Source organism: Schistocerca piceifrons, chromosome 9, assembly GCF_021461385.2.
Source record: "Schistocerca piceifrons isolate TAMUIC-IGC-003096 chromosome 9, iqSchPice1.1, whole genome shotgun sequence".
Taxonomy (NCBI): Eukaryota; Metazoa; Arthropoda; class Insecta; order Orthoptera; family Acrididae; genus Schistocerca; species Schistocerca piceifrons.
The window spans coordinates 2,701,997-2,990,354 of NC_060146.1; the positions used below are offsets into that span (position 1 = coordinate 2,701,997).

Genomic DNA, 288,358 nt, shown 5'->3' on the forward strand with positions numbered 1-288,358 from the left:
CTAGACTATCACCTCTAAGTCTTTTGTAAATCAAGTAATTAAAAAATCGTTGTTTCAGTATGTAATAGGGACCTATGTCACTACGTCATAAAAATTTCAGACTTCTAGGTTGACCAGTACCTGAGATAATGTTCCTAGATGAAGTAAAAAGTAAACTTACGGGAAACTTAGAAAGAAGATTAAAACATTCCTGATCCGTAGCTAATACCCCTTTCACAGTCTTCATAATCATCTTCAAGTCTTCTTTTGGCACCCCTCTGCACCTGTCTTGCTTTTTTCACTAATGTCTTGATTATATTATCAGCATGCCTTAGTCTGTGCTGATCTAAAAAGAACATAGCACGTACCGTACGGGAACCAACACACATACCCAACTTTTGAAGGACCTGGCATTTAGTTATATTTCCAAGATTGAAGGTTGCCACAGCATCATACACACCAAAATGTAGTGTATTAATTCCGACAAACACTGTTTTTGGGAGACGATGCCACATCACACTATTCAAGCACTCGTTGGGGTTCTGCGTTTTTCCGTGAAGACATTTCATCAGAAGACTTCTGTCAGCCAGATCTCTGAAAATGGGCTTTATTTCTGCCATGATGGCTGATGGTAGACTGTGGTGGTGAATGTATTTCTCTCCTGTTGTTAGTCCCCTATTGTATTTACACCAGCTGTTTTCACCTTCGGGGCACAAACCATGTTGTGGATGCTCATCCGTGGATGCGGTGTGGAAATATAAAGCCCATATAGCTCTCCTCATTTCTTCAAGATTGCCTGTATTTTGTCTGATTGCAAGGCCATAGCAGTTCTGAATGTGGTCTATTATGGAATCAGTCAATCTTCCTCTGCCATCCAAGGTTTTCCCATCATCTAGTTTTTTCCCTTTCATAACTGATTTTAACCTTCTCAGCCTGGCACCCATTCTCTTCTGCACATGTCCTATACATTCAAGTTTGCTTATATTTACACTGTTCCCATATGGTTTGCTTTCCAAAACTTCTTTGAATGCTTTAGAGTCACCATCTCCCAGATATTTGACATAGCGAACATTATACCACTGTGAAGAGCGATGAAAAATTTTCTTCACCCCAGCAACCTCCATGCCACCACTACTACCATAATAATTAGCAATACAGTCATCACTGTGTTCATTTTTCAGCCCGCCTGTGCACCTACAGTATTTAGACATTATTGCAACATCAATAACCTTGCCAGTATCAACACTAGTTGCTGTTACAACACCATTGTTGGAGGTGTGGCCCCTTTTCTACCACGTGCCATCAAACGCCACTGTGAGGTCACGACTGCCGTCATTTTCTTCCACTGCTTCTTCCACAGCAACCTGCATTGACTTCTGTGCTACATCTTCAACTGCAGATCCTAGTACATAATTGTAAGCTTCAAACTTTGAAGGTGCACTTGGAAGATTTAGAACACCACATAGCATATCACCAGCTGCTTTGCCCTTACCAATTGCTCGCAATCCATAAACTAACCTAATATTTACACTATAAAGTTCAGTTTTCTTGTATCCATTATTTACAGTTACTGAAACCGAACTTGGAAACTTACAGCTGTATTTACAAACACTGCATATTAAATTAAACTGGGCAGCCAGGCCAACATGGGATTCTACTTTCAGAGAAACGTTTCCATGACATTTTTTGCAGCACAAACTGTTTTCAAGAGCTTCACACAATATATTCGTATCAATGAGTTCAAAAACTTCATTCCCTCTATCAAGTAAATTATATTTCTCTTCCAAATCTCTTAGTTTTTTATGAGAAGCAGTGTTTTCATTTGGTGTAAGTTCGTTCGGCAAATCAGTAATAAGTGGATTCACATTTTCCAACAGTGATGATGATGAACTGCTTTGCTTTGCTAATGAATCATTATTTCTTTTCTTTTGCCAGTTCACACGCTTTTTAAATACTTTTGCTTTAGCTCTAGGCATTTTCACTGCGAAAAATGAAGCACTAATTACGAAATAACTCAACAACAACTACTTTCTTATATCACACTGTTTACAAAACAGTCCCGCCACAAAGTCAAAGAGTAACTTGAGGAAACCAGAGAGAAACATTTTCGGGCAACTAGTGTATAAATAGTCGCTGGAAACCGGGATATTTGAATTCATGTCACTTTAAAGGTACTGCCAAAAAGTTCATGGTCAGCCACGAGAGACGTGTATAACTAAAGCGCAATACCCGATCTCACAAATATATAAAAATAAAATAGTTATAATTGTAGTAGAGCTATGTATGATACGTCATTTTAAAGAGGAAACATGGCAGAATATAATACGCCAATAAAAAAAAATTCGATTTTTTAACCCAAAATCCGATTCCGTATCCCCTTAAGTACAAGAAGTCTGACTCTTTTACTGACTACGTTTTGTACCATTCCTGTGACACTAGTTATATATTCCGATGCTTCACTTCTGGTTTACTGTATCCCTCTGACCTTCTTATTGACGATGAAACACAGAAATTGCATCGGAATTAAATAGAGAAGACACAATGACGACTCAAGTACAAGAAGACTGACTCTTACTACTGTCTATGTTTTGAACCATTCCTGTGACACTAGTTATAGATTCCGATGCTTCACTTCAGGTTTACTGTATCCCTTGGACCTTCTTGTTGACGATGAAACACAGAAATTGCATCGGAATTTAATAGAAGAGGCACAATGCCGACTTAAGTACAATAAGATCGACACTTGTTACTGTCTATGTTTTGAACCATTCCTGTGACGCTAGTTACAGATTCCGATGCTTCACATCAGGGTTACTGTATTAATCTGACCTTCTTATTGACGATGAAACACAGAAATTGCATCGGAATTAAATAGAAAAGGCACAATGCCGACTTAAGTACAAGAAGACTGACTCTTCCTACTGTCTATGTTTTGAACCATTCCTGTGACACTAGTTATAGATTCCGATGCTTCACTTCAGGTTTACCCTATCCCTAGGACCTTCTTATTGACGATGAAGCACAGAAATTGCAACGGAACTAAATACAAAAGGCACAATGCCGACTTGAGCACAAGAAGACTGACTCTTCTTATTGTCTATGTTTGAACAATTCCTGTGACACTAGTTATAGATTCCGATGCTTCACTTCAGGTTTACTGCTTCCCTTTGACCTTCTTATTGACGATGAAACACAGAAATTGCATCGGAATTAAATAGAAAAGGCACAATGCCGACTTAAGTAGAAGAAGACTGACGCTTCTTACTGACTGCTTTGAACCATTCCTGTGACACTAGTTATAGATTCCGATGCTTCACTTCCGGTTTACTGTATCCCTCTGACCTTCTTATTGACGATGAAACACAGAATTTGCATCGGAATTACATACAAAAGGCACAGTGCCAACTTAAGTACAAGAAAAGTGACTCTTCTTACTGACTACGTTTTGAACCATTCCTGTGACACTAGTTATAGATTCCGATGCTTCACTTCAGGTTTACTGTATCCCTTGGACCTTCGTATTGACGATGAAGCACAGAAATTGCATCGGAACTAAATACAAATGCACAATGCCGACTTAAGTACAAGAAGACTGACTCTTACTACTGTCTATGTTTTGAACGATTCCTGTGACGTTAGTTATAGATTCCGATGCTTCACTTCAGGTTTACTGCTTCCCTTTGACCTTCTTATTGACGATGAAACACAGAAATTGCATCGGAATTAAATAGAAAAGGCACAATGCCGACATAAGTAGAAGAAGACTGACGCTTCTTACTGACTGCTTTGAACCATTCCTGTGACACTAGTTATAGATTCCGATGCTTCACTTCCGGTTTACTGTATCCCTCTGACCTTCTTATTGACGATGAAACACAGAATTTGCATCGGAATTACATACAAAAGGCACAGAGCCAACTTAAGTACAATAAAAGTGACTCTTCTTACTGACTACGTTTTGAACCATTCCTGTGACACTAGTTATAGATTCCGATGCTTCACTTCAGGTTTACTGTATCCCTTGGACCTTCGTATTGACGATGAATCACAGAAATTGCATCGGAACTAAATACAAAAGGCACAATGCCGACTTCAGTACAAGAAGACTGACTCTTACTACTGTCTATGTTTTGAACGATTCCTGTGACGTTAGTTATAGATTCCGATGCTTCACATCAGGTTTACTGTACCCTTTGGACCATCTTATTGGCGACGAAATAAAGAAATTGCATCGGAATTAAATAGAAAAAGCTCAATGCCGACTTAAGTACAAGAAAACTGACGCTTCCCACTATCTATGATTTGAACCATTCCTGTGACACTAGTTATAGATTCCGATGCTTCACTAAAGGATTACTGTATCCCCCTGACCTTCTTTTTGACGATGAAAAGCAGAAATTGCATCGGAATTAAATAGCAAAGGCACAATGCCGTCTTAAGTACAAGAAGACTTACTCTTCTTACTGACAGTTTTGAACCATTCCTGTGACACTAGTTATAGATTCCGATGCTTCACTTCCGGTTTACTGTATCCCTCTGACCTACTTATTGATGATGAAACACAGAATTTGCATCGGAATTAAATACAAAGCAAAATGCCAACTTAAGTACAAGAAGACTGACTCTTCTTACTGTCTATGTTTTGAACCATTCCTGTGACACTAGTTATAGATTCCGATGCTTCACTTCAGGTCTACAGTATCCCTTGGACCTTCTCATTGACGATGAAGCACAGCAAACGCATTGGAATTAAATACAAAAGGCACAATGCCGACTTAAGTACAAGAAGACTGACTCTTCTTACTGTCTATGTTTTGAACCATTCCTGTGACACTAGTTATAGATTCCGATCCTTCACTTCAGGTCTACAGTATCCCCTGGACCTTCTCATTGACGATGAAGCACAGCAAATGCATTGGAATTAAATACAAAAGGCACAATGCCGACTTAAGTACAAGAAGACTGACGCTTCTTACTGACTGCTTTGAACCATTCCTGTGACACTAGTTATAGATTCCGATGCTTCACTTCATGTTTACTGTATTTCTTGGACCTTCTTATTGACGATGAAACACAGATATTGCATTGGAATTAAATAGAAAAGGCACAATGCCGATTTAAGTACAAGAAGACTGACTCTTACTACTGTCTATGTTTTCAACCATTCCTGTGACACTAGTTTTATATTCCGATGCTTCACTTTAGGTTTACTGTATCCCTTGTACCCTCTTGTTGGCGATGAAACACAGAAATTGCATCGGAAATAAATAGAAAACGTACAATGCCGACTTAAGTACAAGATGACCGACTCTTCTTACTGTCTATGCTTTGAATCATTCCTGTCACTCTAGTTACAGATTCCGATGCTTCAGTTCAGTGTTACTTTATTAATCTGACCTTCTTATTGACGATGAAACACAGAAATTGCATCGGAATTAAATACAAAAGGCACAATGCCGACTTAAGTACAAGAAGACTGACTCTTCTTACTGTCTATGTTTTGAACCATTCCTGTGACACTAGTTATAGATTCCGATGCTTCACTTAAGGTTTACTGTATCGTCCTGACCTTCTTATTGACGATGAAACACAGAAATTGCATCGGAAATAAATACAAAAGGCACAATGCCGACTTAAGTACAAGAAGCCTGACCCTTCTTACTGCCTATGTTTTGAACCATTCCTGTGACACTAGTTATATATTCCGATGCTTCACTGCAGGTTTACTGTATCCCTCTGACCTTCTTAATGACGATGAAACACAGATATTGCATCGGAAGTAAATAGAAAAGGCACAATGCCGACTAAAGTACAAGAAGTCTGACTCTTCTTACTGACTACGTTTTGTACCATTCCTGTGACACTAGTTATATATTCCGATGCTTCACTTCTGGTTTACTGTATCCCTCTGACCTTCTTATTGACGATGAAACACAGAAATTGCATCGGAATTAAATAGAGAAGGCACAATGACGACTTAAGTACAAGAAGACTGACTCTTACTACTGTCTATGTTTTGAACCATTCCTGTGACACTAGTTATAGATTCCGATGCTTCACTTCAGGTTTACTGTATCCCTCTGACCATCATAATGACGATGAGACACAGAAATTGCTTCGGAATTTAATAGAAAAGGCACAATGCCGTTTTAAGTACAAGAAGACTGACCCTTCCTACTGTCTATATTTGAACCATTCCGGTGACGCTAGTTACAGATTCCGACGCTTCACATCAGGGTTACTGTATTAATCTGACCTTCTTATTGACGATGAAACAAAGAAATTGCATCGGAATTAAATAGAAAAGGCACAATGCCGACTTAAATACAAGAAGACTGACTCTTCCTACTGTCTATGTTTTTGAACCATTCCTGTGACACTAGTTATGATTCCGATGCTTCACTTCAGGTTTACCCTATCGCTAGGACCTTCTTATTGACGATGAAGCACAGAAATTGCAACGGAACTAAATACAAAAGGCACGATGCCGACTTAAGTACAAGAAGATTGACTCTTCCAACTGTCTATGTTTTCAACCAATCCTGTCACACTAGTTACAGATTCCGATGCTTCACTTCAGGTTTACTGTATCCCTCTGACCTTCTTTTTGACGATGAAACACAGAAATTGCATCGGAATGAAATAGAAAAAGAACAATGCTGCCTTAAGTACAAGAAGACTGACTCTTCTTACTGTCTATGTTTGAACCATTCCTGTGACACTAGCTATAGATTCCGATGCTTCACTTCAGGTTAACTGCTTCCCTTTGACCTTCTTATTGACGATGAAACACGGAAATTGCATCGGAATTAAATAGAAAGGGCCCAATGCCAACTTAAGTACAAGAAGACTGACTCTTCTTACTGACTGCTTTGAACCATTCCTGTGACACTAGTTACGGATTCCGATGCTTCACTTCCGGTTTACTGTATCCCTCTGACCTTCTTATTGACGATGAAACACAGAATTTGCATCGGAATTACATACAAAAGGCACAGTGCCAACTTAAGTACAAGAAAAGTGACCCTTCTTACTGACTACGTTTAGAACCATTGCTGTGCCACTAGTTATAGATTCCGATGCTTCACTTCAGGTTTACTGTATCCCTTGGACCTTCGTATTGACGATGAAACACAGAAATTGCATCGGAATTAAATACAAAAGGCACAATACCGACTTAAGTACAAGAAGACTGACTCTACATACTGACTGTTTTGAACCATTCCTGTGACACTAGTAATAGATTCCGATGCTTCACTTCCGGTTTACTGTATCCCTCTGACCTACTTATTGACGATGAAACACAGAATTGCATCGGAATTAAATACAAAGTGCACAATGCCGACTTCAGTACAAGAACGCTGACTTTTCTTACTGACTGTGTTTTGAACCATTCCTGTGACACTAGTTATAGATTCTGATGCTTCACTTCAGGTTTACTCTATCCCTAGGACGTTCATATTGACGATGAAACACAGATATTGCAACGGAACTAAATACCAAAGGCACAATGCCGACTTAAGTACAAGAAGACTGACTCTTCGTACTGTCTATGTTTTGAACGTTTCCTGTGACTTTAGTTATAGATTCCGATGCTTCACTTCAGGTATACTGTATCCTTTGGACCACCTTATTGGCGACGAAATACAGAAATTACATCGGAATTAATTAGAAAAGGCACAATGCCGAGTTAAGTACAAGAAGACTGACTCTACTTACTGTCTATGTTTTGAACCATTCCTGTGACACTAGTTATAGATTCCGATGCTTCACTTCAGGTCTACAGTATCCCTTGGACCTTCTCATTGACGATGAAACACAGCAAATGCATTGGAATTAAATACAAAAGGCACAATGCCGACTTAAGTACAAGAAGACTGACTCTTCTTACTGACTGTTTTGAACCGTTCCTGTGACTCTAGTTATAGATTCCGATGCTTCACTTCAGGTTTACTGTATCCCTCTGACCATCATAATGACGATGAGACACAGAAATTGCATCGGAATTAAATAGAAAAGGCACAATGCCGTTTTAAGTACAAGAAGACTGACCCTTCCTACTGTCTATATTTGAACCATTCCGGTGACGCTAGTTACAGATTCCGACGCTTCACATCAGGGTTACTGTATTAATCTGACCTTCTTTTTGACGATGAAACACAGAAATTGCATCGGAATGAAATAGAAAAGGAACAATGCTGCCTTAAGTACAAGAAGACTGACTCTTCTTACTGTCTACGTTTGAACCATTCCTGTGACACTAGTTATAGATTCCGATGCTTCACTTCAGGTTAACTGCTTCCCTTTGACCTTCTTATTGACGATGAAACACGGAAATTGCATCGGAATTAAATAGAAAGGGCACAAAGCCGACTTAAGTACAAGAAGACTGACTCTTCTTACTGACTGCTTTGAACCATTCCTGTGACACTAGTTACGGATTCCGATGCTTCACTTCCGGTTTACTGTATACCTCTGACCTACTTATTGACGATGAAACACAGAATTTGCATCGGAATTGAATACAAAGTGCACAATGCCGACTTAAGTACAAGAAGGCTGACTTTTCTTACTGACTGTGTTTTGAACCATTCATGTGACACTAGTTATAGATTCTGATGCTTCACTTCAGGTTTACTCTATCCCTAGGACGTTCATATTGACGAAGAAACACAGGTATTGCAACGGAACTAAATACAAAAGGCACAATGCCGACTTAAGTACAAGAAGACTTACCCTTCTTACTGCCTATGTTTTGAACCATTCCTGTGACAGTAGTTATAGGTTCCGATGCTTCACTTCAGGTTCACTCTATCCCTCTGACCTTCTATTGACGATGAAACACAGAAATTGCATCGGAATTAAATACAAAAGGCAAAATGCCGACTTAAGTACAAGAAGACTGACTCTTCGTACTGACTATGATTTGAACCATTCCTGTGACACTAGTTATAGATTCCGATGCTTCACTTCAGTGTTACTTTATTAATCTGACCTTCTAATTGACGATGAAACACAGAAATTGCATCGGAATTAAATAGAAAAGGCTGAATGCCGAGTTAAGTACAAGAAGACTGACTCTTCTTACTGACTATGTTTGGAACCATTCCTGTGACACTAGTTATAGATTCCGATGCTTCACTTCCGGTTTACTGTATCCCTCTGACCTTCTTATTGACGATGAAACACAGAATTTGCATCGGAATTACATACAAAAGGCACAGTGCCAACTTAAGTACCAGAAAAGTGACTCTTCTTACTGACTATGTTTTGAACCATTCCTATGACACTAGTTATAGATTCCGATGCTTCATTTCAGGTCTACTGTCTCCCTTGGACCTTCGTATTGACGATGAAACACAAAAATTGCATCGGAATTAAATACAAAAGGCACAATGCCGACTTAAGTACAAGAAGGCTGACTCTTCTTACCGACTGCGTTTTGAACCATTCTGATGCTTCACTTCAGGTTTACTCTATCCCTAGGACCTTCATATTGACGATGAAACACAGATATTGCAACGGAACTAAATACAAAAGGCACAATGCCGACTTAAGTACAAGAAGACATACTCTTATTACTGACTATGTTTTGAACCATTCCTGTGACTACTTATAGATTCCGATGCTTCACTTCAGGTATACTGTATCCTTTGGACCACCTTATTGGCGACGAAATACAGAAATTGCATCGGAATTAATTAGAAAAGGCCAAAATGCCGACTTAAGTACAAGAAGACTGACTCTACTTACTATGTTTTGAACCATTCCTGTGACACTAGTTATAGATTCCGATGCTTCACTTCAGGTCTACAGTATCCCTTGGACCTTCTCATTGACGATGAAACACAGCAAATGCATTGGAATTAAATACAAAGGCACAATGCCGACTTAAATACAAGAAGACTGACTCTTCTTACTAACTGTTTTGAACCGTTCCTGTGACTCTAGTTATAGATTCCGATGCTTCACTTCTGGTTTACTGTATCCCTCTGACTATCTTATTGACGATGAAACACAGATATTGCATTGGAATTAAATACAAAAGGCACAATGCCGACTTAAGTACAAGAAGACTGACTCTTCTTACTGACTATGTTTGGAACCATTCCTGTGACACTATTTATAGATTCCGATGCTTCACTACAGGTTTACTGTATCCCTCTGACCTTGTTATTGACGCTGAAACACAGATATTGCATCGGAATTAAATAGAAAAGGCACAAAGCCGACATAAGTACAAGAAGTCTGACTCTTCTTACTGACTATGTTTTGAACCATTCCTGTGACACTAGTTATAGATTCCGATGCTTCTCTTCACGATTACCCTATCCCTAGGACCTTCTTATTGACGATGAATCACAGAAATTGCAACGGAACTAAATACAAAAGGCACAATGAAGACGTAAGTACAAGATGAATGACTCTTACTACTGTCTATGTTTTGAACGATGCCTGTGACATTAGTTATAGATTCCGATGCTTCACTTCAGGTTTACTGTATCCCTCTGACCTTCGTTTTGACGATGAAATACAGAAATTGCATCGGAATTAAATAGAAAAGGAACAATGCTGCCTTAAGTACAAGAAGACTGACTCTTCTAACTGTCTATGTTTGAACCATTCCTGTGACACTAGTTATAGATTCCGATGCTTCACTTCAGGTTTACAGCATCCCTTGGACCTTCTTATTGACGATGAAACACAGAAATTGCATCGGAATTAAATAGAAAAAGCACAATGCCGACTTAAGTACAAGAAGAATGACTCTTCTTACTGACTGCTTTAAACCATTCCTGTGACACTAGTTATAAATTCCGATGCTTCACTTCCGGTTTACTGTATCCCTCTGACCTTCTTATTGACGATGAAACACAGAATTTGCATCGGAATTATATACAAAAGGCGCAGTGCCAACTTAAGTACAAGAAGACTGACTCTTCTTACTGACTACGTTTTGAACCATTCCTGTGACACGAGTTATAGATTCCGATGCTTCACTTCAGGTTTACTGTATCCCTTGGACCTTCGTATTGACGATGAAACACAGTAATTGCATCGGAATTAAATACAAAAGGCACAATGCCGACTTAAGGACAAGAAGACTGACTCTACATACTGACTATGTTTTGAAACATTCCTGTGACACTAGTTATAGATTACGATGATTCACTTCAGGTTTACTGTATCCCTCGGACATTCATATTGACGATGAAGCACAGAAATTGCATCTGAATTAAATAGAAAAAGCACAATGCCGACGTAAGTACAAGAAGACTGACTCTTCTTACTGAGTATATTTGGAACCATTCCTGTGACACTAGTTATAGATTCCGATGTTTCAATTCAAGTTTACTGTATCCCTCTGACCTTCTTATTGACGATGAAACACAGATATTGCATCGGAATTAAATAGAAAAGGAACAATGCCGACTTAAGTACAAGAAGACTGACTCTTCTTACTGACTATGTTTTGAACCATTGCTGTGACACAAGTTATAGATTCCGATGCTTCACATCTGGTTTACTGTATCCCTCTGAACTTCATATTGACGATGAAACACAGAAATTGTATCGGAATTAAATAGAAAAGGCACAATGCCGACTTAAGTACAAGAAGACTGACTCTTCTTACTGTCTATGTTTTGAGCAATTCCTGTGACATTAGTTATGGATTCCGATGCTTCACTTCAGGTTTACTGTTTCCTTTGGACCATCTTATTGGCGACGAAATACAGAAATTTCATCGGGATAAATAGAAAAAGCTCAATGCCGACTTAAGGACTAGAAGACTGACTCTACATACTGACTATGTTTTGAACCATTCCTGTGACGCTAGTTACAGATTCCGATGCTTCACTTCAGGTTTACTGTATCCCTCGGACCTTCTTATTGACGATGAAACACAGAAATTGCGAAGGAATGAAATACAAAAGGCACAATGCCGACTTAAGTACAAGAAGACTGATCTTTCTTGCTGTCTATGCTTTGAAGCATTCCTGTGACACTAGTTATAGATTCCGATGCTTCACTTCAGGTTTACTGTATCCCTCTGACCTTCTTATTGACGATGAAACACAGATATTGGATCGGAATAAAATAGAAAAGGCACAAAGCCGACTTAAGTACATGAAGACTAACTCTTGCTACTGAATATGTTTTGAACCATTCCTATGACACTAGTTATGGATTTCGATGCTTCACTTCAGGTTTACTGTATCCCTCTGACCTTCTTACTGACGATGAAACACAGAAACTGCATCGGAATCAAAGAGAAGAGCACAACGCGGACTTAAGTACAAGAAGACTGACTCTTCTTACTGTCTATGGTTTGAACCATTCCAGTGACACTAGTTATAGATTCCGATGCTTCACATCAGGTTTACTGTATCCCTTGGACCTTCTTATTGACGATGAAACACAGAAATTGCATCGGAATTAAGTAGAAAAGGCACAATGCCGACTTAAGTACAAGAAGGCTGACCCTTCTTACTGTCTATATTTTGAACCATTCCTGTGACGCTATTTACAGATTCAGATGCTTCACTTCAGGTTTACTGTATCCCTCTGACCATCATAATGACGATGAAACACAGAAATTGCATCGGAATTAAATAGAAAAGACACAATGCCGTTTTAAGTACAAGAAGACTGACCCTTCCTACTGTCTATGTTTGAACCATTCCGGTGACGCTAGTTATAGATTCCGATGCTTCACTTCAGGTTTACTGTATCCCTCTGACCTTCTTATAGACGATGAAACACAGATATTGCATCGGAATTGAATAGAAGAATCACAATGCCGACTACAGTACAAGAAAACTGACTCTTCTTACTGTCTATGTTTTGAACCATTCCTGTGACGCTAGTTACAGATTCCCATGCTTCACTTCATGTTTTCTGTATCCCTCTGACCTTCTTAATGACGATGAAACACAGAAATTGCATCAGAATGAAAGAGAAATGGCACGAAGAGGACTAAAGTACAAGAAGACTGACTTTTCCTCATGTCTATGTTTTGAACCCTTCCTGTGACACTAGTTATAGATTCCGATGCTTCACTTCAGGTTTACTGTATCCCTTGGACGTTCTTATTGACGATGGAACACTGAAATTGAATCGGAATTAAATAGAAAAAGCACAGTGCCGACTTAAGTACAAGATGACTGACTCTTCTTACTGACTATGATTTGAACCATTCCTGTGACACCACTTATAGATTCCGAAGCTTCTTATTGACGATGAAACACAGAAATTGCATCGGAATTAAATACAAAAGGCACAATGCCGACTTAAGTACAAGAAGACTGACTCTTCTTATTGTCTGTGTTTTGAACCATTCCTGTGACGCTAGTTACAGATTACGATGCTTCACTTCAGGTTTACTGCATCCCTCTGACCTTCATATTGACGATGAAACACAGAAATTGCATCGGAATTAAATAGAAAAGGCACAATATCGACTTAAGTACAAGTAGACTGACTCTTATTACTGACTATGTTTTGAACCCTTCCTGTGACACTAGTTATAGATTCCGATGCTTCACTTCAGGTTTACTGTATCCCTCTGACCTTCTTATTGACGATGAAACACAGAAATTGCATCGGAATTATATAGAAATGGCACAATGCCGACTTAAGTACAAGAAGAGTGACTCTCCTTACTGTCTGTGTTTTGAACCATTCCTGTGACACTAGTTATAGATTCCGATGCTTCACTTCAGGGTTACTGTATCCCTTGGACCTTCGTATTGACGATGAAACACAGAAATTGCATCGGTATTAAATACAAAAGGCTCAATGCCGACTTAAGTACAAGAAGACTGACCCGTCTTACTGTCTATGTTTTGAACCATTCCTGTGACACTAGTTATAGATTCAGATGCTTCACTTCAGGTTTACTGTATCCCTCTGACCTTCTTATTGACGATGAAACGCAGATATTGCATCGGAATACAATAGAAAAGGCACAATGCCGACTTAAGTACATGAAGACTAACTCCTGCTACTGAATATGTTTTGAACCATTCCTGTGACACTAGTTATGGATTTCGATGCTTCACTTCAGGTTTACTGTATCCCTCTGACCTTCTTACTGACGATGAAACACAGAAACTGCATCGGAATCAAAGAGAAGAGCACAATGCGGACTTAAGTACAAGAAGACTGACTCTTCTTACTGTCTATGGTTTGAACCATTCCAGTGACACTAGTTATAGATTCCGATGCTTCACTTCAGGTTTACTGTATCCCTTGGACCTTCTTATTGACGATGAAACACAGAAATTGCATCGGAATTTAGTAGAAAAGGCACAATGCCGACTTAAGTACAAGAAGGCTGACCCTTCTTACTGTCTATATTTTGAACCATTCCTGTGACGCTATTTACAGATTCAGATGCTTCACTTCAGGTTTACTGTATCCCTCTGACCATCATAATGACGATGAGACACAGAAATTGCATCGGAATTAAATAGAAAAGGCACAATGCCGTTTTAAGTACAAGAAGACTGACCCTTCCTACTGTCTATATTTGAACCATTCCGGTGACGCTAGTTATAGATTCCAATGCTTCACTTCAGGTTTACTGTATCCCTTGGACGTTCTTATTGACGATGGAACACTGAAATTGAATCGGAATTAAATAGAAGAAGCACAGTGCCGACTTAAGTACAAGATGACTGACTCTTCTTACTGACTATGATTTGAACCATTCCTGTGACTCCACTTATAGATTCCGAAACTTCTTATTGACGATGGAACACAGAAATTGCATCGCAATTAAATACAAAAAGCACAAAGCTGACTCAAGTACAAGAAGACTGACTCAACTTACTGTCTATGTTTTGAACCATATCTGTGACACTAATTATAGATTCCGATGCCTCACTTCAGGTTTACTGTATCCGTTGGACGTTCTTATTGACGATGAAACACTAAAATTGTATCGGAATTAAATAGAAAAAGCACAGTGCCGACTTCAGTACAAGAAGACTGACTCTTACTACTGTCTATGCTTTGAACCATTCCTGTGACACTAGTTATAGATTCCGATGCTTCACTTCAGGTTTACTGTATCGATCTGACCTTCTTGTTGTCGATGATAGACAGAAATTGCATCGGAATTAAATACAAAAGGCACAATGCCGACTTAAGTACAAGAAGACTGACTCTTCTTATTGTCTGTGTTTTGAACCATTCCTGTGACGCTAGTTACAGATTCCGATGCTTCACTTCAGGTTTACTGCATCCCTCTGACCTTCTTATTGACGATGAAACACAGAAATTGCATCGGAATTAAATAGAAAAGGCACAATATCGACTTAAGTACAAGAAGACTGACTCTTATTACTGACTATGTTTTCAACCCTTCCTGTGACACTAGTTATAGATTCCGATGATTCACTTCAGGTTTACTGTATCCCTCTGACCTCCTTATTGACGATGAAACACAGATATTGGATCGGAACAAAATAGAAAAGGCACAATGCCGACTTAAGTACATGAAGACTAACTCTTGCTACTGAATATGTTTTGAACCATTCCTATGACACTAGTTATAGATTCCGATGCTTCACATCAGGTTTACTGTATCCCTTGGACCTTCTTATTGACGATGAAACACAGAAATTGCATCGGAATTAAGTAGAAAAGGCACAATGCCGACTTAAGTACAAGAAGGCTGACCCTTCTTACTGTCTATATTTTGAACCATTCCTCTGACGCTATTTACAGATTCAGATGCTTCACTTCAGGTTTACTGTATCCCTCTGACCATCATAATGACGATGAAACACAGAAATTGCATCGGAATTAAATAGAAAAGACACAATGCCGTTTTAAGTACAAGAAGACTGACCCTTCCTACTGTCTATGTTTGAACCATTCCGGTGACGCTAGTTATAGATTCCGATGCTTCACTTCAGGTTTACTGTATCCCTCTGACCTTCTTATAGACGATGAAACACAGATATTGCATCGGAATTGAATAGAAGAATCACAATGCCGACTACAGTACAAGAAAACTGACTCTTCTTACTGTCTATGTTTTGAACCATTCCTGTGACGCTAGTTACAGATTCCCATGCTTCACTTCATGTTTTCTGTATCCCTCTGACCTTCTTAATGACGATGAAACACAGAAATTGCATCAGAATGAAAGAGAAATGGCACGAAGAGGACTAAAGTACAAGAAGACTGACTCTTCCTCATGTCTATGTTTTGAACCCTTCCTGTGACACTAGTTATAGATTCCGATGCTTCACTTCAGGTTTACTGTATCCCTTGGACGTTCTTATTGACGATGGAACACTGAAATTGAATCGGAATTAAATAGAAAAAGCACAGTGCCGACTTAAGTACAAGATGACTGACTCTTCTTACTGACTATGATTTGAACCATTCCTGTGACACCACTTATAGATTCCGAAGCTTCTTATTGACGATGAAACACAGAAATTGCATCGGAATTAAATACAAAAGGCACAATGCCGACTTAAGTACAAGAAGACTGACTCTTCTTATTGTCTGTGTTTTGAACCATTCCTGTGACGCTAGTTACAGATTACGATGCTTCACTTCAGGTTTACTGCATCCCTCTGACCTTCATATTGACGATGAAACACAGAAATTGCATCGGAATTAAATAGAAAAGGCACAATATCGACTTAAGTACAAGTAGACTGACTCTTATTACTGACTATGTTTTGAACCCTTCCTGTGACACTAGTTATAGATTCCGATGCTTCACTTCAGGTTTACTGTATCCCTCTGACCTTCTTATTGACGATGAAACACAGAAATTGCATCGGAATTATATAGAAATGGCACAATGCCGACTTAAGTACAAGAAGAGTGACTCTCCTTACTGTCTGTGTTTTGAACCATTCCTGTGACACTAGTTATAGATTCCGATGCTTCACTTCAGGGTTACTGTATCCCTTGGACCTTCGTATTGACGATGAAACACAGAAATTGCATCGGTATTAAATACAAAAGGCTCAATGCCGACTTAAGTACAAGAAGACTGACCCGTCTTACTGTCTATGTTTTGAACCATTCCTGTGACACTAGTTATAGATTCAGATGCTTCACTTCAGGTTTACTGTATCCCTCTGACCTTCTTATTGACGATGAAACACAGATATTGCATCGGAATACAATAGAAAAGGCACAATGCCGACTTAAGTACATGAAGACTAACTCCTGCTACTGAATATGTTTTGAACCATTCCTGTGACACTAGTTATGGATTTCGATGCTTCACTTCAGGTTTACTGTATCCCTCTGACCTTCTTACTGACGATGAAGCACAGAAACTGCATCGGAATCAAAGAGAAGAGCACAATGCGGACTTAAGTACAAGAAGGCTGACCCTTCTTACTGTCTATATTTTGAACCATTCCTGTGACGCTATTTACAGATTCAGATGCTTCACTTCAGGTTTACTGTATCCCTCTGACCATCATAATGACGATGAGACACAGAAATTGCATCGGAATTAAATAGAAAAGGCACAATGCCGTTTTAAGTACAAGAAGACTGACCCTTCCTACTGTCTATATTTGAACCATTCCGGTGACGCTAGTTATAGATTCCAATGCTTCACTTCAGGTTTACTGTATCCCTTGGACGTTCTTATTGACGATGGAACACTGAAATTGAATCGGAATTAAATAGAAGAAGCACAGTGCCGACTTAAGTACAAGATGACTGACTCTTCTTACTGACTATGATTTGAACCATTCCTGTGACTCCACTTATAGATTCCGAAACTTCTTATTGACGATGGAACACAGAAATTGCATCGCAATTAAATACAAAAAGCACAAAGCTGACTCAAGTACAAGAAGACTGACTCAACTTACTGTCTATGTTTTGAACCATATCTGTGACACTAATTATAGATTCCGATGCCTCACTTCAGGTTTACTGTATCCCTTGGACGTTCTTATTGACGATGAAACACTAAAATTGTATCGGAATTAAATAGAAAAAGCACAGTGCCGACTTCAGTACAAGAAGACTGACTCTTACTACTGTCTATGCTTTGAACCATTCCTGTGACACTAGTTATAGATTCCGATGCTTCACTTCAGGTTTACTGTATCGATCTGACCTTCTTGTTGTCGATGATAGACAGAAATTGCATCGGAATTAAATACAAAAGGCACAATGCCGACTTAAGTACAAGAAGACTGACTCTTCTTATTGTCTGTGTTTTGAACCATTCCTGTGACGCTAGTTACAGATTCCGATGCTTCACTTCAGGTTTACTGCATCCCTCTGACCTTCTTATTGACGATGAAACACAGAAATTGCATCGGAATTAAATAGAAAAGGCACAATATCGACTTAAGTACAAGAAGACTGACTCTTATTACTGACTATGTTTTCAACCCTTCCTGTGACACTAGTTATAGATTCCGATGATTCACTTCAGGTTTACTGTATCCCTCTGACCTCCTTATTGACGATGAAACACAGATATTGGATCGGAATAAAATAGAAAAGGCACAATGCCGACTTAAGTACATGAAGACTAACTCTTGCTACTGAATATGTTTTGAACCATTCCTATGACACTAGTTATGGATTTCGATGCTTCACTTCAGGTTTACTGTATCCCTCTGACCTTCTTACTGACGATGAAACACAGAACCTGCATCGGTATCAAAGAGAAGAGCACAACGCGGACTTAAGTACAAGAAGACTGACTCTTCTTACTGTCTATGGTTTGAACCATTCCAGTGACACTAGTTATAGATTCCGATGCTTCACATCAGGTTTACTGTATCCCTTGGACCTTCTTATTGACGATGAAACACAGAAATTGCATCGGAATTAAGTAGAAAAGGCACAATGCCGACTTAAGTACAAGAAGGCTGACCCTTCTTACTGTCTATATTTTGAACCATTCCTCTGACGCTATTTACAGATTCAGATGCTTCACTTCAGGTTTACTGTATCCCTCTGACCATCATAATGACGATGAAACACAGAAATTGCATCGGAATTAAATAGAAAAGACACAATGCCGTTTTAAGTACAAGAAGACTGACCCTTCCTACTGTCTATGTTTGAACCATTCCGGTGACGCTAGTTATAGATTCCGATGCTTCACTTCAGGTTTACTGTATCCCTCTGACCTTCTTATAGACGATGAAACACAGATATTGCATCGGAATTGAATAGAAGAATCACAATGCCGACTACAGTACAAGAAAACTGACTCTTCTTACTGTCTATGTTTTGAACCATTCCTGTGACGCTAGTTACAGATTCCCATGCTTCACTTCATGTTTTCTGTATCCCTCTGACCTTCTTAATGACGATGAAACACAGAAATTGCATCAGAATGAAAGAGAAATGGCACGAAGAGGACTAAAGTACAAGAAGACTGACTTTTCCTCATGTCTATGTTTTGAACCCTTCCTGTGACACTAGTTATAGATTCCGATGCTTCACTTCAGGTTTACTGTATCCCTTGGACGTTCTTATTGACGATGGAACACTGAAATTGAATCGGAATTAACACTCTAAGCGCCAAGCCCGTAAAATTTACGGGCCTGGGATCGCGCGAAAATCACCAAGCCCGTAAAATTTACGGGCCGCTACATTTAATTTCATTCAAAACACTGCAACGTTATTTCTACGGGTTTGGCCAGCGCTATACGTTTTTCAGATGTTTATTAACAAAATGCGTCCATAGATGTCACGGCAGCGCTGTAATTCATGTTAAAACTTATCTTTGCGTTCTCAGTCTGTATATCATTCAGTTGTTTGTCATCATGTTTCGGCGCGGTTTATCAGACGCAGAAATTGCGGATTTGATCAATCATAGCGACACTCTGGATAATGTAGAGAGTGATTCAGACGATTCTGAATGCAATGTTGTGTTTGAAGGTACGTATTTCCGAATTTTCCACGTAATTGTGCAGTACGCACATATCTGTTGAACATGTGTAAACGATGTATGTAGTTACACATAATGTGATATTCTTTTTAGAAGACGAGATTGATGACAGTTTGTCTTCAGATGAAGACGAGAATGATGTTGAAGGTGTTGCTTCAAATCCAGCAGCTGTGCCGTATCCGAAAGACAGTGAGTGGACTGCAGTTGACACCTACCGACCTCTGCCTGTCAACACGACACCCAGGCAGATACTAGTGGATATTGATGAGTCGAGTTCTGTACTGGATTGCAGTAAAGTGTTCCTTACTGACAGTGACGTAAATGAACTCAAGAGACAGACAAATTTGTATGCATCACAGACAATACAGAAGAAAAGAAGAGGAAATAATCTGAAGCCCCATTCAGTTTTGAGTTCGTGGAAGCCAGTGACTATAAGTGAGATGAGGCGTTTCTTGGGTATTATTTTCCACATGTGTGTTTCGAAAAAGCCCAAAATTGCGGACCATTGGAGCACTAATCCTGTTCTTAGTTGTAACTTTTGTCCCCATGTCATGAGCCGTTTGCGTTTCACTCAGATACTGTCATGCTTGCATCTTGTTGACAATTCAAATCAGAAAAAACCAGGCGAAGATGGATTTCATCCACTTTACAAAGTTTTGCCATAATATAATAATTTGAAGGAGCGATGTATCCAGGCATATCGTCCCTCAGAAAAAGTGACAATTGATGAAGGAATTTGCCCATTTCGAGGTCGTGTGAGTTTCCGTGTTTACATGCAAAATAAGCCTCATAAGTATGGACTGAAAGTATATGCTGTTGCTGAAGCCAGTAGTGGCTATGTTGTAAATTTTGAAGTTTATGCTGGTAAGCATATTGTTGACAATTCTTCGTCTGCGGTTATTTTGCGATTGTTGTCTGACAGCAGCTTGCTGAACAAAGGCCACACTGTGTATTTAGATCGATTTTATTCCAGTCCAGAGCTATTTCAGCAACTGGCAGAGAAAGGCACTGGAGCTGTTGGTACTGTGAACAAATCCAGGAAAGGATTGCCTAAAGATTTAGTATCTGCTACGCTGAAAAAGGGCGAAATGTCTTTTCGGCGTAAAGATAATGTATTGGCAATGAAGTGGAAAGATAAGAGAGATGTGTATACATTGTCTACAAGGCATCAAGCAACATTTGGTACGCATACTAAGAGAAATGGGTCTGTAGTATTGAAACCACTTCAGGTACTTGATTACAACCTCAATAAAATTGGAGTGGATATTGGAGACCAACGCCTGCAGTACAATCCGTTCCAGCACAGAACTGTGAAATGGTGGCGAAAATTATATTTCCATTTGCTGCTTATGGGAGTATCAAATGCATTTTGGCTGTACAATGCAGTGCACAGGAAGAAAATTACAATAACAGACTTTATAACAGTGCTTGCAGTTCAGCTTGTTGAAGACGACACACTTGAATTCATTCCAAGAAATGAAGGAACTGTAGGTCGGCTAACAAAGAGACATTTTTTGCAGCACATACCTGCAACTACTAAGAAGTATGCTGCTCGTGTGTGTCACGTGTGCAGTTCCAGGAGCAAGAAACAGAGTGGCAAGGCTTCTCGCAAAGAGACACGATACGAATGTGAACAGTGTGGCGTTGCACTCTGCCTGGAACCTTGCTTTAAAATTTTCCACACTAAAAAACAATATGATTCTGTGTGAAATTTATATGTAATACTGTATACTATCAGAAACATGTAATGTAGTGCCACAATTTTGGTTAAAAATAAATCACAATTGTATTCCCTTATTCGTATGACTTTTTCTAAATTCTTAAAACATCTAAGTGATTTCTATAACTGTACCTTAAAGCTGTGCATTGTAAAGTAGTTTCTTTCACTCAGAATTAAAGTAGAAATGTGCAGCTTCAAGATGGTACCAAATTTGCCACAATCCAAACAGTAGATTTGATGCAGTAATTTTTTTAATATTGGTAAAATTGCCCGGTTTCTAGGGACGGGTGCATAAAATAGGCCTGGTACAGAGAGTGTTAAATAGAAAAAGCACAGTGCCGACTTAAGTACAAGATGACTGACTCTTCTTACTGACTATGATTTGAACCATTCCTGTGACACCACTTATAGATTCCGAAGCTTCTTATTGACGATGAAACACAGAAATTGCATCGGAATTAAATACAAAAGGCACAATGCCGACTTAAGTACAAGAAGACTGACTCTTCTTATTGTCTGTGTTTTGAACCATTCCTGTGACGCTAGTTACAGATTACGATGCTTCACTTCAGGTTTACTGCATCCCTCTGACCTTCATATTGACGATGAAACACAGAAATTGCATCGGAATTAAATAGAAAAGATACAATATCGACTTAAGTACAATTAGACTGACTCTTATTACTGACTATGTTTTGAACCCTTCCTGTGACACTAGTTATAGATTCCGATGCTTCACTTCAGGTTTACTGTATCCCTCTGACCTTCTTATTGACGATGAAACACAGAAATTGCATCGGAATTATATAGAAATGGCACAATGCCGACTTAAGTACAAGAAGAGTGACTCTCCTTACTGTCTGTGTTTTGAACCATTCCTGTGACACTAGTTATAGATTCCGATGCTTCACTTCAGGGTTACTGTATCCCTTGGACCTTCGTATTGACGATGAAACACAGAAATTGCATCGGTATTAAATACAAAAGGCTCAATGCCGACTTAAGTACAAGAAGACTGACCCGTCTTACTGTCTATGTTTTGAACCATTCCTGTGACACTAGTTATAGATTCAGATGCTTCACTTCAGGTTTACTGTATCCCTCTGACCTTCTTATTGACGATGAAACGCAGATATTGCATCGGAATACAATAGAAAAGGCACAATGCCGACTTAAGTACATGAAGACTAACTCCTGCTACTGAATATGTTTTGAACCATTCCTGTGACACTAGTTATGGATTTCGATGCTTCACTTCAGGTCTACTGTATCCCTCTGACCTTCTTACTGACGATGAAACACAGAAACTGCATCGGAATCAAAGAGAAGAGCACAATGCGGACTTAAGTACAAGAAGACTGACTCTTCTTACTGTCTATGGTTTGAACCATTCCAGTGACACTAGTTATAGATTCCGATGCTTCACTTCAGGTTTACTGTATCCCTTGGACCTTCTTATTGACGATGAAACACAGAAATTGCATCGGAATTTAGTAGAAAAGGCACAATGCCGACTTAAGTACAAGAAGGCTGACCCTTCTTACTGTCTATATTTTGAACCATTCCTGTGACGCTATTTACAGATTCAGATGCTTCACTTCAGGTTTACTGTATCCCTCTGACCATCATAATGACGATGAGACACAGAAATTGCATCGGAATTAAATAGAAAAGGCACAATGCCGTTTTAAGTACAAGAAGACTGACCCTTCCTACTGTCTATATTTGAACCATTCCGGTGACGCTAGTTATAGATTCCAATGCTTCACTTCAGGTTTACTGTATCCCTTGGACGTTCTTATTGACGATGGAACACTGAAATTGAATCGGAATTAAATAGAAGAAGCACAGTGCCGACTTAAGTACAAGATGACTGACTCTTCTTACTGACTATGATTTGAACCATTCCTGTGACTCCACTTATAGATTCCGAAACTTCTTATTGACGATGGAACACAGAAATTGCATCGCAATTAAATACAAAAAGCACAAAGCTGACTCAAGTACAAGAAGACTGACTCAACTTACTGTCTATGTTTTGAACCATATCTGTGACACTAATTATAGATTCCGATGCCTCACTTCAGGTTTACTGTATCCCTTGGACGTTCTTATTGACGATGAAACACTAAAATTGTATCGGAATTAAATAGAAAAAGCACAGTGCCGACTTCAGTACAAGAAGACTGACTCTTACTACTGTCTATGCTTTGAACCATTCCTGTGACACTAGTTATAGATTCCGATGCTTCACTTCAGGTTTACTGTATCGATCTGACCTTCTTGTTGTCGATGATAGACAGAAATTGCATCGGAATTAAATACAAAAGGCACAATGCCGACTTAAGTACAAGAAGAATGACTCTTCTTATTGTCTGTGTTTTGAACCATTCCTGTGACGCTAGTTACAGATTCCGATGCTTCACTTCAGGTTTACTGCATCCCTCTGACCTTCTTATTGACGATGAAACACAGAAATTGCATCGGAATTAAATAGAAAAGGCACAATATCGACTTAAGTACAAGAAGACTGACTCTTATTACTGACTATGTTTTCAACCCTTCCTGTGACACTAGTTATAGATTCCGATGATTCACTTCAGGTTTACTGTATCCCTCTGACCTCCTTATTGACGATGAAACACAGATATTGGATCGGAACAAAATAGAAAAGGCACAATGCCGACTTAAGTACATGAAGACTAACTCTTGCTACTGAATATGTTTTGAACCATTCCTATGACACTAGTTATAGATTCCGATGCTTCACATCAGGTTTACTGTATCCCTTGGACCTTCTTATTGACGATGAAACACAGAAATTGCATCGGAATTAAGTAGAAAAGGCACAATGCCGACTTAAGTACAAGAAGGCTGACCCTTCTTACTGTCTATATTTTGAACCATTCCTCTGACGCTATTTACAGATTCAGATGCTTCACTTCAGGTTTACTGTATCCCTCTGACCATCATAATGACGATGAAACACAGAAATTGCATCGGAATTAAATAGAAAAGACACAATGCCGTTTTAAGTACAAGAAGACTGACCCTTCCTACTGTCTATGTTTGAACCATTCCGGTGACGCTAGTTATAGATTCCGATGCTTCACTTCAGGTTTACTGTATCCCTCTGACCTTCTTATAGACGATGAAACACAGATATTGCATCGGAATTGAATAGAAGAATCACAATGCCGACTACAGTACAAGAAAACTGACTCTTCTTACTGTCTATGTTTTGAACCATTCCTGTGACGCTAGTTACAGATTCCCATGCTTCACTTCATGTTTTCTGTATCCCTCTGACCTTCTTAATGACGATGAAACACAGAAATTGCATCAGAATGAAAGAGAAATGGCACGAAGAGGACTAAAGTACAAGAAGACTGACTCTTCCTCATGTCTATGTTTTGAACCCTTCCTGTGACACTAGTTATAGATTCCGATGCTTCACTTCAGGTTTACTGTATCCCTTGGACGTTCTTATTGACGATGGAACACTGAAATTGAATCGGAATTAAATAGAAAAAGCACAGTGCCGACTTAAGTACAAGATGACTGACTCTTCTTACTGACTATGATTTGAACCATTCCTGTGACACCACTTATAGATTCCGAAGCTTCTTATTGACGATGAAACACAGAAATTGCATCGGAATTAAATACAAAAGGCACAATGCCGACTTAAGTACAAGAAGACTGACTCTTCTTATTGTCTGTGTTTTGAACCATTCCTGTGACGCTAGTTACAGATTACGATGCTTCACTTCAGGTTTACTGCATCCCTCTGACCTTCATATTGACGATGAAACACAGAAATTGCATCGGAATTAAATAGAAAAGGCACAATATCGACTTAAGTACAAGTAGACTGACTCTTATTACTGACTATGTTTTGAACCCTTCCTGTGACACTAGTTATAGATTCCGATGCTTCACTTCAGGTTTACTGTATCCCTCTGACCTTCTTATTGACGATGAAACACAGAAATTGCATCGGAATTATATAGAAATGGCACAATGCCGACTTAAGTACAAGAAGAGTGACTCTCCTTACTGTCTGTGTTTTGAACCATTCCTGTGACACTAGTTATAGATTCCGATGCTTCACTTCAGGGTTACTGTATCCCTTGGACCTTCGTATTGACGATGAAACACAGAAATTGCATCGGTATTAAATACAAAAGGCTCAATGCCGACTTAAGTACAAGAAGACTGACCCGTCTTACTGTCTATGTTTTGAACCATTCCTGTGACACTAGTTATAGATTCAGATGCTTCACTTCAGGTTTACTGTATCCCTCTGACCTTCTTATTGACGATGAAACACAGATATTGCATCGGAATACAATAGAAAAGGCACAATGCCGACTTAAGTACATGAAGACTAACTCCTGCTACTGAATATGTTTTGAACCATTCCTGTGACACTAGTTATGGATTTCGATGCTTCACTTCAGGTTTACTGTATCCCTCTGACCTTCTTACTGACGATGAAACACAGAAACTGCATCGGAATCAAAGAGAAGAGCACAATGCGGACTTAAGTACAAGAAGACTGACTCTTCTTACTGTCTATGGTTTGAACCATTCCAGTGACACTAGTTATAGATTCCGATGCTTCACTTCAGGTTTACTGTATCCCTTGGACCTTCTTATTGACGATGAAACACAGAAATTGCATCGGAATTTAGTAGAAAAGGCACAATGCCGACTTAAGTACAAGAAGGCTGACCCTTCTTACTGTCTATATTTTGAACCATTCCTGTGACGCTATTTACAGATTCAGATGCTTCACTTCAGGTTTACTGTATCCCTCTGACCATCATAATGACGATGAGACACAGAAATTGCATCGGAATTAAATAGAAAAGGCACAATGCCGTTTTAAGTACAAGAAGACTGACCCTTCCTACTGTCTATATTTGAACCATCCGGTGACGCTAGTTATAGATTCCAATGCTTCACTTCAGGTTTACTGTATCCCTTGGACGTTCTTATTGACGATGGAACACTGAAATTGAATCGGAATTAAATAGAAGAAGCACAGTGCCGACTTAAGTACAAGATGACTGACTCTTCTTACTGACTATGATTTGAACCATTCCTGTGACTCCACTTATAGATTCCGAAACTTCTTATTGACGATGGAACACAGAAATTGCATCGCAATTAAATACAAAAAGCACAAAGCTGACTCAAGTACAAGAAGACTGACTCAACTTACTGTCTATGTTTTGAACCATATCTGTGACACTAATTATAGATTCCGATGCCTCACTTCAGGTTTACTGTATCCCTTGGACGTTCTTATTGACGATGAAACACTAAAATTGTATCGGAATTAAATAGAAAAAGCACAGTGCCGACTTCAGTACAAGAAGACTGACTCTTACTACTGTCTATGCTTTGAACCATTCCTGTGACACTAGTTATAGATTCCGATGCTTCACTTCAGGTTTACTGTATCGATCTGACCTTCTTGTTGTCGATGATAGACAGAAATTGCATCGGAATTAAATACAAAAGGCACAATGCCGACTTAAGTACAAGAAGAATGACTCTTCTTATTGTCTGTGTTTTGAACCATTCCTGTGACGCTAGTTACAGATTCCGATGCTTCACTTCAGGTTTACTGCATCCCTCTGACCTTCTTATTGACGATGAAACACAGAAATTGCATCGGAATTAAATAGAAAAGGCACAATATCGACTTAAGTACAAGAAGACTGACTCTTATTACTGACTATGTTTTCAACCCTTCCTGTGACACTAGTTATAGATTCCGATGATTCACTTCAGGTTTACTGTATCCCTCTGACCTCCTTATTGACGATGAAACACAGATATTGGATCGGAATAAAATAGAAAAGGCACAATGCCGACTTAAGTACATGAAGACTAACTCTTGCTACTGAATATGTTTTGAACCATTCCTATGACACTAGTTATGGATTTCGATGCTTCACTTCAGGTTTACTGTATCCCTCTGACCTTCTTACTGACGATGAAACACAGAACCTGCATCGGTATCAAAGAGAAGAGCACAACGCGGACTTAAGTACAAGAAGACTGACTCATCTTACTGTCTATGGTTTGAACCATTCCAGTACACTAGTTATAGCTTCCGATGCTTCACATCAGGTTTACTGTATCTTTTGGTCCTTCTTATTGACGATGAAACACAGAAATTGCATCGGAATTAACTAGAAAAGGCACAATGCCGACTTAAGTACAAGAAGGCTGACCCTTCTTACTGTCTATATTTTGAACCATTCCTCTGACGCTATTTACAGATTCAGATGCTTCACTTCAGGTTTACTGTATCCCTCTGACCATCATAATGAGGACGAAACACAGAAATTGCATCGGAATTAAATAGAAAAGGCACAATGCCGTTTTAAGTACAAGAAGACCTACCCTTCCTACTGTCTATGTTTGAACCATTCCGGTGACGCTAGTTATAGATTCCGATGCTTCACTTCAGGTTTACTGTATCCCTCTGACCTTCTTATAGACGATGAAACACAGATATTGCATCGGAATTAAATAGAAGAATCACAGTGCCGACTACAGTACAAGAAAACTGACTCTTCTTACTGTCTACGTTTTGAACCATTCCTGTGACGCTAGTTACAGATTCCCATGCTTCACTTCATGTTTTCTGTATCCCTCTGACCTTCTTAATGACGATGAAACACAGAAATTGCATCAGAATGAAAGAGAAATGGCACGAAGAGGACTAAAGTACAAGAAGACTGACTCTTCCTCCTGTCTATGTTTTGAACCATTCCTGTGACACTAGTTAGAGATTCCGATGCTTCACTTCAGGTTTACTGTATCCCTTGGACGTTCTTATTGACGATGGAACACTGAAATTGAATCGGAATTAAATAGAAAAAGCACAGTGCCGACTTAAGTACAAGATGACTGACTCTTCTTACTGACTATGATTTGAACCATTCCTGTGACACCACTTATAGATTCCGAAGCTTCTTATTGACGATGAAACACAGAAATTGCATCGGAATTAAATACAAAAGGCAAAATGCTGACTCAAGTACAAGAAGACTGACTCTACTTACTGTCTATGTTTTGAACCATTCCTGTGACACTAGTTATAGATTCCGATGCCTCACTTCAGGTTTACTGTATCCCGTGGACGTTCTTATTGAGGATGAAACACTAAAATTGTATCGGAATTAAATAGAAAAAGCACAGTGCCGACTTCAGTACAAGAAGACTGACTCTTACTACTGTCTATGCTTTGAACCATTCCTGTGACACTAGTTATAGATTCCGATTCTTCACTTCAGGTTTACTGAATCGATCTGACTTTCTTGTTGTCGATGATAGACAGAAATTGCATCGGAATTAAATACAAAAGGCACAATGCCGACTTAAGTAGAAGAAGACTGACTCTTCTTATTGTCTGTGTTTTGAACCATTCCTGTGACGCTAGTTACAGATTCCGATGCTTCACTTCAGGTTTACTGCATCCCTCTGACCTTCATATTGACGATGAAACACAGAAATTGCATCGGAATTTAATAGATAAGGCACAATATCGACTTAAGTAAAAGTAGACTGACTCTTATTACTGACTATGTTTTGAACCCTTCCTGTGACACTAGTTATAGATTCCGATGCTTCACTTCAGGTTTACTGTATCCCTCTGACCTTCGTATTGACGATGAAACACAGAAATTGCATCGGAATTATATAGAAATGGCACAATGCCGACTTAAGTACAAGAAGAGTGACTCTCCTTACTGTCTGTGTTTTGAACCATTCCTGTGACACTAGTTATAGATTCCGATGCTTCACTTCAGGGTTACTGTATCCCTTGGACCTTCGTATTGACGATGAAACACAGAAATTGCATCGGTATTAAATACAAAAGGCACAATGCCGACTTAAGTACAAGAAGACTGACTCGTCTTACTGTCTATGTTTTGAACCATTCCTGTGACACTAGTTATAGATTCCGATGCTTCACTTCAGGATTACTGTATCCCTCTGACCTTCTTATTGACGATGAAACACAGATATTGCATCGGAACAAAATAGAAAAGGCACAATGCCGACTTAAGTACATGAAGACTAACTCCTGCTACTGAATATGTTTTGAACCATTCCTGTGACACTAGTTATGGATTTCGATGCTTCACTTCAGGTTTACTGTATCCCTCTGACCTTCTTACTGACGATGAAACACAGAAACTGCATCGGAATCAAAGAGAAGAGCACAATGCGGACTTAAGTACAAGAAGACTGACTCTTCTTACTGTCTACGGGTTTGAACCATTCCAGTGACACTAGTTATAGATTCCGATGCTTCAATTCAGGTTTACTGTATCCCTTGGACCTTCTTATTGACGATGAAACACAGAAATTGCATCGGAATTAAGTAGAAAAGGCACAATGCCGACTTAAGTACAAGAAGGCTGACCCTTCTTACTGTCTATATTTTGAACCATTTCTGTGACGCTATTTACAGATTCAGATGCTTCACTTCAGGTTTACTGTATCCCTCTGACCATCATAATGACGATGAAACACAGAAATTACATCGGAATTAAATAGAAAAGGCACAATGCCGTTTTAAGTACAAGAAAGACTGACCCTTCCTACTGTCTATATTTGAACCATTCCGGTGACGCTAGTTATAGATTCCGATGCTTCACTTCAGGTTTACTGTATCCCTCTGACCTTCTTATAGACGATGAAACACAGATATTGCATCGGAATTAAATAGAAGAAGCACAATGCCGATACAGTACAAGAAAACTGACTCTTCTTACTGTCTATGTTTTGAACCATTCCCGTGACGCTAGTTACAGATTCCCATGCTTCACTTCAGGTTTTTCTGTATCCCTCTGACCTTCTTAATGACGATGAAACACAGAAATTGCATCAGAATGAAAGAGAAATGGCACGATGAGGACTAAAGTACAAGAAGACTGACTCTTCCTCCTGTCTATGTTTTGAACCATTCCTGTGACACTAGTTATAGATTCCGATGCTTCACTTCAGGTTTACTGTATCCCTTGGAAGTTCTTATTGACGATGGAACACTGAAATTGTATCGGAATTAAATAGAAAAAGCACAGTGCCGACTTAAGTACAAGACGACTGACTCTTCTTACTGACTATGATTTGAACCATTCCTGTGACACCACTTATAGATTCCGAAGCTTCTTATTGACGAGTGAAACAGAAATTGCATCGGAATTAAATACAAAAGGCACAATGCTGACTCAAGTACAAGAAGACTGACTCTACTTACTGTCTATGTTTTGAACCATTTCTGTGACACTAATTATAGATTCCGATGCCTCACTTCAGGTTTACTATATCCCTTGCACGATCTTATTGACGATGAAACACTAAAATTGTATCGGAATTAAATAGAAAAAGCACAGTGCCCGACTTCAGTACAAGAAGACTGACTCTTACTACTGTCTATGTTTTGAACCATTCCTGTGACACTAGTTATAGATTCCGATGATTCACTTCAGGTTTACTGTATCCCTTAAACCTTCTTATTGACGACGAAACACAGAAATTGCATCGGAATTAAATACAAAAGGCACAATGCCGACTTAAGTACATGTAGACTGACTCTTCCTACTGTCTATGCTTTGAAACACTCCTGTGACACTAGTTATAGAATACGATGCTTCATTTCAGGATTACTGTATCCCTTGGACCTTCTTATTGACGATGAAACACAGAAAGTGCAACGGAATTAAATAGAAAAGGCACAATGCCGACTTAAGTACAAGAAGACTGACTCTTCCCACTGTCTATGTTTTGAACCATTCCTGTGACACTAGTTATAGATTCCGATGCCTTACTTCAGGTTTACTGTATCCTTCTGACTTTCTTATTGACGATGAAACACAGAAATTGCATCGGAATAAAATAGAAAAGGCACAATGCCGACTTAAGTACAAGAAGACTCACTCTTCCTACTTTCTATGCTTTTGAACCATTCCTGTGACACTAGTTATAGATTCCGATGCCTTACTTCAGGTTTACTGTATCCTTCTGACTTTCTTATTGACGATGAAACACAGAATTTGCATCGGAATAAAATAGAAAAGGCACAATGCCGACTCAAGTACAAGAAGACTGACTCTACTTACTGTTTATGTTTTGAACCATTCTTGTGACACTAGTTATGGATTTCGATGCTTCACTTCAGGTTTACTGTATCCCTCTGACCTTCTTACTGACGATGAAACACAGAAACTGCATCGGAATGAAAGAGAAGAGCACAATGCGGACTTAAGTACAAGAAGACTGACTCTTCTCACTGTCTATGGTTTGAACCATTCCAGTGACACTAGTTATAGATTCCGATGCTTCACTTCAGGTTTACTGTATCCCTCTGACCTTCTTATTGACGATGATACACAGAAATTGCATCGGAATTAAATAGAAAAGGCAGAATATCGACTTAAGTACAAGAAGACTGACTCTTATTACTGACTATGTTTTGGACCATTCCTGTGACACTAGTTATAGATTCCGATGATTCACTTCAGGTTTACAGTATCCCTTAAACCTTCTTATTGACGATGAAACACAGAAAGAGCAACGGAATTAAATAGAAAAGGCACAATGCCGAGTTAAGTACAAGAAGACTCACTCTTCCTACTTTCTATGCTTTTGAACCATTCCTGTGACACTAGTTATAGAATCCAATTCTTCACTTCAGTTTTACTGTATCCCTCTGACCTTCTTATTGACGATGAAACACAGAAATTGCATCGGAATTAAATACAAAAGGCACAATGCTGACTCAAGTACAAGAAGACTGACTCTACTTACTGTCTATGTTTTGAACCATTCCTGTGACACTAGTTATAGATTTCGATGTCTCACTTCAGGTTTACTGCATCCCTCTGACCTTCTTATTGACGATGAAAGACAGAAATTGCATTGGAATTAAATAGAAAAGGCACAATATCGACTTAAGTACAAGAAGACTGACTCTTATTACTGACTATGTTTTGAACCCTTCCTGTGACACTAGTTATAGATTCCGATGATTCACTTCAGGTTTACTGTATCCCTTAAACCTTCTTATTGACGACGAAACACAGAAATTGCATCGGAATTAAATACAAAAGGCACAATGCCGACTTAAGAACAAGAAGACTGACTCTTCTTATTGTCTGTGTTTTAAACCATTCCTGTGACGCTAGTTACAGATTCCGATGCTTCACTTCAGGTTTACTGCATCCCTCTGACCTTCTTATAGACGATGAAACACAGATATTGCATCGGAATTAAATAGAAGAAGCACAATGCCGATACAGTACAAGAAAACTGACTCTTCTTACTGTCTATGTTTTGAACCATTCCCGTGACGCTAGTTACAGATTCCCATGCTTCACTTCAGGTTTTCTGTATCCCTCTGACCTTCTTAATGACGATGAAACACAGAAATTGCATCAGAATGAAAGAGAAATGGCACGATGAGGACTAAAGTACAAGAAGACTGACTCTTCCTCCTGTCTATGTTTTGAACCATTCCTGTGACACTAGTTATAGATTCCGATGCTTCACTTCAGGTTTACTGCATCCCTCTGACCTTCTTATTGACGATGAAAGACAGAAATTGCATTGGAATTAAATAGAAAAGGCACAATATCGACTTAAGTACAAGAAGACTGACTCTTATTACTGACTATGTTTTGAACCCTTCCTGTGACACTAGTTATAGATTCCGATGATTCACTTCAGGTTTACTGTATCCCTTAAACCTTCTTATTGACGACGAAACACAGAAATTGCATCGGAATTAAATACAAAAGGCACAATGCCGACTTAAGTACATGTAGACTGACTCTTCCTACTGTCTATGCTTTGAAACACTCCTGTGACACTAGTTATAGAATACGATGCTTCATTTCAGGATTACTGTATCCCTTGGACCTTCTTATTGACGATGAAACACAGAAAGTGCAACGGAATTAAATAGAAAAGGCACAATGCCGACTTAAGTACAAGAAGGCTGACCCTTCTTACTGTCTATATTTTGAACCATTCCTGTGACGCTATTTACAGATTCAGATGCTTCACTTCAGGTTTACTGTATCCCTCTGACCATCATAATGACGATGAAACACAGAAATTGCATCGGAATTAAATAGAAAAGGGACAATGCCGTTTTAAGTACAAGAAGACTGACCTTTCCTACTGTCTATATTTGAACCATTCCGGTGACGCTAGTTATAGATTCCGATGCTTCACTTCAGGTTTACTGTATCCCTTGGAAGTTCTATTTGACGATGGAACACTGAAATTGTATCGGAATTAAATAGAAAAAGCACATGGCCGACTTAAGTACAAGATGACTGACTCTTCTTACTGACTATGATTTGAACCATTCCTGTGACACTACATATAGATTCCGAAGCTTCTTATTGACGATGAAACACAGAAATTGCATCGCAATTAAATACAAAAGGCACAATGCTGACTCAAGTACAAGAAGACTGACTCTACTTACTGTCTATGTTTTGAACCATTTCTGTGACACTAATTATAGATTCCGATGCCTCACTTCAGGTTTACTGTATCCCTTGGACGTTCTTATTGACGATGAAACACTAAAATTGTATCGGAATTAAATAGAAAAAGCACAGTGCCGACTTCAGTACAAGAAGACTGACTCTTACTACTGTCTATGCTTTGAACCATTCCTGTGACACTAGTTATAGATTCCGATGATTCACTTCAGGTTTACTGTATCCCTTAAACCTTCTTATTGACGACGAAACACAGAAATTGCATCGGAATTAAATACAAAAGGCACAATGCCGACTTAAGTACATGTAGACTGACTCCTCCTACTGTCTAAGCTTTGAAACACTCCTGTGACACTAGTTATAGAATACGACGCTTCATATCAGGATTACTGTTTCCCTTTGACCTTCTTATTGACGATGAAACACAGAAAGTGCAACGGAATTAAATAGAAAAGGCACAATGCCGACTTAAGTACAAGAAGACTGACTCTTCCCACTGTCTATGTTTTGAACCATTCCTGTGACACTAGTTATAGATTCCGATGCCTTACTTCAGGTTTACTGTATCCTTCTGACTTTCTTATTGGCGATGAAACACAGAAATTGCATCGGAATAAAATAGAAAAGTCACAATGCCGACTTAAGCACAAGAAGACTCACTCTTCCTACTTTCTATGCTTTTGAACCATTCCTGTGACACTAGTTATGGATTCCGATGCTTCACTTCAGGTTTACTGTATCCCTCTGACCTTCTTATTGACGATGATACACAGAAATTGCATCGGAATCAAAGAGAAGAGCACAATGCGGACTTAAGTACAAGAAGACTGACTCTTCTTACTGTCTATGGTTTGAACCATTCCAGTGACACTAGTTATGGATTCCGATGCTTCACTTCAGGTTTACTGTATCCCTCTGACCTTCTTATTGACGATGATACACAGAAATTGCATCGGAATTAAATAGAAAAGGCAGAATATCGACTTAAGTACAAGAAGACTGACTCTTATTACTGACTATGGTTTGAACATTCCTGTGACACTAGTTATAGATTCCGATGATTCACTTCAGGTTTACAGTATCCCTTAAACCTTCTTATTGACGATGAAACACAGAAAGAGCAACGGAATTAAATAGAAAAGGCACAATGCCGAGTTAAGTACAAGAAGACTCACTCTTCCTACTTTCTATGCTTTTGAACCATTCCTGTGACACTAGTTATAGAATCCAATTCTTCACTTCAGTTTTACTGTATCCCTCTGACCTTCTTATTGACGATGAAACACAGAAATTGCATCGGAATTAAATACAAAAGGCACAATGCTGACTCAAGTACAAGAAGACTGACTCTACTTACTGTCTATGTTTTGAACCTTTCCTGTGACACTAGTTATAGATTCCGATGCCTCACTTCAGGTTTACTGTATCCCTTGGACGTTCTTATTGACGATGAAACACTAAAATTGTATCGGAATTAAATAGAAAAAGCACAGTGCCGCCTTAAGTACATGTAGACTGACTCTTCTTACTGTCTATGCTTTGAAACACTCCTGTGACACTAGTTATAGAATACGATGCTTCATTTCAGGATTACTGTATCGATCTGTTGTCGATGATAGACAGAAATTGCATCGGAATTAAATACAAAAGGCACAATGCCGACTTAAGTACAAGAAGACTGACTCTTCTCATTGTCTGTGTTCTGAACCATTCCTGTGACGCTAGTTACAGATTCCGATGCTTCACTTCAGGTTTACTGCATCCCTCTGACCTTCTTATTGACGATGAAAGACAGAAATTGCATCGGAATTAAATAGAAAAGGCACAATATCGACTTAAGTACAAGAAGACTGACTCTTATTACTGACTATGTTCCTTCCTGTGACACTAGTTATAGATTCCGATGATTCACTTCAGGTTTACTGTATCCCTTAAACCTTCTTATTGACGACGAAACACAGATATTGCATCGGAATTAAATACAAAAGGCACAATGCCGACTTAAGTACATGTAGACTGACTCTTCCTACTGTCTATGCTTTGAAACACTCCTGTGACACTAGTTATAGAATACGATGCTTCATTTCAGGATTACTATATCCCTTGGACCTTCTTATTGACGATGAAACACAGAAAGTGCAACGGAATTAAATAGAAAAGGCACAATGCCGACTTAAGTACAAGAAGACTGACTCTTCCTACTGTCTATGTTTTGAACCATTCCTGTGACACTAGTTATAGATTCCGATGCCTTACTTCAGGTTTACTGTGTCCTTCTGACTTTCTTATTGACGATGAAACACAGAAATTGCATCGGAATAAAATAGAAAAGGCACAATGCCGACTTAAGTACAAGAAGACTCACTCTTCCTACTTTCTATGCTTTTGAACCATTCCTGTGACACTGGTTATAGAATCCAATTCTTCACTTCAGGTTTACTGTATCCCTCTGACCTTCTTATTGACGATGAAACACAGAAATTGCATCGGAATTAAATACAAAAGGCACAATGCTGACTCAAGTACAAGAAAACTGACTCTACTTACTGTTTATGTTTTGAACCCTTCCTGTGACACTAGTTATAGATTCCGATGATTCACTTCAGGTTTTCTGTATCCCTCTGACCTTCTTAATGACGATGAAACACAGAAATTGCATCAGAATGAAAGAGAAATGGCACGATGAGGACTAAAGTACAAGAAGACTGATTCTTCCTCCTGTCTATGTTTTGAACCATTCCTGTGACACTAGTTATAGATTCCGATGCTTCACTTCAGGTTTACTGTATCCCTTGGAAGTTCTTATTGACGATGGAACACTGAAATTGTATCGGAATTAAATAGAAAAAGCACAGTGCCGACTTAAGTACAAGACGACTGACTCTTCTTACTGACTATGATTTGAACCATTCCTGTGACACCACTTATAGATTCCGAAGCTTCTTATTGACGATGAAACACAGAAATTGCATCGCAATTAAATACAAAAGGCACAATGCTGACTCAAGTACAAGAAGACTGACTCTACTTACTGTCTATGTTTTGAACCATTTCTGTGACACTAATTATAGATTCCGATGCCTCACTTCAGGTTTACTATATCCCTTGCACGTTCTTATTGACGATGAAACACTAAAATTGTATCGGAATTAAATAGAAAAAGCACAGTGCCGACTTCAGTACAAGAAGACTGACTCTTACTACTGTCTATGCTTTGAACCCTTCCTGTGACACTAGTTATAGATTCCGATGATTCACTTCAGGTTTACTGTATCCCTTAAACCTTCTTATTGACGACGAAACACAGAAATTGCATCGGAATTAAATACAAAAGGCACAATGCCGACTTAAGTACATGTAGACTGACTCTTCCTACTGTCTATGCTTTGAAACACTCCTGTGACACTAGTTATAGAATACGATGCTTCATTTCAGGATTACTGTATCCCTTGGACCTTCTTATTGACGATGAAACACAGAAAGTGCAACGGAATTAAATAGAAAAGGCACAATGCCGACTTAAGTACAAGAAGACTGACTCTTCCCACTGTCTATGTTTTGAACCATTCCTGTGACACTAGTTATAGATTCCGATGCCTTACTTCAGGTTTACTGTATCCTTCTGACTTTCTTATTGACGATGAAACACAGAGATTGCATCGGAATAAAATAGAAAAGGCACAATGCCGACTTAAGTACAAGAAGACTCACTCTTCCTACTTTCTATGCTTTTGAACCATTCCTGTGACACTAGTTATAGATTCCGATGCCTTACTTCAGGTTTACTGTATCCTTCTGACTTTCTTATTGACGATGAAACACAGAATTTGCATCGGAATAAAATAGAAAAGGCACAATGCCGACTCAAGTACAAGAAGACTGACTCTACTTACTGTTTATGTTTTGAACCATTCTTGTGACACTAGTTATGGATTTCGATGCTTCACTTCAGGTTTACTGTATCCCTCTGACCTTCGTACTGACGATGAAACACAGAAACTGCATCGGAATGAAAGAGAAGAGCACAATGCGGACTTAAGTACAAGAAGACTGACTCTTCTTACTGTCTATGGTTTGAACCATTCCAGTGACACTAGTTATAGATTCCGATGCTTCACTTCAGGTTTACTGTATCCCTCTGACCTTCTTATTGACGATGATACACAGAAATTGCATCGGAATTAAATAGAAAAGGCAGAATATCGACTTAAGTACAAGAAGACTGACTCTTATTACTGACTATGGTTTGAACATTCCTGTGACACTAGTTATAGATTCCGATGATTCACTTCAGGTTTACAGTATCCCTTAAACCTTCTTATTGACGATGAAACACAGAAAGAGCAACGGAATTAAATAGAAAAGGCACAATGCCGAGTTAAGTACAAGAAGACTCACTCTTCCTACTTTCTATGCTTTTGAACCATTCCTGTGACACTAGTTATAGAATCCAATTCTTCACTTCAGTTTTACTGTATCCCTCTGACCTTCTTATTGACGATGAAACACAGAAATTGCATCGGAATTAAATACAAAAGGCACAATGCTGACTCAAGTACAAGAAGACTGACTCTACTTACTGTCTATGTTTTGAACCTTTCCTGTGACACTAGTTATAGATTCCGATGCCTCACTTCAGGTTTACTGTATCCCTTGGACGTTCTTATTGACGATGAAACACTAAAATTGTATCGGAATTAAATAGAAAAAGCACAGTGCCGCCTTAAGTACATGTAGACTGACTCTTCTTACTGTCTATGCTTTGAAACACTCCTGTGACACTAGTTATAGAATACGATGCTTCATTTCAGGATTACTGTATCGATCTGTTGTCGATGATAGACAGAAATTGCATCGGAATTAAATACAAAAGGCACAATGCCGACTTAAGTACAAGAAGACTGACTCTTCTTATTGTCTGTGTTTTGAACCATTCCTGTGACGCTACTTACAGATTCCGATGCTTCACTCCAGGTTTACTGCATCCCTCTGACCTTCTTATTGACGATGAAACACAGAAATTGCATCGGAATTAAATAGAAAAGATACAAACAATATCGACTTAAGTACAAGAAGACTGACTCTTATTACTGACTATGTTTTGAACAATTCCTGTGACACTAGTTATAGATTCCGATGATTCACTTCAGGTTTACTGTATCCCTTAAAACTTCATATTGACGATCAAACACAGAAATTGCATCTGAATTAAATACAAAAGGCATAAAGCCGACGTAAGTACATGTAGACTGACTCTTCCTACTGTCTATGCTTTGAACCATTCCTCTGACACTAGTTATAGAATCCGATGCTTAATTTCAGGATTACTGTATCCCTTGGACCTTCTTATTGACGATGAAACACAGAAAGTGCAACGGAATTAAATAGAAAAGGCACAATGCCGAGTTAAGTACAAGAAGACTGACTCTTCCTACTGTCTATGTTTTGAACCATTCCTGTGACACTAGTTATAGATTTCGAACCTTACATCAGGTTTACTGTATCCCTCTGACTTTCTTATTGTCGATGAAACTCTTGCATCGGAATAAAATAGAAAAGGCACAATGCCGACTTAAGTACAAGAAGACTCACTCTTCCTACGTTCTATGCTTATGAACCATTCCTGTGACCCTAGTTATAGAATCCAATTCTTCACTTCAGGTTTACTGTATCCCTCTGACCTTCTTATTGACGATGAAACACAGAAATTGCATCGGAATTAAATACAAAAGGCACAATGCTGACTCAAGTACAAGAAGACTGACTCTACTTACTGTCTATGTTTTGAACCGTTCCTGTGACACTAGTTATAGATTCCGATGCCTCACTTCAGGTTTACTGTATCCCTCTGACCTTCTTATTGACGATTAAACAGAGAAATTGCACAGAAAAGGCACAATGCCCAATTAAGTACAAGAAGCCTGAGTCCTCCTCCTGTCTATGTTTTGAACCATTCCTGTGACACTAGTTACAGATTACGATGCTTCACTTCAGGTTTGCTGTATACCTCTGATCTTCTTATTGACGATGAAACACAGAAACACAGGAATTGCAATGCCGACTCAAGTACACGAGGACTGACTCTTCCTACTGTCTATGTTTTGAACCATTCCTGTGACATTAGTTATAGATTCCGCTGCTTAACTTCAGGTTTACTGTATCCCTCTGACCATCTTAATGACGATGAAACACAGAAATTGCATCGGAATTAAATACAAAAGGCACAATGCCGACTTAAGTACAAGAAGACTGACTCTTCTTATTGTCTGTGTTTTGACCCATCCCTGTGACGCTAGTTACAGATTCCGATGCTTCACTTCAGGTTTACTGCATCACTCTGACCTTCTTATTGACGATGAAGCACAGAAATTGCATCGGAATTAAATACAAAAGGCACAATGCCGACTTAAGTACAAGAAGACTGACTCTTACTACTGTCATTGCTTTCAACCATTCCTGTGACACTAGTTATGGATTCCGATGCTTCACTTCAGGTTTACTGTATCGATCTGACCTTCTTGATGTCGATGAAAGACAGAAATTGCATCGGAATTAAATACAAAAGGCACAATGCCGACTTAAGTACAAGAAGACTGACTCTTCTTATTGTCTGTGTTTTGAACCATTCCTGTGACACTAGTTACAGATTGCGATGCCTCATTTCAGGATTACTGTATCCCTTGGACCTTCTTATTGGCGATGAAACACAGAAAGTGCAACGGAATTAAATAGAAAAGGCACAATGCCGAGTTAAGTACAAGAAGACTGACTCTTCCTCCTGTCTATGTTTTGAACCATTCCTGTGAAACTAGTTATAGATTCCGATGCTTCACTTCAGGTTTACTGTATCCCTCTGATCTTCTTATTGACGATGAAACACAGAAATTGCACCGTAATTAAATATAAAAGGCACAATGCCGACTCAAGTACAAGGAGACTGACTCTTCCTACTGTCTATGTTTTGAACCATTCCTGTGACACTAGTTATAGATTCTGATGCTTCTCTTCAGGTTAACTGTGTCCCTCTGACCTTCTTATTAACGACGAAACACAGAAATCGCATCGGAATTAAGTACAAAAGGCAAAATGCAGACTTAATTACAAGAAGACTGAATCTTCTTACTGTCTATGTTTTGAACCATGCCTGTGACGCTATTTACAGATTCCGATGCTTCACTTCAGGTTTACTGTATCCCTCTGACCATCTTAATGACGATGAAACACAGAAATTGCATCGGAATTAAATAGAAAATGCACGATGCCGACTTAAGTACAACAAGGCCGACTCTTACTACTGTCTATGCTTTGAACCATTCCTTTGACACTAGTTATAAATTCCGATGCTGCACTTCAGGTTTACTGTATCGATCTGACCTTCTTGTTGTCGATAAAAGACAGAAATTGCATCGGAATTAAATACAAAAGGCACAAAGCCGACTTAAGGACAAGAAGACTGACTCTTCTTATTGTCTGTGTTTTGAACCATTCCTGTGACGCTAGTTACAGATTCCGATGCTTCACTTCAGGTTTACTGCTTCCCTCTGACCTTCTTATTGACGATGAAACACAGAAATTGCATCGGAATTAAATACAAAAGGCACAATGTCAACTTAAGTACAAGAAGACTGACTCTTCTTACTGACTATGATTTGAACCATTCCTGTGACACTAGTTATAGATTCCGATGATTCACTTCAGGTTTACTGTATCCCTTGGACCTTCTTATTGTCGATGAAACAAAGAAATTGCATCGGAATTAAATAGAAAATGCACAATGCCGACTTAAGTACAAGAACACTGACTCTTCTTACCGACTATGATTGGAACCATTCCTATGACACTAGTTATAGATTCCGATGCTTCACGTCAGGTTTACTGTATCCCTCTGACCTTCTTTTTGACGATGAAACACAGAAATAGCATCGGAATTAAACAGAAAAGGCACAATGCTGACTTAAATACTAGATGACTGACTCATCTTACTGTCTATGATTTGAACCATTCCTGTGACACTAGTTATAGATTCCGATACTTCACTTAAGTTTCACTGTATCCCTTGGACTTTGTTATTGAAGATGAAACACAGAAATTGCATCGGAATTAAGTACAAAAGGCACAATGCAGACTTAAGTACAAGAAGACTGCCTCTTCCTACTGTCTATGCTTTGAACCATGCCTGTGACGGTATTTACAGATTCCGATGCATCACTTCAGGTTTACGGTATCCCTCTGACCTTCTTATTGACGATGAAACACAGAAATTGCATCGGAATTAAATACAAAAGGCACAATGCCGACTTAAGTACATGTAGACTGATTCTTCTTACTGTCTATGTTTTGAAACATTCCTGTGACCTTAGTTATAGATTCCGATGCTTCCTTTCAGGTTAACTGTATCCCTTGGACCTTCTTATTGACGATGAAACACAGAAATTGCGTCGGAATTAAATACAAAAGGCACAATGCCGACTTAAGTACAAGAAGATTAACCCGTCTTACTGTCTATGTTTTGAACCATTCCTGTGACACTAGTTATAGATTCCGATGCTTGACTTCAGGTTTACTGTATCCCTCTGATCTTCTTATTGACGATAAAACACAGAAATATCATCGGAATTAAATACAAAAGGCACAATGCCGACTTAAGTACAAGAAGACTGACTCTTCTTACTGTCTATGGTTTGAACCATTCAGGTGACACTAGTTATAAATTCCGATGCTTCACTTCAGGTTTTCTGTATGATTTGGACCTTCTTATTGATGATGAAACACAGAAATTGCATCGGAATTAAGTAGAAAAGGCACAATGACGACTTACGTACAAGAAGACTGACTCTTCTTACTGCCTATGTTTTGACCCCTGCCTGTGACGCTATTTACAAATTCCGATGCTTCACTTCAGCTTTACTGTATCCCTCTAACCATCTTAATGACGATGAAACACAGAAATTGCATCGGCAATAAACAGAAAAGGCACAGTGCCGACTTAAGTACAAGAAGACTGACTCTTACTACTGTCTATGCTTTGAACCATTCCTGTGACACTAGTTATAGAATCCGATGCTTAATTTCAGGATTACTGTATCCCTTGGACCTTCTTATTGACGATGAAACACAGAAAGTGCAACGGAATTAAATAGAAAAGGCACAATGCCGAGTTAAGTACAAGAAGACTGACTCTTCCTACTGTCTATGATTTGAACCATTCCTGTGACACTAGTTATAGATTCCGATGCCTTACATCAGGTTTACTGTATCCCTCTGACTTTCTTATTGTCGATGAAACTCAGAAATTGCATCGAAATAAAATAGAAAAGGCACAATGCCGACTTAAGTACAAGAAGACTCACTCTTCCTACGATCTATGCTTATGAACCATTCCTGTGACCCTAGTTATAGAATCCAATTCTTCACTTCAGGTTTACTGTATCCCTCTGACCTTCTTATTGACGATGAAACACAGAAATTGCATCGGAATTAAATACAAAAGGCACAATGCTGACTCAAGTACAAGAAGACTGACTCTACTTACTGTCTATGTTTTGAACCGTTCCTGTGACACTAGTTATAGATTCCGATGCCTCACTTCAGGTTTAATGTATCCCTCTGACCTTCTTATTGACGATTAAACAGAGAAATTGCACAGAAAAGGCACAATGCCCACTTAAGTACAAGAAGCCTGACTCCTCCTCCTGTCTATGTTTTGAACCATTCCTGTGACACTAATTATAGATTACGATGCTTCACTTCAGGTTTGCTGTATACCTCTGATCTTCTTATTGACGATGAAACACAGAAACACAGAAATTGCAATGCCGACTCAAGTACAAGAGGACTGACTCATCCTACTGTCAATGTTTTGAACCATTCCTGTGACATTAGTTATAGATTCCGCTGCTTAACTTCAGGTTTACTGTATCCCTCTGACCATCTTAATGGCGATGAAACACAGAAATTGCATCGGAATTAAATACAAAAGGCACAATGCCGACTTAAGTACAAGAAGACTGACTCTTCTTATTGTCTGTGTTTTGACCCATTCCTGTGACGCTAGTTACAGATTCCGATGCTTCACTTCAGGTTTACTGCATCACTCTGACCTTTTTATTGACGATGAAACACGTAAATTGCATCGGAATTAAATACAAAAGGCACAATGCCGACTTAAGTACAAGAAGAATGGGTCTTCTTACTGTCTTTGTTTTGAACCATTCCTGTGACACTAGTTACAGATTCCGATGCTTCACTTCAGGTTTACTGTATCCCTCTGACCTTCTTATTGACGATGAAACACAGAAATTGCAGCCTAATTAAATACAAAAGGCACAATGCCGACTCAAGTACAAGAAGACTGGCTCTTCTTACTTTCTATGTTTTGAACCATTTCTGTGACACTAGTTATAGATTCCGATGCTTCACATAAGTTTTACTGTATCCCGAGACCTTCGTAATGACGATGAAACACAGATATTGCAACGGAATTAAATACAAAAGGCACAATGCCGACTTAAGTACAAGAAGACAGACCCTTCTTACTGTCTATGTTTTGAACCATTCCTGTGACACTAGTTATAGATTCCGACGCTTCACTTCAGGTTTACTGTATCCCTCTGACCTTCTTATTGACGATGAAACACAGAAATTGCATCGGAATTAAATACAAAAGGCACAATGCCGACTCAAGTACAAGAAGACTGGCTCTTCTTACTGTCTATGTTGGGAACCATTTCTGTGACACTAGTTATAGATTCCGATGCTTCACTTCTGGTTTACTGTATCCCTCTGACCTTCTGATTGACGAAGAAACACAGATATTGCATCGAAATTAAATACAAAAGGCACAATGCCGACTTAAGTTCAAGAAGACTGACCCTTCTTACTGTCTAAGATTTGAACCTTTCCTGTGACACTATTTATAGATACCGATGCTTCACTTCAGGTTTACTATATCCCTCTGACCTTCGTATTGACGATGAAACACAGAAATTGCATCGGAATTAAATACAAAAATCACAATGCGGACTTAAGTACAAAAAGACTGACTCTTCTTACTGTCTATGATTTGAACCATTCCTGTGACACTAGTACTAGATTCCGATGCTTGACTTTAGGTTTACTGAATCCCTCTGACCTTCTTATTGACAAAGAAACCCATAAATTGCATCGGAATTAAATACAAAAGGCACAATGCCGACTCAAGTACAAGAAGACTGGCTCTTCTTACTGTCTATGATTTAAACCATTTCTGTGACACTAGTTATAGATTCCAATGCTTCACTTCAGGTTTACTGTATCCCTCTGACCTTCTTGTTGACGATGAAACACAGAAATTGCATCGTAATTTTATACAAAACGCCCAATGCCAACTTAAGTACAAGAAAACTGACTCTTTTTACTCTCTATGTTTTGAACCATTCCTGTGACACTAGTTATAGATTCCGAAGCTTCACTTCAGGTTTACTGTATCCCTCTGACCTTCGTATTGACTATGCAGCACAGAAATTGCATCGGAATTAAATACAAATGGCACAATGCCGATCTAAGTACAAGATAACTGACTCTTCCTATTGTTTATGTTTTGAACCATTCCTGTGACACTAGCTATAGATTCCGATGCTTCACTTCAGGTTTACTGTATCCCTGTGACCTTCTTATTGACGATGAATCACAGAAATTGCATCGGAATTAAATACAAATGGCCCAATGCCGACTTAAGTACAAGAAAACTGACTCTTCTTGCTGTCTATGTTTGAACCATTCCTGTGACCCGAGTTATAGATTCCGATGCTTCACTTCAGGTTTACTGTATCCCTCTGACCTTCTTAATGAAGTGGAAACACAGATATTGCATCGGAATTAAATACAAAAGGAACAATGCCGACTTAAGTACAAAAAGACTGACTCTTGTTACTGTCAACGTTTTCTACCATTCCGGTCACAGTAGTTATAGATTGCGATGATTCACTTCAGGTAACTGTATCCAGCTGACCTTCGTATTGACGATGAAACACAGAAATTGCATCGGAATTAAAAACGAAAGGCACAATGCCGACTTAATTACAAGAAGACTGACTCTTCTTACTGTCTATGTTTTGAACCATTCCTGTGACACTTCATATAGATTCCGATGCATCAGTTCAGGTTTACTGTATCCCTCTGACCTTATTATTGACCATAAAACACATAAATTGCACCTTAATTAAATACAAAAGGTATAATGCCGACATCAGTACAAGAACACTGACTCTTCTTACTGTCTATGGTTTGAACCATTCCTGTGATACTAGTTATAGATTCCATTGCTTCACTTCGGCTTTGCTGTATCCCTCGGACCTTCTTATTGACGATCAAACACAGAAAATTCATCGGAATTAAATACAAAAGGCACAATGCCGACTTCAGTACTAGAACACTGACTCTTCTTACTGTCTATGTTTTGAACCATTCCTGTGACACTAGTTATAGATTCCGATGCTTCACTTCCGGTTTACTGTATCCCTGTGAGCTTCTTATTGACGTTGAAACACAGAAATTGCATCGGAATCATATACAAAAGGCACAATGCCGACTTAAGTAGAAGGAGACTGACTCTTCTTACAGTCAATTTTTTGAACCATTTCTGTGACACTAGTTATAGATTCCGTTTCTTCACTTCAGGTTTACTGTATCCCTCTGACCTTCGTATTGACGATCAAACACAGAAAATTCATCGGAATTAAATACAAAAGGCTCAATGCCGACTCAAGTACAAGAAGACTGGCTCTTCTTACTGTCTATGCTCTCAACCATTCCTGTGACACTAGTTATAGATTCCGATGCTTCACTTCAGGTTCAATGTATCCAGCTGACCTTCCTATTGACGATGAAGCACAGAAATTGCATCAAAATTAAATACAAAAGGCAAAATGCCGACTTAAGTACAAGAAGACTGACTCTTCTGTCTATGATTTGAACCATTCCTGTGACACCAGTTATAGGTTCCCATGCTTCACTTCAGTTTTACTGCATCCCTCTGACCCTCTTATTGACGATGAAACACAGAAAATTGCATTGGAATTAAACACAAAAGGCACAATGCCGACTTAAGTACAAGAAAACTAACTCCTCTTACTGTCTATGTTTTGAACCATACCTGTGATACTAGTTATTGATTCCGATGCTTCACCTCAGGTTTACTGTATCCCTCTGAGCTTCTTATTGACGAAGAAACACAGAAATTAAATCTTATTCAAATACAAAAGGCACAATGGCGACTGAAGTACAAGAAGAATGCCTCTTCTTACTGTCTATGTTTTGAACCACTCCTGTGACACTTGTTATGGATTCCGAAGCTTCACTTCAGGTTTACTGTATCCCCCTGACCTTCTTATTGACGATGAAACACAGAAATTGCATCGGAATTAAATACAAAAGCCACAATGCCGACTCAAGTACAAGAAGACTGGCTCCTCTTACTGTCTATGTTTTGAACCATTTCTGTGACACGAGTTATAGATTCCGATGCTTCACTTCAGGTTTACTGTATCCCTCTGACCTTCTTAATGACGAAGAAACACAGATATTGCATCGGAATTAAATACAAAAGGCACAATGCCGACTTAAGTACAAGTAGACTGACTCTTCTTACTGTCAATGTTTTCTACCATTCCGGTGACATTAGTTATAGATTCCGATGATTCACCTCAGGTAACTGTATCCAGCTGACCTTCTTATTGACGATGAAACACAGAAATTGCTTCGGAATCATATATGAAAGGCACAATGCCGACTTAAGTACAAGAAGACTGACTCTTCTTACTGTCTATATTTTTGAACAATTCCTGTGACACTAGTTATAGATTCCGATGCTTCACTTCAGGTTTACTGTATCCTTCTGACCTTATTATTGACGATGAAACACAGAAATTAAATCTTAATTAAATACAAAAGGCACAATGCCGTATTAAGTACAAGAAGACTGTCTCTTCTTGCTGTCTATGATTTGCACCATTCCTGTGACACTAGTTATAGGCTCCCATGCTTCACTTCAGTTTCACTGTATCTCTCTGACCTTCTTATTGACAATGAAGCACAGAAATTGCATCGGAATTAAATACAAAAGGCACAATGCCGACATAAGAATAAGAAGACTGACTCTTCCTAATGTCTTTGTTTTGAACCAATCCTGTGACACTAGTTTTAGATTCCGATGCTTCACTTCAGGTTTTCTGTATCCCTCTGACCTCCTTATTGGCGATGAAACACAGAAATTGCATCTTAATTAAATACAAAAGGCACAATGCCGACTTAAGTACAAGAAGACTGACTCTTCTTACTGTCAATGTTTTCTACCATTCCGGTGACATTAGTTATAGATTCTGAGAATTCACTTCAGGTAACTGTGTCCAGCTGACCTTCTTGTTGACGATGAAACACAGAAATTGCATCGGAATTAAATACAAAAGGCACAATGCCGACTTAAGTACGAGAAAACTAACTCTTCTTACTGTCTATGTTTTGAACCATAACTGTGACACTAGTTATTGATTTCGATGCTTCACTTCAGGTTTACTGTATGCCTTTGAGCTTCTTATTGACGATGAAACACAGAAATTGAATCGGAATTATATACAAAAGGCACAATGCCGACTTATGTACAAGAAGACTGACTCTTCTTACTGTCTATGTTTTGAACCATTCCTGTGACACTAGTTATAGATTCCGATGCTTCACTTCAGGTTTACTGTATCCCTTTCACCTTCCTATTGACGATGAAACACAGAAATTGCATCTTAATTAAATACAAAATGCACAATGCCGACTTAAGTACAAGAAGATAGACTCTTCTTACTGTCTATATTTTTGAACCATTCCTGTGACACTAGTTATAGATTCCGATGCTTCACTTCAGGTTTACTGTATCCCTCTGACCTTATTATTGACGATGAAACACAGAAATTAAATCTTAATTAAATACAAAAGGTACAATGCCGACTTAAGTACAAGAAGACTGACTCTTCTTGCTGTCTATGATTTGCACCATTCCTGTGACACTAGTTATAGGCTCCCATGCTTCACTTCAGTTTCACTGTATCTCTCTGACCTTCTTATTGACGATGAAGCACAGAAATTGCATCGGAATTAAATACAAAAGGCACAATGCCGACATAAGTATAAGAAGACTGACTCTTCCAAATGTCTTTGTTTTGAACCATTCCTGTGACACTAGTTTTAGATTCCGATGCTTCACTTCAGGTTTTCTGTATCCCTCTGACCTCCTTATTGACGATGAAACACAGAAATTGCATCTTAATTAAATACAAAAGGCACAATGCCGACTTAAGTAGAAGAAGACTGACTCTTCTTACTGTCAATGTTTTCTACCATTCCGGTGACATTAGTTATAGATTCTGATGATTCACTTCGGGTAACTGTGTCCAGCTGACCTTCTTATTGACGATGAAACACTGAAATTGCATCGGAATTATATACAAAAGGCACAATGCCGACTTAAGTACAAGAAGACTCTCTTACTGTCTATGTTTTGAACCATTCCTGTGACACTAGTTATAGATTCCGATGCTTCACTTCAGGTTTATTGTATCCCTCTGACCTTCTTGTTGACGATGTAACACAGAAATTGCATCGGAATTAAATACAAAAGGCACAATGCCGTCTTCAGTACAAGAACACTAACTCATCTTACTGTCTATGGTTTGAACCATTCCTGTGACACTAGTTATAGATTCCGATGCCACACTTCAGGTTTACTGTATCCCTCTGACCTACTTATTGACGATGAATTACGTAAATTATATGGAAATTAAATACAAAAGACACAATGCCGACCTAAGTACAAGAAAGCTGACTCTTTTTACTGTCTATGTTTTGAACCATTCCTGTGACACTAGTTATAGATTCCGATGCTTTACTTCAGGTTTACTGTATCCCTCTGACTTTCTTATTGACGATGAAACACAGAAATTGCATCGAAATAAAATAGAAAAGGCACAATGCCGACTTAAGTACAAGAAGACTCACTGTTCCTACTTTCTATGCTTTTGAACCATTCCTGTGACACTAGTTATAGAATCCAATTCTCCACTTCAGGTTTACTGTATCCCTCTGACTTTCTTATTGACGATGAAACACCGAAATTGCATCGGAATTAAATACAAAAGGTACAATGCCGACTTAAGTACATGTAGACTGACTCTTCCTACTGTCTATGTTTTGAACCATTCCTGTGACACTAGTTATAGATTCCGATGCTTCACTTCAGGTTTACTGTATACCTCTGCCCATCTTATTGACGATGAAACACAGAAATTGCATCGGAATTAAATACAAAAGGCACAATGCCGACTTAAGTACAAGAAGACTGACCCTTCTTACTGTCTAAGATTTGAACCATTCCTGTGACACTAGTTATAGATACCGATGCTTCACTTCAGGTTTACTGTATCCCTCTGACCTTCTTATTGACGATGAAACACATAAATTGCATCGGAATTAAATACAAAAGGCACAATGAGGACTCAAGTACAAGAAGACTGGCTCGTCTTACTGTCTATGATTTAAACCATTTCTGTGACACTAGTTATAGATTCCGATGCATCACTTCAGGTATACTGTATTCCTCTGATGCTCTTATTGACGATGATTCACAGAAGTTGCATCCGAATTAATTACAAAAGGCACAATGCCGACCTAAGTACTAGAAGACTGGCTCTTCTTACTGTCTATGTTTTGAACCATTTCTGTGACACTAGTTATAGATTCCGCTGCTTCCCTTCAGGTATACTGTATTCCTCAGACCTTCTTATGGACGAGGAAACACAGAAATTGCATCGTAATAATATCCAAAAGGCCCAATGCCGACTTAAGTACAAGAAAACTGACTCTTCTTACTGTCTATGTTTTGAACCATTCCTGTGACACTAGTTATAGATTCCGATGCTTCACTTCGGGTTTACTGTATCCCTGTGACCTTCTTATTGACGATGAAACACAAAAATAGCATCGGAATTAAATACAAAATGCACAATGCCGACTCAAGTACAAGAAAACTGACTCTTCTTACTGTCTATGTTTTGAACCATTCCTGTGACACTAGTTATAGATTCCGATGCTTCACTTCAGGTTTACTGTATCCCTCTGACCTTCTTATTGACGATGAAACACGTAAATTGCATCGGAATTAAATACAAAAGGCACAATGCCGACTTAAGTACAAGAAGAATGGGTCTTCTTACTGTCTTTGTTTTGAACCATTCCTGTGACACTAGTTACAGATTCCGATGCTTCACTTCAGGTTTACTGTATCCCTCTGACCTTCTTATTGACGATGAGACACAGAAATTGCAGCCTAATTAAATACAAAAGGCACAATGCCGACTCAAGTACAAGAAGACTGGCTCTTGTTACTTTCTATGTTTTGAACCATTTCTGTGACACTAGTTATAGATTCCGATGCTTCACATAAGTTTTACTGTATCCCGAGACCTTCGTAATGACGATGAAACACAGATATTGCAACGGAATTAAATACAAAAGGCACAATGCCGACTTAAGTACAAGAAGACAGACCCTTCTTACTGTCTATGTTTTGAACCATTCCTGTGACACTAGTTATAGATTCCGACGCTTCACTTCAGGTTTACTCTATCCCTCTGACCTTCTTATTGACGATGAAACACAGAAATTGCATCGGAATTAAATACAAAAGGCACAATGCCGACTCAAGTACAAGAAGACTGGCTCTTCTTACTGTCTATGTTGGGAACCATTTCTGTGACACTAGTTATAGATTCCGATGCTTCACTTCTGGTTTACTGTATCCCTCTGACCTTCTGATTGACGAAGAAACACAGATATTGCATCGAAATTAAATACAAAAGGCACAATGCCGACTTAAGTTCAAGAAGACTGACCCTTCTTACTGTCTAAGATTTGAACCTTTCCTGTGACACTAGTTATAGATACCGATGCTTCACTTCAGGTTTACTATATCCCTCTGACCTTCGTATTGACGATGAAACACAGAAATTGCATCGGAATTAAATACAAAAATCACAATGCGGACTTAAGTACAAAAAGACTGACTCTTCTTACTGTCTATGATTTGAACCATTTCTGTGACACTAGTACTAGATTCCGATGCTTGACTTTAGGTTTACTTAATCCCTCTGACCTTCTTATTGACAAAGAAACCCATAAATTGCATCGGAATTAAATACAAAAGGCACAATGCCGACTCAAGTACAAGAAGACTGGCTCTTCTTACTGTCTATGATTTAAACCATTTCTGTGACACTAGTTATAGATTCCAATGCTTCACTTCAGGTTTACTGTATCCCTCTGACCTTCTTGTTGACGATGAAACACAGAAATTGCATCGTAATTTTATACAAAACGCCCAATGCCGACTTAAGTACAAGAAAACTGACTCTTCTTACTCTCTATGTTATGAACCATTCCTGTGACACTAGTTATAGATTCCGAAGCTTCACTTCAGGTTTACTGTATCCCTCTGACCTTTGTATTGACTATGCAACACAGAAATGGCATCGGAATTAAATACAAATGGCACAATGCCGATCTAAGTACAAGATAACTGACTCTTCCTATTGTTTATGTTTTGAACCATTCCTGTGACACTAGCTATATATTCCGATGCTTCACTTCAGGTTTACTGTATCCCTGTGACCTTCTTATTGACAATGAATCACAGAAATTGCATCGGAATTAAATACAAATGGCCCAATGCCGACTTAAGTACAAGAAAATTGACTCTTCTTGCTGCCTATGTTTGAACCATTGCTGTGACCCGAGTTATAGATTCCGATGCTTCACTTCAGGTTTACTGTATCCCTCTGACCTTCTTAATGAAGTGGAAACACAGATATTGCATCGGAATTAAATACAAAAGGAACAATGCCGACTTAAGTACAAAAAGACTGACTCTTCTTACTGTCAACGTTTTCTACCATTCCGGTCACAGTAGTTATAGATTGCGATGATTCACTTCAGGTAACTGTATCCAGCTGACCTTCGTATTGACGATGAAACACAGAAATACCATCGGAATTAAAAACGAAAGGCACAATGCCGACTTAATTACAAGAAGACTGACTCTTCTTACTGTCTATGCTTTGAACCATTCCTGTGACACTTCATATAGATTCCGATGCATCAGTTCAGGTTTACTGTATCCCTCTGACCTTATTATTGACCATAAAACACATAAATTGCACCTTAATTAAATACAAAAGGTATAATGCCGACTTCAGTACAAGAACACTGACTCTTCTTACTGTCTATGGTTTGAACCATTCCTGTGATACTAGTTATAGATTCCATTGCTTCACTTCGGGTTTGCTGTATCCCTCGGACCTTCTTGTTGACGATCAAACACAGAAAATTCATCGGAATTAAATACAAAAGGCACAATGCCGACTTCAGTACTAGAACACTGACTCTTCTTACTGTCTATGTTTTGAACCATTCCTGTGACACTAGTTATAGATTCCGATGCTTCACTTCCGGTTTACTGTATCGCTGTGAGCTTCTTATTGACGTTGAAACACAGAAATTGCATCGGAATCATATACAAAAGGCACAATGCCGACTTAAGTACAAGAAGACTGACTCTTCTTACTGTCTATGATTTGAACCATTCCTGTGACACCAGTTATAGGTTCCCATGCTTCACTTCAGTTTTACTGCATCCCTCTGACCCTCTTATTGACGATGAAACACAGAAAATTGCATTGGAATTAAACACAAAAGGCACAATGCCGACTTAAGTACAAGAAAACTAACTCCTCTTACTGTCTATGTTTTGAACCATACCTGTGATACTAGTTATTGATTCCGATGCTTCACCTCAGGTTTACTGTATCCCTCTGAGCTTCTTATTGACGAAGAAACACAGAAATTAAATCTTATTCAAATACAAAAGGCACAATGGCGACTTAAGTACAAGAAGAATGCCTCTTCTTACTGTCTATGTTTTGAACCACTCCTGTGACACTTGTTATGGATTCCGAAGCTTCACTTCAGGTTTACTGTATCCCCCTGACCTTCATATTGACGATGAAACACAGAAATTGCATCGGAATTAAATACAAAAGCCACAATGCCGACTCAAGTACAAGAAGACTGGCTCCTCTTACTGTCTATGTTTTGAACCATTTCTGTGACACGAGTTATAGATTCCGATGCTTCACTTAAGGTTTACTGTATCCCTCTGACCTTCTTAATGACGAAGAAACACAGATATTGCATCGGAATTAAATACAAAAGGCACAATGCCGACTTAAAGACAAGGAGACTGACTCTTCTTCCTGTCAATGTTTTCTACCATTCCGGTGACATTAGTTATAGATTCCGATGATTCACCTCAGGTAACTGTATCCAGCTGACCTTCTTATTGACGATGAAACACAGAAATTGCTTCGGAATCATATATGAAAGCCACAATGCCGACTTAAGTACAAGAAGACTGACTCTTCTTACTGTCTGTGTTTTGAAACAATCCTGTGATACTATTTAAAGATTCCGATGCTTCACTTCAGGTTTACTGTATCCCCCTGACCTTATTATTGACGATTAAACTCATAAATTGTATCTTAATTAAATACAAAAGGCACAATGCTTACTTCAGTACAAGAACACTAACTCTTCTTACTGTCTATGGTTTGAACCATTCCTGTGACACTAGTTACAGATTCCAATGCTTCACTTCAGGTTTACTGTATCCCTTTCACCTTCCAATTGACGATGAAACACAGAAATTGCATCTTAATTAAATACAAAATGCACAATGCCGACTTAAGTACAAGAAGATAGACTCTTCTTACTGTCTATATTTTTGAACAATTCCTGTGACACTAGTTATAGATTCCGATGCTTCACTTCAGGTTTACTGTATCCTTCTGACCTTATTATTGACGATGAAACACAGATTATAAAATCTTAATTAAATACAAAAGGCACAATCCCGTATTAAGTACAAGAAGACTGACTCTTCTTGCTGTCTATGATTTGCACCATTCCTGTGACACTAGTTATAGGCTCCCAAGCTTCACTTCAGTTTCACTGTATCTCTCTGACCTTCTTATTGACAATGAAACACAGAAATTGCATCTTAATTAAGTACAAGAGGCACAATGCCGACTTAAGTACAAGAAGACTGACTCTTCTTACTGTCAATGTTTTCTACCATTCCGGTGACATTAGTTATAGATTCTGAGAATTCACTTCAGGTAACTGTGTCCAGCTGACCTTCTTATTGACGATGAAACACAGAAATTGCATCGGAATTAAATACAAAAGGCACAATGCCGACTTAAGTACAAGAAAACTAACTCTTCTTACTGTCTATGTTTTGAACCATAACTGTGACACTAGTTATTGATTTCGATGCTTCACTTCAGGTTAACTGTATGCCTTTGAGCTTCTTATTGACGATGAAACACAGAAATTGAATCGGAATTATATACAAAAGGCACAATGCCGACTTATGTGCAAGAAGACTGACTCTTCTTACTGTCTATGTTTTGAACCATTCCTGTGACACTAGTTATAGATTCCGATGCTTCACTTCAGGTTTACTGTATCCCTTTCACCTTCCTATTGATGATGAAACACAGAAATTGCATCTTAATTAAATACAAAATGCACAATGCCGACTTAAGTACAAGAAGATAGACTCTTCTTACTGTCTATATTTTTGAACAATTCCTGTGACACTAGTTATAGATTCCGATGCTTCACTTCAAGTTTACTGTATCCTTCTGACCTTATTATTGACGATGAAACACAGAAATTAAATCTTAATTAAATACAAAAGGTACAATGCCGACTTAAGTACAAGAAGACTGACTCTTCTTGCTGTCTATGATTTGCACCATTCCTGTGACACTAGTTATAGGCTCCAATGCTTCACTTCAGTTTCACTGTATCTCTCTGACCTTCTTATTGACGATGAAGCACAGAAATTGCATCGGAATTAAATACAAAAGGCACAATGCCGACATAAGTATAAGAAGACTGACTCTTCCAAATGTCTTTGTTTTGAACCATTCCTGTGACACTAGTTTTAGATTCCGATGCTTCACATCAGGTTTTCTGTATCCCTCTGACCTCCTTATTGACGATGAAACACAGAAATTGCATCTTAATTAAATACAAAAGGCACAATGCCGACTTAAGTAGAAGAAGACTGACTCTTCTTACTGTCAATGTTTTCTACCATTCCGGTGACATTAGTTATAGATTCTGATGATTCACTTCGGGTAACTGTGTCCAGCTGACCTTCTTATTGACGATGAAACACTGAAATTGCATCGGAATTATATACAAAAGGCACAATGCCGACTTAAGTACAAGAAGACTCTCTTACTGTCTATGTTTTGAACCATTCCTGTGACACTAGTTATAGATTCCGATGCTTCACTTCAGGTTTATTGTATCCCTCTGACCTTCTTGTTGACGATGAAACACAGAAATTGCATCGGAATTAAATACAAAAGGCACAATGCCGTCTTCAGTACAAGAACACTAACTCATCTTACTGTCTATGGTTTGAACCATTCCTGTGACAGTAGTTATAGATTCCGATGCCACACTTCAGGTTTACTGTATCCCTCTGACCTACTTATTGACGATGAATTACGTAAATTATATGGAAATTAAATACAAAAGACACAATGCCGACCTAAGTACAAGAAAGCTGACTCTTTTTACTGTTTATGTTTTGAACCATTCCTGTGACACTAGTTATAGATTCTGATGCTTCATTTCAGGTTTACTGTATCCCTGTGACCTTCTTATTGACGATGAAACACAGAAATTGCATCGGAATTAAATACAAAAGGCACAATGCCGTCTTAAGTACAAGAAAACTGACTCTTCTTACTGTCTATGTTTTGAACCATTCCTGTGACACTAGTTATCGATTCCGATGCTTCACTTCAGGTTTACTGTATCCCTCTGACCTTCTTATTGACGAGGAAACACAGAAATTGCATCAGAATTAAATACAAAAGACACAATGCCGACTCAAGTACATGAAGACTGGCTCTTCTTACTGTCTATGTTTTGAACCATTTCTGTGACACTAGTTACAGATTCAGATGCTTCACTTCATGTTTACTGTATCCCTCTGACCTTCTTATTGACGAAGAAACACAGCTATTGCATCGGAAATAAATGCAAAAGGCCCAATGCCGACTTAAGTATAAGAAGACTGACCCTTCTTACTGTCTATATTTTGAACCATTCCTGTGACACTAGTTATAGATTCCGATGCTTCACTTCAGGTTTACTGTATCCCTCTGACCTTCGTATTGACGATGAAACGCAGAAATTGCATCGGAATTAAATACAAAAGGCACAATGCCGAATTAAGTACAAAAAGAGTGTCTCTTCTTACTGTCTATGTTTTGAACCATTCCTGTGACACTAGTTATAGATTCCGATGCTTCACTTCAGTTTTACTGTATCCCTGTGAGCTTCTTATTGACGATGAAACACAGAAATTGCATCGGAATTATATACAAAAGGCACCATGCCGACTTAAGTAGAGAAGACTGACTCTTCTTACTGTCAATGCCTTGAACCATTCCTGTGACACTAGTTATAGATTCCGATGCTTCACTTCAGGATTACTGTATCCCTCTGACCTTCTTATTGACGATGAAACACAGAAATTGCATCGGAATTAAATACAAAAGGCACAATGCCGACTTAAGTGCAAGAAAACTAACTCTTCTTACTGTCTATGTTTTGAACCATAACTGTGACACTAGTTATAGATTCCGATGCTTCACTTCAGGTTTACTGTATCCCTTTCACCTTCCTATTGACGATGAAACACAGAAATTGCATCTTAATTAAATACAAAATGCACAATGCCGACTTAAGTACAAGAAGATAGACTCTTCTTACTGTCTATATTTTTGAACCATTCCTGTGACACTAGTTATAGATTCCGATGCTTCACTTCAGGTTTACTGTATCCCTCTGACCTTATTATTGACGATGAAACACAGAAATTAAATCTTAATTAAATACAAAAGGTACAATGCCGTCTTAAGTACAAGAAGACTGACTCTTCTTGCTGTCTATGATTTGCACCATTCCTGTGACACTAGTTATAGGCTCCCATGCTTCACTTCAGTTTCACTGTATCTCTCTTACCTTCTTATTGACGATGAAGCACAGAAATTGCATCGGAATTAAATACAAAAGGCACAATGCCGACATAAGAATAAGAAGACTGACTCTTCCAAATGTCTTTGTTTTGAACCATTCCTGTGACACTGGTTATAGATTCCGATGCTTCACTTCAGGTTTATTGTATCCCTCTGACCTTCTTGTTGACGATGAAACACAGAAATTGCATCGGAATTAAATACAAAAGGCACAATGCCGTCTTCAGTACAAGAACACTAACTCATCTTACTGTCCATGGTTTGAACCATTCCTGTGACACTAGTTATAGATTCCGATGCCACACTTCATGTTTACTGTATCCCTCTGACCTACTTATTGACGATGAATTACGTAAATTATATGGAAATTAAACACAAAAGACACAATGCCGACCTAAGTACAAGAAAGCTGACTCTTTTTACTGTTTATGTTTGAACCATTCTGTGACACTAGTTATAGATTCTGATGTTTCATTTCAGGTTTACTGTATCCCTGTGACCTTCTTATTGACGATGAAACACAGAAATTGCATCGGAATTAAATACAAAAGGCACAATGCCGTCTTAAGTACAAGAAAACTGACTCTTCTTACTGTCTATGTTTGAACCATTCCTGTGACACTAGTTATCGATTCCGATGCTTCACTTCAGGTTTACTGTATCCCTCTGACCTTCTTATTGACGAGGAAACACAGAAATTGCATCAGAATTAAATACAAAAGGCACAATGCCGACTCAAGTACATGAAGACTGGCTCTTCTTACTGTCTATGTTTTGAACCATTTCTGTGACACTAGTTACAGATTCAGATGCTTCACTTCATGTTTACTGTATCCCTCTGACCTTCTTATTTGACGAAGAAACACAGATATTGCATCGGAAATAAATGCAAAAGGCCCAATGCCGACTTAAGTATAAGAAGACTGACCATTCTTACTGTCTATATTTTGAACCATTCCTGTGACACTAGTTATAGATTCCGATGCTTCACTTCAGGTTTACTGTATCCCTCTGACCTTCGTATTGACGATGAAACATAGGAATTGCATCGGAATTAAATACATAAAGCACAATGCCGACTTAAGTACAAGAAAACTAACTCTTCGAACTGGCTATGATTTGAACCATACCTGTGACACTACCTATTGATTCCAATGTTTCACTTCAGGTTTACTGTATCCCTCTGAGCTTCTTATTGACGATGAAACACAGAAATTGCATCGGAATTATATACAAAAGGCACAATGCCGACTTAAGTACAAAAAGACTGACTCTTCTTACTGTCTATGTTTTGAACCATTCCTGTGACACTAGTTATGGATTCCGATGCTTCACTTCAGGTTTACTGTATGCCTTTCACCTTCCTATTGACGATGAAACACAGAAATTGCATCTTAATTAAATACAAAAGGCACAATGCCGAATTAAGTACACGAAGACTGACTCTTCCTACTGTCTATCTTTTGAACCATTCCTGTGACACTAGTTATAGGATCCGATGCTTCACTTTGGGTTTATTGTATCCCTGTGACCTCCTTATTGACGATGAAACACAGAAATTGCATCGGACTTAAATACAAAAGGCACAATGCCGACTTATGTACAAGAAAACTGACTCTTCTTACTGTCTATGTTTTGAACCATTCCTGTGACACTAGTTATAGATTCCGATGCTTCACTTCAGGTTTACTGTATCCCTCTGACCTTCTTATTCACGATGAAACACATAAATTGCATCGGAATTAAATACAAAAGGCACAATGCCGACTTAAGTACAAGAAGAATGGGTCTTCTTACTGTCTATGTTTTGAACCATTCCTGTGACACTAGTTATAGATTCCGATGCTTCACTTCAGGTTTACTGTATCCCTCTGACCTTCTTATTCACGATGAAACACATAAATTGCATCGGAATTAAATACAAAAGGCACAATGCCGACTTAAGTACAAGAAGAATGGGGTCTTCTTACTGTCTATGATTTGAACCATTCCTGTGACACTAGTTATAGATTCCGATGCTTCACTTCAGGTTTACTGTATCCCTCTGACCTTCCTATAGACGATGAAACACAAAAATAGCATCTTAATTAAATACAAAAGGCACAATGCCGACTTCAGTACAAGAACACTAACTCATCTTACTGTCTATGGTTTGAACCATTCCTGTGACACTAGTTATAGATTCCGATGCTTCACTTCAGGTTTACTGTATCCCTCTGACCTTCGTATTGACGATGAAACATAGGAATTGCATCGGAATTAAATACATAAGGCACAATGCCGACTTAAGTACAAGAAAACTAACTCTTCGAACTGGCTATGATTTGAACCATACCTGTGACACTACCTATTGATTCCGATGTTTCACTTCAGGTTTACTGTATCCCTCTGAGCTTCTTATTGACGATGAAACACAGAAATTGCATCTTAATTAAATACAAAAGGCACAATTCCGAATTAAGTACACGAAGACTGACTCTTCCTACTGTCTATCTTTTGAACCATTCCTGTGACACTAGTTATAGATTCCGGTGATTCACTTCGGGTTTATTGTATCCCTGTGACCTCCTTATTGACGATGAAACACAGAAATTGCATCGGACTTCAATACAAAAGGCACAATGCCGACTTATGTACAAGAAAACTGACTCTTCTTACTGTCTATGTTTTGAACCATTCCTGTGACACTAGTTATAGATTCCGATGCTTCACTTCAGGTTTACTGTATCCCTCTGACCTTATTATTGACGATGAAACACATAAATTGCATCTTAATTAAATACAAAAGGCACAATGCCGACTTCAGTACAGGAACACTGACTCTTCTTACTGTCTAAGGTTTGAACCATTCCTGTGACACTAGTTATAGATTCCGATGCTTCGCTTCAGGTTTACTGTATCCCTCTGACCTTCCTATAGAGGATGAAACACAGAAATAGCATCTTAATTAAATACAAAAGGCACAATGCCGACTTCAGTACAAGAACACTAACTCATCTTACTGTCTATGGTTTGAACCATTCCTGTGACACTAGTTATAGCTTCCGATATCTCACTTCAGGTTTACTGTATCCCTGTGACCTTCTTATTGACGATGAAACACAGAAATTGCATCGGAATTAAATACAAAAGGCACAATGGTGACTTATGTACAAAAAAACTGACTCTTCTTACTGTCTATGTTTTGAACAATTCCTGTGACACTAGTTATAGATTCCGATGCTTCACTTCAGGTTTACTGTATCCCTTTCACCTTCCAATTGACGATGAAACACAGAAATTAAATCTTAATTAAATACAAAAGGCACAATGCCGAAATAAGTACAAGAAGACTTACTCTTCCTACTGTCTATCTTTTGAACCATTCCTGTGACACTAGTTATGGATTCCGATGCTTTACTTCAGGTTTACTGTATCCGTCTGACGCTCTTATTGACGATGAAACACAGAAGTTGCATCCGAATTAAATACAAAAGGCACAATGTCGACCCAAGTACAAGAAGACTGGCTCTTCTTACTGTCTATGTTTTGAACCATTCCTGTGACACTAGTTATAGATTCCGATGCTTCACTTCAGGGTTACTGTGTCCCTCTGACCTTCTTATTGACGAAGAAACACATAAATTGCATCGGAATTAAATACAAAAGGCACAATGCCGACACAAGTACAAGAAGACTGGCTCTTCTTACTGACTATGTTTTAAACCGTTTCTGTGACACTAGTTATAGATTCCGATGCTTCCCTTCAGTCTTACTGTATCCCTCAGACCTTCTTATTGACGAAGAAACACAGAAATTGCATCGTAATTATATTCAAAACTCCCAATGCCGACTTAAGTACAAGAAAACTGACTCTTCTTACTGTCTAGGTTTTTAATCATTCCTTTGACACTAGTTATAGATTTCGATGCTTCACTTCAGGTTTTACTGTATCCCTGTGACCTTCTTATTGACGATGAAACACAGAAATTGCATCGGAATTAAATACAAAAGGCACAATGGCGACTTATGTACAAGAAAACTGACTCTTCTTACTGTTTATGCTTTGAACCATTCCTGTGACACTAGTTATAGATTCCGATGCTTCACTTCGGGTTTACTGTATCCCTCTGACCTTCTTATAGACGATGAAACACGTAAATTGCATCGGAATTATATACAAAAGGCACAATGCCGACATAAGAATAAGAAGACTGACTCTTCCAAATGTCTTTGTTTTGAACCATTCCTGTGACACTAGTTTTAGATTCCGATGCTTCACTTCAGGTTTACTGTATCCCTCTGACCTCCTTATTGACGATGAAACACAGAAATTGCATCTTAATTAAATACAAAAGGCACAATGCCGACTTAAGTACAAGAAGACTGATTCTCTTACTGTCTATGTTTTGAACCATTCCTGTGACACTGGTTATAGATTCCGATGCTTCACTTAAGGTTTATTGTATCCCTCTGACCTTCTTGTTGACGATGAAACACAGAAATTGCATCGGAATTAAATACAAAAGGCACAATGCCGTCTTCAGTACAAGAACACTAACTCATCTTACTGTCCATGGTTTGAACCATTCCTGTGACACTAGTTATAGATTCCGATGCCACACTTCATGTTTACTGTATCCCTCTGACCTACTTATTGACGATGAATTACGTAAATTATATGGAAATTAAACACAAAAGACACAATGCCGACCTAAGTACAAGAAAGCTGACTCTTTTTTCTGTTTATGTTTTGAACCATTCCTGTGACACTAGTTATAGATTCTGATGTTTCATTTCAGGTTTACTGTATCCCTGTGACCTTCTTATTGACGATGAAACACAGAAATTGCATCGGAATTAAATACAAAAGGCACAATGCCGACTTAAGTACAAGAAAACTGCCTCTTCTTACTGTCTATGTTTGAACCATTCCTGTGACACTATTTATCGATTCCGATGCTTCACTTCAGGTTTACTGTATCCCTCTGACCTTCTTATTGACGAGGAAACACAGAAATTGCATCAGAATTAAATACAAAAGGCACAATGCCGACTCAAGTACATGAAGACTGGCTCTTCTTACTGACTATGTTTTGAACCATTTCTGTGACACTAGTTACAGATTCAGATGCTTCACTTCATGTTTACTGTATCCCTCTGACCTTCTTATTGACGAAGAAACACAGATATTGCATCGGAAATAAATGCAAAAGGCCCAATGCCGACTTAAGTATAAGAAGACTGACCCTTCTTACTGTCTATATTTTGAACCATTCCTGTGACACTAGTTATAGATTCCGATGCTTCACTTCAGGTTTACTGTATCCCTCTGACCTTCGTATTTACGATGAAACATAGGAATTGCATCGGAATTAAATACATAAGGCACAATGCCGACTTAAGTACAAGAAAACTAACTCTTCGAACTGGCTATGATTTGAACCATACCTGTGACACTACCTATTGATTCCGATGTTTCACTTCAGGTTTACTGTATCCCTCTGAGCTTCTTATTGACGATGAAACACAGAAATTGCATCGGAATTATATACAAAAGGCACAATGCCGACTTAAGTACAAAAAGACTGACTCTTCTTACTGTCTATGTTTTGAACCATTCCTGTGACACTAGTTATGGATTCCGATGCTTCACTTCAGGTTTACTGTATGCCTTTCACCTTCCTATTGACGATGAAACACAGAAATTGCATCTTAATTAAATACAAAAGGCACAATGCCGAATTAAGTACACGAAGACTGACTCTTCCTACTGTCTATCTTTTGAACCATTCCTGTGACACTAGTTATAGGATCCGATGCTTCACTTTGGGTTTATTGTATCCCTGTGACCTCCTTATTGACGATGAAACACAGAAATTGCATCGGACTTAAATACAAAAGGCACAATGCCGACTTATGTACAAGAAAACTGACTCTTCTTACTGTCTATGTTTTGAACCATTCCTGTGACACTAGTTATAGATTCCGATGCTTCACTATAGGTTTACTGTATCCCTCTGACCTTCTTATTCACGATGAAACACATAAATTGCATCGGAATTAAATACAAAAGGCACAATGCCGACTTAAGTACAAGAAGAATGGGTCTTCTTACTGTCTATGATTTGGACCATTCCTGTGACACTAGTTATAGATTTCGATGTTTCACTTCAGGTTTACTGTATCCCTCTGACCTTCCTATTGACGATGAAACACATAAATTGCATCGGAATTAAATACAAAAGGCACAATGCCGACTCAAGTACAAGAAGACTGGCTCTTCTTACTGTCTATGATTTAAACCATTTCTGTGACACTAGCTATAGATTCCGATGCTTCACTTCAGGTTTACTGTATCCCTCTGACCATATTATTGACGATGAAACACATAAATTGCATCTTAATTAAATACAAAAGGCACAATGCCGACTTCAGTACAGGAACACTGACTCTTCTTACTGTCTATGGTTTGAACCATTCCTGTGACACTAGTTATAGATTCCGATGCTTCACTTCAGGTTTACTGTATCCCTCTGACCTTCCTATAGACGATGAAACACAAAAATAGCATCTTAATTAAATACAAAAGGCACAATGCCGACTTCAGTACAAGAACACTAACTCATCTTACTGTCTATGGTTTGAACCATTCCTGTGACACTAGTTATAGATTCCGATGCTTCACTTCAGGTTTACTGTATCTCTCTGACCTTCGTATTGACGATGAAACATAGGAATTGCATCGGAATTAAATACATAAGGCACAATGCCGACTTAAGTACAAGAAAACTAACTCTTCGAACTGGCTATGATTTGAACCATACCTGTGACACTACCTATTGATTCCGATGTTTCACTTCAGGTTTACTGTATCCCTCTGAGCTTCTTATTGACGATGAAACACAGAAATTGCATCTTAATTAAATACAAAAGGCACAATTCCGAATTAAGTACACGAAGACTGACTCTTCCTACTGTCTATCTTTTGAACCATTCCTGTGACACTAGTTATAGATTCCGGTGATTCACTTCGGGTTTATTGTATCCCTGTGACCTCCTTATTGATGATGAAACACAGAAATTGCATCGGACTTAAATACAAAAGGCACAATGCCGACTTATGTACAAGAAAACTGACTCTTCTTACTGTCTATGTTTTGAACCATTCCTGTGACACTAGTTATAGATTCCGATGCTTCACTTCAGGTTTACTGTATCCCTTTCACCTTCCAATTAACGATGAAACACAGAAATTAAATCTTAATTAAATACAAAAGGCACAATGCCGAAATAAGTACAAGAAGACTTACTCTTCCAACTGTCTATCTTTTGAACCATTCCTGTGACACTAGTTATGGATTCCGATGCTTTACTTCAGGTTTACTGTATCCGTCTGACGCTCTTATTGACGATGAAACACAGAAGTTGCATCCGAATTAAATACAAAAGGCACAATGTCGACCCAAGTACAAGAAGACTGGCTCTTCTTACTGTCTATGTTTTGAACCATTCCTGTGACACTAGTTATAGATTCCGATGCTTCACTTCAGGGTTACTGTGTCCCTCTGACCTTCTTATTGACGAAGAAACACATAAATTGCATCGGAATTAAATACAAAAGGCACAATGCCGACACAAGTACAAGAAGACTGGCTCTTCTTACTGACTATGTTTTAAACCATTTCTGTGACACTAGTTATAGATTCCGATGCTTCCCTTCAGTCTTACTGTATCCCTCAGACCTTCTTATTGACGAAGAAACACAGAAATTGCATCGTAATTATATTCAAAACTCCCAATGCCGACTTAAGTACAAGAAAACTGACTCTTCTTACTGTCTAGGTTTTTAATCATTCCTTTGACACTAGTTATAGATTTCGATGCTTCACTTCAGGTTTTACTGTATCCCTGTGACCTTCTTATTGACGATGAAACACAGAAATTGCATCGGAATTAAATACAAAAGGCACAATGGCGACTTATGTACAAGAAAACTGACTCTTCTTACTGTTTATGCTTTGAACCATTCCTGTGACACTAGTTATAGATTCCGATGCTTCACTTCGGGTTTACTGTATCCCTCTGACCTTCTTATAGACGATGAAACACGTAAATTGCATCGAAATTAAATACAAAAGGCACAATGCCGACTTAAGTACAAGAAGAATGGGTCTTCTTACTGTCTATGTTTGAACCATTCCTGTGACACTAGTTATAGATTCCGATGCTTCACTTCAGGTTTACTGTATCCCTCTGACCTTCTTATTGACGATGAAACACAAATATTGCATCCTAATTAAATACAAAAGGCACAATGCCGACACAAGTACAAGAAGGCTGGCTCTTCTTGCTAACTATGTTTTAAACCATTTCTGTGACACTAGTTATAGCTTCCGATGCTTCCCTTCAGGTTTACTGTATCCCTCTGACCTTATTATTGACGATGAAACACAGAAATTAAATCTTAATTAAATACAAAAGGTACAATGCCGTCTTAAGTACAAGAAGACTGACTCTTCTTGCTGTCTATGATTTGCACCATTCCTGTGACACTAGTTATAGGCTCCCATGCTTCACTTCAGTTTCACTGTATCTCTCTTACCTTCTTATTGACGATGAAGCACAGAAATTGCATCGGAATTAAATACAAAAGGCACAATGCCGACATAAGAATAAGAAGACTGACTCTTCCAAATGTCTTTGTTTTGAACCATTCCTGTGACACTAGTTTTAGATTCCGATGCTTCACTTCAGGTTTTCTGTATCCCTCTGACCTCCTTATTGACGATGAAACACAGAAATTGCATCTTAATTAAATACAAAAGGCACAATGCCGACTTAAGTACAAGAAGACTGATTCTCTTACTGTCTATGTTTTGAACCATTCCTGTGACGCTGGTTATAGATTCCGATGCTTCACTTCAGGTTTATTGTATCCCTCTGACCTTCTTGTTGACGATGAAACACAGAAATTGCATCGGAATTAAATACAAAAGGCACAATGCCGTCTTCAGTACAAGAACACTAACTCATCTCACTGTCCATGGTTTGAACCATTCCTGTGACACTAGTTATAGATTCCGATGCCACACTTCACGTTTACTGTATCCCTCTGACCTACTTATTGACGATGAATTACGTAAATTATATGGAAATTAAACACAAAAGACACAATGCCGACCTAAGTACAAGAAAGCTGACTCTTTTTACTGTTTATGGTTTGAACCATTCCTGTGACACTAGTTATAGATTATGATGTTTCATTTCAGGTTTACTGTATCCCTGTGACCTTCTTATTGACGATGAAACACAGAAATTGCATCGGAATTAAATACAAAAGGCACAATGCCGTCTTAAGTACAAGAAAACTGACTCTTCTTACTGTCTATGTTTGAACCATTCCTGTGACACTAGTTATCGATTCCGATGCTTCACTTCAGGTTTACTGTATCCCTCTGACCTTCTTATTGACGAGGAAACACAGAAATTGCATCAGAATTAAATACAAAAGGCACAATGCCGACTCAAGTACATGAAGACTGGCTCTTCTTACTGTCTATGTTTTGAACCATTTCTGTGACACTAGTTATAGATTCAGATGCTTCACTTCATGTTTACTGTATCCCTCTGACCTTCTTATTGACGAAGAAACACAGATATTGCATCGGAAATAAATGCAAAAGGCCCAATGCCGACTTAAGTATAAGAAGACTGACCCTTCTTACTGTCTATATTTTGAACCATTCCTGTGACACTAGTTATAGATTCCGATGCTTCACTTCAGGTTTACTGTATCCCTCTGACCTTCGTATTGACGATGAAACATAGGAATTGCATCGGAATTAAATACATAAAGCACAATGCCGACTTAAGTACAAGAAAACTGACTCTTCTTACTGTCTATGTTTTGAACCATTCCTGTGACACTAGTTATAGATTCCGATGCTTCACTTCAGGTTTACTGTATCCCTCTGACCTTCTTATTCACGATGAAACACATAAATTGCATCGGAATTAAATACAAAAGGCACAATGCCGACTTAAGTACAAGAAGAATGGGTTTTCTTACTGTCTATGATTTGAACCATTCCTGTGACACTAGTTATAGATTTCGATGCTTCACTTCAGGTTTACTGTATCCCTCTGACCTTCCTATTGACGATGAAACACATAAATTGCATCGGAATTAAATACAAAAGGCACAATGCCGACTCAAGTACAAGAAGAGTGGCTCTTCTTACTGTCTATGATTTAAACCATTTCTGTGACACTAGTTATAGATTCCGATGCTTCACTTCAGGTTTACTGTATCCCTCTGACCTTATTATTGACGATGAAACACATAAATTGCATCTTAATTAAATACAAAAGGCACAATGCCGACTTCAGTACAGGAACACTGACTCTTCTTACTGTCAATGGTTTGAACCATTCCTGTGACACTAGTTATAGATTCCGATGCTTCACTTCAGGTTTACTGTATCCCTCTGACCTTCCTATAGACGATGAAACACAAAAATAGCATCTTAATTAAATACAAAAGGCACAATGCCGACTTCAGTACAAGAACACTAACTCATCTTACTGTCTATGGTTTGAACCATTCCTGTGACACTAGTTATAGATTCCGATGCTTCACTTCAGGTTTACTGTATCCCTCTGACCTTCGTATTGACGATGAAACATAGGAATTGCATCGGAATTAAATACATAAGGCACAATGCCGACTTAAGTACAAGAAAACTAACTCTTCGAACTGGCAATGATTTGAACCATACCTGTGACACTACCTATTGATTCCGATGTTTCACTTCAGGTTTACTGTATCCCTCTGAGCTTCTTATTGACGATGAAACACAGAAATTGCATCTTAATTAAATACAAAAGGCACAATTCCGAATTAAGTACACGAAGACTGACTCTTCCTACTGTCTATCTTTTGAACCATTCCTGTGACACTAGTTATAGATTCCGGTGATTCACTTCGGGTTTATTGTATCCCTGTGACCTCCTTATTGACGATGAAACACACTGTCTATGTTTTGAACCATTCCTGTGACACTAGTTATAGATTCCGATGCTTCACTTCAGGTTTACTGTATCCCTCTGACCTTATTATTGACGATGAAACACATAAATTGCATCTTAATTAAATACAAAAGGCACAATGCCGACTTCAGTACAGGAACACTGACTCTTCTTACTGTCTAAGGTTTGAACCATTCCTGTGACACTAGTTATAGATTCCGATGCTTCGCTTCAGGTTTACTGTATCCCTCTGACCTTCCTATAGAGGATGAAACACAGAAATAGCATCTTAATTAAATACAAAAGGCACAATGCCGACTTCAGTACAAGAACACTAACTCATCTTACTGTCTATGTTTTGAACAATTCCTGTGACACTAGTTATAGATTCCGATGCTTCACTTCAGGTTTACTGTATCCCTTTCACCTTCCAATTGACGATGAAACACAGAAATTAAATCTTAATTAAATACAAAAGGCACAATGCCGAAATAAGTACAAGAAGACTTACTCTTCCTACTGTCTATCTTTTGAACCATTCCTGTGACACTAGTTATGGATTCCGATGCTTTACTTCAGGTTTACTGTATCCGTCTGACGCTCTTATTGACGATGAAACACAGAAGTTGCATCCGAATTAAATACAAAAGGCACAATGTCGACCCAAGTACAAGAAGACTGGCTCTTCATACTGTCTATGTTTTGAACCATTCCTGTGACACTAGTTATAGATTCCGATGCTTCACTTCAGGGTTACTGTGTCCCTCTGACCTTCTTATTGACGAAGAAACACATAAATTGCATCGGAATTAAATACAAAAGGCACAATGCCGACACAAGTACAAGAAGACTGGCTCTTCTTACTGACTATGTTTTAAACCATTTCTGTGACACTAGTTATAGATTCCGATGCTTCCCTTCAGTCTTACTGTATCCCTCAGACCTTCTTATTGACGAAGAAACACAGAAATTGCATCGTAATTATATTCAAAACTCCCAATGCCGACTTAAGTACAAGAAAACTGACTCTTCTTACTGTCTAGGTTTTTAATCATTCCTTTGACACTAGTTATAGATTTCGATGCTTCACTTCAGGTTTTACTGTATCCCTGTGACCTTCTTATTGACGATGAAACACAGAAATTGCATCGGAATTAAATACAAAAGGCACAATGGCGACTTATGTACAAGAAAACTGACTCTTCTTACTGTTTATGCTTTGAACCATTCCTGTGACACTAGTTATAGATTCCGATGCTTCACTTCGGGTTTACTGTATCCCTCTGACCTTCTTATAGACGATGAAACACGTAAATTGCATCGGAATTAAATACAAAAGGCACAATGCCGACTTAAGTACAAGAAGAATGGGTCTTCTTACTGTCTATGTTTGAACCATTCCTGTGACACTAGTTATAGATTCCGATGCTTCACTTCAGGTTTACTGTATCCCTCTGACCTTCTTATTGACGATGAAACACAAATATTGCATCCTAATTAAATACAAAAGGCACAATGCCGACACAAGTACAAGGAGGCTGGCTCTTCTTGCTAACTATGTTTTAAACCATTTCTGTGACACTAGTTATAGCTTCCGATGCTTCCCTTCAGGTTTACTGTATCCCTCTGACCTTATTATTGACGATGAAACACAGAAATTAAATCTTAATTAAATACAAAAGGTACAATGCCGTCTTAAGTACAAGAAGACTGACTCTGCTTGCTGTCTATGATTTGCACCATTCCTGTGACACTAGTTATAGGCTCCCATGCTTCACTTCAGTTTCACTGTATCTCTCTTACCTTCTTATTGACGATGAAGCACAGAAATTGCATCGGAATTAAATACAAAAGGCACAATGCCGACATAAGAATAAGAAGACTGACTCTTCCAAATGTCTTTGTTTTGAACCATTCCTGTGACACTAGTTTTAGATTCCGATGCTTCACTTCAGGTTTTCTGTATCCCTCTGACCTCCTTATTGACGATGAAACACAGAAATTGCATCTTAATTAAATACAAAAGGCACAATGCCGACTTAAGTACAAGAAGACTGATTCTCTTACTGTCTATGTTTTGAACCATTCCTGTGACACTGGTTATAGATTCCGATGCTTCACTTCAGGTTTATTGTATCCCTCTGACCTTCTTGTTGACGATGAAACACAGAAATTGCATCGGAATTAAATACAAAAGGCACAATGCCGTCTTCAGTACAAGAACACTAACTCATCTTACTGTCCATGGTTTGAACCATTCCTGTGACACTAGTTATAGATTCCGATGCCACACTTCATGTTTACTGTATCCCTCTGACCTACTTATTGACGATGAATTACGTAAATTATATGGAAATTAAACACAAAAGACACAATGCCGACCTAAGTACAAGAAAGCTGACTCTTTTTACTGTTTATGTTTTGAACCATTCCTGTGACACTAGTTATAGATTCTGATGTTTCATTTCAGGTTTACTGTTTCCCTGTGACCTTCTTATTGACGATGAAACACAGAAATTGCATCGGAATTAAATACAAAAGGCACAATGCCGTCTTAAGTACAAGAAAACTGACTCTTCTTACTGTCTATGTTTGAACCATTCCTGTGACACTAGTTATCGATTCCGATGCTTCACTTCAGGTTTACTGTATCCCTCTGACCTTCTTATTGACGAGGAAACACAGAAATTGCATCAGAATTAAATACAAAAGGCACAATGCCGACTCAAGTACATGAAGACTGGCTCTTCTTACTGTCTATGTTTTGAACCATTTCTGTGACACTAGTTACAGATTCAGATGCTTCACTTCATGTTTACTGTATCCCTCTGACCTTCTTATTGACGAAGAAACACAGATATTGCATCGGAAATAAATGCAAAAGGCCCAATGCCGACTTAAGTATAAGAAGACTGACCCTTCTTACTGTCTATATTTTGAACCATTCCTGTGACACTAGTTATAGATTCCGATGCTTCACTTCAGGTTTACTGTATCCCTCTGACCTTCGTATTGACGATGAAACATAGGAATTGCATCGGAATTAAATACATAAAGCACAATGCCGACTTAAGTACAAGAAAACTAACTCTTCGAACTGGCTATGATTTGAACCATACCTGTGACACTAGTTATGGATTCCGATGCTTCACTTCAGGTTTACTGTATGCCTTTCACCTTCCTATTGACGATGAAACACAGAAATTGCATCTTAATTAAATACAAAAGGCACAATGCCGAATGAAGTACACGAAGACTGACTCTTCCTACTGTCTATGTTTTGAACCATTCCTGTGACACTAGTTATAGATTCCGATGCTTCACTTCAGGTTTACTGTATCCCTCTGACCTTCTTATTCACGATGAAACACATAAATTGCATCGGAATTAAATACAAAAGGCACAATGCCGACTTAAGTACAAGAAGAATGGGTCTTCTTACTGTCTATGATTTGAACCATTCCTGTGACACTAGTTATAGATTTCGATGCTTCACTTCAGGTTTACTGTATCCCTCTGACCTTCCTATTGACGATGAAACACATAAATTGCATCGGAATTAAATACAAAAGGCACAATGCCGACTCAAGTACAAGAAGACTGGCTCTTCTTACTGTCTATGATTTAAACCATTTCTGTGACACTAGTTATAGATTCCGATGCTTCACTTCAGGTTTACTGTATCCCTCTGACCTTATTATTGACGATGAAACACATAAATTGCATCTTAATTAAATACAAAAGGCACAATGCCGACTTCAGTACAGGAACACTGACTCTTCTTACTGTCTATGGTTTGAACCATTCCTGTGACACTAGTTATAGATTCCGATGCTTCACTTCAGGTTTACTGTATCCCTCTGACCTTCCTATAGACGATGAAACACAAAAATAGCATCTTAATTAAATACAAAAGGCACAATGCCGACTTCAGTACAAGAACACTAACTCATCTTACTGTCTATGGTTTGAACCATTCCTGTGACACTAGTTATAGATTCCGATGCTTCACTTCAGGTTTACTGTATCCCTCTGACCTTCGTATTGACGATGAAACATAGGAATTGCATCGGAATTAAATACATAAGGCACAATGCCGACTTAAGTACAAGAAAACTAACTCTTCGAACTGGCTATGATTTGAACCATACCTGTGACACTACCTATTGATTCCGATGTTTCACTTCAGGTTTACTGTATCCCTCTGAGCTTCTTATTGACGATGAAACACAGAAATTGCATCTTGATTAAATACAAAAGGCACAATTCCGAATTAAGTACACGAAGACTGACTCTTCCTACTGTCTATCTTTTGAACCATTCCTGTGACACTAGTTATAGATTCCGGTGATTCACTTCGGGTTTATTGTATCCCTGTGACCTCCTTATTGACGATGAAACACAGAAATTGCATCGGACTTAAATACAAAAGGCACAATGCCGACTTATGTACAAGAAAACTGACTCTTCTTACTGTCTATGTTTTGAACCATTCCTGTGACACTAGTTATAGATTCCGATGCTTCACTTCAGGTTTACTGTATCCCTCTGACCTTATTATTGACGATGAAACACATAAATTGCATCTTAATTACATACAAAAGGCACAATGCCGACTTCAGTACAGGAACACTGACTCTTCTTACTGTCTAAGGTTTGAACCATTCCTGTGACACTAGTTATAGATTCCGATGCTTCGCTTCAGGTTTACTGTATCCCTCTGACCTTCCTATAGAGGATGAAACACAGAAATAGCATCTTAATTAAATACAAAAGGCACAATGCCGACTTCAGTACAAGAACACTAACTCATCTTACTGTCTATGGTTTGAACCATTCCTGTGACACTAGTTATAGATTCCGATATCTCACTTCAGGTTTACTGTATCCCTGTGACCTTCTTATTGACGATGAAACACAGAAATTGCATCGGAATTAAATACAAAAGGCACAATGGTGACTTATGTACAAAAAAACTGACTCTTCTTACTGTCTATGTTTTGAACCATTCCTGTGACACTAGTTATAGATTCCGATGCTTCACTTCAGGTTTACTGTATCCCTTTCACCTTCCAATTGATGATGAAACACAGAAATTAAATCTTAATTAAATACAAAAGGCACAATGCCGAAATAAGTACAAGAAGACTTACTCTTCCTACTGTCTATCTTTTGAACCATTCCTGTGACACTAGTTATGGATTCCGATGCTTTACTTCAGGTTTACTGTATCCGTCTGACGCTCTTATTGACGATGAAACACAGAAGTTGCATCCGAATTAAATACAAAAGGCACAATGTCGACCCAAGTACAAGAAGACTGGCTCTTCTTACTGTCTATGTTTTGAACCATTCCTGTGACACTAGTTATAGATTCCGATGCTTCACTTCAGGGTTACTGTGTCCCTCTGACCTTCTTATTGACGAAGAAACACATAAATTGCATCGGAATTAAATACAAAAGGCACAATGCCGACACAAGTACAAGAAGACTGGCTCTTGTTACTGACTATGTTTTAAACCATTTCTGTGACACTAGTTATAGATTCCGATGCTTCCCTTCAGTCTTACTGTATCCCTCAGACCTTCTTATTGACGAAGAAACACAGAAATTGCATCGTAATTATATTCAAAACTCCCAATGCCGACTTAAGTACAAGAAAACTGACTCTTCTTACTGTCTAGGTTTTTAATCATTCCTTTGACACTAGCTATAGATTTCGATGCTTCACTTCAGGTTTTACTGTATCCCTGTGACCTTCTTATTGACGATGAAACACAGAAATTGCATCGGAATTAAATACAAAAGGCACAATGGCGACTTATGTACAAGAAAACTGACTCTTCTTACTGTTTATGCTTTGAACCATTCCTGTGACACTAGTTATAGATTCCGATGCTTCACTTCGGGTTTACTGTATCCCTCTGACCTTCTTATAGACGATGAAACACGTAAATTGCATCGGAATTAAATACAAAAGGCACAATGCCGACTTAAGTACAAGAAGAATGGGTCTTCTTACTGTCTATGTTTGAACCATTCCTGTGACACTAGTTATAGATTCCGATGCTTCACTTCAGGTTTACTGTATCCCTCTGACCTTCTTATTGACGATGAAACACAAATATTGCATCCTAATTAAATACAAAAGGCACAATGCCGACACAAGTACAAGAAGGCTGGCTCTTCTTGCTAACTATGTTTTAAACCATTTCTGTGACACTAGTTATAGCTTCCGATGCTTCCCTTCAGGTTTACTGTATCCCTCAGACCTTCTTATTGACGAAGAAACACAGAAATTGCATCGTAATTATATTCAAAAGGCCCAATGCCGACTTAAGTACAAGAAAACTGACTCTTCTTACGTCTATGTTTTTAACCATTCCTTTGACACTAGTTATAGATTCCGATACTTCACTTCAGGTTTACTGTATCCCTGTGACCTTCTTATTGACGATGAAACACAGAAATTGCATCGGAATTAAATACAAAAGGCACAATGCCGACTTATGTACAAGAAAACTGACTCTTCTTACTGTCTATGTTTTGAACCATTCCTGTGACACTAGTTATTGATTCCGATGCTTCACTCCGGGTTTACTGTATCCCTCTGACCTTCTTATTGACGATGAAACACTTAAGTTGCATCGGAATTAAATACAAAAGGCACAATGCCGACTTAAGTACAAGAAGAATGGGTCTTCTTACTATCTATGCTTTGAACCATTCCTGTGACAATAGTTATAGATTCCGATGCTTCACTTCAGGTTTACTGTATCCCTTTCACCTTCCTGTTGACGATGAAACACAGAAACTGCATCTTAATTAAATACAAAAGGCACAAAGCCGACTTAAGTACAAGAAGATTGACTCTTCTTACTGTCTATGTTTTGAAACATTCCTGTGATACTAGTTATAGATTCCGATGCTTCATTTCAGGTTTACTGTATCCCACTGACCTTATTATTGACGATGAAACACAGAAATTAAATCTTAAATAAATACAAAAGGCACAATGCCGAAATAAGTACAAGAAGACTGACTCTTCCTACTGTCTATGTTTTTAACAATTCCTGTGACACTAGTTATAGATTCCGATGCTTCACTTCAGGTTTACTGTATCCCTCTGACGCTCTTATTGACGATGAAACACAGAAGTTACATCCCAATTAAATACAAAAGGCACAATGCCGACCCAAGTACAAGAAGACTGGCTCTTCTTACTGTCTATGTTTTGAACCATTCCTGTGACACTAGTTATAGATTCCGATGCTTCACTTCAGGTTTACTGTGTCCCTCTGACCTTCTTACTGACGAAGAAACACATAAATTGCATGGGAATTAAATACAAAAGGCACAATGCCGACACAAGTACAAGAAGACTGGCTCTTCTTACTGACTGTGTTTTAAACTATTTCTGTGACACTAGTTATAGATTCCGATGCTTCCCTTCAGGTTTACTGTATCCCTCAGACCTTCTTATTGACGAAGAAACACAGAAATTGCATCGTAATTATATTCAAAAGGCCCAATGCCAACTTAAGTACAAGAAAACTGACTCCTCTTACTGTCTATGTTTTTAACCATTCCTTTGACACTAGTTATAGATTCCGATGCTTCACTGCAGGTTTACTGTATCCCTGTGACCTTCTTATTGACGATGAAACACAGAAATTGCATCGGAACTAAATACATAAGGCACAATGCCGACTTAATTACAAGAAAACTGACTCTTCTTACTGTCTATGTTTTGAACCATTCCTGTGACACTAGTTATAGATTCCGATGCTTCACTTCGGGTTTACTGTATCCCTCCGACCATCTCATTGACGATGAAACACGTAAATTGCATCGGAATTAAATACAAAAGTCACAATGCCGACTTAAGTACAAGAAGAATGGGTCTTCTTACTGTTTTGAACCATTCCTGAGACACTAGTTATAGATTTCGATGCTTTACTTCAGGTTTATTGTATCCCTCTGACCTTCTTATTGACGATGAGACACAGAAATGGTATCCTAATTAAATACAAATGGCACAATGCCGACTCAAGTACAAGAAGACTGGCTCTTCTTACTGTCTATGTTTTGAACCGTTCCTGTGACACTAGTTATAGATTCCGATGCTTCACTTCGGGTTTACTGTATCCCTCTGAAATTCTTGTTGACGATGAAACACGTAAATTGCATCGGAATTAATTAAAAAAGGCACAATGCCGACTTATGTACAAGTAGAATGGGTCTTCTTACTGTCTATGCTTTGAACCATTCCTGTGACACTAGTTATAGATTCCGATGCTGCACTTCAGGTTTACTGTATCCCTCTGACCTTCTTATTGACGATGATACACACATATTGCATCCTAATTAAATAAAAAAATGCACAATGCCGACACAAGTACAAGAAGACTGGCTCTTCTTACTGACTATGTTTTAAACCATTTCTGTGACACTAGTTATAGATTCCGATGCATCCCTTCAGCTTTACTGTATCCCTCAGACCTTCTTATTGACGAAGAAACACGGAAATTGCATCGTAATTATATTCAAAAGGCCCAATGCCGACTTAAGTACCAGAAAATTGACTCTTCTTACTGTCTATGTTTTTAACCTTTCCTTTGACACTAGTTATAGATTCCGATACTTCACTTCAGGTTTACTGTATCCCTGTGACCTTCTTATTGACGATGAAAAACAGAAATTGCATCGGAATTAAATACAAAAGGCACAATGCCGACTTATGTACAAGAAAACTGACTCTTCTTACTGTCTATGTTTTGAACCATTCCTGTGACACTAGTTATTGATTCCGATGCTTCACTTCGGGTTTACTGTATCCCTCTGACCTTCTTACTGACGATGAAACACGTAAATTGCATCGGAATTAAATACAAAAGGCACAATGACGACTTAAGTACAAGAAGAATGGGTCTTCTTACTGTCTATATTTTGAACCATTCCTGTGACACTAGTTATAGATTCCGATGCTTCACTTCAGGTTTACTGTATCCCTCTGACCTTGTTATTGACGATAAAACACAGAAATTGCATCCTAATTAAATACAAAAGGCACAATGCCGACTCAAGTACAAGAAGACTGGCACTTCTTACTGTTTATGTTTTGAACCATTTCTGTGACACTAGTTATAGATTCCGATGCTTCACTTCGGGTTTACTGTATCCCTCTGACCTTCTTACTGACGATGAAACACGTAAATTGCATCGGAATTAAATACAAAAGGCACAATGCCGACTTAAGTACAAGAAGAATGGGTCTTCTTACTGTCTATATTTTGAACCGTTCCTGTGACACTAGTTATAGATTCCGATGCTTTACTTCATGTTTACTGTATCCCTCTGACCTTGTTATTGACGATGAAACACAGAAATTGCATCCTAATTAAATACAAAAGGCACAATGCCGACTCAAGTACAAGAAGACTGGCACTTCTTACTGTGTAGGTTTTGAACCATTTCTGTGACACTAGTTATAGATTCCGATGCTTCACTTCAGTTTTACTGTATCCCTCTGACCTTCTTCTTGACGATGAAACACATAAATTGCATCTTAATTAAATACAAAATGCACAATGCCGACTTCAGTACAGGAACACTGACTCTTCTTACTGTCTAAGGTTTGAACCATTCCTGTGACACTAGTTATAGATTCCAATGCTTCGCTTCAGGTTTGCTGTATCCCTCTGACCTTCCTATAAAGGATGAAACACAGAAATAGCATCTTAATTAAATACAAAAGGCACAATGCCGACTTCAGTACAAGAACACTAACTCATCTTACTGTCTATGGTTTGAACCATTCCTGTGACACTAGTTATAGATTCCGATATCTCACTTCAGGTTTACTGTATCCCTGTGACCTTCTTATTGACGATGAAACACAGAAATTGCATCGGAATTAAATACAAAAGGCACAATGGTGACTTATGTACAAAAAAACTGACTCTTCTTACTGTCTATGTTTTGAACAATTCCTGTGACACTAGTTATAGATTCCGATGCTTCACTTCAGGTTTACTGTATCCCTTTCACCTTCCAATTGACGATGAAACACAGAAATTAAATCTTAATTAAATACAAAAGGCACAATGCCGAAATAAGTACAAGAAGACTTACTCTTCCTACTGTCTATCTTTTGAACCATTCCTGTGACACTAGTTATGGATTCCGATGCTTTACTTCAGGTTTACTGTATCCGTCTGACGCTCTTATTGACGATGAAACACAGAAGTTGCATCCGAATTAAATACAAAAGGCACAATGTCGACCCAAGTACAAGAAGACTGACTCTTCTTACTGTCTATGCTTTGAACCATTCCTGTGACACTAGTTATAGATTCCGATGCTTCACTTCAGGGTTACTGTGTCCCTCTGACCTTCTTATTGACGAAGAAACACATAAATAGCATCGGAATTAAATACAAAAGGCACAATGCCGACACAAGTACAAGAAGACTGGCTCTTCTTACTGACTATGTTTTAAACCATTTCTGTGACACTAGTTATAGATTCCGATGCTTCCCTTCAGTCTTACTTTATCCCTCAGACCTTCTTATTGACGAAGAAACACAGAAATTGCATCGGAATTAAATACAAAAAGCACAATGCCGACTTAAGTACAAGAAGAATGGGTCTTCTTACTGTCTATGTTTGAACCATTCCTGTGACACTAGTTATAGATTCCGATGCTTCACTTCAGGTTTACTGTATCCCTCTGACCTTCTTATTGACGATGAAACACAAATATTGCATCCTAATTAAATACAAAAGGCACAATGCCGACACAAGTACAAGAAGGCTGGCTCTTCTTGCTAACTATGTTTTAAACCATTTCTGTGACACTAGTTATAGCTTCCGATGCTTCCCTTCAGGTTTACTGTATCCCTCAGACCTTCTTATTGACGAAGAAACACAGAAATTGCATCGTAATTATATTCAAAAGGCCCAATGCCGACTTAAGTACAAGAAAACTGACTCTTCTTACGTCTATGTTTTTAACCATTCCTTTGACACTAGTTATAGATTCCGATACTTCACTTCAGGTTTACTGTATCCCTGTGACCTTCTTATTGACGATGAAACACAGAAATTGCATCGGAATTAAATACAAAAGGCACAATGCCGACTTATGTACAAGAAAACTGACTCTTCTTACTGTCTATGTTTTGGACCATTCCTGTGACACTAGTTATAGATTCCGATGCTTCACTCCGGGTTTACTGTATCCCTCTGACCTTCTTATAGACGATGAAACACGTAAGTTGCATCGGAATTAAATACAAAAGGCACAATGCCGACTTAAGTACAAGAAGAATGGGTCTTCTTACTATCTATGCTTTGAACCATTCCTGTGACAATAGTTATAGATTCCGATGCTTCACTTCAGGTTTACTGTATCCCTTTCACCTTCCTGTTGACGATGAAACACAGAAATTGCATCTTAATTAAATACAAAAGGCACAAAGCCGACTTAAGTACAAGAAGATTGACTCTTCTTACTGTCTATGTTTTGAAACATTCCTGTGATACTAGTTATAGATTCCGATGCTTCATTTCAGGTTTACTGTATCCCACTGACCTTATTATTGACGATGAAACACAGAAATTAAATCTTAAATAAATTCAAAAGGCACAATGCCGAAATAAGTACAAGAAGACTGACTCTTCCTACTGTCTATGTTTTTAACCATTCCTGTGACACTAGTTATAGATTCCGATGCTTCACTTCAGGTTTACTGTATCCCTCTGACGCTCTTATTGACGATGAAACACAGAAGTTACATCCCAATTAAATACAAAAGGCACAATGCCGACCCAAGTACAAGAAGACTGGCTCTTCTTACTGTCTATGTTTTGAACCATTCCTGTGACACTAGTTATAGATTCCGATGCTTCACTTCAGGTTTACTGTGTCCCTCTGACCTTCTTACTGACGAAGAAACACATAAATTGCATGGGAATTAAATACAAAAGGCACAATGCCGACACAAGTACAAGAAGACTGGCTCTTCTTACTGACTGTGTTTTAAACTATTTCTGTGACACTAGTTATAGATTCCGATGCTTCCCTTCAGGTTTACTGTATCCCTCAGACCTTCTTATTGACGAAGAAACACGGAAATTGCATCGTAATTATATTCAAAAGGCCCAATGCCGACTTAAGTACCAGAAAATTGACTATTCTTACTGTCTATGTTTTGAACCATTCCTGTGACACTAGTTATTGATTCCGATGCTTCACTTCGGGTTTACTGTGTCCCTCTGACCTTCTTACTGACGATGAAACACGTAAATTGCATCGGAATTAAATACAAAAGGCACAATGCCGACTTAAGTACAAGAAGAATGGGTCTTCTTACTGTCTATATTTTGAACCATTCCTGTGACACTAGTTATAGATTCCGATGCTTCACTTCAGGTTTACTGTATACCTCTGACCTTATTACTGACGATGAAACACAGAAATTAAATCTTAATTAAATACAAAAGGCACAATGCCGAAATAAGTACAAGAAGACTGACTCTTCCTATTGTCTATGTTTTGAACCATTCCTGTGACACTAGTTATAGATTCCGATGCTTCACTTCAGGTTTACTGTGTCCCTCTGACCTTCTTATTGACGAAGAAACACATAAATTGCATCCGAATTAAATACTAAAGGCACAATGCCGACCCAAGTACAAGAAGACTGGCTCTTCTTACTGTCTATGTTTTGAACCATTCCTGTGACACTAGTTACAGATTCCGATGCTTCACTTCAGGTTTACTGTGTCCCTCTGACGTTCTTATTGACGAAGAAACACATAAATTGCATCGGAATTAAATACAAAAGGCACAATGCCGACACAAGTACAAGAAGATTGGCTCTTCTTACTGACTATGTTTTAAACCATTTCTGTGACACTAGTTATAGATTCCGATGCTTCCCTTCAGGGTAACTGTATCTCTCAGACATTCTTATTGACGAAGAAACACAGAAATTGCATCGTAATTATATTCAAAAGGCCCAATGCCGACTTAAGTACAAGAACACTGACTCTTCTTAATGTCTATGTTTTTAACCATTCTTTTGACAATAGTTATAGATTCCGATACTCACTTCAGGTTTACTGTATCCTGTGACCTTCTTATTGACGGTGAAATACAGAATTTGCATCGGAATTAAATACAAAAAGCACAATGCCGACTTATCTACAAGAATACTGACTCTTCTTACTGTCCATGTTTTGAACCATTCCTGTGACACTAGTTATAGATTCCGATGCTTCACTTTGGGTTTACTGTGTCCCTCTGACCTTCTTATTGACGATGAAACACGTAAGTTGCTTCGGAATTAGACTGACTCTTCTTACTGTCTATATTTGAACCATTCCTGTGACACTAGTTATAGATTCCGATGCTTCACTTCAGTTTTACTGTATCCCTCTGACCTTCTTCGTGACGAAGAAACACAGATATTGCATCGGAATTAAATACAAAAGGCACAATGCCGACTTAAGTCCAAGAAGACTGATTCTTCTTACTGTCTATGTTTTGAACCATTTCTGTGACACTAGTTATAGATTCCGATGCTTGACTTTATGATTACTGTATCCCTCTGACCTTCTTATTGACGATGAAACACGTAAATTGGATCGGAATTAAATACAAAAGGCACAATGCCGACTTAAGTACACGAAGAATGGGTCTTCTTACTGTGTATGTTTTGAACCATTTCTGTGACACTAGTTATAGATTCCGATGCTTCACTTCAGGTTTACTGTATCCCTGTGACCTTCTTATTGACGATGAAAAACAGAAAATGCATCGGAATTAAATACAAAAGGCACAATGCCGACTTATGTACAAGAAGACTGACTCTTCTTACTGTCAATGTTTTCTACCATGCTGGTGACACTAGTTTTAGATTCCGATGCTTCACGTCAGGTTTTCTGTATCCCTCTGACCTCTTTATTGACGATGAAACACAGAAATTGCATCTTAATTAAATACAAAAGGCACAATGCCGACTTAAGTACAAGAAGACTGACTCTTTTTACTGTCAATGTTCTCTACCATTCCGGTGACATTAGTTATAAATTCCGATGATTCACTTCAGGTAACTGTATCCAGCTGACCTTCTTATTGACGATGAAACACAGAAATTGCATCGTAATTATATACAAAAGGCACAATGCCGACTTAAGTACAAGAAGAGTGACTCGTCTTACTGCCTATGTTTGAACCATTCCTGTGACACTAGTTATAGATTCCGATGCTTCACTTCAGGTTTACTGTATCCCTCTGACCTTCTTATTGACGATGAAACACAGAAATAGCACCTTAATTAAATACAAAAGGCACTATGCCGACTTCGGTACAAGAACACTAACTCATCTTACTGTCTATGGTTTGAACCATTCCTGTGACACTAGTTATGGATTCCGATGCCTCACTTCAGGTTTACTCTATCCCTCTGACCTACTTATTGACAATGAATTACGTAAATTATATCGGAATTAAATACAAGAGTCACAATGCCGACTTAAGTATAAGAAGACTGACACTTCTTACTGTCTATGTTTTGAACCATTCCTGTGACACTAGTTATAGATTCCGATGCTTCACTTCAGGTTTACAGTATCCCTTTCACCTTCCTATTGACGATGAAACACAGAAATTGCATCTTAATTAAACACAAAAGGCACAATGCCGAATTAAGAACAAGAAGACTGACTCTTCTTACTGTCAATGTTTTCTACCATTCCGGTGACATTAGTTATAGATTCCGATGATTCACTTCAGGTAACTGTATCCAGCTGACCTTCTTATTGACGATGAAACACAGAAATTGCATCGGAATTGTGTACAAAAGGCACAATGCCGACTTTAGTACAAGAAGACCGACTCTTCCTACTGTCTGTGTTTTAACCATTCCTGTGACACTAGTTATAGATTCCGAAGCTTCACTTCAGGTTTACAGTACCCCTTTCACCTTCCTATTGACGATGAAACACAGAAATTGCATCTTAATTAAATACAAAAGGCACAATGCCGACTTAAGTACAAGATAACTGACTCTTCCTACTGACTATGTTTTGAACCATTCCTGTGACACTAGTTATAGATTCCGATGCTTCACTTCAGGTTTACTGTAACCAGCTGACTTTCTTATTGACGATGAAACACAGAAATTGCATCGGAATTAAATACAAAAGGCACAATGCTGACATAAGTACAAGAAGACTGACTCTTCCTAATGTCTATGTTTTGAACCAATCCTGTGACACTAGTTTTAGATTCCGATGCTTCACTTCAGGTTTTCTGTATCCCTCTGACCTCTTTATTGACGATTAAACACAGAAATTACAACTTAATTAAATACAAAATGCACAATGCCGAATTCAGTACAAGAAGACTGACTCTTCTTACTGTCAATGTTTTCTACCATTCCGGTGACATTAGTTATAGATTCCGATGATGCACTTCAGCTAACTGTATCCAACTGACAATCTTGTTGACGATGAAACACAGAAATTGCATCGTAATTATATACAAAAGGCACAATGCCGACTTAAGTACAAAAAGACTAACTCTTCTTACTGTGTATGTTTTGAACCATTCCTGTGACACTAGTTATAGATTCCGATGCTTCACTTCAGGTTTACTGTAACCCTCTGACCTTCTTACTGACGATGAAACACAGAAATTGCATCGGAATTAAATACAAAAGGCACAATGCCGACTTAAGTACAAGAAAACTGAATCTTCTTACTGTCTATGTTTTGAACCATTCCTGTGACACTAGTTATAGATTCCGAAGCTTCACTTCAGGTTTACTGTATCCCTTTCACGCTTCTTATTGACGATGAAACACAGAAATTGCATCGGAATTATGTACAAAAGGCACAATGACGACTTAAGTACAAGAAGACTGACTCTTCCTACTGTCTATGTTTTGAACCATTCCTGTGACATGAGTTATAGATTCCGAAGCTTCACTTCAGGTTTACTGTATCCCTTTCACCATCCTATTGACGATGAAACACAGAAATTGCATCGGAATTTAATACAAAAGGCACAATGCCGACTCAAGTACAAGAGGAATGCTTCTTCTTACTGTCTATGTTTTGAACCATTTCTGTGACACTAGTTATAGATTACGATGCTTCACTTAAGGTTTACTGCATCCCTCTGACCTTCTTATTGACGTAGAAACACAGATATTGCATCGGAATTAAATACAAAAGGCACAATGCCGACTGAAGTACAAGAAGACTGACCCATCCCACTGTCTTTGTTTTGAACCATTCCTGTGACACTAGTTATAGATTCTGATGCTTCACTTCAGGATTACTGTATCCCTCTGACCTTCTTATTGACGAAGAAACACAGATATTGCATAGGAATTAAATACAATAGGCACAATGCCGACTTAAGTACAAGAAGACTGTCCCTTCTTACTAAGTTTTGAACCATTCCTGTGACACTAGTTATAGATACCGATGCTTCACTTTAGGTTTACTGTATCCCTCTGACCTTCGTATTGACGATGAAACACAGAAATTGCATCGGAATTAAATACAAATGGCACAATGCCGAATTAAGAACAAAAAGAGTGACTCTTCTTACTGTCTATATTTTGAACCACTCCTGTGACACTAGTTATAGATTCCGATGCTTCACTTCAGGTTTACTGTATCCCTGTGAGCTTCTTATTGACGATGAAACACAGAAAATTCATCGGAATTAAACACAAAAGGCACAATGCCGACTCAAGTACAAGAAGACTGGCTCTTCTTACTGTCTATGTTTTGAGCCGTTCCCGTGACACTAGTTATAGATTCCGATGCTTCACTTAAGGTTTACTGTATCCAGCTGACCTTCTTATTGACGATGAAGCACAGAAATTGCATCGGAATTAAATACAAAAGGCAAAATGCCGACTTAAGTACAAGAAGACTGACTCTTCTTACTGTCTATGATTTGAACCATTCCTGTGACACTAGTTATAGGTTCCCATGCTTCACTTCAGTTTTACTGTATCCCTGTGACCTTCTTATTGACGATGAAACACAGAAATTGCATTGGAATTAAATACAAAAGGCACAATGCCGACTTAAGTACAAGAAGACTGACTCTTCCTACTGTCTATGTTTTGAACCATTCCTGTGACACTAGTTATAGATTCCGATGCTTCACTTCAGGTTTACTGTATCCCTCTCACCTTCCTATTGACGATGAAGCACAGAAATTGCATCTTAATTAAATACAAATGGCACAATGCCGACTTAAGTACAAAATAACTGTCTCTTCCTACTGACTATGTTTTGAACCATTCCTGTGACACTAGTTATAGATTCCGATGCTTCACATCAGGTTTACTGTATCCAGCTGACCTTCTAATTGACGATGAAGCACAGAAATTGCATCGGAATTAAATACAAAAGGCAAAATGCCGACTTAAGTACAAGAAGACTGACTGTTCTTACTGTCTATGATTTGAACCATTCCTGTGACACTAGTTATAGGTTCCCATGCTTCACTTCAGTTTTTCTGTATCCCTCTGACCTTCTTATTGACGATGAAACACAGAAATTGCATCTTAATTAAATACAAAGGGCACAATGCCGACTTAAGTACAAGAAGACTGACTCTTCTTATTGTCAATGTTTTCTACCATTCCGGTGACATTAGTTATAGATTCCGATGATTCACTTGAGGTTTACTGTATCCCTCTGACCTTCTTATTGACGATGAAACACAGAAATAGCATCTTAATTAAATACAAAAGGCACAATGTAGACTTCAGCACAAGAACACTAACTCATCTGACAGTCAATGGTTTGAACCATTCCTGTTACGCTAGTTACAGATTCCGATGCTTCACTTCAGTTTTACTGTATAACTCTGACCTTCTTAATGACGAAGAAACACAGATATTGCATCGGGATTAAATACAAAAGGCACAATGCCGACTTCAGTACAAGAAGACCGACTCTTCCTACTGTCTATGTTTTGAACCATTCCTGTGACACTAGTTATAGATTCCGAAGCTTCACTTCAGGTTTACAGTACCCCTTTCACCTTCCTATTGACGATGAAACACAGAAATTGCATCTTAATTAAATACAAAAGGCACAATGCCGACTTAAGTACAAGATAACTGACTCTTCCTACTGACTATGTTTTGAACCATTCCTGTGACGCTAGTTATAGATTCCGATGCTTCACTTCAGGTTTACTGTATCCAGCTGACTTTCTTATTGACGATGAAACACAGAAATTGCTTCGGAATTAAATACAAAAGGCACAATGCTGACATAAGTACAAGAAGACTGACTCTTCCTAATGTCTATGTTTTGAACCAATCCTGTGACACTAGTTTTAGATTCCGATGCTTCACTTCAGGTTTTCTGTATCCCTCTGACCTCTTTATTGACGATTAAACACAGAAATTGCAACTTAATTAAATACAAAATGCACAATGCCGAATTCAGTACAAGAAGACTGACTCTTCTTACTGTCAATGTTTTCTACCATTCCGGTGACATTAGTTATAGATTCCGATGATGCACTTCAGGTAACTGTATCCTGCTGACAATCTTGTTGACGATGAAACACAGAAATTGCATCGTAATTATATACAAAAGGCACAATGCCGACTTAAGTACAAGAAGACTAACTCTTCTTACTGTGTTTGTTTTGAACCATTCCTGTGACACTAGTTATAGATTCCGATGCTTCACTTCAGGTTTACTGTAACCCTCTGACCTTCTTACTGACGATGAAACACAGAAATTGCATCGGAATTAAATACAAAAGGCACAATGCCGACTTAAGTACAAGAAAACTGAATCTTCTTACTGTCTATGTTTTGAACCATACCTCTGACACTAGTTATTGATTCCGATGCTTCACTTCAGGTTTACTGTGTCCCTCTGAGCTTCTTATTGACGATGAAACACAGAAATTGCATCGGAATTATGTACAAAAGGCACAATGACGACTTAAGTACAAGAAGACTGACTCTTCCTACTGTCTATGTTTTGAACCATTCCTGTGACATTAGTTATAGATTCCGAAGCTTCACTTCAGGTTTACTGTATCCCTTTCACCATCCTATTGACGATGAAACACAGAAATTGCATCGGAATTTAATACAAAAGGCACAATGCCGACTCAAGTACAAGAGGAATGCTTCTTCTTACTGTCTATGTTTTGAACCATTTCTGTGACACTAGTTATAGATTACGATGCTTCACTTAAGGTTTACTGCATCCCTCTGACCTTCTTATTGACGTAGAAACACAGATATTGCATCGGAATTAAATACAAAAGGCACAATGCCGACTGAAGTACAAGAAGACTGACCCATCCCACTGTCTTTGTTTTGAACCATTCCTGTGACACTAGTTATAGATTCTGATGCTTCACTTCAGGATTACTGTATCCCTCTGACCTTCTTATTGACGAAGAAACACAGATATTGCATAGGAATTAAATACAATAGGCACAATGCCGACTTAAGTACAAGAAGACTGTCCCTTCTTACTAAGTTTTGAACCATTCCTGTGACACTAGTTATAGATACCGATGCTTCACTTTAGGTTTACTGTATCCCTCTGACCTTCGTATTGACGATGAAACACAGAAATTGCATCGGAATTAAATACAAATGGCACAATGCCGAATTAAGAACAAAAAGAGTGACTCTTCTTACTGTCTATATTTTGAACCACTCCTGTGACACTAGTTATAGATTCCGATGCTTCACTTCAGGTTTACTGTATCCCTGTGAGCTTCTTATTGACGATGAAACACAGAAAATTCATCGGAATTAAACACAAAAGGCACAATGCCGACTCAAGTACAAGAAGACTGGCTCTTCTTACTGTCTATGTTTTGAGCCGTTCCCGTGACACTAGTTATAGATTCCGATGCTTCACTTAAGGTTTACTGTATCCAGCTGACCTTCTTATTGACGATGAAGCACAGAAATTGCATCGGAATTAAATACAAAAGGCAAAATGCCGACTTAAGTACAAGAAGACTGACTCTTCTTACTGTCTATGATTTGAACCATTCCTGTGACACTAGTTATAGGTTCCCATGCTTCACTTCAGTTTTACTGTATCCCTGTGACCTTCTTATTGACGATGAAACACAGAAATTGCATTGGAATTAAATACAAAAGGCACAATGCCGACTTAAGTACAAGAAGACTGACTCTTCCTACTGTCTATGTTTTGAACCATTCCTGTGACACTAGTTATAGATTCCGATGCTTCACTTCAGGTTTACTGTATCCCTCTCACCTTCCTATTGACGATGAAGCACAGAAATTGCATCTTAATTAAATACAAATGGCACAATGCCGACTTAAGTACAAAATAACTGTCTCTTCCTACTGACTATGTTTTGAACCATTCCTGTGACACTAGTTATAGATTCCGATGCTTCACATCAGGTTTACTGTATCCAGCTGACCTTCTAATTGACGATGAAGCACAGAAATTGCATCGGAATTAAATACAAAAGGCAAAATGCCGACTTAAGTACAAGAAGACTGACTGTTCTTACTGTCTATGATTTGAACCATTCCTGTGACACTAGTTATAGGTTCCCATGCTTCACTTCAGTTTTTCTGTATCCCTCTGACCTTCTTATTGACGATGAAACACAGAAATTGCATCTTAATTAAATACAAAGGGCACAATGCCGACTTAAGTACAAGAAGACTGACTCTTCTTATTGTCAATGTTTTCTACCATTCCGGTGACATTAGTTATAGATTCCGATGATTCACTTGAGGTTTACTGTATCCCTCTGACCTTCTTATTGACGATGAAACACAGAAATAGCATCTTAATTAAATACAAAAGGCACAATGTAGACTTCAGCACAAGAACACTAACTCATCTGACAGTCAATGGTTTGAACCATTCCTGTTACGCTAGTTACAGATTCCGATGCTTCACTTCAGTTTTACTGTATAACTCTGACCTTCTTAATGACGAAGAAACACAGATATTGCATCGGGATTAAATACAAAAGGCACAATGCCGACTTCAGTACAAGAAGACTGAACCTTCTTACTGTCTATGTTTTCAACCATTCCTGTGACACTAGTTATAGATTCCGATGCTTCACTTCAGGTTTACTGTATCCCTGTGACCGTCTTATTGACGAAGAAACACAGAAATTGCATCGGCATTAAATACAAAAGGCACAATGCCGACTCAAGTACAAGAAGACTGGCTCTTCTTACTGTCTATATTTTGAACCATTTCTGTGACACTAGTTATAGATTCAAATGCATCCCTTCAGGATTACTCTAGACAAAGAAACACATAAATTGCATCTGAATTAAATACAAAAGGCACAATGCCGACTCAAGTACAAGAAGACTGGCTCTTCTTACTGTCTATGATTTAAACCATTTCTGTGACACTAGTTATAGATTCCGATGCCTCACTTCAGGTTTACTGTATCTCTCTGACCTTCTTATTGACGAAGCAACACAGTTATTGCATCGGAGTTAAATACAAAAGGCACAATGCCGACTTAAGTACAAGAAGACTGACACATCCTACTGTCTTTGTTTTGAACCATTCCTGTGACACTAGTTATAGATTCCGATGCTTCACTTCAGGTTTACTGTATACCTGTGAGCTTCTTATTGACGATGAAACACAGAAAATTCATCGGAATTAAATACAAAAGGCACAATGCCGACTCAAGTACAAGAAGACTGGCTCTTCTTACTGTCTATGCTTTGAGCCATTCCTGTGACCCTAGTTATAGATTCCGATGCTTCACTTCAGGTTTACTGTATCCAGCTGACCTTCTTATTGACGATGAAGCACAGAAATTGCATCGGAATTAAATACAAAAGGCAAAATGCCGACTTGAGTACAAGAAGACTGACTCTTCTTACTGTCTATGATTTGAACCATTCCTGTGACACTAGTTATAGGTTCCCATGCTTCACTTCAGTTTTACTGTATCCCTCTGACCTCCTTATTGACGATGAAGCACAGAAATTGCATCGGAATTAAATATAAAAGGCAAAATGCCGACTTGAGTACAAGAAGACTGCCTCTTCTTACTGTCTATGATTAGAACCATTCCTGTGACACTAGTTATAGGTTCCCATGCTTCACTTCAGTTTTACTGTATCCCTCTGACCTCTTTATCGACGATGAAACACAGAAATTGCATCTTAATTAAATACAAAGGGCACAATGCCGACTTAAGTACAAGAAGACTGACTCTTCTTATTGTCAATGTTTTCTACCATTCCGGTGACATTAGTTATAGATTCCGATGATTCACTTCAGGTAACTGTATCCAGCTGACCATCTTATAGACGACGAAACACAGAAATTGCATCGTAATTATATACAAAAGGCACAATGCCGACTTAAGTACAAGAACACTAACTCATCTGACAGTCAATGGTTTGACCCATTCCTGTTACACTAGTTATAGATTCCGATGCTTCACTTAGGGTTTACTGTATCCCTCTGACCTTCTTATTGACGATGAAACACGTAAATTGCATCGGAATTAAATACAAAATGCACAATGCCGACTTAAGTACAAAAAGAATGGGTCTTCTTACTGTCTATGTTTTGAACCATTCCTGTGACACTAGTTATAGATTCCGATGCTTCACTTCAGGTTTACTGTATCCCTCTGACCTTCTTATTGACAATGAAACACAGAAATTGCATCCTAATTGAATACAAAAGGCACAAGGCCGACTCAAGTACAAGAAGACTGGCTCTTCTTACTGTCTATGCTTTTGAACCATTTCTGTGACACTAGTTATAGATTCCGATGCTTCACTTCAGTTTTACTGTATAACTCTGACCTTGTTAATGACGAAGAAACACAGATATTGCATCGGAATTAAATACAAAAGGCACAATGCCGACTTCAGTACAAGAAGACTGACCCTTCTTACTGTCTATGCTTTGAACCATTCCTGTGACACTAGTTATAAATTCCGATGCTTCACTTCAGGTTTACTGTATCCCTCTGACCTTCTTATTGACGATGAAACACAGAAATTGCATCGGAATTTAATCCAAAAGGCACAATGCCGACTCAAGTACAAGAAGACTGACTCTTCCTAATGTCTATGTCTTGAACCAATCCTGTGACACTAGTTTTAGATTCCGATGCATCACTTCAGGTTTTCTGTATCCCTCTGACCTCTTTATCGACGATGAAACACATAAATTGCATCTGAATTAAATACAAAAGGCACAATGCCGACTCAAGTACAAGAAGACTGGCTCTTCTTACTGTCTATGATTTAAACCAATTCTGTGACACTAGTTATAGATTCCGATGCTTCACTGCAGGTTTACTGTATCCCTCTGACCTTCTTATTGACGTAGAAACACAGATATTGCATCGGAATTAAATACAAAAGGCACAATGACGACTTAAGTACAAGAAGACTGACCCATCCCACTGTCTTTTTTTTGAACCATTCCTGTGACACTAGTTATAGATTCCGATGCTTCACTTCAGGTTCACTGTATCCCTCTGACCTTCGTACTGACGATGAAACACAGAAATTGCATCGGAATTAAATACAAATGGCAAAATGCCGACTTAAGTACAAAAAGAGTGACTCTTCTTACTGTCTATGATTTGAACCATTCCTGTGACACTAGTTTTAGATTCAGATGCTTCACTTCAGGTTTTCTGTATCCCTCTGACCTCTTTATCGACGATGAAACACAGAAATTGCATCTTAATTAAATACAAAAGGCACAATGCCGACTTAAGTACAAGAAGACTGACCCTTCTTATTGTCAATGATTTCTACCATTCCGGTGACATTAGTTATAGATTCCGATGCATCCCTTCAGGATTACTATATCCCTCTGACCTTCATATTGACGAAGAAACACAGATATTGCATCGGAATTAAATACAAAAGGCACAATGCCGACTTAAGTACAAGAAGACTGACCCTTCTTACTGTCTAAGTTTTGAACCATTCCTGTGACACTAGTTATAGATACCGATGCTTCACTTCAGGTTTACTGTATCCCTCTGACCTTCGTATTGACGATGAAACACAGAAATTGCATCGGAATTAAATACAAAAGGCACAATGCCATCTTAAGTACAAAAAGACTGACTCTTCTTTCTGTCTATGTTTCGAACCTTTCCTGTAACACTAGTCATAGATTCCGATGCTTGACTTTAGGTTTACTGATTCCCTCTGACCTTCTTATAGACAAAGAAACACATAAATTGCATCGGAATTAAATACAAAAGGCACAATGCCGACTCAAGTACAAGAAGACTGGCTCTTCTTACTGTCTATGATTTAAACCATTTCTGTGACACTAGTTATAGATTCCGATGCTTCACTTCAGGTTTACTGTATCCCTCTGACCTTCTTATTGACGTAGAAACACAGATATTGCATCGGAATTAAATACAACAGGCACAATGACGACTTAAGTACAAGAAGACTGACCCATCCCACTGTCTTTGTTTTGAACCATTCCTGTGACACTAGTTATAGATTCCGATGCTACACTTCAGGTTTACTGTATCCCTGTGAGCTTCTTATTGACGATGAAACACAGAAATTGCATCGGAATTAAATACAAAAGGCACAATGCCGACTTAAGTAGAAGAATACTGACTCTTCCTACTGTCTATGATTTGAACCATTCCTGTGACACTCGTTATAGATTCCGATGCTTCACTTCAGGTTTACTGTATCCCTTTCACCTTCTTATTGACGATGAAACACAGAAATTGCATCGGAATTTAATACAAAAGGCACAATGCCGCCTCAAGTACAAGAAGACTGGCTCTTCTTACTGTCTATGTTTTGAACCATTTCTGTGACACTAGTTATAGATTCCGATGCATCCCTTCAGGATTACTATATCCCTCTGACCTTCTTATTGACGAACAAACACAGATATTGCATCGGAATTAAATACAAAAGGCACAATGCCGACTTAAGTACAAGAAGACTGACCCTTCTTACTGTCTAAGTTTTGAACCATTCCTGTGACACTAGTTATAGATACTGATGCTTCACTTCAGGTTTACTGTATCCCTCTGACCTTCGTATTGACGATGAAACACAGAAATTGCATAGGAATTAAATACAAAAGGCACAATGCCATCTTAAGTACAAAAGGACTGACTCTGGTTACTGTCCATGTTTCGAACCTTTCCTGTGACACTAGTTATAGATTCCGATGCTTGACTTCAGGTTTACTGATTCCCTGACCTTCTTATAGACAAAGAAACACATAAATTGCATCGGAAATAAATACAAAAGGCACAATGCCGACTCAAGTACAAGAAGACTGGCTCTTCTTACTGTCTATGATTTAAATCATTTCTGTGACACTAGTTATAGATTCCGATGCTTCACTTCAGGTTTACTGTATCCCTCTGACCTTCTTATTGACGTAGAAACACAGATATTGCATCAGAATTAAATACAAAATGCACAATGACGACTTAAGTACAGGAAGACTGACCCATCGCACTGTCTTTGTTTTGAACCATTCCTGTGACACTAGTTATAGATTCCGATGCTTCACTTCAGGTTCACTGTATCCCACTGACCTTCGTATTGACGATGAAACACAGAAATTGCATCGGAATTAAATACAAATGGCAAAATGCCGACTTAAGTACAAAAAGAGTGACTCTTCTTACTGTCTATGATTTGAACCATTCCTGTGACACTAGTTATAGATTCCGATGCTTCACTTCAGGTTTACTGTATCCCTGTGAGCTTCTTATTGACGATGAAACACAGAAATTGCATCGGAATTATATACAAAAGGCACAATGCCGACTTAAGTACAAGAAGACTGACTCTTCTTACTGTCAATGCTTTGAATCATTCCTGTGACACTAGTTATTGATTCCGATGGTTTACTTCAGGTTTACTATATCCCTCTGACCTTCGTATTGACGATCAAACACAGAAAATTCATCGGAATTAAATACAAAAGGCACAATGTCCACTCAAGTACAAGACGACTGGCTCTTCTTACTGTCTATGTTTTGAGCCATTCCTGTGACACTAGTTATAGATTCCGATGCTTCACTTCAGGTTTACTGTATCCAGCTGACCTTCTTATTGACGATGAAGCACAGAAATTGCATCGGAATTAAATACAAAAGGCAAAATGCCGACTTAAGTACAAGAAGACTGACTCTTCTTACTGTCTATGATTTGAACCATTACTGTGACACTAGTTACAGGTTCCCATGCTTCACTTCAGTTTTACTGTATCCCTCTGACCTTCTTATTGACGATGAAACACAGAAATTGTATCGGAATTAAATACAAAAGGCACAATGCCGACTTAAGTATAAGAAGACTGACACTTCCTACTGTCTATGATTTGAATCATTCCTGCGACACTCGTTATAGATTCCGATGCTTCACTTCAGGTTTACTGTATCCAGGTGACCTTCTTATTGACGATGAAACACGTAAATTGCATCGGAATTAAATACAAAATGCACAATGCCGACTTAAGTACAAGAAGACTGACCCTTCTTACTGTCTAAGTTTTGAACCATTCCTGTGACACTAGTTATAGATACCGATGTTTCACTTCAGGTTTACTGTATCCCTCTGACCTTCGTATTGACGATGAAACACAGAAATTGCATCCTAATTAAATACAAAAGGCACAATGCCGACTCAAATACAAGAAGACTGGCTCTTCTTACTGTCTATGTTTTGAACCATTTCTGTGACACTAGTTATAGATTCCGATGCTTCACTTCAGGTTTACTGTATCCCTCTGACCTTCTTATTGGCGTAGAAACACAGATATTGCATCGGAATTAAATACAAAAGGCACAATGACGACTTAAGTACAAGAAGACTGACCCATCCCGCTGTCTTTCTTTTGAACCATTCCTGTGACACTAGTTATAGATTCCGATGCTTCACTTCAGGTTCACTGTATCCCTCTGACCTTCGTACTGACGATGAAACACAGAAATTGCATCGGAATTAAATACAAATGGCAAAATGCCGACTTAAGTACAAAAAGAGTGACTCTTCTTACTGTCTATGATTTGAACCATTCCTGTGACACTAGTTATAGATTCCGATGCTTCACTTCAGGTTTACTGTATCCCTGTGACCTTCTTATAGACAAAGAAACACATAAATTGCATCGGAATTAAATACAAAAGGCACAATGCCGACTCAAGTACAAGAAGACTGGCTCTTCTTACTGTCTATGATTTAAACCATTTCTGTGACACTAGTTATAGATTCCGATGCTTCACTTCAGGTTTACTGTATCCCTCTGACCTTCTTATTGACGTAGAAACACAGATATTGCATCTGAATTAAATACAACAGGCACAATGACGACTTAAGTACAAGAAGACTGACCCATCCCACTGTCTTTGTTTTGAACCATTCCTGTGACACTAGTTATAGATTCCGATGCTACACTTCAGGTTTACTGTATCCCTGTGAGCTTCTTATTGACGATGAAGCACAGAAATTGCATCGGAATTAAATACAAAAGGCAAAATGCCGACTTAAGTACAAGAAGACTGACTCTTCTTACTGTCTATGATTTGAACCATTACTGTGACACTAGTTACAGGTTCCCATGCTTCACTTCAGTTTTACTGTATCCCTCTGACCTTCTTATTGACGATGAAACACAGAAATTGTATCGGAATTAAATACAAAAGGCACAATGCCGACTTAAGTATAAGAAGACTGACACTTCCTACTGTCTATGATTTGAACCATTCCTGCGACACTCGTTATAGATTCCGATGCTTCACTTCAGGTTTACTGTATCCAGGTGACCTTCTTATTGACGATGAAACACGTAAATTGCATCGGAATTAAATACAAAATGCACAATGCCGACTTAAGTACAAGAAGACTGACCCTTCTTACTGTCTAAGTTTTGAACCATTCCTGTGACACTAGTTATAGATACCGATGTTTCACTTCAGGTTTACTGTATCCCTCTGACCTTCGTATTGACGATGAAACACAGAAATTGCATCCTAATTAAATACAAAAGGCACAATGCCGACTCAAATACAAGAAGACTGGCTCTTCTTACTGTCTATGTTTTGAACCATTTCTGTGACACTAGTTATAGATTCCGATGCTTCACTTCTGGTTTACTGTATCCCTCTGACCTTCTTATTGGCGTAGAAACACAGATATTGCATCGGAATTAAATACAAAAGGCACAATGACGACTTAAGTACAAGAAGACTGACCCATCCCACTGTCTTTCTTTTGAACCATTCCTGTGACACTAGTTATAGATTCCGATGCTTCACTTCAGGTTCACTGTATCCCTCTGACCTTCGTACTGACGATGAAACACAGAAATTGCATCGGAATTAAATACAAATGGCAAAATGCCGACTTAAGTACAAAAAGAGTGACTCTTCTTACTGTCTATGATTTGAACCATTCCTGTGACACTAGTTATAGATTCCGATGATTCACTTCAGGTTTACTGTATCCCTGTGAGCTTCTTATTGACGATGAAACACAGAAATTGCATCGGAACTATATACAAAAGGCACAATGCCGACTTAAGTAGAAGAAGACTGACTCTTCCTACTGTCTATGATTTGAACCATTCCTGTGACACTCGTTATAGATTCCGATGCTTCACTTCAGGTTTACTGTATCCCTTTCACCTTCCTATTGACGATGAAACTCAGAAATTGCATTTTAATTAAATACAAAAGGCACAATGCCGACTTAAGTACAAGATAACTGACTCTTCTTACTGTCAATGTTTTGAACCATTCCTGTGACACTAGTTATAGATTCCGATGGTTTACTTCAGGTTTACTATATCCCTCTGACCTTCTTATTGACGATCAAACACAGAAAATTCATCGGAATTAAATACAAAATGCACAATGCCGACTCAAGTACAAGACGACTGGCTCTTCTTACTCTCTATGCTTTGAGCCATTCCTGTGACACTAGTTATAGATTCCGATGCTTCACTTCAGGTTTACTGTATCCAGCTGACCTTCTTATTGACGATGAAGCACAGAAATTGCATCGGAATTAAATACAAAAGGCAAAATGCCGACTCAAGTACAAGAAGACTGGCTCTTCTTACTGTGTATGATTTAAACCAATTCTGTGACACTAGTTATAGATTCCGATGCTTCACTTCAGGTTTACTGTATCCCTCTGACCTTCTTGATGACGTAGAAACACAGATATTGCATCGGAATTAAATACAAAAGGCACAATGACGACTTAAGTTCAAGAAGACTGACCCATCCCACTGTCTTTGTTTTGAACCATTCCTGTGACACTAGTTATAGATTCCGATGCTTCACTTCAGGTTTACTGTATCCAGCTGACCTTCTTATTGACGACGAAGCACAGAAATTGCATCGGAATTAAACACAAAAGGCAAAATGCAGACTTAAGTTCAAGAAGACTGACTCTTCATACTATCTATGATTTGAACCATTCTAGTGACACTAGTTATTGGTTCCCATGCTTCACTTCTGTTTTACTGTATCCCTCTGACCTTCTTATTGACGATGAAACACAGAAATTGCATCGGAATTAAATACGAAACGCACAATGCCGACATAAGTACAAGAAGACTGACTCTTCCTAATGTCTATGTTTTGAACCAATCCTGTGACACTAGTTTTAGATTCCGATGCTTCACTTCAGGTTTACTGTATCCCTCTGACCTTCGTATTGACGATGAAACACAGAAATTGCATCGGAATTAAATACAAAAGGCACAATGCCATCTTAAGTACAAAAAGACTGACTCTTCTTACTGTCTATGTTTCGAACCTTTCCTGTGACACTAGTTATAGATTCCGATGCTTGACTTTATGTTTAATGATTCCCTCTGACCTTCTTATAGACAAAGAAACACATAAATTGCATCGGAATTAAATACAAAAGGCACAATGCCGACTCAAGTACAAGAAGACTGGCTCTTCTTACTGTCTATGATTTAAACCATTTCTGTGACACTAGTTATAGATTCCGATGCTTCACTTCAGGTTTACTGTATCCCTCTGATCTTCTTATTGACGTAGAAACACAGATATTGCATCGGAATTAAATACAAAAGCACAATGACGACTTAAGTACAAGAAGACTGACCCATCCCACTGTCTTTGTTTTGAACCATTCCTGTGACACTAGTTATAGATTCCGATGCTTCAGTTCAGGTTCACTGTATCCCTCTGACCTTCGTATTGACGATGTAACACAGAAATTGCATCGGAATTAAATACAAATGGCAAAATGCCGACTTAAGTACAAAAAGAGAGACTCTTCTTACTGTCTATGATTTGAACCATTCCTGTGACACTAGTTATAGATTCCGATGCTTCACTTCAGGTTTACTGTATCCCTGTGAGCTTCTTATTGACGATGAAACACAGAAATTGCATCGGAATTATATACAAAAGGCACAATCCCGACTTAAGTACAAGAAGACTGACTCTTCTTACTGTCTATGATTTGAACCATTCCTGTGACACTAGTTATAGATTCCGATGGTTTACTTCAGGTTTACTATATCCCTCTGACCTTCTTATTGACGATCAAACACAGAAAATTCATCGGAATTAAATACAAAAGGCACAATGCCGACTCAAGTACAAGACGACTGGCTCTTCTTACTGTCTATAGTTTGAGCCATTCCTGTGACTCTAGTTATAGATTCCGATGCATCACTTCAGGTTTACTGTATCCAGCTGACCTTCTTATTGACGATGAAGCACAGAGATTGCATCGGAATTAAATAGAAAAGGCAAAATGCCGACTTAAGTACAAGAAGACTGACTCTTCTTACTGTCTATGATTTGAACCATTCCTGTGACACTAGTTACAGGTTCCCATGCTTCACTTCAGTTTTACTGTATCCCTCTGACCTTCTTATTGACGATGAAACACAGAAATTGCATCGGAATTAAATACAAAAGGCACAATGCCGACTTAAATAGAAGAAGACTGACTCTTCCTACTGTCTATGATTTGAACCATTCCTGTGACACTAGTTATAGATTCCGATGCTTCACTTCAGGTTTACTGAATCCCTTTCACCTTCCTATTGACGATGAAACACAGAAATTGCATTTTAATTAAATACAAAAGGCACAATGCCGACTTAAGTACAAGATAACTGACTCTTCCTACTGACTACGTTTTGAACCATTTCTGTGACACTAGTTATAGATTCCGATGCTTCACTTCAGGTTTACTGTATCCAGCTGACCTTCTTATTGACGATGAAGCACAGAAATTGCATCGGAATTAAATACAAAAGGCAAAATGCAGACTTAAGTACAAGAAGACTGACTCTTCCCAATGTCTATGTTTTGAACCAATCCTGTGACACTAGTTTTAGATTCCGATGCTTCACTTCAGGTTTTCTGTATCCCTCTGACCTCTTTATCGACGATGAAACACAGAAATTGCATCTTAATTAAATACAAAAGGCACAATGCCGACTTAAGTACAAGAAGACTGACTCTTCTTATTGTCAATGTTTTCTACCATTCCGGTGACATTAGTTAAAGATTCCGATGATTCACTTCAGGTAACTGTATCCAGCTGACCTTCTTATTGACGACGAAATACAGCAATTGCATCGTAATTATATACAAGATGCACAATGCCGACAGAAGTACAAGAAGACTGACTCTTCTTACTGTATATGTTTTGAACCATTCCTGTGACACTAGTTATAGATTCCGATGCTTCACTTCAGGTTTACTGTATCCCTCTGACCTTCTTATTGACGATGAAACACAGAAATAGCATCTTAATTAAATACAAAAGGCACAATGCCGACTTCAGTACAAGAACACTAACTCATCTGACAGTCAATGGTTTGAACCATTCCTGTGACACTAGTTATAGATTCCGATGCTTCACTTCAGGTTTACTGTATCCCTGTGAGCTTCTTATTGACGATGAAACACAGAAATTGCATCGGAATTATATACAAAAGGCACAATCCCGACTTAAGTACAAGAAGACTGACTCTTCTTACTGTCAATGTTTTAAACCATTCCTGTGACACTAGTTATAGATTCCGATGGTTTACTTCAGGTTTACTATATCCCTCTGACCTTCTTATTGACGATCAAACACAGAAAATCCATCGGAATTAAATACAAAAGGCACAATGCCGACTCAAGTACAAGACGACTGGCTCTTCTTACTGTCTATAGTTTGAGCCATTCCTCTGACTCTAGTTATAGATTCCGATGCTTCACTTCAGGTTTACTGAATCCCTTTCACCTTCCTATTGACGATGAAACACAGAAATTGCATTTTAATTAAATACTAAAGGCACAATGCCGACTTCAGTACAAGATAACTGACCCTTCCTACTGACTACGTTTTGAACCATTTCTGTGACACTAGTTATAGATTCCGATGCTTCACTTCAGGTTTACTGTATCCAGCTGACCTTCTTATTGACGATGAAGCACAGAAATTGCATCGGAATTAAATACAAAAGGCAAAATGCAGACTTAAGTACAAGAAGACTGACTCTTCTTACTGTCTATGATTTGAACCATTCCTGTGACACTAGTTATAGGTTCCCATGCTTCACTTCAGTTTTACTGTATCCCTCTGACCTTCTTATTGACGACGAAATACAGAAATTGCATCGTAATTATATACAAAAGGCACAATGCCGACAGAAGTACAAGAAGACTGACTCTTCTTACTGTATATGTTTTGAACCATTCCTGTGACACTAGTTATAGATTCCGATGCTTCACTTCGGGTTTACTGTATCCCTCTGACCTTCTTATTGACGATGAAACACGTAAATTGCATCGGAATTAAATACAAAATGCACAATGCCGACTTAAGTACAAAAAGAATGGGTCTTCTTACTGTCTATGTTTTGAACCATTCCTGTGACACTAGTTATAGATTCCGATGCTTCACTTCAGGTTTACTTTATCCCTCTGACCTTCTTATTGACAATGAAACACAGAAATTGCATCCTAATTAAATACAAAAGGCACAATGCCGACTCAAGTACAAGAAGACTGGCTCTTCTTACTGTCTATGTTTTGAACCATTTCTGTGACACTAGTTATAGATACCGATGCTTCACTTCAGTTTTACTGTATAACTCTGACCTTCTTAATGACGAAGAAACACAGATATTTCATCGGAATTAAATACAAAAGGCACAATGAGGACTTCACTACAAGAAGACTGACCCTTCTTACTGTCTATGTTTTGCACCATTCCTGTGACACTAGTTATTTATTCCGATGCTTCACTTCAGGATTACTGTATCCAGCCGACCTTCTTATTGACGACGAAGCACAGAAATTGCATCGGAATTAAATACAAAAGGCAAAATGCAGACTTAAGTTCAAGAAGACTGACTCTTTATACTGTCTATGATTTGAACCATTCCAGTGACACTAGTTATTGGTTCCCATGCTTCACTTCTGTTTTACTGTATCCCTCTGACCTTCTTATTGACGATGAAACACAGAAATTGCATCGGAATTAAATACGAAACGCACAATGCCGACATAAGTACAAGAAGACTGACTCTTCCTAATGTCTATGTTTTGAACCAATCCTGTGACACTAGTTTTAGATTCCGATGCTTCACTTCAGGTTTTCTGTATCCCTCTGACCTCTTTATCGACGATGAAACACAGAAATTGCACCTTAATTAAATACAAAAGACACAATGCCGACTTAAGTACAAGAAGACTGACTCTTCTTATTGTCAATGTTTTCTACCATTCCGGTGACATTAGTTATAGATTCCGATGCATCCCTTCAGGATTACTATATCCCTCTGACCTTCATATTGACGAAGAAACACAGATATTGCATCGGAATTAAGTACAAAAGGCACAATGCCGACTTAAGTACAAGAAGACTGACCCTTCTTACTGTCTAAGTTTTGAACCATTCCTGTGACACTAGTTATAGATACCGATGCTTCACTTCAGGTTTACTGTATCCCTCTGACCTTCGTATTGACGATGAAACACAGAAATTGCATCGGAATTAAATACAAAAGGCACAATGCCATCTTAAGTACAAAAAGACTGACTCTTCTTACTGTCTATGTTTCGAACCTTTCCTGTGACACTAGTTATAGATTCCGATGCTTGACTTTATGTTTAATGATTCCCTCTGACCTTCTTATAGACAAAGAAACACATAAATTGCATCGGAATTAAATACAAAAGGCACAATGCCGACTCAAGTACAAGAAGACTGGCTCTTCTTACTGTCTATGATTTAAACCATTTCTGTGACACTAGTTATAGATTCCGATGATCCACTTCAGGTTTACTGTATCCCTCTGATCTTCTTATTGACGTAGAAACACAGATATTGCATCGGAATTAAATACAAAAGCACAATGACGACTTAAGTACAAGAAGACTGACCCATCCCACTGTCTTTGTTTTGAACCATTCCTGTGACACTAGTTATAGATTCCGATGCTTCAGTTCAGGTTCACTGTATCCCTCTGACCTTCGTATTGACGATGTAACACAGAAATTGCATCGGAATTAAATACAAATGGCAAAATGCCGACTTAAGTACAAAAAGAGAGACTCTTCTTACTGTCTAAGATTTGAACCATTCCTGTGACACTAGTTATAGATTCCGATGCTTCACTTCAGGTTTACTGTATCCCTGTGAGCTTCTTATTGACGATGAAATACAGAAATTGCATCGGAATTATATACAAAAGGCACAATCCCGACTTAAGTACAAGAAGACTGACTCTTCTTACTGTCAATGTTTTAAACCATTCCTGTGACACTAGTTATAGATTCCGATGGCTTACTTCTGGTTTACTATATCCCTCTGACCTTCTTATTGACGATCAAACACAGAAAATCCATCGGAATTAAATACAAAAGGCACAATGCCGACTCAAGTACAAGACGACTGGCTCTTCTTACTGTCTATAGTTTGAGCCATTCCTGTGACCCTAGTTATAGATTCCGATGCTTCACTTCAGGATAACTGAATCCCTTTCACCTTCCTATTGACGATGAAACACAGAAATTGCATTTTAATTAAATACTAAAGGCACAATGCCGACTTAAGTACAAGATAACTGACCCTTCCTACTGACTACGTTTTGAACCATTACTGTGACACTAGTTATAGATTCCGATGCTTCACTTCAGGTTTACTGTATCCAGCTGACCTTCTTATTGACGATGAAGCACAGAAATTGCATCGGAATTAAATACAAAAGGCAAAATGCAGACTTAAGTACAAGAAGACTGACTCTTCTTACTGTCTATGATTTGAACCATTCCTGTGACACTAGTTATAGGTTCCCATGCTTCACTTCAGTTTTACTGTATCCCTCTGACCTTCTTATTGACGACGAAATACAAAATTGCATCGTAATTATATACAAAAGGCACAATGCCGACAGAAGTACAAGAAGACTGACTCTTCTTACTGTATATGTTTTGAACCATTCCTGTGACACTAGTTATAGATTCCGATGCTTCACTTCAGGTTTACTGTATCCCTCTGACCTTCTTATTGACGATGAAACACAGAAATAGCATCTTAATTAAATACAAAAGGCACAATGCCGACTTCAGTACAAGAACACTAACTCATCTGACAGTCAATGGTTTGAACCATTCCTGTTACACTAGTTATAGATTCCGATGCTTCACTTCGGGTTTACTGTATCCCTCTGACCTTCTTAATGACGAAGAAACACAGATATTTCATCGGAATTAAATACAAAAGGCACAATGAGGACTTCACTACAAGAAGACTGACCCTTCTTACTGTCTATGTTTTGAACCATTCCTGTGACACTAGTTATAGATTCCGATGCTTCACTTGAGGTTTACTGTATCCCTCTGACCTTCTTATTGACGATGAAACACAGAAATAGCATCTTAATTAAATACAAAAGGCACAATGCCGACTTCAGTACAAGAACACTAACTCATCTGACAGTCAATGGGTTGAACCATTCCTGTTGCACTAGTTATAGATTCCGATGCTTCACTTCGGGTTTACTGTATCCCTCTGACCTTCTTATTGACGATGAAACACAGAAATTGCATCGGAATTAAACACAAAAGGCACAATGCCATCTTAAGTACAAAAAGACTGACTCTTCTTACTGTCTATGTTTCAAACCTTTCCTGTGACACTAGTTATAGATTCCGATGCTTGACTTTAGGTTTACTGATTCCCTCTGACCTTCTTATAGACAAAGAAACACATAAATTGCATCGGAATTAAATACAAAAGGCACAATGCCGACTCAAGTACAAGAAGACTGGCTCTTCTTACTGTCTATGATTTAAACCATTTCTGTGACACTGGTTATAGATTCTGTTGCTTCACTTCAGGTGTACTGTATCCCTCTGACCTTCTTATTGACGTAGAAACACAGATATTGCATCGGAATTAAATACAAAAGGCACAATGCCGACTTAAGTACAAGAAGACTGACCCATCCCACTGTCTTTGTTTTGAACCATTCCTGTGACACTAGTTATAGATTCCGATGCTTCACTTCAGGTTCACTGTATCCCTCTGACCTTCGTATTGACGATGAAACACAGAAATTGCATCGGAATTAAATACAAATGGCAAAATGCCGACTTAAGTACAAAAAGAGTGACTCTTCTTACTGTCTATGATTTGAACCATTCCTGTGACACTAGTTATAGATTCCGATGCTTCACTTCAGGTTTACTGTATCCCTGTGAGATTCTTATTGACGATGAAACACAGAAATTGCATCTTAATTAAATACAAAAGGCTCAATGCCGACTTAAGTACAAGAAGACTGACTCTTCTTACTGTCAATGTTTTCTACCATTCCGGTGACATTAGTTATAGATTCCGATGGTTCACTTCAGGTAACTGTATCCAGCTGACCTTCTTATTGACGATAAAACACAGAAATTGCATCGTAATTATATACAAAAGGCACAATGCCGACTAAAGTACAAGAAGACTGACCCTTCTTACTGTCTATGCTTTGAACCATTCCTGTGACACTAGTTATGGATTCCGATGCTTCACTTCAGGTTTACTGTATCCCTCTGACCTTCTTATTGACGATAAAACACAGAAATAGCATCTTAATTAAATACAAAAGGCACAATGCCGACTTCAGTACAAGAACACTAACTCATCTTACTGTCAATGGTTTGAACCATTCCTGTTACACTAGTTATAGATTCCGATACTTCACTTCAGGTTTACTGTATCCCTCTCACCTTCTTAATGACGAAGAAACACAGATATTGCATCGGAATTAAATACAGAAGGCACAATGCCGACTTCAGTACAAGAAGACTGACCCTTCTTACTGTCTATGTTTTGGACCATTCCTGTGACACTAGTTATAGATTCCGATGCTTCACTACAGGTTTACTGTATCCCTCTGACCTTCTTATTGACGATGAAACACAGAAATTGCATCTTAATTAAATACAAATGGCACAATGCCGACTTAAGTACAAACTAACTGTCTCTTCCTACTGACTATGTTTTGAACCATTCCTGTGACACTAGTTATAGATTCCGATGCTTCACTTCAGGTTTACTGTATACCTCTGACCTTCTTATTGACGATGAAACACAGAAATAGCATCTTAATTAAATACAAAAGGCACAATGCCGACTTCAGTACAAGAACACTAACTCATCTGACAGTCCAATGGTTTGAACCATTCCTGTTACACTAGTTATAGATTCCGATGCTTCACTTCAGGTTTACTGTATCCCTCTGACCTTCTTATTGACAATGAAAAACAGAAATTGCATCCTAATTAAATACAAAAGGCACAATGCCGACTCAAGTACAAGAAGACTGGCTCTTCTTACTGTCTATGTTTTGAACCATTTCTGTGACACTAGTTATAGATTCCGATGCATCCCTTCAGGATTACTATATCCCTCTGACCTTCTTATTGACGATCAAACACAGAAAATTCATCGGAATTGAATACAAAAGGCACAATGCCGACTCAAGTACAAGACGACTGGCTCTTCTTACTGTCTATGTTTTGAGCCATTCCTGTGACACTAGTTATAGATTCCGATGCATCACTTCAGGTTTACTGTATCCAGCTGAAGTTCTTATTGACGATGAAGCACAGAAATTGCATCGGAATTAAATATAAAATGCAAAATGCCGACTTAAGTACAAGAAGACTGACTCTTCTTACTGTCTATGATTTGAACCATTCCTGTGACACTAGTTACAGGTTCCCATGCTTCACTTCAGTTTTACTGTATCCCTCTGACCTTCTTATTGTCGATGAAACACAGAAATTGCATCGGAATTAAATACAAAAGTCACAATGCCGACTGACTCTTCCTACTGTCTATGATTTGAACCATTCCTGTGACACTCGTTATAGATTCCGATGCTTCACTTCAGGTTTACTGTATCCCTTCCACCTTGCTATTGACGATGAAAAACAGAAATTGCATTTTAATTAAATACAAAAGGCACAATGCCGACTTAAGTACAAGATAACTGACTCTTCCTACTGACTACGTTTTGAACCATTCCTGTGACACTAGTTATAGATTCCGATGCTTCACTTCAGGTTTACTGTATCCAGCAGACCTTCTTATTGACGATGAAACACGTAAATTGCATCGGAATTAAATACAAAATGCACAATGCGACTTAAGTACAAAAAGAATGGGTCTTCTTACTGTCTATGTTTTGAACCATTCCTGTGACACTAGTTATAGATTCCGATGCTTCACTTCAGTTTTACTGTATAACTCTGACCTTCTTAATGACGAAGAAACACAGATATTGCATCGGAATTAAATACAAAAGGCACAATGCCGACTTAAGTACAAGACGACTGACCCTTCTTACTGTCTATGTTTTGAACCATTCCTGTGACACTAGTTATAGATTCCGATGCTTCACTTCAGGTTTACTGTATCCCTCTGACCTTCTTATTGACGATGAAACACAGAAATAGCATCTTAATTAAATACAAAAGGCACAATGCCGACTTCAGTACAAGAACACTAACTCATCTTACTGTCAATGGTTTGAACCATTCCTGTTACACTAGTTATAGTTTCCGATGCTTCACTTCGGGTTTACTGTATCCCTCTGACCTTCTTATTGACGATGAAACTCGTAAATTGCATCGGAATTAAAAACAAAATGCACAATGCCGACTTAAGTACAAAAAGAATAGGTCTTCTTACTGTCTATGTTTTGAACCATTCCTGTGCCACTAGTTATAGATTCCGATGCTTCACTTCAGTTTTACTGTATAACTCTGACCTTCTTAATGACGAAGAAACACAGATATTGCATCGGAATTAAATACAAAAGGCACAATGATGACTTCAGTACAAGAAGACTGACTCTTCTTACTGTCTATGTTTTGAACCATTCCTGTGACACTAGTTATAGATTCCGATGCATCCCTTCAAGATTACTATATCCCTCTGACCTTCTTATTGACGAAGAAACACAGATATTGCATCGGAATTAAATACAAAAGGCACAATGCCGACTTAAGTACAAGAAGACTGACCCTTCTTACTGTCTAAGTTTTGAACCATTCCTGTGACACTAGTTATAGATACCGATGCTTCACTTCAGGTTTACTGTATCCCTCTGACCTTCGTATTGACGATGAAACACAGAAATTGCATCGGAATTAAATACAAAAGGCACAATGCCATCTTAAGTACAAAAAGACTGACTCTTCTTACTGTCTATGTTTCGAACCTTTCCTGTGACACTAGTTATAAATTCCGATGCTTGACTTTAGGTTTACTGATTCCCTCTGACCTTCTTATAGACAAACAAACACATAAATTGCATCGGAATTAAATACAAAAGGCGCAATGCCGACTCAAGTACAAGAAGACTGGCTCTTCTTACTGTGTATGATTTAAACCATTTCTGTGACACTAGTTATAGATTCCGATGCTTCACTTCAGGTTTACTGTATCCCTCTGACCTTCTTATTGACGTAGAAACACAGATATTGCATCGGAATTAAATACAAAAGGCACAATGACGACTTAAGTACAAGAAGACTGACCCATCCCACTGTCTTTGTTTTGAACCATTCCTGTGACACTAGTTATAGATTCCGATGCTTCACTTCAGGTTCACTGTATCCCTCTCACCTTCGTATTGACGATGAAACACAGAAATTGCATCGGAATCAAATACAAATTGCAAAATGCCGACTTAAGTACAAAAAGAGTGACTCTTCTTACTGTCTATGATTTGAACCATTCCTGTGACACTCGTTATAGATTCCGATGCTTCACTTCAGGTTTACTGTATCCCTTTCACCTTCCTATTGACGATGAAACAAAGAAATTGCATTTTAATTAAATACAAAAGGCGCAATGCCGACTTAAGTACAAGATAACTGACTCTTCCTAGTGACTACGCTTTGAACCACTCCTGTGTCACTAGTTATAGATTCCGATGCTTCACTTCAGGTTTACTGTATCCAACTGACCTTCTTATTGACGATGAAACACGTAAATTGCATCGGAATAAAATACAAAATGCACAATGCCGACTTAAGTACAAAAAGAATGGGTCTTCTTACTGTCTATGTTTTGAACCATTCCTGTGACACTAGTTATAGATTCCGATGCTTCACTTCAGGTTTACTGTATCCCTCTGACCTTCTTATTGACAATGAAACACAGAAATTGCATCCTAATTAAATACAAAAGGCACAATGCCGACTCAAATACAAGAAGACTGGCTCTTCTTACTCTCTATGTTGTGAACCATTTCTGTGACACTAGTTATAGATTCCGATGCTTCACTTCAGTTTTACTGTATAACTCTGACCTTCTTAATGACGAAGAAACACAGATATTGCATCGGAATTAAATACAAAAGGCACAATGCCGACTTCAGTACAAGAAGACTGACCCTTCTTACTGTCTATGTTTTGAACCATTCCTGTGACACTAGTTATAGATACCAATGTTTCACTTCAGGTTTACTGTATCCCTCAGACCTTCGTATTGACGATGAAACACAGAAATTGCATCGGAATTAAATACAAAAGGCACAATGCCATCTTAAGTACAAAAAGACTGACTCTGGTTACTGTCTATGTTTCGAACCTTTCCTGTGACACTAGTTATAGATTCCGATGCTTGACTTTAGGTTTACTGATTCCCTCTGACCTTCTTATAGACAAAGAAACACATAAATTGCATCGGAAATAAATACAAAAGGCACAATGCCGACTCAAGTACAAGACGACTGGCTCTTCTTACTGTCTATGTTTTGAGCCATTCCTGTGACACTAGTTATAGATTCCGATGCTTCACTTCAGGTTTACTGTATCCCTGTGAGCTTCTTATTGACGATGAAACACAGAAATTGCATCCTAATTAAATACAAAACGCACAATGCCGACTCAAATACAAGAAGACTGGCTCTTCTTACTGTCTATGTTTTGAACCATTTCTGTGACACTAGTTATAGATTCCGATGCTTCACTTCAGTTTTACTGTATAACTCTGACCTTCTTAATGACGAAGAAACACAGATATTGCATCGGAATTAAATACAAAAGGCACAATGCCGACGTCAGTACAAGAAGACTGACCCTTCTTACTGTCTATGTTTTGAACCATTCCTGTGACACTAGTTACAGGTTCCCATGCTTCACTTCAGTTTTACTGTATCCCTCTGACCTTCTTATTGACGATGAAACACAGAAATTGCATCGGAATTAAATACAAAAGGCACAATGCCGACTTAAGTAGAAGAAGACTGACTCTTCCTTCTGTCTATGATTTGAACCATTCCTGTGACACTCGTTATAGATTCCGATGCTTCACTTCAGGTCTACTGTATCCCTTTCACCTTCCTATTGACGATGAAACACAGAAATTGCATTTTAATTAAATACAAAAGGCACAATGCCGACTTAAGTACAAGATAACTGACTCTTCCTACTGACTACGTTTTGAACCATTCCTGTGACACTAGTTATAGATTCCGATGCTTCACTTCAGTTTTACTGTATAACTCTGACCTTCTTAATGACGAAGAAACACAGATATTGCATCGGAATTAAATACAAAAGGCACAATGCCGACTTCAGTACAAGAAGACTGACCCTTCTTACTGTCTATGTTTTGAACCATTCCTGTGACATTAGTTATAGATTCCGATGCTTCACTTCAGGTTTACTGGATCCCACTGACCTTCTTATTGACGATGAAACACAGAAATTGCAAAGGAATTTAATACAAAAGGCACAATGCCGACTCAAGTACAAGAAGACTGGCTCTTCTTACTGTCTATGTTTTGAACCATTTCTGTGACACTAGTTATAGATTCCGATGCATCCCATCAGGATTACTATATCCCTCTGACCTTCTTATTGACGAAGAAACACAGATATTGCCTCGGAATTAAATACAAAAGGCACAATGCCGACTTAAGTACAAGAAGACTGACCCTTCTTACTGTCTATACTTTGAAACATTCCTGTGACACTAGTTATAGATTCCGATGCTTCATTTCAGGTTTACTGTATCCCTTGGACCTTCTTATTGACGATGAAACACAGAAATTGCATCGGAATGAAATACAAAAGGCTCAATGCCGACATAAGTACAAGAAGACTGACCTTTCTTACTCTCTATGCTTTGAACCATTCCTGTGACACTAGTTATAGATTCCGATGCTTCACTTCAGGTTTACTGTACCCCTTGGACCTTCTTATTGACGATGAAACACAGAAATTGCATCGGAATTATATACAAAAGGCACAATGCCGACTTAAGTACAAGAAGACTGACTCTTCTTACTGTCAATGTTTTGAACCATTCCTGTGACACTAGTTACAGGTTCCCATGCTTCACTTCAGTTTTACTGTATCCCTCTGACCTTCTTATTGACGATGAAACACAGAAATTGCATCGGAATTAAATACAAAAGGCACAATGCCGACTTAAGTAGAAGAAGACTGACTCTTCCTACTGTCTATGATTTGAACCATTCCTGTGACACTCGTTACAGATTCCGATGCTTCACTTCAGGTTTACTGTATCCCTTTCACCTTCCTATTGACGATGAAACGCAGAAATTGCATTTTAATTAAATACAAAAGGCACAATGCCGACTAAAGTACAAGATAACTGACTCTTCCTACTGACTACGTTTTGAACCATTCCTGTGACACTAGTTATATGTTCCCATGCTTCACTTCAGATTTACTGTATCCCTCTGACCTTCTTATTGACGATGAAACACAGAAATTGCATCGGAATTAAATACAAAAGGCACAATGCCGACATAAGTACAAGAAGACTGACTCTTCCTAATGTCTATGTTTTGAACCAATCCTGTGACACTAGTTTTAGCTTCCGATGCTTCACTTCAGGTTTTCTGTATCCCTCTGACCTCTTTATCGACGATGAAACACAAAATTTGCATCTGAATTAAATACAAAAGGCACAATGCCGACTCAAGTACAAGAAGACTGGCTCTTCTTACTGTCTATGATTTAAACCATTTGTGTGACACTAGTTATAGATTCTGATGCTTCACTTCAGGTTTACTTTATCCCTCTGACCTTCTTATTGACGTAGAAACACAGATATTGCATCGGAATTAAATACAAAAGGCACAATGACGACTTAAGTACAAGAAGACTGACCCATCCCACAGTCTTTGTTTTGAACCATTCCTGTGACACTAGTTATAAATTCCGATGCTTTACTTCATGTTGACCGTATCCCTGTGAGCTTCGTATTGACGATGAAACACAGAAATTGCATCGGAATTATAAACAAAAGGCACAATGCCGACTTAAGTACAAGAAGACTGACTCTTCTTACTGTCAATGTTTTGAACCAATCCTGTGACACTAGTGATAGGTTCCGATGGTTTACTTCAGGTTTACTATATCCCTCTGACCTTCTTATTGACGATCAAACACAGAAAATTCATCGGAATTAAATACTAAAGGCACAATGCCGACTCAAGTACAAGACGACGGGCTCTTCTTACTGTCTATGTTTTGAGCCATTCCTGTGACACTAGTTATAGATTCCGATGCTTCACTTCATGTTTACTGTATCCAGCTGACCATCTTATTGACTATGAAGCAGAGAAATTGCATCGGAATTGAATACAAAAGGCAAAATGCCGACTTAAGTACAAGAAGACTGACTCTTCTTACTGTCTATGATTTGAACCATTCCTGTGACACTAGTTACAGGTTCCCTTGCTTCACTTCAGTTTTACTGTATCCCTCTGACCATCTTATTGACGATGAAACACAGAAATTGCATCGGAATTAAATACAAAAGGCACAATGCCGACTTAAGTAGAAGAAGACTGACTCTTCCTACTGTCTATGATTTGAACCATTCCTGTGACACTAGTTATACATTCCGATGCATCCCTTCAGGATTACTATATCCCTCTGACCTTCTTATTGACGAAGAAACACAGATATTGCATCGGAATTAAATACAAAAGGCACAATGCCGACTTAAGTACAAGAAGACTGACCCTTCTTACTGTATAAGTTTTGAACCATTCCTGTGACACTAGTTATAGATACCGATGCTTCACTTCAGGTTTACTGTATCCCTCTGACCTTCGTATTGACGATGAAACACAGAAATTGCATCGGAATTAAATACAAAAGGCACAATGACATCTTAAGTACAAAAAGACTGACTCTTCTTACTGTCTATGTTTCGAATCTTTCCTGTGACATTAGTTATAGATTCCGATGCTTGACTTCAGGTTTACTGACTCCCTCTGACCTTCTTATAGACAAAGAAACACATAAATTGCATCGGAATTAAATACAAAAGGCACAATGCCGACTCAAGTACAAGAAGACTGGCTCTTCTTACTGTCTTTGATTTAAACCATTTCTGTGACACTAGTTATAGATTCCGATGATTCACTTCAGGTTTACAGTATCCCTTAAACCTTCTTATTGACGATGAAACACAGAAAGAGCAACGGAATTAAATAGAAAAGGCACAATGCCGAGTTAAGTACAAGAAGACTGACCCATCCCACTGTCTTTGTTTTGAACCATTCCTGTGACACTAGTTATAGATTCCGATTCTTCAGTTCAGGTTCACTGTATCCCTCTGACCTTCGTATTGACGATGAAACACAGAAATTGCATCGGAATTAAATACAAATGGCAAAATGCCGACTTAAGTAAAAAAAGAGTGACTCTTCTTACTGTCTATGATTTGAACCATTCCTGTGACACTAGTTATAGATTCCGATGCTTCACTTCAGGTTTACTGTATCCCTGTGAGCTTCTTATTGACGATGAAACACAGAAATTGCATCGGAATTATATACAAAAGGCACAATGCCGACTTAAGTACAAGAAGACTGACTCTTCTTACTGTCAATGTTTTGAACCATTCCTGTGACACTAGTTATAGATTCCGATGGTTTACTTCAGGTTTACTATATCCCTCTGACCTTCTTATTGACGATCAAACACAGAAAATTCATCGGAATTAAATACAAAAGGCACAATGCCGACTCAAGTACAAGACGACTGGCTCTTCTTACTGTCTATGTTTTGAGCCATTCCTGTGACACTAGTTATAGATTCCGATGCTTCACTTCAGGTTTACTGTATCCAGCTGACCTTCTTATTGACGATGAAGCACAGAAATTGCATCGGAATTAAATACAAAAGGCAAAATGCCGACTTAAGTACAAGAAGACTGACTCTTCTTACTGTCTATGATTTGAACCATTCCTGTGACACTAGTTACAGGTTCCCATGCTTCACTTCAGTTTTACTGTATCCCTCTGACCTTCTTATTGACGATGAAACACAGAAATTGCATCGGAATTAAATACAAAAGGCACAATGCCGACTTAAGTAGAAGAAGACTGACTCTTCCTACTGTCTATGATTTGAACCATTCCTGTAACACTAGTTATAGATTCCGATGCTTCACTTCAGGTTTACTGTATCCCTTTCACCTTCCTATTGACGATGAAATACAGAAATTGCATTTTAATTAAATACAAAATGCACAATGCCGACTTAAGTACAAGATAACTGACTCTTCCTACTGACTACGTTTTGAACCATTTCTGTGACACTAGTTATAGGTTCCCATGCTTCACTTCAGTTTTACTGTATCCCTCTGACCTTCTTATTGACGATGAAACACAGAAATTGCATCGGAATTAAATACAAAAGGCACAATGCCGACATAAGTACAAGAAGACTGACTCTTCCCAATGTCTATGTTTTGAACCAATCCTGTGACACTAGTTTTAGATTCCGATGCTTCACTTCAGGTTTTCTGTATCCCTCTGACCCCTTTATCGACGATGAAACACAGAAATTGCCTCTTAATTAAATACAAAAGGCACAATGCCGACTTAAGTACAAGAAGACTGACTCTTCTTTTGTCAATGTTTTCTACCATTCCGGTGACATTAGTTATAGATTCCGATGATTCACTTCAGGTAACTGTATCCAGCTGACCTTCTTATAGACGACGAGACACAGAAATTGCATGGTAATTATATACAAAAGGCACAATGCCGACAGAAGTACAAGAAGACTGACTCTTCTTACTGTATATGTTTTGAACCATTCCTGTGACACTAGTTATAGATTCCGATGCTTCACTTCAGGTTTACTGTATCCCTCTGACCTTCTTATTGACGATGAAACACAGAAATAGCATCTTAATTAAATACAAAACGCACAATGCCGACTTCAGTACAACAACACTAACTCATCTGACAGTCAATGGTTTGAACCATTCCTGTTACACTAGTTATAGATTCCGATGCTTCACTTCGGGTTTACTGTATCCCTCTGACCTTCTTATTGACGATGAAACACGTAAATTGCATCGGAATTAAATACAAAATGCACAATGCCGACTTAAGTACAAAAAGAATGGGTCTTCTTACTGTCTATGTTTTGAACCATTCCTGTGACACTAGTTATGGATTCCGATGCTTCACTTCAGGTTTACTTTATCCCTCTGACCTTCTTATTGACAATGAAACACAGAAATTGCATCCTAATTAAATACAAAAGGCACAATGCCGACTCAAGTACAAGATGACTGGCTCTTCTTACTGTCTATGTTTTGAACCATTTCTGTGACACTAGTTATAGATTGCGATGCTTCACTTCAGTTTTACTGTATAACTCTGACCTTCGTAATGACGAAGAAACACAGATATTGCATCGGAATTAAATACAAAAGGCACAATGAGGACTTTAGTACAAGAAGACTGACCCTTCTTACTGTCTATGTTTTGAACCGTTCCTGTGACACTAGTTATAGATTCCGATGCTTCACTTCAGGTTTACTGTATCCCTCTGACCTTCTTATTGACGATGAAACACAGAAATTGCATCTTAATTAAATACAAAAGGCTCAATGCCGACTTAAGTACAAGAAGACTGACTCTTCTTACTGTCAATGTTTTCTACCATTCCGGTGACATTAGTTATAGATTCCGATGATTCACTTCAGGTAACTGTATCCAGCTGACCTTCTTATTGACGATAAAAAACCGAAATTGCATCGTAATTATATACAAAAGGCACAATGCCGACTTAAGTACAAGAAGACTGACTCTTCTTACTGTCTATGTTTTGAACCATTCCTGTGACACTAGTTATAGATTCCGATGCTTCACTTCAGGTTTACTGTATCCCTCTCACCATTTGTTGACGATGAAACACAGAAATAGCATCTCAATTAAATAATAAAGGCACAATGCCGACTCAAGTACAAGACGACGGGCTCTTCTTACTGTCTATGTTTTGAGCCATTCCTGTGACACTAGTTATAGATTCCGATGCTTCACTTCATGTTTACTGTATCCAGCTGACCATCTTATTGACTATGAAGCAGAGAAATTGCATCGGAATTGAATACAAAAGGCAAAATGCCGACTTAAGTACAAGAAGACTGACTCTTCTTACTGTCTATGATTTGAACCATTCCTGTGACACTAGTTACAGGTTCCCTTGCTTCACTTCAGTTTTACTGTATCCCTCTGACCATCTTATTGACGATGAAACACAGAAATTGCATCGGAATTAAATACAAAAGGCACAATGCCGACTTAAGTAGAAGAAGACTGACTCTTCCTACTGTCTATGATTTGAACCATTCCTGTGACACTAGTTATACATTCCGATGCATCCCTTCAGGATTACTATATCCCTCTGACCTTCTTATTGACGAAGAAACACAGATATTGCATCGGAATTAAATACTAATGGCACAATGCCGACTCAAGTACAAGAAGACTGGCTCTTCTTACTGTCTTTGATTTAAACCATTTCTGTGACACTAGTTATAGATTCCGATGATTCACTTCAGGTTTACAGTATCCCTTAAACCTTCTTATTGACGATGAAACACAGAAAGAGCAACGGAATTAAATAGAAAAGGCACAATGCCGAGTTAAGTACAAGAAGACTGACCCATCCCACTGTCTTTGTTTTGAACCATTCCTGTGACACTAGTTATAGATTCCGATTCTTCAGTTCAGGTTCACTGTATCCCTCTGACCTTCGTATTGACGATGAAACACAGAAATTGCATCGGAATTAAATACAAATGGCAAAATGCCGACTTAAGTAAAAAAAGAGTGACTCTTCTTACTGTCTATGATTTGAACCATTCCTGTGACACTAGTTATAGATTCCGATGCTTCACTTCAGGTTTACTGTATCCCTGTGAGCTTCTTATTGACGATGAAACACAGAAATTGCATCGGAATTATATACAAAAGGCACAATGCCGACTTAAGTACAAGAAGACTGACTCTTCTTACTGTCAATGTTTTGAACCATTCCTGTGACACTAGTTATAGATTCCGATGGTTTACTTCAGGTTTACTATATCCCTCTGACCTTCTTATTGACGATCAAACACAGAAAATTCATCGGAATTAAATACAAAAGGCACAATGCCGACTCAAGTACAAGACGACTGGCTCTTCTTACTGTCTATGATTTGAGCCATTCCTGTGACACTAGTTATAGATTCCGATGCTTCACTTCAGGTTTACTGTATCCAGCTGACCTTCTTATTGACGATGAAGCACAGAAATTGCATCGGAATTAAATACAAAAGGCAAAATGCCGACTTAAGTACAAGAAGACTGACTCTTCTTACTGTCTATGATTTGAACCATTCCTGTGACACTAGTTACAGGTTCCCATGCTTCACTTCAGTTTTACTGTATCCCTCTGACCTTCTTATTGACGATGAAACACAGAAATTGCATCGGAATTAAATACAAAAGGCACAATGCCGACTTAAGTAGAAGAAGACTGACTCTTCCTACTGTCTATGATTTGAACCATTCCTGTAACACTAGTTATAGATTCCGATGCTTCACTTCAGGTTTACTGTATCCCTTTCACCTTCCTATTGACGATGAAACACAGAAATTGCATTTCAATTAAATACAAAAGGCACAATGCCGACTTAAGTACAAGATAACTGACTCTTCCTACTGACTACGTTTTGAACCATTTCTGTGACACTAGTTATAGGTTCCCATGCTTCACTTCAGTTTTACTGTATCCCTCTGACCTTCTTATTGACGATGAAACACAGAAATTGCATCGGAATTAAATACAAAAGGCACAATGCCGACATAAGTACAAGAAGACTGACTCTTCCCAATGTCTATGTTTTGAACCAATCCTGTGACACTAGTTTTAGATTCCGATGCTTCACTTCAGGTTTTCTGTATCCCTCTGACCCCTTTATCGACGATGAAACACAGAAATTGCCTCTTAATTAAATACAAAAGGCACAATGCCGACTTAAGTACAAGAAGACTGACTCTTCTTTTGTCAATGTTTTCTACCATTCCGGTGACATTAGTTATAGATTCCGATGATTCACTTCAGGTAACTGTATCCAGCTGACCTTCTTATAGACGACGAGACACAGAAATTGCATGGTAATTATATACAAAAGGCACAATGCCGACAGAAGTACAAGAAGACTGACTCTTCTTACTGTATATGTTTTGAACCATTCCTGTGACACTAGTTATAGATTCCGATGCTTCACTTCAGGTTTACTGTATCCCTCTGACCTTCTTATTGACGATGAAACACAGAAATAGCATCTTAATTAAATACAAAACGCACAATGCCGACTTCAGTACAACAACACTAACTCATCTGACAGTCAATGGTTTGAACCATTCCTGTTACACTAGTTATAGATTCCGATGCTTCACTTCGGGTTTACTGTATCCCTCTGACCTTCTTATTGACGATGAAACACGTAAATTGCATCGGAATTAAATACAAAATGCACAATGCCGACTTAAGTACAAAAAGAATGGGTCTTCTTACTGTCTATGTTTTGAACCATTCCTGTGACACTAGTTATGGATTCCGATGCTTCACTTCAGGTTTACTTTATCCCTCTGACCTTCTTATTGACAATGAAACACAGAAATTGCATCCTAATTAAATACAAAAGGCACAATGCCGACTCAAGTACAAGATGACTGGCTCTTCTTACTGTCTATGTTTTGAACCATTTCTGTGACACTAGTTATAGATTGCGATGCTTCACTTCAGTTTTACTGTATAACTCTGACCTTCTTAATGACGAAGAAACACAGATATTGCATCGGAATTAAATACAAAAGGCACAATGAGGACTTCAGTACAAGAAGACTGACCCTTCTTACTGTCTATGTTTTGAACCGTTCCTGTGACACTAGTTATAGATTCCGATGCTTCACTTCAGGTTTACTGTATCCCTCTGACCTTCTTATTGACGATGAAACACAGAAATTGCATCTTAATTAAATACAAAAGGCTCAATGCCGACTTAAGTACAAGAAGACTGACTCTTCTTACTGTCAATGTTTTCTACCATTCCGGTGACATTAGTTATAGATTCCGATGATTCACTTCAGGTAACTGTATCCAGCTGACCTTCTTATTGACGATAAAAAACCGAAATTGCATCGTAATTATATACAAAAGGCACAATGCCGACTTAAGTACAAGAAGACTGACTCTTCTTACTGTCTATGTTTTGAACCATTCCTGTGACACTAGTTATAGATTCCGATGCTTCACTTCAGGTTTACTGTATCCCTCTCACCATTTGTTGACGATGAAACACAGAAATAGCATCTCAATTAAATACTAAAGGCACAATGCCGACTCAAGTACAAGACGACGGGCTCTTCTTACTGTCTATGTTTTGAGCCATTCCTGTGACACTAGTTATAGATTCCGATGCTTCACTTCATGTTTACTGTATCCAGCTGACCATCTTATTGACTATGAAGCAGAGAAATTGCATCGGAATTGAATACAAAAGGCAAAATACCGACTTAAGTACAAGAAGACTGACTCTTCTTACTGTCTATGATTTGAACCATTCCTGTGACACTAGTTACAGGTTCCCTTGCTTCACTTCAGTTTTACTGTATCCCTCTGACCATCTTATTGACGATGAAACACAGAAATTGCATCGGAATTAAATACAAAAGGCACAATGCCGACTTAAGTAGAAGAAGACTGACTCTTCCTACTGTCTATGATTTGAACCATTCCTGTGACACTAGTTATACATTCCGATGCATCCCTTCAGGATTACTATATCCCTCTGACCTTCTTATTGACGAAGAAACACAGATATTGCATCGGAATTAAATACAAAAGGCACAATGCCGACTTAAGTACAAGAAGACTGACCCTTCTTACTGTATAAGTTTTGAACCATTCCTGTGACACTAGTTATAGATACCGATGCTTCACTTCAGGTTTACTGTATCCCTCTGACCTTCGTATTGACGATGAAACACAGAAATTGCATCGGAATTAAATACAAAAGGCACAATGACATCTTAAGTACAAAAAGACTGACTCTTCTTACTGTCTATGTTTCGAACCTTTCCTGTGACATTAGTTATAGATTCCGATGCTTGACTTTAGGTTTACTGACTCCCTCTGACCTTCTTATAGACAAAGAAACACATAAATTGCATCGGAATTAAATACAAAAGGCACAATGCCGACTCAAGTACAAGAAGACTGGCTCTTCTTACTGTCTTTGATTTAAACCATTTCTGTGACACTAGTTATAGATTCCGATGATTCACTTCAGGTTTACAGTATCCCTTAAACCTTCTTATTGACGATGAAACACAGAAAGAGCAACGGAATTAAATAGAAAAGGCACAATGCCGAGTTAAGTACAAGAAGACTGACCCATCCCACTGTCTTTGTTTTGAACCATTCCTGTGACACTAGTTATAGATTCCGATTCTTCAGTTCAGGTTCACTGTATCCCTCTGACCTTCGTATTGACGATGAAACACAGTAATTGCATCGGAATTAAATACAAATGGCAAAATGCCGACTTAAGTAAAAAAAGAGTGACTCTTCTTACTGTCTATGATTTGAACCATTCCTGTGACACTAGTTATAGATTCCGATGCTTCACTTCAGGTTTACTGTATCCCTGTGAGCTTCTTATTGACGATGAAACACAGAAATTGCATCGGAATTATATACAAAAGGCACAATGCCGACTTAAGTACAAGAAGACTGACTCTTCTTACTGTCAATGTTTTGAACCATTCCTGTGACACTAGTTATAGATTCCGATGGTTTACTTCAGGTTTACTATATCCCTCTGACCTTCTTATTGACGATCAAACACAGAAAATTCATCGGAATTAAATACAAAAGGCACAATGCCGACTCAAGTACAAGACGACTGGCTCTTCTTACTGTCTATGTTTTGAGCCATTCCTATGACACTAGTTATAGATTCCGATGCTTCATTTCAGGTTTACTGTATCCAGCTGACCTTCTTATTGACGATGAAGCACAGAAATTGCATCGGAATTAAATACAAAAGGCAAAATGCCGACTTAAGTACAAGAAGACTGACTCTTCTTACTGTCTATGATTTGAACCATTCCTGTGACACTAGTTACAGGTTCCCATGCTTCACTTCAGTTTTACTGTATCCCTCTGACCTTCTTATTGACGATGAAACACAGAAATTGCATCGGAATTAAATACAAAAGGCACAATGCCGACTTAAGTAGAAGAAGACTGACTCTTCCTACTGTCTATGATTTGAACCATTCCTGTAACACTAGTTATAGATTCCGATGCTTCACTTGAGGTTTACTGTATCCCTTTCACCTTCCTATTGACGATGAAACACAGAAATTGCATTTTAATTAAATACAAAAGGCACAATGCCGACTTAAGTACAAGAAGACTGACTCTTCTTACTGTCTATGATTTGAACCATTCCTGTGACACTAGTTACAGGTTCCCATGCTTCACTTCAGTTTTACTGTATCCCTCTGACCTTCTTATTGACGATGAAACACAGAAATTGCATCGGAATTAAATACAAAAGGCACAATGCCGACTTAAGTAGAAGAAGACTGACTCTTCCTACTGTCTATGATTTGAACCATTCCTGTAACACTAGTTATAGATTCCGATGCTTCACTTCAGGTTTACTGTATCCCTTTCACCTTCCTATTGACGATGAAACACAGAAATTGCATTTTAATTAAATACAAAAGGCACAATGCCGACTTAAGTACAAGATAACTGACTCTTCCTACTGACTACGTTTTGAACCATTTCTGTGACACTAGTTATAGGTTCCCATGCTTCACTTCAGTTTTACTGTATCCCTCTGACCTTCTTATTGACGATGAAACACAGAAATTGCATCGGAATTAAATACAAAAGGCACAATGCCGACATAAGTACAAGAAGACTGACTCTTCCCAATGTCTATGTTTTGAACCAATCCTGTGACACTAGTTTTAGATTCCGATGCTTCACTTCAGGTTTTCTGTATCCCTCTGACCCCTTTATCGACGATGAAACACAGAAATTGCCTCTTAATTAAATACAAAAGGCACAATGCCGACTTAAGTACAAGAAGACTGACTCTTCTTTTGTCAATGTTTTCTACCATTCCGGTGACATTAGTTATAGATTCCGATGATTCACTTCAGGTAACTGTATCCAGCTGACCTTCTTATAGACGACGAGACACAGAAATTGCATGGTAATTATATACAAAAGGCACAATGCCGACAGAAGTACAAGAAGACTGACTCTTCTTACTGTATATGTTTTGAACCATTCCTGTGACACTAGTTATAGATTCCGATGCTTCACTTCAGGTTTACTGTATCCCTCTGACCTTCTTATTGACGATGAAACACAGAAATAGCATCTTAATTAAATACAAAACGCACAATGCCGACTTCAGTACAACAACACTAACTCATCTGACAGTCAATGGTTTGAACCATTCCTGTTACACTAGTTATAGATTCCGATGCTTCACTTCGGGTTTACTGTATCCCTCTGACCTTCTTATTGACGATGAAACACGTAAATTGCATCGGAATTAAATACAAAATGCACAATGCCGACTTAAGTACAAAAAGAATGGGTCTTCTTACTGTCTATGTTTTGAACCATTCCTGTGACACTAGTTATGGATTCCGATGCTTCACTTCAGGTTTACTTTATCCCTCTGACCTTCTTATTGACAATGAAACACAGAAATTGCATCCTAATTAAATACAAAAGGCACAATGCCGACTCAAGTACAAGATGACTGGCTCTTCTTACTGTCTATGTTTTGAACCATTTCTGTGACACTAGTTATAGATTGCGATGCTTCACTTCAGTTTTACTGTATAACTCTGACCTTCTTAATGACGAAGAAACACAGATATTGCATCGGAATTAAATACAAAAGGCACAATGAGGACTTCAGTACAAGAAGACTGACCCTTCTTACTGTCTATGTTTTGAACCGTTCCTGTGACACTAGTTATAGATTCCGATGCTTCACTTCAGGTTTACTGTATCCCTCTGACCTTCTTATTGACGATGAAACACAGAAATTGCATCTTAATTAAATACAAAAGGCTCAATGCCGACTTAAGTACAAGAAGACTGACTCTTCTTACTGTCAATGTTTTCTACCATTCCGGTGACATTAGTTATAGATTCCGATGATTCACTTCAGGTAACTGTATCCAGCTGACCTTCTTATTGACGATAAAAAACCGAAATTGCATCGTAATTATATACAAAAGGCACAATGCCGACTTAAGTACAAGAAGACTGACTCTTCTTACTGTCTATGTTTTGAACCATTCCTGTGACACTAGTTATAGATTCCGATGCTTCACTTCAGGTTTACTGTATCCCTCTCACCATTTGTTGACGATGAAACACAGAAATAGCATCTCAATTAAATACTAAAGGCACAATGCCGACTCAAGTACAAGACGACGGGCTCTTCTTACTGTCTATGTTTTGAGCCATTCCTGTGACACTAGTTATAGATTCCGATGCTTCACTTCATGTTTACTGTATCCAGCTGACCATCTTATTGACTATGAAGCAGAGAAATTGCATCGGAATTGAATACAAAAGGCAAAATACCGACTTAAGTACAAGAAGACTGACTCTTCTTACTGTCTATGATTTGAACCATTCCTGTGACACTAGTTACAGGTTCCCTTGCTTCACTTCAGTTTTACTGTATCCCTCTGACCATCTTATTGACGATGAAACACAGAAATTGCATCGGAATTAAATACAAAAGGCACAATGCCGACTTAAGTAGAAGAAGACTGACTCTTCCTACTGTCTATGATTTGAACCATTCCTGTGACACTAGTTATACATTCCGATGCATCCCTTCAGGATTACTATATCCCTCTGACCTTCTTATTGACGAAGAAACACAGATATTGCATCGGAATTAAATACAAAAGGCACAATGCCGACTTAAGTACAAGAAGACTGACCCTTCTTACTGTATAAGTTTTGAACCATTCCTGTGACACTAGTTATAGATACCGATGCTTCACTTCAGGTTTACTGTATCCCTCTGACCTTCGTATTGACGATGAAACACAGAAATTGCATCGGAATTAAATACAAAAGGCACAATGACATCTTAAGTACAAAAAGATTGACTCTTCTTACTGTCTATGTTTCGAACCTTTCCTGTGACATTAGTTATAGATTCCGATGCTTGACTTTAGGTTTACTGACTCCCTCTGACCTTCTTATAGACAAAGAAACACATAAATTGCATCGGAATTAAATACAAAAGGCACAATGCCGACTCAAGTACAAGAAGACTGGCTCTTCTTACTGTCTTTGATTTAAACCATTTCTGTGACACTAGTTATAGATTCCGATGATTCACTTCAGGTTTACAGTATCCCTTAAACCTTCTTATTGACGATGAAACACAGAAAGAGCAACGGAATTAAATAGAAAAGGCACAATGCCGAGTTAAGTACAAGAAGACTGACCCATCCCACTGTCTTTGTTTTGAACCATTCCTGTGACACTAGTTATAGATTCCGATTCTTCAGTTCAGGTTCACTGTATCCCTCTGACCTTCGTATTGACGATGAAACACAGTAATTGCATCGGAATTAAATACAAATGGCAAAATGCCGACTTAAGTAAAAAAAGAGTGACTCTTCTTACTGTCTATGATTTGAACCATTCCTGTGACACTAGTTATAGATTCCGATGCTTCACTTCAGGTTTACTGTATCCCTGTGAGCTTCTTATTGACGATGAAACACAGAAATTGCATCGGAATTATATACAAAAGGCACAATGCCGACTTAAGTACAAGAAGACTGACTCTTCTTACTGTCAATGTTTTGAACCATTCCTGTGACACTAGTTATAGATTCCGATGGTTTACTTCAGGTTTACTATATCCCTCTGACCTTCTTATTGACGATCAAACACAGAAAATTCATCGGAATTAAATACAAAAGGCACAATGCCGACTCAAGTACAAGACGACTGGCTCTTCTTACTGTCTATGTTTTGAGCCATTCCTATGACACTAGTTATAGATTCCGATGCTTCATTTCAGGTTTACTGTATCCAGCTGACCTTCTTATTGACGATGAAGCACAGAAATTGCATCGGAATTAAATACAAAAGGCAAAATGCCGACTTAAGTACAAGAAGACTGACTCTTCTTACTGTCTATGATTTGAACCATTCCTGTGACACTAGTTACAGGTTCCCATGCTTCACTTCAGTTTTACTGTATCCCTCTGACCTTCTTATTGACGATGAAACACAGAAATTGCATCGGAATTAAATACAAAAGGCACAATGCCGACTTAAGTAGAAGAAGACTGACTCTTCCTACTGTCTATGATTTGAACCATTCCTGTAACACTAGTTATAGATTCCGATGCTTCACTTGAGGTTTACTGTATCCCTTTCACCTTCCTATTGACGATGAAACACAGAAATTGCATTTTAATTAAATACAAAAGGCACAATGCCGACTTAAGTACAAGATAACTGACTCTTCCTACTGACTACGTTTTGAACCATTTCTGTGACACTAGTTATTGATTCCCATGCTTCATCTCAGTTTTACTGTATCCCTCTGACCTTCTTATTGACGATGAAACACAGAAATTGCATCGGAATTAAATACAAAAGGCACAATGCCGACATAAGTACAAGAAGACTGACTCTTCCCAATGTCTATGTTTTGAACCAATCCTGTGACACTAGTTTTAGATTCCGATGCTTCACTTCAGGTTTTCTGTATCCCTCTGACCCCTTTATCGACGATGAAACACAGAAATTGCCTCTTAATTAAATACAAAAGGCACAATGCCGACTTAAGTACAAGAAGACTGACTCTTCTTTTGTCAATGTTTTCTACCATTCCGGTGACATTAGTTATAGATTCCGATGATTCACTTCAGGTAACTGTATCCAGCTGACCTTCTTATAGACGACGAGACACAGAAATTGCATGGTAATTATATACAAAAGGCACAATGCCGACAGAAGTACAAGAAGACTGACTCTTCTTACTGTATATGTTTTGAACCATTCCTGTGACACTAGTTATAGATTCCGATGCTTCACTTCAGGTTTACTGTATCCCTCTGACCTTCTTATTGACGATGAAACACAGAAATAGCATCTTAATTAAATACAAAACGCACAATGTCGACTTCAGTACAACAACACTAACTCATCTGACAGTCAATGGTTTGAACCATTCCTGTTACACTAGTTATAGATTCCGATGCTTCACTTCGGGTTTACTGTATCCCTCTGACCTTCTTATTGACGATGAAACACGTAAATTGCATCGGAATGAAATACAAAATGCACAATGCCGACTTAAGTACAAAAAGAATGGGTCTTCTTACTGTCTATGTTTTGAACCATTCCTGTGACACTAGTTATGGATTCCGATGCTTCACTTCAGGTTTACTTTATCCCTCTGACCTTCTTATTGACAATGAAACACAGAAATTGCATCCTAATTAAATACAAAAGGCACAATGCCGACTCAAGTACAAGATGACTGGCTCTTCTTACTGTCTATGTTTTGAACCATTTCTGTGACACTAGTTATAGATTGCGATGCTTCACTTCAGTTTTACTGTATAACTCTGACCTTCTTAATGACGAAGAAACACAGATATTGCATCGGAATTAAATACAAAAGGCACAATGAGGACTTCAGTACAAGAAGACTGACCCTTCTTACTGTCTATGTTTTGAACCGTTCCTGTGACACTAGTTATAGATTCCGATGCTTCACTTTAGGTTTACTGTATCCCTCTGACCTTCTTATTGACGATGAAACACAGAAATTGCATCTTAATTAAATACAAAAGGCTCAATGCCGACTTAAGTACAAGAAGACTGACTCTTCTTACTGTCAATGTTTTCTACCATTCCGGTGACATTAGTTATAGATTCCGATGATTCACTTCAGGTAACTGTATCCAGCTGACCTTCTTATTGACAATAAAAAACCGAAATTGCATCGTAATTATATACAAAAGGCACAATGCCGACTTAAGTACAAGAAGACTGACTCTTCTTACTGTCTATGCTTTTGAACCATTCCTGTGACACTAGTTATAGATTCCGATGCTTCACTTCAGGTTTACTGTATCCCTCTCACCATTTGTTGACGATGAAACACAGAAATAACATCTCAATTAAATACAAAAGGCACAATGCCGACTTCAGTACAAGAACACTAACTCATCTTACTGTCAATGGTTTGAACCATTCCTGTTACACTAGTTATATATTCCGATACTTCACTTCAGGTTTACTGTATCCCTGTGACCCTCTTAATGACGAAGAAACACAGATATTGCATCGGAATTAAATACAAAAGGCACAATGCCGACTTAAGTACAAGAAGACTGACTCTTCTTACTGTCAATGTTTTGAACCATTCCTTTGACACTAGTTATAGATTCCGATGCTTTACTTCAGGTTTACTGTATCCCTCTGACCTTCTTATTGACGTTGAAACACAGAAATTGCATCGGAATTTAATACAAAAAGCACAACGCCGACTCAAGTACAAGAAGACTGGCTCTTCTTACTGTCTATGTTTTGAACCATTTCTGTGACACTAGTTATAGATTCCGATGCATCCCTTCAGGATTACTGTATCCCTGTGACCTTCTTATTGACGAAGAAACGCAGATATTGCATCGGAATCAAATACAAAAGGCACACTGCCGACCTAAGTACAAGAAGACTGACCCTTCTTACTGTCTAAGCTTTGAACCATTCCTGTGACACTAGTTATAGATACCGATGCTTCACTTCAGGTATACTGTATCCCTCTGACCTTCGTATTGACGATGAAACACAGAAATTGCATTGGAATTAAATACAAATGGCACAATGCCGACTTAAGTACAAAAAGAGTGACTCTTCTTAACGTCTATGTTTTGAACCATTCCTGTGACACTAAGTATAGATTCCGATGCTTCACTTCAGGTTTACTGTATCCCTGTGAGCTTCTTATTGACGATGAAACACAGAAATTGCATCGGAATTATATACAAAAGGCACAATGAAGACTTAAGTACAAGAAGACTGACTCTTCTTACTGTCAATGTTTTGAACCATTCCTTTGACACTAGTTATAGATTCCGATGCTTTACTTCAGGTTTACTGTATCCCTCTGACCTCCGTTTTGACGTTCAAACACAGAAAATTCATCGGAATTAAATACAAAAGGCACAATGCCGACTCAAGTACAAGAAGACTGGCTCTTCTTACTGTCTATGTTTTGAGCCATTCCTGTGACACTAATTATAGATTCCGATGCTTCACTTCAGGTTTACTGTATCCATCTGACCTTCTTATTGACGATGAAGCACAGAAATTGCATCGGAATTAAATACAAAAGGAAAAATGCCGACTTAAGTACAAGAAGACTGACTCTTCTTACTGTCTATGATTTGAACCATCCCTGTGACACTAGTTACAGGTTCCCATGCTTCACTTCAGTTTTACTGTATCCCTCTGACCTTCTTATTGACGATGAAACACAGAAATTGCATCGGAATTAAATACAAAAGGCACAATGCCGACTTAAGTAGAAGAAGACTGACTCTTCCTACTGTCTATGATTTGAACCATTCCTGTGACACTCGTTACAGATTCCGATGCTTCACTTCAGGTTTACTGTATCCCTTTCACCTTCCTATTGACGATGAAACGCAGAAATTGCATTTTAATTAAATACAAAAGGCACAATGCCGACTAAAGTACAAGATAACTGACTCTTCCTACTGACTACGTTTTGAACCATTCCTGTGACACTAGTTATATGTTCCCATGCTTCACTTCAGTTTTACTGTATCCCTCTGACCTTCTTATTGACGATGAAACACAGAAATTGCATCGGAATTAAATACAAAAGGCACAATGCCGACATAAGTACAAGAAGACTGACTCTTCCTAATGTCTATGTTTTGAACCAATCCTGTGACACTAGTTTTAGCTTCCGATGCTTCACTTCAGGTTTTCTGTATCCCTCTGACCTCTTTATCGACGATGAAACACAAAAATTGCATCTGAATTAAATACAAAAGGCATAATGCCGACTCAAGTACAAGAAGACTGGCTCTTCTTACTGTCTATGATTTAAACCATTTGTGTGACACTAGTTATAGATTCCGATGCTTCACTTCAGGTTTACTTTATCCCTCTGACGTTCTTATTGACGTAGAAACACAGATATTGCATCGGAATTAAATACAAAAGGCACAATGACGACTTAAGTACAAGAAGACTGACCCATCCCACAGTCTTTGTTTTGAACCATTCCTGTGACACTAGTTATAAATTCCGATGCTTCACTTCATGTTTACCGTATCCCTGTGAGCTTCTTATTGACGATGAAACACAGAAATTGCATCGGAATTATAAACAAAAGGCACAATGCCGACTTAAGTACAAGAAGACTGACTCTTCTTACTGTCAATGTTTTGAACCAATCCTGTGACACTAGTTATAGATTCCGATGGTTTACTTCAGGTTTACTATATCCCTCTGACCTTCTTATTGACGATCAAACACAGAAAATTCATCGGAATTAAATACAAAAGGCACAATGCCGACTCAAGTACAAGACGACTGGCTCTTCTTACTGTCTATGTTTTGAGCCATTCCTGTGACACTAGTTATAGATTCCGATGCTTCACTTCAGGTTTACTGTATCCAGCTGACCTTCTTATTGACGATGAAGCACAGAAATTGCATCGGAATTAAATACAAAAGGCAAAATGCCGACATAAGTACAAGAAGACTGACTCTTCTTACTGTCTATGATTTGAACCATTCCTGTGACACTAGTTACAGGTTCCCATGCTTCACTTCAGTTTTACTGTATCCCTCTGACCTTCTTATTGACGATGAAACACAGAAATTGCATCGGAATTAAATACAAAAGGCACAATGCCGACTTAAGTAGAAGAAGACTGACTCTTCCTACTGTCTATGATTTGAACCATTCCTGTGACACTCGTTACAGATTCGGATGCTTCACTTCAGGTTTACTGTATCCCTTTCACCTTCCTATTGACGATGAAACGCAGAAATTGCATTTTAATTAAATACAAAAGGCACAATGCCGACTAAAGTACAAGATAACTGACTCTTCCTACTGACTACGTTTTGAACCATTTCTGTGACACTAGTTATAGATTCCGATGCTTCACTTCAGTTTTACTGTATCCCTCTGACCTTCTTATTGACGATGAAACACAGAAATTGCATCGGAATTAAATACAAAAGGCACAATGCCGACATAAGTACAAGAACACTGACTCTTCCTAATGTCTATGTTTTGAACCAATCCTGTGACACTAGTTTTAGCTTCCGATGCTTCACTTCAGGTTTTCTGTATCCCTCTGACCTCTTTATCGACGATGAAACACAAAAATTGCATCTGAATTAAATACAAAAGGCACAATGCCGACTCAAGTACAAGAAGACTGGCTCTTCTTACTGTCTATGATTTAAACCATTTGTGTGACACTAGTTATAGATTCCGATGCTTCACTTCAGGTTTACTTTATCCCTCTGACCTTCTTATTGACGTAGAAACACAGATATTTCATCGGAATTAAATACAAAAGGCACAATGACGACTTAAGTACAAGAAGACTGACCCATCCCACAGTCTTTGTTTTGAACCATTCCTGTGACACTAGTTATAAATTCCGATGCTTCACTTCATGTTTACCGTATCCCTGTGAGCTTCTTACTGACGATGAAACACAGAAATTGCATCGGAATTATAAACAAAAGGCACAATGCCGACTTAAGTACAAGAAGACTGACTCTTCTAACTGTCAATGTTTTGAACCAATCCTGTGACACTAGTTATAGATTCCGATGGTTTACTACCGTTTTACTATATCCCTCTGACCTTCGTATTGACGATCAAACACAGAAAATTCATCGGAATTAAATACTAAAGGCACAATGCCGACTCAAGTACAAGACGACGGGCTCTTCTTAATGTCTATGTTTTGAGCCATTCCTGTGACACTAGTTTTAGCTTCCGATGCTTCACTTCAGGTTTTCTGTATCCCTCTGACCTCTTTATCGACGATGAAACACAGAAATTGCATCTTAATTAAATACAAAAGGCACAATGCCGACTTAAGTACAAGAAGACTGACTCTTCTTATTGTCAATGTTTTCTACCATTCCGGTGACATTAGTTATAGATTCCAATGATTCACTTCAGGTAACTGTATCCAGGTGACCTTCTTATTGACGACGAAACACAGAAATTGCATCGTAATTATATACAAAAGGCACAATGCCGACTTAAGTACAAGAAGACTGACACTTATTACTGTCTACGTTTTGAACCATTCCTGTGACACTAGTTATAGATTCCGATGCTTCACTTTAGGTTTACTGTATCCCTCTGACATTCTTATTGACGATGAAACACAGAAATTGCATCGGAATTTAATACAAAAGGCACATTGCCGACTCAAGTACAAGAAGACTGGCTCTTCTTACTGTCTATGTTGTGAACCATTTCTGTGACACTAGTTATAGATTCCGATGCATCCCTTCAGGATTACTATATCCCTCTGACCTTCTTATTGACGAAGAAACACAGATATTGCATCGGAATTAAATACAAAAGGCACAATGCCGACTTAAGTACAAGAAGACTGACCCTTCTTACTGTCTAAGTTTTGAACCATTCCTGTGACACTAGTTATAGATACCGATGCTTCACTTCAGGTTTACTGTATCCGTCTGACCTTCGTATTGACGATGAAACACAGAAATTGCATCGGAATTAAATACAAAAGGCACAATGACATCTTACGTACAAAAAGACTGACTCTTCTTACTGTCTATGTTTCGAACCTTTCCTGTGACATTAGTTATAGATTCCGATGCTTGACTTTAGGTTTACTGACTCCCTCTGACCTTCTTATAGACAAAGAAACACATAAATTGCATCGGAATTAAATACAAAAGGCACAATGCCGACTCAAGTACAAGAAGACTGGCTCTTCTTACTGTCTTTGTTTTAAACCATTTCTGTGACACTAGTTATAGATTCCGATGCTTCACTTCAGGTTTACTGTATCCCTCTGACCTTCTTATTGACGTAGAAACACAGATATTGCATCGGAATTAAATACAAAAGGCACAATGACGACTTAAGTACAAGAAGACTGACCCATCCCACTGTCTTTGTTTTGAACCATTCCTGTGACACTAGTTATAGATTCCGATGCTTCAGTTCAGGTTCACTGTATCCCTCTGACCTTCGTATTGACGATGAAACACAGAAATTGCATCGGAATTAAATACAAATGGCAAAATGCCACCTTAAGTACAAAAAGGGTGACTCTTCTTACTGTCTACGATTTGAACCATTCCTGTGACACTAGTTATAGATTCCGATGCTTCACTTCAGGTTTACTGTATCCCTGTGAGCTTCTTATTGACGATGAAACACAGAAATTGCATCGGAATTATATACAAAAGGCACAATGCCGACTTAAGTACTAGAAGACTGAGTCTTCTTACTGTCAATGTTTTGAACCATTCCTGTGACACTAGTTATAGATTCCGATGGTTTACTATAGGTTTACTATATCCCTCTGACCTTCTTATTGACGATCAAACACAGAAAATTCATCGGAATTAAATACAAAAGGCACAATGCCGACTCAAGTACAAGACGACTGGCTCTTCTTACTGTCTATGTTTTGAGCCATTCCTGTGACACTAGTTATAGATTCCGATGCTTCACTTCAGGTTTACTGTATCCAGCTGACCTTCTTATTGACGATGAAGCACAGAAATTGCATCGGAATTAAATACAAAAGGCAAAATGCCGACATAAGTACAAGAAGACTGACTCTTCTTACTGTCTATGATTTGAACCATTCCTGTGACACTAGTTACAGGTTCCCATGCTTCACTTCAGTTTTACTGTATCCCTCTGACCTTCTTATTGACGATGAAACACAGAAATTGCATCGGAATTAAATACAAAAGGCACAATGCCGACTTAAGTAGAAGAAGACTGACTCTTCCTACTGTCTATGATTTGAACCATTCCTGTGACACTAGTTTTAGATTCCGATGCTTCACTTCAGGTTTACTGTATCCCTTTCACCTTCCTATTGACGATGAAACACAGAAATTGCATTTTAATTAAATACAAAAGGCACAATGCCGACTTAAGTACAAGAAGACTGTCTCTTCTTATTGTCAATGTTTTCTACCATTCCGGTGACATTAGTTATAGATTCCGATGATTCACTTTAGGTAACTGTATCCAGCTGACCTTCTTATAGACGACGAGACACAGAAATTGCATGGTAATTATATACAAAAGGCACAATGCCGACAGAAGTACAAGAAGACTGACTCTTCTTACTGTATATGTTTTGAACCATTCCTGTGACACTAGTTATAGACTCCGATGCTTCACTTCAGGTTTACTGTATCCCTCTGACCTTCTTATTGACGATGAAACACAGAAATAGCATCTTAATTAAATACAAAACGCACAATGCCGATTTCAGTACAACAACACTAACTCATCTGACAGTCAATGGTTTGAACCATTCCTGTTCCACTAGTTATAGATTCCGATGCTTCACTTCGGGTTTACTGTATCCCTCTGACCTTCTTATTGACGATGAAACACGTAAATTGCATCGGAATTAAATACAAAATGCACAATGCCGACTTAAGTACAAAAAGAATGGGTCTTCTTACTGTCTATGTTTTGAACCATTCCTGTGACACTAGTTATGGATTCCGATGCTTCACTTCAGGTTTACTTTATCCCTCTGACCTTCTTATTGACAATGAAACACAGAAATTGCATCCTAATTAAATACAAAAGGCACAATGCCGACTCAAGTACAAGATGACTGGCTCTTCTTACTGTCTATGTTTTGAACCATTTCTGTGACACTAGTTATAGATTCCGATGCTTCACTTCAGTTTTACTGTATAACTCTGACCTTCTTAATGACGAAGAAACACAGATATTGCATCGGAATTAAATACAAAAGGCACAATGAGGACTTCAGTACAAGAAGACTGACCCTTCTTACTGTCTATGTTTTGAACCGTTCCTGTGACACTAGTTATAGATTCCGATGCTTCACTTCAGGTTTACTGTATCCCTCTGACCTTCTTATTGACGATGAAACACAGAAATTGCATCTTAATTAAATACAAAAGGCTCAATGCCGACTTAAGTACAAGAAGACTGACTCTTCTTACTGTCAATGTTTTCTACCATTCCGGTGACATTAGTTATAGATTCCGATGATTCACTTCAGGTAACTGTATCCAGCTGACCTTCTTATTGACGATAAAAAACCGAAATTGCATCGTAATTATATACAAAAGGCACAATGCCGACTTAAGTACAAGAAGACTGACTCTTCTTACTGTCTATGTTTTGAACCATTCCTGTGACACTAGTTATAGATTCCGATACTTCACTTCAGGTTTACTGTATCCCTGTGACCTTCTTAATGACGAAGAAACACAGATATTGCATCGGAATTAAATACAAAAGGCACAATGCCGACTCAAGTACAAGAAGACTGACTCTTCTTACTGTCAATGTTTTGAACCATTCCTTTGACACTAGTTATAGATTCCGATGCTTTACTTCAGGTTTACTGTATCCCTCTGACCTTCTTATTGACGTTGAAACACAGAAATTGCATCGGAATTTAATACAAAAGGCACAATGCCGACTCAAGTACAAGAAGACTGGCTCTTCTTACTGTCTATGTTTTGAACCATTTCTGTGACACTAGTTATAGATTCCGATGCATCCCTTCAGGATTACTGTATCCCTGTGACCTTCTTATTGACGAAGAAACACAGATATTGCATCGGAATCAAATACAAAAGGCACAATGCCGACCTAAGTACAAGAAGACTGACCCTTCTTACTGTCTAAGCTTTGAACCATTCCTGTGACACTAGTTATAGATACCGATGCTTCACTTCAGGTATACTGCATCCCTCTGACCTTCGTATTGACGATGAAACACAGAAATTGCATCGGAATTAAATACAAATGGCACAATGCCGACTTAAGTACAAAAAGAGTGACTCTTCTTACTGTCTATGTTTTGAACCATTCCTGTGACACTAAGTATAGATTCCGATGCTTCACTTCAGGTTTACTGTATCCCTGTGAGCTTCTTATTGACGATGAAACACAGAAATTGCATCGGAATTATATACAAAAGGCACAATGCCGACTTAAGTACAAGAAGACTGACTCTTCTTACTGTCAATGTTTTGAACCATTCCTTTGACACTAGTTATAGATTCCGATGCTTTACTTCAGGTTTACTGTATCCCTCTGACCTCCGTTTTGACGTTCAAACACAGAAAATTCATCGGAATTAAATACAAAAGGCACAATGCCGACTCATGTACAAGAAGACTGGCTCTTCTTACTGTCTATGTTTTGAGCCATTCCTGTGACACTAATTATAGATTCCGATGCTTCACTTCAGGTTTAATGTATCCATCTGACCTTCTTATTGACGATGAAGCACAGAAATTGCATCGGAATTAAATACAAAAGGAAAAATGCCGACTTAAGTAGAAGAAGACTGACTCTTCCTACTGTCTATGATTTGAACCATTCCTGTGACACTCGTTACAGATTCCGATGCTTCACTTCAGGTTTACTGTATCCCTTTCACCTTCCTATTGACGATGAAACGCAGAAATTGCATTTTAATTAAATACAAAAGGCACAATGCCGACTAAAGTACAAGATAACTGACTGTTCCTACTGACTACGTTTTGAACCATTCCTGTGACACTAGTTATATGTTCCCATGCTTCACTTCAGGTTTACTTTATCCCTCTGACCTTCTTATTGACGTAGAAACACAGATATTGCATCGGAATTAAATACAAAAGGCACAATGACGACTTAAGTACAAGAAGACTGACCCATCCCACAGTCTTTGTTTTGAACCATTCCTGTGACACTAGTTATAAATTCCGATGCTTCACTTCATGTTTTCCGTATCCCTGTGAGCTTCTTATTGACGATGAAACACAGAAATTGCATCGGAATTATAAACAAAAGGCACAATGCCGACTTAAGTACAAGAAGACTGACTCTTCTTACTGTCAATGTTTTGAACCAATCCTGTGACACTAGTTATAGATTCCGATGGTTTACTTCAGGTTTACTATATCCCTCTGACCTTCTTATTGACGATCAAACACAGAAAATTCATCGGAATTAAATAATAAAGGCACAATGCCGACTTAAGTACAAGACGACGGGCTCTTCTTACTGTCTATGTTTTGAACCATTCCTGTGACACTAAGTATAGATTCCGATGCTTCACTTCAGGTTTACTGTATCCCTGTGAGCTTCTTATTGACGATGAAACACAGAAATTGCATCGGAATTATATACAAAAGGCACAATGCCGACTTAAGTACAAGAAGACTGACTCTTCTTACTGTCAATGTTTTGAACCATTCCTTTGACACTAGTTATAGATTCCGATGCTTTACTTCAGGTTTACTGTATCCCTCTGACCTCCGTTTTGACGTTCAAACACAGAAAATTCATCGGAATTAAATACAAAAGGCACAATGCCGACTCAAGTACAAGAAGACTGGCTCTTCTTACTGTCTATGTTTTGAGCCATTCCTGTGACACTAATTATAGATTCCGATGCTTCACTTCAGGTTTAATGTATCCATCTGACCTTCTTATTGACGATGAAGCACAGAAATTGCATCGGAATTAAATACAAAAGGAAAAATGCCGACTTAAGTAGAAGAAGACTGACTCTTCCTACTGTCTATGATTTGAACCATTCCTGTGACACTCGTTACAGATTCCGATGCTTCACTTCAGGTTTACTGTATCCCTTTCACCTTCCTATTGACGATGAAACGCAGAAATTGCATTTTAATTAAATACAAAAGGCACAATGCCGACTAAAGTACAAGATAACTGACTCTTCCTGCTGACTACGTTTTGAACCATTCCTGTGACACTAGTTATATGTTCCCATGCTTCACTTCAGGTTTACTTTATCCCTCTGACCTTCTTATTGACGTAGAAACACAGATATTGCATCGGAATTAAATACAAAAGGCACAATGACGACTTAAGTACAAGAAGACTGACCCATCCCACAGTCTTTGTTTTGAACCATTCCTGTGACACTAGTTATAAATTCCGATGCTTCACTTCATGTTTACCGTATCCCTGTGAGCTTCTTATTGACGATGAAACACAGAAATTGCATCGGAATTATAAACAAAAGGCACAATGCCGACTTAAGTACAAGAAGACTGACTCTTCTTACTGTCAATGTTTTGAACCAATCCTGTGACACTAGTTATAGATTCCGATGCTTTACTTCAGGGTTTCTGTATCCCTCTGACCTCTTTATCGACGATGAAACACAGAAATTGCATCTTAATTAAATACAAAAGGCACAATGCCGACTTAAGTACAAGAAGACTGACTCTTCTTATTGTCAATGTTTTCTACCATTCCGGTGACATTAGTTATAGATTCCGATGATTCACTTCAGGTAACTGTATCCAGCTGACCTTCTTATTGACGACGAAACACAGAAATTGCATCGTAATTATATACAAAAGGCACAATGCCGACTTAAGTACAAGAAGACTGACTCTTATTACTGTCTACGTTTTGAACCATTCCTGTGACACTAGTTATAGATTCCGATGCTTCACTTTAGGTTTACTGTATCCTTCTGACATTCTTATTGACGATGAAACACAGAAATTGCATCGGAATTTAATACAAAAGGCACATTGCCGACTCAAGTACAAGAAGACTGGCTCTTCTTACTGTCTATGTTGTGAACCATTTCTGTGACACTAGTTATAGATTCCGATGCATCCCTTTAGGATTACTATATCCCTCTGACCTTCTTATTGACGAAGAAACACAGATATTGCATCGGAATTAAATACAAAAGGCACAATGCCGACTTAAGTACAAGAAGACTGACCCTTCTTACTGTCTAAGTTTTGAACCATTCCTGTGACACTAGTTATAGATACCGATGCTTCACTTCAGGTTTACTGCATCCCTCTGACCTTCGTATTGACGATGAAACACAGAAATTGCATCGGAATTAAATACAAAAGGCACAATGACATCTTAAGTACAAAAAGACTGACTCTTCTTACTGTCTATGTTTCGAACCTTTCCTGTGACATTAGTTATAGATTCCGATGCTTGACGTTAGGTTTACTGACTCCCTCTGACCTTCTTATAGACAAAGAGACACATAAATTGCATCGGAATTAAATACCATAGGCACAATGCCGACTCAAGTACAAGAAGACTGGCTCTTCTTACTGTCTTTGATTTAAACCATTTCTGTGACACTAGTTTTAGCTTCCGATGCTTCACTTCAGGGTTTCTGTATCCCTCTGACCTCTTTATCGACGATGAAACACAGAAATTGCATCTTAATTAAATACAAAACGCACAATGCCGATTTCAGTACAACAACACTAACTCATCTGACAGTCAATGGTTTGAACCATTCCTGTTACACTAGTTATAGATTCCGATGCTTCACTTGGGGTTTACTGTATCCCTCTGACCTTCTTATTGACGATGAAACACGTAAATTGCATCGGAATTAAATACAAAATGCACAACGCCGACTTAAGTACAAAAAGAATGGGTCTTCTTACTGTCTATGTTTTGAACCATTCCTGTGACACTAGTTATGGATTCCGATGCTTCACTTCAGGTTTACTTTATCCCTCTGACCTTCTTATTGACAATGAAACACAGAAATTGCATCCTAATTAAATACAAAAGGCACAATGCCGACTCAAGTACAAGATGACTGGCTCTTCTTGCTGTCTATGTTTTGAACCATTTCTGTGACACTAGTTATAGATTCCGATGCTTCACTTCAGTTTTACTGTATAACTCTGACCTTCTTAATGACGAAGAAACACAGATATTGCATCGGAATTAAATACAAAAGGCACAATGAGGACTTCAGTACAAGAAGACTGACCCTTCTTACTGTCTATGTTTTGAACCGTTCCTGTGACACTAGTTATAGATTACGATGCTTCACTTCAGGTTTACTGTATCCCTCTGACCTTCTTATTGACGATGAAACACAGAAATTGCATCTTAATTAAATACAAAAGGCTCAATGCCGACTTAAGTACAAGAAGACTGACTCTTCTTACTGTCTATGTTTTGAACCATTCCTGTGACACTAGTTATAGATTCCGATACTTCACTTCAGGTTTACTGTATCCCTGTGACCTTCTTAATGACGAAGAAACACAGATATTGCATCGGAATTAAATACAAAAGGCACAATGCCGACTCAAGTACAAGAAGACTGACTCTTCTTACTGTCAATGTTTTGAACCATTCCTTTGACACTAGTTATAGATTCCGATGCTTTACTTCAGGTTTACTGTATCCCTCTGACCTTCTTATTGACGTTGAAACACAGAAATTGCATCGGAATTTAATACAAAAGGCACAATGCCGACTCAAGTACAAGAAGACTGGCTCTTCTTACTGTCTATGTTTTGAACCATTTCTGTGACACTAGTTATAGATTCCGATGCATCCCTTCAGGATTACTGTATCCCTGTGACCTTCTTATTGACGAAGAAACACAGATATTGTATCGGAATCAAATACAAAAGGCACAATGCCGACCTAAGTACAAGAAGACTGACCCTTCATACTGTCTAAGCTTTGAACCATTCCTGTGACACTAGTTATAGATACCGATGCTTCACTTCAGGTATACTGTATCCCTCTGACCTTCGTATTGACGATGAAACACAGAAATTGCATCGGAATTAAATACAAATGGCACAATGCCGACTTAAGTACAAAAGGAGTGACTCTTCTTACTGTCTATGTTTTGAACCATTCCTGTGACACTAAGTATAGATTCCGATGCTTCACTTCAGGTTTACTGTATCACTGTGAGCTTCTTATTGACGATGAAACACAGAAATTGCATCGGAATTATATACAAAAGGCACAATGCCGACTTAAGTACAAGAAGACTGACTCTTCTTACTGTCAATGTTTTGAACCATTCCTTTGACACTAGTTATAGATTCCGATGCTTTACTTCAGGTTTACTGTATCCCTCTGACCTCCGTTTTGACGTTCAAACACAGAAAATTCATCGGAATTAAATACAAAATGCACAATGCCGACTCAAGTACAAGAAGACTGGCTCTTCTTACTGTCTATGTTTTGAGCCATTCCTGTGACACTAATTATAAATTCCGATGCTTCACTTCAGGTTTACTGTATCCATCTGACCTTCTTATTGACGATGAAGCACAGAAATTGCATCGGAATTAAATACAAAAGGCAAAATTCCGCCTTAAGTACAAGAAGACTGACTCTTCTTACTTTCTATGATTTGAACGATTCCTGTGACACTAGTTATAGATTCCCATGCCTCACTTCAGTTTTACTGTATCCCTCTGACTTTCTTATTGACGATGAAACACAGAAATTGCATCGGAATTAAATACAAAAGGCACAATGCCGACTCAAGTACAAGAAGACTGGCTCTTCTTACTGTCTATGTTTTGAGCCATGAATGTGACACTAGTTATAGATTCCGATGCTTCACTTCAGGTTTACTGTATCCGGCTGACCTTCTTATTGACGATCAAACACAGAAAATTCATCGGAATTAAATACAAAAGGCACAATGCCGACTCAAGTACAAGAAGACTGGCTCTTCTTACTGTCTATGTTTTGAGCCATTCCTGTGACACTAGTTATAGATTCCCATGCTTCACTTCAGTTTTACTGTATCCCTCTGACCTTCTTATTGACGATGAAACACAGAAATTGCATCGGAATTAAATACAAAAGGCACAAAGCCGACTTAAGTACAAGAAGACTGACTCTTCCTACTGTCTATGTTTTGAACCATTCCTGTGACACTAGTTATAGATTCCGAAGCTTCACTTCAGGTTTACTGTATCCCTTTCACCTTCCTATTGACGATGAAACACAGAAATTGCATCTTAATTAAATAAAAAAGGCACAATGCCGACTTAAGTACAAGATAACTGACTCTTCCTACTGACTATGTTTTAACCATTCCTGTGACACTAGTTATAGATTCCGATCCTTCACTTCAGGTTTACTGTATCCAGCTGACCTTCTTATTGACGATCAAACACAGAAAATTCATCGGAATTAAATACAAAAGGCACAATGCCGACTCAAGTACAAGAAGGCAGGCTCTTCTTACTGTCTATGTTTTGAGCCATTCCTGTGACACTAGTTATACATTCCGATACTTCACTTCAGGTTTACTGTATCCCTCTGACCTTCTTAATGACGAAGAAACACAGATATTGCATCGGAATTAAATACAAAAGGCACAATGCCGACTTCAGTACAAGAAGACTGACCCTTCTTACTGTCTATGTTTTGAACCATTCCTGTGACACTAGTTATAGATACCGATGCTTCACTTCAGGTTTACTGTATCCCTCTGACCTTCGTATTGACGATGAAACACAGAAATTGCATCGGAATTAAATACAAAAGGCACAATGCCGACTCAAGCACAAGAAGACTGGCTCTTCTTACTGTCTATGATTTAAACCATTTCTGTGACACTAGTTATAGATTCCGATGCTTCACTTCAGGTTTACTGTATCCCTCTGAACTTCTTATTGACGAAGAAACACAGATAATGCATCGGAATTAAGTACAAAAGGCACAAAGCTGACTTAAGTACAAGAAGACTGACCAATCTTACTGTCTTTGTTTTAAACCATTCCTGTGACACTAGTTATAGATTCCGATGCTTCACTTCTGGTTCACTGTATCCCTCTGACCTTCGTATTGACGATGAAACATAGAAATTGCATCGGAATTAAATACAAATGGCACAATGCCGACTTAAGTACTAAAAGAGTGACTCTTCTTACTGTCTATGTTTTGAACCATTCCTGTGACACTAGTTATAGATTCCGATGCTTCTCTTCAGGTTTACTGTATCCCTGTGAGCTTCTTATTGACGATGAAACACAGAAATTGCATCGGAATTATATACAAAAGGCACAATGCCGACTTAAGTACAAGAAGACTGACTCTTCTTACTGTCAATGTTTGAACCATTCCTGTGACACTAGTTTTAGCTTCCGATGCTTCACTTCAGGGTTTCTGTATCCCTCTGACCTCTTTATCGACGATGAAACACAGAAATTGCATCTTAATTAAATACAAAAGGCACAATGCCGACTTAAGTACAAGAAGACTGACTCTTCTTATTGTCAATGTTTTCTACCATTCCGGTGACATTAGTTATAGATTCCGATGATTCACTTCAGGTAACTGTATCCAGCTGACCTTCTTATTGACGACGAAACACAGAAATTGCATCGTAATTATATACAAAAGGCACAATGCCGACTTAAGTACAAGAAGACTGACTCTTATTACTGTCTACGTTTTGAACCATTCCTGTGACACTAGTTATAGATTCCGATGCTTCACTTTAGGTTTACTGTATCCTTCTGACATTCTTATTGACGATGAAACACAGAAATTGCATCGGAATTTAATACAAAAGGAACATTGCCGACTCAAGTACAAGAAGACTGGCTCTTCTTACTGTCTATGTTGTGAACCATTTCTGTGACACTAGTTATAGATTCCGATGCATCCCTTCAGGATTACTATATCCCTCTGACCTTCTTATTGACGAAGAAACACAGATATTGCATCGGAATTAAATACAAAAGGCACAATGCCGACTTAAGTACATGAAGACTGACCCTTCTTACTGTCTAAGTTTTGAACCATTCCTGTGACACTAGTTATAGATACCGATGCTTCACTTCAGGTTTACTGCATCCCTCTGACCTTCGTATTGACGATGAAACACAGAAATTGCATCGGAATTAAATACAAAAGGCACAATGACATCTTAAGTACAAAAAGACTGACTCTTCTTACTGTCTATGTTTCGAACCTTTCCTGTGACATTAGTTATAGATTCCGATGCTTGACGTTAGGTTTACTGACTCCCTCTGACCTTCTTATAGACAAAGAGACACATAAATTGCATCGGAATTAAATACAAAAGGCACAATGCCGACTCAAGTACAAGAAGACTGGCTCTTCTTACTGTCTTTGATTTAAACCATTTCTGTGACACTAGTTTTAGCTTCCGATGCTTCACGTCAGGGTTTCTGTATCCCTCTGACCTCTTTATCGACGATGAAACACAGAAATTGCATCTTAATTAAATACAAAACGCACAATGCCGATTTCAGTACAACAACACTAACTCATCTGACAGTCAATGGTTTGAACCATTCCTGTTACACTAGTTATAGATTCCGATGCTTCACTTGGGGTTTACTGTATCCCTCTGACCTTCTTATTGACGATGAAACACGTAAATTGCATCGGAATTAAATACAAAATGCACAATGGCGACTTAAGTACAAAAAGAATGGGTCTTCTTACTGTCTATGTTTTGAACCATTCCTGTGACACTAGTTATGGATTCCGATGCTTCACTTCAGGTTTACTTTATCCCTCTGACCTTCTTATTGACAATGAAACACAGAAATTGCATCCTAATTAAATACAAAAGGCACAATGCCGACTCAAGTACAAGATGACTGGCTCTTCTTACTGTCTATGTTTTGAACCATTTCTGTGACACTAGTTATAGATTCCGATGCTTCACTTCAGTTTTACTGTATAACTCTGACCTTCTTAATGACGAAGAAACACAGATATTGCATCGGAATTAAATACAAAAGGCTCAATGCCGACTTAAGTACAAGAAGACTGACTCTTCTTACTGTCTATGTTTTGAACCATTCCTGTGACACTAGTTATAGATTCCGATACTTCACTTCAGGTTTACTGTATCCCTGTGACCTTCTTAATGACGAAGAAACACAGATATTGCATCGGAATTAAATACAAAAGGCACAATGCCGACTCAAGTACAAGAAGACTGACTCTTCTTACTGTCAATGTTTTGAACCATTCCTTTGACACTAGTTATAGATTCCGATGCTTTACTTCAGGTTTACTGTATCCCTCTGACCTTCTTATTGACGTTGAAACACAGAAATTGCATCGGAATTTAATACAAAAGGCACAATGCCGACTCAAGTACAAGAAGACTGGCTCTTCTTACTGTCTATGTTTTGAACCATTTCTGTGACACTAGTTATAGATTCCGATGCATCCCTTCAGGATTACTGTATCCCTGTGACCTTCTTATTGACGAAGAAACACAGATATTGTATCGGAATCAAATACAAAAGGCACAATGCCGACCTAAGTACAAGAAGACTGACCCTTCATACTGTCTAAGCTTTGAACCATTCCTGTGACACTAGTTATAGATACCGATGCTTCACTTCAGGTTTACTGTATCCCTCTCACCATTTTATTGACGATGAAACACAGAAATAGCATCTCAATTAAATACAAAAGGCACAATGCCGACTTCGGTACAAGAACACTAACTCATCTTACTGTCAATGGTTTGAACCATTCCTGTTACACTAGTTATAGATTCCGATACTTCACTTCAGGTTTACTGTATCCCTCTGACCTTCTTAATGACGAGGAAACACAGATATTGCATCGGAATTAAATACAAAAGGCACAATGCCGACTTCAGTACAAGAAGACTGACCCTTCTTACTGTCTATGTTTTGAACCATTCCTGTGTCACTAGTTATAGATTCCGATGCTTCACTACAGGTTTACTGTATCCCTCTGACCTTCTTATTGACGATGAAACACAGAAATTGCATCGGAATTTAATACAAACGGCACAATGCCGACTCAAGTACAAGAAGACTGGCTCTTCTTACTGTCTATGTTTTGAACCATTTCTGTGACACTAGTTATAGATTCCGATGCATCCCTTCAGGATTACTGAATCCCTGTGACCTTCTTATTGACGAACAAACACAGATATTGCATCGGAATCAAATACAAAAGGCACAATGCCGACCTAAGTACAAGAAGACTGATCCTTCTTATTGTCGAAGTTTTGAACCATTCCTGTGACACTAGTTATAGATACCGATGCCTCACTTCAGGTATACTGTATCCCTCTGACCTTCGTATTGACGATGAAACACAGAAATTGCATCGGAATTAAATACAAATGGCACAATGCCGACTTAAGTACAAAAAGAGTGACACTTCTTACTGTCTATGTTTTGAACCATTCCTGTGACACTAAGTATAGATTCCGATGCTTCACTTCAGGTTTACTGTATCCCTGTGAGCTTCTTATTGACGATGAAACACAGAAATTGCATCTTAATTATATACAAAAGGCACAATGCCGACTTAAGTACAAGAAGACTGACTCTTCTTACTGTCAATGTTTTGAACAATTCCTTTGACACTAGTTATAGATTCCGATGCTTTACTTCAGGTTTACTGTATCCCTCTGACCTTCGTTTTCAAACACAGAAAATTCATCGGAATTAAATACAAAAGGCACAATGCCGACTCAAGTACAAGAAGACTGGCTCTTCTTACTGTCTATGTTTTGAGCCATTCCTGTGACACTAATTATAGATTCCGATGCTTCACTTCAGGTTTACTGTATCCATCTGACCTTCTTATTGACGATGAAGCACAGAAATTGCATCGGAATTAAATACAAAAGGCAAAATTCCGCCTTAAGTACAAGAAGACTGACTCTTCTTACTTTCTATGATTTGAACGATTCCTGTGACACTAGTTATAGATTCCTATGCCTCACTTCAGTTTTACTGTATCCCTCTGACTTTCTTATTGACGATGAAACACAGAAATTGCATCGGAATTAAATACAAAAGGCACAATGCCGACTTAAGTACAAGAAGACTGACTCTTCCTACTGTCTATGTTTTGAACCATTGATGTGACATTAGTTATAGATTCCGAAGCTTCACTTCAGGTTTACTGTATCCCTTTCACCTTCCTATTGACGATGAAACACAGAAATTGCATCTTAATTAAATACAAAAGGCACAATGCCGACTTAAGTACAAGATAACTGACTCTTCCTACTGACTATGTTTTAAACATTCCTGTGACACTAGTTATAGATTCCGATGCTTCACTTCAGGTTTACTGGATCCAGCTGACCTTCTTATTGACGATCAAACACAGAAAATTCATCGGAATTAAATACAAAAGGCACAATGCCGACTCAAGTACAAGAAGACTGGCTCTTCTTACTGTCTATGTTTTGAGCCATTCCTGTGACACTAGTTATAGATTCCGATGCTTCACTTCAGGTTTACTGTATCCCTCTGACCTTCTTATTGACGATCAAACACAGAAAATTCATCGGAATTAAATACAAAAGGCACAATGCCGACTCAAGTACAAGAAGACTGGCTCTTCTTACTGTCTATGTTTTGAGCCATTAATGTGACACTAGTTATAGATTCCGATGCTTCACTTCAGGTTTACTGTATCCATCTGACCTTCTTATTGACGATGAAGCACAGAAATTGCATCGGAATTAAATACAAAAGGCAAAATGCCGACTTAAGTACAAGAAGACTGACTCTTCTTACTGTCTATGATTTGAACCATTCCTGTCACTCTAGTTATAGGTTCCCATGCTTCACTTCAGTTTTACTGTATCCCTCTGACCTTCTTATTGACGATGAAACACAGAAATTGCATCGGAATTAAATACAAAAGGCACAATGCCGACTTAAGTACAAGAAGACTGACTCTTCCTACTGTCTATGTTTTGAACCAATCCTGTGACACTAGTTATAGATTCCGAAGCTTCACTTCAGGCTTACTGTATCCCTTTCACCTTCCTATTGACGATGAAGCACAGAAATTGTATCTTAATTAAATAAAAAAGGCACAATGCCGACTTAAGTACAAGATAACTGACTCTTCCTACTGACTATGTTTTAACCATTCCTGTGACACTAGTTATAGATTCCGATCCTTCACTTCAGGTTTACTGTATCCAGCTGACCTTCTTATTGACGATCAAACACAGAGAATTCATCGGAATTAAATACAAAAGGCACAATGCCGACTCAAGTACAAGAAGGCAGGCTCTTCTTACTGTCTATGATTTGAGCCATTCCTGTGACACTAGTTATAGATTACGATACATCACTTCAGGTTTACTGTATCCCTCTGACCTTCTTAATGACGAAGAAACACAGATATTGCATCGGAATTAAATACAAAAGGCACAATGCCGACTTCAGTACAAGAAGACTGACCCTTCTTACTGTCTATGTTTTGAACCATTCCTGTGACACTAGTTATAGATTCCGATGCTTCACTACAGGTTTACTGTATCCCTCTGACCTTCTTATTGACGATGAAACACAGAAATTGCATCGGAATTTAATACAAACGGCACAATGCCGACTCAAGTACAAGAAGACTGGCTCTTCTTACTGTCTATGTTTTGAACCATTTCTGTGACACTAGTTATAGATTCCGATGCATCCCTTCAGGATTACTGAATCCCTGTGACCTTCTTATTGACGAACAAACACAGATATTGCATCGGAATCAAATACAAAAGGCACAATGCCGACCTAAGTACAAGAAGACTGACCCTTCTTATTGTCTAAGTTTTGAACCATTCCTGTGACACTAGTTATAGATACCGATGCCTCACTTCAGGTATACTGTATCCCTCTGACCTTCGTATTGACGATGAAACACAGAAATTGCATCGGAATTAAATACAAATGGCACAATGCCGACTTAAGTACAAAAAGAGTGACACTTCTTACTGTCTATGTTTTGAACCATTCCTGTGACACTAAGTATAGATTCCGATGCTTCACTTCAGGTTTACTGTATCCCTGTGAGCTTCTTATTGACGATGAAACACAGAAATTGCATCTTAATTATATACAAAAGGCACAATGCCGACTTAAGTACAAGAAGACTGACTCTTCTTACTGTCAATGTTTTGAACAATTCCTTTGACACTAGTTATAGATTCCGATGCTTTACTTCAGGTTTACTGTATCCCTCTGACCTTCGTTTTGACGTTCAAACACAGAAAATTCATCGGAATTAAATACAAAAGGCACAATGCCGACTCAAGTACAAGAAGACTGGCTCTTCTTACTGTCTATGTTTTGAGCCATTCCTGTGACACTAATTATAGATTCCGATGCTTCACTTCAGGTTTACTGTATCCATCTGACCTTCTTATTGACGATGAAGCACAGAAATTGCATCGGAATTAAATACAAAAGGCAAAATTCCGCCTTAAGTACAAGAAGACTGACTCTTCTTACTTTCTATGATTTGAACGATTCCTGTGACACTAGTTATAGATTCCTATGCCTCACTTCAGTTTTACTGTATCCCTCTGACTTTCTTATTGACGATGAAACACAGAAATTGCATCGGAATTAAATACAAAAGGCACAATGCCGACTTAAGTACAAGAAGACTGACTCTTCCTACTGTCTATGTTTTGAACCATTGATGTGACATTAGTTATACATTCCGAAGCTTCACTTCAGGTTTACTGTATCCCTTTCACCTTCCTATTGACGATGAAACACAGAAATTGCATCTTAATTAATTACAAAAGGCACAATGCCGACTTAAGTACAAGATAACTGACTCTTCCTACTGACTATGTTTTAAACATTCCTGTGACACTAGTTATAGATTCCGATGCTTCACTTCAGGTTTACTGGATCCAGCTGACCTTCTTATTGACGATCAAACACAGAAAATTCATCGGAATTAAATACAAAAGGCACAATGCCGACTCAAGTACAAGAAGACTGGCTCTTCTTACTGTCTATGTTTTGAGCCATTCCTGTGACACTAGTTATAGATTCCGATGCTTCACTTCAGGTTTACTGTATCCCTCTGACCTTCTTATTGACGATCAAACACAGAAAATTCATCGGAATTAAATACAAAAGGCACAATGCCGACTCAAGTACAAGAAGACTGGCTCTTCTTACTGTCTATGTTTTGAGCCATTAATGTGACACTAGTTATAGATTCCGATGCTTCACTTCAGGTTTACTGTATCCATCTGACCTTCTTATTGACGATGAAGCACAGAAATTGCATCGGAATTAAATACAAAAGGCAAAATGCCGACTTAAGTACAAGAAGACTGACTCTTCTTACTGTCTATGATTTGAACCATTCCTGTCACTCTAGTTATAGGTTCCCATGCTTCACTTCAGTTTTACTGTATCCCTCTGACCTTCTTATTGACGATGAAACACAGAAATTGCATCGGAATTAAATACAAAAGGCACAATGCCGACTTAAGTACAAGAAGACTGACTCTTCCTACTGTCTATGTTTTGAACCAATCCTGTGACACTAGTTATAGATTCCGAAGCTTCACTTCAGGTTTACTGTATCCCTTTCACCTTCCTATTGACGATGAAGCACAGAAATTGTATCTTAATTAAATAAAAAAGGCACAATGCCGACTTAAGTACAAGATAACTGACTCTTCCTACTGACTATGTTTTAACCATTCCTGTGACACTAGTTATAGATTCCGATCCTTCACTTCAGGTTTACTGTATCCAGCTGACCTTCTTATTGACGATCAAACACAGAGAATTCATCGGAATTAAATACAAAAGGCACAATGCCGACTCAAGTACAAGAAGGCAGGCTCTTCTTACTGTCTATGATTTGAGCCATTCCTGTGACACTAGTTATAGATTACGATACATCACTTCAGGTTTACTGTATCCCTCTGACCTTCTTAATGACGAAGAAACACAGATATTGCATCGGAATTAAATACAAAAGGCACAATGCCGACTTCAGTACAAGAAGACTGACCCTTCTTACTGTCTATGTTTTGAACCATTCCTGTGACACTAGTTATAGATTCCGATGCTTCACTACAGGTTTACTGTATCCCTCTGACCTTCTTATTGACGATGAAACACAGAAATTGCATCGGAATTTAATACAAATGGCACAATGCCGACTCAAGTACAAGAAGACTGGCTCTTGTTACTGTCTATGTTTTGAACCATTTCTGTGACACTAGTTATTGATTCCGATGCATCCCTTCAGGATTACTGTATCCCTGTGACCTTCCTATTGACGAAGAAACACAGATATTGCATCGGAATTAAATACAAAAGGCACAATGCCGACTTAAGTACAAGAAGACTGATCCTTCTTACTGTCTAAGTTTTGAACCATTCCTGTGACACTAGTTATAGATACCGATGCTTCACTTCAGGTTTACTGTATCCCTCTGACCTTCGTATTGACGATGAAACACAGAAATTGCATCGGAATTAAATACAAAAGGCACAATGCCGACTCAAGCACAAGAAGACTGGCTCTTCTTACTGTCTATGATTTAAACCATTTCTGTGACACTAGTTATAGATTCCGATGCTTCACTTCAGGTTTACTGTATCCCTCTGACCTTCTTATTGACGAAGAAACACAGATATTGCATCGGAATTAAGTACAAAAGGCACAAAGCTGACTTAAGTACAAGAAGACTGACCCATCCTACTGTCTTTGTTTTAAAGCATTCCTGTGCCACTAGTTATAGATTCCGATGCTTCACTTCTGGTTCACTGTATCCCTCTGATCTTCGTATTGACGATGAAACATAGAAATTGCATCGGAAGGAAATACAAATTGCACAATGCCGACTTAAGTACTAAAAGAGTGACTCTTCTTACTGTCTATGTTTTGAACCATTCCTGTGACACTAGTTATAGATTCCGATGCTTCTCTTCAGGTTTACTGTATCCCTGTGAGCTTCTTATTGACGATGAAACACAGAAATTGCATCGGAATTATATACAAAAGGCACAATGCCGACTTAAGTACAAGAAGACTGACTCTTCTTACTGTCAATGTTTGAACCATTCCTGTGACACTAGTTATAGATTCCGATGCTTTACTTCAGGTTTACTGTATCCCTCTGACCTTCTTATTGACGATCAAACACAGAAAATTCATCGGAATTAAATACAAAATGCACAATGCCGACTCAAGTACAAGAAGACAGGCTCTTCTTACTGTCTATGATTTGAGCCATTCCTGTGACACTAATTATAGATTCCGATGCTTCACTTTAGGTTTACTGTATCCATCTGACCTTCTTATTGACGATGAAGCACGGAAATTGCATCGGAATTAAATACAAAAGGCAAAATGCCGACATAAGTACAAGAAGACTGACTCTTCTTACTGTCTATGATTTGAACGATTCCTGTGACACTAATTATAGGTTCCCATGCTTCACTTCAGTTTTACTGTATCCCTCTGACCTTCTTATTGACGATGAAACACAGAAATTGCATCGGAATTAAATACAAAAGGCACAATGCCGACTTAAGTACAAGAAGACTGACTCTTCCTTCTGTCTATGTTTTGAACCATTCCTGTGACACTAGTTATAGATTCCGAAGCTTCACTTCAGGTTTACTGTATCCCTTTCACCTTCCTATTGGCGATGAAACACAGAAATTGCATCGTAATTAAATACAAAAGGCGCAATGCCGACTTAAGTACAAGATAACTGACTCTTCCTACTGACTAGGTTTTGAACCATTCCTGTGACACTAGTTATAGATTCCGATGCTTCACTTCAGGTTTACTGTATCCAGTTGACCTTCTTATTGACGATGAAGCACAGAAACTGCATCGGAATTAAATACAAAAGGCAAAATGCAGACTTAAGGTCAAGAAGACTGACTCTTCTTACTGTCTATGATTTGAACCATTCCTGTGACACTAGTTATAGGTTCCCATGCTTCACTTCAGTTTTACTGTATCCCTCAAACCTTCTTATTGACGATGAAACACAGAAATTGCATCGGAATTAAATACAAAAGGCACAATGCCGACATAAGTACAAGAAGACTGACTCTTCCTAATGTCTATGTTTTGAACCAATCCTGTGACACTAGTTTTAGATTCCGTTGCTTCACTTCAGGTTTTCTGTATCCCTCTGACCTCTTTATTGACGATGAAACACAGAAATTGCATCTTAATTAAATACGAAAGGCTCAATGCCGACTTAAGTACAAGAAGACTGACTCTTCTTACTGTCAATGTTTTCTACCATTCCGGTGACATTAGTTATAGATTCCGATGATTCACTTCAGGTAACTGTATCCAGCTGACCTTCTTATTGACGATAAAACACAGAAATTGCATCGTACTTATATACAAAAGGCACAATGCCGACTTAAGTACAAGAAGACTGACTCTTCTTACTGTCTATGTTTTGAACCATTCCTGTGACACTAGTTAAAGATTCCGATGCTTCACTTCAGGTTTACTGTATCCCTCTGACCATTTTATTGACGATGAAACACAGAAATAGCATCTCAATTAAATACAAAAGGTACAATGCCGACTTCAGTACAAGAACACTAACTCATCTTACTGTCAATGTTTGAACCATTCCTGTTACACTAGTTATAGATTCCGATACTTCACTTCAGGTTTACTGTATCCCTGTGACCTTCTTTATGACGAAGAAACACAGATATTGCATCGGAATTAAATACAAAAGGCACAATGCCGACTTCAGAACAAGAAGACTGACCCCCCTTACTGTCTATGTTTTGAACCATTCCTGTGACACTAGTTATAAATTCCGATGCTTCACTACAGGTTTACTGTATCCTTCTGACCTTCTTATTGACGATGAAACACAGAAATTGCATCGGAATTTAATACAAAAGGCACAATGCCGACTCAAGTACAAGAAGACTGGCTCTTCTTACTGTCTATGTTTTGAACCATTTCTGTGACACTAGTTATAGATTCCGATGCATCCCTTCAGGATTACTGTATCCCTGTGACCTTCTTATTGACGAAGAAACACAGATATTGCATCGGAATCAAATACAAAAGGCACAATGCCGACTTAAGTGTAAGAAGACTGACCCTTCTTACTGTCTAAGCTTTGAACCATTCCTGTGACACTAGTTATAGATACCGATGCTTCACTTCAGTTTTACTGTATCCCTCAAACCTTCTTATTGACGATGAAACACAGAAATTGCATCGGAATTAAATACAAAAGGCACAATGCCGACATAAGTACAAGAAGACTGACTCTTCCTAATGGCTATGTTTTGAACCAATCCTGTGACACTAGTTTTAGATTCCGTTGCTTCACTTCAGGTTTTCTGTATCCCTCTGACCTCTTTATTGACGATGAAACACAGAAATTGCATCTTAATTAAATACGAAAGGCTCAATGCCGACTTAAGTACAAGAAGACTGACTCTTCTTACTGTCAATGTTTTCTACCATTCCGGTGACATTAGTTATAGATTCCGATGATTCACTTCAGGTAACTGTATCCAGCTGACCTTCTTATTGACGATAAAACACAGAAATTGCATCGTACTTATATACAAAAGGCACAATGCCGACTTAAGTACAAGAAGACTGACTCTTCTTACTGTCTATGTTTTGAACCATTCCTGTGACACTAGTTATAGATTCCGATGCTTCACTTCAGGTTTACTGTATCCCTCTGACCATTTTATTGACGATGAAACACAGAAATAGCATCTCAATTAAATACAAAAGGCACAATGCCGACTTCAGTACAAGAACACTAACTCATCTTACTGTCAATGGTTTGAACCATTCCTGTTACACTAGTTATAGATTCCGATACTTCACTTCAGGTTTACTGTATCCCTGTGACCTTCTTAATGACGAAGAAACACAGATATTGCATCGGAATTAAATACAAAAGGCACAATGCCGACTTCAGAACAAGAAGACTGACCCCCCTTACTGTCTATGTTTTGAACCATTCCTGTGACACTAGTTATAAATTCCGATGCTTCACTACAGCTTTACTGTATCCGTCTGACCTTCTTATTGACGATGAAACACAGAAATTGCATCGGAATTAAATACAAATGGCACAATGCCGACTTAAGTACAAAAAGAGTGACTCTTCTTACTGTCAATGTTTTGAACCATTCCTGTGACACTAGTTATAGATTCCGATGCTTCACTTCAGGTTTACTGTATCCCTCTGACCTTCGTTTTGACGATCAAACACAGAAAATTCATCGGAATTAAATACAAAAGGCACAATGCCGACTCAAGTACAAGCAGACTGGCTCTTCTTACTGTCTATGTTTTGAGCCATTCCTGTGACACTAATTAGAGATTCCGATGCTTCACTTCAGGTTTACTGTATCCATCTGACCTTCTTATTGACGATGATGCACAGAAATTGCATCGGAATTAAATACAAAAGGCAAAATTCCGACTTAAGTACAAGAAGACTGACTCTTCTTACTGTCTATGATTTGAACGATTCCTGTGACACTAGATATAGGTTCCCATGCCTCACTTCAGTTTTACTGTATCCCTCTGACTTTCTTATTGACGGTGAAACACAGATATTGCATCGGAATTAAATACAAAAGGCACAATGCCGACTTAAGTACAAGAAGACTGACTCTTCCTACTGTGTATGTTGATGTGACATTAGTTATAGATTCCGAAGCTTCACTTCAGGTTTACTGTATCCCTTTCACCTTCCTATTGACGATGAAACACAGAAATTGCATCTTAATTAAATAAAAAAGGCACAATGCCGACTTAAGTACAAGATAACTGACTCTTCCTACTGACTATGTTTTAACCATTCCTGTGACACTAGTTATAGATTCCGATGCTTCACTTCAGGTTTACTGTATCCAGCTGACCTTCTTATTGACGATCAAACACAGAAAATTCTTCGGAATTAAATACAAAAGGCACAATGCCGACTCAAGTACAAGAAGACTGGCTCTTCTTACTGTCTATGTTTTGAGCCATTCCTGTGACACTAGCTATAGATTCCGATGCTTCACTTCAGGTTTACTGTATTCATCTGACCTTCTTATTGACGATGAAGCACAGCAATTGCATCGGAATTTAATACAAAAGGCAAATTGCCGACATAAGTACAAGAAGGCTGACTCTTCTTACTGTCTATGATTTGAACCATTCCTGTCACTCTAGTTATAGGTTCCCATGCTTCACTTCAGTTTTACTGTATCCCTCTGACCTTCGTATTGACGATGTAACACAGAAATTGCATCGGAATTAAATACAAAAGGCACAATGCCGACTTAAGTACAAGAAGACTGAGTCTTCCTACTGTCTATGATTTGAACCATTCCTGTGACACTAGTTATAGATTCCGATGCTTCACTTCAGGTTTACTGTATCCTTTTCACCTTCCTATTGACGATGAAACAATAAAATTGCATCTTAATTAAATACAAAAGGCACAATGCCGACTTAAGTACAAGATAACTGACTCTTCCTACTGACTACGTTTTGAACCATTCCTGTGACACTAGTTATAGATTCCGATGCTTCACTTCAGGTTTACTGTATCCAGCTGACCTTCATATTGACGATGAAGCACAGAAATTGCATCGGAATTAAATACAAAAGGCAAAATGCAGACTTAAGTACAAGAAGACTGACTCTTCTTACTGTCTATGATTTGAACCATTCCTGTGACACTAGTTATAGGTTCCCATGCATCACTTCAGTTTTACTGTATCCCTTTGACCTTCTTATTGACGATGAAACACAGAAATTGCATCGGAATTAAATACAAATGCACAATGCCGACATAAGTACAAGAAGACTGACTCTTCCTAATGTCTATGTTTTGAACCAATCCTGTGACACTAGTTTTAGATTCCGATGCTTCACCTCAGGTTTTCTGTATCCCTCTGACCTCTTTATTGACGATGAAACACGGAAATTGCATCTTAATTAAATACAAAAGGCTCAATGCCGACTTAAGTACAAGAAGACTGACTCTTCTTACTGTCAATGTTTTCTACTATTCCGGTGACATTAGTTATAGATTCCGATGATTCACTTCAGGTAACTGTATCCAGCTGACCTTCTTATTGACGATAAAACACAGAAATTGCATCGTAATTATATACAAAAGACACAATGCCGACTTAAGTACAAGAAGACTGACTCTTCTTACTGTCTATAATTTGAACCACTCCTGTGACACTAGTTATTGATTCCGATGCTTCACTTCAGGTTTACTGTATCCTTCTGACCTTCTCATTGACGATGAAACACAGAAATTGCATCCTAATTAAATACAAGAGGCACAATGCCCACTCAAGTACAAGAAGACTGGCTCTTCTTACTGTCAATGTATTGAACCATTTCTGTGACACTAGTTATAGATTCCGATGCTTCACTTCAGTTCTACTGTATCCCTCTGACCTTCTTAATGACGAAGAAACACAGATATTGCATCGGAATTAAATACAAAAGCACAATGCCGACTTAAGTACAAGAAGACTGACCCTTCTTACTGTCTATGTTTTGAACCATTCCTGTGACACTAGTTATAGATACCGATGCTTCACTTTAGGTTTACTGTATCCATCTGACCTTCGTATTGACGATGAAGCACAGAAATTGCATCGGAATTAAATACAAAAGGCAAAATGCCGACATAAGTACAAGAAGACTGACTCTTCTTACTGTCTATGATTTGAACGATTCCTGTGACACTAATTATAGGTTCCCATGCTTCACTTCAGTTTTACTGTATCCCTCTGACCATTTTATTGACGATGAAACACAGAAATAGCATCTCAATTAAATACAAAAGGTACAATGCCGACTTCAGTACAAGAACACTAACTCATCTTACTGTCAATGGTTTGAACCATTCCTGTTACACTAGTTATAGATTCCGATACTTCACTTCAGGTTTACTGTATCCCTGTGACCTTCTTTATGACGAAGAAACACAGATATTGCATCGGAATTAAATACAAAAGGCACAATGCCGACTTCAGAACAAGAAGACAGACCCCCCTTACTGTCTATGTTTTGAACCATTCCTGTGACACTAGTTATAAATTCCGATGCTTCACTACAGGTTTACTGTATCCTTCTGACCTTCTTATTGACGATGAAACACAGAAATTGCATCGGAATTTAATACAAAAGGCACAATGCCGACTCAAGTACAAGAAGACTGGCTCTTCTTACTGTCTATGTTTTGAACCATTTCTGTGACACTAGTTATAGATTCCGATGCATCCCTTCAGGATTACTGTATCCCTGTGACCTTCTTATTGACGAAGAAACACAGATATTGCATCGGAATCAAATACAAAAGGCACAATGCCGACTTAAGTACAAGAAGACTGACCCTTCTTACTGTCTAAGCTTTGAACCATTCCTGTGACACTAGTTATAGATACCGATGCTTCACTTCAGTTTTACTGTATCCCTCAAACCTTCTTATTGACGATGAAACACAGAAATTGCATCGGAATTAAATACAAAAGGCACAATGCCGACATAAGTACAAGAAGACTGACTCTTCCTAATGTCTATGCTTTCAACCAATCCTGTGACACTAGTTTTAGATTCCGTTGCTTCACTTCAGGTTTTCTGTATCCCTCTGACCTCTTTATTGACGATGAAACACAGAAATTGCATCTTAATTAAATACGAAAGGCTCAATGCCGACTTAAGTACAAGAAGACTGACTCTTCTTACTGTCAATGTTTTCTACCATTCCGGTGACATTAGTAATAGATTCCGATGATTCACTTCAGGTAACTGTATCCAGCTGACCTTCTTATTGACGATAAAACACAGAAATTGCATCGTACTTATATACAAAAGGCACAATGCCGACTTAAGTACAAGAAGACTGACTCTTCTTACTGTCTATGTTTTGAACCATTCCTGTGACACTAGTTATAGACTCCGATGCTTCACTTCAGGTTTACTGTATCCCTCTGACCATTTTATTGACGATGAAACACAGAAATAGCATCTCAATTAAATACAAAAGGCACAATGCCGACTTCAGTACAAGAACACTAACTCATCTTACTGTCAATGGTTTGAACCATTCCTGTTACACTAGTTATAGATTCCGATACTTCACTTCAGGTTTACTGTATCCCTGTGACCTTCTTAATGACGAAGAAACACAGATATTGCATCGGAATTAAATACAAAAGGCACAATGCCGACTTCAGAACAAGAAGACTGACCCCCCTTACTGTCTATGTTTTGAACCATTCCTGTGACACTAGTTATAAATTCCGATGCTTCACTACAGGTTTACTGTATCCGTCTGACCTTCTTATTGACGATGAAACACAGAAATTGCATCGGAATTTAATACAAAAGGCACAATGCCGACTCAAGTACAAGAAGACTGGCTCTTCTTACTGTCTATGTTTTGAACCATTCCTGTGACACTAGTTATAGATTCCGATGCATCCCTTCAGGATTACTGTATCCCTGTGACCTTCTTATTGACGAAGAAACACAGATATTGCATCGGAATCAAATACAAAAGGCACAATGCCGACTTAAGTACAAGAAGACTGACCCTTCTTACTGTCTAAGCTTTGAACCATTCCTGTGACACTAGTTATAGATACCGATGCTTCACTTCAGGTTTACTGTATCCCTCTGACCTTCGTATTGACGATGAAACACAGAAATTGCATCGGAATTAAATACAAATGGCACAATGCCGACTTAAGTACAAAAAGAGTGACTCTTCTTACTGTCAATGTTTTGAACCATTCCTGTGACACTAGTTATAGATTCCGATGCTTCACTTCAGGTTTACTGTATCCCTCTGACCTTCGTTTTGACGATCAAACACAGAAAATTCATCGGAATTAAATACAAAAGGCACAATGCCGACTCAAGTACAAGCAGACTGGCTCTTCTTACTGTCTATGCTTTGAGCCATTCCTGTGACACTAATTAGAGATTCCGATGCTTCACTTCAGGTTTACTGTATCCATCTGACCTTCTTATTGACGATGATGCACAGAAATTGCATCGGAATTAAATACAAAAGGCAAAATTCCGACTTAAGTACAAGAAGACTGACTCTTCTTACTGTCTATGATTTGAACGATTCCTGTGACACTAGATATAGGTTCCCATGCCTCACTTCAGTTTTACTGTATCCCTCTGACTTTCTTATTGACGATGAAACACAGATATTGCATCGGATTTAAATACTAAAGGCACAATGCCGACTTAAGTACAAGAAGACTGACTCTTCCTACTGTGTATGCTTTGAACCATTGATGTGACATTAGTTATAGATTCCGAAGCTTCACTTCAGGTTTACTGTATCCCTTTCACCTTCCTATTGACGATGAAACACAGAAATTGCATCTTAATTAAATAAAAAAGGCACAATGCCGACTTAAGTACAAGATAACTGACTCTTCCTACTGACTATGTTTTAACCATTCCTGTGACACTAGTTATAGATTCCGATGCTTCACTTCAGGTTTACTGTATCCAGCTGACCTTCTTATTGACGATCAAACACAGAAAATTCTTCGGAATTAAATACAAAAGGCACAATGCCGACTCAAGTACAAGAAGACTGGCTCTTCTTACTGTCTATGTTTTGAGCCATTCCTGTGACACTAGTTATAGATTCCGATGCTTCACTTCAGGTTTACTGTATCCATCTGACCTTCTTATTGACGATGAAGCACAGCAATTGCATCGGAATTTAATACAAAAGGCACAATGCCGACTCAAGTACAAGAAGACTGGCTCTTCTTACTGTCTATGTTTTGAACCATTTCTGTGACACTAGTTATAGATTCCGATGCATCCCTTCAGGATTACTGTATCCCTGTGACCTTCTTATTGACGAAGAAACACAGATATTGCATCGGAATCAAATACAAAAGGCACAATGCCGACTTAAGTACAAGAAGACTGACCCTTCTTACTGTCTAAGCTTTGAACCATTCCTGTGACACTAGTTATAGATACCGATGCTTCACTTCAGTTTTACTGTATCCCTCAAACCTTCTTATTGACGATGAAACACAGAAATTGCATCGGAATTAAATACAAAAGGCACAATGCCGACATAAGTACAAGAAGACTGACTCTTCCTAATGTCTATGTTTTGAACCAATCCTGTGACACTAGTTTTAGATTCCGACGCTTCACTTCAGGTTTACTGTATCCATCTGACCTTCTTATTGACGATGAAGCACAGCAATTGCATCGGAATTTAATACAAAAGGCAAAATGCCGACTTAAGTACAAGAAGGCTGACTCTTCTTACTGTCTATGATTTGAACCATTCCTGTCACTCTAGTTATAGGTTCCCATGCTTCACTTCAGTTTTACTGTATCCCTCTGACCTTCGTATTGACGATGAAACACAGAAATTGCACCGGAATTAAATACAAAAGGCACAATGCCGACTTAAGTACAAGAAGACTGAGTCTTCCTACTGTCTATGATTTGAACCATTCCTGTGACACTAGTTATAGATTCCGATGCTTCACTTCAGTTTTACTGTATCCCTTTGACCTTCTTATTGACGATGAAACACAGAAATTGCATCGGAATTAAATACAAAAGCACAATGCCGACATAAGTACAAGAAGACTGACTCTTCCTAATGTCTATGTTTTGAACCAATCCTGTGACACTAGTTTTAGATTCCGATGCTTCACCTCAGGTTTTCTGTATCCCTCTGACCTCTTTATTGACGATGAAACACGGAAATTGCATCTTAATTAAATACAAAAGGCTCAATGCCGACTTAAGTACAAGAAGACTGACTCTTCTTACTGTCAATGTTTTCTACCATTCCAGTGACATTAGTTATAGATTCCGATGATTCACTTCAGGTAACTGTATCCAGCTGACCTTCTTATTGACGATAAAACACAGAAATTGCATCGTAATTATATACAAAAGACACAATGCCGACTTAAGTACAAGAAGACTGACTCTTCTTACTGTCTATAATTTGAACCACTCCTGTGACACTAGTTATAGATTCCGATGCTTCACTTCAGGTTTACTGTATCCTTCTGACCTTCTCATTGACGATGAAACACAGAAATTGCATCCTAATTAAATACAAGAGGCACAAGGCCCACTCTAGTACAAGAAGACTGGCTCTTCTTACTGTCAATGTATTGAACCATTTCTGTGACACTAGTTATAGATTCCGATGCTTCACTTCAGTTTTACTGTATCCCTCTGACCTTCTTAATGACGAAGAAACACAGATATTGCGTCGGAATTAAATACAAAAGCACAATGCCGACTTAAGTACAAGAAGACTGACCCTTCTTACTGTCTATGTTTTGAACCATTCCTGTGACACTAGTTATAGATTCCGATGCTTCACTTCAGGTTTACTGTATCCCTCTGACCTTCTTATTGACGATGAAACACAGAAATTGCATCGGAATTTAATACAAAAGGCACAATGCCGACTTAAGTACAAGAAGACTGACCCTTCTTACTGTCTAAGTTTTGAACCATTCCTGTGACACTAGTTATAGATACTGATGCTTCACTTTAGGTTTACTGTATCCCTCTGACCTTCTTATTGACGATGAAACACAGAAATTGCATCGGAATTAAATACAAAAGGCACAATGCCGTCTTAAGTACAAAAAAAAAAAATGACTCTTCTTACTGTCTATGTTTTGAACCACTCCTGTGACACTAGTTATAGATTCCGATGCTTGACTTTAGGATTACTGATTCCCTCTGACCTTCGTATAGACAAAGAAACACATAAATTGCATCGTAATGAAATACAAATGGCACAATGCCGACTCAAGTACAAGAAGACTGGCTCCTCTTACTGTCTATGATTTAAACCATTTCTGTGACACTAGTTATAGATTTCGATGCTTCACTTCAGGTTTACTGTATCCCTCTGACCTTCTTATAGACGAAGAAACACAGATATTGCATCGGAATTAAATACAAAAGGCACAATGCCGACTTAAGTACAAGAAGACTGACCCATCCTAGTGTCTTTGCTTTGAACCATTCCTGTGACACTAGTTATAGATTCCGATGCTTCACTTCAGGTTCACTGTATCCTTCTGACCTTCGTATTGACGATGAAATACAGAAATTGCATCGGAATTAGATGCAAATGGTACAATGCCGACTTAAGTACAAAAAGAGTGACTCTTCTTACTGTCTATCTTTTGAAACATTCCTGTGACACTAGTTATAGATTCCGATGCTTCACTTCAGGTTTACTGTATCCTTGTGAGCTTCTTTTTCACGATGAAACACAGAAAATTCATCGGAATTAAATACAAAACGCACAATGCCGACTCAAGTAAAAGAAGACTGGCTCTTCTTACTGTCTATGTTTTGAGCCATTCCTGTGACACTAGTTATAGATTCCGATGCTTCACTTCAGGTTTACTGTATCCAGCTGACATTCTTATTGACGATGAAGCACAGAAATTGCATCGGAATTAAATACAAATGGCACAATGCCGACTCAAGTACAAGAAGACTGGCTCCTCTTACTGTCTATGATTTAAACCATTTCTGTGACACTAGTTATAGATTTCGATGCTTCACTTCAGGTTTACTGTATCCCTCTGACCTTCTTATAGACGAAGAAACACAGATATTGCATCGGAATTAAATACAAAAGGCACAATGCCCACTTAAGTACAAGAAGACTGACTCTTCTTACTGTCTATGATTTGAACCATTCCTGTGACACTAGTTATAGGTTCCCATGATTCACTTCAGTTTTACTGTATCCCTCTGACCTTCTTATTGACGATGAAACACAGAAATTGCATCGGAATTAAATACAAAAGGCACAATGCCCACATAAGTACAAGAAGACTGACTCTTCCTGATGTCTATGCTTTGAACCAATCCTGTGACACTAGTTTTAGATTCCGATGCTTCACTTCAGGTTTCCTGTATCCCTCTGACCTCTTTATTGACGATGAAACACAGAAATTGCATCTTAATTAAATATAAAAGGCACAATGACGACTTAAGTACAAGAAGACTGACTCTTCTTACTGTCAATATTTTCTACCATTCCGGTGACATTAGTTATAGAATCCGATGATTCACTTCAGGTAACTGTATCCAGCTGCCCTTCTTATTGACGATGAAACACAGAAATTGCATCGTAATTATATACAAAAGGCACAATGCCGACCCAAGTACAAGAAGACTGACTCTTCTTACTGTCTATGTTTTGAACCATTCCTGTGACACTAGTTATAGATTCCGATGCTTCACTTCAGGTTTACTGTATCCCTCTGACATTCTTATTGACGGTGAAACATAGAAATAACATTTTAATTAAATACAAAAGGCACAATGCCGACTTCAGTACAAGAACACTAACTCATCTTACTGTCTATGGCTTGAACCATTCCTGTGACACTAGTTATAGATTCCGATGCCTCACTTCAGGTTTACTGTATCCCTCTGACCTACTTATTGACGATGAATTACGTAAATTATATCGGAATTAAATACAAGAGGCACATTGCCGACTAAAGTACAAGAAGACTGACTCTTCTTACTGTCTATGTTTTGAACCATTCCTGTGACTCTAGTTATAGATTCCGATGCTTCATTTCAGGTTTACTGTATCCCTCTGACGATCTTATTGACGAAAAAACACAGACACTGTTACGGAATTAAATACAAAAGGCACAATGCCGACTCAAATACAAGAAGACTGTCTCTTCTTACTGTCTATGTTTTGAACCATTTCTGTGACACTAGTAATAGATTCCGATTCGTCACTTCAGGTTTACTGTATCCCTCTGACCTTCTTATTGACGAAGAAACACAGATATTGCATCGGAATTAAATACAAAAGGCACAATGCCGACTTAAGTACAAGAAGACTGACCCTTCTTACTGTCTATTTTTTGAACCAATCCTGTGACACTAGTTATAAATTCCGATGCTTCACTTCAGGTTTACTGTATCCCTCTGACGCTCTTATTGACGATGAAACACAGAAGTTGCATATGAATTAAATACAAAAGGCACAATGCCGACCCAAGTACAAGAAGACTGGCTCTTCTTACCGTCTATGTTTTGAACCATTCCTGTGACACTAGTTATAGATTCCGATGCTTCACTTCAGGTTTACTGTGTCCCTCTAACCTTCTTATTGACGAAGAAACACATAGATTGCATCGGAATTAAATACGAAAGGCACAATGCCGACACAAGTACAAGAAGACTGGCTCTCCTTACTGTCTATGTTTTGAACCATTTCTGTGACACTAGTTATAGATTCCGATGCTTCCTTTCAGGTTTACTGTATCCCTCAGACCTTCTTATTGACGATGAAACACAGAAATTGCATCGTAATAATATTCAAAATGCCCAATGCCGAATTAAGTACAAGAAAACTGACTCTTCTTACTGTCTATTATTTGAACCATTCCTGTGACACTAGTTATAGATTCCGATGCTTCACTTAAGGGTTTACTGTATCCCTCTGACCTTCTTATTGACGATGAAACACAGAAATTGCATCGGAATTAAATACAAAAGGCACATTGCCGACTCAAGTGCAAGAAGACTGGCTTTTCTTAATGTCTATGTTTTGAACCATTTCTGTAACACTAGTTATAGATTCCGATGCTTCACTTCAGGTTTACTGTATCCCTCTGAGCTTCTTATTGACGATGAAACACAGAAATTGCATCGGAATTATATACAAAAGGCACAATGCCGACATAAGCACAAGAAAACTGACTCTTCCTACTGTCTATGTTTTGAACCATTCCTGTATCACTAGTTATAGATTCCGAAGCTTCACTTCAGGTTTACTGTATCCCTTTCACCTTCCTATTGACGATGAAACACAGAAATTGCACCGGAACTAAATACAAAAGGCACAATGCCGACTTAAGTACAAGATATCTGACTCTTATTACTGACTATGATTTGAACCATTCCTGTGACACTAGTTATAGATTCCGATGCTTCAGTTCAGGTTTACTGTCTCCCTGTGACCTTCGTATTGACGATGAAACACAGAAATTGCATCGGAATTAAATACAAAAGGCACAATGCCGACTTATGTACAAGAAAACTGACTCTTCTTACTGTCTATGTTTTGACCCATTCCTGTGACACTAGTTGTAGATTCCGATGCTTCACTTCAGGTTTACTGTATCCCTCTGACCTTCTTATTGACGATGAAACACGTAAATTGCATCGTAATTAAATACAAAAGGCACTATGCCGATATAAGTACAAGAAGAATGGGTCTTCTTACTGTCTATGTTTTGAACCATTCCTGTGACACTAGTTATAGATTCCGATGCTTCACTTCAGGTTTACCGTATCCCTCTGACCTTCTTATTGACGATGAAACACAGACGTTGCATCCTAATTAAATACAAAAGGCACAATGCCGACTCAAGTACAAGAAGACTGACTCTTCGAACTGTCTATGTTTTGAACCATTCCTGTGACACTAGTTATAGATTCCGATGCTTCACTTCAGGTTTACTGTATCCCTCTGACTTTCGTATTGACGATGAAACCCAGAAATTGCATCGGAATAAAATACAAGAGGCACAATGCCGACTTAAGTACAAAAAGACTGACTGTTCTTACTGTCTATGATTTGAACAATTCCTGTGACACTAGTTATAGATTCCGATGCTTCACATCAGGTTTACTCTATGCCTCTGACCTTATTATTGACGATGAAACACAGAAATTAAATCTTAATTAAATACAAAAGGCACAATGCCGAATTAAGTACAAGAAGACTGACTGTTCCTACTGTCTATGTTTTGAACCATTCCTGTGACACTAGTTATAGATTCCGATGCTTCACTTCAGGTTTACTGTATCCCTCTGACCTCTTTATTGACGATGAAACACAGAAATTGCATCTTAATTAAATATAAAAGGCACAATGCCGACTTAAGTACAAGAAGACTGACTCTTCTTACTGTCAATGTTTTCTACCATTCCGGTGACATTAGTTATAGAATCCGATGATTCACTTCAGGTAACTGTATCCAGCTGCCCTTCTTATTGACGATGAAACACAGAAATTGCATCGTAATTATATACAAAAGGCACAATGCCGACCCAAGTACAAGAAGACTGACTCTTCTTACTGTCTATGTTTTGAACCAATCCTGTGACACTAGTTATAGATTCCGATGCTTCACTTCAGGTTTACTGTATCCCTCTGACCTTCTTATTGACGGTGAAACATAGAAATAACATTTTAATTAAATACAAAAGGCACAATGCCGACTTCAGTACAAGAACACTAACTCATCTTACTGTCTATGCCTTGAACCATTCCTGTGACACTAGTTATAGATTCCGATGCCTCACTTCAGGTTTACTGTATCCCTCTGACCTACTTATTGACGATGAATTACGTAAATTATATCGGAATTAAATACAAGAGGCACATTGCCGACTAAAGTACAAGAAGACTGACTCTTCTTACTGTCTATGTTTTGATTCATTCCTGTGACTCTAGTTATAGATTCCGATGCTTCATTTCAGGTTTACTGTATCCCTCTGACGATCTTATTGACGAAAAAACACAGAAACTGTATCGGAATTAAATACAAAAGGCACAATGCCGACTCAAGTACAAGAAGACTGTCTCTTCTTACTGTCTATGTTTTGAACCATTTCTGTGACACTAGTTATAGATTCCGATTCGTCACTTCAGGTTTACTGTATCCCTCTGACGCTCTTATTGACGATGAAACACAGAAGTTGCATATGAATTAAATACAAAAGGCACAATGCCGACCCAAGTACAAGAAGACTGGCTCTTCTTACCGTCTATGTTTTGAACCATTCCTGTGACACTAGTTATAGATTCCGATGCTTCACTTCAGGTTTACTGTGTCCCTCTGACCTTCTTATTGACGTAGAAACACATAGATTGCATCGGAATTAAATACGAAAGGCACAATGCCGACACAAGTACAAGAAGACTGGCTCTCCTTACTGTCTATGTTTTGAACCATTTCTGTGACACTAGTTATAGATTCCGATGCTTCCTTTCAGGTTTACTGTATCCCTCAGACCTTCTTATTGACGATGAAACACAGAAATTGCATCGTAATAATATTCAAAATGCCCAGTGCCGAATTAAGTACAAGAAAACTGACTCTTCTTACTGTCTATGATTTGAACCATTCCTGTGACACTAGTTATAGATTCCGATGCTTCACTTAAGGGTTTACTGTATCCCTCTGACCTTCTTATTGACGATGAAACACAGAAATTGCATCGGAATTAAATACAAAAGGCACAATGCCGACTCAAGTGCAAGAAGACTGGCTTTTCTTACTGTCTATGTTTTGAACCATTTCTGTAACACTAGTTATAGATTCCGATGCTTCACTTCAGGTTTACTGTATCCCTCTGAGCTTCTTATTGACGATGAAACACAGAAATTGCATCGGAATTATATACAAAAGGCACAATGCCGACTTCAGCACAAGAAAACTGACTCTTCCTACTGTCTATGTTTTGAACCATTCCTGTATCACTAGTTATAGATTCCGAAGCTTCACTTCAGGTTTACTGTATCCCTTTCACCTTCCTATTGACGATGAAACACAGAAATTGCACCGGAATTAAGTACAAAAGGCACAATGCCGACTTAAGTACAAGATGTCTGACTCTTATTACTGACTATGATTTGAACCATTCCTGTGACACTAGTTATAGATTCCGATGCTTCAGTTCAGGTTTACTGTCTCCCTGTGACCTTCTTATTGACGATGAAACACAGAAATTGCATCGGAATTAAATACAAAAGGCACAATGCCGACTTATGTACAAGAAAACTGACTCTTCTTACTGTCTATGTTTTGACCCATTCCTGTGACACTAGTTGTAGATTCCGATGCTTCACTTCAGGTTTACTGTATCCCTCTGACCTTCTTATTGACGATGAAACACGTAAATTGCATCGTAATTAAATACAAAAGGCACTATGCCGATATAAGTACAAGAAGAATGGGTCTTCTTACTGTCTATGTTTTGAACCATTCCTGTGACACTAGTTATAGATTCCGATGCTTCACTTCAGGTTTACCGTATCCCTCTGACCTTCTTATTGACGATGAAACACAGACGTTGCATCCTAATTAAATACAAAAGGCACAATGCCGACTCAAGTACAAGAAGACTGACTCTTCGAACTGTCTATGTTTTGAACCATTCCTGTGACACTAGTTATAGATTCCGATGCTTCACTTCTGGTTTACTGTATCCCTCTGACGCTCTTATTGACGATGGAACACAGAAGTTGCATCCGAATTAAATACAAAAGGCACAATGTGGACCCAAGTACAAGAAGACTGGCTCTTCTTACTGTCTAAGTTTGAACCATTCCTGTGACACTAGTTATAGATTCCGATGCTTGACTTCAGTTTTACTGTATCCCTCTGACCTTCTTAATGACGAAAAAACACAGATATTGCATCGGAATTAAATACAAAAGGCACAATGCTGACTAAAGTACAAGAAGACGGACCCTTCTTACTGTCTATGCTTTGAACCATTCCTGTGACACTGGTTATAGATTCCGATGCTTCACTTCAGGTTTACTGTATCCCTCTGACTTTCGTATTGACGATGAAACCCAGAAATTGCATCGGAATAAAATACAAAAGGCACAATGCCGACTTAAGTACAAAAAGACTGACTGTTCTTACTGTCTATGATTTGAACAATTCCTGTGACACTAGTTATAGATTCCGATGCTTCACTTCAGGTATACTGTATCCCTCTGACCTTCTTATTGACGATGAAACACAGAAATTGCATCGGAATTAAATACAAAAGGCACAATGCCGACTTAAGTACAAGAAGACTGACTGTTCCTACTGTCTATGTTTTGAACCATTCCTGTGACACTAGTTATAGATTCCGATGCTTCACTTCAGGTTTACTGTATCCCTCTGACGCTCTTATTGACGATGAAACACAGAAGTTGCATGCGAATTAAATAGAAAAGGCACAATGCCGTCACAAGTACAAGAAGGCTGGCTCTTATTACTGTCTATGTTTTGAACCATTTCTGTGACACTAGTTATAGATTCCGATGCTTCCCTTCAGGTTTACTGCATCCCTCACACCTTCTTATTGACGAAGAAGCACAGAAATTGCATCGTAATTATATTCAAAAGACCCAATGCCGACCTAAGTACAAGAAAACTGACTCTTCTTACTGTCTATGATTTGAACCATTCCTGTGACACTAGTTATAGATTCCGATACTTCAGTTCAGGTTTACTGTCTCCCTGTGACCTTCTTATTGACGATGAAACACTGAAATTGCATCGGAATTAATTACAAAAGGCACAATGCCGACTTATGTACAAGAAAACTGACTCTTCTTACTGTCTATGTTTTGAACCATTCCTTAGACACTAGTTATAGATTCCGATGCTTCACTTCAGGTTTACTGTATCCCTCTGACTTTCGTATTGACGATGAAACACAGAAATTGCATCGGAATTAAATACAAAAGGCACAATGCCGACTTAAGTACAAAAAGACTGACTCTTCTTACTGTCTATGTTTTGAACCATTCCTGTGACACTAGTTATAGATTCCGATGCTTCACTTCAGGTATACTGTATCCCTCTGACCTTCTTATTGACGAAAAAATACAGAAATTGCATCGGAATTAAATACAAAAGGCACAATGCCGACTCAAGTACAAGAAGACTGGCTCTTCTTACTGTCTATGTTTTGATCCATTTCTGTGACACTAGTTATAGATTCCGATGCTTCACTTCAGGTTTACTGCATCCCTCTGACCTTCTTATTGACGAAGAAATACAGATATTGCATCGGAATTAAATACAAAAGGCACAATGCCGACTTAAGTACAAGATAACTGACTCTTCTTACTGACTATGTTTTGAACCATTCCTGTGACACTAGTTATAGATTCCGATGCTTCACATCAGGTTTACTGTATGCCTCTGACCTTATTATTGACGATGATACACAGAAATTAAATCTTAATTAAATACAAAAGGCACAATGCCGAATTAAGTACAAGAAGACTGACTCTTCGAACTGTCTATGTTTTGAACCTTTCCTGTGACACTAGTTATAGATTCCGATGCTTCACTTCAGGTTTACTGTATCCCTCTGACTCTCGTATTGACGATGGAACACAGAAGTTGCATCCGAATTAAATACAAAAGGCACAATGTCGACCCAAGTACAAGAAGACTGGCTCTTCTTACTGTCTAAGTTTGAACCATTCCTGTGACACTAGTTATAGATTCCGATGCTTCCCTTCAGGTTTACTGCATCCCTCAGACCTTCTTATTGACGAATAAGCAAAGAAATTGCATCGTAATTATATTCAAAAGACCCAATGCCGACCTAAGTACAAGAAAACTGACTCTTCTTACTGTCTATGATTTGAACCATTCCTGTTACACTAGTTATAGATTCCGATACTTCAGTTCAGGTTTACTGTCTCCCTGTGAGCTTCTTATTGACGATGAAACACAGAAATTGCATCGGAATTAATTACAAAAGGCACAATGCCGACTTATGTACAAGAAAACTCACTCTTCTTACTGTCTATGTTTTGAACCAATCCTTAGACACTAGTTATAGATTCCTATGCTTCACTTCAGGTTTACTGTATCCCTCTGACTTTCGTATTGACGATGAAACACAGAAATTGCATCGGAATTATATACAAAAGGCACTATGCCGACTTAAGTACAAAAAGACTGACTCTTCTTACTGTCTATGTTTTGAACCATTCCTGTGACACTAGTTATAGATTCCGATGCTTCACTTCAGGTTTACTGTATCCCTCTGACCTTATTATTGACGATGAAACACGTAAATTGCATCGGAATTAAATACAAAAGGCACTATGCCGACTTAAGTACAAGAAGAATGCCTCTTCTTACTGTCTATGTTTTGAACCATTCCTGTGACACTAGTTATAGATTCCGATGCTTCACTTCAGATTTACTGTATCCCTCTGACCTTCTTAATGACGAAAAAACACAGATATTGCATCGGAATTAAATACAAAGGGCACAATGCTGACTTAAGTACAAGAAGACGGACCCTTCTTACTGTTTATGTTTTGAACCATTCCTGTGACACTAGTTATAGATTCCGATGCTTCACTTCAGGTTTACTGTATCCCTCTGACTTTCGTATTGACGATGAAACACAGATATTGCATCGGAATAAAATACAAAAGGCACAATGCCGACTTAAGTACAAAAAGACTGACTGTTCTTACTGTCTATGATTTGAACAATTCCTGTGACACTAGTTATAGATTCCCATGCTTCACTTCAGTTATACTGTATCCCTCTGACCTTCTTATTGACGATGAAACACAGAAATTGCATCGTAATTAAATACAAAAGGCACAATGCCGACTTAAGTACAAGATAACTGACTCTTCTTACTGACTATGTTCTGAACCATTCCTGTGACACTAGTTATAGATTCCGATGCTTCACATCAGGTTTACTGTATGCCTCTGACCTTATTATTGACGATGAAACACAGAAATTAAATCTTAATTAAATACAAAAGGCACAATGCCGAATTAAGTACAAGAAGACTGACTCTTCGAACTGTCTATGTTTTGAACCATTCCTGTGACACTAGTTATAGATTCCGATGCTTCACTTCAGGTTTACTGTATCCCTCTGACGCTCTTATTGACGATGGAACACAGAAGTAGCATCCGAATTAAATACAAAAGGCACAATGCCGACTTATGTACAAGAAAACTGACTCTTCTTACTGTCTATGTTTTGAACCATTCCTGTGACACTAGTTGTAGATTCCGATGCTTCACTTCAGGTTTACTGTATCCCTCTGACCATCTTATTGACGATGATACCCGTAAATTGCATCGTAATTAAATACAAAAGGCACAATGCCGATATAAGTATAAGAAGAATGGGTCTTCTTACTGTCTATGTTTTGAACCATTCCTGTGACACTAGTTATAGATTCCGATGCTTTACTTCAGGTTTACCGTATCCCTCTGACCTTCTTATTGACGATGAAACACAGACGTTGCATCCTAATTAAATACAAAAGGCACAATGCCGACTCAAGTACAAGAAGACTGGCTCTTATTACTGTCTATGTTTTGAACAATTTCTGTGACACTAGTTATAGATTCCGATGCTTCCCTTCAGGTTTACTGCATCCCTCAGACCTTCTTATTGACGAAGAAGCACAGAAATTGCATCGTAATTATATTCAAAAGACCCAATGCCGACCTAAGTACAAGAAAACTGACTCTTCTTACTGTCTATGATTTGAACCATTCCTGTGACACTAGTTATAGATTCCGATACTTCAGTTCAGGTTTACTGTCTCCCTGTGACCTTCTTATTGGCGATGAAACACAGAAATTGCATCGGAATTAATTACAAAAGGCACAATGCCGACTTATGTACAAGAAAACTGACTCTTCTTACTGTCTATGTTTTGAACCATTCCTTAGACACTAGGTTTACTGTATCCCTCTGACTTTCGTATTGACGATGAAATACAGAAATTGCATCGGAATTAAATACAAAAGGCACAATGCCGACTTAAGTACAAGAAGAATGCCTCTTCTTACTGTCTATGTTTTGAACCATTCCTGTGACACTAGTTATAGATTCCGATGCTTCACTTCAGGTATACTGTATCCCTCTGACCTTCTTATTGACGAAGAAATACAGAAATTGCATCGGAATTAAATACAAAAGGCACAATGCCGACTCAAGTACAAGAAGACTGGCTCTTCTTACTGTCTATGATTTGAACCATTCCTGTGACACTAGTTATAGGTTCCCATGCTTCACTTCAGTTTTACTGTATCCCTCTGACCTTCTTATTGACGATGAAACACAGAAATTGCATCGGAATTAAATACAAAAGCCACAATGCCGACATAAGTACAAGAAGACTGACTCTTCCTAATGTCTATTTTTTGAACCAATCCTGTGACACTAGTTTTAGATTCCGATGCTTCACTTCAGGTTTCCTGTATCCCTCTGACCTCTTTATTGACGATGAAACACAGAAATCGCATCTTAATTAAATACAAAAGGCACAATGCCGACTTAAGTACAAGAAGACTGACTCTTCCTACTGTCAATGTTTTCTACCATTCCGGTGACATTAGTTACAGAATCCGATGATTCACTTCAGGTAACTGTATCCAGCTGACCTTCTTATTGACGATGAAACACAGAAATTGCATCGTAATTATATACAAAAGGCACAAAGTCGACTTAAGTACAAGAAGACTGACTCTTCTTACTGTCTATGCTTTGAACCATTCCTGTGACACTAGTTATAGATTCCGATGCTTCACTTCAGGTTTACTGTATCCCTCTGACCTTCTTATTTACGATGAAACATAGAAATAGCATTTTAATTAAATACAAAAGGCACAATGCCGACTTTAGTACAAGAACACTAACTCATCTTACTGTCTATGTTTTGAACCATTCCTGTGACACTAGTAATAGATTCCGATGCTTCACTTCAGGTTTACTGTATCCCTCTGACCTTTGTATTGACGATGAATCACAGAAACTGCATCGGAATTAAATACAAATGGCACAATGCCCACTTAAGTACAAAAAGACTGACTCTTCTTACTGTCTATGCTTTGAACCATTCCTGTGACACTAGTTATAGATTCAGATGCTTCACTTCAGGTTTACTGTATCGATCTGACCTTCATATTGACGATGAAACACAGAAATTGCATCGGAATTAAATACAAAAGGCACAATGCCAACTTAAGTACAAGAAAACTGAATCTTCTTACTGTCTATGTTTTGAATCATACCTGTGACACTAGTTATTGATTCCGATGCTTCACTTCAGGTTTACTGTATCCCTCTAAGCTTCTTATTGACGATGAAACACAGAAATTGCATTGGAATTATATACAAAAGGCACAATGCCGACTTAAGTACAAGAAGACTGACCCTTCCTACTGTCTATGATTTGAACCATTCCTGTGACACTAGTTATAAATTTCCGAAGCTTCACTCCAGGTTTACTGTATCCCTTTCACCTTCCTATTCACGATGAAACACAGAAATTGCATCTTAATTAAATACAAAAGGCACAATGCCGACTTATGTACAAGAAAACTGACTCTTCTTACTGTCTATGTTTTGAACCATTCCTGTGAGACTAGTTGTAGATTCCGATGCTTCACTTCAGGTTTACTGTATCCCTCTGACCATCTTATTGACGATGAAACCCGTAAATTGCATCGTAATTAAATACAAAAGGCACAATGCCGATATAAGTATAAGAAGAATGGGTCTTCTTACTGTCTATGTTTTGAACCATTCCTGTGACACTAGTTATAGATTCCGATGCTTTACTTCAGGTTTACCGTATCCCTCTGACCTTCTTATTGACGATGAAACACAGACGTTGCATCCTAATTAAATACAAAAGGCACAATGCCGACTCAAGTACAAGAAGACTGGCTCTTATTACTGTCTATGTTTTGAACAATTTCTGTGACACTAGTTATAGATTCCGATGCTTCCCTTCAGGTTTACTGCATCCCTCAGACCTTCTTATTGACGAAGAAGCACAGAAATTGCATCGTAATTATATTCAAAAGACCCAATGCCGACCTAAGTACAAGAAAACTGACTCTTCTTACTGTCTATGATTTGAACCATTCCTGTGACACTAGTTATAGATTCCGATACTTCAGTTCAGCTTTACTGTCTCCCTGTGACCTTCTTATTGGCGATGAAACACAGAAATTGCATCGGAATTAATTACAAAAGGCACAATGCCGACTTATGTACAAGAAAACTGACTCTTCTTACTGTCTATGTTTTGAACCATTCCTTAGACACTAGGTTTACTGTATCCCTCTGACTTTCGTATAGACGATGAAATACAGAAATTGCATCGGAATTAAATACAAAAGGCACAATGCCGACTTAAGTACAAGAAGAATGCCTCTTCTTACTGTCTATGTTTTGAACCATTCCTGTGACACTAGTTATAGATTCCGATGCTTCACTTCAGGTATACTGTATCCCTCTGACCTTCTTATTGACGAAGAAATACAGAAATTGCATCGGAATTAAATACAAAAGGCACAATGCCGACTCAAGTACAAGAAGACTGGCTCTTCTTACTGTCTATGATTTGAACCATTCCTGTGACACTAGTTATAGGTTCCCATGCTTCACTTCAGTTTTACTGTATCCCTCTGACCTTCTTATTGACGATGAAACACAGAAATTGCATCGGAATTAAATACAAAAGGCACAATGCCGACATAAGTACAAGAAGACTGACTCTTCCTAATGTCTATGTTTTGAACCAATCCTGTGACACTAGTATTAGATTCCGATGCTTCACTTCAGGTTTCCTGTATCCCTCTGACCTCTTTATTGACGATGAAACACAGAAATCGCATCTTAATTAAATACAAAAGGCACAATGCCGACTTAAGTACAAGAAGACTGACTCTTCCTACTGTCAATGTTTTCTACCATTCCGGTGACATTAGTTATAGAATCCGATGATTCACTTCAGGTAACTGTATCCAGCTGACCTTCTTATTGACGATGAAACACAGAAATTGCATCGTAATTATATACAAAAGGCACAAAGTCGACTTAAGTACAAGAAGACTGACTCTTCTTACTGTCTATGCTTTGAACCATTCCTGTGACACTAGTTATAGATTCCGATGCTTCACTTCAGGTTTACTGTATCCCTCTGACCTTCTTATTTACGATGAAACATAGAAATAGCATTTTAATTAAATACAAAAGGCACAATGCCGACTTTAGTACAAGAACACTAACTCATCTTACTGTCTATGTTTTGAACCATTCCTGTGACACTAGTAATAGATTCCGATTCTTCACTTCAGGTTTACTGTATCCCTCTGACCTTTGTATTGACGATGAATCACAGAAACTGCATCGGAATTAAATACAAATGGCACAATGCCCACTTAAGTACAAAAAGACTGACTCTTCTTACTGTCTATGCTTTGAACCATTCCTGTGACACTAGTTATAGATTCAGATGCTTCACTTCAGGTTTACTGTATCGATCTGACCTTCATATTGACGATGAAACACAGAAATTGCATCGGAATTAAATACAAAAGGCACAATGCCGACTTAAGTACAAGAAAACTGAATCTTCTTACTGTCTATGTTTTGAATCATACCTGTGACACTAGTTATTGATTCCGATGCTTCACTTCAGGTTTACTGTATCCCTCTAAGCTTCTTATTGACGATGAAACACAGAAATTGCATTGGAATTATATACAAAAGGCACAATGCCGACTTAAGTACAAGAAGACTGACTCTTCCTACTGTCTATGATTTGAACCATTCCTGTGACACTAGTTATAAATTTCCGAAGCTTCACTCCAGGTTTACTGTATCCCTTTCACCTTCCTATTCACGATGAAACACAGAAATTGCATCTTAATTAAATACAAAAGGCCCAATGCCGACTTAAGTACAAGAAGATTGACTCTTCTTACTGTCTATGGTTTGAACCATTCCTGTGACACTAGTTATAGATTCCGATGCCTCACTTCAGGTTTACTGTATCCCTCTGACCTACTTATTGACGATGAATTACGTAAATTATATCGGAATTAAATACAAGAGGCACATTGCCGACTTAAGTACAAGAAGACTGACTCTTCTTACTGTCTATGTTTTGAACCATTCCTGTGACTCTAGTTATAGATTCCGATGCTTCATTTCAGGTTTACTGTATCCCTCTGACGATCTTATTGACGAAAAAACACAGAAATTGTATCGGAATTAAATACAAAAGGCACAATGCCGACTCAAGTACAAGAAGACTGTCTCTTCTTACTGTCTATGTTTTGAACCATTTCTGTGACTCTAGTTATAGATTCCGATTCGTCACTTCAGGTTTACTGTATCCCTCTGACCTTCTTATTGACGAAGAAACACAGATATTGCATTGGAATTATATACAAAAGGCACAATGCCGACTAAGTACAAGAAGACTGACTCTTCCTACTGTCTATGATTTGAACCATTCCTGTGACACTAGTTATAAATTTCCGAAGCTTCACTGCAGGTTTACTGTATCCCTTTCACCTTCCTACTCACGATGAAACACAGAAATTGCATCTTAATTAAATACAAAAGGCCCAATGCCGACTTAAGTACAAGAAGATTGACTCTTCTTACTGTCTATGGTTTGAACCAATCCTGTGACACTAGTTATAAATTCCGATGCTTCACTTCAGGTTTACTGTATCCCTCTGACCTTCTTATTGACAACGAAACACAGAAATTGCATCGGAATTAAATACAAAAGGCACAATGCCGACCTTAGTACAAAAAAACTGACTCTTTTTATTGTTTATGTTTTGAACCATTCCTGTGACACTAGTTATAGTTTCCGAAGCTTCATTTCAGGTTTACTGTATCCCTGTGACCTTCTTATTGACGATGAAACACAAAAATTGCATCGGAATTAAATACAAAAGGCACAATGCCGACTTAAGTACAAGAAAACTGACTCTTCTAACTGTCTATCTTTTGAACCATTCCTGTGACACTAGTTATAGATTCCGATGCTTCACTTAAGCGTTTACTGTATCCCTCTGACCTTCTTATTGACGATGAAACACAGAAATTGCATCGGAATTAAATACAAAAGGCACTATGCCGACCCAAGTACAAGAAGACTGGCTTTTCTTACTGTCTATGTTTTGAACCATTTCTGTGACACGAGTTATAGATTCCGATGCTTCACTTCAGGTTTACTGTATCCCTCTGACCTTCCTATTGACGAAGAAACACAGATATTGCATCGGAATGAAATACAAAATGCCCAACGCCGACTTAGTATAAGAAGATTGACTCTTCTTACTGACTATGTTTTTGAACCATTCCTGTGACACTAGTTATAGATTCCGATGCTTCACTTCAGGTTTACTGTATCCCTCTGACCTTCTTATTGACGATGAAACATAGAAATAGCATTTTAATTAAATACAAAAGGCACAATGCCGACTTTAGTACAAGAACACTAACTCATCTTACTTTCTAGGTCTTGAACCATTCCTGTGACACTAGTTATAGATTCCGATGCCTCACTTCAGGTTTACTGTATCCCTCTGACCTACTTATTGACGATGAATTACGTAAATTATATCGGAATTAAATACAAGAGGCACATTGCCGACTTAAGTACAAGAAGACTGACTCTTCTTACTGTCTATGTTTTGAACCATTCCTGTGACTCTAGTTATAGATTCCGATGCTTCATTTCAGGTTTACTGTATCCCTCTGACGATCTTATTGACGAAAAAACACAGAAATTGTATCGGAATTAAATACAAAAGGCACAATGCCGACTCAAGTACAAGATGACTGTCTCTTCGTACTGTCTATGTTTTGAACCATTTCTGTGACACTAGTTATAGATTCCGATTCGTCACTTCAGGTTTACTGTATCCCTCTGACCTTCTTATTGACGAAGAAACACAGATATTGCATCGGAATTAAATACAAAAGGCACAATGCCGACTTAAGTAGAAGAAGACTGACCCGTCTTACTGTCTATTTTTTGAACCAATCCTGTGACACTAGTTATAAATTCCGATGCTTCACTTCAGGATTACTGTATCCCTCTGACCTTTGTATTGACGATGAATCACAGAAACTGCATCGGAATTAAATACAAATGGCACAATGCCCACTTAAATACAAAAAGACTGACTCTTCTTACTGCCTATGCTTTGAACCATTCCTGTGACACTAGTTATAGATTCCGATGCTTCACTTCAGGTTTACTGTATCCCTCTGACCTTATTATTGACGATGAAACACAGAAATTAAATCTTAATTAAATACAAAGGCACAATGCCGAATTAAGTACAAGAAGACTGACTCTTCCTACTGTCTAAGTTTGAACCATTCCTGTGACACTAGTTATAGATTCCGATGCTTCACTTCAGGTTTACTGTATCCCTCTGACGCTCTAATTGACGATGAAACACAGAAGTTGCATATGAATTAAATACAAAAGGCACAATGCCGACCCAAGTACAAAAAGACTGGCTCTTCTTACTGTCTATGTTTTGAACCATTCCTGTGACACTAGTTATAGATTCCGATGCTTCACTTCAGGTTTACTGTGTCCCTCTGACCTTCGTATTGACGAAGAAACACATAGATTGCATCGGAATTATATACAAAATGCACAATGCCGACTGAAGTACAAGAAGACTGACTCTTTTTACTGTCTATGTTTTGAACCATTCCTGTGACACTAGTTATAGATTCCGATGCTTCACTTCAGGTTTACTGTATCCCTCTGACCTTCTTATAGACGATGAAACATAGAAATAGCATTTTAATTAAATACAAAAGGCACAATGCCGACTTTAGTACAAGAACACTAACTCGTCTTACTGTCTATGGTTTGAACCATTCCTGTGACACTAGTTATAGATTCCGATGCCTCACTTCAGGTTTACTGTATCCCTCTGACCTACTTATTGACGATGAATTACGTAAATTATATCGGAATTAAATACAAGAGGCACATTGCCGACTTAAGTACAAGAAGACTGACTCTTCTTACTGTCTATGTTTTGAACCATTCCTGTGACTCTAGTTATAGATTCCGATGCTTCATTTCAGGTTTACTGTATCCCTCTGACGATCTTATTGACGAAAAAACACAGAAATTGTATCGGAATTAAATACAAAAGGCACAATGCCGACTCAAGTACAAGATGACTGTCTCTTCGTACTGTCTATGTTTTGAACCATTTCTGTGACACTAGTTATAGATTCCGATTCGTCACTTCAGGTTTACTGTATCCCTCTGACCTTCTTATTGACGAAGAAACACAGATATTGCATCGGAATTAAATACAAAAGGCACAATGCCGACTTAAGTAGAAGAAGACTGACCCGTCTTACTGTCTATTTTTTGAACCAGTCCTGTGACACTAGTTATAAATTCCGATGCTTCACTTCAGGTTTACTGTATCCCTCTGACCTTCTTATTGACAATGAAACACAGAAATTGCATCGGAATTAAATACAAAAGGCACAATGCCGACCCAAGTACAAGAAGACTGGCTTTTCTTACTGTCTATGTTTTGAACCATTTCTGTGACACGAGTTATAGATTCCGATGCTTCACTTCAGGTTTACTGTATCCCTCTGACTTTCTTATTGACGAAGAAACACAGATATTGCATCGGAATTAAATACAAAATGCCCAATGCCGACTTAAGTATAAGAAGACTGACCCTTCTTACTGTCTATGTTTTGAACCATTCCTGTGACACCAGTTATAGATTCCGGTGCTTCACTTCAGGTTTACTGTATCCCTCTGACCTTTGTATTGACGATGAATCACAGAAACTGCATCGGAATTAAATACAAATGGCACAATGCTCACTTAAGTACAAGAAGACTGACTCTTCCTACTGTCTATGATTTGAACCATTCCTGTGACACTAGTTATAAATTTCCGAAGCTTCACTCCAGGTGTACTGTATCCCTTTCACCTTCCTATTCACGATGAAACACAGAAATTGCATCTTAATTAAATACAAAAGGCCCAATGCCGACTTAAGTACAAGAAGATTGACTCTTCTTACTGACCATGTTTTGAACCATTCCTGTGCCACTACTTATAGATTCCGATGCTTCACTTAAGGTTTACTGTATCCCTCTGACCTTATTATTGACGATGAAACACAGAAATTCCATCGGAATTAAATACAAAAGGCACAATGCTGACTTAAGCACAAGAAGACGGACCCTTCTTACTGTCTATGTTTTGAACCATTCCTGTGACACTAGTTATAGAGTCCGATGCTTCACTTCAGGTTTACTGTATCCCTCTGACCTTCTTATTGACAACGAAACACAGAAATTGCATCGGAATTAAATACAAAAGGCACAATGCCGACCTTAGTACAAAAAAACTGACTCTTTTTATTGTTTATGTTTTGAACCATTCCTGTCACACTAGTTATAGTTTCCGAAGCTTCATTTCAGGTTTACTGTATCCCTGTGACCTTCTTATTGACGATGAAACACAAAAATTGCATCGGAATTAAATACAAAAGGCACAATGCCGACTTAAGTACAAGAAAACTGACTCTTCTAACTGTCTATGTTTTGAACCATTCCTGTGACACTAGTTATAGATTCCGATGCTTCACTTAAGCGTTTACTGTATCCCTCTGACCTTCTTATTGACGATGAAACACAGAAATTGCATCGGAATTAAATACAAAAGGCACAATGCCGACCCAAGTACAAGAAGACTGGCTTTTCTTACTGTCTATGTTTTGAACCATTTCTGTGACACGAGTTATAGATTCCGATGCTTCACTTCAGTTTTACTGTATCCCTCTGACCTTCCTGTTGACGAAGAAACACAGATATTGCATCGGAATGAAATACAAAATGCCCAACGCCGACTTAAGTATAAGAAGATTGACTCTTCTTACTGACTATGTTTTTGAACCATTCCTGTGACACTAGTTATAGATTCCGATGCTTCACTTCAGGTTTACTGTATCCCTCTGACCTTCTTATTGACGATGAAACATAGAAATAGCATTTTAATTAAATACAAAAGGCACAATGCCGACTTTAGTACAAGAACACTAACTCATCTTACTGTCTATGGTTTGAACCATTCCTGTGACACTAGTTATAGATTCCGATGCCTCACTTCAGGTTTACTGTATCCCTCTGACCTACTTATTGACGATGAATTACGTAAATTATATCGGAATTAAATACAAGAGGCACATTGCCGACTTAAGTACAAGAAGACTGACTCTTCTTACTGTCTATGTTTTGAACCATTCCTGTGACTCTAGTTATAGATTCCGATGCTTCATTTCAGGTTTACTGTATCCCTCTGACGATCTTATTGACGAAAAAACACAGAAATTGTATCGGAATTAAATACAAAAGGCACAATGCCGACTCAAGTACAAGATGACTGTCTCTTCTTACTGTCTATGTTTTGAACCATTTCTGTGACACTAGTTATAGATTCCGATTCGTCACTTCAGGTTTACTGTATCCCTCTGACCTTCTTATTGACGAAGAAACACAGATATTGCATCGGAATTAAATACAAAATGCCCAATGCCGACTTAAGTATAAGAAGACTGACACTTCTTACTCTCTATGTTTTGAACCATTCCTGTGACACCAGTTATAGATTCCGGTGCTTCACTTCAGGTTTACTGTATCCCTCTGCCCTTTGTATTGACGATGAATCACAGAAACTGCATCGGAATTAAATACAAATGGCACAATGCCCACTTAAGTACAAGAAGACTGACTCTTCCTACTGTCTATGATTTGAACCATTCCTGTGACACTAGTTATAAATTTCCGAAGCTTCACTCCAGGTGTACTGTATCCCTTTCACCTTCCTATTCACGATGAAACACAGAAATTGCATCTTAATTAAATACAAAAGGCCCAATGCCGACTTAAGTACAAGAAGATTGACTCTTCTTACTGACCATGTTTTGAACCATTCCTGTGCCACTAGTTATAGATTCCGATGCTTCACTTAAGGTTTACTGTATCCCTCTGACCTTATTATTGACGATGAAACACAGAAATTAAATCTTAATTAAATACAAAAGGCACAATGCCGAATTAAGTACAAGAAGACTGACTCTTCTTACTGTCTATGTTTTGAACCATTTCTGTGACACTAGTTATAGATTCCGATGCTTGACTTCAGTTTTACTGTATCCCTCTGACCTTCTTAATGACGAAAAAACACAGATATTGCATCGGAATTAAATACAAAAGGCACAATGCTGACTTAAGCACAAGAAGACGGACCCTTCTTACTGTCTATGTTTTGAACCATCCCTGTGACACTAGTTATAGAGTCCGATGCTTCACTTCAGGTTTACTGTATCCCTCTGACTTTCTTATTGACGATGAAACATAGAAATTGCATCGGAATAAAATACAAAAGGCACAATGCCGAGTTAAGTACAAAAAGAGTGACTGTTCTTACTGTCTATGATTTGAACAATTCCTGTGACACTAGTTATAGATTCCGATGCTTCACTTCAGGTATACTGTATCCCTCTGACCTTCTTATTGACGATGAAACACAGAAATTGCATCGGAATTAAATACAAAAGGCACAAAGTACAAGATAACTGACTCTTCTTACTGACTATGTTTTGAACCATTCCTGTGACACTAGTTATAGATTCCGATGCTTCACATCAGGTTTACTGTATGCCTCTGACCTGATTATTGACGATGAAACACAGAAATTAAATCTTAATTAAATACAAGAGGCACAATGCCGAATTAAGTACAAGAAGACTGACTGTTCCTACTGACTATGTTTTGAACCATTCCTGTGACACTAGTTATAGATTCCGATGCTTCACTTCAGGTTTACTGTATCCCTCTGACGCTCTTATTGACGATGAAACACAGAAGTTGCATCCGAATTAAATAGAAAAGGCACAATGGCGACACAAGTACAAGAAGGCTGGCTCTTATTACTGTCTATGTTTTGAACCATTTCTGTGACACTAGTTATAGATTCCGATGCTTCCCTTCAGGTTTACTGCATCCCTCAGACCCTCTTATCGACGAAGAAGCACAGAAATTGCATCGTAATTATATTCAAAAGGCCCAATGGCGACCTAAGTACAAGAAAACTGACTCTTCTTACTGTCTATGATTTGAACCATTCCTGTGACACTAGTTACAGATTCCGATACTTCAGTTCAGGTTTACTGTCTCCCTGTGGCCTTCTTATTGACGATGAAACACAGAAATTTCATCGGAATTAATTACAAATGGCACAATGCCGACTTATGTACAAGAAAACTGACTCTTCTTACTGTCTATGTTTTGAACCATTCCTTAGACACTAGTTATAGATTCCGATGCTTGACTTCAGGTTTACTGTATTCCTCTGACCTTCTTATTGACGATGAAACACGTAAATTGCATCGGAATTAAATACAAAAGGCACAATGCCGACTTAAGTACAAGAAGACTGACCCTTCTTACTGGCTATGTTTTGAACCTTTCCTGTGACACTAGTTATAGATTCCGATGCTCCACTTCAGGTTTACTGTATCCCTCTGACTTTCGTATTCACGATGAGACACAGAAATTGCATCGGAATTAAATACAAAAGGCACAATGCCGACTTAAGTACAAAAAGACTAACTCTTCTTAGTGTCTATGTTTTGAACCATTCCTGTGACACTAGTTATAGATTCCGATGCTTCACTTCAGGTTTACGGTATCCCTCTGACCTTCTTATTGACGATGAAACACGTAAATTGCATCGGAATTAAATACAAAAGGCACAATGCCGACTTAAGTACAAGAAGAATGCCTCTTCTTACTGTCTATGTTTTGAACCATTTCTGTGACACTAGTTATAGATTCCGATGCTTCACTTCAGGTTTACTGCATCCCTCTGACGTTCTTATTGACGATGAAACACGTAAATTGCATCGGAATTAAATACAAAAGGCACAATGCCGACTTAAGTAGAAGGAGACTGACTCTTCTTACTGTCAATGTTTTCTACCATTCCGGTGACATTAGTTATAGAATCCGATGATTCACTTCAGGTTTACTGTATCCCTCTGACCTTCTTATTGACGATGAAACATAGAAATAGCATTTTAATTAAATACAAAAGGCACAATGCCGACTTCAGTACAAGAACACTAACTCATCTTACTGTCTATGGTTTGAACGATTCCTGTGACACTAGTTATAGATTCCGATGCCTCACTTCAGGTTTACTGTATCCCTCTGACCTACTTATTGACGATGAATTACGTAAATTATATCGGAATTAAATACAAGAGGCACATTGCCGACTTAAGTACAATAAGACTGACTCTTCTTACTGTCTATGTTTTGAACCATTCCTGTGACTCTACTTATAGATTCCGATGCTTCATTTCAGGTTTACTGTATCCCTCTGACGATCTTATTGACGAAGAAACACAGATATTGCATCGGAATTAAATACAAAAGGCACAATGCCGACTTAAATACAAGAAGACTGACATTCTTACTGTCTATTTTTTGAACCAATCCTGTGACACTAGTTATAAATTCCGATGCTTCACTTCAGGTTTACTGTATCCCTCTCACCTTCTTATTGACAATGAAACACAGAAATTGCATCGGAATTAAATACAAAAGGCACAATGCCGACCTTAGTACAAAAAAACTGACTCTTTTTATTGTTTATGTTTTGAACCATTCCTGTGACACTAGTTATAGTTTCCGAAGCTTCATTTCAGGTTTACTGTATAACTGTGACCTTCTTATTGACGATGAAACACAAAAATTGCATCGGAATTAAATACAAAAGGCACAATGCCGAATTAAGTACAAGAAAACTGACTCTTCTAACTGTCTATGTTTTGAACCATTCCTGTGACACTAGTTATAGATTCCGATGCTTCACTTAAGCGTTTACTGTATCCCTCTGACCTTCTTATTGACGAAGAAACACAGATATTGCATCGGAATTAAATACAAAAGGCCCAATGCCGACTTAAGTATGAGAAGACTGACCCTTCCTACTGTCTATGTTTTGAACCATTCCTGTGACACTAGTTATAGATTCCGATGTTTCACTTCAGGTTTACTGTATCCCTCTGACCTTTGTATAGACGATGAATCACAGAAACTGCATCGGAATTAAATACAAATGGCACAATGCCCACTTAAGTACAAAAAGACTGACTCTTCTTACTGTCTATGCTTTGAACCATTCCTGTGACGCTAGTTATAGATTCAGATGCTTCACTTCAGGTTTACTGTATCGATCTGACCTTCATATTGACGATGAAACACAGAAATTGCATCGGAATTAAATACAAAAGGCACAATGCCGACTTAAGTACAAGAAAACTGAATCTTCTTACTGTCTATGTTTTTTAACCATACCTGTGACACTAGTTATTGATTCCGATGCTTCACTTCAGGTTTACTGTATCCCTCTAAGCTTCTTATTGACGATGAAACACAGAAATTGCATTGGAATTATATAGAAAAGGCACAATGCCGACTTAAGTACAAGAAGACTGACTCTTCCTAGTGCCTATGATTTGAACCATTCCTGTGACACTAGTTATAAATTTCCGAAGCTTCACTCCAGGTTTACTGTATCCCTTTCACCTTCCTATTCACGATGAAACACAGAAATTGCATCTTAATTAAATACAAAAGGCCCAATGCCGACTTAAGTACAAGAAGATTGACTCTTCTTACTGACTATGTTTTTGAACCATTCCTGTGACACTAGTTATAGATTCCGATGCTTCACTTCAGGTTTACTGTATCCCTCTGACCTTGTTATTGACGATGAAACACAGAAATTAAATCTTAATTAAATACAAAAGGCACAATGCCGACCCAAGTACAAGAAGACTGGCTGTTCTTACTGTCTATGTTTTGAACCATTCCTGTGACACTAGTTATAGATTCCGATGCTTCACTTCAGGTTTACTGTGTCCCTCTGCCCTTCTTATTGACGAAGAAACACATAGATTGCATCGGAATTAAATACGAAAGGCACAATGCCGACACAAGTACAAGAAGACTGGCTCTTCTTACTGTCTATGTTTTGAACCATTTCTGTGACACTAGTTATAGATTCCGATGCTTCCCTTCAGGTTTAGTGCAACCCTCAGACCTTCTTATTGACGAAGAATTATATTCAAAAGGCCCAATGCCGACCTAAGTACAAGAAAACTGACTCTTCTTACTGTCTATGATTTGAACCATTCCTGTGACACTAGTTATAGATTCCGATACTTCAGTTCAGGTTTACTGTCTCCCTGTGACCTTCTTATTGACGATGAAAAACAGAAATTGCATCGGAATTAATTACAAAAGGCACAATGCCGACTTATGTACAAGAAAACTGACTCTTCTTACTGTCTATGTTTTGAACCATTCCTTAGACACTAGTTATAGATTCCGATGCTTCACTTCACGTTTACTGTATTCCTGTGACCTTCGTATTGACGATGAAACACGTAAATTGCATCGGAATTAAATACAAAAGGCACAATGCCGACTTAAGTACAAGAAGACTGACTCTTCTTACTGTCTATGTTTTGAACCATTCCTGTGACACTAGTTATAGATTCCGATGCTTCACTTCAGAGTTACTGTATCCCTCTCAGCTTCTTATTGACGATGAAACACAGAAATTGCATCGGAATTACTTACAAAAGGCACAATGCCGACTTAAGTACAAGAAGAATGCCTCTTCTTACTGTCTATGTTTTGAACCATTTCTGTGACACTAGTTATAGATTCCGATGCTTCACTTCAGGTTTACTGTATCCCTCTGACCTTATTATTGACGATGAAACACAGAAATTAAATCTTAATTAAATACAAAAGGCACAATGCCGACCCAAGTACAAGAAGACTGGCTGTTCTTACTGTCTATGTTTTGAACCATTTCTGTGACACTAGTTATAGATTCCGATGCTTCACTTCAGGTTTACTGTATCCCTCTGACCTTCGTATTGACGATGAAACACAGAAATTGCACCGGAATTTAAAAAAAAATTCACAATGCCGACTTAAGTACAAAAAGACTGACTCTACTTACTGTCTATGTTTTGAACCATGCCTGTGACACTAGTTATAGATTCCGATGCTTCACTTCTGGGTTACTGTATCCTTGTGAGCTTTTTATTGACGATGAAACACAGAAATTGCATCGGAATTATTTACAAAAGGCACAATGGCGACATAAGTACAAGAAGACTGACTCTTCTTACTCTCGATGTTTTGAACCATTCCTGTGACACTAGTTATAGATTCCGATGCTTCACATCAGGTTTACTGTATCCCTCTGACCTTATTATTGACGATGAAACTCAGTAATTAAATCTTAATTAGATACAAAAGGCACAATGCCGAATTAAGTACAAGAAGACTGACTCTTCCTACTGTCTATATTTTGAACCATTCCTGTGACACTAGTTATAGATTCCGATCCTTCACTTTAGGTTTACTGTATCCCTCTGACGCTCTTATTGATGATGAAACACAGAAGTTGCATCCGAATTAAATAGAAAAGGCACAATGCCGACCCAAGTACAAGAAGACTGGCTCTTCTTACGTTCTATGTTGTGAACCATTCCTGTGACACTATTTATAGATTCCGATGCTTCACTTCAGGTTTACTGTGTCCCTCTGACCTTCTTATTGACGAAGAAACACATAAATTGCATCGGAATGAAATACAAAAGGTACAATGCCGACTCAAGTACAAGAAGACTGGCTCTCCTTACTGTCTATGCTTTGAACAATTTCTGTGACACAAGTTATAGTTTCCGATGCTTCCCTTCAGGTTTACATACAAAAGGTACAATGCCGACTCAAGTACAAGAAGACTGGCTCTCCTTACTGTCTATGCTTTGAACAATTTCTGTGACACAAGTTATAGTTTCCGATGCTTCCCTTCTTATTGACGAAGAGACACAGAAATTGCACCGTAATTATATTCAAAAGACCCTATGCCGACTTAAGTACAAGAAAACTGACTCTTCCTACTGTCTATGTTTTGAACCATTCCTGTTACACTAGTTATAGATTCCGATGCTTCATTTCAGGTTTACTGTATCCCTGTGACCTTCTTATTGACGATGAAACACAGAAATTGCATCGGAATTAAATACAAAAGGCACAATGCCGACTCAAGTACAAGAAGACTGGCTCTTCTTACTGTCTATGTTTTGAACCATTTCTGTGACACTAGTTACAGATTCCGATGCTTCACTTCAGGTATACTGTATCCCTCTGACCTCCTTAATGGCGAAGAAAAACAGATATTGCATCGGAATTAAATACAAAAGGCACAATGCCGACCTAAGTACAAGAAGACTGACCCTTCTTACTGTCTATGTTTTGAACGATTCCTGTGACACTAGTTATAGATTACGATGCTTCACATCAGGTTTACTGTATCCCTCGGACCTTCGTATTGACGACGAAACACAGAAATTGCATCTGAATTAAATACAAAAGGCACAAAGCCGACTTAAGTACAAAAAGACTGACTGTTCTTACTGTCTATGTTTTGAACCATTCCTGTGGCACTAGTCATAGATTCCGACGCTTCACTTCAGGTTTACTGTATCCCTCTGACCTTCTTATTAACGATGAAACACAGAAATTGCATCGGAATTAAATAAAAATGGCACAATGCCGACTTAAGTACAAGATAACTGACTCTTCTTACTGACTATGATTTGAACCATTCCTGTGACACTAGGTATAGATTCCGATGCTTCACTTCAGGTATACTGTATCCTTCGGACCTTCGTATTGACGATGAAACACGTAAATTGCATCGGAATTAAATACAAAAGGCACAATGCCGACTCAAGCACAAGAAGACTGGCTCTTCTTACTGTCTATGTTTTGAACCATTTCTGTGACACTAGTTATAGATTCCGATGGTTCACTTCAGGTTAACTGTATCCCTTTCACCTTCTTATTGACGATGAGACACAGTAATTGCATCTTAATTAAATACAATAGGCACAATGCCGAATTAAGTACAAGAACACTGACTCTTCTTACTGTCTATGGTTTGAACCATTCCTGTGACACTAGTAATAGATTCCGATGCTTCACTTCAGGTTTACTGTATCCCTCTGACCTTCTTATTGACGATCAAACACAGAAAATTCATCGGAATTAAATACAAAAGGCACAATGCCGACTTAAGTACGAAAAGACTGACTCTTCTTGCTGTCTATGTTTGAACCATTCCTGTGACACTAGTTATAGATTCCGATGCTTCACTTCAGGTTTACTGTATCCCTCTGACTTTCGTATTGACGATGAAACACAGAAATTGCATCGGAATTAAATACAAAAGGCACAATGCCGACTTAAGTACAAAAAGACTGACTCTTCTTACTGTCTATGTTTTGAACCATTCCTGTGACACTAGTTATAGATTCCGATGCTTCACTTCAGGTTTACTGTATCCCTCTGACCTTCTTATTGACGATGAATCACGTAAATTGCATCGGAATTAAATACAAAAGGCACAATGCCGACTTAAGTACAAGAAGAATGCCTCTTCTTACCGTCTATGTTTTGAACCATTCCTGTGACACTAGTTATAGATTCCGATGCTTCGCTTCAGATTTACTGTATCCCTCTCAGCTTCTTATTGACGATGAAACACAGAAATTGCATCGGAATTATTTACAAAAGGCACAATGCCGACATAAGTACAAGAAGACTGACTCTTCTTACTGTCTATGTTTTGAACAATTTCTGTGACACTAGTTATAGATTCCGATGCTTCACTTCAGGTATACTGTATCCCTCTGACCTTCTTATTGACGAAGAAATACAGAAATTGCATCGGAATTAAATACAAAAGGCACAATGCCGACTTAAGTTCAAGAAGACAGATCCTACTTACGGTCTATGTTTTGAACCATTCCTGTGACTCTAGTTATAGATTCCGATGCTTCACTTCAGGTTTACTGTATCCCTCTGACCTTCGTATTGACGATGAAACACAGAAATTGCACCGGAATTAAAAAAAAAAATTCACAATGCCGACTTAAGTACAAAAAGACTGACTCTACTTACTGTCTATGTTTTGAACCATGCCTGTGACACTAGTTATAGATTCCGATGCTTCACTTCAGGGTTACTGTATCCTTGTGAGCTTCTTATTGACGATGAAACAGAGAAATTGCTTCGGAAATATATACAAAAGACACAATGTCGACTTAAGTACAAGAAGACTGACTCTTCTTACTGTCTATGTTTTGAACCATTCCTGTGACACTAGTTATAGATTTCGATGCTTCACTTCAGGTTTACTGTATCCCTTTCACCTTCTTATTGACGATGAAACACAGAAATTGCATCTTAATTAAATACAAAAGGCACAATGCCGACTTAAGTACAAGAACACTGACTCTTCTTACTGTCATTGGTTTGAACCATTCCTGTGACACTAGTAATAGATTCCCATGCTTCACATCATGTATACTGTTTCCCTCTGACCTTCTTATTGACGATCAAACACAGAAAATTCATCGGAATTAAATACAAAAGGCACAATGCCGACTTAAGTACAAAAAGACTGACTCTTCTTACTGTCTATGTTTGAACCATTCCTGTGACACTAGTTATAGATTCCGATGCTTCACTTCAGGTTTACTGTATCCCTCTGACCTTCTTATTGACGATGAAACACGTAAATTGCATCGGAATTAAATACAAAGGGCACAATGCCGACTTAAGAACAAGAGAATGCCCCTTCTTGTTGTCTATGTTTTGAACCATTCCTGTGACACTAGTTATAGATTCCGATGCTTCACTTCAGATTTACCGTATCCCTCTGAGCTTCTTATTGACGATGAAACACAGAAATTGCATCGGAATTATTTACAAAATGCACAATAAGTACAAGAAGACTGACTCTTCTTACTGTCAATGTTTTGAACCATTCCTGTGACACTAGTTATAGATTCCGATGCTTCACATCAGGTTTACTGTATCCCTCTGACCTTATTATTGACGATGAAACACAGAAATTAAATCTTAATTAGATACAAAAGGCACAATGCCGAATTAAGTACAAGAAGACTGACTCTTCCTACTGTCAATGTTTTTAACCATTCCTGTGACACTAGTTATAGATACCGATGCTTCACTTTAGGTTTACTGTATCCCTCTGACGCTCTTATTGATGATAAAACACAGAAGTTGCATCCGAATTAAATACAAATGGCACAATGCCGATCCAAGTACAAGAAGACTGGCTCTTCTTACGTTCTATGTTGTGAACCATTCCTGTGACACTAGTTATAGATTCCGATGCTTCACTTCAGGTTTACTGTGCCCCTCTGACCTTCTTATTGACGAAGAAACACATAAATTGCATCGGAATGAAATACGAAAGGCACAATGCCGACTCAAGTACAAGAAGACTGGCTCTCCTTACTGTCTATGCTTTGAACCATTTCTGTGACACAAGTTATAGTTTCCGATGCTTCCCTTCAGGTTTACTGTATCCCTCAGACCTTCTTATTGACGAAGAGACACAGAAATTGCACCGTAATTATATTCAAAAGACCCTATGCCGACTTAAGTACAAGAAAACTGACTCTTCTTACTGTCTATGTTTAGAACCATTCCTGTTACACTAGTTACAGATTCCGATGCTTCACTTCAGGTATACTGTATCCCTCTGACCTCCTTAATGGCGAAGAAACACAGATATTGCATCGGAATTAAATACAAAAGGCACAATGCCGACTTAAGTACAAGAAGACTGACCCTTCTTACTGTCTATGTTTTGAACGATTCCTGTGACACTAGTTATAGATTCCGATGCTTCACATCAGGTTTACTGTATCCCTCGGACCTTCGTATTGACGATGAAACACAGAAATTGCATCGGAATTAAATACAAAAGGCACAAAGCCGACTTAAGTACAAAAAGACTGACTCTTCTTACTGTCTATGTTTTGAACCATTCCTGTGGCACTAGTCATAGATTCCGACGCTTCACTTCAGGTTTACTGTATCCCTCTGACCTTCTTATTAACGATGAAACACAGAAATTGCATCGGAATTAAATAAAAAAGGCACAATGCCGACTTAAGTACAAGATAACTGACTCTTCTTACTGACTATGATTTGAACCATTCCTGTGACACTAGGTATAGATTCCGATGCTTTACTTCAGGTTTACTGTATCCCTCTGAGCTTCTTATTGACGATGAAACACAGAAATTGCATCGGAATTATATACAAAAGGCACAATGCCGACTTAAGGACAAGAAGACTGTCTATTCTTACTGTCTATGTTTTGAATCATTCCTGTGACACTAGTTATAGATTCCGTTGCTTAACTTCAGGTTTACTGTATCCCTTTCACCTTTTTATTGACGATGAAACACAGAATTTGCATCTTAATTAAATACAAAAAGCACAATGGCGACTTAAGTACAAGAAGACTGCTTCTTCTTACTGTCTATGTTTTGAACCACTCCTGTGACACTACTTATAGATTCCGATGCTTCACTTCAGGTTTACTGTATCCCTCTGACCTTATTATTGACGCTGAAACACAAACATTGCATCTTAATTAAATACAAAAGGCACAATGCCGACTTCAGTACAAGAACACTGACTCTTCTTACTGTCTATGTTTTGAACCATTCCTGTGACACTAGTTATAGATTCCGATGCTTCACTTCAGGTTTACTGCATCCCTCTGACCTTCGTATTGACGATGAAACACAGAAATTGCATCGGAATTAAATACAAAAGGCACAATACCAACTTAAGTACATGAAGACTGACTCCTCTTACTGTCTATGCTTTGAACCATTCCTGTGACACTACTTATAGATTCCGATGCTTCACTTCAGGTTTACCGTATCCCTCTGACGCTCTTATTGATGATGAAACACAGAAGTTGCATCCGAATTAAGTACAAAAGGCACAATTCCGACCCAAGTTCAAGAAGACTGGCGCTTCTTACTGTCTATGTTTTGAACCATTTCTGTGACACTAGTTATAGTTTCGGATGCTTCCCTTCAGGTTTACTGTATCCCTCAGACCTTCTTATTGACGAAGAGACATAGAAATTGCACCGTAATTATATTCAAAAGTCCCAATGCCGACTTAAGTACAAGAAAACTGACTCTTCTTACTGTCTATGTTTAAACCATTCCTGTGACACTAGTTATAGCTTCCGATGCTTCACTTCAGGTTCACTGTATCCCTCTGACATTCTTATTGACGATGAAACACGTAAATTGCATCGGAATTAAATACAAAAGGCACAATGCCGACTCAAGTAGAAGAAGACTGGCTCTTCTTACTAGCTATGTTTTGAACCATTTCTGTTACACTAGTTATAGATTCCGATGCTTTACTTCAGGTTTACTGTATCCCTCTGACCTTCTTAATGACGAAGAAACACAGATATTGCATCGGATTAAATACAAATGGCACATTGCCGACTTAAGTACAAGGAGACTGACCCTTCTTAAAGTCTATGTCTAGAACCATTGCTGTGGCACTAGTTATAGATTCCGATGCTTCACTTCAGGTTTACTGTATCTCTCTGACCTTCGTATTGACAATGAAACACAGAAATTGCATCGGAATTAAATACAAAAGGCACAATGCCGACTTAAGTACAAGAAGACTGACCCTTCTTACTGTCTATGTTTTGAACCATTCCTGTGACACTAGTTATAGATTCCGATGCTTCACTTCAGGTTTGCTGTATCCCTCTGACCTTCGTATTGACGATGAAACACAGAAATTGCATCGGAATTAAATACAAAAGGCACAAAGCCGACTTAAGTACAAAAAGACTGACTCTTCTTACTGTCTATGTTTTGAACCATTCCTGTGACACTAGTCATAGATTCTGATGCTTCACTTCAGGTTTACTTTATCCCTCTGACCTTCTTATTGACGATGTAACACAGAAATTGCATCGGAATTAAATACAAAAGGCACAATGCCGACTCAAGTACAAGAAGACTTACTCTTCTTACTGTCTATGTTTTGAACCATTTCTGTGTCACTAGTTATAGATTCCGATGCTTAACTTCAGGTTTACTGTATCCCTCTGACAATCTTATTGACGAAGAAACACAGATATTGCATCGGATTAAATACAAATGGCACAATGCCGACTTAGGTACAAGGAGACTGACCCTTCTTAAAGTCTATGTCTAGAACCATTCCTGTGGCACTAGTTACAGATTCCGATGCTTCACTTCAGGTTTACTGTATCTCTCTGACCTTCGTATTGACAATGAAACACAAAAATTGCATCGGAATTAAATACAAAAGGCACAATTCCGACTTAAGTACAAGAAGACTGACCCTTCTTACTGTCTATGTTTTGAACCATTCCTGTGACACTAGTTATAGATTCCGATGCTTCACTTCAGGTTTACTGTATCCCTTTCACCTTTTTTATTGACGAAGAAACACAGAAATTGCATCTTAATTAAATACAAAAAGCACAATGGCGACTTAAGTACAAGAAGACTGCTTCTTCTTACTGTCTATGCTTTGAACCATTCCTGTGACACTAGTTATAGATTCTGATGCTTCACTTCAGCTTTACTGCATCCCTCTGACCTTCGTATTGACGATGAAACACAGAAATTGCATCGGAATTAAATACAAAAGGCACAATGGCGACTTAAGTACAAGAAGACTGACTCCTCTTATTGTCTATGATTTGAACCATTCCTGTGACACTACTTATAGATTCCGATGCTTCACTTCAGGTTTACTGTATCCCTCTGACGCTCTTATTGATTATGAAACACAGAAGTTGCATCCGAATTAAGTACAAAAGGCACAACTCCGACCCAAGTACAAGAAGACTCTCTCTTCTTACTGTCTATGTTGTGAACCATTCCTGTGACACTAGTTATAGATTCCGACGCTTCACTTAGTGTTTACTGTGTCCCTCTGACCTTCTTATTGTCGAAGAAACACATAATTTGCATCGGAATTAAATACAAAACGCACAATGCCGACTCAAGTACAAGAAGACTGGCGCTTCTTACTGTCTATGTGTTGAACCATTTCTGTGACACTAGTTCTAGATTCCGATGCTTAACTTCAGGTTTACTGTATCCCTCTCACCTTCTTATTGACGAAGAAACACAGATATTGCATCGAATTAAATACAAAAGGCACAATGCCGACTTAAGTACAAGAAGACTGACCCTTCTTACTGTCTATGTTTTGAACCATTCCTGTGACACTAGTTATAGATTCCGATGCTTCACTTCAGGTTTGCTGTATCCCTCGGACCTTCTTATTGACGATCAAACACAGAAAATTCATCGGAATTATATACAAAAGCCACAATGACGACTTCAGTACAAGAAGACTGGCTCTTCTTACTGTCTATTTTTTGAACCATTTCTGTGACACTAGTTATAGTTTCCGATGCTTCACTTCAGGTTTACTGTATCCCTCTGACCTTTTTATTGACGAAGAAACACAGATATGGCATCGAATTAATTACAAAAAGCACAATGCCGACTTAAGTACAAGAAGACTGTCCCTTCTCACTGTCTATGTTTTGAACCATTCCTGTGACACTAGTTATAGATTCCGATGCTTCACTTCAGGTTTACTGTATCCGTCTGACCTTCGTATTGACGATGAAACACAGAAATTGCATCTTAAATAAATACAAAAATCACAATGCCGACTTCAGTACATGAACACTGACTCTTCTTACTGTCTATGGTTTGAACCATTCCTGTGACACTAGTAATAGATTCCGATGCTTCACTTCAGGTTTATTGTATCCCTCTGACCTTCTTATTGACGATCAAACACAGAAAATTCATCGGAATTAAATACAAAAGGCACAAAGCCGACTCAAGTACAAGAAGACTGGCTCTTCTTACTGTCTATGATTTGAACCATTCCTGTGACACTAGTTATAGATTCCGATGCTTCACGTCAGGTTTACCGTATCGCTCTGACTTTCTTATTTACGATGAAACACAGAAATTGCATCGGAATTAAATACAAAAAGCACAATGCCGACTCAAGTACAAGAAGACTGTCTCTTCTTACTGTCTATGTTTTGAACCATTTCTGTGACACTAGTTATAGATTCCGATGCTTCACTTCCGGTTTACTGTATCACTCTGACCTTCGTATTGACGATGAAACACAGAAATTGCATCGGAATTAAATACAAAAGTCACAATGCCGACTTAAGTACAAAAAGACTGGCTCTTCTTACTGTCTATGTTTTGAAAAATTCCTGTGACACTAGTTAGAGATTCCGTATGCTTCATTTCAGGTTTGCTGTATCCCTGTGAGCTTCTTATTGACGATGAAACACAGAAATTGCGTAAGAATTGTATACAAAAGGCACAATGCCAACATAAGTACAAGAGGACTGACTCTTCTTACTGTCTATGTTTTGAACCATTTCTGTGACACTAGTTATAGATTCCGATGCTTCACTTCAGGGTTTCTGTATCCCTTTCACCTCCTTATTGATGATGAAACACAAAAATTGCATCTTAATTAAATACAAAAGGCCCAATGCCGACTTAAGTACAAGAACACTGACTCTTCTTACTGTCTATGGTTTGAACCATTCCTGTGACACTAGTAATAGATTCCGATGCTTCACTTCAGGTTTACTGTATTCCTCTGACCTTATTGACGATCAAACACAGAAAGTTCATCGGAATTAAATACAAAAGGCACAATGCCGGCTCAAGTACAAGAAGACTGGCTCTTCTTACTGTCTATGTTTTAACCATTCCTGTGACGCTAGTTATAGATTCCGATGCTTCACTTCAGGTTTACTGTATCCCTCTGACCTACATATTGACGCAGAAACACGTAAATTGCATCGGAATCATATACAAAGGGCACAATGCCGACTTAAGCACAAGAAGACTGACTCTTCTTACTGTCAATGTTTTGAACCATTCCTGTGACACTACTTAAAGATTTCGATGCTTCACTTCAGGTTCACTGTATCCCTCTGCATTGCTGTTACACTAGTTATAGATTCCGATGCTTCACTTCAGGTTTACTGTATCCCTCTGACCTTGTTATTGACGATGAAACACGTAATTGCATCGGAATTAAATACAAAAGGCACAATGCCGACTTAAGTACAAGAAGACTGACCCTCCATACTGTCTATGTTCTGAACGATTCCTGTGACACTAGTTATAGATTCCGATGCTTTACTTCAGGTTTACTGTATCCCTTTGACCTTCGTATTGACGATCAAACACAGAAATTGCATCGGAATTAAATACAAAAGGCACAAAGCCGACTTAAGTACAAAAAGACTGACGCTTCTTACTGTCTATGTTTTGAACCATTCCTGTGGAACTAGTCATAGATTCCGATGCTTCACTTCAGGTTTACTGTATCCCTCTGACCTTCTTATTAACGATGAAACCCAGAAATTGCATCGGAATTAAATACAAAAGGCACAATGCCGACTTAAGTACAAGATAACTGACTCTTCTTACTGACTATGTTTTGAACCATTCCTGTGACACTAGTTATAGATTCCGATGCTTCACTTCAGGTTTGCTGTATCCCTCGGACCTTCAGGTTTGCTGTATCCCTCGGACCTTCTTATTGACGATAAAAAACACAGAAAATTCATCGGAATTAAATACAAAAGGCACTATGCCGACTTCAGTACAAGAAGAATGCCTCTTCTTACCGTCTATGTTTTGAACCATTCCTGTGACACTAGTTATAGATTCCGATGCTTCGCTTCAGATTTACTGTATCCCTCTCAGCTTCTTATTGACGATGTAACACAGAAATTGAATCGGAATTAAATACAAAAGCACAATGCCGACTCAAGTACAAGAAGACTGGCTCTTCTTACTGTCAATGTTTTGAACCATTTCGGTGACACTAGTTATAGATTCCGATGCTTAACTTCAGGTTTACTGTATCTCTCTGACCTTGTTATTGACGAAGAAACACAGATATTGCATCGGATTAAATACAAAAGGCACAATGCCGACTTAAGTACAAGAAGACTGCCCCTTCTTACTGTCTATGTTTTGAACCATTCCTGTGACACTAGTTATAGATTTCGATGCTTCACTTCAGGAATACTGTATCTCTCTGACCTTCGTATTGACGATGAAACACAGAAATTGCATCGGAATTAAATACAAAAGGCACAATGCCGACTTAAGTACAAGATAACTGACTCTTCTTACTGTCTATGTTTTGAACGATTCCTGTGACACTAGTTATAGATTCCGATGCTTCACATCAGGTTTACTGTATCCCTCTGACCTTCGTATTGACGATGAAACACAGAAATAGCATCGGAATTAAATACAAAAGGCACAAAGCCGACTTAAGTACAAAAAGACTGACTCTTCTTACTGTCTATGGTTTGAACCACTCCTATGACACTAATTATAGATTCCGATGCTTCACTTCAGGTTTACTGTATCCCTCTGACGCTCTTATTGATTATGAAACACACAAGTTGCATCCGAATTAAGTACAAAAGGCACAATTCCGACCCAAGTACAAGAAGACTGGCTCTTCTCACTGTCTATGTTTTGAACCAATCCTGTGACACTAGTTATAGATTCCGATGCTTCACTTCAGGTTTACTGTATCCCTCTGACCTTCGTATTGACGATGAAACACAGAAATTGCATCTTAAATAAATACAAAAATCACAATGCCGACTTCAGTACATGAACACTGACTCTTCTTACTGTCTATGGTTTGAACCATTCCTGTGACACTAGTAATAGATTCCGATGCTTCACTTCAGGTTTATTGTATCCCTCTGACCTTCTTATTGACGATCAAACACAGAAAATTCATCGGAATTAAATACAAAAGGCACAAAGCCGACTCAAGTACAAGAAGACTGGCTCTTCTTACTGTCTATGATTTGAACCATTCCTGTCACACTAGTTATAGATTCCGATGCTTCACGTCAGGTTTACCGTATCGCTCTGACTTTCTTATTTACGATGAAACACAGAAATTGCATCGGAATTAAATACAAAAAGCACAATGCCGACTCAAGTACAAGAAGACTGTCTCTTCTTACTGTCTATGTTTTGAACCATTTCTGTGACACTAGTTATAGATTCCGATGCTTCACTTCCGGTTTACTGTATCACTCTGACCTTCGTATTGACGATGAAACACAGAAATTGCATCGGAATTAAATACAAAAGTCACAATGCCGACTTAAGTACAAAAAGTCTGGCTCTTCTTACTGTCTATGTTTTGAAAAATTCCTGTGACACTAGTTAGAGATTCCGTATGCTTCAATTCAGGTTTGCTGTATCCCTGTGAGCTTCTTATTGACGATGAAACACAGAAATTGCGTAAGAATTGTATACAAAAGGCACAATGCCAACATAAGTACAAGAGGACTGACTCTTCTTACTGTCTATGTTTTGAACCATTTCTGTGACACTAGTTATAGATTCCGATGCTTCACTTCAGGGTTTCTGTATCCCTTTCACCTCCTTATTGATGATGAAACACAAAAATTGCATCTTAATTAAATACAAAAGGCCCAATGCCGACTTAAGTACAAGAACACTGACTCTTCTTACTGTCTATGGTTTGAACCATTCCTGTGACACTAGTAATAGATTCCGATGCTTCACTTCAGGTTTACTGTATTCCTCTGACCTTATTGACGATCAAACACAGAAAGTTCATCGGAATTAAATACAAAAGGCACAATGCCGGCTCAAGTACAAGAAGACTGGCTCTACTTACTGTCTATGTTTTAACCATTCCTGTGACGCTAGTTATAGATTCCGATGCTTCACTTCAGGTTTACTGTATCCCTCTGACCTACATATTGACGCAGAAACACGTAAATTGCATCGGAATCATATACAAAGGGCACAATGCCGACTTAAGCACAAGAAGACTGACTTCTTACTGTCAATGTTTTGAACCATTCCTATGACACTACTTAAAGATTTCGATGCTTCACTTCAGGTTCACTGTATCCCTCTGCATTGCTGTTACACTAGTTATAGATTCCGATGCTTCACTTCAGGTTTACTGTATCCCTCTGACCTTGTTATTGACGATGAAACACGTAATTGCATCGGAATTAAATACAAAAGGCACAATGCCGACTTAAGTACAAGAAGACTGACCCTCCTTACTGTCTATGTTCTGAACGATTCCTGTGACACTAGTTATAGATTCCGATGCTTTACTTCAGGTTTACTGTACCCTCTGACCTTCGTATTGACGATCAAACACAGAAATTGCATCGGAATTAAATACAAAAGGCACAAAGCCGACTTAAGTACAAAAAGACTGACGCTTCTTACTGTCTATGTTTTGAACCATTCCTGTGGAACTAGTCATAGATTCCGATGCTTCACTTCAGGTTTACTGTATCCCTCTGACCTTCTTATTAACGATGAAACCCAGAAATTGCATCGGAATTAAATACAAAAGGCACAATGCCGACTTAAGTACAAGATAACTGACTCTTCTTACTGACTATGTTTTGAACCATTCCTGTGACACTAGTTATAGATTCCGATGCTTCACTTCAGGTTTGCTGTATCCCTCGGACCTTCAGGTTTGCTGTATCCCTCGGACCTTCTTATTGACGATAAAAAACACAGAAAATTCATCGGAATTAAATACAAAAGGCACTATGCCGACTTCAGTACAAGAAGAATGCCTCTTCTTACCGTCTATGTTTTGAACCATTCCTGTGACACTAGTTATAGATTCCGATGCTTCGCTTCAGATTTACTGTATCCCTCTCAGCTTCTTATTGACGATGTAACACAGAAATTGAATCGGAATTAAATACAAAAGCACAATGCCGACTCAAGTACAAGAAGACTGGCTCTTCTTACTGTCAATGTTTTGAACCATTTCGGTGACACTAGTTATAGATTCCGATGCTTAACTTCAGGTTTACTGTATCTCTCTGACCTTGTTATTGACGAAGAAACACAGATATTGCATCGGATTAAATACAAAAGGCACAATGCCGACTTAAGTACAAGAAGACTGACCCTTCTTACTGTCTATGTTTTGAACCATTCCTGTGACACTAGTTAGAGATTCCGTATGCTTCAATTCAGGTTTGCTGTATCCCTGTGAGCTTCTTATTGACGATGAAACACAGAAATTGCGTAAGAATTGTATACAAAAGGCACAATGCCAACATAAGTACAAGAGGACTGACTCTTCTTACTGTCTATGTTTTGAACCATTTCTGTGACACTAGTTATAGATTCCGATGCTTCACTTCAGGGTTTCTGTATCCCTTTCACCTCCTTATTGATGATGAAACACAAAAATTGCATCTTAATTAAATACAAAAGGCCCAATGCCGACTTAAGTACAAGAACACTGACTCTTCTTACTGTCTATGGTTTGAACCATTCCTGTGACACTAGTAATAGATTCCGATGCTTCACTTCAGGTTTACTGTATTCCTCTGACCTTATTGACGATCAAACACAGAAAGTTCATCGGAATTAAATACAAAAGGCACAATGCCGGCTCAAGTACAAGAAGACTGGCTCTACTTACTGTCTATGTTTTAACCATTCCTGTGACGCTAGTTATAGATTCCGATGCTTCACTTCAGGTTTACTGTATCCCTCTGACCTACATATTGACGCAGAAACACGTAAATTGCATCGGAATCATATACAAAGGGCACAATGCCGACTTAAGCACAAGAAGACTGACTCTTCTTACTGTCAATGTTTTGAACCATTCCTATGACACTACTTAAAGATTTCGATGCTTCACTTCAGGTTCACTGTATCCCTCTGCATTGCTGTTACACTAGTTATAGATTCCGATGCTTCACTTCAGGTTTACTGTATCCCTCTGACCTTGTTATTGACGATGAAACACGTAATTGCATCGGAATTAAATACAAAAGGCACAATGCCGACTTAAGTACAAGAAGACTGACCCTCCTTACTGTCTATGTTCTGAACGATTCCTGTGACACTAGTTATAGATTCCGATGCTTTACTTCAGGTTTACTGTACCCTCTGACCTTCGTATTGACGATCAAACACAGAAATTGCATCGGAATTAAATACAAAAGGCACAAAGCCGACTTAAGTACAAAAAGACTGACGCTTCTTACTGTCTATGTTTTGAACCATTCCTGTGGAACTAGTCATAGATTCCGATGCTTCACTTCAGGTTTACTGTATCCCTCTGACCTTCTTATTAACGATGAAACCCAGAAATTGCATCGGAATTAAATACAAAAGGCACAATGCCGACTTAAGTACAAGATAACTGACTCTTCTTACTGACTATGTTTTGAACCATTCCTGTGACACTAGTTATAGATTCCGATGCTTCACTTCAGGTTTGCTGTATCCCTCGGACCTTCAGGTTTGCTGTATCCCTCGGACCTTCTTATTGACGATAAAAAACACAGAAAATTCATCGGAATTAAATACAAAAGGCACTATGCCGACTTCAGTACAAGAAGAATGCCTCTTCTTACCGTCTATGTTTTGAACCATTCCTGTGACACTAGTTATAGATTCCGATGCTTCGCTTCAGATTTACTGTATCCCTCTCAGCTTCTTATTGACGATGTAACACAGAAATTGAATCGGAATTAAATACAAAAGCACAATGCCGACTCAAGTACAAGAAGACTGGCTCTTCTTACTGTCAATGTTTTGAACCATTTCGGTGACACTAGTTATAGATTCCGATGCTTAACTTCAGGTTTACTGTATCTCTCTGACCTTGTTATTGACGAAGAAACACAGATATTGCATCGGATTAAATACAAAAGGCACAATGCCGACTTAAGTACAAGAAGACTGACCCTTCTTACTGTCTATGTTTTGAACCATTCCTGTGACACTAGTTATAGATTTCGATGCTTCACTTCAGGAATACTGTATCTCTCTGACCTTCGTATTGACGATGAAACACAGAAATTGCATCGGAATTAAATACAAAAGGCACAATGCCGACTTAAGTACAAGATAACTGACTCTTCTTACTGTCTATGTTTTGAACGATTCCTGTGACACTAGTTATAGATTCCGATGCTTCACATCAGGTTTACTGTATCCCTCTGACCTTCGTATTGACGATGAAACACAGAAATAGCATCGGAATTAAATACAAAAGGCACAAAGCCGACTTAAGTACAAAAAGACTGACTCTTCTTACTGTCTATGGTTTGAACCACTCCTATGACACTAATTATAGATTCCGATGCTTCACTTCAGGTTTACTGTATCCCTCTGACGCTCTTATTGGTTATGAAACACACAAGTTGCATCCGAATTAAGTACAAAAGGCACAATTCCGACCCAAGTACAAGAAGACTGGCTCTTCTTACTGTCTATGTTGTGAACCATTCCTGTGACACTAGTTATAGATTCCGACGCTTCACTTAGGGTTTACTGTGTCCCTCTGACCTTCTTATTGACGAAGAAACACATAAATTGCATCGGAATTAAATACAAAACGCACAATGCCGACTCAAGTACAAGAAGACTGGCGCTTCCTACTGTCTATGTTTTGAACCATTTCTGTGACACTAGTTATAGTTTCGGATGCTTCCCTTCAGGTTTACTGTATCCCTCAGACCTTCTTATTGACGAACAGACACAGAAATTGCACCGTAATTATATTCAAAAGACCCAATGCCGACTTAAGTACAAGAGAACTGACTCTTCTTACAGTCTATGTTTAAACCATTCCTGTGACACTAGTTATAGATTCCGATGCTTCACTTCAGGTTTACTGTTTCCCTGTGACCTTCTTATTGACGATGAAACACAGAAATTGCATCGGAGTTAAATACAAAAGGCACAATGCCGACTAATGTACAAGAAAACTGACTCTTCTTCCTCTCTACGTTTTGAACCATTCCTGTGACACTAGTTATAGATTCCGATGCTTCACTTCAGGTTTACTGTATCCCTCTGACCTTTTTATTGACGATGAAACACGTAAATTGCATCGGAATTAAATACAAAAGGCACAATGCCGACTCAAGTACAAGAAGACTGGCTCTTCTTACTAACTATGCTATGAACCATTTCTGTGACACTAGTTATAGGTTCCGATGCTTCACTTCAGGTTTACTGTATCCCTCTGACCTTCTTATTAACGATGAAACACAGAAATTGCATCGGAATTAAATACAAAAGGCACAATGCCGACTTAAGTACAAGATAACTGACTCTTCTTACTGACTATGTTTCGAACCATTCCTGTGACACTAGTTATAGATTCTGATGCTTCACTTTAGGTTTGCTATATCCCTCGAACCTTCAGGTTTGCTGTATCCCTCGTACCTTATTATTGACGATCTAACACAGAAAATTCATCGGAATTAAATACAAAAGGCACAATGCCGACTTCAGTACAAGAACACTGACTATTCTTACTGTCTATGTTTGAACCATTCCTGTGACACTAGTTATAGATTCCGATGCTTCACTTCAGGTTTACTGTATCCCTCTGACCTTCGTATTGACGATGAAACACAGAAATTGCGTCGGAATTAAATACAAAAGGCACAAATCCGACTTAAGTACAAAAAGACTGACTCTTCTTCCTGTCTATGTATTGAACCATTCCTGTGACACTAATCATAGATTCCGATGCTTCACTTCAGGTTTACTGTATCCCTCTTACCTTCTTATTGACGATGAAACACAAAAATTGCATCTTAATTAAATACAAAAGGCACAATGCCGACTTCAGTACAAGAACACTGACTCTTCTTACTGTCTACGGTTTGAACCTTTCCTGTGACACTAATTATAGATTCCGATGCTTCACTTCAGGTTTGCTGTATCCCTCGGACCTTCTTATTGACGATCAAACACAGAAAATTCATCGGAATTATATACAAAAGGCACAATGCCGACTTCAGTACAAGATTACTGGCTCTTCTTACCGTCTATGATTTGAACCATTCCTGTGACACTAGTTGTAGATTCCGATGCTTCACTTCAGGTTTACTGTATCCCTCTGACCTTCTTATTGACGATCAAACACAGAAAATTCATCGGATTTAAATACAAAAGGCACAATGCCGGCTCAAGTACAAGAAGACTGGCTCTTCTTACTGTCTATGTTTTGAACCATTCCTGTGACACTAGTTAAAGGTTTCGATGCTTCACTTCAGGTTTACAGTATCCCTCTGACCTTCTTATTGTCGATGAAACACAGAAATTGCATCTTAATTATATACAAAAGGCACAATGCCGACTTCGTGACAAGAACATTAACCCATCTTACTGTCTATGGTTTGAACCATTCCTGTGACACTAGTTATAGTTTCCGATGCTTCACTTCAGGTATACTGTATCCCTCTGACCTTCCTATTGACGAAGAAACATAGATATTGCATCGGAATTAAATACAAAAGGCACAATGCCGACTTAAGTACACGAAGACTGACCCTTCTTACTGTCTATGTTTTGAACCAATCCTGTGGCACTAGTTATAAATTCCGATGCTTCACTTGAGGTTTACTGTATCCCTCTGACCTTCTTAGTGACGATGAAACACAGAAATTGCATCGGAATTAAATACAGAAGGCACAATGCCGACCTAAGTACAAGAAAACTGACTCTTCCTACTGTTTATGTTTTGAACCATTCCTGTGACACTAGTTATAGATTCCGTTGCTTCATTTCAGGTTTTTTGTATCCCTGTGACCTTCTTATTAACGATGAAACATAGAAATTGCATCGGAATTAAATACAAAAGGCTCAATGCCGACTTACGTACAAGAAAACTGACTCTTCTTACTGTCCATGATTCGAACCATTGCTGTTACACTAGTTATAGATTCCGATGCTTCACTTCAGGTTTACTGTATCCCTCTGACCTACTTATTGACGATGAAACACGTAAATAGCATCGGAATTAAATACAAAAGGCACAATGCCGACTTAAGCACACGAAGAGTGACTCTTCTTACTGTCTATGTTTTGAACCATTCCTGTGACACTAGTTATAGATTCCGATGCTTCACGTCAGGTTTACTGTATCCCTCTGACGTTCTTATTGACGATGAAACACAGAAATTGCTTCGGAATTAAATACAAAAGGCAGAATGCCGACTCAAGTACAAGAAGACTGTCTCTTCTTACTTTCTATGTTTTGAACCATTCTGTGACACTAGTTATAGATTCCGATGCTTCACTTCAGGTTTACTGTATCCCTCTGACGTTCTTATTGACGATGAAACACAGAAATTGCATCGGAATTAAATACAAAAGGCACACTGCCGACCTAAGTACAAGAAAACTGACTCTTCTTACTGTTTATGTTTTGAACCATTCCTGTGACACTAGTTATAGAATCTGTTGCTTTATTTCAAGTTTACTGTATCCCTGTGACCTTCTTATTGACGATGAAACACAGAAATTGCATCGGAATTAAATACAAAAAGCACAATGCCGACTTAAGTACAAGAAGACTGACTCTTCTTTCTGTCTATTTTTTGAACCATTCCTGTGACACTACATATAGATTCCGATGCTTCACTGCAGGTTTACTGTATGCCTCTTACCTTCTTATTGACGATGAAACACAAAAATTGCATCTTAATTACATACAAAAGGCACAATGCCGACAGCAGTACAAGAACACTGACTCTTCTTACTGTCTACGGTTTGAACCTTTCCTGTGACACTAGTTATAGATATCGATGCTTCACTTCAGGTTTGCTATATCCCTCGAACCTTCAGGTTTGCTGTATCCCTCGTACCTTATTATTGACGATCTAACACAGAAAATTCATCGGAATTAAATACAAAAGGCACAATGCCGACTTCAGTACAAGAACACTGACTATTCTTACTGTCTATGTTTGAACCATTCCTGTGACACTAGTTATAGATTCCGATGCTTCACTTCTGGTTTACTGTATCCCTCTGACCTTCTTATTGACGATGTAACACAGAAATTGCATCGGAATTAAATACAAAAGGCACAATGACGACTCAAGTACAAGAAGACTGACCCTTCTTACTGTCTATGTTTTTAACGATTCCTGTTACACTAGTTATAGATTCCGATGCTTCACTGTAGGTTTACTGTATCCCTCTGACCTTCGTATTGACGATGAAACACAGAAATTTCGTCGGAATTAAATACAAAAGGCACAAATCCGACTTAAGTACAAAAAGACTGACTCTTCTTCCTGTTTATGTTTTGAACCATTCCTGTGACACTAATCATAGATTCCGATGCTTCACTTCAGGTTTACTGTATCCCTCTGACCTTCTTATTAACGATGAAAGACAGAAATTGCATCGGAATTAAATACAAAAGGCACAATGGCGACTTAAGTACAAGAAGACTGACTCTTCTTTCTGTCTATTTTTTGAACCATTCCTGTGACACTACATATAGATTCCGATGCTTCACTGCAGGTTTACTGTATGCCTCTTACCTTCTTATTGACGATGAAACACAAAAATTGCATCTTAATTACATACAAAAGGCACAATGCCGACAGCAGTACAAGAACACTGACTCTTCTTACTGTCTACGGTTTGAACCTTTCCTGTGACACTAGTTATAGATATCGATGCTTCACTTCAGGTTTGCTGTGTCCCTCGGACCTTCTTATTGACGATCAAACACAGAAAATTCATCGGAATTATATACAAAAGGCACAATGCCGACTTCAGTACAAGATTACTGGCTCTTCTTACCGTCTATTTTTTGAACCATTTCTGTGACACTAGTTATAGTTTCCGATGCTTCACTTCAGGTTTACTGTATCCCTCTGACCTTTTTAGTGACGAAGAAACACAGATATGGCATCGAATTAAATACAAAAGGCACAATGCCGACTTAAGTACAAGAAGACTGTCCCTTCTCACTGTCTATGTTTTGAACCATTCCAGTGACACTAGTTATAGATTTCGATGCTTCACTTCAGGTTTACTGTATCCCTCTGACCTTCTTATTGACGATCAAACACAGAAAATTCATCGGAATTAAATACAAAAGGCACAAAGCCGACTCAAGTACAAGAAGACTGGCTCTTCTTACCGTCTATGATTTGAACCATTCCTGTGACACTAGTTGTAGATTCCGATGCTTCACTTCAGGTTTACTGTATCCAGCTGACCTTATTGACGATGAAGCACAGAAATTGCATCGGAATTATATACAAAAGGCACAATGCTGACTTAAGTACAAGAAGACTGACTCTTCTTATTGTCTATGGTTTTAACCATTCCTGTTACACTACTTAAAGATTTCGATGCTTCACTTCAGGTTTACTGTATCCCTCTGACCTTCTTATTGACGATGAAACACAGAAATTGCATCTTAATTTAATACAAAAGGCACAATGCCGACTTCAGTAGAAGAACACTAAATAATCTTACTGTCTATGGTTTGAACCATTCCTATGACACTAGTTATATATTCCGATGCTTCATTTCAGGTTTACTGTATCCCTCTGACTTACTTATTGACGATGAAACACGTAAATTGCATCGGAATCATATACAAAAGGCACAATGCCGACTTAAGCACAAGAAGACTGACTATTCTTACTGTCTATGTTTTGAACCATTCCTGTGACACTAGTTATAGATTCCGATGCTTCACGTCAGGTTTACTGTATCGCTCTGACGTTCTTATTTACGATGAAACACAGAAATTGCATCGGAATTAAATACAAAAGGCACAATGCCGACTCAAGTACAAGAAGACTGCCTCTTCTTACTGTCTATGTTTCGAACCAATTCTGTGACACTAGTTATAGATTCCGATGCTTCACTTCAGGTTTACTGTATCCCTCTGACCTTCTTATTGGCGATGTAACACAGAAATTGCATCGGAATTAAATACAAAAGGCACAATGACGACTTAAGTACAAGAAGGCTGACTCTTCTTACTGTCTATGTTTTGAACCATTCCTGTGACACTAGTTAAAGGTTTCGATGCTTCACTTCAGGTTTACAGTATCCCTCTGACCTTCTTATTGACGATGAAACACAGAAATTGCATCTTAATTAAATACAAAAGGCACAATGCCGACTTCGTGACAAGAACATTAAGCCATCTTACTGTCTATGGTTTGAACCATTCCTGTGACACTAGTTATAGATTCCGATGCTTCACTTCAGGTTTACTGTATCCCTCTGACCTTCCTATTGACGAAGAAACACAGATATTGCATCGGAATTAAATACAAAAGGCACAATGCCGACTTAAGTACACGAAGACTGACCCTTCTTACTGTCTATGTTTTGAACCAATCCTGTGGCACTAGTTATGGATTCCGTTGCTTCATTTCAGGTTTTTTGTATCCCTGTGACCTTCTTATTGACGATGAAACGCAGAAATTGCATCGGAATTAAATACATAAGGCACAATGCCGACTTACGTACAAGAAAACTGACTCTTCTTACTGTTTATGCTTTGAACCATTCTTGTGACACTAGTTATGGATTCCGTTGTTTCATTTCAGGTTTTTTGTATCCCTGTGACCTTCTTATTGACGATGAAACGCAGAAATTGCATCGGAATTAAATACATAAGGCACAATGCCGACTTACGTACAAGAAAACTGACTCTTCTTACTGTCCATGATTCGAACCATTGCTGTTACACTAGTTATAGATTCCGATGCTTCACTTCAGGTTTACTGTATCCCTCTGACCTACTTATTGACGATGAAACACGTAAATAGCATCGGAATTAAATACAAAAGGCACAATGCCGACTTAAGCACAGGAAGAGTGACTCTTCTTACTGTCTATGTTTTGAACCATTCCTGTGACACTAGTTATAGATTCCGATGCTTCACGTGAGGTTTACTGTATCCCTCTGACGTTCTTATTGACGATGAAACACAGAAATTGCATCGGAATTAAATACAAAAGGCAGAATGCCGACTCAAGTACAAGAAGACTGTCTCTTCTTACTGTCTATGTTTTGAACCATTCTGTGACACTAGTTATAGATTCCGATGCTTCACTTCAGGTTTACTGTATCCCTCTGACGTTCTTATTGACGATGAAACACAGAAATTGCATCGGAATTAAATACAAAAGGCACACTGCCGACCTAAGTACAAGAAAACTGACTCTTCTTACTGTCTATGTTTTGGACCATTCCTGTGACACTAGTTAAAGATTCCGAAGCTTCACTTCAGGATTACTGTATCCCTTTCACCTTCTTATTGACGATGAAACACAGAAATTGCATCTTAATTAAATACAAAAGGCACAATGCCGACTAAAGTACAAGAAGACTGATTCTTCTTACTGTCTATGGTTTGAACCATTCCTGTGACACTAGTTAAAGATTCCGATGCTTCACTTCAGGTTTAATGTATCCAGCTGACCTTCTTATTGACGATGAAACACAGAAATTGCATCTTAATTAAATACAAAAGGCACAATGCCGACTTCAGTACAAGAACACTAACTCATCTTACTGTCTATGGTTTGAACCATTCCTATGACGCTAGTTATAGATTCCGATGCTTCACTTCAGGTTTACTGTATCCCTCTGACCTACTTATTGACGATGAAACACGTAAATTGCATCGGAATTAAATACAAAAGCACAATGCGGACTTCAGCACAAGAAGACTGACTCTTCTTACTGTCTATGTTTTGAACCATTCCTGTGACACTAGTTATAGATTCCGATGCTTCACTTCAAGTTTACTGTATCCCTGTGACGCTCTTATTGATGATGAAACACAGAAGTTGCATCCGAATTAAATACAAAAGGCACAATGCCGACGCAAGTACAAGAAGACTGGCTCTTCTTACTGTCTATGTTGAGAACCATTCCTGTGACACTAGTTATAGATTCCGATGCTTCACTTCAGGTTTACTGTATCCCTCAGACCTTCTTATTGACGAAGAGACACAGAAATTGCACCGTAATTATAGTCAAAAGATTCACTGCCAACGTAAGTACAAGAAAACTGACTCTTCTTACTGTCAATGTTTTGAACCATCCCTGTTACACTAGATATAGATTCCGATGCTTCACTTCAGGTTTACTGTATCCCTCTGACCTTCGTATAGACGATGAAACACAGAAATTGCATCGGAATTAAATACAAAACGCACAATGCCGACATCAGTACAAGAACACTGACTATTCTTACTGTCTATGATTTGAACCATTCCTGTGACACTAGTTATAGATTCCGATGCTTCACTTCAGGTTTACTGTAGCCCTCTGACCTTCTTATTGACGATGTAACACGGATCGGAATTAAATACAAAAGGCACAATGCCGACTCAAGTACAAGAAGACTGGCTCTTCTTACTGTCTATGTTTTGAACCATTTCTGTGACACTAGTTATAGATTCCGATGCTTAACTTCAGGTTTACTGTATCCCTCTGACCTTCTTATTGACGAAGAAACATAGATATTGCATCGGATTAAATACAAAAGGCACAATGCCGCCTTAAGTACAAGAAGTCTGACCTTTCTTACTGTCTATGTTTTGAACCATTCCTGTGACACTAGTTATAGATTCCGATGCTTCACTTCAGGTTTACTGTACCTCCCTGACCTTCGTATTGACGATGAAACACCGAAATTGCATCGGAATTAAATACAAAAGGCACAATGCCGACTTAAGTACAAGAAGACTGTCTCTTCCTACTATCTATGTTTTTAACCATACCTGTGACACTAGTTATAGATTCCGATGCTTCACTTCAGGTTTACTGAATCCCTTTCACCTTTTTATTGACGATGAAACACAGAAATTGCATCTTAATTAAATACAAAAAGCACAATGGCGACTTAAGTACAAGAAGACTGCTTCTTCTTACTGTCTATGTTTTGAACCATTCCTGTGACACTACTTATAGATTCCGATGCTTCACTTCAGGTTTACTGTATCCCTCTGACCTTATTATTGACGATGAAACACAAACATTGCATCTTAATTAAATACAAAAGGCACAATGCCGAATTCAGTACAAGAACACTGACTCTTCTTACTGTCTATGTTTTGAACCATTCCTGTGACACTAGTTATAGATTCCGCTGCTTCACTTCAGGTTTACTGCATCCCTCTGACCTTCGTATTGACGATGAAACACAGAAATTGCATCGGAATTAAATACAAAAGGCACAATACCAACTTAAGTACATGAAGACTGACTCCTCTTACTGTCTATGTTTTGAACCATTCCTGTGACACTACTTATAGATTCCGATGCTTCACTTCAGGTTTACCGTATCCCTCTGACGCTCTTATTGATGATGAAACACAGAAGTTGCATCCGAATTAAGTACAAAAGGCACAATTCCGACCCAAGTTCAAGAAGACTGGCGCTTCTTACTGTCTATGTTTTCAACCATTTCTGTGACACTAGTTATAGTTTCGGACGCTTCCCTTCAGGTTTACTGTAACCCTCAGACCTTCTTATTGACGAAGAGACACAGAAATTGCACCGTAATTATATTCAAAAGTCCCAATGCCGACTTAAGTACAAGAAAACTGACTCTTCTTACTGTCCATGTTTAAACCATTCCTGTGACACTAGTTATAGATTCCGATGCTTCACTTCAGGTTTACTGTATCCCTGTGACCTTCTTATTAAGGATGAAACACAGAAATTGCATCGGAATTAAATACAAAAGGCACAATGCCGGCTTAAGTACAAGTTAACTGACTCTTCTTACAGTCTATGTTTTGAACCATTCCTGTGACACTAGTTATAGATTCCGATGCTTCACTTCAGGTTCACTATATCCCTCTGACATTCTTATTGACGATGAAACACGTAAATTGCATCGGAATTAAATACAAAAGGCACAATGCCGACTCAGGTAGAAGAAGACTGGCTCTTCTTACTAACTATGTTTTGAACCATTTCTGTGACACTAGTTATAGATTCCGATGCTTCACTTCAGGTTTACTGTATCCCTCTGACCTTCGTATTGATGATGAAACACAGAAATTGCATCGGAATTAAATACAAAAGGCACAAAGCCGACTTATGTACAAAAAGACTGACTCTTCTTACTGTCTATGTTTTGAACCATTCCTGTGACACTAGTCATAGATTCTGATGCTCCACTTCGGGTTTACGGTATCCCTCTGACCTTCTTATTAACGATGAAACTCAGAAATTGCATCGGAATTAAATACAAAAGGCACAATGCCGACTTAAGTACAAGATAACTGACTCTTCTTACTGACTATGTTTTGAACCATTCCTGTGACACTAGTTATAGATTCCGGTGCTTCACTTCTGGTTTGCTGTATCCCTCGGACCTTCAGGTTTGCTGTATCACTCGTACCTTCTTATTGACGATCTAACACAGAAAATTCATCGGAATTAAATACAAAAGGCACAATGCCGACTTCAGTACAAAAAGACTGACACTTCTTACTGTCTATGTTTTGAACCATTCCTGTGACACTAGTCATAGATTCCGATGCTTCACTTCAGGTTTACTGTATCCCTCTGACCTTCTTATTAACGATGAAACACAGAAATTGCATCGGAATTAAATACAAATGGCACAATGCCGACTTAAGTTCAAGATAAATGACTCTTCATACTGACTATGTTTTGAACCATTCCTGTGACACTAGTTATAGATTCCGATGCTTCACGTCAGGTTTACTGTATCGCTCTGACGTTCTTATTTACGATGAAACACAGAAATTGCATCGGAATTAAATACAAAAGGCACAATGCCGACTCAAGTACAAGAAGACTGCCTCTTCTTACTGTCTATGTTTGGAACCAAATCTGTGACACTAGTTATAGATTCCGATGCTTCACTTCAGGTTTACTGTATCCCTCTGACCTTCTTATTGGCGATGTAACACAGAAATTGTATCGGAATTAAATACAAAAGGCACAATGCCGACTCAAGTACAAGAAGACTGGCTCTTCATACTGTCTATGTTTTGAACCATTTCTGTGACACTAGTTATAGATTCCGATGCTTCACTTCAGGTTTACTGTATCCCTCTGACCTTCGTATTGACGATGAAACACAGAAATTGCATCGGAATTAAATACAAAAAGCACAATGCCGAGTTAAGTACAAAAAGACTGACTCTTCTTACTGTCTATGTTTTGAAAAATTCCTGTGACACTAGTTATAGATTCCGTATGCTTCACTTCAGGTTTGCAGTATCCCTGTGAGCTTCTTATTGACGATGAAACACAGAAATTGCATCAGAATTATATACAAAAGGCACAATGCCGACTTAAGTACACGAAGACTGACCCTTCTTACTGTCTATGTTTTGAACCAATCCTGTGACAGTAGTTATAGATTCCGATGCTTCACTTCAGGGTTTCTGTATCCCTTTCACCTTCTTATTGATGATGAAACACAGAAATTGCATCTTAATTAAATACAAAAGGCACAATGCGAACTTAAGTACAAGAGACTGTCACTTCTTACTGTCTATGGTTTGAACCATTCCTGTGACACTAGGAATAGATTCCGATGCTTCACTTCAGGTTTACTGTATCCCTCTGACCTTCTTATTGACGATCAAACACAGAAAATTCATCGGAATTAAATACAAAAGGCACAATGCCGGCTCAAGTACAAGAAGACTGGCTCTTCTTACTGTCTATGTTTTGAACCATTCCTGTGACGCTAGTTATAGATTCCGATGCTTCACTTCAGGTTTACTGTATCCAGCTGACCTTCTTATTGACGATGAAGCACTGAAATTGCATCGGAATTATATACAAAAGGCACAATGCCGACTTCGTGACAAGAACATTAACCCATCTTACTGTCTATGGTTTGAACCATTCCTGTGACACTAGTTATAGATTCCGACGCTTCACTTCAGGTTTACTGTATCCCTCTGACCTTCCTATTGACGAAGAAACACAGATATTGCATCGGAATTAAATACAAAAGGCACAATGCCGACTTAAGTTCACGAAGACTGACCCTTCTTACTGTCTATGTTTTGAACCAATCCTGTGGCACTAGTTATGGATTCCGTTGCTTCATTTCAGGTTTTTTGTATCCCTGTGACCTTCTTATTGACGATGAAACGCAGAAATTGCATCGGAATTAAATACATAAGGCACAATGCCGACTTACGTACAAGAAAACTGACTCTTCTTACTGTTTATGTTTTGAACCATTCCTGTGACACTAGTTATGGATTCCGTTGCTTCATTTCAGGTTTTTTGTATCCCTGTGACCTTCTTATTGACGATGAAACGCAGAAATTGCATCGGAATTAAATACATAAGGCACAATGCCGACTTACGTACAAGAAAACTGACTCTTCTTACTGTCCATGATTCGAACCATTGCTGTTACACTAGTTATAGATTCCGATGCTTCACTTCAGGTTTACTGTATCCCTCTGACCTACTTATTGACGATGAAACACGTAAATAGCATCGGAATTAAATACAAAAGGCACAATGCCGACTTAAGCACAAGAAGAGTGACTCTTCTTACTGTCTATGTTTTGAACCATTCCTGTGACACTAGTTATAGATTCCGATGCTTCACGTCAGGTTTACTGTATCCCTCTGACGTTCTTATTGACGATGAAACACAGAAATTGCATCGGAATTAAATACAAAATGCAGAATGCCGACTCAAGTACAAGAAGACTGTCTCTTCTTACTGTCTATGTTTTGAACCATTCTGTGACACTAGTTATAGATTCCGATGCTTCACTTCAGGTTTACTGTATCCCTCTGACGTTCTTATTGACGATGAAACACAGAAATTGCATCGGAATTAAATACAAAAGGCACACTGCCGACCTAAGTACAAGAAAACTGACTCTTCTTACTGTCTATGTTTTGAACCATTCCTGTGACACTAGTTAAAGATTCCGAAGCTTCACTTCAGGATTACTGTAACCCTTTCACCTTCTTATTGACGATGAAACACAGAAATTGCATCTTAATTAAATACAAAAGGCACAATGCCGACTAAAGTACAAGAAGACTGACTCTTCTTACTGTCTATGGTTTGAACCATTCCTGTGACACTAGTTAAAGATTCCGATGCTTCACTTCAGGTTTACTGTATCCAGCTGACCTTCTTATTGACGATGAAACACAGAAATTGCATCTTAATTAAATACAAAAGGCACAATGCCGACTTCAGTACAAGAACACTAACTCATCTTACTGTCTATGGTTTGAACCATTCCTATGACGCTAGTTATAGATTCCGATGCTTCACTTCAGGTTTACTGTATCCCTGTGACCTACTTATTGACGATGAAACACGTAAATTGCATCGGAATTAAATACAAAAGCACAATGCGGACTTCAGCACAAGAAGACTGACTCTTCTTACTGTCTATGTTTTGAACCATTCCTCTGTGACACTAGTTATAGATTCCGATGCTTCACTTCAAGTTTACTGTATCCCTGTGACGCTCTTATTGATGATGAAACACAGAAGTTGCATCCGAATTAAATACAAAAGGCACAATGCCGACGCAAGTACAAGAAGACTGGCTCTTCTTACTGTCTATGTTGTGAACCATTCCTGTGACACTAGTTATAGATTCCGATGCTTCACTTCAGGTTTACTGTATCCCTCAGACCTTCTTATTGACGAAGAGACACAGAAATTGCACCGTAATTATAGTCAAAAGATTCAATGCCAACGTAAGTACAAGAAAACTGAGTCTTCTTACTGTCAATGTTTTGAACCATTCCTGTTACACTAGATATAGATTCTGATGCTTCACTTCAGGTTTACTGTGTCCCTCTGACCTTCGTATAGACGATGAAACACAGAAATTGCATCGGAATTAAATACAAAAGGCACAATGCCGACATCAGTACAAGAACACTGACTATTCTTACTGTCTATGATTTGAACCATTCCTGTGACACTAGTTATAGATTCCGATGCTTCACTTCAGGTTTACTGTAGCCCTCTGACCTTCTTATTGACGATGTAACACGGATCGGAATTAAATACAAAAGGCACAATGCCGACTCAAGTACAAGAAGACTGGCTCTTCTTACTGTCTATGTTTTGAACCATTTCTGTGACACTAGTTATAGATTCCGATGCTTCACTTCAGGTTTACTGTATCCCTCTGACCTTATTATTGACGATGAAACACAAACATTGCATCTTAATTAAATACAAAAGGCACAATGCCGAATTCAGTACAAGAACACTGACTCTTCTTACTGTCTATGTTTTGAACCATTCCTGTGACACTAGTTATAGATTCCGCTGCTTCACTTCAGGTTTACTGCATCCCTCTGACCTTCGTATTGACGATGAAACACAGAAATTGCATCGGAATTAAATACAAAAGGCACAATACCAACTTAAGTACATGAAGACTGACTCCTCTTACTGTCTATGTTTTGAACCATTCCTGTGACACTACTTATAGATTCCGATGCTTCACTTCAGGTTTACCGTATCCCTCTGACGCTCTTATTGATGATGAAACACAGAAGTTGCATCCGAATTAAGTACAAAAGGCACAATTCCGACCCAAGTTCAAGAAGACTGGCGCTTCTTACTGTCTATGTTTTCAACCATTTCTGTGACACTAGTTATAGTTTCGGACGCTTCCCTTCAGGTTTACTGTAACCCTCAGACCTTCTTATTGACGAAGAGACACAGAAATTGCACCGTACTATATATTCAAAAGTCCCAATGCCGACTTAAGTACAAGAAAACTGACTCTTCTTACTGTCTATGTTTAAACCATTCCTGTGACACTAGTTATAGATTCCGATGCTTCACTTCAGGTTTACTGTATCCCTGTGACCTTCTTATTAAGGTTGAAACACAGAAATTGCATCGGAATTAAATACAAAAGGCACAATGCCGGCTTAAGTACAAGTTAACTGACTCTTCTTACTGTCTATGTTTTGAACCAATCCTGTGACACTAGTTATAGATTCCGATGCTTCACTTCAGGTTCACTGTATCCCTCTGACATTCTTATTGACGATGAAACACGTAAATTGCATCGGAATTAAATACAAAAGGCACAATGCCGACTCAAGTAGAAGAAGACTTGCTCTTCTTACTAACTATGTTTTGAACCATTTCTGTGACACTAGTTATAGATTCCGATGCTTCACTTAAGGTTTACTGTATCCCTCTGACCTTCGTATTGACGATGAAACACAGAAATTGCATCGGAATTAAATACAAAAGGCACAAAGCCGACTTATGTACTAAAAGACTGACTCTTCTTACTGTCTATGTTTTGAACCATTCCTGTGACACTAGTCATAGATTCTGATGCTTCACTTCGGGTTTACGGTATCCCTCTGACCTTCTTATTAACGATGAAACTCAGAAATTGCATCGGAATTAAATACAAAAGGCACAATGCCGACTTAAGTTCAAGATAAATGACTCTTCATACTGACTATGTTTTGAACCATTCCTGTGACACTAGTTATAGATTCCGATGCTTCACTTCAGGTTTGCTGTATCCCTCGGACCTTCAGGTTTGCTGTATCCCTCGGACCATCTTATTGACGATCAAACACAGAAAATTCATCTGAATTAAATACAAAAGGCACAATGCCGACTTCAGTACAAGAACACTGACTATTCTTACTGTCTATGTTTTGAACCATTCCTGTGACACTAGTTATAGATTCCGATGCTTCACTTCAGGTTTACTGTATCCCTCTGACCTTCTTATTGACGATGTAACACAGAAATTGCATCGGAATTAAATACAAAAGGCACAATGCCGACTCAAGTACAAAAAGACTGGCTCTTCTTACTCTCTATGTTTTGAACCATTTCTGTGACACTAGTTATAGATTCCGATGCTTAACTTCAGGTTTACTGTATCCCTCTGACCATCTTATTGACGAAGAAACACGGATATTTCATCGGATTAAATACAAAAGGCACAATGCCGACTTAAGTACAAGGAGACTGACCCTTCTTAAAGTCTATGTCTTGAACCATTCCTGTGACACTAGTTATAGATTCCGATGCTTCACTTCAGGTTTACTGTATCTCTCTGACCTTCGTATTGACAATGAAACACAGGAATTGCATCGGAATTAAATACAAAAGACACAATGCCGACTTAAGTACAAGAACACTGACCGTTCTTACTGTCTATTTTTTGAAAGATTCCTGTGACACTAGTTATAGATTCCGATGCTTCACTTCAGGTTTACTGTATCCCTCTTACCTTATTATTGACGATGAAACACAAAAATTGCATCTTAATTAAATACAAAAGGCACAATGCCGACTTCAGCACAAGAACACTGACTATTCTTACTGTGTATGTTTTGAACCATTCCTGTGACACTAGTTATAGATTCCGATGCTTCACTTCAGGTTTACTGTATCCCTCTGACCTTCTTATTGACGATGTAACACAGAAATTGCATCGGAATTAAATACAAAAGGCACAATGTCGACTCAAGTACAAGAAGACTGGCTCTTCTTACTGTCTATGTGTTGAACCATTTCTGTGACACTAGTTATAGATTCCGATGCTTAACTTCAGGTTTACTGTATCCCTCTGACCTTCTTATTGGCGAAGAAACACAGATATTGCATCGGATTAAATACAAAAGGCACAATGCCGACTTAAGTACAAGAAGACTGACCCTTCTTACTGTCTATGTTTTGAACCATTCCTGTGACACTAGTTATAGATTCCGATGCTTCACTTCAGGTTCACTGTAACTCTCTGACCTTCGTATTGACGATGAAACACAGAAATTGCATCGGAATTAAATACAAAAGGCACATTGGCGACTTAAGTACAAGAAGACTGACTCTTCTTACTGTCTATGCTTTGAACCATTCCTGTGACACTACTTATAGATTCCGATGCTTCACTGCAGGTTTACTGTATCCCTCTTACCTTATTATTGACGATGAAACACAAAAATTGCATCTTAATTAAATACAAAAGGCACAATGCCGACTTCAGCACAAGAACACTGACTCTTCTTACTGTCTACCGTTTGAACCATTCCTGTGACACTAGTTATAGATTCCGATGCTTCACTTGAGGTTTGCTGTATCCCTCGGACCTTCTTATTGACGATCAAACACAGAAAATTCATCGGAATTATATACAAAAGCCACAATGCCGACTTCAGTACAAGAAGACTGGCTCTTCTTACTGTCTATTTTTTGAACCATTTCTGTGACACTAGTTATAGTTTCCGATGCTTCACTTCAGGTTTACTGTATCCCTCTGACATTTTTATTGACGAAGAAACACAGATATGGCATCGAATTAAATACAAAAAGCACAATGCCGACTTAAGTACAAGAAGACTGACTCTTCTTACTGTCTATGTTTTGAACCATTCCCGTGACACTACTTAAAGATTTCGATGCTTCACTTCAGGTTTACTGTATCCCTCTGACTTTCTTATTGACGATGAAACACAGGAATTGTATCTTAATTAAATACAAAAGGCACAATGCCGACTTCAGTACAAGAACACTAACTAATCTACGGTCTATGGTTTGAACCATTCCTATGACACTAGTAATAGATTCCGATGCTTCACTTCAGGTTTACTGTATCCCTCTGACTTACTTATTGACGATGAAACACGTAAATTGCATCGGAATCATATACAAGAGGCACAATGCCGACTTAAGCACAAGAAGACTGACTCTTCTTACTGTCTATGTTTTGAACCATTCCTGTGACACTAGTTATAGATTCCGATGCTTCACGTCAGGTTTACTGTATCGCTCTGAGTTTCTTATTTACGATGAAACACAGAAATTGCATCGGAATTAAATACAAAAAGCACAATGCCGACTCAAGTACAAGAAGACTGCCTCTTCTTACTGTCTATGTTTTGAACCATTTCTGTGACACTAGTTATAGATTCCGATGCTTCACTTCCGGTTTACTGTATCCTTCTGACATTCTTATTGGCGATGTAACACAGAAATTGCATCGGAATTAAATACAAAAGGCACAATGCCGACTCAAGTACAAGAAGACTGGCTCTTCATACTGTCTATATTTTGAACCATTTCTGTGACACTAGTTATAGATTCTGATGCTTCACTTCAGGTTTACTGTATCCCTCTGACCTTCTCATTTACGAAGAAACACAGACATTTCATCTGATTAAATACAAAAGGCACAATGCCGACTTCAGTACAAGAAGACTGACCCTTCTTACTGTCTAAGTTTTGAACCATTCCTGTGACACTAGTTATAGATTCCGATGCTTCACTTCAGGTTTACTGTATCCCTCTGACCTTCGTATTGACGATGAAACACAGAAATTGCATCGGAATTAAATGCAAAAGGCACAATGCCGACTTAAGTACAAAAAGACTGGCTCTTCTTACTGTCTATGCTTTGAACCAATTCTGTGACCCTAGTTATAGATTCCGATGCTTCACTTCAGGTTTACTGTATCCCTCTGACCTTCCTATTGACGAAGAAACACAGATATTGCATCGGAATTAAATACAAAAGGCAAAATGCCGACTCAAGTACAAGAAGACTGGCTCTTCTTACTAACTATGTTTTGAACCATTTCTGTGACACTAGTTGTAGATTCCGATGCTTCACTTCAGGTTTACTGTATCCCTCTGACCTTCCTATTGACGAAGAAACACAGATATTGCATCGGAATTAAATACAAAAGGCAAAATGCCGACTCAAGTACAAGAAGACTGGCTCTTCTTACTAACTATGTTTTGAACCATTTCTGTGACACTAGTTGTAGATTCCGGTGCTTCACTTCAGGTTTACTGTATCCCTCTGACCTTGTTATTGACGATGAAACACGTAATTGCATCGGAATTAAATACAAAAGGCACAATGCCGACTTAAGCACAAGAAGACTGACTCTTCTTACTGTCTATGCTTTGAACCAATTCTGTGACACTAGTTATAGATTCCGATGCTTCACTTCAGGTTTACTGTATGCCTCTGACCTTCCTATTGACGAAGAAACACAGATATTGCATCGGAATTAAATACAAAAGGCAAAATGCCGACTCAAGTACAAGAAGACTGGCTCTTCTTACTAACTATGTTTTTGAACCATTTCTGTGACACTAGTTGTAGATTCCGATGCTTCACTTCAGGTTTACTGTATCCCTCTGACCTTGTTATTGTCGATGAAACACGTAATTGCATCGGAATTAAATACAAAAGGCACAATGCCGACTTCAGTACAAGAACACTAACCCATCATACTGTCTATGGTTTGAACCATTCCTGTGACACTAGTTATAGATTCCGATGCTTCACTTCAGGTTTACTGAATCCCTCTGACCTTCGTATTGACGATGAAACACAGAAATTGCATCGGAATTAAATACAAAAGGCACAAAGCCGACTTAAGTACAAAAAGACTGACTCTTCTTACTGTCTACGCTTTGAACCATTCCTGTGGAACTAGTCATAGATTCCGATGCTTCACTTCAGGTTTACTGTATCCCTCTGACCTTCTTATTAACGATGAAACCCAGAAATTGCATCGGAATTAAATAGAAAAGGCAAAATGCCGACTTAAGTACAAGATAACTGACTCTTCTTACTGACTATGTTTTGAACCATTCCTGTGACACTAGTTATAGATTCCGATGCTTCACTTCAGGTTTGCTGTATCCCTCGGACCTTCAGGTTTGCTGTATCCCTCGTACCTTCTTATTGACGATCTAACACAGAAAATTCATCGGAATTAAATACAAAAGGCACAATGCCGACTTCAGTACAAAAAGACTGACTCTTCTTACTGTATATGTTTTGAACCATTCCTGTGACACTAGTCATAGATTCCGATGCTTCACTTCAGGTTTACAGTATCCCTCTGACCTTCTTATTAACGATGAAACACAGAAATTGCATCGGAATTAAATACAAAAGGCACAATGCCGACTTAAGTACAAGATAACTGACTCTTCTTACCGACTATGTTTTGAACCATTCCTGTGACACTAGTTATAGATTCCGATGCTTCACTTCAGGTTTGCTGTATCCCTCGGACCTTCAGGTTTGCTGTATCCCTCGGACCTTCTTATTGACGATCAAACACAGAAAATTCATCGGAATTAAATACAAAAGGCACAATGCCGACTCAAGTACAAGAAGACTGGCTCTTCTTACTGTCTATGTTTTGAACCATTTCGGTGACACTAGTTATAGATTCCGATGCTTAACTTCAGGTTTACTGTATCCCTCTGACCTTCTTATTGACGAAGATACACAGATATTGCATCGGATTAAATACAAAAGGCACAATGCCGACTTAAGTACAAAAAGACTGACTCTTCTTACTGTCTATGATTTGAACCATTCCTGTGACACTGGTCATAGATTTCGATGCTTCACTTCAGGTTTTCTGTATCTCTCTGACCCTCGTATTGACGATGAAACACAGAAATTGCATCGGAATTAAATACAAAAGGAACAATGCCGACTTAAGTACAAGATAACTGACTCTTCTTACTGTCTATGTTTTGAACGATTCCTGTGACACTAGTTATAGATTCCGATGCTTCACATGAGGTTTACTGTATCCCTCTGACCTTCGTATTGACGATGAAACACAGAAATAGCATCGGAATTAAATACAAAAGGCACAAAGCCGACTTAAGTACAAAAAGACTGACTCTTCTTACTGTCTATGATTTGAACCATTCCTGTGACACTAGTCATAGATTCCGATGCTTCACTTGAGGTTTATTGTATCCCTCCGACCTTCTTATTAACGATGAAACACAGAAATTGCATCGGAATTAAATACAAAAGGCACAATGCCGGCTTAAGTACAAGATAACTGAGAGTTTTTACTGACTATGATTTGATCCATTCCGGTGACACTAGTTATAGATTCCGATGCTTCACTTCAGGTTTACTGTATCCCTCTGGGCTTCTTATTGACGATGAAACACAGAAATTGCATCGGAATCATATACAAAAGGCACAATGCCGACTTAAGGACAAGAAGACTGACTATTCTTACTGTCTATGTTTTGAATCATTCCTGTGACACTAGTTATAGATTCCGATGCTTCACTTCAGGTTTACTGTATCCCTTCCACCTTTTTATTGACGAAGAAACACAGAAATTGCATCTAAATTAAATACAAAAAGCACAATTGCGACTTAAGTACAAGAAGACTGCTTCTTCTTACTGTCTATGTTTTGAACCATTCCTGTGACACTACTTATAGATTCCGATGCTTCACTTCAGGTTTACTGTATCCCTCTGACCTTATTATTGACGATGAAACACAAACATTGCATCTTAATTAAATAAAAAATGCACAATTCCGACTTCAGTACAAGAACACTGACTCTTCTTATTGTCTATGGTTTGAACCATTCCTATGACACTAGTTATAGATTCCGATGCTTCACTTCAGGTTTGCTGTATCCCTCGGACCTTCAGGTTTGCTGTTTCCCTCGGACTTTCTTATTGACGATCAAATACAGAAAATTCATCGGAATTAAATACAAAAGGCACAATGACGACTTAAGTACAAGAAGACCGACTCCTCTTACTGTCTATGGTTTGAACCATTCCTGTGACACTAGTAATAGATTCCGATGCTTCACTTCAGGTTTACTGTATCCCTCTGACGTTCTTATTTACGATGAAACACAGAAATTGCATCGGAATTAAATACAAAAGGCAGAATGCCGACTCAAGTACAAGAGGACTGACTCTTCTTACTGTCTATGTTTTGAACCATTCCTGTGACACTAGTTATAGATTCCGATGCTTCACTTCAGGTTTACTGTATCCCTCTGACCTTCTTATTGACGAAGAAACACAGATATTTCATCGGATTAAATACAAAAGGCACAATGCCGACTTAAGTACAAGAGGACTGACTCTTCTTACTGTCTATGTTTTGAACCATTCCTGTGACACTAGTTACAGATTCCGGTGCTTCACTTCAGGGTTTCTGTATCCCTTTCACCTTCTTATTGATGATGAAACACAGAAATTGCATCTTAATTAAATACAATATTCACAATGCCGACTTAAGTACAAGAACACTGACTCTTCTTACTGTCTATGGTTTGAACCATTACTGTGACACTAGTAATAGATTCCGATGCTTCACTTCAGGTTTACTGTATCTCTCTGAACTTCTTATTGACGATCAAACACAGAAAATTCATCGGAATTAAATACAAAAGGCACAATGCCAGCTCAAGTACAAGAAGACGGGCTCTTCTTACAGTCTATGTTTTGAACCATTCCTGTGACACTAGTTATAGGTTCCGATGCTTCACTTCAGGTTTACTGTATCCAGCTGACCTTCTTATTGACGATGAAGCACAGAAATTGCATCGGAATTTTATACAAAAGGCACAATGCCGACTTAAGTACAAGAAGACTGACTCTTATTACTGTCTATGGTTTGTACTATTCCTGCGACACCAGTAATAGATTCCGATGCTTCACTTCAGGTTTACTGTATCCCTCTGACCTTCTTATTGACGATGAAACACAGAAATTGCATCGCAATTAAATAGAAGAGGCACAATCACTACTCAAGTACAAGAAGACTGGCTCTTCTTACTCTCTTATGTTTTGATTCATTTCTGTGACATTAGTTATAGATTCCGATGCTTCACTTCAGGTTTACTGTATCCCTTTCACCTTCTAATTGACGATGAAACACAGAAATTGCATCGGAATTAAATACAAAAGGCACAATGCCGACTCAAGTACAGGAAGACTGTCTCTTCTTACTGTCTATGTTTTGAACCAATTCTGTGACACAGTTATAGATTCCGATGCTTCACTTCAGGTTTACTGTATCCCTCTGACCTTCTTATTGACGATGAAACACAGAAATTGCATCGCAATTAAATAGAAGAGGCACAATCACTACTCAAGTACAAGAAGACTGGCTCTTCTTACTCTCTTATGTTTTGATTCATTTCTGTGACACTAGTTATAGATTCCGATGCTTCACTTCAGGTTTACTGTATCCCTTTCACCTTCTAATTGACGATGAAACACAGAAATTGCATCGGAATTAAATACAGAAGGCACAATGCCGACCTAAGTACAAGAAAACTGACTCTCCTTACTGTTTATGTTTTGAACCATTCCTGTGACACTAGTTATGGATTCCGATGCTTCATTTCAGGTTTACTGTATCCCTGTGACCTTCTTATTGACGAAGAAACAGAGAAATAGGCATCGGAATTAAATACAAAAGGCACAATGCCGACTTAAGTACAAGAGAACTGACACTTCTTACTGTCCATGATTTGAACCATTGCTGTTACACTAGTTATAGATTCCGATGCTTCACGTCAGGTTTACTGTATCCCTCTGACCTTGTTATTGACGATGAAACACGTAATTGCATCGGAATTAAATAGAAAAGGAACAATGCCGACTTCAGTACAAGAACACTAACTCATCTTACTGTCTATGGTTTGAACCATTCCTGTGACACTAGTTATAGATTCCGATGCTTCACTTCAGGTTTAGTGTATCCCTCTGACGTTCTTATTGACGATGAAACACAGAAATTGCATCGGAATTAAATACAAAAGGCACAATGCCGACTTAAGTACAAACAGACTGGCCCTTCTTACTGTCTATGCTTTGAACCAATTCTGTGACACTAGTTATAGATTCCGATGATTCACTTCAGGTTTACTGTATCCCTCTGACCTTCCTATTGACGAAGAAACACAGATATTGCATCGGAATTAAATACAAAAGGCAAAATGCCGACTCAAGTACAAGAAGACTGGCTCTTCTTACTATGTTTAGAACCATTTCTGTGACACTAGTTGTAGATTCCGATGCTTCACTTCAGGTTTACTGTATCCCTCTGACCTTGTTATTGACGATGAAACACGTAATTGCATCGGAATTAAATACAAAAGGCACAATGCCGACTTCAGTACAAGAACACTAACCCATCATACTGTCTATGGTTTGAACCATTCCTGTGACACTAGTTATAGATTCCGATGCTTCACTTCAGGTTTACTGTATCCCTCTGACCTACCTATTGACGATGAAACACGTAAATTGCATCGGAATCATATACAAAGGGCACAATGCCGACTTAAGCACAAGAAGACTGACTCTTCTTACTGTCTATGCTTTGAACCAATTCTGTGACACTAGTTAGAGATTCCGATGCTTCACTTCAGGTTTACTGTATCCCTCTGACCTTCCTATTGACGAAGAAACACAGATATTGCATCGGAATTAAATACAAAAGGCAAAATGCCGACTCAAGTACAAGAAGACCGGCTCTTCTTACTAACTATGTTTTGAACCATTTCTGTGACACTAGTTATAGATTCCGAAGCTTCACTTCAGGTTAACTGTATCCCTCTGACCTTCTTAATGACGAAGAAACACAGATATTGCATCGGAATTAAATACAAAAGGCACAATGCCGACTTAAGTACAAGAAGACTGACCCTTCTTACTGTCTATGTTTTGAACGATTCCTGTGACACTAGTTATAGATTCCGATGCTTCACTTCAGGTTTACTGTATCCCTCTGACCTTCGTATTGACGATGAAACACAGAAATTGCATCTGAATTAAATACAAAAGGCACAAAGCCGACTTAAGTACAAAAAGACTGACTCTTCTTACTGTCTATGTTTTGAACCATTCCTGTGGAACTAGTCTAGATTCCGATGCTTCACTTCAGGTTTACTGTATCCCTCTGACCTTCTTATTAACGATGAAACACAGAAATTGCATCGGAATTAAATACAAAAGGCACAATGCCGACTTAAGTACAAGATAACTGACTCTTCTTACTGACTATGTTTTGAACCATTCCTGTGACTCTAGTTATAGATTCCGATGCTTCACTTCAGGTTTGCTGTATCCCTCGGACCTTCAGGTTTGCTGTATCCCTCGGACCTTCTTATTGACGATCAAACACAGAAAATTCATCGGAATTAAATACAAAAGGCACAATGCCGACTCAAGTACAAGAAGACTGGCTCTTCTTACTGTCTATGTTTTGAACCATTCCTGTGACACTAGTTATAGATTTCGATGCATCACTTCAGGTTTTCTGTATCTCTCTGACCCTCGTATTGACGATGAAACACAGAAATTGCATCGGAATTAAATACAAAAGGCACAATGCCGACTTAAGTACAAGATAACTGACTCTTCTTACTGTCTATGCTTTGAACGATTCCTGTGACACTAGTTATAGATTCCGATGCTTCACATCAGGTTTACTGTATCCCTCTGACCTTCGTATTGACGATGAAACACAGAAATAGCATCGGAATTAAATACAAAAGGCACAAAGCGGACTTAAGTACAAAAAGACTGACTCTTCTTACTGTCTATGTTTTGAACCATTCCTGTGACACTAGTCATAGATTCCGATGCTTCACTTCAGGTTTACTATATCCCTCCGACCTTCTTATTAACGATGAAACACAGAAATTGCATCGGAATTAAATTCAAAAGGCACAATGCCGGCTTAAGTACAAGATAACTGACTCTTTTTACTGACTATGATTTGATCCATTCCTGTGACACTAGTTATAGATTCCGATGCTTCACTTCAGGTTTACTGTATCCCTCTGGGCTTCTTATTGACGATGAAACACAGAAATTGCATCGGAATCATATGCAAAAGGCACAATGCCGACTTAAGGACAAGAAGACTGACTATTCTTACTGTCTATGTTTTGAATCATTCCTGTGACACTAGTTATAGATTCCGATTCTTCACTTCAGGTTTACTGTATCCCTTCCACCTTTTTATTGACGAAGAAACACAGAAATTGCATCTAAATTAAATACAAAAAGCACAATTGCGACTTAAGTACAAGAAGACTGCTTCTTCTTACTGTCTATGTTTTGAACCATTCCTGTGACACTACTTATAGATTCCGATGCTTCACTTCAGGTTTACTGTATCCCTCTGACCTTATTATTGACGATGAAACACAAACATTGCATCTTAATTAAATAAAAAAGGCACAATTCCGACTTCAGTACAAGAACACTGACTCCTCTTAGTGTCTATGTTTTGAACCATTCCTGTGACACTACTTATAGATTCCGATGCTTCACTTCAGGTTTACTGTATCCCTCTGACGCTCTTATTGATTATGAAACACAGAAGTTGCATCCGAATTAAGTACAAAAGGCACAATTCCGACCCAAGTACAAGAAGACTGGCTCTTCTTACTGTCTATGTTGTGAACCATTCCTGTGACACTAGTTACAGATTCCGACGCTTCACTTAGGGTTTACTGTGTCCCTCTGACGTTCTTATTGACGAAGAGACACAGAAATTGCACCGTAATTATATTCAAAAGACCCAATGCCGACTTAAGTACAAGAAAACTGACTCTTCTTACTGTCTATGTTTTGAACCATTCCTGTGACACTAGTTATTGTCTCCGATGCTTCGCTTCAGGTTTACTGTATCCCTCTGACCTTCTTATTGACGATGAAGCACGTAAATTGCATCGGAATTAAATACAAAAGGCACAATGCCGACTTAAGTACAAGATAACTGACTCTTCTTACTGACTATGTTTCGAACCATTCCTGTGACACTAGTTATAGATTCCGATGCTTCACTTCAGGTTTGCTATATCCCTCGAACCTTCAGGTTTGCTGTATCCCTCGTACCTTATTATTGACGATCTAACACAGAAAATTCATCGGAATTAAATACAAAAGGCACAATGCCGACTTCAGTACAAGAACACTGACTATTCTTACTGTCTATGTTTGAACCATTCCTGTGACACTAGTTATAGATTCCGATGCTTCACTTCAGGTTTACTGTATCCGTCTGACCTTCTTATTGACGATGTAACACAGAAATTGCATCGGAATTAAATACAAAAGGCACAATGCCGACTCAAGTACAAGAAGACTGACCCTTCTTACTGTCTATGCTTTAACGATTCCTGTGACAGTAGTTATAGATTCCGATGTTTCACTTCAGGTTTACTGTATCCCTCTGACCTTCGTATTGACGATGAAACACAGAAATTGCATCGAAATTAAATACAAAAGGCACAAATCCGACTTAAGTACAAGAAGACTGACCCTTCTTACTGTCTATGCTTTGAACCATTCCTGTGACACTAGTTATAGATTCCGATGCTTCACTTCAGGTTTACTGTATCCCTCTGACCTTCGTATTGACGATGAAACACAGAAATTGCATCGGAATTAAATACAAAAGGCACAATGCCGACTTAAGTACAAAAAGACTGACTCTTCTTACTGTCTATGTTTTGTAAAATTCCTGTGACAATAGTTATAGATTCCGTATGCTTCACTTCAGGTCTACTGTATCCCTGTGAGCTTCTTATTGACGATGAAACACAGAAATTGCATCAGAATTATATACAAAAGGCACAATGCCGACTTCAGTACAAGAACACTGACTCTTCTTACAGTCTACGGTTTGAACCATTCCTGTGACACTAGTTATAGATTGCGATGCTTCACTTCAGGTTTTCTGTATCCCTCGGACCTTCTTATTGACGATCAAACACAGAAAATTCATCGGAATTATATACAAAAGGCACAATGCCTACTTAAGTACAAGAAGACTGGCTCTTCTTACTGTCTATGTTTTGAACCATTTCTTCGACACTAGTTATAGATTCCGATGCTTCACTTCAGGTTTACTGTATCCCTCTGACCTTTTTATTGACGAAGAAACACAGATATTGCATCGAATTAAATACAAAATGCACAATGCCGACTTAAGTACAAGAAGACTGACCCTTCTCACTGTCTATGTTTTGAACCATTCCTGTGACACTAGTTATAGGTTCCGATGCTTCACTTCAGGTTTACTGTATCCCTCTGACCTTCGTATTAACGATGAAGCACAGAAGTTGCATCTTAAATAAATAGAAAAGGCACAATGCCGACTTAAGTACACGAACACTGGCTCTTCTTACTGTCTATGGTTTGAACCATTCCTGTGACACTAGTAATAGATTCCGATGCTTCACTTCAGGTTTACTGTATCCAGCTGACCTTCTTATTGACGATGAAGCACAGAAATTGCATCGGAATTATATACAAAAGGCACAATGCTGACTTAAGTAGGAGAAGACTGACTCTTCTTACTGTCTATGTTTTGAACCATTTCTGTGACACTACTTAAAGATTTCGATGCTTCACTTCAGGGTTACTGTATCCCTCTGACCTTCTTATTGACGATGAAACACAGAAATTGCATCTTAATTAAATACAAAAGGCACAATGCCGACTTCAGTACAAGAACACTAACTAATCTTACTGTCTATGGTTTGTACCATTCCGATGACGCTAGTTATAGATCCCGATGCTTCACTTCAGGTTTACTGTATTACTCTGACGTTCTTATTTACGATGAAACACAGAAATTGCATCGGAATTAAATACAAAAGGCAGAATGCCGACTCAAGTACAAGAAGACTGTCTCTTCTTACTGTCTATGTTTTGAACCAATTCTGTGACACTAGTTATAGATTCCGATGCTTCACTTCAGGTTTACTGTATCCCTCTGACCTTCTTATTGGCGATGTAACACAGAAATTGCATCGGAATTAAATACAAAAGGCACAATGCCGACTCAAGTACAAGAAGACTGGCTCTTCTTACTGTCTATGTTTTGAACCATTTCTGTGACACTAGTTATAGATTCCGATGCTTCACTTCACGTTTACTGTATCCCTCTGACCTTCTTATTGACGAAGAAACACAGATATTTCATCGGATTAAATACAAAAGGCACAATGCCGACTTAGGTATAAGAAGACTGACCCTTCTTACTGTCTATGCTTTGAACCATTCCTGTGACACTAGTTATAGATTCCGACGCTTCACTTCAGGTTTACTGTATCCCTCTGACCCTCGTATTGACGATGAAACACAGAAATTGCATCGGAATTAAATACAAAAGGCACAATGCCGACTTAAGTACAAAATGACTGACTCTTCTTACTGTCTATGTTTTGAAAAATTCCTGTGAGAATAGTTATAGATTCCGTATGCTTCACTTCAGGTTTACTGTATCCCTGTGAGCTTCTTATTGACGATGAAACACAGAAATTGCATCAGAATTATATACAAATGGCACAATGCCGACTTAAGTACAAGAGGACTGACTCTTCTTACTGTCTATGTTTTGAACCATTCCTGTGACACTAGTTACAGATTCCGGTGCTTCACTACAGGGTTTCTGTATCCCTTTCACCTTCTTATTGATGATGAAACACAGAAATTGCATCTTAATTAAATACAATATTCACAATGCCGATTTAAGTACAAGAACACTGACTCTTCTTACTGTCTATGGTTTGAACCATTACTGTGACACTAGTAATAGATTCCGATGCTTCACTTCAGGTTTACTGTATCTCTCTGAACTTCGTATTGACGATCAAACACAGAAAATTCATCGGAATTAAATACAAAAGGCACAATGCCAGCTCAAGTACAAGAAGACTGGCTCTTCTTACAGTCTATGTTTGAACCATTCCTGTGACACTAGTTATAGATTCCGATACTTCACTTCAGGTTTACTGTATCCCTCTGACCTTCTTATTGGCGATGTAACACAGAAATTGCATCGGAATTAAATACTAAAGGCACAATGCCGACTCAAGTACAAGAAGACTGGCTCTTCTTACTGTCTATGTTTTGAACCATTTCTGTGACACTAGTTATAGATTCCGATGCTTCACTTCAGGTTTGCTGTATCCAGCTGACCTTCTTATTGACGATGAAGCACAGAAATTGCATCGGAATTTTATACAAAAGGCACAATGCCGACTTAAGTGCAAGAAGACTGACTCTTATTACTGTCTATGGTTTGTACCATTCCTGCGACACCAGTTATAGATTCCGATGCTTCACTTCAGGTTTACTGTAACCCTCTGACCTTCTTATTGACGATGAAACACAGAAATTGCATCGCAATTAAATAGAAGAGGCACAATCACTACTCAAGTACAAGAAGATGGCTCTTCTTACTCTCTATGTTTTGATTCATTTCTGTGACACTAGTTATAGATTCCGAGGCTTCACTTCAGGTTTACTGTATCCCTTTCACCTTCTAATTGACGATGAAACACAGAAATTGCATCGGAATTAAATACAAAAGGCACAATGCCGACTCAAGTACAGGAAGACTGTCTCTTCTTACTGTCTATGTTTTGAACCAATTCTGTGACACAGTTATAGATTCCGATGCTTCACTTCAGGTTTACTGTATCCCTCTGACCTTCCTATTGACGAAGAAACACAGATATTGCATCGGAATTATATACAAAAGGCACAATGCCGACTTAAGTACAAGAAGACTGACCCTTCTTACTGTCCATGATTTGAACCATTGCTGTTACACTAGTTATAGATTCCGATGCTTCACTTCAGGTTTACTGTATCCCTCTGACCTTGTTATTGACGATGAAACACGTAATTGCATCGGAATTAAATACAAAAGGAACAATGCCGACTTCAGTACAAGAACACTAACTCATCTTACTGTCTATGGTTTGAACCATTCCTGTGACACTAGTTATAGATTCCGATGCTTCACTTCAGGTTTACTGTATCCCCCTGACGTTCTTATTGACGATGAAACACAGAAATTACATCGGAATTAAATACAAAAGGCACAATGCCGACATAAGTACAAGAAGACTGACTCTTCTTAATGTCTATGTTTTGAACCATTCCTGTGACACTAGTTAAAGATTCCGATCTTCACTTCAGGTTTACTGTATCCCTCTGACCTTCTTATTGACGATGAAACACAGAAATTGCATCTTAATTAAATACAAAAGGCACAATGCCGACTTCAGTACAAGAACACTAACCCATCTTACTGTCTATGGTTTGAACCATTCCTGTGACACTAGTTATAGATTCCGATGCTTCACTTCAGGTTTACTGTATCCCTCTGACCTACTCATTGACGATGAAACACGTAAATTGCATCGGAATTAAATACAAAACGCACAATGCGGACTTTACACAAGAAGACTGACTCTTCTTACTGTCTATGTTTTGAACCATTCCTGTGACACTAGTTATAGATTCCGATGCTTCACTTCAGGTTTACTGTATCCCTCTGACCTACTTATTGACGATGAAACACGTAAATAGCATCGGAAATAAATACAAAGGGCACAATGCGGACCTAAGCACAAGAAGACTGACTCTTCTTACTGTCTATGTTTTGAACCATTCCTGTGACACTAGTTATAGATTCCAATGCTTCACGTCAGGGTTACTGTATCCCTCTGACGTTCTTATTGACGATGAAACACAGAAATTGCATCGGAATTAAATACAAAAGGCACAATGCCGACTCAAGTACAAGAAGACTGTCTGTTCTTACTGTCTATGTTTTGAACCAATTCTGTGACACTAGTTATAGATTCCGATACTTCGCTTCAGGTTTACTGTATCCCTCTTATCTTCTTATTGACCAAGAAACACAGATATTGCATCGGAATTAAATACAAAAGGCACAATGCCGACTTAAGTACAAGAAGACTGACCCTTCTTATAGTCTATGTTTTGATCCAATCCTGTACACTAGTTATAAATTCCGATGCTTCACTTCAGGTTTACTGTATCCTTCTGACCTTCTTATTGACGATGAAACTCAGAAATTGCATCGGAATCAAATACAAAAGGCACAAATCCGACTTAAGTACAAGAAGACTGACCCTTCTTACTGTCTATGCTTTGAACCATTCCTGTGACACTAGTTATAGATTCCGATGCTTCACTTCAGGTTTACTGTATCCCTCTGACCTTCGTATTGACGATGAAACACAGAAATTGCATCGGAATTAAATACAAAAGGCACAATGCCGACTTAAGTACAAAAAGACTGACTCTTCTTACTGTCTATGTTTTGAAAAATTCCTGTGACAATAGTTATAGATTCCGTATGCTTCACTTCAGGTCTACTGTATCCCTGTGAGCTTCTTATTGACGATGAAACACAGAAATTGCATCAGAATTATATACAAAAGCCACAATGCCGACTTCAGTACAAGAACACTGACTCTTCTTACAGTCTACGGTTTGAACCATTCCTGTGACACTAGTTATAGATTCCGATGCTTCACTTCAGGTTTGCTGTATCCCTCGGACCTTCTTATTGACGATCAAACACAGAAAAGTCATCGGAATTATATACAAAAGGCACAATGCCTACTTAAGTACAAGAAGACTGGCTCTTCTTACTGTCTATGTTTTGAACCATTTCTTCGACACTAGTTATAGATTCCGATGCTTCACTTCAGGTTTACTGTATCCCTCTGACCTTTTTATTGACGAAGAAACACAGATATTGCATCGAATTAAATACAAAATGCACAATGCCGACTTAAGTACAAGAAGACTGACCCTTCTCACTGTCTATGTTTTGAACCATTCCTGTGACACTAGTTATAGGTTCCGATGCTTCACTTCAGGTTTACTGTATCCCTCTGACCTTCGTATTAACGATGAAGCACAGAAGTTGCATCTTAAATAAATACAAAAGGCACAATGCCGACTTAAGTACACGAACACTGGCTCTTCTTACTGTCTATGGTTTGAACCATTCCTGTGACACTAGTAATAGATTCCGATGCTTCACTTCAGGTTTACTGTATCCAGCTGACCTTCTTATTGACGATGAAGCACAGAAATTGCATCGGAATTATATACAAAAGGCACAATGCTGACTTAAGTAGAAGAAGACTGACTCTTCTTACTGTCTATGTTTTGAACCATTCCTGTGACACTACTTAAAGATTTCGATGCTTCACTTCAGGGTTACTGTATCCCTCTGACCTTCTTATTGACGATGAAACACAGAAATTGCATCTTAATTAAATACAAAAGGCACAATGCCGACTTCAGTACAAGAACACTAACTAATCTTACTGTCTATGGTTTGTACCATTCCGATGACGCTAGTTATCGATCCCGATGCTTCACTTCAGGTTTACTGTATTACTCTGACGTTCTTATTTACGATGAAACACAGAAATTGCATCGGAATTAAATACAAAAGGCAGAATGCCGACTCAAGTACAAGAAGACTGTCTCTTCTTACTGTCTATGTTTTGAACCAATTCTGTGACACTAGTTATAGATTCCGATGCTTCACTTCAGGTTTACTGTATCCCTCTGACCTTCTTATTGGCGATGTAACACAGAAATTGCATCGGAATTAAATACAAAAGGCACAATGCCGACTCAAGTACAAGAAGACTGGCTCTTCTTACTGTCTATGTTTTGAACCATTTCTGTGACACTAGTTATAGATTCCGATGCTTCACTTCACGTTTACTGTATCCCTCTGACCTTCTTATTGACGAAGAAACACAGATATTTCATCGGATTAAATACAAAAGGCACAATGCCGACTTAGGTATAAGAAGACTGACCCTTCTTACTGTCTATGCTTTGAACCATTCCTGTGACACTAGTTATAGATTCCGACGCTTCACTTCAGGTTTACTGTATCCCTCTGACCCTCGTATTGACGATGAAACACAGAAATTGCATCGGAATTAAATACAAAAGGCACAATGCCGACTTAAGTACAAAATGACTGACTCTTCTTACTGTCTATGTTTTGAAAAATTCCTGTGAGAATAGTTATAGATTCCGTATGCTTCACTTCAGGTTTACTGTATCCCTGTGAGCTTCTTATTGACGATGAAACACAGAAATTGCATCAGAATTATATACAAATGGCACAATGCCGACTTAAGTACAAGAGGACTGACTCTTCTTACTGTCTATGTTTTGAACCATTCCTGTGACACTAGTTACAGATTCCGGTGCTTCACTACAGGGTTTCTGTATCCCTTTCACCTTCTTATTGATGATGAAACACAGAAATTGCATCTTAATTAAATACAATATTCACAATGCCGATTTAAGTACAAGAACACTGACTCTTCTTACTGTCTATGGTTTGAACCATTACTGTGACACTAGTAATAGATTCCGATGCTTCACTTCAGGTTTACTGTATCTCTCTGAACTTCTTATTGACGATCAAACACAGAAAATTCATCGGAATTAAATACAAAAGGCACAATGCCAGCTCAAGTACAAGAAGACTGGCTCTTCTTACAGTCTATGTTTGAACCATTCCTGTGACACTAGTTATAGATTCCGATACTTCACTTCAGGTTTACTGTATCCCTCTGACCTTCTTATTGGCGATGTACCACAGAAATTGCATCGGAATTAAATACTAAAGGCACAATGCCGACTCAAGTACAAGAAGACTGGCTCTTCTTACTGTCTATGTTTTGAACCATTTCTGTGACACTAGTTATAGATTCCGATGCTTCACTTCAGGTTTGCTGTATCCAGCTGACCTTCTTATTGACGATGAAGCACAGAAATTGCATCGGAATTTTATACAAAAGGCACAATGCCGGCTTAAGTACAAGAAGACTGACTCTTATTACTGTCTATGGTTTGTACCATTCCTGCGACACCAGTTATAGATTCCGATGCTTCACTTCAGGTTTACTGTAACCCTCTGACCCTCTTATTGACGATGAAACACAGAAATTGCATCGCAATTAAATAGAAGAGGCACAATCACTACTCAAGTACAAGAAGATGGCTCTTCTTACTCTCTATGTTTTGATTCATTTCTGTGACACTAGTTATAGATACCGAGGCTTCACTTCAGGTTTACTGTATACCTTTTACCTTCTAATTGACGATGAAACACAGAAATTGCATCGGAATTAAATACAAAAGGCACAATGCCGACTCAAGTACAGGAAGACTGTCTCTTCTTACTGTCTATGTTTTGAACCAATTCTGTGACACAGTTATAGATTCCGATGCTTCACTTCAGGTTTACTGTATCCCTCTGACCTTCCTATTGACGAAGAAACACAGATATTGCATCGGAATTATATACAAAAGGCACAATGCCGACTTAAGTACAAGAAGACTGACCCTTCTTACTGTCCATGATTTGAACCATTGCTGTTACACTAGTTATAGATTCCGATGCTTCACTTCAGGTTTACTGTATCCCTCTGACCTTGTTATTGACGATGAAACACGTAATTGCATCGGAATTAAATACAAAAGGACCAATGCCGACTTCAGTACAAGAACACTAACTCATCTTACTGTCTATGGTTTGAACCATTCCTGTGACACTAGTTATAGATTCCGATGCTTCACTTCAGGTTTACTGTATCCCTCTGACGTTCTTATTGACGATGAAACACAGAAATTGCATCGGAATTAAATACAAAAGGCACAATGCCGACATAAGTACAAGAAGACTGACTCTTCTTAATGTCAATGTTTTGAACCATTCCTGTGACACTAGTTAAAGATTCCGATCTTCACTTCAGGTTTACTGTATCCCTCTGACCTTCTTATTGACGATGAAACACAGAAATTGCATCTTAATTAAATACAAAAGGCACAATGCCGACTTCAGTACAAGAACACTAACCCATCTTACTGTCTATGGTTTGAACCATTCCTGTGACACTAGTTATAGATTCCGATGCTTCACTTCAGGTTTACTGTATCCCTCTGACCTACTCATTGACGATGAAACACGTAAATTGCATCGGAATTAAATACAAAACGCACAATGCGGACTTTAGCACAAGAAGACTGACTCTTCTTACTGTCTATGTTTTGAACCATTCCTGTGACACTAGTTATAGATTCCGATGCTTCACTTCAGGTTTACTGTATCCCTCTGACCTACTTATTGACGATGAAACACGTAAATTGCATCGGAAATAAATACAAAGGGCACAATGCGGACCTAAGCACAAGAAGACTGACTCTTCTTACTGTCTATGTTTTGAACCATTCCTGTGACACTAGTTATAGATTCCAATGCTTCACGTCAGGGCTACTGTATCCCTCTGACGTTCTTATTGACGATGAAACACAGAAATTGCATCGGAATTAAATACAAAAGGCACAATGCCGACTCAAGTACAAGAAGACTGTCTCTTCTTACTGTCTATGTTTTGAACCAATTCTGTGACACTAGTTATAGATTCCGATACTTCGCTTCAGGTTTACTGTATCCCTCTTATCTTCTTATTGACCAAGAAACACAGATATTGCATCGGAATTAAATACAAAAGGCACAATGCCGACTTAAGTACAAGAAGACTGACCCTTCTTATAGTCTATGTTTTGATCCAATCCTGTACACTAGTTATAAATTCCGATGCTTCACTTCAGGTTTACTGTATCCTTCTGACCTTCTTATTGACGATGAAACTCAGAAATTGCATCGGAATCAAATACAAAAGGCACAATGCCGACCTAAGTACAAGAAAACTGACCCTTCTTACTGTTTATATTTTGAACCATTCCTGTGACACTAGTTACAGATTCCGATGGTTCATTTCAAGTTTACTGTATCCCTTTCACCTTCTTATTGACGATGAAACACATAAATTGCATCTTAATTAAATACAAAAGGCTTAATGCCGACTAAAGTACTAGAACACTGACTCTTCTTACTGTCTATGGTTTGAACCATTCCTGTGACACTAGTAATACATTCCGATGTTTCACTTCAGGTTTACTGTATCCCTTAGACCTTCTTATTGACGATCAAACACAGAAAATTCATCGGAATTAAATACAAAAGGCACAATGCCGACCCAAGTACAAGAAGACCGGCTCTTCTTACTGTCTATGATTTGAACCATTCCTGTGACACTAGTTATAGATTCCGATGCTTCACTTCAGGTTTACTGTATCCCTCTGACCTTCTTATTGACGATGAAACACGTAAATTGCATCGGAATTAAATACAAAAGGCACAATGCCGACTCAAGTACAAGAAGACTGGCTCTTCTTACTGTCTATGTTTGAACCATTTCTGTGACACTAGTTATAGATTCCGATGCTTCACTTCAGGTTTACTGTATCCCTCTGACCTTCTTATTGACGATCAAACACAGAAAATTCATCGGAATTAAATACAAAAGGCACAATGCCGACTCAAGTACAAGAAGACTGGCTCTTCTTACTGTCTATGATTTGAACCATTCCTGTGACACTAGTTATAGATTCCGATGCTTCACTTCAGGTTTACTGTATCCAGCTGACCTTCTTATTGACGATGAAGCACAGAAATTGCATCGGAATTATATACAAAAGGCACAATGCTGACTTAAGTACAAGAAGACTGACTCTTCTTACTGTCTATGCTTTGAACCATTCCTGTGACACTACTTAAAGATTTCGATGCTTCACTTCAGGGTTACTGTATCCCTCTGACCTTCTTATTGACGATGAAACACAGAAATTGCATCTTAATTAAATACAAAAGGCACAATGCCGACTTCAGTACAAGAACACTAACTAATCTTACTGTCTATGGTTTGTACCATTCCTATGACACTAGTTATAGATCCCGATGCTTCACTTCAGGTTTACTGTATCCCTCTGACGTTCTTATTTACGATGAAACACAGAAATTGCATCGGAATTAAATACAAAAGGCAGAATGCCGACTCAAGTACAAGAAGACTGTCTCTTCTTACTGTCTATGTTTTGAACCAATTCTGTGACACTAGTTATAGATTCCGATGCTTCACTTCAGGTTTACTGTATCCCTCTGACCTTCTTATTGGCGATGTAACACAGAAATTGCATCGGAATTAAATACAAAAGGCACAATGCCGACTCAAGTACAAGAAGACTGGCTCTTCTTACTGTCTATGTTTTGAACCATTTCTGTGACACTAGTTATAGATTCCGATGCTTCACTTCACGTTTACTGTATCCCTCTGACCTTCTTATTGACGAAGAAACACAGATATTTCATCGGATTAAATACAAAAGGCACAATGCCGACTTAAGTACAAGAAGACTGACCCTTCTTACTGTCTATGCTTTGAACCATTCCTGTGACACTAGTTATAGATTCCGATGCTTCACTTCAGGTTTACTGTATCCCTGTGAGCTTCTTATTGACGATGAAACACAGAAATTGCATCAGAATTATATACAAAAGGCACAATGCCGACTTAAGTACAAGAGGACTGACTCTTCTTACTGTCTATGTTTTGAACCATTCCTGTGACACTAGTTACAGATTCCGGTGCTTCACTTCAGGGTTTCTGTATCCCTTTAACCTTCTTATTGATGATGAAACACAGAAATTGCATCTTAATTAAATACAATATTCACAATGCCGACTTAAGTACAAGAACACTGACTCTTCTTACTGTCTATGGTTTGAACCATTACTGTGACACTAGTAATAGATTCCGATGCTTCACTTCAGGTTTACTGTATCTCTCTGAACTTCTTATTGACGATCAAACACAGAAAATTCATCGGAATTAAATACAAAAGGCACAATGCCAGCTCAAGTACAAGAAGACTGGCTCTTCTTACAGTCTATGTTTTGAACCATTCCTGTGACACTAGTTATAGATTCCGATGCTTCACTTCAGGTTTACTGTATCCCTCTGACCTTCTTATTGACGATGAAACACAGAAATTGCATCGCATTTAAATAGAAGAGGCACAATCACTACTCAAGTACAAGAAGACTGGCTCTTCTTACTCTCTATGTTTTGATTCATTTCTGTGACACTAGTTATAGATTCCGATGCTTCACTTCAGGTTTACTGTATCCCTTTCACCTTCTAATTGACGATGAAACACAGAAATTGCATCGGAATTAAATACAAAAGGCACAATGCCGACTCAAGTACAGGAAGACTGTCTCTTCTTACTGTCTATGTTTTGAACCAATTCTGTGACACAGTTATAGATTCCGATGCTTCACTTCAGGTTTACTGTATCCCTCTGACCTTCCTATTGACGAAGAAACACAGATATTGCATCGGAATTATATACAAAAGGCACAATGCCGACTTAAGTACAAGAAGACTGACCCTTCTTACTGTCTATGTTTTGAACCAAGCCTGTGACACTACTTATAAATTCAAATGCTTCACTTCAGGTTACTGTATCCCTCTGACCTTCGTATTGACGATGAAACACAGAAATTGCATCGGAATTAAATACAAAAGGCACAATGCCGACTTAAGTACAAAAAGACTGACTCTTCTTACTGTCTATGTTTTGAAAAATTCCTGTGACACTAGTTATAGATTCCGTATGCTTCACTTCAGGTTTATTGTATCCCTGTGAGCTTCTTATTGACGATGAAACACAGAAATTGCATCAGAATTATATACAAAAGGCACAATGCCGACTTAAGTACAAGAGGACTGACTCTTCATACTGTCTATGTGTTGAACCATTCCTGTGACACTAGTTATAGATTCCGGTGCTTCATTTCAGGGTTTCTGTATCCCTTTCACCTTCTTATTCACGATGAAACACAGAAATTGCATCTTAAATAAATACAAAAGGCACAATACCGACTTAAGTACAAGTACACTGACTCTTCTTACTGTCTATGTTTGAACCATTCCTGTGACACTAGTTGTAGATTCCGATGCTTCACTTCAGGTTTACTGTATCCCTCTGACCTACTTATTGACGATGAAACACAGTAATTGCATCTTAATTAAATACAAATGGCACAATGCCGACTTCAATAAAAGAACACTAACTCATCTTACTGTCTATGTTTTGAACCAATCCTGTGACACTAGTTATAGATTCCGATGCTTCACGTCAGGTTTACTGTATCCCTCTGACGTTCTTATTGACGATGAAACACAGAAATTGCATCGGAATTAAATACAAAAGGCACAATGCCGACTCAAGTACAAGAAGACTGGCTCTTCTTACTGTCTATGTTTGAACCATTTCTGTGACACTAGTTATAGATTCCGATGCTTCACTTCAGGTTTACTGTATCCCTCTGACCTTCTTATTGACGATGAAACACGTAAATTGCATCGGAATTAAATACAAAAGGCACAATGCCGACTCAAGTACAAAAAGACTGGCTCTTCTTACTGTCTATGTTTGAACCATTTCTGTGACACTAGTTATAGATTCCGTTGCTTCACTTCAGGTTTGCGGTATCCCTCGGACCTTCAGGTTTGCTGTATCCCTCGGACCTTCTTATTGACGATCAAACACAGAAAATTCATCGGAATTAAATACAAAAGGCACAATGCCTACTTCAGTACAAGAACACTGACTATTCTTACGGTCTATGTTTTGAACCATTCCTGTGACACTAGTTATAGATTCCGATGCTTCACTTCAGGTTTACTGAATCCCTCTGACCTTCTTATTGACGATGTAACACAGAAATTGCATCGGAATTAAATACAAAAGGCACAATGCCGACTCAAGTACAAGAAGACTGGCTCTTCTTACTGTCTATGTTTTGAACCATTTCTGTGACATTAGTTATAGATTCCCATGCTTAACTTCAGGTTTACTGTATCCCTCTGACATTCTTATTGACGAAGAAACACAGATATTGCATCGGATTAAATACAAAAGGCACAATGCCGACTTAAGTGCAAGAAGACTGACCTTTCTTACTGTCTATGTTTTGAACCATTCCTGTGACACTAGTTATAGATTCCGATGCTTCACTTCAGGTTTACTGTATCTCTCTGACCTTCGTATTGACGATGAAAGACAGAAATTGCATCGGAATTAAATACAAAAGGCACAATGGCGAATTAGGTACAAGATGACTGACTCTTCTTACTGTCTATGTTTTGAACCATTCCTGTGACACTACTTATTGATTCCGATGCTTCACGTCAGGTTTAATGTATCACTCTGACCTGATTATTGACGATGAAAAACAAAAATTGCATCTTAATTAAATACAAAAGGCACAATGCTGACTTCAGTACAAGAACACTGACTCTTCTTACTGTCTACGGTTTGAACCATTCCTGTGACACTAGTTATAGATTCCGATGCTTCACTTCAGGTTTACTGTATCCCTCTGACCTTTTTATTGACGAAGAAACACAGATATTGCATCGAATTAAATACAAAAGGCACAATGCTGACTTAAGTACAAGAAGAATGACTCTTCTTACTGTCTATGTTTTGAACCATTCCTGTGACACTACTTAATGATTTCGATGCTTCACTTCAGGGTTACTGTATCCCTCTGACCTTCGTATTGACGATGAAACACAGAAGTTGCATCTTAAATAAATACAAAAGGCACAATGCCGACTTAATTAAAAGAAGACTGACCCTTCTTACTGTCTATGTTTTGAACCATTCCTGTGACACTAGTTATAGATTCCGATGCTTCACTTCAGGTTTACTGTATCCCTCTGACCTTCGTATTGACGATGAAACACAGAAATTGCATCGGAATTAAATACAAAAGGCACAATGCCGACTTAAGTACAAAAAGACTGACTCTTCTTACTGTCCATGTTTTGAAAAATTCCTGTGACACTAGTTATAGATTCCGTATGCTTCACTTCAGGTTTACTGTATCCCTGTGAGCTTCTTATTGACGATGAAACACAGAAATTGCATCAGAATTATATACAAAAGGCACAATGCCGACTTAAGTACAAGAGGACTGACTCTTCATTCTGTCTATGTTTTGAACCATTCCTGTGACACTAGTTATAGATTCCGGTGCTTCATTTCAGGGTTTCTGTATCCCTTTCACCTTCTTATTGATGATGAAACACAGAAATTGCATCTTAATTGAATACAAAAGGCACAATGCCGACTTAAGTACAAGAACACTGACTCTTCTTACTGTCTATGGTTTGAACCATTCCTGTGACAGTAGTAATAGATTCCGATGCTTCACTTCAGGTTTACTGTATCACTCTGACCTTCTTATTGACGATCAAACACAGAAAATTCATCGGAAATAAATACAAAAGGCACAATGCCAGCTCAAGTACAAGATGACTGGCTCTTCTTACTGTTTATGTTTTGAACCATTCCTGTGATACTAGTTATAGATTCCGATGCTTCACTTCAGGTTTACTGTATCCAGCTGACCTTCTTATTGACGATGAAGCACAGAAATTGCATCGGAATTTTATACAAAAGACACAATGCCGACTTAAGTACAAGAAGACTGACTCTTCTTACTGTCTATGCTTTGAACCATTCCTGTGACACTAGTTAAAGATTCCGATGCTTCACTTCAGGTTTACAGTATCCCTCTGACCTTCTTATTGACGATGAAACACAGAAATTGCATCTTAATTAAATACAAAAGGCACAATGCCTAATTCAGTACAAGAACACTAACCCATCTTACTGTCTATGGTTTGAACCATTCCTGTGACACCAGTTATAGATTCCGAAGCTTCACTTCAGGTTTACTGTATCCCTCTGACCTTCTTATTGACGATGAAACACAGAAATTGCATCGGAATTAAATAGAAGAGGCACAATCCCTACTCAAGTACAAGAAGACTGGCTCTTCTTACTGTCTATGTTTTGATTCATTTCTGTGACACTAGTTATAGATTCCGATTCTTCACTTCAGCTTTACTGTATCCCTTTCACCTTCTTATTGACGATGAAACACAGAAATTGCATCGGAATTAAATACAAAAGGCACAATGCTGACTCCAGTACAATAAGACTGTCTCTTCTTACTGTCTATGTTTTGAACCAATTCTGTGACACAGTTATAGATTCCGATGCTTCACTTCAGGTTTACTGTATCCCTCTGACCTTCCTATTGACGAAGAAACACAGATATTGCATCGGAATTATATACAAAAGGCACAATGCCGACTTAAGTACAAGAAGACTGACCGTTCTTACTGTCTATGTTTTAAACCAATCCTGTGACACTGGTTATAAATTCCAATGCTTCACTTCAGGTTTACTGTATCCCTCTAACCTTCTTATTGACGATGAAACACAGAAATTGCATCGGAATTAAATACAGAAGGCACAATGCCGACCTAAGTACAAGAAAACTGACACTCCTTACTGTTTATGTTTTGAACCATTCCTGTGACACTAGTTATAGATTCCGATGCTTCATTTCAGGTTTACTGTATCTCTGTGACCTTCTTATTCACGATGAAACACAGAAATTGCATCGGAATTAAATACAAAATGCACAATGCCGACTTCAGTACAAGAACACTAACTCATCTTACTGTCTATGGTTTGAACCATTCCTGTGACTCTAGTTATAGATTCCGATTCTTCACTTCAGGTTTACTGTATCCCACTGACCTACTTATTGACGATGAAACACGTAAATAGCTTTGGAATTAAATACAAAAGGCACAATGCCGACTCAAGTACAAGAAGACTGTCTCTTCTTACTGTCTATGTTTTGAACCAATTCTGTGACACTAGTTATAGACTCCGATGCTTCACTTCAGGTTTACTGTATCCCTCTGACGTTCTTATTGACGATGAAACACAGAAATTGCATCGGAATTAAATACAAAAGGCACAATGCCGACCTAAGTACAAGAAAACTGACTCTTCTTACTGTTTATGTTTTGAACCATTCCTGTGACACTAGTTATAGATTCCGATGCTTCATTTCAAGTTTACTGTATCCCTCTGACCTTCTTATTGACGATCAAACACAGAAAATTCATCAGAATTAAATACAAAATGCACAATGCCGACCCAAATACAAGAAGACCGGCTCTTCTTACTGTCTATGTTTTGAACCATTCCTGTGACACTAGTTAGATATTCCGATGCTTCACTTCAGGTTTCCTGTATCCAGCTGACCTTCTTATTGACGATGAAGCACAGAAATTGCATCGGAATTATATACAAAAGGCACAATGCCGACTTAAGTACAAGAAGACTGACTCTTCTTACTGTCTATGCTTTGAACCATTCCTGTGACACTAGCTAAAGATTCCAATGCTTCACTTCAGGTTTACTGTATTCCTCTGACCTTCTTATTGACGATGAAACACAGAAATTGCATCTTAATTAAATACAAAAGGCACAATGCCGACTTCAGTACAAGAACACTAACCCATCTTACTGTCTATGGTTTGAACCATTCCTGTGACACCAGTTATAGATTCCGATGCTTCACTTCAGGTTTACTGTATCCCTCTGACCTTCTTATTGACGATGAAACACAGAAATTGCATCGGAATTAAATAGAAGAGGCACAATCCCTACTCAAGTACAAGAAGACTGGCTCTTCTTACTGTCTATGTTTTGATTCATTTCTGTGACACTAGTTATAGATTCCGATGCTTCACTTCAGGTTTACTGTATCCCTTTCACCTTCTTATTGACGATGAAACACAGAAATTGCATCGGAATTAAATACAGAAGGCACAATGCCGACCTAAGTACAAGAAAACAGACACTCCTTACTGTTTATGTTTTGAACCATTCCTGTGACACTAGTTATAGATTCCGATGCTTCATTTCAGGTTTACTGTATCCCTGCGACCTTCTTATTGACGATGAAACACAGAAATTGCACCGGAATTAAATACAAAATGCACAATGCCGTCTTCAGTACAAGAACACTAACTCATCTTACTGTCTATGGTTTGAACTTACTGTCTATGTTTTGAACCAATTCTGTGACACTAGTTATAGATTCCGTTGCTTCACTTCAGGTTTACTGTATCCCTCTGACGTTCTTATTGACGATGAAACACAGAAATTGCATCGGAATTAAATACAAAAGGCACAATGCCGACTAAATTACAAGAACACTGACTCTTCTTGCTGTCTATGGTTTGAACCATTCCTGTGACACTAGTAATAGATTCCGATGCTTCACTTCAGGTTTACTGTATCCCTCTGACCTTGTTATTTACGATCACACACAGAAAATTCATCTGAATTAAATACAAAAGGCACAATGCCGACATAAGTACAAGAAGACCGGCTCTTCTTACTGTCTATGTTTTGAACCATTCCTGTGACACTAGTTATAGATTGCGATGCTTCACTTCAGGTTTACTGTATCCAGCTAACCTTCTTATTGACGATGAAGCACAGAAATTGCATCGGAATTATATACAAAAGTCACAATGCCGACTTAAGTACAAGAAGACTGACTCTTCTTACTGTCTATGTTTTGAAGCATTCCTGTGACAATAGTTAAAGATTCCGATGCATCACTTCAGGTTCACTGTATCCTTCTGACCTTCTTATTGACGATGAAACACAGAAATTGCATCTTAATTAAATACAAAAGGCACAATGCCGACTTCAGTACAAGAACACTAACTCATCTTACAGTCTATGGTTTGAACCATTCCTGTGACACTAGTTATATATTCCGATGCTTCACTTCAGGTTTACTGTATCCCTCTGACCTACTTATTGACGATGAAACACTTAAATTGCATCGGAATGAAATACAAAAGGCACAATGCGGACTCAACACAAGAAGACTGACTCTTCTTACTGTCTATGTTTTGAACCAATTCTGTGACACTAGTTATAGATTCCGATGCTTCACTTCAGGCTTACTGTATCCCTTTCACCTTCTTATTGACGATGAAACACAGATATTGCATCTTAATTAAATACAAAAGGCACAATGCCGAGTTAGGTACAAGAACACTGACTCTTCTTACTGTCTATGGTTTGAACCATTGCTGTGACACTAGTAATAGATTCCGACGCTTCACTTCAGGTTTACTGTATCCCTCTGACCTTCTTATTGACGATGAAACACAGAAATTGCATCTTAATTAAATACAAAAGGCACAATGCCGACTTCAGTACAAGGAGACTGACTCTTCTTACTGTCTATGTTTTGAACCAATTCTGTGACACTAGTTATAGATTCCGATGCTTCACTTCAGGTTTACTGTATCCCTCTGACCTTCATAATGACGCTGAAACACGTAAATTGCATCGGAATTAAATACAAAAAGCACAATGACGACTTATGTACAAGAAGACTGACTCTTCTTACTGTCTATGTTTGAACCATTCCTGTGACACTAGTTATAGATTCCGATGCTTCACTTCAGGTTTACTGTATCCTTCTGACCTTCTCATTGACGATCGAACACAGAAAATTCATCGGAATTAAATACAAAAGGCACAATGCTAACTCAAGTACAAGAAGACCGGCTCTTCTCACTGTCTATGTTTTGAACCTTTCCTGTGACACTAGTTATAGATTCCGATGCTTTACTTCCGGTTTACTGTATCCCTTTCACCTTCTTATTGACGATGAAACACGTAAATTGCATCGGATTTAATACAAAAGGCACAATGCAGACTTAAGCACAAGAAGACTGACTCTTCTTACTGTCTATGTTTTGAACCATTCCCGTGACACTAGTTATAGATTCCGATGCTTCAAGTCAGGTTTACTGTATTCCTCTGACGTTCTTATTGACGATGAAACACATAAATTGCATCGGAATTAAATACAAAAGGCACAATGCCGACCTAAGTACAAGAAAACTGACTCTTCTTACTGTCTATGGTTTGAACCATTCCTGTGACACTAGTAATAGATTCCGATGCTTCACTTCAGGTTTACTGTATCCCTCTGACCTACTTATTGACGATGGAACACGTAAATTGCATCGGAATTAAATACAAAAGGCACAATGCGGACTTAAGCACAAGAAGACTGACTCTTCTTACTGTCTATGTTTTGAACCATTCCCGTGACACTAGTTATAGATTCCGATGCTTCAAGTCAGGTTTACTGTATTCCTCTGACGTTCTTATTGACGATGAAACACATAAATTGCATCGGAATTAAGTACAAAAGGCACAATGCCGACTTAAGTACAAGAAAACTGACTCTTCTTACTGTCAATGTTTTGAACCATTGCTGTTACACTAGTTATAGATTCCTATGCTTCACTTCAGTGTACTGTATCCCTCTGACCTTCATAATGACGATGAAACACGTAAATTGCATCGGAATTAAATACAAAAGGCACAATGCCGACTTATGTACAAGAAGACTGATTCTTCTTACTGTCTATGTTTGAACCATTCCTGTGACACTAGTTATAGATTCCGATGCTTCACTTCAGGTATACTGTATCCCTCTGACCTTCTTATTGACGATCAAACACAGAAAATTCATCGGAATTAAATACAAAAGGCACAATGCCGACTCAAGTACAAAAAGACCGGCTCTTCTTACTGTCTATGTTTTGAACCATTCCTGTGACACTAGTTATAGATTCCGATGCTTCACTTCAGGTTTACTGTATCCCTTTCACCTTCTTATTGACGATGAAACACAGAAATTGCATCAAATTAAATACAAAAGGCACAATGCCGACTTAAGTACAAGGTTACTGACTCATCTTACTGTCTATGGTTTGAACCATTCCTGTGACACTAGTAATAGATTCCGATGCTTCACTTCAGGTTTACTGTATCCTTCTGACCTTCTTATTGACGATCAAACACAGAAATTGCATCGGAATTAAATAGAAGAGGCACAATCCCTACTCAAGTACAAGAAGACTGGCTCTTCTTACTGTCTATGTTTTGATTCATTTCTGTGACTCTAGTTATAGATTCCGATGCTTCACTTCAGGTTTACTGTATCCCTTTCACCTTCTTATTGACGATGAAACACAGAAATTGCATCGGAATTAAATACAAAATACACAATGCCGACTCAAGTACAAGAAGACTGTCTCTTCTTACTGTCTATGTTTTGAACCAATTCTGTGACACAGTTATAGATTCCGATGCTTCACTTCAGGGTTACTGTATCCCCTTGACCTTCCTATTGACGAAGAAACACAGATATTGCATCGGAATTATATACAAAAGGCACAATGCCGACTTAAGTACAAGAAGACTGACCCTTCATACTGTCTATGTTTTAAACCAATCCTGTGACACTAGTTCTAAATTCCAATGCTTCACTTCAGGTTTACTGTATCCCTCTAACCTTCTTATTGACGATGAAACACAGAAATTGCATCGGAATTAAATACAGAAGGCACAATGCCGACCTAAGTACAAGAAAACTGACACTCCTTACTGTTTATGTTTTGAACCATTCCTGTGACACTAGTTATAGATTCCGAAGCTTCATTTCAGGTTTACTGTATCCCTGCGACCTTCTTATTGACGATGAAACACAGAAATTGCATCGGAATTAAATACAAAATGCACAATGCCGACTTCAGTACAAGAACACTAACTCATCTTACAGTCTATGGTTTGAACTTACTGTCTATGTTTTGAACCAATTCTGTGACACTAGTTATAGATTCCGATGCTTCACTTCAGGTTTATTGTATCCCTCTGACGTTCTTATTGACGATGAAACACAGAAATTGCATCGGAATTAAATACAAAAGGCACAATGCCGACCTAAGTACAAGAAAACTGACTCTTCTTACTGTTTATGTTTTGAACCATTCCTGTGACACTAGTTATAGATTCCGATGCTTCATTTCAAGTTTACTGTATCCCTGTGACCTTCTTATTGACGATCAAACACAGAAAATTCATCAGAATTAAATACAAAATGCACAATGCCGACCCAAATACAAGAAGACCGGCTCTTCTTACTGTCTATGTTTTGAACCATTCCTGTGACACTAGTTAGATATTCCGATGCTTCACTTCAGGTTTCCTGTATCCAGCTGACCTTCTTATTGACGATGAAGCACAGAAATTGCATCGGAATTATATACAAAAGGCACAATGCCGACTTAAGTACAAGAAGACTGACTCTTCTTACTGTCTATCCTTTGAACCATTCCTGTGACACTAGCTAAAGATTCCGATGCTTCACTTCAGGTTTACTGTATCCCTCTGACCTTCTTATTGACGATGAAACACAGAAATTGAATCTTAATTAAATACAAAAGGCACAACGCCGACTTCAGTACAAGAAGACTGACTCTTCTTACTGTCTATGTTTTGAACCAATTCTGTGACACTAGTTATAGATTCCGATGCTTCACTTCAGGTTTACTGTATCCCTCTGACCTTCTTATTGAGTAAGAAACACAGATATTGCATCGGAATTAAATACGAAAGGCACAATGCCGACTTAAGTACAAGAAGACTGACCCTTCTTATAGTCTATGTTTTGATCCAATCCTGTGACACTAGCTATAAATTCCGTTGCTTCACTTCAGGTTTACTGTATCCCTCTGACCTTCTTATTGACGATGAAACACAGAAATTGCATCGGAATTAAATACAAAAGGCACAATGCCGACTAAATTACAAGAACACTGACTCTTCTTGCTGTCTATGGTTTGAACCATTCCTGTGACACTAGTAATAGATTCCGATGCTTCACTTCAGGTTTACTGTATCCCTCTGACCTTGTTATTTACGATCACACACAGAAAATTCATCGGAATTAAATACAAAAGGCACAATGCCGACATAAGTACAAGAAGACCGGCTCTTCTTACTGTCTATGTTTTGAACCATTCCTGTGACACTAGTTATAGATTGCGATGCTTCACTTCAGGTTTACTGTATCCAGCTCACCTTCTTATTGACGATGAAGCACAGAAATTGCATCGCAATTATATACAAAAGTCACAATGCCGACTTAAGTACAAGAAGACTGACTCTTCTTACTGTCTATGTTTTGAACCATTCCTGTGACAATAGTTAAAGATTCTGATGCATCACTTCAGGTTCACTGTATCCTTCTGACCTTCTTATTGACGATGAAACACAGAAATTGCATCTTAATTAAATACAAAAGGCACAATGCCGACTTCAGTACAAGAACACTAACTCATCTTACAGTCTATGGTTTGAACCATTCCTGTGACACTAGTTATATATTCCGATGCTTCACTTCAGGTTTACTGTATCCCTCTGACCTACTTATTGACGATGAAACACTTAAATTGCATCGGAATTAAATACAAAAGGCACAATGCGGACTCAAGCACAAGAAGACTGACTCTTCTTACTGTCTATGTTTTGAACCAATTCTGTGACACTAGTTATAGATTCCGATGCTTCACTTCAGGCTTACTGTATCCCTTTCACCTTCTTATTGACGATGAAACACAGAAATTGCATCTTAATTAAATACAAAAGGCACAATGCCGACTTAGGTACAAGAACACTGACTCTTCTTAATGTCTATGGTTTGAACCATTGCTGTGACACTAGTAATAGATTCCGACGCTTCACTTCAGGTTTACTGTATCCCTCTGACCTTCTTATTGACGATCAATCACAGAAAATTCATCGGAAATAAATACAAAAGGCACAATGCCGACTCAAGTACAAGAAGACCGGCTCATCTAACTGTCTATGTTTTGAACCATTCCTGTGACATTAGTTACAGATTCCGATGCTTCATTTCAAGTTTACTCTATCCCTGTGACCTTCTTATTGACGATGAAACACAGAAATTGCATTGGAATTAAATACAAAAGGCACAATGCCGACTTAAGTACAAGAAAACTGACTCTTCTTTCTGTCCATGATTTGAACCATTGCTGTTACACTAGTTATAGATTCTGATGCTTCACTTCGGTTTTACTGTATCCCTCTGACCTTCATGATCACGATGAAACACGTAAATTGCATCGGAATTAAATACAAAAGGCACAATGCCGACTTAAGTACAAGAAGACTGACTCTTCTTACTGTCTATGTTTTGAACCATTCCTGTGACAGTAGTTAAAGATTCCGATGCTTCACTTCAGGTTTAATGTATCCCTCTGACCTTCTTATTGACGATGAAACACAGAAATTGCATCTTAATTAAATACAAAAGGCACAATGCCGACTTCAGTACAAGAACACTAACTCATCTTACTGTCTATGGTTTGAACCATTCCTGTGACACTAGTTATAGATTTCGATGCTTCACTTCAGGTTTACTGTATCCCTCTGACCTACTTATTGACGATGAAACACGTAAATTGCATCGGAATTAAATACAAAAGGCACAATGCAGACGTAAGCACAAGAAGACTGACTCTTCTTACTGTCTATGTTTTGAACCATTCCTGTGACACTAGTTATAGATTCCGATGCTTCACGTCAGGTTTACTGTATCCCTCTGACGTTCTTATTGACGATGAAACACAGAAATTGCATCGGAAGTAAATACAAAAGGCACAATGCCGACTCAAGTACAAGAAGACTGTCTCTTCTTACTGTCTATGTTTTGAAACAATTCTGTGACACTAGTTATATATTCCGATGCTTCACTTCAGGTTTACTGTATCCCTCTGACCTTTTTATTGACGAAGAAACACAGATATTGCATCGGAATTAAATACAAAAGGCACAATGCCGACTTAAGTACAAGAAGACTGACCCTTCTTACTGTCTATGCCTTGAACCAATCCTGTGACACTAGTTATAGATTCCCATGCTTCACTTCAGGTTTACTGTATCCAGCTGACCTTCTTATTGACGATGAAACACAGAAATTGCATCGGAATTATATACAAAAGGCACAATGCCGACTTAAGTTCAAGAAGACTGACTCTTCTTACTGTCTATGTTTTGAACCATTCCTGTGACACTAGTTAAAGATTCCGATGCTTCACTTCAGGTTTACTGTATCCCTCTGACGTTCTTATTGACGATGAAACACAGAAATTGCATCGGAATTAAATACAAAAGGCACAATGCCGACTCAAGTAAAAGAAGACTGTCTCTTCTTACTGTCTATGTTTTGAACCAATTCTGTGACACTAGTTATAGATTCCGATGCTTCACTTCAGGTTTACTGTATCCCTCTGACCTTCTTATTGAGTAAGAAACACAGATATTGCATCGGAATTAAATACGAAAGGCACAATGCCGACTTAAGTACAAGAAGACTGACCCTTCTTATAGTCTATGTTTTGATCCAATCCTGTGACACTAGCTATAAATTCCGATGCTTCACTTCAGTTTTACTGTATCCCTCTGACCTTCTTATTGACGATGAAACACAGAATTTGCATCGGAATTAAATACAAAAGGCACAATGCCGACCTAAGCACAAGAAAACTGACTCTTCTTACTGTTTCTGTTTTGAACCATTCCTGTGACACTAGTTATAGATTCCGATGCTTCACTTCAGGTTTACTGTATCCCTCTGACCTTCTTATTGAGTAAGAAACACAGATATTGCATCGGAATTAAATACAAAAGGCACACTGCCGACCTAAGTACAAGAAAACTGACTCTTCTTACTGTTTATGTTTTGAACCATTCCTGTGACACTAGTTATAGATTCTGTTGCTTCATTTCAAGTTTACTGTATCCCTGTGACCTTCTTATTTACGATGAAACACAGAAATTGCATTGGAATTAAATACAAAAGGCACAATGCCGACTTAAGTACAAGAAAACTGACTCTTCTTACTGTCCATGTTTTGAACCTTTGCTGTTACACTAGTTATAGATTACGATGCTTCACTTCAGTTTTACTGTATCCCTCTGACCTTCGTAATGACGATGAAACACGTAAATTGCATCGGAATTAAATACAAAAAGCACAATGACGACTTATGTACAAGAAGACTGACTCTTGTTACTGTCTATGTTTGAACCATTCCTGTGACACTAGTTATAGATTCCGATGCTTCACTTCAGATTTACTGTATCCCTCTGACCTTCTCATTGACGATCAAACACAGAAAATTCATCGGAATTAAATACAAAAGGCACAATGCTGACTCAAGTACAAGAAGACCGGCTCTTCTCACTGTCTATGTTTTGAACCTTTCCTGTGACACTAGTAATAAATTCCGATGCTTCACGTCAGGTTTACTGTATCCCTCTGACCTACTTATTGACGATGAAACACGTAAATTGCATCGGAATTAAATACAAAAGGCACAATGCGGACTTAAGCACAAGAAGACTGACTCTTCTTACTGTCTATGTTTGAACCATTCCCGTGACACTAGTTATAGATTCCGATGCTTCAAGTCAGGTTTACTGTATTCCTCTGACGTTCTTGTTGACGATGAAACACATAAATTGCATCGGAATTAAATACAAAAGGCACAATGCCGACTTATGTACAAGAAGACTGACTCTTCTAACTGTCTATGTTTAAACCATTCCTGTGACACGAGTTATAGATTCCGATGCTTCACTTCAGTTTCACTGTATCCCTCTGACCTTCTTATTGACGATGAAACACAGAAACTGCATCGGAATCAAATACAAAAGGCACAATGCCTACTTAAGTTCAAGAAGACTGACTCTTCTTAATGTCTATGATTTGGACCATTCCTGTGACACTAGTTATAGATTCCGGTGCTTTACTTCAGGTTTACTGTACCCAGCTGACCTTCTTATTGACGATGAAACACAGAAATTGCATCGGCATTTTATACAAAAGGCACAATGCCGACTTAAGTAGAAGAAGACTGACTCCTCTTACTGTCTATGTTTTGAACCATTCCTGTGACACTAGTTATAGATTATGATGCTTTACGTCTGGTTTACTGTAGTCCTCTGACCTTCTTATTGACGATGAAAGACAGAAATTGCAACTTAATTAAATACAAATGGCACAATGCCGACTTCAGTACAAGAATACTGACTCTTTTTACTGTCTATGGTTTGAATCATTCCTCTGACACTAGTTATAGATTCCGATGCTTCACTTCAGGCTTACTGTATCCATTTCACCTTCTTATTGACGATGAAACACAGAAATTGCATCTTAATTAAATACAGACGGCACAATGCCGACTTCAGTACAAGAACACTGACTCTTCTTACTGTCTATGGTTTGAACCATTCCCGTGACACTAGTTATAGATTCCGATGCTTCACTTCAGGTTTACTATTACCAGCTGACCTTCTTATTTTCGAAGAAACACAGAAATTGCATCGGAATTAAATACATAAGGCACAATGCCGACTTAAGTACAAGAAAGCTGACTCTTCTTACTGTCTATGTTTCAACCATTCCTGTGACATTAGTTATGGATTCCGATGCTGCACTTCAGGTTTACTGTATCCATTGGACCCCCTTATTGACGATGAAACACAGAAGTTGCATCCGAATTAAATACAAAAGGCACAATGACGACCCAAGTACAAGAAGACTGGCTCTTCTTACTGTCTATGTTTTGCACCATTACTGTGACACTAGTTATAGATTCCGATGCTTCCCTTCAGGTTTACTGTATCCCTCTGACCTTCTTATTGACGAAGAAACACAGACATTGCATCGTAATTATATTCAAAAGGCCCAATGCCGACTTAAGTACAAGAAAACTGACTCTTCTTAGTGTCTATGTTTTGAACCATTCCTGTGACACTAGTTATAGATTCCGATGCTTCACTTCAGGTTCACTGTATCCCTCTGACATTCTTATTGACGATGAAACACATAAATTGCATCGGAATTAAATACAAAATCACAATGCCGACTCAAGTAGAAGAAGACTGGCTCTTCTTACTAACTATGTTTTGAACCATTTCTGTTACACTAGTTATAGATTCCGATGCTTCCCTTCAGGTTTACTGTATCCCTCTGATCTTCTTATTGACGATGAAACACAGAAATTGCATCGGAATTAATTACAAAAGGCACAATGCCGACTCAAGTACAAGAAGACTGGCTCTTCTTACTGTCTTTGTTTTGAACCATCCCTGTGACACTAGCTATAGATTGCTATGGTTCACTTCAGGTTTACTGTATCCCTCTGACCTTCTTATTGACGATGAAACACAGAAATTCAATCGGAATTATATACAAAAGGCACAATGCCGACTTAAGTACAAGAAGACTGACCCTTCTTACTGTCTATGTTTTGAACCATTCCTGTGACACTAGTTATAGATTCCGATGCTTCACTTCAGGATAACTGTATCCCTCTGACCTTCTTATTGACGATCAAACACAGAAAATTGATCGGAATTATATACAAAAGGCACAATGCCGACTCAAGTACAAGAAGACTGGCTCCTCTTACTGTCTATGATTTGAACCATTCCTGTGACACTAGTTATAGATTCCGATGCTTAACTTCAGGTTCACTGTATCCAGCTGACCATCTTATTGACGATGAAGCACAGAAATTGCATTGGAATTAAATACAAATGGCACAATGCCGACTTAAGTACAAGAAGACTGACTCTTCTTACTGTCTATGTTTGACCATTCCTGTGACACTAGTTATAGATTCCGACGCTTTACTTCAGGTTTACTGTACCCAGCTGTCCTTCTTATTGACGATGAAACACAGATATTGCATCGGCATTTTATACCAAGGGCACAATGCCGACTTCAGTACAAGAACACTGACTCTTCTTACTACCTATGGTTTGAACCATTCCTGTGACACTAGTTATAGATTTCGATGCTTCACTTCAGGATTACTGTATCCCTCTAACCCTCTTATTGACGATCAAGCACAGAAAATTCATCGGAATTAAATAAAAAGGCACAATGCCAACTCAAGTACAAGAAGACTGGCTCTTCTTACTGTCTATGATTTGAACCATTTCTGTGACACTAGTAATAGATTCCGATGCTTCACTTCAGGCTTGCAGTATCCCTCTGACCTTCTTATAGACTAAGATATACAGATATTGCATCGGAATTAAATACAAAAGTCACAATGCCGACTTAAGTACAAGAAGACTTACCCTTCTTACTGTCTATGTTTTGAACCATTCCTGTGACACTAGTTACAGATTCCGATGCTTCACTTCAGGTTTACTGTATCCCTCTGAGCTTCTTATTGACGATGAAACACAGAAATTGCATCTGAATTATGTACAAAAGTCAGAATGCCGACTTCAGTACAAGAAGACTGACTCTTCTCACTGTCTATGTTTTTAACCATTCCTGTGACACTAGTTAAAGATTCCGATGCTTCACTTCAGGCTTACAGTATCCCTCTGACCTTCTTATTGACTAAGATACACAGATATTGCAACGGAATTAAATACAAAAGCCACAATGACGACCCAAGTACAAGAAGACTGGCTCTTCTTACTGTCTATGATTTGAACCATTCCTGTGACACTAGTTATAGATTCCGATGCTTCACTCCAGGTTTACTGTATCCCTCTGACCTTCGTATTGACGAAGATATACAGATATTGCACCGGAATTAAATACAAAAGGCACAATGCCGACTTAAGTACAAGAAGACTGACACTTCTTACTGTTTATGTTTTGAACCATTCCTGTGACACTAGTTATAGATTCCGATGCTTCACTTCATGTTTACTGTATCCATTTCACCTTCTTATAGGCGATGAAACACAGAAATTGCATCTTAATTAAATACAAAAGGCACAATGCCGACTTCAGTACAAGTATAATGACTCTTCTTACTGTCTATGGTTTGAATCATTCCTCCGACACTAGTTATAGATTCCGATGCTTCACTTCAGGTTTACTGTATCCCTCTGACCTTCTTATTGACGATCAAGCACAGAAAATTCATCGGAATTAAATACAAAAGGCACAATGCCAACTCAGGTACAAGAAGACTGGCTCTTCTTACTATGTTTTGAACCATTTCTGTGACACTAGTTATAGATTCCGATGCTTCACTCCAGGTTTACTGTATCCCTCTGACCTTCTTATTGACGATCAAGCAAAGAAAATTCATCGGAATTAAATACAAAAGGCACAATGCCAACTCAGGTACAAGAGGACTGGCTCTTCTTACTGTCTATGTTTTAAACCATTTCTGTGACACTAGTTATAGATTCCGATGCTTAACTTCAGGTTTACTGTATCCCTCTGACCTTCGTATTGACGAAGATATACAGATATTGCATCGGAATTAAATACAAAAGGTACAATGCCGACTTAAGTACAAGAAGTCTGTCACTTCTTACTGTCTATGTTTTGAACCATTCCTGTGACACTAGTTATAGATTCCGATGCTTCACTTCATGTTTACTGTATCCATTTCACCTTCATATAAGCGATGAAACACAGAAATTGCATCTTAACTAAATACAGACGGCACAATGCCGACTTAAGTACAAGAAGACTGACTCTTCTTACTGTCTATGTTTTGAACCATTCCTGTGAAACTAGTTATAGATTCCGAAGCTTCACTTCAGGTTTACTGTATCCCTCTGACGCTCTTATTGACGATGAAACACAGAAGTTGCATCCGAATTAAATACAAAAGGCACAATGACGACCCAAGTACAAGAAGACTGGCTCTTCTTACTGTCTATGTTTTGAACCATTACTGTGACACTAGTTATAGATTCCGACGCTTCCCTTCAGGTTTACTGTATCCCTTTGAACTTCTTATTGACGACAAAACACAGAAATTGCATCTGAATTAAATACAAAATGCACAATGCCGACTTAAGTACAAGAAGACTGACTCTTCTTACTGTCTATGTTTTGAACCATTGCTGTGACACTAGTTTTAGATTCCGATGCTTCACTTCAGGTTTTCTGTAAGCCTCTGGCCTCCTTATTGACGATGAAACACTGAAATTACATCTTAATTAAATACAAAAGGCACAATGCCAACTTAAGTACAAGAAGACAGACTCTTCTTACTGTCAATGCTTTCTTCCATTCCTGTGACACTAGTTATAGATTCCGATGCTTCACTTCAGGTTTACTGTATCCCTCTGACCTTCTTATTGACGATGAAACACAGAAATTGCATCGGAATTAATTACAAAAGGCACAATGCCGACTCAAGTACAAGAAGACTGGCTCCCCTTACTGTCTATGGTTTGAACCATTCCTGTGACACTAGTTATAGATTCCGATGCTTAACTTCAGGTTCACTGTATCCAGCTGACCATCTTATTGACGATGAAGCACAGAAATTGCATCGGAATTAAATACAAAAGGCACAATGCCGACTTAAGTACAAGAAGACTGACTCTTCTTACTGTCTATGTTTTGAACCATTCCTGTGACACTAGTTATAGATTCCGATGCTTCACTTCAGGTTTACTGTATCCCTCTGACCTTCTTATTGACGATCAAACACAGAAGATTGATCGGAATTATATACAAAAGGCACAATGCCGACTCAAGTACAAGAAGACTGGCTCTTCTTACTGTCTATGATTTGAACCATTCCTGTGACACTAGTTATAGATTATGATGCTTTACGTCTGGTTTACTGTAGTCCTCTGACCTTCTTATTGAAGATGAAACACAGAAATTGCATCTTAATTAAATACAAAAGGCACAATGCCGACTTCAGTACAAGTATACTGACTCTTCTTACTGTCTATGGTTTGAATCATTCCTCTGACACTAGTTATAGATTCCGATGCTTCACTTCAGGTTTACTGTATCCCTCTGACCTTCTTATTGACGATCAAGCACAGAAAATTCATCGGAATTAAATACAAAAGGCACAATGCCAACTCAGGTACAAGAAGACTGGCTCTTCTTACTGTCTATGTTTTGAACCATTTCTGTGACACTAGTTATAGATTCCGATGCTTCACTCCAGGTTTACTGTATCCCTCTGATCTTCTTATTGACGATCAAGCACAGAAAATTGATCGGAATGAAATACAAAAGGCACAATGCCAACTCAGGTACAAGAAGACTAACTCTTCTTACTGTCTATGTTTTGAACCATTTCTGTGACAGTAGTTATAGATTCCGATGCTTAACTTCAGGTTTACTGTATCCCTCTGACCTCCTTATTGACGATGAAACACAGAAATTGCATCGGAATTAATTACAGAAGGCACAATGCCGACTTAAGTACAAGAAGACTGACTCTTCTTACTGTCTAAGTTTTGAACCATTCCTGTGACACTAGTTATAGATTCCGATGCTTCACTTCAGGTTTACTGTATCCCTCTGACCTTCTTATTGACGATCAAACACAAAAAATTGACCGGAATTATATACAAAAGGCACAATGCCGACTCAAGTACAAGAAGACTGGCTCTTCTTACTGTCTATGATTTGAACCATTCCTGTGACACTAGTTATAGATTGTGATGCTTTACGTCTGGTTTACTGTAGTCCTCTGACCTTCTTATTGACGATGAAACACAGAAATTGCATCTTAATTAAATACAAAAGGCACAATGCCGACTTCAGTACAAGTATACTGACTCTTCTTACTGTCTATGGTTTGAATCATTCCTCCGACACTAGTTATAGATTCCGATGCTTCACTTCAGGTTTCCTGTATCCCTCTGACCTTCTTATTGACGATCAAGCACAGAAAATGCATCGGAATTAAATACAAAAGGCACAATGCCAACTCAGGTACAAGAAGACTGGCTCTTCTTACTGTCTATGTTTTGAACCATTTCTGTGACACTAGTTATAGATTCCGATGCTTCACTCCAGGTTTACTGTATCCCTCTGACCTTCTTATTGACGATCAAGCAAAGAAAATTCATCGGAATTAAATACAAAAGGCACAATGCCAACTCAGGTACAAGAGGACTGGCTCTTCTTACTGTCTATGTTTCAAACCATTTCTGTGAGACTAGTTATAGATTCCGATGCTTAACTTCAGGTTTACTGTATCCCTCTGACCTTCGTATTGACGAAGATATACAGATATTGCATCGGAATTAAATACAAAAGGCACAATGCCGACTTAAGTACAAGAAGACTGACTCTTCTTACTGTCTATGTTTTGAACCATTCCTGTGACACTAGTTATAGATTCCGATGCTTCACTTCATGTTTACTGTATCCATTTCACCTTCTTATAGGCGATGAAACACAGAAATTGCATCTTAACTAAATACAGACGGCACAATGCCGACTTAAGTACAAGAAGATTGACTCTTCTTACTGTCTATGTTTTGAACCATTCCTGTGACACTAGTTATAGATTCCGATGCTTCACATCAAGTTTACTGTATCCCTCTGACCTTATTAATGACGATGAAACACAGATATTAAATCTTATTTAAATACAAAAGGCACAATGCCGACTTCAGTACAAGAACACTGACTCTTCTTACTGTCTACGGTTTGAACCATTCCTGTGACACTAGAAATAGATTCAGATGCTTGACTTCAGGTTTACTGTATCCAGCTGACCTTCTTATTGACGATGAAGCACATAAATTGCATCGGAATTAAATACAAAATTCACAATGCCGACTAATGAATAAGAAGACTGACTCTACTTACTGTTTATGCTTTGAAATATTCCTGTGACACTAGTTATAGATTCCGATGCTTCACTTCAGGTTTACTATTACCAGCTGACCTTCTTATTGACGATGAAACACAGAAATTGCATCGGAAATAAATACATAAGGCACAATGCCGACTTAAGTACAAGAAATCTGACTCTTCTTACTGTCTATGGTTTGAACCATTCCTGTGACACTAGTTATGGATTCCGATGCTGCACTTCAGGTTTACTGTATCCCTCTGACCTTCTTATTGACGATGAAACACACAAATTGCAGCGGAAAATAAATACAAAAGGCACAATGCCGACTTAAGTACAAGAAGATTGACTCTTCCTACTGTCAATGTTTTGAACCATTACTGTGACACTAGTTATAGATTCCGACGCTTCCCTTCAGGTTTACTGTATCCCTTTGAACTTCTTATTGACGACAAAAGACAGAAATTGCATCTGAATTAAATACAAAATGCGCAATGCCGACTTAAGTACAAGAAGACTGACTCCTCCAACTGTCTATGTTTTGAACCATTGCTGTGACATTAGTTTTAGAGTCCGATGCTTCACTTCAGGTTTTCTGTATGCCTCTGACCTCCTTATTGACTATGAAACACAGAAATTACATTTTAATTAAATACAATAGGCACAATGCCAACTTAAGTACAAGAAGACTGACTCTTCTTACTGTCAATGCTTTCTTCCATTCCTGTGACACTAGTTATAGATTCCGATGCTTCACTTCAGGTTGACTGTATCCCTCTGATCTTCTTATTGACGATGAAACACAGAAATTGCATCGGAATTAAATATAAAATGCACAATGCCGACTTAAGTACACAAAGACTGACTCTTCTTACTCTCTATGTTTGAACCATTCCTGTGACACTAGTTATAGATTCCGATGCCTCACTTCAGGTTTACTGTATCCCTCTGACCTTCTTATTGTCGATGAAACACACAAATTGCATCGGAATTAAATACAAAAGGCACAAAGCCTACTTAAGTACTAGAAAACTGACTCTTCTTACTGTCTATGTTTTGAAGAATTCCTGTGACACTAGTTATAGATTCCGATGCTTCACTTCATGTTTACTGTATCCCTCTGACCTTCTTATTGACGATGAAACACAGAAATTGCATCGGAATTAATTACAAAAGGCACAATGCCGACTCAAGTACAAGAAGACTGGCTCCCCTTACTGTCTATGGTTTGAACCATTCCTGTGACACTAGTTATAGATTCCGATGCTTAACTTCAGGTTCACTGTATCCAGCTGACCATCTTATTGACGATGAAGCACAGAAATTGCATCGGAATTAAATACAAAAGGCACAATGCCGACTTAAGTACAAGAAGACTGACTCTTCTTACTGTCTATGTTTTGAACCATTCCTGTGACACTAGTTATAGATTCCGATGCTTCACGTCAGTTTTACTGTATCCCTCTGACCTTCTTATTGACGATGAAACACGGAAACTACATCGGAATTAAATACAAAAGGCACAAAGCCGACTTAAGTTCAAGAAGACTAACTCTTCTTAATGTCTATGTTTTGAACCATTCCTGTAACACTAATTATAGATTACGATGCTTCACTTCAGGTCTACTGTATCCCTCGGACCTGCTTATTGACGATCAAGCACAGAAAATTCATCGGAATTAAATACAAAAGGCACAATGCCGACTTCAGTACAAGAAGACTGACTCTTCTCACTGTCTATGTTTTGAACCATTCCTGTGACACTAGTTATTGATTCCGATGCTTCACTTCAGGTTCACTGTATCCCTCTAACATTCTTATTGACGATGAAACACAGAAATTGCATCGGAATTAAATACAAAAGGCAGTATGCCGATTGAAGTACAAGAAGACTGACTCTATCTATTGTCTATGTTTTGAATCATTCCGATGACACTAGTTATAGATTCCGATCCTTCACTTCAGGTTTAGTGTATCCCTCTGACCTTCTTATTGACGATGAAACACAGAAATTGCATCGGAATTAAATACAAAAGGCACAAAGCCGACTTAAGTATAAGAAAACTGACCCTTCTTACTGTCTATGTTTTGAACCATACCTGTGACACTAGTTATAGATTCCGATGCTTCACTTCAGGTTTACTGTATCCCACTGACCTTCTTATTGAGGACAAAACACAGAAATTGCATCTTCATTAAATACAAAAGGCACAATGCAGACGTAAGTACAAGAAGACTGACTCTTCTTACTGTCTATGTTTTGAACCATTCCTGTGACACTAGTAATAGATTCCGATGCTTCAGTTCAGGTTTACTGTATCCCTCTGACCTTCTTATTGACGATCAAACACAGAAATTGCATCTTCATTAAATACAAAAGGCACAATGCCGACTCAAGTACAAGAAGACTGGCTCTTCTTACTGTGTATGTTTTGAACCATTCCTGTGACACTAGTTATTGATTCCGATGCTTCACTTCAGGTTTACTGTATCCAGCTGACCTTCTTATTGACGATGATGCACAGAAATTGCATAGGAATTAAATACAAATGGCACAATGCCGACTTAAGTACGAGAAGACTGACTCTTCTTACTGTCTACGTTTTGAACCACTCCTGTGACACTAGTTATAGATTCCGATGCTTCACTTCAGTTTTACTGTATCCCTCTGACCTTCTTATTGACGATGAAACACAGATATTGCATCGTAATTAAATACAAGAGGCACAATGCCGACTTAAGTGCGAGAAGACTGACTCTTCCTACTGTCTATGTTTTGAACCATTCCTGTGACACTAGTTATAGATTCCGATGCTTCACTTCAGGTTTACTGTATCCCTCTGACCTCCTTATTGACGATGAAACACAGAAATTGCATCGGAATTAATTACAAAAGGCACAATGCCGACTCTAGTACAAGAACACTGGCTCTTCTTACTGTCTTTGTTTGAACCATTCCAGTGACACTAGCTATAGATTCCTATGCTTCACTTCAGGTATACTGTATCCCTCTGACCTTCTTATTGTCGATGAAACAACAGAAATTGAATCGGAATTATATACAAAAGGCACAATGCCGTCTTAAGTACAAGAAGACTGACTCTTCTTACTTTCTATGTTTTGAACCATTCCTGTGACACTAGTTATATATTCCGATGCTTCACTTCAGGTTAACTGTATCCCTCTGACCTTCTTATTGACGATCAAACACAGAAAATTGATCGGAATTATATACAAAAGGCACAATGCCGACTCAAGTACAAGAAGACTGGCTCCCCTTTCTGTCTATGATTTGAACCATTCCTGTGACACTAGTTATAGATTACGATGCTTAACTTCAGGTTCACTGTATCCAGCTGACCATCTTATTGACGATGAAGCACAGATATTGCATCGGAATTAAATACAAAAGGCACAATGCCGACTTAAGTACAAGAAGACTGACTCTTCTTACTGTCTATGTTTTGAATCATTCCTGTGACACTAGTTATAGATTCCGATGCTTCACGTCAGTTTTACTGTATCCCTCTGACCTTCTTATTGACGATGAAACACAGAAACTACATCGGAATTAAATACAAAAGGCACAAAGCCGACTTAACTTCAAGAAGACTGACTCTTCTTAATGTCTATGTTTTGGACCATTCCTGTCACACTAGTTATAGATTCCGATGCTTTACTTCAGGTTTACCGTACCCAGCTGACCTTCTTATTGACGATGAAACACAGAAATTGCATCGGCATTTTATACCAAAGGCACAATGCCGACTTAAGTACAAGAAGACTGACTCTTCTTACTGTCTATGCTTTGAACCATTCCTGTAACACTAGTTATAGTTTACGATGCTTCACTTCAGGTTTACTGTATAACTCTGACATTCTTATTGACGATGAAACACAGAAATTGCATCTTAATTAAATACAAAAGGCACAATGCCGACTTCAGTACAAGAATACTGACTCTTCTTACTGTCTATAGTTTGAACCATTCCTCTGACTCTAGTTATAGATTCCGATGCTTCACTTAAGGTTTACTGTATCCCTCTGACCTTCTTATTGGCGATCAAGCACAGAAAATTCATCGGAAGTAAATACAAAAGGCACAATGCCAACTCAAGTAAAAGAAGACTGGCTCTTCTTACTGTCTATGTTTTGAACCATTTCTGTGACACTAGTTATAGATTCCGATGCTTCACTTCGGGCTTACTGTATCCCTCTGACCTTCTTATTGACTAAGATATACAGAGATTGCTTCGGAAATAAATACATAAGGTACAATGCCGACTTAAGTACAAGAAGACTTACCCTTCTTACTGTCTATGTTTTGAACCATTTCTGTGATACTAGTTATAGATTCCGATGCTTCACTTCAGTTTTACTGTATCCCTCTGAGCTTCTTATTGACGATGAAACACAGAAATTGCATCGGAATTTTATACAAAAGTCAGAATGCCGACTTCAGTACAAGAAGACTGACTCTTCTTACTGTCTACGTTTTGAACCACTCCTGTGACACTAGTTATAGATTCCGATGCTTCACTTCAGTTTTACTGTATCCCTCTGACCTTCTTATTGACGATGAAACACAGATATTGCATCGTAATTAAATACAAGAGGCACAATGCCGACTTAAGTGCGAGAAGACTGACTCTTCCTACTGTCTATATTTTGAACCATCCCTGTGACACTAGTTATAGATTCTGATGCTTCATTCCAGGTTTGCTGTATCCCTCTGACCTCCTTATTGACGATGAAACACAGAAATTGCATCGGAATTAATTACAAAAGGCACAATGCCGACTCAAGTACAAGAAGACTGGCTCTTCTTACTGTCTTTGTTTGAACCATACCTGTGACACTAGCTATAGATTCCTATGCTTCACTTCAGGTTTACTGTATCCCTCTGACCTTCTTATTGACGATGAAACACAGAAATTGAATCGGAATTATATACAAAAGGCACAATGCCGACTTAAGTACAAGAAGACTGACTCTTCTTACTTTCTATGTTTTGAACCATTCCTGTGACACTAGTTATATATTCCGATGCTTCACTTCAGGTTAACTGTATCCCTCTGACCTTCTTATTGACGATGAAACACAGAAATTGCATCGGAATTAATTACAAAAGGCACAATGCCGACATAAGTACAAGTAAACTGATACTTCTTACTGTCTATGTTTTGAACCATTCCTGTGACACTAGTTATAGATTCCAATGCTTCACTTCAGGTTTACTGTATCCCCCTGACCTTCTTATTGACGATGAAACACAGAAATTGCATCGGAATTAAATACAAAAGGCAGTATGCCAATTGAAGTACAAGAAGACTGACTCTATCTATTGTCTTTGTTTTGAATCACTCCGATGACACTAGTTATACATTCCGATGCTTCACTTGAGGTTTAGTGTATCCCTCTGACCTTCTTATTGACGATGAAACACAGAAATTGCATCGGAATTAAATACAAAAGGCACAAAGCCGACTTAAGTACAAGAAAACTGACTCTTCTTACTATCTATGTTTTGAACAATACCTGTGACACTAGTTATAGATTCCGATGCTTCACTTCAGGTTTACTGTATCCCTCTGACGCTCTTATTGACTATGAAACACAGAAGTTGCATCCGAATTAAATACAAAAGGCACAATGACGACCCAAGTACAAGAAGACTGGCTCTTCTTACTGTTTTGAACCATTTCTGTGACACTAGTTATGGATTCCGATGCTTCCCTTCAGGTTTACTGTATCCCTCTGACCTTCTTATTGACGAAGAATCACAGAAATTGCATCGGAATTATATTCAAAAGGCCCAATGCCGACTTAAGTACAAGAAGACTGACCCTTCCTACTTTCTTTGTTTTGAACCATTCCTGTGACACTAGTTATAGATTCCGATGCTTCACTTCAGGTTTACTGTATCCCTCTGACCTTCGTATTGACGATGAAACACAGAAATTGCATCGGAATTAAATACAAAAGGCACAATGCCGACTCCAGTACAAGAAGACTGACTCTTCTCACTGTCTATGTTTTGAACCATTCCTGTGACACTAGTTATTGATTCCGATGCTTCACTTCAGGTTCACTGTATCCCTCTGACATTCTTATTGACGATGAAACACAGAAATTGCATCGGAATTAAATACAAAAGGCAGTATGCCGATTGAAGTACAAGAAGACTGACTCTATCTATTGTCTATGTTTTGAATCATTCCGATGACACTAGTTATAGATTCCGATCCTTCACTTCAGGTTTAGTGTATCCCTCTGACCTTCTTATTGACGATGAAACACAGAAATTGCATCGGAATTAAATACAAAAGGCACAAAGCCGACTTAAGTATAAGAAAACTGACTCTTCTTACTGTCTATGTTTTGAACCATTCCTGTGACACTAGTTATAGATCCCGATGCTTCACTTCAGGTTTACTGTATCCCTCTGACGCTCTTATTGACTATGAAACACAGAAGTTGGATCCGAATTAAATACAAAAGGCACAATGACGACCCAAGTACAAGAAGACTGGCTCTTCTTACTGTCTATGTTTTGAACCGTTTCTGTGGAACCAATTTATAGATTCCGATGCTTCCCTTCAGGGTTACTGTTTCCCTTTGACCTTCTTATTGACGAAGAAACACAGAAATTGCATCGTAATTATATTCAAAAGGCCCAATGCCGACTTAAGTACAATAAGACTGACTCTTCCTACTGTCTTTGCTTTGAACCATTCCTGTGACACTATTTATAGATTCCGATGCTTCACTTCAGGTTTACTGTATCCCTCTGACCTTCGTATTGACGATGAAACACAGAAATTGCATTGGAATTAAATACAAAAGGCACAATGCCGACTTAAGTACAAAAAGAGTGACTCTTCTTACTGTCTATGTTTTGAACCATTCCTGTGACACTAGTTATAGATTCCGATGCTTCACTTCAGGTTTACTGTATCCCACTGACCTTCTTATTGACGACAAAACACAGAAATTGCATCTTCATTAAATACAAAAGGCACAATGCAGACGTAAGTACAAGAAGACCGACTCTTCTTACTGTCTATGTTTTGAACCATTCCTGTGACACTAGTAATAGATTCCGATGCTTCACTTCAGGTTTACTGTATCCCTCTGACCTTCTTATTGACGATCAAACACAGAAATTGCATCTTCATTAAATACAAAAGGCACAATGCCGACTCAAGTACAAGAAGACTGGCTCTTCTTACTGTGTATGTTTTGAACCATTCCTGTGACACTAGTTATTGATTCCGATGCTTCACTTCAGGTTTACTGTATCCAGCTGACCTTCTTATTGACGATGAAGCACAGAAATTGCATAGGAATTAAATACAAATGGCACAATGCCGACTTAAGTACGAGAAGACTGACTCTTCTTACTGTCTACGTTTTGAACCACTCCTGTGACACTAGTTATAAATTCCGATGCTTCACTTCAGTTTTACTGTATCCCTCTGACCTTCTTATTGACGATGAAACGCAGATATTGCATCGTAATTAAATACAAGAGGCACAAGGCCGACTTAAGTGCAAGAAGACTGACTCTTCCTACTGTCTATGTTTTGAACCATTCCTGTGACACTAGTTTTAGATTCCGATGCTTCACTTCAGGTTTTCTGTATCCCTCTGACCTCCTTATTGACGATGAAACACAGAAATTGCATCTTAAATAAATACAAAAGGCACAATGCCGACTTAAGTACAAGAAGACTGACTCTTCTTACTGTCAATGTTTCTTCCATTCCTGTGACACTAGTTATAGATTCCGATGCTTCACTTCAGGTTTACTGTATCCCTCTGATCTTCTTATTGACGATGAAACACAGAAATTGCACCGGAATTAAATACAAAAGGCACAAAGCCGACTTAAGTACAAGAAAACTGACTCTTCTTACTGTCTATGTTTTGAACCATTCCTGTGACACTAGTTATAGATTCCGATGCTTCACTTCAGGTTTACTGTATCCCTCTGACCTCCTTATTGACGATGAAACACAGAAATTGCATCGGAATTAATTACAAAAGGCACAATGCCGACTCAAGTACAAGAAGACTGGCTCTTCTTACTGTCTTTGTTTGAACCATTCCTGTGACACTAGCTATAGATTCCTATGCTTCACTTCAGGTTTACTGTATCCCTCTGACCTTCTTATTGACGATGAAACACAGAAATTGAATCGGAATTATATACAAAAGGCACAATGCCGACTTAAGTACAAGAAGACTGACTCTTGTTACTTTCTATGTTTTGAACCATTCCTGTGACACTAGTTATATATTCCGATGCTTCACTTCAGGTTAACTGTATCCCTCTGACCTTCTTATTGACGATCAAACACAGAAAATTGATCGCAATTATATACAAAAGGCACAATGCCGACTCAAGTACAAGAAGACTGGCTCCCCTTTCTGTCTATGATTTGAACCATACCTGTGACACTAGTTATAGATTACGATGCTTAACTTCAGGTTCACTGTATCCAGCTGACCATCTTATTGACGACGAAGCACAGAAATTGCATCGGAATTAAATACAAAAGGCACAATGCCGACTAAAGTACAAGAAGACTGACTCTTCTTACTGTCTATGTTTTGAATCATTCCTGTGACACTAGTTATAGATTCCGATGCTTCACGTCAGTTTTACTGTATCCCTCTGACCTTCTTATTGACGATGAAACACAGAAACTACATCGGAATTAAATACAAAAGGCACAAAGCCGACTTAAGTTCAAGAAGACTGACTCTTCTTAATGTCTATGTTTTGGACCATTCCTGTCACACTAGTTATAGATTCCGATGCTTTGCTTCAGGTTTACTGTACCCAGCTGACCTTCTTATTGACGATGAAACACAGAAATTGCATCGGCATTTTATACCAAAGGCACAATGCCGACTTAAGTACAAGAAGACTGACTCTTCTTACTGTCTATGCTTTGAACCATTCCTGTAACACTAGTTATAGATTACGATGCTTTACGTCTGGTTTACTGCAGTCCTCTGACCTTCTTATTGACGATGAAACACAGAAATTGCATCTTAATTAAATACAAAAGGCACAATGCCGACTTAAGTACAAGAATTCTGACTCTTCGTACTGTCTATATTTTGAACCATCCCTGTGACACTAGTTATAGATTCTGATGCTTCACTCCAGGTTTGCTGTATCCCTTGGATCTTCTTATTTACGCTGAAACACAGAAATTGCATCAGAATGAAATTGGAATGGCACAATACCGACTTAAGTACAAGAAAACTGACTCGTCTTACTGTTTATGTTTTGAACCATTCCTATGACACTAGTTAATGATTCTGATGCTTCACTTCAGGTTTACTGTATCCCTGTGAGCTTCTTATTGACGACGAATGATAGAAATTGCATTGGAATTAAATACAAAAGGCACAATGCCGACATAAGTACAAGTAAACTGATACTTCTTACTGTCTATGTTTTGAACCATTCCTGTGACACTAGTTATAGATTCCAATGCTTCACTTCAGGTTTACTGTATCCCCCTGACCTTCTTATTGACGATGAAACACAGAAATTGCATCGGAATTAAATACAAAAGGCAGTATGCCGATTGAAGTACAAGAAGACTGACTCTATCTATTGTCTATGTTTTGAATCACTCCGATGACACTAGTTATACATGCCGATGCTTCACTTGAGGTTTAGTGTATCCCTCTGACCTTCTTATTGACGATGAAACACAGAAATTGCATCGGAATTAAATACAAAAGGCACAAAGCCGACTTAAGTACAAGAAAACTGACTCTTCTTACTATCTATGTTTTGAACAATACCTGTGACACTAGTTATAGATTCCGATGCTTCACTTCAGGTTTACTGTATCCCTCTGACGCTCTTATTGACTATGAAACACAGAAGTTGCATCCGAATTAAATACAAAAGGCACAATGACGACCCAAGTACAAGAAGACTGGCTCTTCTTACTGTCTATGTTTTGAACCATTTCTGTGACACTAGTTATGGATTCCGATGCCTCCCTTCAGGTTTACTGTATCCCTCTGACCTTCTTATTGACGAAGAATCACAGAAATTGCATCGGAATTATATTCAAAAGGCCCAATGCCGACTTAAGTACAAGAAGACTGACCCTTCCTAATTTCTTTGTTTTGAACCATTCCTGTGACTCTAGTTATAGATTCCGATGCTTCACTTCAGGTTTACTGTATCCCTCTGACCTTCGTATTGACGATGAAAGACAGAAATTGCATCTGAATTAAATACAAAAGGCACAATGCCGACTTAAGTACAAAAAGAGTGACTCTTCTTACTGTCTATGTTTTGAACCATTTCTGTGACACTAGTTATAGATTCCGATGCTTCAATTCAGGTTTACTGTATCCAGCTGACCTTCTTGTTGACGATGAAGAACAGATATTGCATCTTAATTAAATACAGAAGGCACAATGCCGACTTAAGTACAAGAAGACTGACTCTTCTTACTGTCAATGTTTCTACCATTCCTGCGACACTAGTTATAGATTCCGATGCTTCACTTCAGGTTTACTGTATCCCTCTGATCTTCTTGTTGACGATGAAACACAGAAATTGCATCGGAATTAAATATAAAAGGCACAATGCCGACATAAGTACACAAAGGCTGACTCTTGTAACTCTCTATGTTTGAACCATTGCTGTGATACTAGTTATGGATTCCGATGCTTCACTTCAGGTTCACTGTATAACTCTGACCTTCTTATTGACGATGAAACACAGAAATTGCATCAGAATTATATACAAAAGGCACAATGCCGACTTATGTACAAGAGGACTGACTCTTCTTACTGTCTATGTTTTGAACCATTCCTGTGACACTAGTTATAGATTCCGATGCTTCCCTTCAGGTTTACTGTATCCCTCTGACCTTCTTATTGACGATCAAACACAGAAAATTGATCGGAATTATATACAAAAGGCACAATGCCTACACAAGTACAAGAAGACTGGCTCTTCTTACTGTATTTGTTTTGAACCATTCCTGTGTCACTAGTTATAGATTCCGATGCTTCACTTCAGTTTTACTGTATCCCTCTGACCTTCTTATTGACGATGAAACACAGAAACTGCATCGGAATTAAATACAAAAGGCACAATGCCGACTTATGTTCAAGAAGACTGACTCTTCTTAATGTCTATGATTTGGACCATTCCTGTGTCACTAGTTACAGATTCCGATGCTTTACTTCAGGTTTACTGTACCCAGCTGACCTTCTTATTGACGATGAAACACAGAAATTGCATCGGCATTTTATACAAAAGGCACAATGCCGACTTAAGTACAAGAAGACTGACTCTTCTTACTGTCTATGTTTTGAACCATTCCTGTGACACTAGTTACAGATTATGATGCTTTACGTCTGGTTTACTGCAGTCCTCTGACCTTCTTATTGACGATGAAACACAGAAATTGCGTCTTAATTAAATACAAAACGCACAATGCCGACTTCAGTACAAGAATACTGACTCTTCTTACTGTCTATGGTTTGAATCATCCCTCTGACACTAGTTATAGATTCCGATGCTTCAATTCAGGTTTACTGTATCCCTCTGACCTTCTTATTGATGATCAAGCACAGAAAATTCATCGGAATTAAATACAAAAGGCACAATGCAAACTCAGGTACAAGAAGATGGCTCTTCTTACTGTCTATGTTTTGAACCATTTCTGTGACACTAGTTATAGATTCCGTGCTTCACTTCAGGTTTACTGTATCCCTCTGACCTTCTTATTGACGATCAAGCACAGAAAATTCATCGGAATTAAATACCAAAGGCACAATGCCAACTCAGGTACAAGAGGACTGGCTCTTTTTACTGTCTATGTTTTGAACCATTTCTGTGACACTAGTTATAGATTCCGATGCTTAACTTCAGGTTTACTGTATCACTCTGACCTTCTTATTGACGAAGATATACAGATATTGCATCGGAATTAAATACAAAAGGCACAATACCGACTTAAGTACAAGAAGATTGACCCTTCTTACTGTCTATGTTTTGAACCATTCCTGTGACACTAGTTATATATTCCGATGCTTCACTTCAGGTTTACTGTATCCATTTCACCTTCTTATTGACGATGAAACACAGAAATTGCATCTTAATTAAATACAGAATGCACAATGCCGACTTAAGTACAAGAAGATTGACTCTTCTTACTGTCTATGTTTTGAACCATTCCTGTGACACTAGTTATAGATTCCGATGCTTCACTTCAGGTTTACTGTATCCCTCTGACGCTCTTATTGACGATGAAACACAGAAGTTGCAACCGAATTAAATACAAAAGGCACAATGGCGACCCAAGTACAAGAAGACTGTCTCTCTTTCTGTCTATGTTTTGAACCATTACTGTGACACTGGTTATAGATTCCGATGCTTCCCTTCAGGTTTACTGTATCCCTCTGACCTTCTTATTGACGAAGAAAAACAGACATTGCATCGTAATTATATTCAAAAGGCCCAATGTACAAGAAAACTGACTCATCTTACTGTCTATGTTTTGAACCAATCCTGTGACACTAGTTATAGATTCAGATGCTTCACTTCAGGTTTACTGTATCCCTCTGAACTTCTTATTGACGACAAAACACAGAAATTGCATCGGAATGAAATACAAAATGCACAATGCCGACTTTAGTACAAGAAGACTGACTCTTCCTACTGTCTATGTTTTGAACCATTGCTGTGACACTAGTTATAGATTCCGATGCTTCACTTCAGGGTTACTGTATCCCTCTGACCTCCTTATTGTCGATGAAACACAGAAATTGCATCGGAATTAATTACAAAAGGCACAATACCGACTCAAGTACAAGAAGACTGGCTCTTCTTACTGTCTTTGTTTTGAACCATTCCTGTGACACTAGGTATAGATTCCTATGCTTCACTTCAGGTTTACTTTATCCCTCTCACCTTCTTATTGACGATGAAACACAGAAATTGAATCGGAATTATATACAAAACGCACAATGCCGACTTAAGTACAAGAAGACTGACTCTTCTTACTGTCTATGTTTTGAACCATTCCTGTGACACTAGTTACAGATTCCGATGCTTCACTTCAGGTTAACTCTATCCCTCTGACCTTCTTACTGACGATCAAACACAGAAAATTGATCGGAATTATATACAAAAGGCACAAAGCCGACTCAAGTACAAGAAGACTGGCTCTTCTTACTGTTTATGTTTTGAACCATTTCTGTGACACTAGTTACAGATTCCGATGCTTCACTTCAGGCTTACAGGATCCCTCTGACCTTCTTCTTGACTAAGATATACAGATATTGCATCGGAATTAAATACAAAATGCACAATGCCGAATCAAGTACAAGAAGACTTACCCTTCTTACTGTCTATGTTTTGAACCATTCCTGCGACACTAGTTACAGATTCCGATGCTTCACTTCAGGTTTACTGTATCCCTCTGACCTTCGTATTGACGATGAAACACAGAAATTGCTTCGGAATTAAATACAAAAGGCACAATGCCGACTTAAGTACAAAAAGAGTGACTCTTCTTACTGTCTATGTTTTGAACCATTCCTGTGACACTAGTTATAGATTCCGATGCTTCACTTTAGGTTTACTGTATCCCACTGACCTTCTTATTGACGAGAAAACACAGAAATTGCATCTTCATTAAATACAAAAGGCACAATGCAGACGTAAGTACAAGAAGACTGACTCTTCTTACTGTCTATGTTTTGAACCATTCCTGTGTCACTAGTAATAAATTCCGATGCTTCACTTCAGGTTTACTGTATCCCTCTGACCTTCTTATTGACGATCAAACACAGAAAATTCATCGGAATTATATACAAAAGGCACAATGCCGACTCAAGTACAAGAAGACTGGCTCTTCTTACTGTCCATGTTTTGAACCATTCCTGTGAAACTAGTTATAGATTCCGATGCTTCACTTCAGGTTTACTGTATCCAGCTGACCTTCTTATTGACGATGAAGCACAGAAATTGCATAGGAATTAAATACAAATAGCACAATGCCGACTTATGTACAAGAAGACTGACTCTTCTTACTGTCTACGTTTTGAACCATTCCTGTGACACTAGTTATACATTCCGATGCTTCACTTTAGGTTTACTGTATCCCTCTGACCTCCTTATTGACGATGAAACACAGAAATTGCATCGGAATTAATTACAAAACGCACAATGCCGACTCAAGTACGAGATGACTGGCTCTTCTTAGTGTCTTTGTTTTGAACCATTCCTGTGACACTAGCTACAGATTCCTATGCTTCTCTTCAGTTTTACTGTATCCCTCTGACCTTCTTATTGACGATGAAACACAGAAATTGCATCGGAATTATATACAAAAGGCACCATGCCGACTTAAGTACAAGAAGACTGACTCTCCTTACTGTCTATGTTTTCAGCTATTCCTGTGACACTAGTTATAGATTCCGATGCTTCACTTCAGGTTTACTGTATCCCTCTGACCTTCTTATTGACGATCAAACACAGAAAATTGATCGGAACTATATACAAATGGCACAATGCCGACTTAAGTACAAGAAGACTGGCTCTTCTTACTGTCTATGATTTGAACCATTCCTGTGACACTAGTTATAGATTCCGATGCTTAACTTTAGGTTCACTGTATCCAGCTGACCATCTTATTGACGATGAAGCACAGAAATTCCGTCGGAATTAAATACAAAAGGCACAATGCCGACTTTACGAGAAGACTGACTCTTCTTACTGTCTATGTTTTGAACCATTCCTGTGACACTAGTTATAGATTATGATGCTTTACGTCTGGTTTACTGTAGTCCTCTGACCTTCTTATTGACGATGAAAGACAGAAATTGCATCTTAATTAAATACAAAATCACAATGCCGACTTCAGTACAAGAATACTGACACTTCTTACTGTCTATGTTTTGAATCATACCTCTGACACTAGTTATAGATTCCGATGCTTCACTTCAGGTTTACTGTATCGCTCTGACCTTCTTATTGACGATCAAGCACAGAAAATTCAACTGAATTAAATACAGAAAGCACAATGCCAACTCAGGTACAGGAAGACTGGCTCTTCTTGCTGTCTATGTTTTGAACCATTTCTGTGACACTAGTTATCGATTCCGATGCTTCACTTCAGGTTTACTGTATCCCTCTGACCTTCTTATTGACGATCAAGCACAGATAATTCATCGGAATTAAATACAAAAGGCACAATGCCAACTCAGGTACAAGAGGACGGGCTCTTCTTACTGTCTATGTTTTGAACCATTCCTGTGACACTGGTAATAGATTCCGATGCTTCACATCAGGTTTACTGTATCCCTCTGACCTTATTATTGACGATGAAACACAGATATTAAATCTTAATTAAATGCAAAAGGCACAATGCCGACTTCAGTACAAGAACACTGACTCCTCTTACTGTCTATGGTTTGAACCATTCCTGTGACACTAGTTATAGATTCCGATGCTTCACTTTAGGTTTACTGTATCCCTCTGACCTCCTTATTGACGATGAAACACAGAAATTGCATCGGAATTAATTACAAAAGGCACAATACCGACTCAAGTACAAGAAGACTGGCTCTTCTTACTGTCTTTGTTTTGAACCATTCCTGTGACACTAGCTATAGATTCCTATGCTTCACTTCAGGTTTACTGTATCCCTCTGACCTTCTTATTGACGATGAAACACAGATATTGCATCGGAATTATATACAAAAGACACAATGCCGACTTAAGTACAAGAAGACTGACTCTTCTTACTGTCTATGCTTTGAACCATTCCTGTAACACTAGCTATAGATTACGATGCTTTTCGTCTGTTTTACTGTAGTCCTCTGACCTTCTTATTGACGATGAAACACAGAAATTGCATCTTAATTGAATACAAAAGGCACAATGCCGACTTAAGTACAAGAATTCTGACTCTTCGTACTGTCTATATTTTGAACCATCCCTGTGACACTAGTTATAGATACCAATGCTTCACTCCAGGTTTGCTGTATCCCATGGACCTTCATATTTACGATGAAACACAGAAATTGCATCAGAATTAAATTGGAAAGGCACAATACCGACGTAAGTACAAGAAAACTGACTCATCTTACTGTTTATGTTTTGAACCACTCCTGTGACACTAGTTAAAGATTCCGATGCTTCACTTCAGGTTTACTGTATCCCTGTGACCTTCTTATTGACGACGAATCATAGAAATTGCATCCGAATTAAATACAAAAGGCACAATGCCGACATAAGTACATGTAAACTGTCACTTCTTACTGTCTATGTTTTGAACCATTCCTGTGACACTAGTTATAGGTTCCGTTGCTTCACTTCAGGTTTACTGTATCCCCCTGACCTTCTTATTGACGATGAAACACAGAAATTGCATCGGAATTAAATACAAAAGGCAGTATGCCGAGTGAAGTACAAGGAGACTGATTCTATCTATTGTATATGTTTTGAACCATTCCGATGACACTAGTTATAGATTCCGATGCTTCAATTCAGGTTTAGTGTATCCCTCTGACCTTCTTATTGACGATAAAACACAGAAATTGCATCGGAATTATATACAAAAGGCACAAAGCCGACTTAAGTACAAGAAAACTGACTTTTCTTACTGTCTATGTTTGAACCATTCCTGTTACACTAGTTATAGATTCCGATGCTTCACTTCAGGTTTACTGTATCCGACTGACCTTCTTATTGACGATCAAACACTGAAAATTGATCGGAATCATATACAAAAGGCACAATGCCGACTCAATTACAAGAAGACTGGCTCTTCTTACTGTCTATGATTTGAACCATTCCTGTGACACTAGTTATAGATTCCGGTGCTTAACTTTAGGTTCACTGTATCCAGCTGACCATCTTATTGACGAAGAAGCACAGAAATTGCATCGGAATTAAATACAAAAGGCACAATGCCGACTTAAGTACAAGAAGACTGACTCTTCTTACTGTCTATGTTTTGAACCATTCCTGTGACACTAGTTATAGATTGCGATGCTTCACATCAGGTTTACTGTATCCCTCTGACCTTATTATTGACGATGAAACACAGATATTAAATCTTAATTAAATACAAAAGGCACAATGCCGACATCAGTACAAGAACACTGACTCTTCTTACTGTCTATGGTTTGAACCATTCCTGTGACACTAGATATAGATTCAGATGCTTCACTTCAGGGTTACTGTATCCAGCTGACCTTCTTATTGACGATGAAGCACATAAATTGCATCGGAATTAAATACAAAAGGCACAATGACGACCCAAGTACAAGAAGACTGGCTCTTCTTACTGTCTATCATTTGAACCATTCCTGTCACACTAGTTATGGATTCCGATGCTGCACTTCAGGTTTACTGTATCCCTCTGACCTTCTTATTGACGATGAAACACACAAATTGCAGCGGAAAATAAATACAAAAGGCACAATGCCGACTTAAGTACAAGAAGATTGACTCTTCCTACTGTCTATGTTTTGAACCATTCCTGTGACACTAGTTATAGATTCCGATGCTTCACTTCAGGTTTACTGTATCCCTCTGACGCTCTTATTGACGATGAAACACAGAAGTTGCATCCGAATTAAATACAAAAGGCACAATGACGACCCAAGTACAAGAAGACTGGCTCTTCTTACTGTCTATGTTTTGAACCATTACTGTGACACTAGTTATAGATTCCAATGCTTCCCTTCAGGTTTACTGTATCCCTCTGACCTTCTTATTGACGAAGAAACACAGACATTGCATCGTAATTATATTCAAAAGGCCCAATGCCGACTTTAGTACAAGAAAACTGACTCTTCTTACTGTCTATGTTTTGAACCATTCCTGTGACATTAGTTACAGATTCCGATGATTCACTTCAGGTTTACTGTATTCCTCTGAACATTCTATTGACGACAAAACACAGAAATTGCATCGGAATTAAATACAAAATGCACAATGAAGACTTAAGTACAAGAAGACTGACTCTTCCTACTGTCTATGTTTTGAACCATTGCTGTGACACTAGTTTTACATTCCGATGCTTCACTTCAGGTTTTCCGTATCCCTCTTACCTCCTTATTGACGATGAAACGCAGAAATTGCATCTTAATTAAATGCAAAAGGCACAATGCCGACTTAAGTACAAGAAGACTGACTCTTCTTACTCTCAATGTTTTCTACCATTCCTGTGACACTAATTATAGATTCCGATGCTTCACTTCAGGTTTACTGTATCCCTCTGATCTTCTTATTGACGATGAAACACAGATATTGCATCGGAATTAAATATAAAATGCACAATGCCGACTTAAGTACACAAAGACTGACTCTTCTTACTCTCTATGTTTGAACCATTCCTGTGACAATTGTTTTATATTCCGATGCTTCACTTCAGGTTAACTGTATCCCTCTGACCTTCTTATTGACGATCAAACACAGAAAATTGATCGGAATTATATACAAAAGGCACAATGCCAACTCAAGTTCAAGAAGACTGGCTCTTCTTACAGTCTATGATTTGAACCATTCCTGTGACACTAGTTACGGATTCCGATGCTGCACTTCAGGTTTACTGTATCCCTCTGACCTTCTTATTGACGATGAAACACACAAATTGCAGCGGAAAATAAATACAAAAGGCACAATGCCGACTTATATACAAGAAGATTGACTCTTCCTACTGTCTATGTTTTGAACCATTACTGTGACACTAGTTATAGATTCGGATGCTTCCCTTCAGGTTTACTGTATCCCTCTGACCATCTTATTGACGAAGAAACACAGACATTGCATCGTAATTATATTCAAAAGGCCCAATGCCGACTTAAGTACAAGAAAACTGACCCTCCTTACTGTCTATGTTTGAAGAATTCCTGTGACACTAGTTATAGATTCCGATGCTTTACTTCAGGTTTACTGTATCCCTCTGACCATCTTATTGACGATGAAACACAGAAATTGCATCGGAATTAATTACAAAAGGCAAAATGCCGACTCAAGTACAAGAAGACTGGCTCTTTTTACTGTCTTTGTTTTGAACCATTCCTGTGACACTAGCTATAGATTCCTATGCTTCACTTCAGGTTTACTGTATCCCTCTGACCTTCTTATTGACGATGAAACACAGAAATTGAATCGGAATTATATACAAAAGGCACAATGCCGACTTAAGTACAAGAAGACTGACTCTTCTTACTGTCTATGTTTTGAACCATTCCTGTGACACTAGTTATAGATTCCGATGCTTCACGTTAGTTTTACCTTATCCCTCTGACCTTCTTATTGACGATGAAACACAGAAACTACATCGGAATTAAATACAAAAGGCACAATGCCGACTTAAGTTCAAGAAGACTGACTCTTCTTATTGTCTATGTTTTGGACCATTCCTGCGACACTAGTTATAGATTCCGATGCTTTACTTTAGGTTTACTGTACCCAGCTGACCTTCTTATTGACGATGAAACACAGAAATTGCATCGGCATTTTATACCAAAGGCACAATGCCGACTTAAGTAAAAGAAGACTGACTCTTCTTACTGTCTAAGATTTGAACCATTCCTGTAACACTAGTTATAGATTACGATGCTTTTCGTCTGGTTTACTGTAGTCCTCTGACCTTCTTATTGACGATGAAACACAGAAATTGCATCTTAATTAAATACAAAAGGCACAGTGCCGACTTCAGTACAAGAATACTGACTCTTCTTACTGTCTATGGTTTGAACCATTCCTCTGACACTAGTTATAGATTCCGATGCTTCACTTCAGGTTTACTGTATCCCTCTGACCTTCTTATTGACGATCAAGCACAGAAAAGTCATCGGAATTAAATACAAAAGGCACAATGCCAACTCAAGTACAAGAAGACTGGCTCTTCTCACTGTCTATGTTTTGAACCATACCTGTGACACTAGTTATAGATTCCGATGCTTCACTTCAGGTTTACTGTATCCCTCTGACCTTCTTATTAACGATGAAACACAGAAATTGTATCTTAATGAAATACAAAAGGCACAATGCCGAATTAAGTACAAGAATTCTGACTCTTCGTACTATCTATATTTTGAACCATCCCTGTGACACGAGTAATAGATTCCGATGCTTCACTCCAGGTTTGCTGTATCCCTTGGACCTTAATATTTACGATGAAACACAGAAATTGCATCAGAATTAAATTGGAAAGGCACAATACCGACTTAAGTACAAGAAAACTGACTCATCTTACTGTTTATGTTTTGAACCATTCCTGTGACACTAGTTAAAGATTCCGATGCTTCACTTCAGGTTTACTGTATCCCTGTGACCTTCTTATTGACGACGAATCATAGAAATTGCATCGGAATTAAATACAAAAGGCACAATGCCGACATAAGTACAAGTAAACTGACACTTCTTACTGTTTATGTTTTGAACCATTCCTGTGACACTAGTTATAGATTCCGATGCTTCACTTCAGGTTTACTGTATCCCCCTGACCTTCTTATTGACGATGAAACACAGAAATTGCATCGGAATTAAATACAAAAGGCAGTATTCCGAGTGAAGTACAAGAAGACTGATTCTATCTATTGTCTATGTTTTGAACCAATCCGATGACACTAGTTATAGATACCGATGCATCACTTCAGGTTTTCTGTATCCCTCTGACCTTCTTATTGACGATGAAACACAGAAATTGCATCTTAAATAAATACAAAAGGCACAATGCCGACTTAAGTTCAAGAAGACTGACTCTTCTTAATGTCTATGATTTGGACCATTCCTGTGACACTAGTTATAGATTCTGATGCTTCACTTCAGGTTTACTGTATCCCTCTGACGCTCTTTTTGACGATGAAACACAGAAGTTGCATCCGAATTAAATACAAAAGGCACAATGACGACCCAAGTACAAGAAGACTGGCTCTTCTTACTGCCTATGTTTTGAACCATTACTGTGACACTAGTTATAGATTCCAACGCTTCCCTTCAGGTTTACTGTATCCCTCTGATCTTCTTATTGACGAAGAAACACAGACATTGCATCGTAATTATATTCAAAAGGCCCAATGCCGACTTAAGTACAAGAAAACTGACTCTTCTTACTGTCTATGTTTTGAACCATTCCTGTGACACTAGTTATAGATTCCGATGCTTCACATCAGGTTTACTGTATCCCTCTGAACATTCTATTGACGACAAAACACAGAAATTGCATCGGAATTAAATACAAAATGCACAATGCCGACTTAAGTGCAAGAAGACTGACTCTTCCTACTATCTATGTTTTGAACCATTGCTGTGACACTAGTTTTAGATTCCGATGCTTCACTTCTGGTTTTCTGTATCCTCTGACCTCCTTATTGACGATGAAACGCAGAAATTGCATCTTAATTAAATACAAAAGGCACAATGCCGACTTAAGTACAAGAAGACTGACTCTTCTTACTCTCAATGCTTTCTACCATTCCTGTGACACTAGTTATAGATTCCGATGCTTCACTTCAGGTTTACTGTATCCCTCTGACCTTCGTTTCGACGATGAAACACAGAAATTGCATCGGAATTAAATACAAAAGGCACAATTCCGACTTAAGTACAGGAAGACTGACTCTTCCTACTGTCTATGTTTGAACCATTCCTGTGACAGTAGTTTTAGATTCCTATCCTTCACTTCAGGTTTTCTGTACCCCTCTGACCTCCTTATTGACGATGAAACACAGATATTGCATCGGAATTAATTACAAAAGGCACAATGCCGACTCAAGTACAAGAAGACTGGCTCTTCTTACTGTCTTTGTTTTGAACCATTCCTGTGACACTAGCTATAGATTCCTATGCTACACTTCAGGTTTACTGTATCCCTCTGACCTTCTTATTGACGATGAAACACAGAAATTGCATCGGAATTATATACAAAAGGCACAATGCCGACTTAAGTACAAGAAGACTGACTCTTCTTACTGTCTATGTTTTGAACCATTCCTGTGACACTAGTTATAGATTCCGATGCTTCACTTCAGGTTTACTGTATCCCTCTGACCTTCTTATTGACGTTCAAACACAGAAAATAGATCGGAATTATATACAAAAGGCACAATGCCGACTCAAGTACAAGAAGACTGGTTCTTCTTACTGTCTATATTTTGACCATTCCTGTGACACAAGTTATAGATTCCGATGCTTAACGTTAGGTTCACTGTATCCAGCTGACCATCTTATTGACGATGAAGCACAGAAATTGCATCGGAATTAAATACAAAAGGCACAATGCCGACTTAAGTACAAGAGGACTGACTCTTCTTACTGTCTATGTTTTGAACCATTCCTGTGACACGAGTTATAGATTCCGATGCTTCACTTCAGTTTTACTGTATCCCTCTGACCTTCTTATTGACGATGAAACACAGAAATTGCATCGGAATTATATACAAAAGGCACAATGCCGACTTAAGTACAAGAAGACTGACTCTTCTTACTGTCTATGTTTTGAACCATTGCTGTGACACTAGTTATAGATTCCGATGCTTTATTTCAGGTTTATTGTACCCAGCTGACCTTCTTATTGACGATGAAACACAAAAATTGCATCGGCATTTTATACAAAAGGCACAATGCCGACTTAAGTACAAGAAGACTAACTCTTCTTACTGTCTATGTTTTGGACCATTCCTGTGACACTAGTTATAGATTACGATGCTTTACGTCTGGTTTACTGTAGTCCTCTGAGCTTCTTATTGACGATGAAACACAGAAATTGCATCTTAATTAAATACAAAAGGCACAATGCCGACTTCAGTACAAGAATACTGACTCTCCTTACTGTCTATGGTTTGAATCATTCCTCTGACACTAGTTATAGATTCCGATGCTTCACTTCAGGTTTACTGTATCCCTCTGACCTTCTTATTGACGATCAAGCACAGAAAATTCATCGGAATTTAATACAAAAGGCACAATGCCAACTCAGGTACAAGAAGACTGGCTCTTCTTACTGTCTATGTTTTGAACCATTTCTGTGACACTAGTTATAGATTCCGATGCTTAACTTCAGGTTTACTGAATCCCTCTGACCTTCTAATTGACGAAGATATACAGATATTGCATCGGAATTAAATACAAAAGGCACAATGCCAACTCAGGTACAAGAAGACTGGCTCTTCTTACTGTCTATGTTTTGAACCATTCCTGTGACACTAGTTATAGATTCTTATGCTTCACTGCAGGTTTACTGTACCCTCTGACGCTCTTATTGACGATGAAACACAGAAGTTGCATCCGAATTAAATACAAAAGGCACAATGACGACCCAAGTACAAGAAGACTGGCTCTTCATACTGTCTGTGTTTTGAACCATTACTGTGACACTAGTTATAGATTCCAATGCTTCCCTTCAGGTTTACTGTATCCCTCTGACCTTCTTATTGACGAAG

The 288,358-nt window shown here is 38.4% G+C and overlaps 1 protein-coding gene across 1 annotated transcript; it reads left to right on the forward strand.

Annotated features, from left to right (window-relative positions):
* The first annotated feature begins 19,769 nt into the window (after window positions 1–19,769).
* On the forward strand, window positions 19,770–21,603 carry LOC124716955 (piggyBac transposable element-derived protein 4-like). The gene is made up of 3 exons (XM_047243549.1): window positions 19,770–19,884; window positions 19,988–20,547; window positions 20,590–21,603. Exons 1-3 carry the CDS (start codon window positions 19,770–19,772, stop codon window positions 21,601–21,603), a joined length of 1,689 nt encoding a protein of 562 aa, XP_047099505.1.
* The last annotated feature ends 266,755 nt before the right edge of the window (window positions 21,604–288,358 follow it).

What these genes read in the sequence shown, in the direction of transcription:
- LOC124716955 (XM_047243549.1), top strand. Translation starts at nt 19,770, where the DNA reads ATGTTTCGGCGCGGTTTATCAGACGCAGAAATTGCGGATTTGATCAAT. An exon ending in ATGCAATGTTGTGTTTGAAG is followed by an intron (nt 19,885 to 19,987) that starts GTACGTATTTCC and finishes TATTCTTTTTAG; the next exon opens with AAGACGAGATTGATGACAGT. An exon ending in GATTTCATCCACTTTACAAA is followed by an intron (nt 20,548 to 20,589) that starts GTTTTGCCATAA and finishes CGATGTATCCAG; the next exon opens with GCATATCGTCCCTCAGAAAA.